General features: G+C 38.2%; 1 protein-coding gene across 3 annotated transcripts; it reads left to right on the plus strand.

Moving 5' to 3' along the window:
• Positions 1-33,109: 33,109 nt before the first annotated feature.
• On the plus strand, positions 33,110-200,864 carry Ikzf2 (IKAROS family zinc finger 2). 3 transcript variants are annotated; one of them, XM_045147584.1, is made up of 8 exons: positions 33,110-33,227; positions 36,938-36,986; positions 37,777-37,881; positions 148,550-148,816; positions 156,142-156,309; positions 183,608-183,745; positions 192,190-192,333; positions 198,395-200,864. In XM_045147584.1, the coding sequence occupies exons 2-8, from the start codon at positions 36,953-36,955 to the stop codon at positions 199,117-199,119; spliced, it is 1,581 nt and encodes a 526-aa protein (XP_045003519.1). In that variant the 5' UTR covers positions 33,110-33,227; positions 36,938-36,952; the 3' UTR covers positions 199,120-200,864. The 3 variants fall into 3 exon arrangements, with proteins under 3 accessions (XP_045003519.1, XP_045003518.1, XP_045003520.1); XM_045147583.1 differs by lacking the exon at positions 33,110-33,227 and adding an exon at positions 33,880-34,083; XM_045147585.1 differs by lacking the exon at positions 33,110-33,227 and adding an exon at positions 33,880-34,083 and having other exon boundaries at positions 148,550-148,738.
• Positions 200,865-288,358: the final 87,494 nt, after the last annotated feature.

Raw genomic sequence — 288,358 nt, forward strand, 5'->3', positions numbered from 1 at the left:
TCCCAGGGAGAGCAGCCCAGGGTCACAGAACCAGTGAGATTTCTCAAGCAAGTCAGGTACACTGAAAAACTGTCCCAAATTGGAGGTACCTAAAATACTAACTAAGAAAGATTTTGTAAGTTTGTGGGGTTCATTCATGGCTATATATGTCCTATTCTTCCCCTTTCTGAATGAAAAATTTTATTACAGTTGGACTGGGTAAACAACATACATCACCAGATCTAAGACTGCTACAGTCTTCCTGGAGGATTAAGAATCCTAAGAAGAATATATATGGAAAAAGAAGAAGCAAAAGGAAGGATTCTGATGAGGGTGGACTTTGGAGGTGGAAAAAGAAGGGTGGTGGGAGATGAATATGATCATGGCATACTATTAGCATTTATAGAAGTTGCCAATAAAAATACAAAAATATAATAATGTTATTTGATACTTTGTATTTCTTAGAACATACAGTCAAAGCATGCTTTGGTTCAGTGGAAACTGTGGGCCATGAAGGTGAGGCCTATGACAGTCTATCCATGCCATACTCTTATGATCTTAGTATCAGTTGAATCTGATAAACCCATAAATCATATGATTTGGAGATCCTGGACTTTGAGATAGATTTAAGAACTAAATAATCTCACTTTGGTTGAGGATGCTTGAACTCATTGCATGGGAAAAGACTGAAATAGGCTATTGGGTACATAAATAGACTATTAATTCACCAAAATCTTTCTTCTTTCTCATAGGACACAGAGAGTCTATCCTGTAGCAACTTTTATAGTCAGGAATTTCTAGTCAGTAGAATTTGGGCAAAAGTGATGCACCAGACTTCCGGTTAAGATGGCGGTGTAGGTACCACGCCAAAGCAGCCTAGGGGGGGAAAAGACCAAAAAAACTCAGCAAAATACACACTTTTACTAAAAAGTGAGGTGTATAGGAAATTGAGGCGGCAGCGGAGAAGTAGAAGAGTTATAGAGCATCCAGAGCCTGCACAGGTGGAAAAGCGGCTCCGGCAGCTCGGCCAACTGCCACGGCCGCGGCGCAGCAGAAAGCCGCCAGACTCTCAGCTCGAGCCGCAGGAAAAGCCAGGTGTGGGATTTTCCCCTCACACCGCGCTCTCCGCAACTCGGGAAATGTGAGGGGAGAGCAGCAGCGAGCAGTGGAGGAGAAGACCGCGAGGTAGAAGAACACGTGGAGCAGTGAGAGATCCAGAGCAGCCAAGGCTCCTTCCCCTCCCCCAACGCCTGAGCCCAGCTCCAGCGAACACAGCAGCGGCCCGAGACCCGGCCACGCCAACTTGGGCTGACAGCGGGACCCAAGCAGGAGCAGAGTTCGGCAGCAACTTCAGCGGCTCCAGCACCAGTACCAGCGGCCCCAGCAGCAGCGGACCCAGGAGCGGCAGCGGCGGCAGATCCCGCAGCAGCGGCTTCGGGGGGAGCAGTGGTGGTGGACACGGCAGCGGCAGCTTCAGCAGCGGTGGTGGCTCTGGTAGTGGCAGCTACGGCAACAGCAGAGGCAGCAGCAGCGGCTCGGTTTGACCCGTAGGAAAAGCAAGTGCCCAGCTCCAGAAATCAGAACAGCAGCCCGACGACCCAGGCAGCAACTTGACTGAGACCAAAATCACCCAAGGTAACTGGGATTGCACCAGGGAAGGGTCTCACTTGGTCACAAGCTGACTTGGATCCCTCAACAGACCAGAAATCTAAACCTCTTTGTTGATAGAGGATCTGGTCATTATAATAACTACTCTTGCATACATACTCGGGGCTGTTTTTGATTGAATGTGTACAGTGTTTAGTTAAATTTTAGAATCTACCTGTATTTTATTCCACTCAGCCTGCTTGAATACTCCTAAAGCAGGGAAACTCAACCCCTAAGAATATCTTTGTAAATACTCTGAGAGTCTTAAGAGCCACACCTAATACCTTAAGGTCCTACCCTGAAAATATATTACATCAAATCAATTGATACAGCTAAGAATACACAGCTATCTAGAAAATCCAAGCATTAACTTAATCCAAGATGCAAAAATATATACATTATAACACAAGAAACACTAAAAAGCAAGACGATATAAATCCACCTAAAAGTATTAATGCATCAGAAATGTCCTCCAGAGAGAAAGAGTTAGAGGAAATGCCTGAGAAAGAGTTCAAAAGAATAATTATAAATATGTTCAAAGAGGTCAAAGAACACATGAAAACAATCAAGGAAGAAATCAAAGAGGAAATCAAAGGAATCAAAGAAGAGGCAGGACACCAATTTAATGAAATAAAGAAGGCAATACAAGACATAAATAGGGAAATAGAAATAATAAAAAAAAAAACCAGTCAGAATTACTAGCAATGAAGAACACAGTTAATGAAATAAAAAACTCTGTAGAAAATCTCACCAGTAGGATGGATGAGGGAGAGGACAGAATATCTAAGCTAGAAGACTAGGTGGCAGACCTAATGCAGTCCAACAAAGAGAAAGTCAAACTTATAGAAAAGTATGAGTGGGAATTTCAAGATATTCGGGACACTATGAAAAGATCCAATATAAGAATTCAGGGGCATAGTAGAAGGAGAAGAACTCCACTCCAGAGGCATAGTAGGCATCTTCAACAAAATCATAGAGGAAAATTTCCCCCAAATTGGGAAAGAGGTGCCAATACAGATACAGGAAGCCTTTAGAACCCCAGCCAGACAAAACCCAGAAAGAACCTCTCCTCGCCATATTATAATCAAACTTCCAAACACACAAACCAAAGAAAAAATATTGAAAGCAGTTAGAGAGAAAAATCAAGTTACCTACAAAAGCAAGCCCATCAGGATTACAGCAGATTATTCAACACAAACTTTTAAAGCCAGAAGGGCTTGGAGTGATATATTCCAAGTTCTGAAAGATAACAACTGTCAACCAAGGTTACTTTATCCTGCAAAGTTATCCATTCAAATAGATGGAGAAATAAAGACATTCCATGACAAAAGCAGGTTAAAGGAGTATTTGAAGACAAAACCAGCTCTACAGAAAATACTTGATAGAATCCTCCATGCTGAACAAAAGGAAAAGCATACATATAAGGAACCTAGAAAAAACAAGCTATACTCAAATACCAGTTAACAGAAGAGAGCACAGGTAGAACCAGTAACACACACACACACACACACACACACACACACACACACACACAAATGGCAAACATAAATACACACCTTTCAATAATATCTCTTAATATGAACGGTCTCAATGCCCCAACGAAAAGACATAGATTTGCAGACTGGGTTAAAAAGCAGGATCCTACAATTTGTTGTCTCCAAGAAACTCACCTTTCTACATAGGATAGACATTATCTTAGGGTGAAAGGTTGGAAGACGGTGATTCAAGCAAATGGGCCTAGAAAACAAGCAGGGGTTGCTATCCTAATATCAGACAGGGTAGACTTTACTCCGACGTTAGTCAAGAAAGATAAGGAAGGTCACTTTATATTGATTAAGGGCACACTCCAACAGGAGGACATTACAATCCTAAACATATATGCACCTAACATGGGGGCTCCCAAATTCGTCAAACAAACACTATTAGAACTAAGGTCACAGATAACACCAAACACAGTGGTGGTGGGTGACTTTAACACCCCACTCTCATCAATTGACAGGTCATCCAGGGAAAGAATAAACAGAGAGGCATCTGGACTAAATGAGGTCATAGAAGGAATGGACCTAACAGATATATACAGGACATTTCATCCAAAGGCTGCAGAATATACATTCTTTTCAGCAGCACATGGAACATTCTCGAAAATAGACCATATATTAGGACACAAAGCAAATCTTAACAAATTCAGGAAAATTGAAATAATTCCTTGCATTCTATCTGACCACAATGGAATTAAACTACAAATCAGTAGCAAGAAAGGCTATAGAGCATACACAAAATCATGGAAACTAAACAATACACTACTAAATGATGAGTGGGTCAATGAAGAAATCAAAAAGGAAATCAAAAAATTTATAGAGTCAAATGATAATGAGAACACAACATACCAAAATCTCTGGGACACAATGAAGGCAGTTCTAAGAGGTAATTTTATAGCCTTAAGTGCCTATATTAAGAAATTAGAAAGGTCGCAAGTAAACGACCTAATGCTTCACCTTAAAGCCTTGGAAAAAGAAGAACAAGGCAAAGCAAAAATTAGTAGACGGGAAGAAATAATAAAGATTAGGGCAGAAATTAATGAGATAGAAACAAAAAGAACAATCCAAAGAATTAATGAAACAAAGAGTTGGTTCTTTGAAAGGATAAACAAGATTGATAAACCGTTAGCAAATCTGACCAAAAGAAAGAGAGAAGAGACACAAATTAATAAAATCAGAGATGAACAAGGTAACATCACAACAGATTCCAGAGAAATTCAAAAAATCATAGGGACATACTATAAAAGCATATACTCCACAAAGTATGAAAATCTGAAAGAAATGGATGATTTCCGTGATCTATATGACCTACCTAAATTAAATCAAAATGAGATTAATCACTTAAATAGACCTATAACAAACATGGAGATCCGAACAGTTATCAATAATCTCCCAACTAAAAAAAGCCCAGGCCCGGATGGATTCACTGCTGAATTTTACCAGACTTTTAAGGAAGAGCTAACACCATTGCTTCTTAAGCTTTTCCAGGAAATAGAAAAAGAAGGAATTCTACCAAACTCCTTCTATGAGGCCAGCATCACCCTGATACCAAAACCAGGCAAAGATAGAACAAAAAAAGAAAATTACAGACCAATCTCCCTCATGAACATAGATGCAAAAATTCTCAACAAAATATTGGCAAACAGAATACAAGATTATATCAAAAATATCATTCACCCTGACCAAGTAGGCTTTATCCCAGAGATGCAGGGATGGTTCAACATACGCAAATCTATAAATGTAATACATTACATAAACGGGTTGAAGGACAAAAATCACATGATCATCTCATTAGACACAGAGAAAGCATTTGACAAAATCCAACATCCCTTCATGATAAAAGTCCTACAGAGACTGGGAATAGAAGGAACATATCTCAATATAATAAAGGCTATTTATGACAAGCCTACAGCCAACATATTACTAAATGGGGAAAAACTGGAAGCTTTTCCACTAAAATCAGGAACAAGACAAGGGTGTCCACTGTCCCCACTTCTATTTAATATAGTTTTGGAAGTCTTGGCCATAGCAATAAGGCAAGAGACACACATAAAAGGGATACAAATTGGAAAGGAAGAAATCAAGTTATCATTATTTGCAGATGACATGATTCTATACAAAAAGGACCCTAAAGAGTCTACTAGCAAGCTGTTAGAGCTGATCAAAACCTACAGCAATGTAGCAGGATACAAAATAAATACACAGAAATCAGTAGCCTTCATATATGCTAACAACAAACACACAGAGGATGAAATCAGAGAATCACTCCCATTCACAATTTCATCAAAAAAAAAAAAAATACCTTGGAATAAACCTAACCAAGGAAGTAAAAAATCTATACAATGAGAACTTTAAAACACTCAAGCGAGAAATTGCAGAAGACACTAGAAAGTGGAGAAACATCCCTTGTTCCTGGATTGGAAGAATCAATATCGTGAAAATGGCAATCTTACCTAAAGCAATCTACACATTTAATGCAATCCCTATCAAAATTCCAAAGGCTTTCTTCATGGAAATAGAAAAAACACTCCAAAAATTCATTTGGAATCACAAAAAACCTCGAATATCTAAAACAATACTGAGCAACAAAAAAGAGGCTGGTGGTATCACCATACCTGATTTTACCCTATACTACAGAGCCATAGTAACAAAAACAGCATGGTACTGGCACAAAAACAGACATGTAGATCAGGGGAACAGAATAGAGGACCCAGATGTAAGCCCAAGTAGCTATAGCCACCTGATATTCGATAAAAATGCCAAAAATACTCATTGGAGAAGAGACAGCCTCTTCAGCAAATGGTGTTTTGAAAACTGGATAAGTATCTGCAGAAGGATGAAAATAGATTCTTCTCTCTCGCCATGCACAAGAATTAAGTCCAAATGGATTAAAGACCTTAACTTCAGACCGGAAACTTTGAAACTGCTAGAGGAAAAAGTAGGGGAAACCCTTCAACATATTGGTCTTGGCAAAGACTTTCTGAATACAACCCCAATTGCTCAGGCAATAAAACCACAGATTAACCACTGGGACCTAATGAAATTACAAAGATTTTGCACCGCAAAGGACACAGTGAAAAAAGCAAAGAGGCAACCTACAGAATGGGAAAAAATCTTCGCCAGCTATATATCTGATAGAGGATTAATATCTAGGATATACAAAGAACTCAAAAAGTTAAATAATAAGGAATCAAACAAGCCAATCAAAAAATGGGCTAAGGAGCTAAATAGAGAGTTCTCAAAGGAAGAAATACGAATGGCATATAAGCATCTTAAAAAATGTTCTACGTCACTAGTCATCAGGGAAATGCAGATTAAAACTACATTGAGATTCCATCTCACTCCTGTCAGATTGGCCACCATCATGAAAACAAATGATCATAAATGTTGGCGGGGATGTGGAAAAAAAGGAACCCTTCTGCACTGCTGGTGGGAATGCACTCTGGTCCAGCCATTGTGGAAAACAGTGTGGAGGTTCCTAAAGCAGCTAGAGATTGATCTACCATATGACCCAGCTATAGCGCTCCTAGGCATATATCCAAAGGACTCATCTCATTTCCTTAGAAGTACATGCTCAACTATGTTTATTGCTGCTCAATTTATAATAGCTGGGAAATGGAACCAGCCTAGATGTCCCTCAACAGATGAGTGGATAATGAAGATGTGGTACATTTATACAATGGAGTTCTACTCAGCGGTAAAGAAAAATGAAGTTATGAAATTTGCAGAAAAATGGATGGACCTGGAAAGTATTATACTAAGTCAGGTAACCCAGGCCCAGAAAGCCAAGCGCCACATGTTCTCTCTCATATGTGGATCCTAGCTACAGATGACTGGGCTTCTGCGTGAGAATGAAAATACTTAGTAGCAGAGGCCAGTAAGTTGAAAAGGAGACATAAAGGGTGGAGAAAGGAAGGGAGGAGGCTACTTAATAGGTTGATATTGTATATATGTAATTACAATGATTGTAATGGGGAGGTAATATGATGGAGAATGGAATTTCAAATGGGAAAGTGTGGGGGTGGGGAGGGAGGGAATTACCATGGGATATATTTTATAATCATGGAAAATGTTAATAAAAATTAAAAAAATAAAAAATAAATAAAATTAAAAAAAAAAAGTGATGCACCATAGGTCCCTACCTGACTCATTGAAACCTCTTCTATAATGTCTCTTCATTCTCTTGTCCAGTTGCCTCATCCCAGCAAGAAGATAACTACAGCTGAAAATTGGTACTAGAGGAGTAGAGTTTTTGCGGCTAGATACCTGACCATGTGGCCTTTGACCTTTTCAAACTGATTTGTGGGAGGAATGTGGAAGGATTTGAAAATTTGGCATAAGAGATTCCTTGCAGTGTGATAAGCAGAGTTTGGTGGACAGTCATATTTTGAGAGCATGAAATGCAGAAAGAACTGTGGGATGTATAGACTTGGCTTAGGAGGGGAAGAAAGAACTTAGTTCTGAGTGGGATAAAAGCAGTTCCTGTGACAGGCTCCTTGCCTTGTGTCATGAGAATTTGAGCAGGGCTGAGTTTAGAAGAAATGGTTCTGTGTGATCAGGTAGATATGGCACAGAAAGAAATGAAAGTTTGAGATAAAGACTACAGCTACCTCAACTGCAATTATTTGAGATTACAACCGTTGAGATTGGACCAGCTCTTCTGCATTGGGACAGCAAGAAGAATGCAGACTCTTCTGAAAGTAGGGGCTTGAATGAATCAGCATGGAGTGTCTTGCTCATCAGAGTTGGCTTTAGTCTCTCCGTGGATTAACGAGTTTAGTAGTAGCCACCTGATAATATGGGAGTGCAATCAATACAGGAAAGAAAGGATCATGGGATTTGAAATGCGTGTGTGTTTTAAAATGTCCACTGGTGATATGATGCAGGGTGGTTGGATTCCCTTCATGGAGATCTGTTGGAGCCATGGCATGAATGACCCATGGGTTGCAGTGGCGACACCTGGATTTTTTGTTTGTTTGTGTTTTGGATATGCTATGACTATGGAAAGGCTACAGGGAGAGCTGCTGGCTAAGGATGAACACTTGTCTAACAAGTTCAAGGCCCAGAGTTTGGTGCTTAGCACTAAAAATAACACACACACACACACACACACACACACACACACACCAAAGTCTCATATATTAGTGAACTATACAAGCCACACCACTACATGATTGGGAATTGAGATACAATAAAGTTTATTACCTGAGAATTTGTTTCCTCAAGCAAACATTTCATTTTCTTGTGTAACTAGAATTGATAATCTTTAGGGAATTAAGTGCAAAAGGTTAAAGTGTTAGTGCTTTGCAGGTATGGACCACATGCAGGGGGTCCAGGTCTCTGTGAACTTATTATATATGTTTTGAGACCAACACTTTGGTGCTGTAAAGATTTGTAACATTTTATTATATTTTTTAAAAGCTAAGCTGCTTGGCATAGAAATAATGATGATGGTGCTGGAGAGATTTTTTAGTGGTTAAGGTGTTTGCCTGTAAAGCCTAAGGACCCAGGTTCAATTCCCCAGAATACATGTAAGCCAGATGCCCAAGGAGGCATATGCATCTGGAGCTTGTTTGCAGTGGCTAGAGGCCCTGGCTTGTCCATTCTCCCTCCCTCTCCCCCCTCCCTTCTTTCTGCTTCTCTTTCTCTCAAATAAATAAAAAATTTTTAAAAAAAGAAACGATCATGATGATGTCATAGAGGATGATGACTTCTCGTAATCTATAAGCATCAAGAGCAGATGTGCTTGTAAGAAACAAAGATCTTGTTTCCACACAAATGTTCTCAAAATAAAACACAATGGAAGAAAAAAATACCCAGAGCACATAATGGAAAGAGGAAGAATTGCTTCTAAATAGAATGTTTTTACAAAGTTTTCCATAAAGCCTCAGCTGTTTCTCAACCAGCTTGAACATGGACAGCAGACGTAAAATCACCGGGTTCACAGAATTAGTATTCCGCTTGCAGAGCCTCTCCTTTCAAAGGCTGCATGGATACTTTATGCATGCACAATTAAAGAAGCAGGTAATGAGAACAATTCTGATTTCCCCTTTTGTTATTATTATACTTAGCTGGATGACTCTTAATACAAATTGCTACATTAAAAATAAACCTAAGCAACCATCTATTAATTCTATAGAAAATATCTGTTGACTCTTATTGAAAAATACATTGGGTACTAAAACATGCATGCTATCTATAGACATATGTACAATCTACTTTTACTAGAAAATCAGAGTTCAGTGCCGATTAATAATCTGCAAGCTACCATAATTTTTTACAATTTTATTATTTCACATCATAGCTAATTTCACTTCAATTATTAGAGATTTTAAACATGATACTCAACATTTATGACAATGACCTTCTGAAATACAATAGATATGGTAAAAATATATCAAATGAATGGATTGTGTCAAAATATATGGCAGTGTTTTCACTGTTTCACTTTGGATTTAATCATATATGCCTTAATGCTCATTGATATTCTCTTAAATTAATTCTTCTAATGTTCAAATCTCTTCCCAGTAACCTCAAATATTTCTTATATTAATCAAAGTTTATATAATAAAACAAGTTAATAATGTTCTTTTTTCCTATAATAAAAAAACTCTGCATTCAACTCAAAGCATGAATATGCCAATAAAAAATTTAAGTTCTTATATAACTACATAGGAGATATGAACAGTGAAAAGGAGATGAATTAACTGTTTTGACAATTGCTAAGATGTTCTCCTGAATAAAACTCCCATGGAATATCCTTTCAATAAAACATTGAAGTTTAAGGCTGAAGCATATTTGGTTAGAATTCTGCATTTCAATTAAGTATGTGTATGTTTTACTTTAATTTCATGTCTGAATTAATCCTTTTTATTGAGAAATACCAAATACTGGGATAATTATGTAAAAAAGAAAATAAGGAAAATAACAAAGAAGAACTAAGCTTGTTATATCTTCTAGTCTAAGTTAAAGCAAATTGAGAATAAACTAACAGGTGTTTCTGAAAGCTTAACTTTAATCCGAGTATTAGTTCTGTGACCATACTGAAGTCATATACTATTTTAAGACATAAGCTCACTTTTTAAAAGTACCTAAAATTAACACTGTATTTTAAGTGGACACTAACGTTTAAGTGTATGTTGAGAACGACAAGATACTTACAGACAGAATTTTCACAACACTGAGAAGATTTTGGCACAACCAAACAGATGGGTTTTTTTGTTGTTTGTTTTTTTTTTTAAGAAGGGCAGAAGGATGATTTAGGCAAAATGCAAAGGACAAAGGAAAAAATAAAGTAGGTTTTTGAATATAAAAGAAAAAAATAAATTGCACTAATAGTGAGTTGTGGGCTGGAGAGATGGCTTAGACATTAAGGTGCTTGCCTGCAAAGTCTAACACCCCAGGTTTGATTCCCCAGTACCCACGTAAGCCAGATGCACAAAGTGGTGCATGTATCTAGAGATCGTTTACAGTGGTTAGAGGCCCTGGTGTGCCCATTCTCTCTCTACTTGCTTTTTTCTCTCTTAAATAAATAAATAATTTAAAAAGTGATTTGTAATGACATACTAGACAACATTAGAACTTGTTAGTATATTTATAAATTATTCTGTCTATATGCAAGTTTTTATTAATAATGATAGTTCTAATTCCATGTAAAGCACTTTGTTAAAAGAATGTTATCAAAAGGATGGCCCAGTCTTCCTCTAAAATTGTCCTGACAGTAGAAAAGGCACACATTGTATGAAAAATATATTTTACTGATAGTTAACTGTAGAAATTATTGATTGGAGCGTAGGTGCTCAATAAGTTACTGAAATTATATACATGGTATTTTCATAGCTCAGGGAAGAAATAAAACCATGATGTGACTCCAGAGAATGCAGATTCATACAAGTGGGGTGTGACAGACTAGGGTGGCTTTTCACATTCAAGGTTTATGTGTAAAGTCTGTTTGTTTGTTTGTTTAGGTATATTTGTTTTGACATTCTTACAATATGCCAAAATTTTTAATTTAAAGATTCCCAACAAAAGCAAACAAACAAGTAACAACAGTGAGTATTAGTTCTGAGGGTGGTAAGTCTTATTAGGAAACTTTCTTCAGGTGTGTGCTGTCTGTAAGAACAGTTATAGCTGACAGATGTCATGAGAGGTTTTTCCAGACAGGGCTAACAGCTTGCTGAGGTCTGGATGGAAACATCTCAATGTGATATATTCTATGAAAAATCTTCATCCATGTGGAAGAAGAGTTTTTTTTTTTAATTTTTCAATTATGACATTAGGTATTTGTCTAAAGATTAAAACAAGTACTGGGAGGAAATCAATGGACAAATAAGGTAAAAACTGTACTCAGTTTTGTTTTTTGTTTTTTTTTGTCACTGGCATAGTTAACTGTAATACCTTCAAATCACACTAATTTAAGAATGCTGTTTGCAAAACTGCTGTTCAGAATATTTGCTCACTCTACTAAAAAAAAATAAGGAGCACTCTCAGCCTTGGTCAGTTACAAATATTAACTCATTGAATACTTCAAAAATGCAAGGGAGAGGCTGGAGAGATGGCTTAACAGTTAAGCGCTTGCCTGTGAAGTCTAAGGACCCTGGTTCGAGGCTTGAGTCCCCAGGACCCATGTTAGCCAGATGCACAAGGGGGCACACACATCTGGAGTTTGTTTGCAATGGCTGGAAGCCCTGGCGCACCCATTCTCTCTGTCTCTATCTGCCTCTTCCTCTCTCTGCCTGTCACTCTCAAATAAATAAATAAATACAAAAAAACCATTTTTTTAAAAATGCAAGGGAGCTGGGTGTGGTGGCACTCAGGAGACTTTGATAGGAGAATCACTATGAGTTCAAGGCCAGCCTGGGGCAACAGAGTGAGTTCCAGGTTAGCGAGTGCTAGTGTGTGTCCCTGACTTGAAAAATTAAAAAGTAAAAACAATAAAAATGTGAAGTAGGGCTAGAGAAATGGCTCAGCAGTTAATAGGCTTGCTTGCAAAACCTAAGGACCCTGGTTCAATTCTCCATTTCCCATGTAAAGTCAGATTCACAGTGGTGCATGTGTCTAGCATCCATTCTCTCTCTCTCTCAAGCAAATAAGTAAATAAAGCAAAACATGAAGTAAATTCTATTATGTTTATGCTATGATTTTAGAAGTAAGCTTGGTATTCACTTGTATTTTCATTTCATAACAGATTTTTTTGTCTTATTTCTTTTATTTCATATATATTCATATACATGAAAAATATTTTATTTCATTTTGGTCTTCTCTGAATAATTTACCATTACTCAAATTGTCTTATAAAGTATTGGTGGATAAATCAGCAAACTTTAAAGAACATCTTCAAACTTATTATTATCATTATTTTCATTTAAGATGAGCTGTGTGTGGTCTGGAGGTTCATGCTAGCAATGTGAAGCTGCCCGCTGTGGAGTTGGTACCAGAAGTGGAGTGTTGATGCCTGACGAATTTAACCATGTGGATTTTAGTCTTTTGGAACTTCTGTTTTTGAGGAATGGTAATGAACTTGGTACTTACAAATGAAGTTGCCTTCCAGAGCATTAAGCTTTATGGGATTTTCTGTTTTATGGGATATTCTGGTGAGAGTTTGGAAGTGATAAGTGCAGAGAGAATTGTATGTGAGGGCTTTGCTTATGAACTTTCTAAAGGGAAGGAAAGACTGCAGAGAATATTGTTGGAACTGAGCTACTGGCTAAGAGTTGACTGTTCTTCTACTCATGCCCAGAGAGTCTAGTCAAGGTTAAAATTTGTAACAGATTGATATGCTTGGCTGGAGATACAGAACTGAAAATTTTAAGACCTACCATTGGAAAAATTCAAATAAGTTTAAAATTACTAGTACTGAAGCTTCTACTGTCAAATACATTAGTATTTGGGAAAAAAAAGGCCCAAGTGTTTTATATTGAAACAATGTAAAGGATGCCTGAAAAAATACTGAATGGTATAAATACAAACTTTTTTAAAAACAAATTTTAAATTTATGTTATTTATTTGAGAGAGAAGCATATTGAGAGACAGAGAATAGGTGTGCCAGGGCCTTCAACAAATGAACTCCATATACATGTGCCACTTTGTGCATCTGGTTTACAAGGGTCCTGAGGAATTGAACCTGGACCCTTTGGCTTTGTAGGCAAGTGCCCTGACCACTGAGCAATCTCTCCAGACCTACAAACTCTTTTGAAAGAAGCTGACTGAAAGGAAGGAACCTACTCTTCAAGATCACAATTTATGCCACCCCTAAATTAAGAATATGGCTGAAGCTGGGCATGGTGGTGCACACCTTTAATCCAAGCACTCAGGAGGCAGAGGTAGGAGGATCACTGTGAGTTCAAGGCCACCTTAAGACTACATAGTGAATTCTAGATCAGCCTGAGCTACCCTACCTTGAAAAACCTAAACTAATAAATAAAACATAAATAAAAAAGGAATATGGCTGTTTACCACACACCTGGTATTTGTTTTGGAAGCATGAAAAATGCATGACATGGGTCATGAAGTGCACATGGTTTCAAAAGCAGCATGCTCCTGTGAAAGGGGGCCAGCTTCTTCTGCCATTATGGAACTTCCCCTAGGTCTGGGAGCTTCAATAAATTCATTCAATTCCTTCTGTAGACTGTGTATGGTCTGGAGGTTCATCCCAGCATCATGAAGCTATCTGCTACATCCTTCCACAGACAAAGTCATACAATACAGGTACACACTAAATTGGTTTTGAAGCTGCAGTTTAGCCTATGGATTTTACTCAAGACATAAGAATTTTTTTGATTCTAACAATGATGGCAATTTCTACTTTTTAAAAATTTTCACCCAATTTAAGTATTATAATCTTTTTGTCATCAGTTCTCAGCATATACTATTTGGTAAATCAAATGACTTAGATGGATAGATCAGTCTTCACTCGATTCAGGGACTTTAACTGCCATGTTTTATTACCCAAGTTTTGAATGAAGTATTGAACTAGAAGTGTTAGAGGAGGCCAAATCTTTCCAAAGTTTGGAACAACAAACATTCAATACATAAGTGTGAGAGAAACAAGTATAAGAAGGCTGCTATTCCAATTGGTGGCCACCATGAAGTGATGGTCTGTGGGGACATGGACTCTGGCAAATATTTATAGGTGTCTCTGATCTGTTCTTCCTTCTTATAGTACAAAAACTACTGTATTGGCTATACTATGAAGACATAAATAATACTGAGATATTTAACCTTAGAAGCCTTGGCTATCTATGGGACTGAAGACTGAAGGAGTAAGAAAACTGATATTGGCAGTGAAACATAATATGGGAACTGAGGTTAACTCATTCTTCTATACTCTCAGTTACCACACTGACTGGTACCTCTTCTCCCTTAGCTTAAAGTTCCAATACTCAACACCCTCCAAGCTTCTCATTTTGGCCTCTAAAAGTTCTTTACCAAGCAAAATAAACCAAAATTTAAAATCATCATATATCTTCTCATTCTTCAAAATGTTTTTTATTTTCTAAATTAAAGAATTCTTAAGCTAGGGTAACTTTACATAGAAAACATTCCCTTTTAAACTTTATTGATAATCATGTTCATACTATAGGTACGAATTGAGACTGTTCTTGGTGAGCCACATCTTAAAGTCACCCTCCATAGAGTCATCTCTAATGACAACTAGTCATTATCCTATGATTCTCCTTGCTCTGGCAAGAGTATGGAGTCAACTTCCCCTGTCAATCTAAAGATACTTTCAGAAGACTTATACTTCTATGAAAAAACCTAGTTGCTACGATGCTTATGATTTCCTAATACTGCTTCATAACCCTTCCTTCTAGCTTTTTCTCCAGCATTCCAGGGGCTCATTCTCTACCAGTGTCTGCTCCTGCTTTGACATGTCCATCTGTTCCTTGAACAATTCCATCTCCTGATCATTCTGTCACTTTGGGATAATATGAGTCTTCATGGGCCAACTTTTTCAGCCTCTCTTTTGCATCCTGATACCTAGCTCTCTATCAGCAGTATCAAATTTTGGTTCAATCTTACAAACTGCTGTTTTTCATTCATGATTCCCTCAGGTACACAAGTTCTATTTATTTTTGTCTTAAGACATGTATATGTTAAAATATATTGTTTAATCCCAGCGCTCCGGCTCCCATTTCCCCGGGGCCCTCTTTAGTGGGATTATAGTATTCACTGTGGGATCATGAGGACCCCAGCCAGTCCCTGTGTGGTAGCAGGGAGGGGGTCAATGACTCCAGATATTCTTAACCACTCTGTGGCACTTACAATCTTTCCATCTATTCTTCTGCAATGTTCCCTAAACCATGGCAGGGTTGTTGGCAGTCTGATTTAATGTTGAGGGTGTTTTGTTGTTTTTTTTTTTTGTAGCCTCTGGGTTTGTACTTTGATAGATTTTGATTGATCATTGTGTCTATCACCATCACCCTGGAGCTGGTTGTCAAGGCTGGCAGTAGTAGTATTCATGTTACTGCTTCCTCTGTAATTTTTCCTGGGCCCTGACAAATGTGGTAGAGGTGGCTCATCTCGCAGTGAGCAGTCAGCTATCTTGTCTTATCGATGGAGCTTGGCTCTCCTCCATTTTCTCTGTCATCTGTAAAATACAACAGATTCTCCAAGTAACAGTGAGAGCAGCTTGAGTTAAAGGGGGTATGCAAAGTTATTTGAGAGATTTTTGGTATGCAAACCCATTCTTCTTCTACAGAAAGCAATGGGAGCTTCTCTCTGAAGCCTTGGTTTTCTGACCATGGGATTCTAAATCAGTTTCCAGAACCAGATATGAGGCCTCATGTCCAATCAGAGAATAATTGGTTACCTGTAGAGGCTATATGCCACTATTGCACAAATGATACACAAGTTCTTAACCCCACTGGGACCTGTGGTCTCTATATCCTTCTACTTTTTCCTAGCTGTCAGTTCCAAATCTGTTGATTTCCTTTATATAGCTCACTCTTGTATACAACTCCAATACATTAATATTAATTTAACTGCATTTTCTTGATTTAATGTCTTCTAGCCCCACATTTTGAAAAATATCATATGACTTATGGTAGGATATACTATCTTATCTCCTTGCTCAGGCTGTCTCAGCTATCACAACAACACTGAACATATTCATAACTCACTTGTGGTCACCACCGTCAAATGGGTCTTTACACTACACCATTTTTTCTACAACTTTGAGTTCACCCCCACCACATACTTTTTTTAAAAAATTAATTTAATTTTATTTTTTCGCAATTTTTTTAAACATTTTCCATGATTATAGAAAATATCCCATGGTAATACCCTCCCTCCCCTGCTTTTCCCCTTTGAAATTCCATTGTCCATCATATCTCCTCCCCATCTCATTAAGCCTCTCTTTTATTTTGATGTCATGATCTTTCCCTTCTCTTATGATGGTCTTGTGTAGGTAGTGTCAGGCACTATGAAGTCATGGATATCATGGTCATTTTATGTCTGGAGGGAGCACATTGTAAGGAGTCCTACCCTTCTTTTGGCTCTTACATTCTTTCCGCCACCTCTTCTGCATTAGACCCTGAGCCTTGGAAGGTGTGATCAAGATGTTACTTGGTATTCTAGTCACTTCTTTCCAGCACCATGATACCTTCTGTGTCGTCCCAAGGTCACTACCATCTGAAAAGAAGATTCTCTACTCAAAGTGACAGTAGCATTAATATAAGGGTATGAATATTAAGAAAAGTGCTTACTGGGCAGTTTGATAAGCATAGTGTATACACTTATCCAGACATCATCAGATGTTACAACCCTAGGGCTCATGACTACCCCTGTTTTAAGTTTTCAGTATCAGGGATGTATTCCCTCCCTTGGAGTGGGCCTCCAGTCCAATTGGAGGGCAGTCGGTTTCCACCATGACAGATGTGCCACTATTGCACCCAGTGGCTCATTTGGCCTGGCTGGCCAATTATAATGCTTGCAGTGTCCATTGTTGAGTATCTTCACTGGGGGTGTATCTTTCTCCCATTGAACTGCATATAGAATGGCTTCTTCCATCTTTCTGTCAGCTTGTCTACATGGAGGAGGTTATCAACTCAGTTCTAGCAGTATTTCTCAGTGGCCTTGCAGCCCAAGTATGTGGAGTCTTCAGCAATAGGGACTTACCATCTATTCGTGGTGGGAAACCAAGGGTCTTGGCAATGACCTATAATGTTTTGGGGGCATCAGGTACCTCCCTTGCCAACAACTCACTGGAAGGTTTCCCATCTCTGGCACTGAAAATTTTCTAGCAATGATCTGTGGCTCCTGAGTGTTCCATTGTCCAAAACAGAAGGATTCCATATGATTTATTTACATCCTCTTAGATTTTTATTAGCCCTCCCTCCACCTTTCCTTTACTCAATCTCCTCCCCTGACCTCACTTTGGGCCTTTTCACCCCCTTTGATCTATTCTTCTACTTACATATGTACAATACCAACCTATTAAGTATCCTCCTCCCTTCCTTTCTCTTCCCTTTGTATCGATTTTTTTAGCTTTCTGGCCTCTGCTACTGAGTTTTTTTCCTTCTCACACAGAAGCCCAATCATCTGTAACAAGGATCCACATATGAGAGAGAACATGCAGTGCTTGGCTTTCTGGGCCTGGGTTGCCTCACTTAGTATAATCCCTTCCAGATCCATCCATTTTTCTGCAAATTTCATAACTTCATTTTTCTTTACTGCTGAGTAGAACTCCATTGTATAAATATGCCATATCTTCATTATCCACTCATCAGTTGAGAGACATCTAGGCTGTTCCACTTCCAAACTATTATAAATTGAGCAGCAATAAACATGGTTGAGCACATACTTCTAAGGAAATGAGATGATATATGCCTAGGAGTGCTATAGCAGGTCATATGGTAGATCAATCTTTAGCTGTTTTAGGAACCTCCACACTGATTTCCACAATGGATGGAACAGATTGCATTCCCACCAACAGTGTAGAAGGGTTCCTCTTTTTCCACATCCCTGCCAGCATTTATGATCATTTGTTTTCGTGATGGTAGCCAGTCCGACAGGAGTGAGATGGAATCTCAATGTAGTTTTAATCTGCATTTCCCTGATGACTAGGGATGTAGAACATTTTTCTAGATGCTTATACACCTTCCGTATTTCCTCCTTTGAGAACTCTCTATTTAGCTCCATAGACCATTTTTTAATTGGCTTGTTTCATTTGTTATGATTTAACTTTTTGAGTTCTTTGTATATCCTAGATATTAATCCCCTATCAGATATATAGCTGGTGAAGATGTTTTCCCATTCTGTAGATTGCCTCTTTGCTTTATTCACAGTGTCCTTTGCAGTATAAAATCTTTGTAATTTCATGAGGTCCCAGTGGTTAATTTGTGGTTTTCTTGCCTGAGCAATTGGGGTTGTATTCAGAAAGTCTTGGCCAAGACCAATATGTTGAAGGGTTTCTCTTACTTTTTCCTCTAGCAGTTTTAGAGTTTCTGGTCAGCTGTTAAGGTCTTTAATCAATTTTGACTTAATTCTTGTGCATGGAGGAAGAGAAGAATCTGTTTTCATCCTTCTATAGATACATATCCAGTTTTCCCAACACCATTTGCTGAAGAAGCTCTTTTCTCCAATGAGTATTTTTGGCATTTTTATAGAATATCAGGTGGCTATAGCTACCTGAACTTACATCTGGGTCCTCTATTCTGTTCCACTGATCTACATGTCGGTTTCTGTGCCAGTACCATGCTGTTTTTGTTACTATGGCTCTGTAGTACAAATCAGGTATGGTGATACCACCAGCTTTATTTTTGTTGCTCAGTATTATTTTAGATATTCGAGGTTTTTGTGATTCCAAATGAATTTTTGGATTGTTTTTTTCTATTTCCATGAAGAATGCCTTTGGAATTTTGATGGGGATTGCATTAAATGTGTATATTGCTTTTTGTAAGATTGCCATTTTCACTATATTGATTCTTCAAATCTAGGAACAAGGGATGTTTTTCCACTTCCTAGTGTCTTCTACAATTTCTTGCTTGAGTGTTTTAAAGTTTTCATTGTAGAGATCCTTTACTTCCTTGGTTAGGTTTATTCCAAGGTACTTTATTTTCTTTGATGCAATTGTGAATGAGTGATTCTCTGATTTCATCCTCTGAGTGTTTGTTGTTAGCATATATGAAGGCTACTGATTTCTGAGTATTTATTTTGTATCCTGCTGCATGGCTTTAGGTGTTCATCAGCTCTAACATTTTGCTGGTAGAGTCTTTAGTGTCCTTTACATATAGAATCATATCACCTGCAAATAATGATAACTTGATTTCTTCCTTTCCAATTTGTATCCCTTCTATGTGTGTCTCTTGCCTTATTGCTATGGCTAAGACTTCCAGTACTATATTAAATAAAAGTGGGGACAGTGGACACCCTTGTCTTGTTCCTGATTTTAGAGGAAAAGCTTCCAGTTTTTCCCCATTTAGTAATATGTTGGCTGTAGGCTTGTCATAAACAGCATTTATTATATTGAGATATGTTCCTTCTATTCCCAGTCTCTGTAGGACTTTTATCATGAAGGGATGTTGGATTTTGTCAATGCTTTCTCTGTGTCTAATGAGATGATCATTTGATTTTTGTCCTCAGTACATTTATATAATGTGTTATATTTATCGATTAGCATATATTGAACCATCCCTGCATCTCTGGGATAAAGCCTACTTGGTCAGAGTGAATGATCTTTCTGATATATTCTTGTAATCTGTTTGCCAATATTTTGTTGAGAATTTTTGCATCTATGTTCATGAGGGAGATTGGTCTGTAATTTTCTTTTTTTGTTCTATGTTTGCCTGGTTTTGGTATCAGGGTGATGCTGGCTTCATAGAAGGAATTTGGTAGGATTCCTTCTTTTTATATTTTAGGGAAAAGCTTAAGAAGCAATGGTGTTAGTTCTTCCCTGAATGTCTGGTAAAATTCAGCAGTGAATCCATCAGGGCCTGGGCTTTTATTAGTTGGGAGATTTTTGATAAGTGTTCAGATCTCCATGCTTGTTATAGGTCTATTTAAGTGATTAATCTTATCTTTATTTAATTGATGTAGTTCATATAAATCAAGGATATCATCCATTTCTTTCAGATTTTCATATTTTGTGGAATATATGCTTTTATAGCATGTCCCTATGATTTTTTGAATTTCTCTGGCATATGTTGTGATGTTACTTTTTTCATCCCTAATTTTATTAATTTGTGTCTCTTCTCTCTTTTGGTCAGACTTGCTAAGGGCTTATAAATCTTGTTTGTCCTTTCAAAGAACCAACTCTTTGTTTCATTGATTCTTTGGATTTTTTTTTAGTTTCTATTTCATTAATTTCTGCCCTAATCTTTATTATTTCTTCTCATCTGCTGATTTGGGGTTTGCCTTGTTCTTCTTTTCCCAAGGCTTTAAGGTGAAACATTAGGTTATTTACTTGCAACCTTTCTAATTTCTTTTTTTTTTTTTTTTTTGTTTTTTTTTGAGGTAGGGTCTCACTCTGGCTCAGGCTGACCTGGAATTCACTATGTAGTCTCAGGATGGCCTTGAACTCTTGGCGATCCTCCTACCTCTGCCTCCCGAGTGCTGGGATTAAAGGCGTGCGCCACCACGCCCGGCTCCTTTCTAATTTCTTAATATAGACACTTAAAGCTATAAATTTACCTCTTACAACTGCCTTAATTGTGTCCCACAGATTTTGGTATGTTGTATTCTCATTATAGTTTGACTCTATAAATTCCTTGATTCCCCTCTTGATTTCTTCATTGACCCATTTATCATTTAATAATGGGTTGTTTAATTTCCATGATTTAGTGTATGCTCTATAACCTTTCTTGCTATTGATTTGTAGTTTGATTCCATTGTGGCCAGATAGAATGCAAGAATTGTTTCAATTTTCCTGTATTTGTTAAGATTTCCTTTGTGTCCTAATATATGGTCTATTTTTGAGAATGTTCCATGTGCTACTGCAAAGAATGTATATTCTGTAGCATTTGGATGAAATGTCCTGTATATATCTGTTAGGTCCATTCCTTCTATGACCTCATTTAGTCCAGATGCCTCTTTGTTTATGTTTTCCTGGGATGACCTGTCAATTAATGAGAGTGGGGTGTTGAAGTAACCACTACTACTGTGTTTGGTGTTATCTGTGACCTTAGTTCTAATAGTGTTTGTTTGATGAATTTGGGGGCCCTATTTTAGGTGCATATATGTTTAGGATTGTAATGTCTTCCTGTTGGAGGGTACCTTTAATCAGTAGAAAGTGGCCTTCCTTATCTTTCTTAACTAATGTTAGACTGAAGTCTACCTTGTCAGACATTAGGATAGCAACCCCTACGTGTTTTCTGTGTACATTTGCTTGAAACACTGTTTTCCAACCTTTCATCCTAAGATAATGTCCATCCTTTGTAGAAAGGTGGGTTTCTTGGAGGCAACAAATTGAAGGATCCTGCTTTTAACCCAGTCTGAAGACCTATGTCTTTTGGTTGGAGTATTGAGGACATTGATATTAAGAGATATTATTGAAAGGTGTGTATTCATTTTTGCCATTTTTTTGTAGTTCTTCTGGTTTTACTTTTGCTCTCTTGTGCTACCTAGTATTTGGATATTGTTTGTTTTTTCCTGGTTCCTTATATGTGTGGTTTTCTTTTTCTTCAGCATGGAGGATTCTTTCAAGTATTTTCTGTAGAGCTGGTTTTGTCTTCAAATAGTCCTTTAGCCTGCTTTTGTCATGGAATGTCCTTATTTCCCCATCTATTTGAATGGATGGCTTTGCAGGATAAAGTAATCTTGGTTGACAGTTTTTATCTTTCGGAACTTGGAATTCATCACTCCAAGCACTTCTGGATTTTAAAGTTTGTGTTGAGTAATCTGCTGTAATCCTTATAGACTTGCCTTTGTAGGTAACTTGATTTTTCTCTCTGAATGCTTTCAATCTTTTTTCATTGGTTTGTATGTTTGGTAGTTTGATTATAATATGGCGAGGAGAGATTCTTTCCATGTTTTGTCTGGCTGGTGTTCTAAAAGATTCCTGTATCTGCATTGGTACCTCTTTCACAACTTTTGGAAGTTTTCTTCTATGATTTTGTTGAAGATGCCTACTATGCCTTTGGAGTGAAGTTCTTCTCCTCCTACTATGCCCTGAATTCTTATATTTGATCCTTTCATAGTGTCCCTATTATCTTGAAATTCCCACTCATACTTTTCTATAAGTTTGTCTTTCTCTTTGTTGGATTGTATTACATCTGCCACCTGGCCTTCTAGCTTAGATATTCTGTCCTCTCCTTCATCCATTCTACTAGTGAGATTTTCTACAGTTGTTTTATTTCATTAACTGTGTTCTTTATTGCTAGTAATTCTAACTGGTTTTTCTTTATCATTTCTATTTCCTTATTTATATCTAGTATTGACCTCTTTATTTAATTAAATTGGCATTCTGGGTCTTTTTTGTTTCCTTTGATTTCTTCTTTAAATTCTTTGAAGATATTTATAATCATTCTTTTGAAATCTTTCTCAGGCATTTCCTCTAACTCATTCTCACTGGAGGTATTTTCTGATGCATTAATACTTTTTGGTGGATTTATATTGTCTTAATTTTTGGTGTTTCTTGTGTTGTAATGCATATATTTTTGCATGTTGGATTATTTAATGATTGGATTTTCCAGTTAGCTGGGTGTTATGAGATGTATCAATCAATCTGATATTATACGTCTTCAGGGTAGGAGCTTAAGGCGCTAGGTGTGGCTCTGAAGACTCATAGAGTATCTACAAAAGTGACTCTAGGTATTGGGTGTGCCTGCTATGAGAGTATTCAAGCAGGCTAAGTGGAATAAAATACAGGCCTATTCTAAAATTTAACTAAATAATATACACTTACAATGAAAAACATCACAGATATATATTTTTTTGTTCATTATTTATTTATTTATTTGAGAGCGACAGACACAGAGAGAAAGACAGAGGGAGAGGGAGAGAATGGGCGTGCCAGGGCTTCCAGCCACTGCAAACGAACTCCAGACATGTGTACCCCCTTGTGCATCTGGCTAACGTGGGACCTGGGGAACCGAGCCTCAAACTGGGGTCCTTAGGCTTCACAGGCAAGCACTTAACCGCTAAGCCATCTCTCCAGCCCGAAAAACAGCACAGATATTTATCCAAGAGTAGGTATTAAGACAACCAGATGCTCTGTCTGTCCCTTAGGCTGTGTGGTCCCTCACCCACTCCCTTAATCCTGACAAGGCAGTTAAGATTTCTGGTCTGTAGAAGGTTCCAAGTCAGCTTGTGACTAGGTGATACTCTTCCCTAATGAATAACAGCAGAGTAAACAAGGCCACTATAATTCAAGAAGCAACAAATAACAAGCCCGAAATACAGCTTATTTAAGAATGGCAAATTTGACCATCCATCCAGTTTAATATATAATTTATCCTGATATGGAAGGTGCAACTTGCACTTCTGGTTCAGGCATATTTACCAGGTTTATTAGGTGGGTACTGACCTGATGTAATTCCAGTTAGCTTTTGGGGTGGTTTTGGTCTCAGCTGCACTTTTGATTGGGTCCCTCTTTGGCGCTCTGTCAGTTCAGTAGGTGTGGCCAGGTCCCTGGACCACTGCTCTGTTCCCGAGGGCTGGGCACTGGTGATGGGGAAGGGGAGGGAGCCCATGCTGCTCTAGTTTGCCCTCTGTTCCATGTGTTCTTCTACCTTGTGATCTGCTCCTCCGTCGTTCACTGCCGTTCTCCCTTCACGTTTCTTGAGTTTGCGAAGAGCTCCAGTGTAAGTGGAAAATCCCCTTGCCTGGCTTTTCCTGCAGCTCAAGCCGAGCCTGGCGGCTGGGTGGCAGGCATGCACCGCCACAATCTAGCGTGCAGACCCATCCCGATGGAGCAGCTTCTGCCAGCCCATGTGGGCTCTGGATGCTCTGGATCTCTCCGACTTCTCTGCTGCTGTTTCAATTTCCTATACACCTCACTTTTTAGTAAAAGTGGATATTTTGCTGTTTTTTTTTTTTTGGTGGGGGGGCTTTTTCCCCTCTAGGCTACTTTGGTGTGGTACCTACGCCACCATCTTGACCAGAAATCCTTCCACCACATTCTTTAGGATATCATCTTCAAATGTATTTTGGTGGCTTTTCCCTTTATCCTTAGTACAAAACATTGACACCTTCCAAACCCTTTCTCCATTTTCCATCATGAGAATTAGTAATTTGCATCTTAACCCATCTTTTCTTCTCAAATGTAAGAGGTATGTCCTGTCCTATCTGGGGCTCATCTTGCCAACTATACAATACACCCTTCTTCTCCGACCCAACAGGGACTTTCCTTCATCAATTTTCAACACTCTTTAATTTCATTGTTGCCTTCTCATCACTATTGGGAATGCTGAGGGCATATATTAAAAGACAAAATAAAGCTGGAAAAATGGTTTAGTGGTTAAGGCATTTCCCTTCAAAGCTAAAGAACCCTGGCTCAATTTCCCAGGACCCATGTAAGCCAGATGCACAAGGAGGTGCATGTGTCTCGAGGCTCTGGCACACCCATTCTCTCATAAATAAATAAATAAATAAATAAATAAATAAATAAATAAATAAATAAATAAAATGTTTTAAAAAAAAGACAAAATAAACCATAAAAGAACCAACCAGGCCAAAAACAACTAACCAACCAACCAAAACACCAGGCAGGCAGACAGCCAACCACCTTCCTTCACTTCTGCATGATTCTAGCCAAGTGCTTACTTTTCCTATTAAAGATAACTTTTTTCTTGCCTATATGCAGAGTTTCCACTCCCTCAGTTCTCATTCTCTCCTCAGTACCTCTACCCTGTCTCCTGCTATGATCTTCATCGGCTGCATTTAAGGCCATTCACTTCTTCCATTCCGAGTTGCCTGCCTTTCCTCTCACAACTCTGACAGGCTCCATTTCAGGGCTTGTTCCAGACATATGGTGGCTTTCCTATGAATCTCCTTAAGTAGCCTGACTTGAATGAGGCTGACTGAGCCACTGAAACTCTCAAGCAGGCAGAGGATGAGCCTGTTATGTCAAGGGTCACCATAGGATGGCACAGGCTTTGTGGGCTCTAGGATCACAGGCCTAGCCATGAGCTGTGAGGGTTACAGTAACTCAAGTTCTTAGGTACCCTAGTGTACTATTCTTTGAAAGCACAATTATAAATTTATTTTTTAATTAAATTTTATTTGAGAGAGAAAGAGGTAGAGATATAGAGAGGATAGGTGCATCAGGGCCTCTAGCTCCTATAGACAAACTCCAGATGCTTGCTCCACCTTGTGCATCGTGCTTACATGGTTCCTGGCAAGTTGAACCTGGGTTCTTTGGCCTTGCAGGCAAAGACATTAACTACTAATACAGCTCTTCAGCCCCCAACTATATATTTCTAAACATATAAGAAATAGATGTTAAAAAAAAGTAAAAGTATTATTCACTTATAAAGAAAAACATGACTGTCAAATGTATTCTCTCCTTACAAAAACATCACATGAAAAGTGAGAACCTCTGGTAGTTGGTACTGTGTGATTTTGGACTCAAGGGTTTTAGGTCATCTAATAGCAGCAGATTACACAGACTGCAGTGCCCAGCTCTATATCAAGAAAGACCTCTGTAAGGAGTATTCCAAAAACTTGCAAGGAAAATACCACCCTCTTCCATATGATGCTGTGATTCCTGCTTAAATGCCAGTTTGATATACAGCATTCATTTTCTACAATAAATATTGGGAAATTAAATTTTGTACCATAATCTTATGAGTGCTTCAGACACTATATTCATTTTTATTTGTTTGGTTACTTCAGATATTTTTGGGAGCTCTTCTGCATTAGGACATGTTCCCAAAAGCCACTCATAAACTTCTTTCATAAATAGTATCTTTGTTATCAAATAACTTATTTTTCATTTTTCTAAAAGTTTTTTTTATTGTTTATTTATTTATTTGAGAGCAACAGACAGAAAGAGGCAAACAGACAGAGAGAGAGAGAATGGGTGCGCCAGGGCCTCCAGCCACTGCAAACGAACTCCAGACACGTGCGCCCCCTTGTGCATCTGGCTAACATGGGTCCTGGGGAGTTGAGCTTCGAACCGGGATCCTTAGGTTCACAGGCAAGCACTTAACCGCTAAGCCATCTTTCCAGCCCCTTATTTTTCATTTTAAATTTAGAAACCCCTACTATAAGAAAGGCAATATGAAACTATTACCTATACAAAGCAGATTGAAAAGCTTAAAAATCCTTGTTTCTCTACTCCTGTGTCAGCTCTATATGTCAATTAAATGAGACAAAAGTCCTAATCTTACAGGCTTTACTTATAAGTTTTAGCTAAATATTCAAATTGACTTTTACTATAAGATGACTTAGTCAAATGTTCAAATTGACTTTAATGTATTGTTGTTCTCTGCTAGGAGTGAGAAAATTGTGTTTCCTAAAAAATACCAAATAACAGTAACATAAGAGCCACTCAAAGTTTCAGTGTTCTTTCTAGAAAGTCACCCATTCCTTCTTTGCAAATGTAAGCAGAGTCTATAAAAAGAAGTGTGATCCACATGTTTCTGGGAGCAATGAATCAGTTATGACCTTTAAAATAAAATGTTCAAATATGTTTGGTGATTGATCCAGAATTTAAAGTTATGATGTCTTTACTTTTGTATCATTATTTTAATTCCTTTTTTGAACAGATAGAAGAGTATTTCTTTTAATTTTTGTTTGAGAGACATACCAAGAGACAGAGAGTGAGTATGAGTGCACTAGGGCCTCTTTCCACCGCAGAGAAACTCCAGACAGATGTCCATTCTGTGCATATAGCTTTATGTAGGTATTAGGAACTTGAATCAGGGCTGTTAGGCTTTGCAAGCAAACACCTTTAATCTCTGAACCATCCCTTCAGTTCCAATTTAATTTTTTTTTTTTTTTTTGAGATATGGTCTCTAGGCTGACCTGGAATTCACTATGTGGTCTCAATCTGGCCTCATGCTCACTGTGTTTCTCCTATTTCTGCCTCTGAGTTCTGAGATTAAGTGTGTGGCACTACTCCTGGCTCAATCTGGTTCTTTATAAGGTGTTATCTTCTAATTAATCTCCACTGGTCCTCTCATGTCCTACCTGTGTTTATAAGGGGTTAAGTTAGGTATTACTGAGTACCTGGTAATCAAGTCTTAAATATCAAATAGGCCATATTTCATACATAATCTGTCATAGTTTACCAGAGTTCTACATTAATTCCATATTTGACTGATCTTCTAGGAGCACTATAGGCATTCTGTTTTCCTTAAGGGATTTAACATTGGACAGCTACCAAAGGGTAAGATTTAGACAGGAACAAGTTTGCCCAATCGATGAAGATATTTGCCTATGTAGGAGACAACATCATAACATGGCTATGAATATGGGATTTTTAGGACTTACATGTTTGGCACTATTCTGATCTTTCCATGTTTTAAGTTCTTTGTGAGAAAAATAAGGATAAAGTACCTTTATTATAAATGACAGTAGATCTTAAATGAGATAATACATAAAACATGCTTACTTTATCCTGGTACCTCGCATAAAGTCAGTGCCAATCACAATGACTTGTTGTTGTCTAAATATACACTGTTTTCTTGGTCACACTGATGCACTATTAATATCATTAATCTTAAAAGCTAGCCAGGTATGGTGGTGTACCCCTGTGATCCAAGCATTTGAAAGACAAAGGCAAGAGGATCTCTCAGAGTTCAAGGCCAGCCTGGTTTACATAGTGAGATCCTGTGTCAGGAAACCAAAATAATGTATATAAAATGCTATAGATTCTGCATATAGATTTCTCAATAGTATTTTGCTTCAAAACTGCAGTCTTCCATATGCAGCAGCTTCTTGAATATGGTCTTATAGGACTGTTAGTGATATTCTTGGTCTGCTGAGTGGGGACTTTCCCACATGCCTGGTGCCTTGCCATGACATCAAATTTTAAGTACCCTTTTGAAGGTTGAGCACAGCTGTGGGGGAAAGATACTGACCATGATATTTTTCCTTCCTATATCATGTCTTAAGACAGTTCAGAATGCCACACTTACTTCTATATTAAGCTAACCTTTCTCTAAACCACAAGTCTTGAGTATTGGTGATGGAGGAGTGACATTTGACTTTGCTACCTGTAAAGGACATTTCCTTGATTCAATCTCTTTTCACAGCATACACTGTCTTTCAGAGCTATCAAACAGCAAATGGCTCCCCAGCTCTTTCCCTGTAAGGCTCTTAACTACCTGGGTTGCTATCATTGGACTATAACAAGTGGAAAGGTGGAAGACCTGGATTGCTGTTGCTAATGTGTTCCTGTGTCTTTCTCCAGTCTGAGCAGGAAGTTTAAGCAAGTGACCAGACTGTGCTACTGAGAGAAGTTAGTTTCCAAAGAGAGAAGCTCCCCCCACACACTGGGCTTGGACATCTACACGCCTTTCATAGGAATAACAAGACAGATTCATATTCCTATTGATATTGGCATAATGACCAAATGCTTCCCTTGAGATGTGACCTGTCAGTCTATCTGCTCCCATGTGTGGATTTGTGTAGCTGAATCGGACCTTCAGCAATACAAATCTTCTGTCTAGTCCTTCCCCTTTCCCCCTCCTAGTTCTGAAGTACGGTGATCATTTTGGGTTTTCCTACTTATCCCTGGCAAAATTAAGTTCCTTACATCTTAATTTAGTAGCCAAAGCTACTCTGGGTTATTGAGGGTGTTTTTTAAAAATCATATATGTAACAAAATTAATGCTTGTGAGGTTATTGTTTCATTTTATTGTTATTCTCTATTTGTAAGCTATTTGCACAGAATTGGATGTTTCCCTTTTCTCGTACTAATGCTTTACTGGGGATTCCAATCACTTCACTGCACTTTTGTGTGCTAAAATTTTGGTTTTCTTAGCCCTTCCTTCCAAGGCCTGTTTGATTGGCTTTGAGCCCCATCACTGGCTGACATGAAGCTCTAGTGTGCATGAATGGAAGATATTTCTTCTTAGGCAGAACACATCTCCATTTAAAAATATTTTAAAGTTTTTTTAATTTAATTTGTTTATTTGAGAGAGGGACAAAGAGAGAGAGAAAGAGAATAGGCACACCAGGGCCTCTAGCCACTGAAAACGAGATCCAGACACATGCACCACCTTTTGGATCTGCCTTATGTGGGTACTGGGGAATCGAGCCTACGTTCTTTGGCTTCACAGGTAAGCACCTTCACCTCTAAGCCATCTCTCCAGCCCACATCTCCATTTTAAAAGCAAAATCTGACATTATTCTCTCAAAGTATGAATTTAAGTCATGTTACCTTTCCTAGAGATGTAAGCATCTGCACAAAGGACCTGATCTCTAATTGTAAAGTGACACTTTTTATAAATGTTATGAGAACAATTTGTTGTTCAAGGAAGACGGAATGAGAAAACTCTTTGATGTTGAACTCACATGCCAGCCAGCCAGACCCCAGACTACCAATGTACTCCGAGAAGCAAACTGGGGAGGTACTAAGTAGTACGTTTATTCATGAGATGGATTTGGAATCTTATAATTTTCTGTGAAATCACGGTTCTTTTCCTGACGTCCTTGCTTCCTCAGTACAATCCAGCTAAACAGAAGTGAGATCATTGTTCCATATCCTTTTAAAGAAAATAACTACAGAAAAGAACAATTCCAAACAAAGGTGGAAGAAATTTACAGTTTTACAACATGTGCCTACACATGCTTCTTCATCTCAACTTTTCTAGGATTCAAGTTATTTTTGAGTTCCTGCTTAGTGTTGTTGTTACATCAAGTACCACCAAGCCATCAAATTAATATATATGTATGCTTCAAACATTTCTTCTTTGATATTATAAAAGAATGCAATTCTTTAAATTGCCCTGCTATACTGAAAATAAAACCTAAACTTTAAAACATGGATTGAATTCCTTGATCAAACATGATAAAAATGAGACTTTTATCCAGGTTCCTTTAAAGGGAATTGCTTTTAAATCAAAAGCAGATAACACAAACCATCCAGAGAAGAAAACAAATGATTAATAATGTGCCTTTAAGCTTCACTGCCTTGTAAAATTTTACTTTTGCTAATTGTACTTAGTGGTTATAAAATCACATCTGCTAATTCCTTGATAGTCACCATTTCCTGAATTGTCAGGTAGTGAGGTGAAATAATTTTGTTATGAAGCAAAGGAATCATATAAGCGCATTTTAATCACAACTGTATTTTATATAAAATTTCATCTTAGATGCAATTTTTGTCACTTTAAGATTGATATCTCCATAATTTTTTTGATAATACCTTGGAAGAGGCTCACATCATTAATGTGGACCATAGTCCAGAGCTGACATGTTAAGGATATCTGTGGTATGACTTATAAGTCATGATTCGATCAAATTCATTATATAATCAGAATGTATCTCTGATATTTTTTTGTCCCTTGACAATAGTTTCATAACATACATTAGGCATGTGCTTTCCTCTGTATTCATTCTTTTTTTTTTTTTTTTTTTTTTGAGGTGGGGTTTCACTCTAGCCCAGGCTGACCTGGAATTCACTTTGTAGTCTCAAGGTGGTCTGGAACTCACAGCGGTCCTCCTACCTCTGCTTCCCTAGCGCTGGTATTAAAGGCGTGCACTCCCATGCCAGGTTCCATTAAATGTTTATTGAGTGCCAACTAGTGTCAAACACTGTGCTAGTTCTTAGAAAACAATGATTGACAGGACAAACGTAACTCTCCTCCTTAAAAGGGGCACATTCTAATAGGGGAACTTGGTTTTATTTAAAAAACTCAAGACATGAATAAAATGTTTACAGCTGGGTTATAAAGGAAATACACAAGGTGCTAAGATGGTGCCAGGATGGTATGATTTCCAAAAGGATGGGAGAGAAAGGATGAGAAACTAACACTGTGGGAAAAGGCAGAGGAGACATATGCTATTGCTCTACCTTCTCACTTCCACCCCAATGTGAACATTTAATTTCACAACTGGATACAGTGGCAAAATGTAATTCATTTGTTCTAGTGGTGTCTTGTTCTGCACAGTATACCTACAAATGTACTTATATGTACATATGTGCACAGCAACATATGTACACTGCAGTTATGGCCAGGCACACTAATATGTCCATATTTTTGTCAATATCGACATGCTATGAAGAGACATTTTGAACCAAGTACATTAACGTAGCTTAAACAAGGGGACTTTTCCATGGGCGAATTTCATTGTGAATCTCAGTGCCAAGATAACAGACTCCAGAGGCACGAAACAGAACTGCCAAATTTAGTATGTAAACACATTCATAACTTCTCTGGGTTGGATTTGGTCATGATTTGCAAATGAAATAGGATGTCGAAAAGAAGGAAACGTATGCCAAGATGGCCTAATTCTCACTCTACAGAACTTTGCCACTCTCCAATCTGTGCTTTCCCCACTCCATGCTCAATTATCTGAAGGTTGGCAAAGATGGGTGACTGATGGAAGACTGTCTGAAGCCTTAACCACTAGAGGGAGAAGGTGTGCCTCTGGTGACAGGAGCCAATGAAAGGAACGCATTAAAAAGGTAGGCTTCTAGGGAGGTAAATGAAGCTGTACTCAGCCAGGAGCACGGCTATTATCAACTGTACTAGCTTTGGAGAGTTTGAGGATGAATCCTGATGACTTCATATAGGATCTTCTACTAAAGGATTCCATTGTGTAAACTACCAAGAACTTCATCTTAACTTTGAATGCTTTAATTTCCTCTTAAAGCATATAAACTCACTTGTTAGGAGGGAAATACGACAACCATAGAGTGATTATGTTACCATTTATATACCTTAAATTTATGTATCATAAACGTAACAATTTTCTGAGGTAATTTAAGATTAAAAATTGACATTGTTTATTGGGATGGTGAGAATTTGTGGGTTCTCTGCTTCAATCTTTCCTAAATATGACCTCAGAAAATTTAATTTCTTTAGACAAATAGTGGGTAGGTTAAACTTTTTTGCTTTTATAGTACGTCACTCACAGCTATTTAACGTTTCTTAAAATCCTCAGTAGTTGTATGTCTGAGACCAAACAATTTCTCTTCAATCAAAATTTGGTTATCTTGTTTGCTTTATGCCACCATCTTTTGACATAATTAAAAGAAGAACTGAACCTACTGGTAAATAAATACATTGCATGGGATCAATTTAGACATACATAATTCATTATATATTTAAATATACCTCACAAGCTACATATTTATCATTGAGAATAAATTCTTTACACATACCAAAATCTAAAGACACAATCTCCCAGACATAGATTGGTGTTTAAGATATAGTTCATTTTATTTTCAGCGTCATTTCTCTTGCCTCAGCAGAAAGTGTGGCGGGGGGGATCCTCAGCAACTATTTCTGGGATTCTTAAAAGGAGGAGGAGGAGCACTGTGCCTGCTCCTACATTCAGCATCGATTTTCTACAAAATTTGCGATAGGGTTTCTCAGAAGTGCTGTTTGGTACTCCTGACAATTTCGTGTGTTTTCAAACTTCACCCAGCCAGTTCAGTATTTTCAGCTCCTTTCATTTTCCTTTTCCCTTTAATTATAGAAGTCTCTATTCCCTTTCTGTGGTTTAAGAGAGATACTAAATGCTGCTATTTGTAGAAAGCATACACATTTGTTTTATTTCATTTTTTCCCCCCCTCAGGGCGAGTCATAGACTTGTTTCTTTTTCTTTTTTTTCCTTTCTTTCTTCCCCCAAATGAAGCGGCTGCGATTGATGCTCGGGGCTGGGTACTCCTTGCAGGGGAGCAACTTTCTGGACCCTCGTGCGTTCCTTGGGATGGGCGAGCACACGGCCGGGGGCGAAGCGAGTAAACGCTCTAATTTTAAACTTGCACGGGGAAGCACTTTCCGCCGAGTCGCGGTGGACTTCTTCCCCTCGGCTTCCCTCCCCGCGCGCATTCCCACGGCCCGGCGGCCCGGCTCGGGGCGGCGGCTGGCCCGGTCCCGGTCCCGGGGCTCGCTGCGCGCGGCCTCCGCACCCGGCGGGGAAGAAAACTTCTCCGCGCTCGGGCGACATGAACGTCCTCCCGGCAGCGCCCTCGCAACCCTTCCTTCCCCGGCGGCGGCCAACGTGAGCGGGGCGGGGAGGACGGGGGAGGTGGCGGGGTGGGAGTGTGTGGGGGGGGGGCGCCTCGGGCCGGCGGGCGGCGCGCGGGTACCTGGCCCTCCCCGCCCAGGCCTGGGGTTGGGGGGAGAGGGGGGCGGAGCCGACCGCGCTCGGGGGCTTGACGGACGCTCGGCGGGGACGGAGGGCGGGGGGCGCGGGTGGGCGCGAAGGAGGGCGCGCGGCGCGAGGCGGCGCGGAGCCGGCGGGGCAGCACTTGTCCTGCAATCGATTGCCGAGCGGCCGAGCGCGCAGACACGCGCTCCCGCGCCGGGCCCCCTCCCCCGCGGCTCCCCACCACGCGCGCGCCCGCGCCCGCGCCCGCGCGCGCACCGCTCCGCTCCGCTCAGCCCGGCGGGGCGCTCGGGGCCCGCGCGCGCGCGCGCACACGCGCACACACACACACACGCACACGCACACGCGCGCGCGCGCACGCACCTCCTCCCGCCCGCGCCCGGGCCCCCGCCGCTTCGCCGCCCGCCCGCCGCCGCCGCCGCCGCCGCCGCCGCCGCCGCCAGCCCGCCCTCCGCCCCGCGGGCGTCTGCGCGAGCCCGGCCGGCGGGGGAGATGTGCTCGGGCTCTGCCGCCGGATCGGTTTCTCGGGGTTTGACCAGCTGTCCCGGGCTAACCCTGCTCCTCGCTGAAGATGGAGGAAGTAAAAACAGGATTACCCTTAGCTACAGATCCACTGCCTTAGTTTCCACCACCCACCGCAGTGCACAAACACACGTTAGGCACAGGAAAGAAAGACAGAGAGAGGACACACTAACAGTAAACACAAACAAAAGGGTGATGGGATTATTTTACTGCATGCACTGCTGAGGTAAATCTCCGCTTGGCTTTTTTTTTTTTTATTTTTTTTTTTGGCTTGGGGAAAGAACAGCTCTTGTTTTATTTGTCTTCTGGATCTATAGATGGTGTATGAATTTGTGTGTGATTTGCAAAGGGGGGAGTGTTCTCAAAGTTAAGTGTGATTAAATAGCATCTCGTTTTGCACTGTGATGTGATCAAATGACTTGTTGCTGTTAACCAGTAGTAGTAATAATAATAACAATGTAGGTGTTTTTCTTGGGGAGGGATGGGTTGTGGCTATGATTAGGGTAATGATTTCTGTAAAGGACGCTCTGGGAATCGGGTGGAAGACGATGTCTTCTGCCTTAATTTATCCTCCCCTCCTTGTAATCTGTTTCTGGGATGTTAATCGATTAATCAGTTCTCATTTCTGTAGCTGTCATGGATCTGGACTTGTTTTTTTTTTTTTTTTTTTTTTGCTTTGTTTTAACTTGAATTCCAAGAAGAAAGATTGGGTAGCCTGGCATAAATTGAAGCTGTATAGATAGAAGGTAATACCCAGCTCTTGTTGGGAATTGAAAAAAGCAAACAAAATTCGAAAGAAAATTGCTATGGCACATGTAAGAAAGGCGGCAGTTAAATCACTTTGACAGGTTCTAGTATGGGCTAAAAAGATGGAATTAAGATTTAAATTTTCTTCTTCTTCCTTTCTTTTTCTCTTTCACTTTTTTTTCTTTTTTTCTTTTTTTTTGCCAGAGGCCAGAAACAGCCCTGTGAAGTTGGCCTAGGTTCCTTGTTGGGTTCTGCCTGACTGTCCTTCCCCTCTTACCCCCCTCCCCTTTTTTCTTTCAGTTTTCTTGTCTTAGCTTTTGGTCGATTCTTAAGGAACCGGTGGATCAAGTTTTTTCTCTTCTTGTTAATCGCATTGCTGAAGCACTGACTGACCTCTCTCTCCCTCTCTCTCTCTTTTTTCCTCTTTCCTGAAAGTACGTGGTGCCATTCCTGAGTGACTTTTCCTACCAGACCATCCCAAAGGGACGAGGGGGAGGGGTGGAAGGAGGAGGAGGAGAAGGGGGTGTTCCTTCTCTCTCATTTCTTGGTTTTGTTTATCAGCCGATGTTTGCTGGATTCGGGCTTGGAATGACCCACCTGTAAAGCGCTTCCCCTGCCTCCTCGCCTTGAACTCTGCAGGGGGCTTGGCGTGGAGGGGTCTGGCAGGGAAAGAGAGAAGGGGGGAACACAAAAACTTCTTTCTCTCTCTCTCCGTTTATCTTCAGCCCGACATTGTCACCTCCTCTTTGAGGGGTTAGAAGAAGCTGAGATCTCCTGACAGAGCTGGAAATGGTGATGAATCTTTTTTAATCAAAGGACAATTTCTTTTGTATGTACATTTCGTTTCTCTTTCTCGGTTTCCTTTCTTTCTTCTCTGAGAGTTAATAACCATTTCATTGATGGGGCAGACCTCCTTAGCTCCTACCTGACGTTTCTTTCTTTTTAATATATGTATGTTAAATGTTAAAGAGATAAACTAATTTGTAAAATATCCGAAAACCTGCTCTCCCTTTAAAGTTTAAGGATCCCTTTCTTTAAAGCCTTATGCAATCATAATTGAAAGATTTTGATAACAGTGTAGCAGGTTGAAATTTAAGTGCTTTGTAGTTACTGAGTTGGGAATTTGATGATTATTCCATGAAGAAAGAAAGAAAAGTTTTTTGGGGGTGGGGGGGTTAGGGAGGGTAGTGGTGAAGAAAGGGAGGGGAGGGAGAAGGGAAGTGGTTTTGGAGATCAGAAGTGAGGCTGCCTGTTTTCCAGTAAGTAATGGAGAAATTCCAGGAGCCAAGGCTAAATATACTTGCCGATCAATACAGAAATGGCTCATTGTGAATAATTTAGCTGCTGGTGCTGTGAGAGTTTTGAAACTAAAGGCAAAAAGGACCAGGGCCAAAGGAAAAAAAAAATAAGTAAAAAAAAAATCTCTTCAGGACCTGTCAATTCTTAAACTTTTTCCTTCAAAGAATACAGCTAGATTATCGATCTTTTCATGACGTGAATCAAAGCTAGAGGGTGTCATCTCATAGGAATTATTTCTGTTTCTGAGAATTCAGCTCTGTTTTGTGTTCATAGTGCATGAAAATCATTCCCCATGCTTGAAGAAGTGGTTCCCTCCTGCACAGCTAAAAGTTTCTGAAATGTTCAAAATCCCAGTGTATTAAGTGGGCTTGGCATTTGTCTTCAACCATGGGCTGGCAGGAAATTAAGGATACATGGAACAGGTGCTCACACAGACTCGGGGTAGGCTAACGTGTCAATACAAATCAGAGAGGTGGCCAACTCCTGCAGAAGTCTTCTGAGATACAGTTGGGCACTAAGTTTTTTTGTTTTTTTTTTTTTGTTTTGTTTTCTTATGTTTGTTTGTTCTCCCCCTCCCTATTAGAACATGATGAACCGACTTGCAACAATTGTGAATAGAGCTATCTGTGTACTAGGGAAGTCTTCAAACTGCAGTGCGATCGTGGGAAGTAGTGAATAGTAAAAATACTTAAACACAGTGAGAGTTTGCAAATTTGAGATATACTCCCCTATTTTTTTTTTTTTTTTTTTTGCTAAGACAGTTAAATTTTGATTAAGATAGCCATTCCTTTCTTGCTACAGCCCATCTCACAGTACACTTATCTTCCCTATCCTATCTCCTGCAGGAATCAGATCATTTGCAGAAAGAGTTCAGTGACTTGCAAATGAGCACATGCAGTGCAGTGTAGCACGTTTCTTGGGGACAGGTTGCAGGAGCATGCATGGACCATTGCTTGGGGCTTGAAATAAGTTATGAATTGAATGGCAGATCCTGAAAGAAGTCCTTGTGCTAAAAGTATAATCTTGTTTTGCAGCACTGCACTTTGACTATGGAAACAGAGGCTATCGATGGCTATATAACATGTGAGTATTCATTTTCATTAATTTGCTGTGGGTAATCAAGTTAGGTTCCAATTTACTTGTACTTTAATTCTTGAATAAGGTTTTATTATGAGATCTGTACACTAATTTGCTATTTACAATTTTACTTTAAGTGACTTTTCACAGAAACAAAATAAGGGAATATAGAAAAAAAAAACTAAATGAAGTACACTATTTTATCATTGTAGATTACCAGAGCAAAAAATTTCCTCCTTGATTGATTTTTCCATTTACTTTAAATTTGGGATATGTCAGGTTACATGTGTACCTACTAGTATAGTGAGTACTAAATATTTTCAACTATGTAGCTTAATTTTTCTGGACACATAATGTGAAATAATAATTGATTTCTTAAGTTGACTTATCTTTTCCTTTTTTTTTTTTAAACAAGCTGTGTTCAAACATCTGTTTCCAAAAGCATTTTGGAAGATGTTCATTATAAGTACTTCACATTGAAGAATTCATTTAGCTGATTAAAAAAACTTATTTTTCTCATTAGAAATATTGTACAAGTCAACTCCTGTATGCTCTCTCAGTTGACTTGTACTAGTTTTATGATAATGAAGTTTTGTTAATTTTTTTTATTATGGGCTAATGGTGGCTTTTGTGACTTCATTCATCATGTATTTCTATTTCCTTATAGTTCCTCTTATAAGAAAAAATGTATTCCTTAAGAATTAAGCTATGCATGCTACTGTGTATAAAGCAGACTTAATAATTATATTTTATGTGACAATGAATAGAGACCAAAGACTTTCTTTTGTGAAAGCAGGTGACACTGAGCTTTCACCTGAAAGGGAGCACTCCAACATGGCAATTGACCTCACCTCAAGCACACCCAATGGACAGCATGCTTCCCCAAGTCACATGACAAGCAGTAAGTCTTCATTTTATGATTTCTTGCTTTTTCATTGCTCTAGTGACAGATCTGAATTTGTGAGGTCTGTGAGGTCTGCTCACATGGTGCCATAGCTACCGCTATAGCTTTTGCTAAAGAAAGAGCAATACAGATTTCTTCCTGCTCATTCTAGTATCATAAAACATGAGCCTGCTCAGTAGTCTGAACTATCCCAAGGTGGCATTTGGGAGCTGGTGCTTACCTGGGTCAGGTAAGAAATGTGAGGATTTGCTGATGATTATTTTGACCTGCTCGGTTTCCTCCTGGACTTGTTGTTGGATTACAAAAAAGTGGAAACATGTCAGTAAAAATTATTTAATAATGTTATGTTGCCTTGAGACAAAGCTAAAACCTCAGTGGTAGAATTGTAGTGTTATTTTCATTTCAAAAAGGAATTAAAAAAAATAAGCCTGAAAAAGTTTCTCCTCTAAAGCATTGGAAGTGAAGTGTCATTGAAAATTTGTGTAGCTCATTTACATCCATTTATTTAACAAAGTAGAAAACAGTTTACTTTAGAATGTTCATAGAAATACTGAGAAATTTGGAAGGATGTTTGGGGCTAGCAGGAAATGACAGTTTGGACTACTATTTTTGATAAAGAATGTAGTGTATGATGTTATTTGTAATAAAAAATCAGTTTACATGCTGTCAGTGCCAGAAAATAAAATTCTCTTATTCATTAAGACTACAGTTTGTCTTCTCTTAATCCAAATGTTTTATCAGGTTAGTTATCATGGGCAAGTGGTCTATGATTTCTACTCAGAAGTAGTTTCAAGTCTTGTCCTTTAGACTTTTTATGTATACTATATTCTTACACAAAAAGGACACCAAGTTTATTCATAAATTTAATTTTAAGTTACAGATTTTTCCTTGGGTAATATGTGAAGGAGAGACTTTTTTTCCTTTTTGTCTTTGAAGATCTAACAACTTAAAACTAAGTCAACTACTTAGTTACAAATATAATCTTCAGTTAATTCTGATTACCCAATTGAACTTTTCTTTTCCACCTCCCTCTTATACCCCAAATTAAGTTATTACAAAACTACAGGCTTTGTAATTAGTAAAGCCTAAGGAATTATAAGAAAAATATATAAAATATTCTTCAGTACATTTTATAATTCATTAACTTCAAATGAATATAGTTATAGACTTGAAATTCTGATTGAACTGTTTTGAATATAGTTTACTGAAAAGTTTTCTTTCTTTATATGAAGGGGAAAATTTCATTCCAGAGGCAGTCATTGAGGTTCACTTATCATATGGAAAGGAAAAACTAAAGAAGTTACTGAGTGAAATCATGCCAAGTTACAGTGCTGATTTCTTATAATGGATCATGTAGCATAAATCAGTTATTTCTTTGCTTGTTGATTTGATAAAACTTAAATTACGATAACAGTATAAATAGTAGAATTTTTACAGTTTAACATTGAATGTTACTAATGCTTAGGTAGAATGTGTTTTATTTTTCAGAAACTTTTTCATGTAATTAGTTTATGAGTCTCTCTGTATAGTTATTATGTGAATATTTAGATATTGGCTTTAAACACATTGAATATATGGAATATTAAATAGCTGTTAATCAGATCCTTAACTATCACCCCTCCTCTCATTCACCACCAGAAAAATCAGCAAGAATTACTTAATTACTTAGTTGGCTTCTTTACTTGTGATTTAGATTCTGCTTGTCCAATTGCTTCTTTCACCAGTTGCTTCCTTCAGTTGCTTCCTTCAAAAAGGCAGTTCACTCATCCTTTAATATAAACATTGCAACGTATGGGAATGATTAAATGTGCAAGAATTGTGTTCTTTTGATATTTGAGTTTTTCTCCCCTAACAATAGTCAACTTAGGTTTAGTAAAGAGGGGTGTGTGTGTGCGCACGCGCGCACTGTGCACGCACTTTCCTTTCCTTTTTTTTTTTTTTTTTTTAAATTTACTAGCCTGTGGCGATTCTATGTCACTGCATTTTTTGCCCAGCTCTGTGTGTTGTCAGGTTCTTTTCCAAAAAGTTGCAGGTTAAATATTTTGGCTCTCACTTCAGAGCTGTCTGTTGCATCCTTTATGTAGCCTCTATTTACAGTATCTAGGTTACCCACTTAGGTGTTAGATGGAGAAGATACCCATTTTTCCTCTCTCTTAGATCTAGGAGCATATCAGCATTTTCGATTGGCAAAGCGAACAGAGTTAAAGAGGGACTCTTGTCTACTCATTAGAACAGAGACCTAGATTCACTTGGCTTTTTTTTTTTTTTTTTTGTAACTTGGAATAATTTTTGTGTGCATGGGACCTGAAAAATCACTTGTGTCTGAGACCACTGGTTTACTTTATTCTTTTATATGTTGTTGGATTTGCTAAATGAAAATACTTTCTTGTTTCATTTAAAAAAAATAGCTTCAAATATATTTCCTGGTGGACTGCTGCTTTCAAACCTGGGGTTATATTTTCAATTGGAAGCATGAAAGCCAAAAGTAAATGTGAAATCCTTTAGGACAGAAAAAGATAGTCTTTCTAGTAGCAGGAAGGAGATGTCTGTGTTTGCAGGGGTGAGAAGAATTCTATTTAAGTCATTTAGGGAGACTAAAAGAACTAAAACCCAACCTTTGGCTTTCATAAACTACCATTCTAGCTGTAGAGTAATAACCCACTTATTTTGCTTTTAGGAACACAGCATCATCCTCCGGTACTAATCATTTGTTTAGGGTACTTGGTAGCCGGTCTACAATAAAGGGTATCTGTGCACCTTGCCTGCCAGCTACTATATAAAAAATAATGACAGCAGCTATCATTATTTGACAGTGATGGTGTAGAGCACTAGCGACTTGGGAGAAAACTAAAAATGTTATAATGCCTGACAGTTTGGGGTTTTAAAATTCAGTGAATAAGATAACCATCAAGGACGTAACAGATATTAGTGATCCTAACATTTTATAATGACTACTTCCTATATTTTAGAATGATTTCTCATAGAGAACTTTAGACTTTTTCTTCTGGAATAAGGATCTCTTTGATAAGAGGATGAGCATTGTTGCCTGGGATCATTAGTGTCCATGTTGAGTTTTCTGACAGTCTTGTAGTGTCAGCAATGACAGTATATGCCTTGATGGCGACTGGAAATATACAGTGTTAAGGGATTTTAGAAATAGAGTGTGGAAGTTACAAGTGTGAGATCGACAACTCAGGTAGAACAATATAAAAATAATCTGTATTCTAGTTTGGCCCATCAGATGAAGCTTACCTTGAGATTCTGTCTATTTCTGGGTTAGCTCACTTCCCATTCTTAGGTAGTTGCTTCGGTGTCAGTTTCAAACTATAATGCCAATAAGTGAATGTCCTTCGTATGTGATTACTTAAGTACTTCCTGACTTAAACTCTGTTTCTATCACTTTAAAACCCTTAGGTGGATCAGCTGTGCATTCACTACTACTTATCAGTCAGCTTGATGGCCAGGTAGCATGTATGGAATTGCAAGAAGTAGTCATTCTAGTTTTACAAGGCTCTGGCCAATAATCAGGTCAAGGAATCTAGTTTATTCTTTTCGTAGTCCTTAATGTTTGTTTTATTTTAGTTTTTCCTTAGCTAGTTTCCCTTTTTAGAACATAGAGAGGCCTAAGAATCTTATGATTTTTGTTTCTCATGTGTTGAAATTGATGCTAGAAGAAATCAATCTTAGGTCACCTCATCGAAAGTCAAAATTCTCAAAGGTGGGATGTTGTCTTGTGGGCTATTAGATAACTAGTGTGTCTGGAATGGGTGTCTGTGAGTCCAATACTGGTATATAGAACATGACCAAAGCAGTCTCATAAAAATAGTGGAGTCTTGGGCTGGAGAGATTGCTCAGTGGTTAAGGCCCTTGCCTATAAAGACTAATGACCTGAGTTTGATTCCCCAGTGCCCACATAAACACAGATGCACAAAGTGGCATATGCATGTAGAGTTCAATTGCACTGGCTGAAGGCTCTGGTGTGTCCATTCTCTCTGTCCTCTCTATTTCTGTCTGCTTGCAAATAAAAAAAAATTTAAGGAAAGGAAGAGAGGAGTCTAAGGATGGAATAATATCAGTTAAACTTGCCAAGCTGGTGTTCCACTGTGCTTTGTAGAAAAGAGCTTATATTATGGGACTCCCTGGCTTTCTGAGTCACCTTCTGTAGCTTAGGTGGGAGTTGCCTTTGGTTGGAGTTCCATAGGACACAACATAATATAACCCCAGATGAGCTTGATGTAAAACCTGGCTCTGTTTGGAATCATAATGAAGTTTTTAAATAATTAAAGTACTTGATGTTGAGTTTTTGTTTATTAGAAAATTTAAAACAATTAAAAAGGTCTGATTTCATTTCTTCATGCCTATCAGAGTTAAGTGCCATGACTGTGTATCAGGAGAAAAAAAGTTAAAAAGAAACATCATGTAAGCATATACTTGCTGGTAATTAATAGTAGAGGTACTACATTGTTTTTCTTTGCACCTCATTCCACCTCAATCACTTCATTTTTTTAAGGCAGCTTAGAGGTGAGAATTAAAATCTGACTTTGAAAAACAAAACAACTTTTTACAAAGGATACCAATCTATGTTAAAATCTGTCTTTAGTACTGGATGTATTCTTTCTTTTTTTTTTTTTTATTATTGTAACATGATTGATTAGGTTCCCCTGGGAGTCTTCCAGTAAGCCATAATGAATTAAGATCTCTGGGTTCAATGCTTTTGTCTCCTTACTTTTGATACATTGATATATTCTGAGTATTGATGGATTTCGACCTTATGATATTCAGAAAATTAGAGTTACAGTTTAAATGGGTAGAACATGTTACTTTACCTTTTCCTCCACATGTTTCTATCAAATTAGCAATATATATTTATTTATAATGTAAGTACTAAGGGAAGTCTGCTATATATATGTGTGTGTATATATGTATATATATGTGTGTATACACACACACACACACACACATATATGGTAGCACTTCCATGTATGTATGTATGTGTGTGTGTGCGTGCGTGTGTGTGTGTGTATGTGTGTGTGTGTGTGTGTGTATATATATATATATATATATATATATATATATAGTAGTACTTCCCTTTTGTGAATTGAAACTCAGAATATTTCCATTTTGAAATAGGCAAAGAATATTTAAGAACCCTTTTTCCTTACAAATGTCATCACTGCTGGATTGGGAGGAGATAGGCATAATTTTTTAGGTGAACACAATATGCTCAGAATTATGCTAAGTGCTTTCCATTTGTTTCCTTTTGTCTCCACAACAACTCCTTTACTTAGGTATATAACATCTCCATTGTATAATAGCCCGAGGATGAAAAGAACATAGGAGATACATTGACCTGTGTGAGAATTACTGTTTTAACTTGCTACATGAAGTTTGGCATTTTACTTCACATCTCTGACCTCCAGTTTCCTCTGTAATGTGGGAGTCACTAATACCTACCCCAGTGGGCTGTTGTGATGTCTCAATGAGGCTGTAGATAAAAAAGGCGAAGCATCATGAGTTCTAATGCGCAATCACCGCTCCTCTTACTCACAATTGTCCTTACTATTATTTTTAATATTTTTGTTTATATGATACTAAAAGAAAGAAAGAGGCAGATAGAGAGTGAGAGAGAATATGGTCATGCTGGGGCCTCTTGTCCCTGTAGTGGAACTGTACTTTTGCATCTGGCTTTTACTAGGATACTGGGTAAATCGAGCCCAGGTGTCATGCTTCGCAAACAAACACCTTTAGCTGCTGATCCATCTCTCCAGCCCTATCATTGTTTTTAATGTGTAACTGACACATAAGAAAAAAAACAAAAAACAGACCCAGATATCTTGGAAAACTGGGCCTTTTGCCCTGGCTGTATTTACTGCATTGGTCCATAAGATTTCTAATAGTTTAGTCTAAAGGTGGAAGAAAAGCAAAGTTTCCTATTATTTCCTGTATCTATGAAGATTTTGATTAGAAAGAAGTGCCCCTATATAATGGATTTCTAAAAATGAATTTCATTGTTCTGAATGAAGATTTTTTGGTTTTGGCTATATATAAAGGAAATCATTGCTTAGCATTTGTGCTCCAAAGATTCCAGTTATTGAGACTGGAAAAGGAATGACCTATTCATGCTCAGAATCAGTTCTTTCCTAGAAAATTCCCTTCTAATACTTAACCCTTCTAATACTTAATTTCATTTGGTGCTTCTAAGAGTGCCATATTCTATGTGATGATACCTTATGAAATTGTAGGCCATGTTGTTGGTACTAGTGAATCTTGGGGGTAATAGTTTAGGTGTTTTAAATTTGATTTATATATAAAATATGATTGTTAGTCAAGGGCATGTGGCATTTTACTATGTCATTCTACTTGATTAATTTACTAAGTATTTGTCAGGTGTCTCCTAAGTTCCAGAGACTTTAAAGTGAGTCCAGTCTACACCATCTAGTCCTCCAGGAGCTCACATTGTGGTGTACAGACAGAAATCTAAACATGCTATTGTATTGTAGTGAGCTCCATGTCTTAATTATAGGGAGGGAGAGGTCATACTAGTTCACGGGGATTTTTCTAGAGAGAAACTGTTTAAGCTGAGTTATATTCAATGTAAGGAATTTAGAGGGGAAGTGAAGACATTTTCAGTGAGTAGTGTGCCCACAGTAAGAGGTAAAAATATCATTCAGGGGCTGGAGAGATGGCTTAGCAGTGAAGGCGCTTGCCTGCAAAGCAAAAAAGGACCTCGGTTCCATTCCCCAGGACCCATGTAAGCCAGATGCACAAGTTGGTGCATGCATCTGGAGTTTGTTTGCAGTGACTGGAGACCCTGGCATGCTCATTCTCTCTTTCTCTCTCTTTCACTCTCTCTGTCTCTCTTGTTCTGGCTCTTTCCCTCTCTCCAACAAATTAATAAATAAATAAAATTCAGTACTCTGTGAGATAGAAGCAGGCTGGTCTTTTCTGGACTGTTAAGTTTGTCTGTAGGACTTTGAAGCCAAAGAGGATTCTGGAAAGTTGATCACGTCAAAACGCTGGAATATTTTGCATGACAAAAACCTTGGAACCCAAGGGTGCTGCCAAAGCAGGTGACTTTTGTGTTTTGATTGACATGTATCACACTGTTCTAAAGTGGGGAGAGAGTTGTGGATGGGGAAAAGATGCAGGGGCATCTTTAGTAGGCTGTTGTGATAAATGAGTGACAAGTCATGAGAGCTAGTGGTAGTTGGGATAAAAAGGAAGATAAGGACTTTGGCATCACTTTTAAGGGTGAAGGACATAGAGAGTAGAGGCAAGGGATATATATAAGCATAATGATTATGAATGACTGGATAGATGATGGAAGGTTCCATTCACCAAACTAGCAAATACTGGAGCAAATTTCCAGGAAAAGATTTGATTGAGCTTAGTTCTAAATGCAGAGTCTGGTAGACCTGTAGGTAGGATTGTTTTAGAGGATAACAATCCGTAGGAGGAGACGTGAGACTGATTTGTGAATTTCCACTAGTGAAAACTATGTAGCATATGGTCACATCATCTTACTCCTGTGTTAATTTAACAATATTTTAGAAATTCTTAAAAGTTCACCTTGGGGCTGGAGAGATGGCTTAGCAGTTAATGCACTTGCCTGCAAAGCCTGACGACCCAAGTTTGATTCCCTAGGACCCACATAAGCCTGTTGTACCTACTGGCACATGCATCTGGAGTTTGTTTGTAGTGGCTAGAGGCTCTGGCATGCCCATTCTCTCTTCTTCTCTCTTTCTTTCTCCCTCTATCTAAAATAAATAAATAAATATAAGCATTTAAAAATCTCATCCTGTAGTAATTCTCAGGGTTTAATCAGTGGGCTTATTTCTCCATTTAGCCCATCAAATTAAAATTCTATGAAGAAATAGGTAAGCACATTTTTAATAAACCTTTTGTTTAGTAGAATCTTTTTGTGCTAATTTCATCAGTTGGTTAATTTATGTGATTGACTCATTAGACTTTATATAAAATATTTCTAGCTCTTCTCTTTGAAATTTATGTTTATATTTTTAGTAAACCATAAGCCACATATGGGCATGCATTCTAATGCTTATGCTCTAAAGAATTTTCTTTATTATGTAACCTTTTTTAAAAGTTTATTTTTATTTATTTATTTGAGAGCAACAGACAGAGAGAAAAAGGCAGAGAGGAAGAGAGAATGGGTGCACCAGAGTCTCCAGCCAATGCAAACAAACTCTAGATGCATGTGTTACCTTGTGCATCTGGCTTACGTGGGTCCTGAGGAATTGAGCCTCGAACCAGAGCCCCTAGGCTTCACAAGAAAGCACTTAACCTTTAAGCCATCTCTCCAGCCCTGTTTTTTTTTCTTAATAAGTATGTGACCATGTATTTATACATGATTAGTTTATTGCCTAAATACTAGTCAGGACTATCAAATTAATAGTAAAGGAAATCAGTATTCCAGTCCAGAGTCTGTGTCAACATTTTGAAGTAAATATGGAGGTAATATACGTGTTATTTTAAAATGATTTGGAAAACACATTTATATATATATATATAATATATAATATATATAATATATATATATATATATACATACATACATACATACATGCATACACACACACACACACACACACACACACACATATACATATATATAAAAAATGTGCCTTGGGGTAAAATTACCTACAAGGGGATAGTGTGCTCTAGGTAACAGCTGATAATAATATACCAATTTTCTTAAAATATCTATTATAGTATTTGATGTTAAAAATGTGAGCTCTGGGGCTGGAGAGATGGCTTTGTGGTTAAGGCGCTTGCCTGCAAAGCCAAAAGAACCAGGTTCGATTCCTTAGGATGCACAAAGCCAGATGCATGCATCTGGAGTTTGTTTGCAGCAGCTGGAGTTCCTGGCATATCCATTCTCTCTCTCTCTCTCAAATTAATAAATACAAACAAAAATTAAAAGAAATGTAAGCTCTGGTTACTTAAGACACCATCAAATTCCTTATGAATGTTAATGATGAAAATTTACGAGGAGATAGAGAACCCTCTGGACAGATGTTTTTCATCTTCTAATTATCCAGCAAGGATTTACTGAACACTTGCTTTATGCGATCCATTTCTGGTGGTTGAATTAGAAAACTATGTGTGCTGCATTTTGAAGAAAACAGTGCTGTCTTGAAGGGTTTCAATGAATTGACATTTCATTCATAGGATAGGATTGAGGTCTTTCTCCTTGATGTGATAAGATTATTTTGCTTTTTGAACTAACCTACATGATTGATCTGTGAAGGTCATTTGGTGAGGGTCATGTGATGGAGGATTTAGTGGCACAGTATATCCATCATCAGAAGTAGTGTTGCATTGGTGGTTGAACTCCTGTGATTGCTTCCTTTCTTTGCATGGTCATGGATTAGACTCTCTGGCTCTAGGTTCCCATAAAATCTTATGAAATAACCCTCCTTTTTCTGCTCCTTCTTTTCTTCTCCTCTTGCTCCCTGTCTTCCTTTTCCGACTTCTTTCCCTTTCTCAGCTAAATCAAACAAATTCAGTCTCTAACTTACATTAATACATATAATCAGGAACAATCAATTCTTACTGGCTTGGGATCCATTCATTTTCTTTAATGTGATCTATATTTCTGTCTTAAATTTGTTAAATGTTGATTTTATAGCTTAACTCAATGAAGGCAATCTTAAAATGCCACATAAAGGAAAGTTCAGCTACTGTTGCCATAAATCCAAATTTCCATTCACAGAAATGTTGGCAGGTGATGGAGTCAGCAGTTTAAGAGGTCTTAATGTCTACTTTAGACCAAGATGGGAGACAGACGTGCCACCTAGAAAGGCATCCTGCATGAGCTGAAGATTGAAGGAACTTCCAGTTTATAGGGCAGAAGGGAAAAGAAATCACACTAATTTCCTGGGGTCATTGATGTAATCTGACTATAGCAAATAAGATTTTTTTAGCAAAGTTCTATTTCATCTTAGTTACTAGAAGAGATGTCTTAATAACAATATAAAGAATTTTTTAAAGCATATGACTTTATTATGGGGCCACACACTTATTATAAAGAAATGAATGTAAAATTTTTCTAGATGTCATTGAGGAACATGGCTGTATCATTTGTCCCTTTAGTCTGAGCATATAATATGCTTATGGAAGGCCAGAAAATATTTATTGAAAAAATAACTATTTGTAATAACTATATTGTATGTCTGATTCAATAATGTACTTCTAATCTATTTGAAGAAATTTGTAAATTTGATTTCTTAGATATTGAAATAACCCAGATTCCTAGTTACTTATAGTTTTTCTCTTTGTGGGTATATGTTTATTTTTATAATGCATCATTCCAAATATATTCTGTAATCCCAAAAGATGATCTGCAAGATCCTAAAAAGCTCTTAAGTTTTCTGATTTTATACAGCATATTCATTAGAATCCAAGTTTATGTTACTATAAGTGCTTTCATGAAGCCATCATCATCTTCATCACCAATATTACTTTATTACTATTATCACTGCTATCTTTACATACCGTATTCAGAGTTTACAGATTGATTTCCATATATAATTTCAAGGCAGTCTCTATCAGTTATTTAAAGCTGTTTTTAGTAGCATGTACAAGATGAAATGCTTCAATTAACTTTTCTCATGCACTCTAGATATTTTGGAGAGCATATAATTAATCAATGTAAAGTCATGTTCTAATAAATTAACTATCTTGGTGTCTACACCTTTGACATTTTTGTCATTGTTCTCTTATTATCATTGAAGCTGCAGTTCTCCTTACACCTGACTGTGTCAGCTCTACCTACTTCATACTAAGATGCAAATGTAGGATTTGGTAATGTTTTGAAGTGCCGAGTACTGCCTTGCAGTCTTTCAGGTGAATTAACATAGAATTTTCTAGTCGAGTTCTTAAAGAGGCATCATTTCTTCTACTATACAAAGCATTTTCTTTTATGGTCATTTTCATAGGGATTTTTGTTTTATTTTTGTTGTTTAAAATATACACATTTTAGTAATATATATGTAGAGATATTTCTTTTATAAAAATATCATATAAGATCTTATAATCAGACAGGCCAATATCTTTGTCTTTCAGATAGTCTGACTTTGAATAACTTATTTTCAAGTAAGTTGTCATAGTGAGGCTATTTTTAAATGTTTTCATGGATTTGAATGGTTTGAGGTGGTCTTATAGTTTGGCTCTGATGGCTGCTAGCAGTTTTGCAGCTGGGAAGAGCTTTCTTTTCCTCCCCACTTCTCTTCCCTTTCTTCCCCCTTCTTTCCTTCCCTCCTTCTCTTCTTCTTCTTAGCAAATTGCAGAACCTATAGTTAAATATACAACTGATTATATTTAACTTTTGATGAGATAATACCATTTATGTTTTTACAAGCAATAACGTGTATCACTGTATGCACGAGTGTATGCATTCAAAAAGTACAACGAAGAAATCATGAAGCTTTGGATATAGGAAAGTGCTTGCTTGGACATGAAGACCTGAATTCAGTCCCCAGAATCCATGTGAAATGTTGGGTGTGGTGGCACACATCTGTAATTCCAGCTCTGAGGAGGCAGACTCACCCTAGCCTAAGTACTGAGTTCCTGGCCAGTGAGAGACCGTGTCTGAAAGGAGGAAGGTGGTGTTCCTCAGGATGACACTGGGCTTGTCTTTTGGCCTTCACCTAGGTACACACACCACACACTCAAACACACCCCAAACAAAAAGAATCTTTTTCATTTCCATTTATTTGAGGCCCAAATGACTGTTGATACATTAAAAAAAAAAATCAAGCAAAACTTTTCACGTAGGACACTGTTACTGTGGGGCTTGAGCCTGCAAAAATAAGGAGGCATTTGGACAGAGAGGCACACGTGTAAAGTAAGGAAGAAATCAGATCTAGTTCAAGAAGAAAGACTCAAAAGAAGCAAACCTAGAAATGAGAGAAAAACACACCACTAGAATTAGTAAACCTAGTTGATAGAGTGAGGAACAGACAAAATGAAAAGGAGAATCTTCCTCCTTCCTTCCTTCCTTTTAAACACTGTAAAAGAAGAGTAATCAGAATCTATAAGTCAGGGAAAGAACATTCTTGCTTGAGCGATGTGGAATGTGATAATGAGAGTGGTTTTATGTAGAATGTGACTGAATGAGCATGGAGTTTCTGTGGAAAGAATCCATGCTTCTTGAGCTAGCCAAATCCAGGGAGCAGGGAGGTAGGTTAGTTGAGAAAACTGGGACCTTAAGTAAACCTAGAAACAATGATCCTTTAAACTGGGTCAGAGTCAGTAGTACCTAGTGTAGTAGATTATTGTTTTGATAACTAGTGCTGTTACCTGTGGTTACTTTGGATTATTCTCTTGGCTTTGTCTTTGTGCAAGACTTTAGCATATATTTCTGTGTATGGGAGATCCTAACCATTGTATTCCAAGATAATCAAGGATGCCTTAAGCAGTGGTGTTCTTCTAAGCTGCTATTTTTTCCTGTAGTAGAAACAGGGCTTGGTGAGACCCTAACCCCAATAGACACAGTAACAACTTTCTCTGGGGCCTGGAGAGCTTGCCTAATGGTTAAGGTGCTTGCCTGTGAAGCCTGAGGACCCAAGTTTGATTTCCTACTACTCACATATGCCAGATGCACAGGGTGGTTAATGGTCTGGAGTTCATTTGTATTAGATAGAGGCCCTGGTTTGCCCATTTTTTTCTCTGTCTCTCCAATAAATAAATAAATAAATAAATAAATAAATAAATAAAAAAAATTAAAAAATCTTTTTATTTATGAGAGTGAAGGGGGGGGGGAGGGAGGGGGAGAGATAGAGAATGGGCATGTACCTTGTGCACCTTGTACATCTGGGTCTTTTGGCTTTGCAGACAACAAGCACCTTAGCCCTTAAGCCATTTCTCCAGCCCCCAAATATTTATTTAAAGAGCTTTCTCTGTCCTCAGGCAAAGCCAAAACTTGATTCTGAATATGAGATGAGATGGTTTTTTTGCATTCGGTCTTTGTTTCTTATCTGCTGCTTTTCTGTTTTCCCTATGAAGTGTTCACCACACAGATCCTAAGTGAAGAGGCTTAAACTTACACTCCTGCAGGAGTTCAGAATCCTCATATTGGCTTTTACCCATTAAAACACTTTTCTGAAATTAACCTTGTAATAACTCTTCAATAAAAATTTATGTGACATAGATCAAGTTTATATGTGTATTACTGTTAAAGGAAAGGTTTATTAAAGCCATGAAAGTAAGATCAAGGTATATGTTTAATATGCTTAAGGGAGCAAACTGCTTTTCAGACTATTAGGTAACATTTTATTTATAAGATTTCCTATTCACAGTCTTTACGTCCTGCCTAAAACCTGAACCTAGTATTTAGTTATAAAACATGAACTATGCAGTTTCAGAAGAACTTTTGATTTCTACTGGTACTTAACTAGTACTTTATTTGTTACTGCAAATAGACAGTATTTTAGTTGTAAAAATTACATACATTATTGGGTTTTAGTCTTCTTCCTCTCATATAAAGTGAGCCTTGGTACTTAACTAAATGTGTGTCTCCTAGACAGACATTTCATCTCCTAGAATCTCAGCTTCATTTGTCACATCAGGGCATTAACATTCGCCTTGTTGGAAGAATGATGAGCATTAGAGACAGTGTCTATAAAATGTCCTGGATGGTGACTGGCACATAGTAAGTTAGATAGAATGGTAACTATTCTACTGCTAGATTTGTAAATTGAAAAAAGAAAGTTGAATTGAAAAACAAACAGATCCCACAAACCTATGTTAAATCAAATTTATATTAAATAGTCCTCCAAGGAAGGATGTGCTTTTTAGCTTTTTATCAACATCAACATTTTTTTAAGTAGTCTGAATGGTTATATAAGAACTTAATCTGATACCTGGGTCTTCTACTGGCTACTAGATAGTTTATTTTTCATCTGGATGGGTGCTGTCAGGTGGTTGGACTCATAATTATTATACCAAAAGAAATGTGTGTACAAATATAAGGCAACTATTAATGCTGTTGTATTCAAATCAATTACTGAAGAAATGAAAGTGAAATTACCTAATTAAAGAAAATCACAAATAAACCTGCTCTGTTCGTGAGGGGGATAATTGAAATGGTAATTATGCAGTAGGAATGCTTTTCATTTAAAGATGGAAATTTAGAAGACACGTTTGGAGGCAGGTCATGACTGCATGGTGCATATTCCTTTCTGCTTCTCTGATCTTGTCCAGTGATTTTTTTTTAGCATGATATTGTTTACTTATGTAAACTGTGTTGAAGAGTTAATTCTTGATATGGCCCTGAAATGTCACAGATTTCCTTTCCTGATTGGCCTGCATGTTCTGCATCAAAACTCATCTCTCTGTTGAGTAGGGAATTCTCAGAACTTTGTATCAGATGAGTAGTGTCAAGGTTTTTCTCTTATCCTCAGCAAAATCAAGGAGAAAACAGAATGCCTTTTCAAAAGCTTTTGTAGCAGGACATGTGTAAGTAGACATTTTCATGTGTGAACTTTTAACTGTCCTTGGTTAGAGATACCAGAGGCTGAAACACAGTAACTGTTACCAATCCCAGTAACTAAATGACTCTTTCTTTGGAGTAGTTTCTCTGAAAGATTGGACACTTTTATCACTTCCAATCTTGTTCTCTCATTTCTTGGTCACTCTGGATCATTGTATCTCTCCTGGATAATTAGAAACTGCTTGAGGGCAGGGAAAATGACTGTAATCTCTGCAGCCTGAGGGAGCAAGCAGGTCGGGTTTGACTCTTGTCTGTACATGGTGTTACTCTTCATTTACCCATTTATAAGGGAGAAAAGTTGGTACTTATCAATAAAATGGCCTTAATGAAGCCTTTCTCACAGTGCCCAATACATTTCAAGAAATTAAAAAAAAAACAACTAGTTTCTCATTTACATAGAAGATGGCAAATGCTCTATACATAGTTGTCTCTCAATTAAGGTAGTTTTTTTTTTAATAATTTTGAAATACATTTTGAGTTACTGTGTGTTGATTGTGTGACTGAATGCATGAGAAACCAGTCTTGGTTATAAGAGAGATTATTCCGTTGTTCACAGGCTGGGCCATTTTAGTTGTGCTATCAGTGTTGAGAACCCCAGAGACAAAATCACCAAGTTAGTCTTATTCATAAGGTTGTTTTACAATAGATGCTCTGAAGTGAGTTTTACTTTAGACTTTAACTTTCTTCTCAACACTCATTCAAGCATAATTCTCTTTTAGACAAAATGCTCAACATTCTTGGAAGCTTTGTTTAATTTCAAAAAGTATATCTGTTAGCCAATATCACTCTAGAATTTACAGATAATTTTACAAATGACTTTAAAGGATACATAGAATTGTATGTGCTATATAAAGATACACACTAATCAAAAGAAAGAAAATTTGCCCCTAGACATGTCTGTTATTTTTGGGTGAGAAATATGAGTTAAGAGGCAGAAGAGCTTAAATTTTACAATTTTAAGATATCAAACCAATCTTCCTAAAACTGTGCCACACAATTGAAGAACAGGGAAAGCTACCCAACTCCTTCTATGAAGCTAGTATCACCCTAATCGCAAAACCAGGCAGAGATGCCACAAGAAAAGAAAACTACTGGCCTATTTCCCTAATGAACATAGATGCAAAGATCCTCAACAAAATACTCACAAACCGAATCCAACAACACATCAAAAGTATTATCCACCTTGACCAAGTGGGATTTATCCCAGGAACACAAGGGTGGTTCAACATACGAAAATCTGTCAATGTAATACACCACATAAACAAGCTTAAACATAAAAACCACATGATCATTTCGATAGATGCAGAAAAGGCCTTTGACAAGATACAACATCACTTCATGATCAAAACATTGGAGAGAATCGGCATGGCTGGTTCACCTTAACATAATAAAGGCAATATACAAAGCTCCAAAGGCCCAAATAATACTTAATGGAGAGAGACTGGAGGAATTCCCATTGAGATCAGGAACAAGACAGGGATGTCCTCTCTCACCTCTGCTTTTCAATATAGTTCTGTTTTTTATTATTCCTTTACTAATATTTGTAATCTCATTGATGCAAAGTCTTTCAGAACAAATTGGCCTTTTAGGAGACACACAAAAAATTTATGTAATACTGTCATTTTTTTGTGAACCTTTATCCAGTATTTTTTTTTTTTTTTTTTGGTTTTTTGAGGTAGGGTCTCACTCTGGTCCAGGCTGACCTGGAATTAACTCTGTTATCTCAGGGTGGCCTTGAACTCATGGCAGTCCTCCTACCTCTGCCTCCCGAGTGCTGGGATTAAAGGTGTGCGCCACCACGCCCGGCTTATCCAGTATTTAACAATGAACGATCTTTTGGAAATCTATGAATCAAATGGCTGTTCCTTAAAATTATTACACAGTTCTGTTGATGCCTGACTGGGAGGCCAGACCTTAATTTCCACAGGGCAGTGGTGGTAATTATCACATTTGTCCATGATATAATTATTACAGTAGTACCTGGGGTCAGATACACAACCTTTATAAAAGTTTTATCACCCTTATTTTAATCCTTTCTTGAAATATTGTTTAAATGTGTCTAAACAATGTCCAAGTATTCTGTTAGATGAGCAGTCATTATCCAGTTCTGCAGACACTGGTTTATAATCAGTGCTGTAGCTGCAACATAAGGCAGCACATGTAATAGTTCGGAGAAATATCAATCGTCTCATTGTATTTTAACAGGCCATCTTCTTAACAAGTAATCTTTTCATCATTCTGCCACCCATGGTTTTGCTTTCTTTTCTTTTTTTTTTAACATTACAACAAAATTATATGTTGTTTGGAAGCTCATGAAATGTAATTTGCTTGGCACAGATTTGTGAATCGAGCCCATAATATTTTACTGGGACTATTACATAGGAAAACAGTATATTTAATTCTAACTGAGCTGAAGGTGCAAACTTAAGTCCATATGTCTTCAGTAACAATTGAATGCCAATGAGTCCTGTGCCTTTTTTTTGCTGAAAAGAAACCATCTTGATCATTAGTGCATAACATTTTTTTTTTTTTTTTTTTTTGGTTTTGAGAGGTAAGGTCTCACTCTAGCTCAGGCTGACCTAGATTTCACTATATTGTCTCAGGGTGGCCTCAAACTCATGGTGCTGGGATTAAAGGCATGTACCACCATACCCTGCAGTGCGTAACTTTTTATTTGATTTTCTTTTACTTTATTTTGTGAGTGCTTCCATCTCCATAATTCTGAAATTCTTTGGGTTTCTGACAAGGTTTGTTTTAAATTACAATTAAAGAAATTAGGTGGCCCAAGAGGTTAGCTAAAAACCACTCTCTCAGGCATTGCCTTTTCAAGAGTGAAATTGGTGGACATTTTGTATGGGAATGGGGTGTTACAGTCATGTATCTGAATGTTCACAGTTCTGGAGGCTGGTGCTGCTGATCGGCTTATGGCTTTATTACAGCATTTATTACTTTAAAATGTCCCTGTGCTTGGAATGTGTTTTTGTACTTTACTGTCCATGAGGCTCTGACCTTACTACTGAGGACTGAGTTCTGAGGCCCTACTCCTTTACTACTTGATTTTCTGGATAATTGACTATGGAGATAAAGGGAGTGATCCAGGTCATTGACATCAGAAGAGAAGAAGCTTTTGGTAGAAACATGGGGCCTATTACCCTTTTCTAAAGGAAAGAAATGGGGGCATTGCTTCATTAGAAATGCAGTTGGTGGGGTTAGGACCGTAGCTCAGTTGGTACAGTGCTTCCCTGGAAATGGAGTCAGTGGTTGCCAGTTCCTGGAAATGGAAAGCATCCAGTACTCGCCTTCATTGGTGGCAGCTCTGAAGTCACCATTTGCTGGTCCTCTTCTCTTTCAGTTGATTTCTTTAGAAACCTTAGAGTGTGGATTCAATGACTTTAAACTGTATCTCGTCCTGTCCTGTTCCTTTCCTCAAGTCCATATCTAGCCCAATATCAACCAGTGGTTCCACTTCTCTTAGAGCACCAGAACTTCAATACTTCTTACTATGCTCATTCCTGTAACTTTATTCTATGATCATTTAGACCTAAAATGTCCTAATAGTCTTTCAGTGGTTTTCTGCCTGCATTCTTCTTCCTTTATTGCTCATGGTCCATACAACTCACAGACCTGGACTTTCTTTCACAAAGCTGCAACAGATCATAGATCTGGTACGGGAATTTTGGTGTGTCTTTGAGAGCATTGAAACCTTTCTTCATTCATGTGAGGGCAGTAACTCAGGCACTAAGGTGCCAGAAAGTCATGGTCACACAGGACTTCTACTGAGCCAGTGGCCTTCTTTATTTGTGTTACGAATTCAAATAATGATATCCACAGACTATAGAGAGTTAAGTTTAGATTTTTACTATAGAGAATATACATAGAATGTAAGAGTAGGAAGGAAGGAATATAGAGCTCTTGCCTAAGAAGAGGCAAGTGGGGTGTGGTGGTTTGAATAGAATAGATGGCCCCCAATATATTCAGTTGTTTGTAGTTTGCATCTGCTGGCTACCTGGCTGGAGGCAATGTCACTGGGTGATGTTAAAGTGTGGTGGTGGGTTTCTGATTTCAATCTAAAGATATGCAAAGTGTGCCTAGCTGGAGTTCCTGAAGTGTGCTGTGGTTTTTGACCTTTAGGCTTGTACTTCTTTCTCTCCACTTGGACCTGTGAAGGCAGGCCAGCTTCTTTTGCTATTATGGAACTTCCCCTGGGTCTGTAAGCTTCAATAAATCCCTTCCTCCATAACTGTGCCTGGTCTGAAAGTTCATCTCAGTGAACCTGAATCTGTCTGCTACAGAACTTGGTACCAGGAGTGGGGTGAGATGTATCTGGCCATGTGGATGTTGATCTTTTAGAACCTTTGTTTTGGAGGAGTAGGCATGGACTTGGTGCTTGCAGCTGAACATGTCTTCTGGAGTGGTAAGCCAAGTTTTATGGACTATTCTGATGAGAGTCTGAGAATGCTAAGTGCAGACAGTATTGAACTTCAAGGCTTGGCTTATGAGCTTTCTAAGGGGAAGGAAACACTGAAGAGGACTTTGTTAGAACTGGGCTACTGACATAAGGGCTGGCTGCGTCCTGCTGCCCAGGCCCAGAGAGTTTGATCAAGGTTAAATTTGTAATGGACTGATGTGCTTGGCTAGAGACATTGGACTGAGAGACTTAAGTTTTTAAGCTGGAAAACTTTAAGCAAGTTAAATTTACTGGCACAGAGACTGGCTTTAGATTACTAAAGCTGCTATTGTCAAACACATTAGCAATCTTAAAGGACCATGGAAAGGATGCCTGAGGAAAGACTATCGTAGAAATGTAAACACTTCTGGAAAGAGTTGATTGGAGAAGGAACCTGCTTTTCAAGGCTATGATTTGTTTCATCCCTGAATTAAGAATATGGCTGTGTCCTACACATCTGGTATTAGTTTCAGAAGCATGGAAAATGCAAGGAGTGGTCGTGAATTGCACATGATTCCAGGAGCTGCCACTGAGATGTGGCATGAGGTAGGGCCTGATGCCCTGATAGGCTGAAAGAGCCTTTGGAAAATGTGAGGAGTGGTCATGAACTGCACACAGTTCCAGGAGCTGCTGCTGAGATGCAGCATGAGGCAGGGCATGATGCCCTGGTAGGCTGAAAGAGCCTTTGGAAGATGGACCGTGGTTTGCATGAAGACCTCAATATGTTTTGGATATACCAGGACTGTGCAAGGGCTACCATGGAGTGCACTGTTGGCCTGGGATGGAAATGTTCCCCAGCTACTCTGCCCAGCTGGAGGGGCGGAATTGGAAAATCTGGAGACTGTCAGTCTCTGGTTATGTTGAACTTGAATTGCAGAAGTTTGATGCTTATTTGATGGTGGTTGAGTTTTCACTGTTTTAGTCTCTCCTTGCTATGCCTTATATCAGTTGAAAATGTTTACTCTGTGCCTTTATATGTTAGAAGTGTTTAACTTGTTTGATTTTACAGGTCAATATTTTAAATTGGTCAAGACTGTGGGGACCTTTGAAAGTGAACTGAGTACAATTTACAATGTGTGATGGTTATAAATCTATTGGGGGCCAGGGACAGAATGTGGTGGTTTGAATAGAATAGATGGCCCCCAATATATTCAGTTGTTTGTAGTTTGTATCTGCTGGCTACGTGGCTGGAGGCAATGTCATTGGGTGGATCTTAAGTTGTGGTGGTGGGTTTCTGATTTCAATATAAAGATATGCAAAGTGTGCCTAGCTGGAGTTCCTGAAGTCTGTGGCTTTTGACCTTTAGGCTTGTACTTCTTTCTCTCCACTTGGACCTGTGAAGGCAGGCCAGCTTCTTCTGCCATTATGGGACTTCCCCTGGATCTGTAAGCTTCAATAAATCCCTTCCTCCATAACTGTGCCTGGTCTAAAAGTTCATCTCAGTGATCCTGAATCTGTCTGCTACATGGGGGGGTTCCAGAAAATGGAAAACACATGCTAGAGACCTAGATTGGGGTCTCCCATGGACTGAATGGAGGCTGAACTAACCAGCTCTGATGCCAGGTTGTAGGTGTGGGATGAGGTTTTCTGGGAAAGGGGCACTCTTTCCAGACATCGTAATCTTCCATCCAGGAATGGTATAACAATAACTTCTAGGAAAGGGGAACTCCATTAGGGAAAAAGATGTAAGGGAAAGGCCAGATCCTTTGGACATTTCTGGCCTCCAGCCAAGTAGAAGACTCCTTTAGGGGGAAGGAAATAGTATGGCCCAGATCCCTCGCCCCCCCCCCCCAAAGGTTCAAGGTCATTCCTCGATTTTACTCTTGAGGCCCTGTCACCCTGAACTGTCTCATCTCCACTGCTTCAAAGGTCAATCTTTTTGAAACAGAATAAAGTTAAACTTGCTTTCAAACTCTCTGAGATCCAAAATGATGCAGCCTCTATCTCAGGCTTTCTCCTCTTCTATTCCTCTCCCTTTTCACTGAACTTGAGTGCCCTTTCCTGCTTTCTTTTTTCTCCACATGTTAAATTCATTCCCATCTCTGAGTTTTTGTATCTCCTGCTGCTTCTGTTTGCCACAGCTTTCCTTCATAACCTTGCTAGAAAACGACCTTCTTTTCCCAACTCAGTTCATTTGTTCTCCTGAGCACTTTAGATAAGTAAGCCCCTCTCCAGACATTCTGCCGGAGTCACTGTTTTATTGGTCTGCATAATGTCTTAAATTTTTGAACTTATATGTCTCTTCATACATGAGGAATGTTACAAATCTACTGTGGTGTTTCATGCTCACTGATGTATCTCAATGCCTGAGATAGGAGCAGAGACATGGCAGACAATAAACGTGGGCTCATGGACTAACTGGCTTGCTATCTTTCCCTTTTGTACAAAGAATTCTCTGTGTCTATAAAGCAAACACAGCGTTTTTCCCTGTGGTATTTATTTCAAAGCCTGTGTTATAGAAATGTGTATACTGAGGAGCAAGATCACATGGATAGAGTACACAGTGATTAAAAATCTTGCCTTCTGGCTTTGGGCCTGTATTTTTTTCTTTCATGTACATTGTTAGTTTCTTTTTTCTTTTTCATTTATTGTGTATTCGTTCTGTTTGTAAAACTTACTGGGTAATTATGTCCTTCAAACTTTGGACCACAGCAATCCTTATACATGCAGCAGTTTTGAAATGAATCTTTGTAGTTGACAAGAATACTAATTTTCAGGTTACACAGAACTGGAGGCAAGTCTCTCCTTTTACGTAGGTCATAGCATAAGGGATTGGCTGGTACTCCATTGCATTTTTCTTTTAAAAAATATTTGCCAGGAGAGAGAATGAGAGAGAGAGAGAGAGAGACAGACAGACAGACAGACAGACAGACAGACAGACAGACAGACAGAATGGATGTTACAGGGCCTCCAGTTGATGCAAACAACCTCCAGAAGCATTATACATACGTATAATGTATATGTATACTACTTTATACATCTGGGTTTGTGTGGGTTTGCAAACAAGTGCCTTTACCGCTGAGCCATTTTTCCAGTCTCTCCATAGCATTTTTCAATGTAATGACTATATAATTTTGAGAAGGGTTCTTGAATTATTTTAAAACAGAAATTATTATTTTTTTTAATTTTACTTTTGAGAGAGAGAGAGAGAGAGAGAGAGAGAGAGAGAGAATGAGCCTTTCAGCCTCTGTGAACAAACTCCAGACACATGCACCCCCTTTTATTCAGCTCATGTGCAACATTGCACACTTGCATCACTGTGTCTGGCTTATATGGAACCTGAAGATTCGAATATACATTCTTAGGAATCCCAGGCAAGTGCCTTAATGGCTAAGTCATCTCTCCAGCCCTTTCTTGAATTTTTACAATTCAGTTCTATCACCTGTGGAATGGGTTTTAATACTAATACTTATTATAATGTTTTAAGAAGTAAATATACTGAGTTGCATAAAGCATCTACTTCATTTCTAGAAGATTTACAGACTATAAACATTTTTTTGTGTGTGTGGGGTATACAGGCATGTGTGTACATATGGCTGACCTTGTGTTTACTTTACCTGTGTAACCATCTCTCCTGCCCCAGACTATATTATTTACATATTTTTGACACATATTACATAGGGTTCCTAATGTTTAAAAAATTAAACAATACTAACTCATTCTTGAAATGGCAGTTATATTCTAGAGAATATAATTATTTCTCTAATTTGATTGCTGTAATATTTAGAATATATTTATCTATAACACCAACAAAATAGTCAATTTTAGCAACTTCAGCTTTCACTCTTACAAATCTACTGTGGCATTGCAGAAACACATTTTTATTAATTTTATAATTATAATGTTTTTTAGCTTTCCTATTTAAGTTTAGATTATGCTTTACAGTATTTTAATTATTATGGTGGATTATCATTATAAGTTAATGATCTCTTAGTAGTCAGGTAAGGGAATACTTTGTAAAAACAATCAAATCTTATTTCTTTAGATTCTAAGATATTTTGGAAATACACGTTTAAAAATAATTAATTAATTTGTGAGTGTGTGTGTGTGTGTGTGTGTGTGTGTGTGTGTATGTGTGTGTGTGTGAGAGAGAGAGAGAGAGAGAGAGAGAAAGAGAGAGAGAATGAGAGAGAGAAAAGGGGAGGATACTGTGTAAGTATGGTCATGTCAAGATCTCTTGCTGCTGCAAAAGAACTCCAGACAAATGTACCACTTTGTGTATCTGGCTTTATGTAGGTACTAGGCAATCACATCTGGGCCATCAGGCTTTGCAGGCAAGTGCTTTTAACCACTAATCCATCTCCCCAGCCCCCGAAATTCATAAAAAAGACATACTTCATACCTCTTTAGAAAAGATATATCTAACCTGAACTTTTGATCAGAGTCTGGGGAGATTGCTCAGTGGTTAAAGACATTTGTTTCCAAAGCCTGTCTAACTACGTTGAGTTTCCCAGCACCCACATAAAGCTATATGCACAAAGTCTTGCATGCATCTGGAGTTCCTTTGCAGTGACGAGAGGCCCTGACATACCCATTCATTCTCATTTTTCTCTTGCTTTCTCTCTCTCCTTGTTCCTCCTTTCTCTTCCTTTTCATCCCTCCCTGTCTGTGCTTGCAAATATAAATAAAAAAATCATAGATTAGAACTTTAAAAAGTCAAATGAAAATGGGCATCCCACAGATTCCAAATTATCTTTATTTGGGTCAGATTAATTGTCTTTTTTTAATGACTACTTGTCTGAAACATAGATCAAATAAGGTATTCAGAATGGGATTAACTGTCTGGAAAGAGGTGGTGTTATCTAAATTCCACAGCTGGAAAATACGAGCACTAAAACTTTAATTGATTAATACATTTTCACATCATTATCCAGTGACTAAAGACTGCTAGGTGGAACTGACATAATGTGATTTTTTTTTTTTTGGAAAATAGTATACTAATTGTAATGTGTTCTAGAGGATATGTAGTAAAAATCCTACTTTATATTTATAGTTTAAAAAGACCTACTCTATGTCTTGGTAATTATAAATTCTATGCATTTTGGGGGGAGGAGGTTTGAAATTTCATGTGAAGCATGACTTTAGCCAATGTCCTGGTGACCCTTTCTCCATAGCCTACCAGTAATGAAAGGCCTTTGATAAGTGTTACTGTCTTCTACTCATTTTATTTACAGTTTTCATAGCTAATGAATTATAAGAAAAAGTCCACAAGGACCTGATTGTTTACCTCTCTAATAGCAATTTACAGATGATGTGTGCTGTGGCTGTTACAAACCATGTCCTGTAATAGCATTTGATGTAAGTAGCTGTTCACTAGTCTGTGTTGTGGTTGGAGCTGAAGAAATAGAAAATTGGTCATTTCCCGGCAGATAGCAGTAAGTTTCAATTCAGTCAGAATGCTATATATACTGTGATAGGTTTATAATTATTACCCAAAGATTGATGGGTTTTTGGTGAGTGTAAATTTGTACAGCAGTAATCCATTAAGAAATCAATAATCATTCCATTCTGAGGTGTAGTTCCTATTCACTGTTATAAATGTGCACCAGAAGCTGAAACCAATGGTGTGTTTGTGTGTGTGTGTGTGTGTGTGTGTGTGTCTGTGTGTTTGAAATCATAGTTGACACTGAGAAATAATAAAATTGTTTTCTTTAATCAGAATCTTTTTTTCTTACCTGTACCCTCTTACTCCATATGAAGTATGGGTTAAAAGTTTGTGTATTTTTTCTAACCGTATAGAAAAATTATTTAGACCTGTTTTAAATGTTTCTGCCTTAACTTCTTTGTTGATTAATATTAAAAAGATATGTTTCTGTTAAATTAACTCAGCATCTCCCTAATCTGGTGATAATCTTTTGCCAAATCTGTGTGGTCAGGAAAGTGATTTATCTTTTGTATGTTAAATTTTTAACCTTCAATCTATGATCTCACAAAACCCAAGTACAACATTTACTTTGTCACCATTCCTTTCAAACTACTATGCTAGATGACCTTGGATGAAGCCAGGCTTAAGCAACACTGACCCTGTTCTCAAAAGAATTTACTTTTGAGTAAGAAAGGGGCATGCATCAACACAAATGAACTAGGGATGTGAAGAAAGGGGAAAGTGGGGAGGAGGAAATGTCAGCTCTGAAGCTGTCTACTAAGTAATTTCCCAAGTAGAATTTGGCTGCTATGGCATCATAGTGCTGGGGATAACGTAGTAGTCGTGAGCTTCGTACCTTAAGAATGCTGCAGAATACTGCATGGCCTGAAGTCAAAGAACGATTGATCTAAATATATATTCTGCATTGACATAAGAATATAGTTGTAGAACTAAAACAGGGGAGACATATGTAAGTCAAAAAGTCAAATCCTTTAGTTTCTTGTATTACCAATTTCTTTTGTATCCTTCCATAATAGTATATACAGACACATTTCAGTATCTACACATGTGTTTTTCTTTCATGATCATAATTATAACATGTGCAAACTGACCAGTGACTTGGTTTCTCATTTAGGAATTTCTTTTTATATCTAAACTATGTTATTGGCTACATGTCTTTGCATTATCCTTTAAGAGTATCCAGTGTTTACTTAACCAGTAGACTTATTGGTGACTGAACTAGTCTTTCCTTGGTGGAACATCTGGGTTGTTTCTAGCTTTTGCTATTACAGAAACAGTGTCACAAGACATATCTTGTCCACCCAGTTACTTTTGCCTGTGTCCATAGGACAATAGAGTATAGCTGTGTAGGAAGATTTGTATTTCCCAAAGTCGTTCAATAGCCATTTTGTTAGATAAAGCATGGTCAAATCACCTTCTCAAAATGTTACCAGTTTACAGTACAACCATGATGGGTGGGGTCCTGTTTTTTTTTTTTATACCTAGAAAACAATATGTTTTATTAGTTTTGGTGTTATCTGATAGGGAAAAATGGTGTCTGGGTATATTTAACACTTCTCAGTTATGGGTATTTAAATATCACTTCATGTTTGCTGACTGAAAAGTATTTTTTAAATTTTTGTCCCTGACAAACATTTTTTGCTTTATTACCTAGAACAAACTATAGTTTAACACTTTGCTCACAACCAAGAGAAAGGAAATAAAACAAATTCTTTTTGGGGGAGTCATGTTTTGAGTATATGTTTAAAAGGACAATGGAAACACATGACTTATTTCATATTAAGTAAAAACAGAAGATGTAGCTGGTCCTTCTGTATCTCTTGTTTATGTTTTCTTTATTTTGGCATATGTGTGTATGCTGTGTATGTGAATGTATTTATGTATTCATAAGTTTATGGCTGTGTGTGTGTGTATATGGAGAGGCCAGAAGTAGATGATTGTCTTTCTTGATCATTCTCTACTTTTATTCTTTAAGACAGGGTCTCTCAGTGAAACTAGGTGTACTGCTTTAGTTAGACTAGACTAGGAAGTGAGCCAACAGGGCTTACTTGTCACTGCATTCCCAGCACTGGGGTTAAAAGTATGCACCATGATGCCTGCCAACATGAGTTCTGGGGATCTGAACTCAGGTCTTTAGGCTTGCACAGCAAGTACTTTACTACTACTGAGCCATCTCTCTATCCTTGGCATATCTTTTTTTTTTCCCCCTAAAGGAAGAGTTTATTTATATCTTACAGCTCTGGGAATAGTCCATCAAGGCCAGGAGCTTGAAGCAGCTAGACTTTTATTTCATTGGTTCATCTTGGTAAATCATAAAAGAAACCCTTTGAGCATATTGAACATAGTACTTCAGTAAAGCTCAGAGGTAAATGAAACCTTCATTGTCATGCTAAGAAACATGGTCATCTGGTGCAACTGCTCTCACAGGAGAAAAGTGTGTATGTCTAAAAAGTAGACATAGTCAGCAAAGAATTCAAAAAGAAAGACCAGCTTTTGCTTAAAAAAATGTCATCAATTAACATGTAAGTTGCAAGGTAAGTTGTGATGCCGTGTGTGTGTGTGTGTGTGTGTGTGTGTGTGTGTGTGTGTAGGAGTGAATTAGGAGTTGATTTTATTTGCAACTATCTCAGCACCCCTGGAAATCTGCATGCATGATTTAAACTCATGGGCTGAGCCATTTACTGAGTATAGCTAAAGTCTGGTACTTTTCTTTCTTATACCCTTGTTTGGGACGCTACCAGGTATGGGTCATCTTGTTCTCTTCCCACACAAGAAACTGCAGTCTAGTTGAGAGCAAGCACAGTTCATCGCGTGACGTGTTTTCACATGAGCAATTACGCATCTGAGTGTGTTGTGGAGTTTTGTAGGTCTAAGTGTATCCCAAGAACTAGATTGTTGGCATACTGTTAAAGAATGTGCTAGAGGTCACCAGAGGCCCTGATTTGTTCTTTACCACAAAGAGAATCCTCTGGTAGGAAAAACCTGTATGTCCTTCCTTTTCCCCAGAGTGGCAGTTCAAGGAAATAGCCATCCTTTGCTATTTGTCTATATAATCACATCTTGAGATACAGGGTTCTAAGTTCTCTTGTGGAGTACAACTCTTTCTCTCTCTCTCCCCCTCTCCCCGCTTCTTTCTTTGTGTGTATATTTCATCCGACCACTGAAAATTACCCTTAAATGAAACATTTACTGAGAAATGCCCTCCAAGGCCATCTAGACATCCTAATCAAAGTGTGAGAGAGAGTCTTTGACAGCATATGTGAAGGTGGGCCCTGTGCTTTTGCTTGTTTGCTTCCAGTGGTGAGGAAGGATCACTGTAAACTGTGATCTTAGATGGTTCTTGCTCTTGTTGTCTCTCCTCTGCCTTCCTGGAGTATCGATGCTGTTTTCACTCTGCCTTTAGCACCCTCCCCAACAAGTACTTAAGGGGAGCCTGAGACACTGCTCCATGTGAGTGGTTGTGGATTAGGTTTTCATGAAGATTTGTTTAGAGGGTTTTGTCCTGGCCTGTGTGTTTAAGACTTTTCTCATTTCTTCCGAGGAGTAGTGGTGGGTATAATGCTTATGAATATGTTCTCTCCCTTGCCACCTTTGTCCAAGCAGCTGCAGAAACCATGTCACTATGCTATTGACAGCAAGATACAATCCAGAATATAGTTTCTACAATTTATGTCTTTTTAGTGTTACTATTAAGCATCAAAGCTAAAAATACTTTAAATCATTTAACACTTCAGTTTAGATGATAAAGTGATATTTTGCTTGAAACCGATTCATGTCTTGGTGACAGTGATATCCACTGGTTATATTTCCACTTATAACACAACACAAAACTTTGTCCATGGAAGTTTGAATGGTTAGTATGTTGCTGTAAAACCTAACATGTTGAGACTTAAAAGTGGAACTTGAAAATTCAGAGAGATGTGGACATATGTCAAACTCATGTAACGGAAATGGAGTCAACTCTGGAGGTTTCATCCAGCTTAGGATGTGGAAATTTACCAGTTTCCCAGCTGACATTTCTTTCTTTTCTTTTTAAAAATATTTTTGTTTATTTTTGTTTTTTATTTATTTGAGAGTGACAGGAGAGAGAGAGAGAGAGAGGGAAGGAGGGAGGGAGGGAGGGAGGGAGAGAGGGAGAGAGAGAGAGAATGGGCATGCCAGGGCCTCCAGCCAATGCAAATGAACTCCAGATGCATGCACCCCCTGTGCATCTGGCTAACGTGGGTCCTGGGGAATCGAGCCTTGAACCAGGGTCCTTAGGCTTCACAGGCAAGTGTTTAACCACTAAGCCATCTCTCCAGCCCTAAAAAAACTTATGTATTTATTTATTGTGTGGGGGGGGAGGGAGGGAATAAGGAAGGAAGAAAGAAAGATGGTATGCTAAGGCCTCTTGCCACTGCATACAAACACCAAATGCATGTGCTACTTTGTGTGTCTGGTTTTATTTGGGTATTGGGATCAAACTTGGGCTGTTGGGCTTTGCAAGCAAATGCCTTTAACCACTAAGCAATCCCTCCATCCCTCTAGCTGATATTTCTTATGAAGCGTTCCTAGGTAAGAGAGAATACAAAGTCTCTGAAGGTGGTTCTAGGCATCCACGCTTGTGCCTGTGAGGGCATTAGCACCGTCTGACTTTCGACCTCGTATTCCTTGGTCCGAGTGGCAGTTTTATGGTGCCTTTATTGGATTTACTGTTGTAATTTGATATGGAATTATGCTGGGAAGCATATATTTCAATATATGCACCTTTGCAATCTGAATTAGGTTGGTGACTCACTCGGATTTAACAGGGAAATTAGTTGGCTTTGTCTCTGTGGACATTTGGGGAGGAGTGACTCTGGCTGCAGAGATACCACCCGTGTTCCAAGTCTCTGGGGGCAGAGCCTTGTCATGAACAGTGCTGGAGGCTCTCTGATTAGCCAGGATAGATATTGCCAGGCACTCCATTTGTTTACTTAAGAGAGGTATCTTATTTGGAGATTCACTGGCTGAGAAATGATTGGATACAAGTTTAAGATCTCTATTAGTCCATTTAATTACATCACTTAAGGGTTCAGGAGCAAAGACATAGAGTATCCTGGAGGCTTACGATCATGAAGAAATTAAGAAATTCTTTGGAAAGGATAATTCTTATCACCATGTATTTTAAAATAGTTATGTTGTAGAGCCTATTGTGCCAAATTTAATGGTTTTTTAAATGAAACATTATCAGAACTCACTCCTGGTATCCTGAATTTTCCTCAAAGAAGAGCTTGTGAATCTAGTCTTGATCATCGTGAGTTTAAAAACTCAAACCAAAAAGAGAAAAAGGAAAATTCAGTAGTGTGCCTATTGGAAAGGAGAAGGTTCTACACTGGGAAGAAAGGCAGGGAGGGATTGCTCCCAGATCCAGGGATGCTGCATGCCGCCGTCAAACACTATTAGTCCCTTAGCTTTGCCGTGGACTGTTGAACTCTGATCTTTAGGGCATGGGGTAGAGCAGAGCTGCACTCTTTTGTAAGCAAAATCTAAAAGTGGTAAAAAGAATTATACATATACTTTTTAACTGTAGCATGCAAACAGTCTCTGCTTCTTTTCTCTGCTTCTTTTTCTGTACCTGCCTTGGCCTATTCTCCCCCTCCCCACTTTTTTTTGCAGTCCACTTTTTGTTTGGGATGAGTTTTTAAAAGGTCATGTGTAGTATCTTACTACCACATTTTAAGGTACTGAGTGAGTCCTTTTATCTTGGCTGCCTTTTTTGGTCTGGTGACGCACGGTGGGCCCATGTCTCTGTTGTGCCAGAGCATGCCCCTGTGTTCCTGTTTTAGGAATAATCAGTTTGGATTTCAACAGTTGGTGAGTTCTCTTCTCTAACCAGACTGTGGAACTGCTCTTAAGTATGAAAACAGGCATCATTCTGCTTAGTTTTCTGTTAAGAAAATATAATAATGACAATTTTAATCCTATTTTGTGGTTATAGGAGGCCTTTGCTAAGCTTATGTTTATATTTATTGGACCTTTCAGAAACTTTCCAATCAACTGGTGACCTATATTCCACAAGTCATATTCCATGATCAGTTGTAACCATGTCACTGCGGCCTTTCATTAGTAGCAACTTTATGAGTATTAGAAAGAATATTGGTGGAAATCATCCTACTCAGGGCCTCTAGGTTGCACATTGAGCTACTGCTGAATGTAAGAACTATAGCTAATGGTGTCAGTGTTGCACCTGTGCTCTTATTTGCCTAGGACAGGAAGCCATATCCCCATGGTCTGCAGCCAGAGGGAAAGAGGAGCTGCACATTTTAAGTGTATTTGTGCCATTACTTACCAGGCTCGCTTTATATCACTCCAGGAGTCTGGAGAGCTACACTAGAAATTGTATCAGGCAACTAAATCAACTTGATTGAATAGAAACAGATTTGTAGACATAGAAATCTAGAAAAAGATCCAATAGGATGATTATTATGCCTTTTAATTAGCAAGTACTTTGGAATGCTTTATGAAAACTATGCAGAATAGAGAGATATGAAAGAAATTTAGCAGAGTCAAATCATAGATTGAAAATGAAAAAAAAAAAAAAAAACCCTAGCATGCTGACGCATGCCTTGAATCCTAGCACTAGGAAGGCAGAGGTAGGAGGACTGCTGAGAGTTTGAAGCCACTCTGAGACTACATAGTGAATTCCAGCTCAGCCTGAGCTAGAGCAAGAGCCTACCTTGAACCAAAAATAAAATAAAATAAAAATAGAATAAATATCTTAATATTTAAGATGCGTGTTTAAGACATTCAGGCAAATATAACAGCTTGCCTGAACAGCATGTATGTGTGCAATCAAAACAAAGGAGAGCGCCGACTGTGGGGGAACTGCAGGGCACTCTGCCTTCTAGTTAGAGTCATAGAATTAATAATTTTCTTCCTATAATCTTTTCACCTTTTTGTAAAGTAAAACCTGTTTGCGTTCCTCCTTCTTGAAAACTTTAATGATCCCATTTCCTTATGACATGAAGTCTAATGAGCTCTTTCCTATTTTATACCGCACCCTTATCTTTTTATCTTTTTCTTCTCAAATTGCATTATTTTGTGCTTGAGCTACAGATGCTTGCCTTGTCTTGACATAATGCGTGTTTTTTTTTTTTAATATTGTCTTATTGTTGCACAAACCTTCCCCTTTCCGAGAGTTTCTGAACCCTTTCCTCATCCAGGTAAACTCCTGATCGTTGTTTGAATCATGCTGCATTGTCTCGCAGCCCTGTGAATTATGTCTTTGCCTCCCATGTTAGACTTAGACATCCTCCAGGTTCTGGACCACATTTTATTCATCTGTGTACTTGTCATCTTCTTGCCTCTATTCCTAGCGCAGCAGAGGCGCAGACCTCCCCAGCGTAGTAAGAACAAATGAGTAAGGTGAGCCAGTGCACAGGAGTCCTAGGAAATGCCCTTGAAGAAAGAGATGGAACGATTTCTCTAGCTAAGAAAACATCCACCACCACCACGACAAGGAGAGACCCAGGCTCACGTAACAAGTGGTCTATCTTCAGTAGAAAGTCCTTTCTTCAAACAGATGGCTTCCATCTCACCAAAGTCAAACAGGTGGGACTTCTTCCCTCTCTGTGTGTCTTCCTGTAAGCTCATGCCACTTAGAAATGCTAGTAAGAGTCTGAATCCCCTTGGCTGATGGGGAAAGGCTATAGCAAGGATCCATGTGAGATGATGACCCCCAAACTCAGATCTGTAGAGTAGTGCAACACTCAGGGCTCAGAGCAAACCAAGCCTGGCTTCATGCTTATTCTTCTAACTTGAACCTGACTAAGATGGATTAGTCTGCAGCTGCACCTCATAGTGGGTTAGAGAATTAATAAGTCACATTCCTCCAGACTTCCGTATATGTGTCATCTGTACCTGGGGAACAGTGGTACACCCTTTTTCTTTGTCCTTCTCATGTTTCTTCTCCCACACTTTCATTTGCCCTGTTTGTGCTGGCTCATGGCTTTAGACTTCTCATGAAACTTCCTCTGGCTAAATTTAGGGAAATTTGCTTCAGCTTAGTCATTTGCCCTTTGTCAAGCTGACCTATTTCATTAAGAAACAAACAAACAAAAAATCCTACCAAGGTTGTGGTGGGACAAGTACTTAGAAAGCAGGAGGGAGCATGCCACCGTTGCTCCAGCAAGTGCTATAGCAATAGGGCTGGCTTTGCAGAAGGAGTTGAGTTGTCACCGGGTGGGTCCCTTTTACCATCCTGTCTTCTTTCCAGCACTGTCCTTGACATACCCCTGTCCCCTGTGGTCCCCTTTGCTACTTTACTGTCCTGCTTAGTCCTGCCTTCCTCTCAGGATTGATATCAGGATTCTGATACGTGCCTCCACAACCCCTCCTACCACCTCCAGCCAATCTGTGGGCACCAGGAACCCTTTTCTTCTTTCCATCTTCTCTTGAAGCAATTCAAGGCAACACAGCCAAGCTGAGGTTTCTGGAGAGAGACATACTTTAATAGATTACTACTACCTTATGTAGTTCTTATGTTTCAGTGGAGGTATCTCTGCAACTTCTGACTCAAGTCAAGGAAATAAATCCCTACTAGTGGGAGTTTCAGGCGTGGCATTATGCCAGAGGCCTTGAAGGAGATGTTTGTGGCAATAATTATTACTCTTTTTTTTTTTTTTCTGTGAAATTACTAACATTAAAGTCCTTTCTTCCCAGTTCAAAAAGAGAGTACCATCTCAGCTGGTGGCAGAAGCCTTTAATCCCAGCATTTGGGAGGCTGAGGATGGTGTAGAGTTTGAGGCCAGGCTGGAGTAAGACCTTACATCATAAATAAGTTAATAACAAAACAACAACAAAAACACAGTACTAGACCTGAGTTCTAGCTGTTATTGAGTATCAGTGTGCTCATGTGTGAGTGACTAACTCTGGGTTAGAAAGATGTAAAGAATATTAGGATCTGAGGGTAACTTCCTTAGATACTTTTGACCCTCTTCAATTAACTGGTGGGAAAACAAAACAAAACAGGTCTACAACAAGAACTTTGAACTAATAATCAGTTTAGCAACAGCCTTTTACCAATTTATTGTAGCTAGTGTTTACTTTTTTTTACTTTGTTTTTAAAATAAGGACCTTCTGGTTATAGATTTATAAATACAGGGCATATTTAAAGAAAATAAGTGTATGTTTGAATGCTGTATAAATATGTGCTTACCTCTGTCAGGAGGCCACCTTCAGCCTGCCTCTCCTGGTGAGCAGGACTCAGTCCGATGTGATGTCAAGGAGGTGTACTCACTAAGTCATTGCCACAGTCTTTACTGTCCTGCCATGGGAAAGAATTTCAGCTATGTTGATAAAGCCCTCACAAAACCACAGCTTCTAAATATCCTAAAAGTTGAAATATCCAGAGGTAAAAAAAAAAAAATGGATTTTGTAAAAGCATATTAGTGTATTTGTCCTAGAATGGTGGGAAGTAAGTTGGTTGGAAAACAGAGTACAGTGTAGGCCTTAATGAAAAACAGTTTGTCTTTAAAATCTTTTTGTAAGCTACCTTTCTACTTTATTAGGAATGCATTTTTATTCTTTATCCTGATTATGATGGTGGACATACCAATCCATACATATTATAGAACTGTGCTAATGGTGTCTACTAAAAGCTCTTATGTTAGAAATTTAATCCCTAAATTCAGATCTTGATGGTATTTGAAGGTGGAGCCCCTCTAAAAGTGAGTAGGGTTAGGTGAGATCATGGTGGAGGGACCCCATGCCAGGATTAGTGATTATAGGAACACGGAGATCTGTGTTTCAACACCACTGTCCATTCCTAGCTATGCATTGTCTTCCAGCATGCTGTGATGCGGTAAGAGAACTTTCACCAGATGCTGCCACCTTTGGACTTCTTAGCCTCCAATGTGAGAAATAAATCTGTCTTCTTGCCAGATTCCTGATCTTCTGTGTTCTCTTCAGTAGCACAGAATGACAGAATGGACTGAGACAAGCTGTACACAATCAGAAAAAACATCAAAGGCTCCTTTTCTTCCTATACTCTAAAATAAATGATGACATGAAAGAATGCATTCTTTATTTGAAATAATGTAAACGTGGTGCTTCAGTTCTCCAAATGACCAATGAAATGAATCAATATTTATCTGATTGGTAGAATTAATAGAATGATGTGCACTAGTACCATTTATGCGGAAATGTGTTTAAAATCACAAGTCAGAACTTGAGAAGTTCATTTTTCTCTACTTATGCTCTGTGGGTGGAACAGCTATGAGAAGTAGAATTTTGGTTGTAAGGCAGCAGTAAATGAGAGCTCAGAATCAGAACTAGAAGAGAGGAGATGATGGGAGAGACAGTGAAAAATTAATAAAGTGATACGTAGTTGCAATTAGGAGAAGTTGTTCTGGGGTACTGTTACAATAGTAGGGAGACTGGGGAATACATTCACATACTGCATTTCACAAAGCTAGGAGAAAGAATTCTGAAAGCTTTCCTCCATAAAGAAATCATAAAATTTTGAGGGGATAGCTAAGTTAAACTTGCTTAATACATTACACAATGTATGTATGTATTGAAACATCACCATTATCCCATTAATCTATACGTGTTTATTTTTCCATTAAAATGTAAATTAAATCACAATATAACATAAAAAACAACATGATAAGTGGTTCCTAGTTGTTAAGAGGTCATGACTGTTGTCATATGCATTCATCAGTTTTCTGTTGCTATAATGAAATGTATGAAACTGGTTAATGTTTAAAAAGGGGCTTGGTCACAGTGTTAGAGGTTCAAGCACATAAACTTGGCATCAGCTCTATTCTAGCAATGGCCTCATACATTACATCTCATGGTGGATGGTATGGAGGGAGGGTGTGTGAGTAGGAAAAATCACTGTAAGGGAGTACAGGGCCAGATAGCAAGTCAGAGAGATTAGGAAGGGGGAGATTTTGTAATGACCCTTTCATGGAACCACACCAGGATTCCATGATAACTACCTTAATTCTCCCTAGGAATAGTCCCCCTCCTCCATGACCTGATTTCTTCTCCTTATACACTATCTCTTAAAAGTTCAGTCACTTTTGCTGTTGACACCCTGGGTCCAACATTTCTACACATGAAATAGTAAACCAATCCAATCCAGTTCATAGCAGTTATCATGAACACTTAATATGTCTTGCATTTTGTCCCTAGCAGGTGCTCAATGATTAGTGACTAGAAGTAGAGCCCTTCATTCTGCCTGTGCTCAGATCCTGGCTTCAGTGACCATGTTACCTTGAGCACGGTCTTTCACCTCTCTCCCTCATTTTTCTCAGCTCTTAAGAGTGTGAAAAGCACCTTTCTCATGAGGATTAATTGGAATTAAGCATTCCATCTGATGGCAGAGTTTGGTGTCACAAAGTAGGTGTTGCTGTAAAAGTTCGAGGTAGTTGTTGCTAACTGTAACTCCATGGCTCATGGGCTGGAGAAGTCGTTTGTGATAGTTGCTCATTTTTACCTATGCCTGTTGATTGCATTTGAGTCTTGGTAAAGTTAATTTTTTTTCATACTAAAGCACGGAATATCCATTTGTCTCAAATTCCAAATTTCAGTATGAATTCTTCCATATATACCTCTTTTGAGCGCTTTCCCATTTGATTTTTATTTATTTATTTATTTATTTATTTATTTATTTATTTATTTATTTATTGGTTTTTAAACGTAGGATCTCACTCTAGCCCAGGCTGACCTGGAATTCACTATGTAGTCTCAGGCTGGCCTTGAGCTCATGTGGCAATCCTCTGACCTCTGCCTCCTAAATTCTAGGATTAGAAGTGTGTACCACCATTCCCAGTTCCCACTTGATATTTAAAAATATCAACAGAGAGAGAGAGAGAGAGAGAGAGAGAGAATGAATGAGTGTGCCAGGGCCTTTAGCCACTGTAAATGAACTCCAGATACATGTGCCACCTTGTGCATCTGGTTTATGTGGGTATTGGGGAATGAAACCCTGGTCTTTAGGCTTTTCAGGCAAGTGCCTTAACCATTGAGCCATGTCTCCAGCCTCCCATTTGATACTTTAACTTAGATGTGATTAAGTAAAAATTATTAGAAATGTCAATTACCTGCAGGATTTATAATTTGAGTTAATTTTGCTAGATGGTGAAAATAGTGATTTTTTTTATAAATTATATTTTAATGATAGCAAATTTATTATAAGCATTTCAGTAGGATGGTGTTGGTTAATTGAGGGGACAAGAATATCTTCAAAAGGTCTAGGATGCTGCTGGAGAGAGGGCTTGGTGGTTATAGCGCTTGTTAAATAAGACTGATGATTCCTGGAGCCCATGTAAAGCCTGGTGTGTAGTGTTAGTGCCTGTAACCCTACCGTTCCCACAGTGAGGTGAGAGGCTCGGACAGGAAATCTCCAAGCTTGCTGGCAAGCTAGCTGATGAACCAATGGTGTGCAAGGGACTCTGCCTCAAACCAGCTCGAAGGGGAGGAATGACAAGTCCTCTGACTTCCACACATGCATTGTGGCATATGTGCACCCGTATTCACACACACAGACACAAGGGTGTCAGGTGTGGTGGCTTACATCTGTAGTCCCAGCACAAGAGAGGTTGGCACAGCTTGGGTGCAGAGAGAGATCTGAAAGATGATAGTAAAAATTCACCTATAGCAACATGTAATTTTTACACTGTCAGCATTAGTTTTTTTTTTTTTTTTTGAGACAGCATTTCAAGTATCCTAGATGACCTTGAACTTGATATGCAGCTGAGGATGACTTTGACTTTCTGATCCTCCTGCCTCCTCTTCCCCCAGTGTTGGGATTACAGGCATGCATGTCCAGTGTTATGTGGTGCTAGGTGTTACTTTGCCACTTTGTTCAGTGGTTACCGAACCACTCTAAGAATCTCTGTTCAGGTTGCTTTCTACTCTTTAAATGTAGGAACAGGTGCAAGTATGTGACAGAAATTGTTGATGATATCAGCGATTTTCCTTGATATTAGGCATCCAACATTACTTCATGTTACCAGGCACATCGTAGCATAGTGTTAACAGCTGCAGACTGCGTCATTCTGTGATAGTCATCTCACTCCTGCAGCTATTGTTTTGTTTTGAAAAATGTTTATTTATTTTGAGGGAGATGGAGAGAAAGAAAGGGGGGAGAAAGAGAGGAAGAAAGAGAATGGGTACACCAGGGTCTCCTGCCATTATAAACAAACTCCAGATGCATGCACCACTTTGTGTATCAGGCTTTATGTGGATCACTGGGTAATCGAACCTGGGTTGCCAGGATTTACAAGCAAGTGCCTTTAAGCACTGAGCAATCTCTCCAGCCTTGTACATCTTTTTTTTTTTTGTACTACTAAAATTAAGTTTATCAAAATTTAAGATGTTGATTCTCTATATTGTTTCTCTACATATTATATTAGTAACTAGGAAGTTAATAAGTATAATTTATTATTCCTTCATGTTCAGTAGGGTTGGAACAACTATTGTTATTTCTAAGAGTTTTACTTTGTTTGGTCACAATGTAAGAAAAGCTCTGATACATGATGACTATTTGTCATAAATTCTTACTATGTAATAGTTAAAAATCCATTTCACTAAAATGTTTAAAAGTAAGATAGGATCTACATATTTATTTTGCCAGTTAGATAATTTTACTTTCTTGATTACTGACATTTGATTTGTAACAATTATGTGGTCTTTTGGTTTTGATAGGAAAAAAATGGTCTTATCCCAATTATGACTGTTCCATGTTAGTAAATGGGGCAGACTTATTGAGATCCACAGGGTTTGAGTCATACAGTGCCCTCATCTATCCCTATAACTTATTTTTAAGGCAGGAGATCAGAGTGATGGATTGGTTTCAGGGTGTGAACACCAATCTCTGATTATGCTCCAGGAGATATGTGGATCTGCAGCTGATGGGCTGGCTGCCTGCTTAGCTAGGCTTCCATTATCTCAAGAGCTGGGGCTGATTAGTGTGCTATCATTTGGAGAGGCTTCAGTATGAAAACGGGTATTTTCCCAGGGTGACAAAGAAGAAAAGGAAAGAATCCCAGCTGAGGTTTGATTTTTTTCCATTGTTTCAAGCCTATGAAATTTTGTGCGAGAGTTTAACATATTTATTCAGCAGAGTACAAGGAGTTTTATTTTCCTCTCTAGTTGCTATTGTCCTTCCAATCTCAAAATAGGACAATTTTATACTCACAACATTAGTATATATATATATAATTTTAATTGCTTGGACCAATTCTTTGGTTAAAATTTCAGTAAGCATATTGAAGAGTCATTGACTGAAATTAGGTTAAGACCTTTATAGGAACATGAGATAGACTTGTCATGTATAATTGTCAACCTGTTGGACAGCTGCCAGACCCACCACCTGATCTAACTTAGCTGCCTTCAAAGAACATTTGTCACATTTAAATTAATTTATTTTTGACAATTTCCTGTATGTATGTCATGTATTTTGATTATATTTAGCACCTATTATCCTTTCTTCCATTCTTACTAAACCTCTTCACAGGTTATTTATTCCCTTCTTCTACTTCCACTTCCTTTCCCTTTCCTTCTTTCATCTTCTTTTCCCTTTCCTTCCCCTTCCCCTCTTCTTTTCTTCCCTTTTCTGACTCACTGAGTTAAATTAGGGTTACATGCAACCTTTAACGATTGCCATGCATTTGTTTTAATTTTAGAAATCCTTCTTCAGGTCAATTTCTACTTTTGTTTCTTTTGTTGTTGTTGTTGTACTTTTCAAGGTAGGGTCTTCCCTTGAGACCAGGATGACCTGGAACTCATTCTGTAGTCCCAGGCTGGCCTCAAACTCATAGTGTTACTACCTCTGCCCACCAAGTGCTGGGATTAAAGGTGAGTGCCACCCGACTCTTAAGATGTTTTTGCATGATCAAAGTTAGAGTAAGTCAGAGGCTATAGTGGGTCATATCTTTTCATTTTTCAGGCCACTTGAAGGAGAATCTCTTGTTTAATATGTTTTACATTCTCATCCACTTTATTTTGGGAAGGCAGTTGCTTCATCCAGTGTCTTACAGTGAAGGTTATCACTGTTAGAAGAAAAATCTTGTTTGTCTTAACATGTCATTTAATTCAGACTGTACTTTTAGGTTTTCTGTAACAACTTACACTTAGAATCTGTCAAAGTAAAACTGTCAGTGCACATCAAAGTTAACAAGCCAGCCCCCCCCCCAAAAAAAAAAGCCAACACTAGCAACATGCTCCTCTTTCAGTTTCTTTCTTTCTTTCTTTCTTTCTTTTTTTTTTTTTTTTTTTTGGTTTCTCGAGGTGTCTAGGCTGACCTGGAATTAACTATGTAGTCTCAGGGTGGCCTTGAACTCTGGACAATCCTCCTACCTCTGCCTCCCGAGGGCTGGGATTAAAGGTGTGAGCCACCACGCCCGGCTTCTCTTTCAGTTTCTTAATTCCTCAAAATCTATTTTATTTTTTAATTATAGAGGAAATTTAGATTTTGCTGAAGAAGAAAGTAGTTTTTATTTTCAAGAAACCATGCTCTTGTCATTGACAGATATGAACACTGAAAGCACACCGAAGCATTTCTATTAGCTATTGAGTCCCCAGTTTGGAGTTAGGTGTCAGTGTTGAGGAATGCGGGACAACACTTAGGACAGAGGGCGCAGCTCACCTCGATGTCTGAGGCGGGACTGATTGCTGCAGGGGGATAAGGTGGAGGTGGCATTCCAGTGGCAGTAGGAGATGGATATTTTGCCAGCTTTCTGGCACTTGGTGTCCTTGTGTAAGTACAGAAATATCCATTTACTTTTATTTCTGTCAAACTTGTGCATGTTTGCCCCTCCATGCTCAATACACGTCAACTGTAAGAATATAATCCCGGTCAGGTGTAGGGACATGCTAAAACAAAACAAAACTAAATAAACGCCTTCCTCCAACTCTGCCTCTACCACATTTAGGGATAGGATAGAAATGTGCCAAGTATCAATAGAGTTGGAGGAAAAAAGTTGTGAAGAACTCAACACTTCTAAAATACATTAACTATTGAACATGACCTCTTTTAAAAGGAATATATGTTTGCACTATTTTTAAAATCATATCTGAATTGAAGGTATTAAGTGCTCTTACAGAAGTTTGCCTGTATATTAATATCACCTAATATTATTTATTATTTTTTTTGTTTATTTTTTTATTTATTTGATAGTGACAGAGAGAGAAAGAGGGAGAGAGAGAGAGAGAGGGAGAGAGAATGGGCTTTCCAGGGCCTCCAGCCACTGCAAATGAACTCCAGACACGTGCACCCCCTTGTGCATCTGGCTAACGTGGGTCCTGGGGAATTGAGCCTTGAACTGGGATCCTTAAGCTTCACAGGCAAGCACTTAACCGCTAAGCCATCTCTCCAGCCCCAAATATCACCTAATATGTTTTAACATGTAAATGCCAGCAAGTTGATACAATAATGAAATTATGTCTAAAAAATACCTGTCTAATGTTACTAAATTTCACTTTTCCATAGGAATACTGGGAGTTAAGGAGGAAATAAGATTAGCCTTTCTCTTAGGTTGGATTTAAGATGTTTATGTCCTCATATGCCATAAAGATCAGGGTATTTTCCACCTACCATTTCAGCTGAGACCTAGAGAGAACCTCTGCCTGCAGTGGGGCCAGGGGCATACATGAGTGTGCATTAATCTTGCTGTATATAACCGAGGAGCTGATTTTTCTTTTGTTGTGAGAATGGCAATGGGGTACATGCACACTTTTATGGAACTTTCATCCTATGTTTGTCTCTTTTTCATTGTGAAGTCCCTAAGCATTGTAAATTTGGAGGAGGACAGCCCATTCTGCCTTCCAGGAGGATAGTTGACCAACTCGCTGAGTGTCACCAGCTTCAGCAGTATTAGTTTTGCTAAGGAACACTGAGCTCAGGGACTCCAGGAAAGGATATTGAGTTCCTTGGTCTGATGGTAACCATCACTTCTTTCACTACTCTGTGAGAAGCATTGTCAGCTAAGTGTATCTTGTCTATGAAAAGGGAAAAGGGAGACAGTGTTATTAATAATAAAAAAAAAATTAGTTACCTGCAAAGACTTTAGAAAGGAAGGCAGTCTAGGTATAGTTTTAAAACCAATTAGATACCTTAATCACATTCTCAATGTAATCAAAGTGTCTGTATTTGATAATTCCAAATTTATATTTTTGGCAATGTTAGTTTTCTTTTAGCAACTGTACCATCAAGAGAAATTTTTTAATTAATATTTTATTTTTATTTATTTGTTTATGAGAGAGAGAGAATGGGCATGCCAGGACCTCTAGCCACTGCAAATGTACTCAAAATGCATGTGACTCCTTATGCACATGGCTTACTTGGGCACTAGGGAATAGAACCTGGATTGTTAGGCTTCAAAGTACCTTAACCATTAAGCCATCATTCCAGCCCAATAATTTTTTTTTTTTTAATTTAGAGAGAGAGAGAGACACAAGGGCCTCAGTCACTGCAGTCAAATTCAGATGCTTGCACCACCTGGTGGGCATACGTGACTTTGCGCTTGCCTCACCTTTGTGTGTCTGGCTAATGTGGGATCTGGAGAATTGAACATGGGTCCTTAGGCTTTGCATGCAAGTGCCTTAACCACTAAGCAATCTTTCCAGTCCTATTTTTTTAAAATGTTATTTATGTATTTGTTTATTTGTAAGGAGATGACAAGGGAGGGAGACAGGAAGGAAGGGAGGAAGGGGAAAGATAGATGAGAGATAGATAGATAGATGGGTGGGTGATAGATAGGTAAGTAGAGAGATAGTAAGTTTTAGCAGTTCAGGGCCTCTTGCCACTGCAATTAAGGTATAGATACCACTTTGTTCATTTGGCTTTATGTGGGTACTGGAGAATTGAAACTGAGCCAACAGGAGTTATAAGCAAGCACCTTTGACTGCTAAGCCATCCCCCCAGCCCAAAGGGGAATGCATCAAACTAGTGAAATCCATTTTTCCAAACATGTATTCATCTATATTAATTCAGTCACCATAAAAATTTATGAGGTACATGCTAGTTTTGTTTTTGTCTGTCTCTTTCTCTTTCTTCCTTTTAAGATGAGCTTCATTACGTAGACCATGCTGGCCTAATGCTCAATCCTTGTGCTGGGATTATTCGTGTGTGTACTTCTCTCAGCTTTGCTTCATCTTACAAATGAAAAACTGAGGTATAGTTACAGAACATTAAGAGGAAAAGGAAGTTGGATATGATGGTTTGTACCTGCAATCACAGCCCTCAAGGCTGAGAGGCTGAAACAGGAGCATTAGGGGTTTCAGTCCAGCCTGAGATACATTGTGAAACCCAGCCTCAAAATGCCCCCATGCCACGTAAAGAGAACTAAACTGTGTCATTGAAATAGATCTTGTTTGGCTCCAGAAAATTGAATAAAGTACAATTAAATTGACAGTTTAAATCTCCTTAAAGTGACAATACATTATCAACAGGGTGAGGTTTATTTCAGAGGACAGTTTGTTCCTTTGAAGTTTGCTAATATTTATACTAGATGAAGGTGAATAATCATGATTATGCTTATAAGCAATGAAAAGACAAAGTACAAAATTAACAAAAACTTTCCATATTCTGTAAATTGGAATAAAGATGGTCTTCTTCAATATAATAAATGTGTTAATGCAATCCCAAACCTGCAATGACTTATGGGACAGCACATTAGCTTGCTCACTAACACCAGGAACAAGACTGATTTTGAATTCTTCCTTTCCTTTTGAATATTGTACTGGGATGAAATTGGTAAGCAGTGACCAGAATGGAAATAGGGCATATAGATTTGAAAGACAGAATTAAAAAATTGTTTGCAGCTAATAAACCAAACAAACATGTGAGAAATATTTTCTAAACAATAAAGTAATTAAGTAATAGAGGAAGTCAAACATTTCTTCTATATGTGTTACATTTATATTGAGGGGTAGGTGAAAGAATGAGAAGTCATGCTGTCTCTTTTCACAGGCAGATATGGCATTTGTCCATACCACGTGCTGAACCTCAGTTAGCTCTCAATCAGAAAAAAAATGTGCATGAAAACATGCAGCTTGTAGTTTGTGCCATGACTAAAGAATTAATTTTCCTAATATGTGATGGCTCATAATATCATTAATACTACCTGAGAATTTGTTCATATTCTCCTAATAGATTGTAGATCTAGCTGTTATACATGTAAAGAGTTAAAAACTACACTCAGGGGACTGGGGAAATGGCTTAGCGGTTATGGCATTTGCCTGCAAAGTCTAAGGACCAGGGTTTGATTCCCCAGCACCCATATAAGCCAGCTGCACAAGGGGGCACATGTGTCTGGAGTTTGTATGCGGTGGCTAAAGGCCCTGGCGTGCTCATTCTCTCTTCCTCTATATCTGTCTCTTTCTTTCTCATAAATAAATAAATAAAATATTTTAAAAAAAACTACACTCAAACTAAGAGAACTATTTATGCTAACATAGCTGTTTTTAATTCAATTTATAGAAAGACTCTACTCTGATGGTACATTGTTGATAAAACTGCAAGAAACAGACTTTCCTACATAGTTGATAGGAATGTAAATTGTTATAAATGGGAACAAGTGTATCCAAGCTTAATATATTTGTTAAATGTTCATTGCACAGACTTATTCCTTGAAGGGTCTTTAATATGAAAAGATTGGGAATGTTTTGTAAACATTGCTTAATGTTTATTACTCATTGCTGAAATATAAATTAATAATATAATTATGGGGCTGGAGAGATGGCTCAGTGTATAAAGGCCCTTGCTTACAAAGCTTATAGCCTCAGTTCAATTCTCCAGTACCCACATAAAGCCAGACACACTAAGTGGCACATGCGTTTGGAGTTTGTTTGCAGTGGCAGGTGGCCCTGATGCATCCATACTCACTTTCTCTCTCAAATAAAATAATAAATAAAATATATAATTATGGATTATTATGCAGGCATATTCAAATGAAGTATCTTAGAGTATGGAAAGTTTTCTAAAATATAATGTGCTACTGACTAAAACAGAATTCAGAAAACAGGTAGAATAAGTAAGTTACATTTGGACAAAAAGAATCAGGAAATATTTGCTGGTTTCGATATAAAATGTTTAGAAGTATATACAAGAAAGTAATAAACTATTCAAATATATACTTATTCCCCAATATCAAAAAAAGAAAAAAAAGAAAACCTATGAGTAACAAAATGATCCACACGTTGTTGAGAATGTGAAATTTGTATGGAGTGGGAATTAAAGTCATCCCTTCAGCTCTTGCCAGTGGAACTTTAAGAAACTGCTGTTATAATTTGCTCTCCACACCCTGTTTACATGTAGGTTCCTCTCACCCAAGCCATTTATTGATAATTTTATTTCCTTTAAACATTGAGTAATTCTAATTGTATTTTATGTCTTACACTTTCATATCATCCAGCAGTTCTCTGTATAAGTTGTATTTTTAAAATATGTAGGAGGTCTTGAGGTACAACTCAGTGGTATAGCAATTTCTCAGCATATTGGCAAGGTTTTGGTTTTAAATCCCAGCTTGATGGTTTGTACCTATAATTCTAGTCCTTGAAGGTTGAGGAAAGAAGACTGCTGCAAGTTTGTGGACAGCCTAGGCAAATAGCCATATAATAAAATAGAAGAAATAAGCCAGTGAGATGGCTCAGCAGTTAGGTTGCTTGCAAAGCCTGCTGACCCAAGTTCAATTCCTCAGTATCCATGTAAAGCCAGATGTACATAATGGCATATGTGTCTGGAGTTTGTCTCTGCAAGATGCCCTGGTGCATCCATTCTGTCTCTTCCTGTCTTGTAAGTATTTTTGCAAAAAGAATAATGAAACACACACGCACACAAATGACTACTACCATTTGTACCAAAATAAAAACCAGTACTTATTTTAGAAATTACTGTACATTTCTATACCCCATGCAGCTTTGGAATCTATAGTACTTAGAATCTATATGCATTTACTTTTCTTATAGTTATCTCCTTGAATATAGTACTATTGAATTGTCATGAGGTATTGTGTTGGAAGTCCAGGGTGCTGGAATTTACTTTCCTTACAGCCACAGTAAAGCTGATAATTGTAAGTAGTACTAAAATAAAGATGAGAACATTGCATATCTCTCATGATATGGCATTCAAGAACTACCTCTTATGTGTTGGTTGGATTATTGTACTAATTTGAGTTATTTAGCCTTTCCTAAAATACTCTTTTTAATGTGTAAAAGAAGGGATAATGATTTGAGCATAATAGAAACTACATACAAGCATTTTTTTGTTTCACTGGTTGTGTTCATGGTAGATAGCCCTGAGATTGCACAATGGGTATTAACAAGACAATATGTAGTTTGCTACAGCGTGCATTCCATTGTCATAAATATAATAGAGGTTTTGATTACAAAATATTCACTGCTATAACTTTCTCTTTACTTGCATTTATTTGCTTACTAACAGCTTGAAAAGCTCATATGTAAAAATCTCTTAAAATAATATACCCATAGCATTTGATATGAATGGTTAGCTGTTGTTACTTTGAGATATTTCAATAAGTATTTAGTTACCTAAAAATATGTATCCTTCAGACAGAATAAAATGCAACTATTAAATACCATATGCTATAAACAAAACTATAGCGTAGGAATTTTCCATATTATACAAATTTAAAAAGCTATAGAAGTTTATATAGTTGGATCTGAAATATGTAACTAAAAGTCTGCCATATATGAATGGATATGTATTTCATGGAGAAAATGTGGAAAGAGTGTGCACCACCATATAATAATAGTAGTCAGTTTTGGGCGTTGAGGTTCTTAATGATCTTGTGATTTTATCTGGAGTCTTCTTTAGATCCTACCTTTTTTTTTTCTCTTTTATTTTTCACCACAAACATATATTACTTTTCTATGGGGGGGGGGGAGCAGGGTATTTGCGTGTATTCTGAGACTGGATTTCAATTAAGAGTCTAAACACATACGCTTCCTTTAAAGAAACACAGTCCCATGCTATATTAACCCAGTGGAATCTTGTTCCAGAAGCGTAGAAGTTGGCTCGTGGATGCACTCTTGGAACACTTTGCTATTGAGGAGGGGTTTATTTTGGTAAAGTAACACTACCGGTGTGGCCCGATGGCCACCGCAGTGCAATCAGATCTCAGGTCACATCAGTTCAGTAGCTCAGCAAGTAGCTTAGCTCCGAAATTGTGGGCCACAAGCTGGGTTTTTCTAGAGCTGATCCCAACACCTTTTCATGTGCGTGAACCTGTGTATATTGCCCCCAGGACATTGAAGATGGTTAGAGAAGCACTTTAAGCTGATGTAAGGGAAGTTAACCTGTGCAGGTACAGAAGAGGTTTCTAAGACTCTAAACTCTTACCATACTTCTGCTTAATAAAATCATCTACTTTCAAGTGAAGTTCTAGGTCTTATATAGCTTTCTTTGTCCCATTTCTTACCAGTTGCTGGTACCTAGTTGAAATCAGAGAAATCACTCATTTTGAGCATTTACCAACTCAGTTAGTTTTCCACAATTCAGTTGTCTCTTGACTATTCAGTGTGGAGTCACTGTTGCTTTTTGCCTCATTTAGCAACATGATTAGCACTTGATTATTTACATTTCATTTAATGCTGGATTTTGATATGTATCATTCTCCTCTGCCCAAACACACACACTCTTAGAGATACAGAAACTAAGACTCAGGAAAAGTTAATGACTGGCCAGAGTTACACAGTGCATAGATACTCTGTAAGTCTTCCACTCCGATTACTTATGTGTTATCCTCATCCACATTCCAGTGTTCTTGTTACTTCTCTAAAATGTTATTAGTAAGCTTCTTAATTTTTGTGCTATCCTCTCAGGAGTTTAGAACTACCCATGTATGTTGTCTGCTTGTTTCAGGAACATCACGATTGTCACTAAAACCTCTTCGTACATGAAGGTTGGTATACACTTGCAGCAATGAATGAACTTGAGCCAGATTTACTTGTGTCCTTACCTGTTATGGTTCTCAGTACAGAGGAGCATAACTCGTCCTTCTTTAACTTTAGTTTTGTATTTTGAGACACGGATTTCACTCTAGCTCAGGTTCGACCTGAAATTCACTCTGTAGCCTAGGCTGGCCTTGATCTTATAGTGAATCTCCTACTTCAGCCTCCTGAGTGCTAGATTAAAGCTGTGAGCCACCACACCTGGCTTACATCTACTCTTTTTTGCAGTGAGAGCCACAGAAATAATTGCATAATTAGAATTCTAAAGTAGGAAAATGTGTGTAACACATGTACTTAAACTGAGCTATACAATTGTTGGGTTTCAGAGATGCCTTCCTTCAAAAAAAGAAAAAAAACTACAAAGTGTCGAGAGAATTACTCTTTCTAGACAGAAATGCAAGGAATCTTGCAGTTCTTTGCTTTTCCCACTAACTCTAATGTGCTCATGGGCAAGTGATGACAAAGTGTCTTCTACTGACTGTTAGGAGATTGATTCAGTGATTTGTGGTGGCCCCTGCCATTGTGCGTCTGAGGGGACGCAGAATGTTGTCTAGGAACCAGGCAGGCTAATCTGGCTGTTACAGACAACTATAAACGTTAAGGCACATTTTTGTCACCCCGGCCTCCAACTGTGATAGACTTAGTTTTTAAATCTGTGACTTTCCACTTTCTCTATTTTAAGTTGTTTGCCATATGATGGTTTTCTTGATGAGTGAAAGATGAGATAATTTAAGTGCCAATTACATTAGTTGTGTTTGCTTATTAGCTATAAGTTGGAAAGGTACTTTTCATTCTTGTGTCTACGCATTGTGTATTAAATGCATGTATGTCTTAATGTGTGCATTTTAGTACTAAATATGAGTGATGAGAGAGTGAAAGTTGAGATCATTTACTGCTAGCAAAGGGCTTTTACATATTTGGTATCAGCAATGGGAGTGGGCTGAGGGTATATGCAAAGGGGGCAATGACTGCACTGTGGGAGGCCCAGGAGTTCACCTTTGTACTTAAAAAAGGAAAATCAACTAAAAGAAGAAATATTTTTCCTTAAAAGTAATTAAACGATTTCTTTTTCTTTAAAGAAAAGCAAGAACTTTTGCATTAAAGAAAATAGTTTTGTTTCTTCCTACAATTATTGTTTTTCAAATTTCAAAAGAAATAAGAACTATATGAATACTTTTTAATATTTAAATGGTTAGCTTTAATCATGATAGCAGAATTCTTTTTTAAAGATGGATAGCCATTTAGCTGGTTAGGTAAATTTATATATTACAAGAAAAATGAAATCACTTAATTTTTATTACTTTATTTCTGTTTATTAAACTATATTGATTGGCAAAAACATTTCAGACACATTGTACACTTGTCTTTTGCCCCAGAGATCTTATTGTTGTATATACAAAAAGTTGAAACAGAGCTGGAGAGATTGCTCAGTGGCTAAATGCATTTGCTTACACGCTTGCTGCCTTGGTTTTGATTCCCCAGCACCAATGTAAACCCAGCTGATGAAAATGGTGTGTGTCTGGAGTTTGTTCCGGTGTACCTGTCTCTCTTTCTCTCTCTCTCTGTTCATGCAAATAAATAAATGAAAGCTAAAAGCTGGGCTGGAGAGATGGCTTAGTGGTTAATGCATTTGCCTGCAAAGCCTAACAACCGAGTTTTGATTCCCCAGTGCCCAAAAGCTAGATGCACAAGGTAGCACATGCATCTGAAGTTTGTTTACAGTGGCTGGAAGCCCTGGTGTGCCTATTCTGCCTGTCTCTCTTCTTTCTATCCGTCTCTGCTTGCAAATAAACAAATAAACATTTTAAAAGAACCAAAAAAAGTTAAAAGTTGTTTGGAACTGAGTAAGAGCTTTATGAAGAGCTTAGAGGCACACAGAATTGAATCCAGGCTTCTCCTGAGAAAGTTGAACAAGATGTCCGGCTACCAATAATGGTTGCTAAAGAATTTTTATTTCTCTCATATTTCAGAATTCTGATTTCCAGTAAGGAAAGTTAAACTTTGCTCAAAAGTCTAAAAGAATATTTGCACTTGCTTTTTGTTCTGTCCACCATTTTATAATATTTTATAGTATTGGTTAGAAAAAATGTACATGTATCTATATACACATATGCTCATATACATGCATATTTTTTTTACTAATTTAATAAATGCTCCAGATTAAAAAAGTCATGTCAAGATATCTGGGTATGTTTGAATGTGATAGAGGTGATAGATTGTGTTGTGTATAGACAGAAGTAAAAGACCAATTCATTCCTTCAGTGTGCATGCGTGCGTGTGTGCGTGCGTGTGTGCTTCCATTGCTCCAGTAGCATCTACATCCCTTGCCCTCAGAGAAAACCAAAACCCCTCTGGTACATTTTTTTCATGTCAGTGTCAAGTTAGGTTCTTGTGGGAGCAGTTGGAAAGGAGGATCTTGAGGGAATGACTGGGAGGGACAGCAGTCTGGGTAACTGGTTTCTATGGGTAGCTCATGGGAGATGGCTTTGCAGTAGAAGTCAAATCTTTTGGGAGGTTCGGGGGGAATAGAGGGTCAGGCACTGAACATTTCAGGAAGCCCCGGGATTGGCACAAGCAGGAACAGTGAAGAAAGTCTTTTGGATGCTCTGAGAGAAGTCCAGTGAGGGAAAAACAATGCTGCTCGCTGACAGTTCCAAGAGAGGAGCAGCTGCAGGTCGTCTGGGCTACTTTGTTGTTGGCTCCATTTAGGTCCTGGGGTGTAAAAGATGTGCACACGTTTCGTTATATGTGAGCCAGCTGTGTAGACCTGCTTGTGTGTGTGATTCTGGTTTCCTCTCTTTCCACAGTCTTATCTGAGTCTGGGAATGGCTGAAGGCTTTATTGCTATCTGAGTGTTGCACCTATGTGGATCTTCTAAGGTGTGACCTTATCAAAGCTGACATCTAAATGCAGAGGAAAATTCAGGGCAAGCTTGTTCTAGTTGGGGTTCCTGTCACCAGACCATAGCAGCATAGGACAATGGATGAATTGCCTGAATTCACTGGGTGCAAACAGAGTCCCTGTTTCTATGCACGCCCTATCACTGTTTAAAACTGTGCACCGTACTGGTACCCTCAGTACTGCCCACCCCAAACCCAGCCAGCCAAACAAACCAACCCCCAAACACCTCCTTCCCCTGCTGTCTTTCCTTTTCAACCTTTATGGATATTTTAGGGAAGGCTTTTGTTCGAACAGTTAGAAAATGTGGAAAAACAAGATTACAAGGTTGAGGTGAAAGTAGTAGATGATTGGAAGAATGAAACTTTTTCTTCAGTCAGTAAAACGATACTTTTGGCCCGAGGCCAGGGAAACAGGAGCGGTGAGGATGGTGCAGACAGAACTAGCAACAGGCTTGTTAAGGAACAGCCGAGAGTGCCTTGTTTTTGCTCTGTGGTTTGCTGATGGATTTGAGTTTTAACTCTTCTTTGCTGGGTGGAAGCAGCGGTGGAGAGATTGCAAAAAGCGCAAGAACCATAGCAAAACAAAAGTTTTACAACACTTGCTGGGTAGCCTAAGAAAAAATATTAAAAGGTTCTGTACTAATTGTAATGGTAATGTGTTTCTGAGGGTGTGTAGTACCTTTAGCTGTGGGATACTTAACTATTTCTTTCCATTTGCCATTTTAGCTATATTGTAAACAGAATGTGAGACATGTAAGCATTGAAATAAATGAGATAACACAGTTCTATCAGAAACATACCCTTGAATATCTCCTGCAGATGCTTATATAATTAGCATCACTCTTTATACATTTCAAACTATGCTATTGTTAGCAAATTCAACATGATTTTAACAATTCCTTAACATTCCTGTCAGTATATAATGAAGACAGTTTTACAATGAGATTATTTGAACTTTGTGGATTTTTTTCCAGTAACTCTAAGTTGTAACATCTTCAGCACATCTGTGTGCATCTTAAAATAGCTCATTCTTAATGTAAACTATTTTCAAATGTTGTACTACAATCATCTAATTACACAACGTTTACAAAATATTTACTGAAGTTCCAATGTACCATTTTATTTTAAGAAGATACTTTCTTTCAGAGAATGGAGGTGTAAGAAAGATAAGAAATTTACCATTGTTTTTAAAAGAACCTGTTGGGCTGACCATGTGGCTCAGTTGGTAGACTGCTTGCCTGGCATGTAAGAAGCTCTGCACCACATAAAACTGGGCCTGCAGTGCCTGTACTTGAGGAGTAGAGACAGGAGGATAAGAAGTTCAAAGCCATCCTCAGTTACACAGCAAGATTGACTCCAGCCTGGACTGCATGGGGCCCTATCTAAATAAGCCAACATATCAATAAGCCTATTAATTTATTGCTGGTCATATTATACTTATTCACTCTTACTTCATATACACTCACTAGGTGCCCCCTGAGTTTTCATCAATTCTCTTTCAGTCTGTTGATTTGATTAAACAAGTCATTTTATAAGCATTAATAAAATATTTTTAATTATCCTTTTATAAATTATTTAACTGTCAGTCTAGGTTTTGGAGATAGTTGGCTTTGGCCTCAAATCTAAGTATTGACATTTACTGTTGTATACAGGTGTATGTGTTTATCAGTCATTTTTCACAGTTCCCTTACTACTGTTTACACAAACGAATAATGAGCAACTGAGTGACCTTGTGTGAATAAAGTGATACCTGTGTGTCTTAGTTCATTTACATATGCAAGATAAGAATACTCAAATTTGTAAAGACAGTTAGAATTAAATTTTCTATTTAAGCTTCTCTGTATAATATTAGGAACATTCTAGAAGCTCACGTACTTAGGATCATTTATATTATCATTACCCTGACCAACCACCATATCGACTTGAGTTTCCAATTAGCTCCTTAACTCATGGTGCCTTACCTGTATTTTTTTTTTTCTATTAGTGCTTATCTCACAATATTGTATAGTTAAAAAGAACTGTTTTTTACAGCTCCACTTCTTTCACTTTCTTCTGGTGCCTTTGGTGCCTCTGAACATGCTGGTTTCGCTTGCAGCTATGAGCATCAGAGTGTGGCAGAGAGAGCTGTCTGATAGAACGGGGAATATGACAAGAGAAATACAATATTTGATTGTTACTCAAATCAGCAGTCTGTTCTATAGAGTTGCTAGAATTGAGACCCCTTTCTTTAAGTATTATATTCAGTTTTATAACTTATTTTTCCCAAATGTAGATTTTTATGCATTTTAAAATTTCTGATAAAAAGCTATTGGAAACTTGTAGGGTTAGTAACTTAGTTCTTTTAAAAAAATTGTATTTCTCTGTCTATTGGGAACAAACAAGGAAGCGCACAGACACAGCTTCTGAACTTAGCTCAGTTATTGGAGAACTGTTCTGTTTGGCCTGCTTATGATGGTCAAGGAATATGCCGAATGCATTTCAATCAAGTATGGAAAAGTCTATCTGTAGGCCTTTACATTTCCTACTTTCTCTTTATGGTTCAAGAGCCCAATACCTTTGCTCCAGCTGGATACAAGTTGGGCAAACAGATACCTTGACAACTGCCAACAGCACCACGCCTTGGCCTTCCTGGGTACAGAAAGTAGTCAATATTTCTGGGAATACATACCTGTCCCATATGAAAATTGCAAGTCACAAACTCCAGGTAAAATACAACATGATTTAAAAATGAAAATCATCACAGTTTTAAAATATATGTATTATATGTACATTCCTGCTTTTACAAAAAAAAGTGAAAAAATCTAAGTAACAAATGTAGGTCTGTAGTCTGTAAATTGCTTCCTGTTGGCGTAGATGGTGACACTGTTGTGTGTGCCAGTTTTGAATACTAGTAACTCGTCATGGATCAGTTATCTGAAATGGCAGGCTTATTTGTTAAGGGAGGAATGCCATTATTTCCTGTCCTTTAGACAGAACAGAAGTGAGAATACACTGGTAAGAAGGAGTGTTCCTTTGCACTTTAGGTGTGAATGCACGACCACTTGTACTGCTAATTTGATTGCCACAGCTACTATCATTAGCATCTTGGACCAAACACGGAACAAGATGTACTGTATTTCATGTATGATGGGCTGCAGAGTCTGATTAAAATCACTGTGTGAAAAGCAGAGGATTATTCATTTGATAAGCCTTACAACCTTGGGGGACTTAAAATTATATTTGTTAAGCATTTTTAATTGTTGCTCTTAAAAATAAAACAAATTTAATTTGGATCCTTACAAAGGATTTTCTCTACTTTAACCTATTTTGTTTTTATAATCTGAGAATCTTTTTTTTTTTTAACGTTTAAAAGGCATGCCTGTAATCTCAGCACTTGGGAGACAGAGGTAGGAGGATCACCATAAATTCAAGAACAGTTTGAGACTTTATAGTGAATTCCAGGTCAGCTTAGACTAGCGTGAGACCCTACCTCAAAATACCAAAGTAAATAAATAAATTAATTAAAATAAACAGAAAGAGCTGGCCTGAAATCCAGGCAGTTGCACTCTGAACCCTTACCCTGTGTGGACCTAGCAGTTAAGGTGCTTGCCTACAAAGCCAAAGGACCCAGGTTCCATTCCCTTAGGGCCCATGTAAGCCAGATGCACAAAGTGGCAAATGCATTGGCAGTTTGTAGCCGCTAGGGCCTCTGGCATGCCATTCTCTCTTTCTTCTCTGTCTCTCTCTCCTTCTTTGCATCTAAGTAAATAAATAATAAAAATCTTCAAAATTATTTTTTTAAATGAGTCATTTTTTTTTAAGATCTCACTTTTATTTACTTATTACATACAGTGAGAGACAGAGGGGGAGAGAGCTCATGCCAGGGCCTCCAGCCACTGTAAATGAACTCCAGACACATGTGCCTCTTTGTGCATCTGTCTTGTGCGGGTCCTGGAGAATTGAACCTGGATCCCTAGGCTTCACAGGCATGTGCCTTAACCACTAAGCCATCTCTGAGAATCATCTTAATAGTAGTAGCATTAGTTGCCAGTGAAAAACCACTATGGAGCAAGTGTATAGAACATCATTGTTTTTCCTGCTATATTCTTTGTACAGGTTATGATTAAAGGGTATACACTCCACTGTCTCAGGTAATGACTTTTTATTTGAAATTTGAAAAGTGATTGTCTTCCACACTGGAGAAATAGTAAGTACTGTTCTTTTAGAGAGTGCCTCTTCCCTTTCTGTCCAATCTCAGTCACTACAGTGTGTTTTAATTAACCAAAAAAAATATACTCATAGTTTCTGAGATGTTTTTAAGGGAAACTCGAAGGGAGGACATGACTTATTAATAAATCCAACTTAATTATAATAGAATACTCTCTATCTATTGTGTTTCTTTTGGTATAGATAATGTAGAGTTTGTTCTGCTGATAATCTCTGTGTGTGGATACATACAGATGCACGTGTGTATGTGTGTATTTATTTATAGGTCAGCTCTAAAGAACTCAGTTATATTGGTATTGATAACTTGCATTAATATTTAGAACTAATAAGTTTTTTTAAATGATGTATTTTATTTATTTATTAGAGACAGAGGGAGAGAGAGAGTGAGAGTGAGAATGGGCACATCAGGGCCTCTAGCCATTGTAAACGAACTCCAGATGCATGCACCATGTTCATCAGGCTTATGTGGGGCCTGGAGAATTGAACCTGGGTCCTTAGGCTTTGCAGGCATGGACCTTAACCACTAAGCAATTTCTTCAGCCCCAAGAACTAATAAGTTTTATTGAACCATTATTCACGATGAAATACCGAGGGTTGGAGACATGGTTAGTGGTTAATGAACCTGACTGCAAAGTCAAAAGGACCCAAGTTCAATTCTCCAGGACCCATGTAAGCCAAATGCACAAGGTGGCACATGTGTCTGGAGTTTGTTTGCAGTGGCTAGAGGACCTGGTGCACCCATATTCATTTTCTCTCTCTGTCTATCTCTCTCTGCCTCTCTCTCTCACTCAAGTAAATAATTTAAATTAAATATTTTTTAAAAATTTATTTTTCTTAATAAAATCTAAAATGTAAACATTAACATATTACTATTATTTCTATACTATTAGCATGTCTCTTTATATAGTATTACCTGATTTTCATGCTAGCTAAATTAGCAACAAATTCTGCTAACATTTTTATGTGTTTCTAGAGTTTATTGTATTTCAAATACTATAAGGTATAGCACTTAATAATGGGAATTTAAACCCCAATGTGACTTTTGTTATAAACCTGTGAGGTTACTTATTGGTTGCATCATATACTTTATTTGGTTTACTCTACAGTATGGAAGTTGTTTGCTACCCTTCTATATTAAGTTGTTTTACACTTGTTTTGTTAGAGACTACCTTTTAAGACAGTACATTAATTATATGTTTTCCATGAAGGGGCCAATAGACTTGTCTTGCTTTTTAAACTTTTTCCTAAAAGTTTTAATTGAGATTTGTATACATTAAACATGGTTAGTAAGGAGTTTCATTTTATTTTAAGACCATTGGTAACCATCATTCCTAACCAGTTCTTTCGAAGAGCTCTGTTTACCATGCACACTATAGTGCAGAGCGTTTCCTGCCTGCATTAAGCTGAGTAAATGTTTAGATCATCTGTAAAATTTGAATGAGTAATAAAAATTGAAAGCTTATAGTTTGTATTTGTCAAACATCTTTTTTATTGTTTTATACAAATGTAGTTGTGATGAATTAGAGAGTTGAAAGAACATTGAAATTAGTCCTTTCCCAAAGACCATTTGAAAAATGTGGCTCTACAAGGTTACCTGTTGTGTGACTGATAACTTAAATGCTGCATATTAACTTGTATTGCTAACCTACTTGTATAGATGCCAACATAATTGATAGAAAGAAAATTGAAATATTAATGGAAGCCAGCTCTATGAGCTTAAGAAGCACAGTTTATGGATTATTTCTTAAGTGCTTACAATATGTATATGTAACAGTGTTTTTTTTTTAAAATCTTGATTTACCCCATAAAAACACGATGAGGTGGGCCACATATTATCCGCACAGTAAAGATGTACAACTGAGGGTCACAGAAGTTACAATAATGTGCTGACGATATGACTTGCGAAGCTCATACGAGCAGATGCTTTGTTCTTGATATCATTAGGTCTCTCTACTTCACATTTTTGCTTTTCAAAAGGAAGTAATAGCAAATACTACATAAAACATGTTGTTTTGTGTTTGTAGGAAAACTTTTCATGTTTTAATGAAAAGAAAAATATATTTTTGTTTTTCTAATATCCTGTAATTCAACTGCCCTGAATAAAATTTAATATTATGTGTTCTCAATTACTTATTTTAAGTAGAAGACCTTTTAAAGCTATTTTACACAAGTGGAGTTACACTAGTACATTAAAATTTCAAACTTATCATGTAATCGTTTACAAATCCTAAGTTCCAAGTGGTCATTTAATTTTGTTAGGAAGTAAGTTATGGTTTGTAAATAGAGTGTTACAGACATTTTTACTTTCTCTCTCTCTCTCTCTCTCTCTCTCTCTCTCTGTATGTATGTATATATATATATATATATATATATATATATATATATATATACACACACACACACACACACACACACACATATGTATATATATATATACACACCTATAGATATATCTATATCTTATCTATATCTTTCTATGTCTATTATACACACACACACACACACACACACGTATATTTGCTGTCTATAAAGGAACTCCTACCAGTAAAAGACAATTAGGGAAAAATACAGAAAGAATTAAAAACATCCATGTTTCTATCTCAGATTTAAGCACCATATGGATTTTGATCAAGATGGAATGAAACCTACCTACAATTAACATGTCATATGTTCTGTTTCAAGTTCATAGCGTTTTAGTACATGTAGTTCTGTAGCCTTAATATAGCCAAACCACATGCTTTGTGTGGATTTAAATAATTTCTGCACCATCTTCTGCATGTTTTCATCAGTCTATGTTAATTACCATTGTCATTATCGTATTTTGTGATGAGACAAATTCTACATTCTTAACTACGTATGAGATGTATAACTTTCCAGTAATTGTTCTATATTTTCTTTAACATTTTTATTTTTTGATATTTAAGTGATTCCCAGGTATTTTCCACAATATTTTATTTTTAGATTTTAGTGTCCTAATCAAATTACTTACTTGTGATGAATTCAGCAAAGTAGAAATGCTTACTAAGAAATTTTAAAGATAAGGGTATTTTGAAATTGCTCTTCAAATTGTGCCAATTTAGTTTCTGAATATATGTGAGAATTCCTATTTCACACACTCCCAGTAATTGTATGTTTTTATTCTTTTTAATCGCAATAAAAGAGTATAGGAATTCTATGGGTTTTAAATTTAAAACATTCTGGGAGGGGCTTATAGTTTTATAAAAACCTGTCTGGGAATGAAGAGCGATAGGATAGATTGTTTGCTTTCTAGTTTCTACAATGAAACCAACTGAGTGCCTAGTATATTTCAGCACTATATAGGTGATCATAGGTGACTCCATTTCATGTTTTGACAGTTATCCTAGGATAGGTTATGTAGGGATTTTCCAGATGGGAAGGCTGATGACTTAAGAGACCTGTCACTTGTTCTAGTTAGATGGTCTAGCCAGGAATTACAAGACTCACAGAATTGCACAAACTACATGGGTTTGTATTTTTTATATTTCTTTGGTAGAGGAGGGTATGGCTCTTCAGTTTTTATGTTAGGATAGTGGGTGGTGAGGAAAGAATTATGTAATGTTTTAGTGTCTGTGTAGGTTTTTGTACTTTTTAGATTATTAAGCTGTAACCTTGGGAAGCAGAGGACCACCTAAGTATTTACCAGTCTTCAGTGTTCCATTGGTACAAGAGCAGAAGGAGGCTCCTTTACACATGCCAATCATGACCCCATAGTATCTAACATAAATTACTAGTAAGTGCAGTTTTTAATAAAACAGCTTATAAAGTGGAATCAGTTTTCCCCAAGGGCATATCAGATGCAGTTTTGGAATGGCACCTTTGCTCTTTCTGTGGCCATAGATGCTCAAGTGCCAGAAAGTGTGCATGTAATATTTGCATCTAGTAGTGATACTTGAATTACTTTTCTCCTCCATCTTTGTCAAAAGTCCTTACTAATAGTATAGAGGGAAAGAAGGATGGAGGAAGGGAGGGAGGAAGGAAGGAAAGAAGACTGACTTTATGGTCTAACCAATAAGTAATCCTTCAGATCTTCATTCGTCTGTGGGTGAGCATAGTTTAGAAGGTAATTTCCTTTCGTACTTTTCTACAGTTCAATTAATACTTCACTGGATTCATATTTTCTTTCATTTGGTCAGCTCAACTGCTGGTATTAACTTCCATCTGGCTGATAAACTTTGGGCTGTGTTTAAGGATTGCGGCTAGATTGCTAAGGGCAAAACTGGAAGAGGTAACTGATTCCCTGGTTCTCTGCTGCCCTTGAAGGGACTGGATAATAGAGAAACAAGTGCCTGCATGTGTCGGATTTTGTTAGTTGGATCCAGCTCCAGCAAAGAGACAACTGAGGTCACGTCAGCACCTTGGAAGGCTGGGAAGCTGGAAGTAGAGCAGCTGAGCCAATCCCCAGACAAACAGGTTTTAACCAGGATGAGAGTGAGAAGAACGCTTTGCTTTGGAAACTCTCTGCCCATCACCTAAGGCAGCAATTCTATATTTGTATTTGTTTTCCTGATGTTTGCTCCTTTTAATGAAGACTTATTTTCCTTATTTATGTTAAAAGACCTGTTTTTTTATGGTTTACTTTGAGCGGTTTTGTTTTCTGCAGAGTAAGAACCAAGGGAAATGCTGGTTTTTGAATTAAGGTAAACTGGTGGAAGGATCATCCATGGCAATAGTAAGAAGGTTCAGTGCAATTCGTTGCATTAGCCGCCTCACAAATTATTGACTATTCCCAGGTTATGGACTCACAGGCGCTCAAGCCTTTTGTATCACTTCAGTGAACGTTTCTTATGATTCTTAAAAAACAGTGCCCTGCGTTCTGGGCTGTTTCCTCCAGGCTTCTTGCCTATCGTCACTTCGCCTTGCTACAAGTTAAATCTTTACAATACATAATGATTCTCACCTGTGACTGTATCTTGACAATTAGCTGGGGATGCTTAAAAAATAGATACTTCCTTCTACCCTCATGCTAGTTTCATAAATGTATTGTGGAAAATTTTGGATATTTGTTGTGAATATATATATATATATATATTTTATATATAATATATATATTTTAGGTAACTCTGATAGTACACTTTAAATCTCTAGAATTACAGATGTCAAATGATATAGCTGGCCTAATTTCTGTGATTTTTTTTTTCTGAGGTTTATTAGTACTTCTTAACTATTTTAATGACCCTTACAAAAATAAGCTAAAACTCCCAGTTTTTGGTCTTTCAATATTTGGATAGCAAAAGGTCCTTTGAAATTGTCATGAGCATTTGGCAGTGAATACTGTAAATTTCTGATTATATCACATGGTATCAAAAATCAAGTACAAGTAAATATTTGATCTGTTAGTGGTCATATGCTGATAGAAGGGTTGAGAGTAAAGGACTGTCCAGCCAAGTCATATACTAGTTTCTAGTAAAGGATCCATACATCCTGTCAGATATGGAGGAGTCAGGAGTTAGGAGTTTGTTAACAGTATTTTACTAAGCCATAGAATCTTAAGGCTCATCTATATAACTTCTGCATGTAAATACCAAATGTGGGCTTGTTGGGATATTTTAAAACTGTCATTTCAGGAACGATCCTTGGGATTTGAAATTATGTCTGTCAGCAAAAAGTGAATACAGGGGGAAAATAATCCTGAGAAAGACATTTGCTCACATATTATAGAGGTTGCATAACAATAACTATCTGCTTAACTTTGTAGTTTATTTATTTTATTCACTGGATAACTGTGGCGGACATGAAATTTTACTTCAGTTGTTTTATACATTATTCACTGATAAAATGGTTTAAAATATTATATATATATATATAATATATATAAATATTATATACATATATAGTATATATATAGTATATATATAATATTATATATGTATATATGTGTATATATAATATATATAATATTTATATATACATATAATATATAATATTATATATACATATATACACATATTATATATATATATATAGATAGATAGATATATATATATGCTGTCATTATCCACAAAGGTGTGTTCCAAGATCCTTAGTCCATACCTAAAACAACAGATAGTGCTGAACCCTGTTTATATGTTTTTTCTTTATGCTTATTATCTGAGTTAAATTTTAATTTATAAATTAGGCACAGTGAAAGATTAATGATAGCTAATAATAAAACAGAACCTCTATAACAATATTCTGTAATAAAAATAATCCGAATGTGGTCATTCTTGAAATACCTTATTGCACTTCCACTTTTTTACGTAAAGGAAGCACACCTAGCTTCTCTTTGGGATATGTAGATTACCAGCATCACTACTCCTGTGCTTTCAGGAACATAGGCATTAGAACACATGGCAGTCAATCCAGCAAAGAAATGGCTATCAAGTGATGAATAGGCAGGTTGTATATGTAGTGTGGATCCCTGGGCAGAGAGTTCATGCCTTGGGTGGGATGGAACAGGATCATGTGTGATTTCCTCATGCTACTCTGAACTGTGAACAATTTAAAGCTTATGATTTTTCTACTTCTGGATTTTTCCAATTAAACTTTTATATTGTGATTGACTGATAAAAGGTCACTGAAAGCTTGCAAAGTAGAATCTGATTTGTAGAGGGACACTGTGGTATGCGCATTTTCACTATAGATGACATTACTCCCAGCTACCACATGTGTTTGAGAATCAGTTAACTTTAATACCTAGAATGTTGTCCCAATTATATTAATTCCACAATAAGCTAATTGCAACACATGTGTTTGTGTGTTTTGAATGTAAAATGACCCTCAGAGCCTCATGTGTTTGAATGCTTAATCCCCAGCTGGTGGTGCTGTTTAGGAAGGTTATGGAGCCTTTGGCAGGCAGAGCTTTGTTGGAGGAAGTATGCACACTGGTGGTGGGTCTTCAGGTGTTATAGCACAGCTCTGCTTCCCACACTCAGTTCACTCTATCATAACTTTTTCCCTGCTCTTGTGAAAATGTGATGTCTGTCTATCTGCTCCTACCAGATAGGCAGCTATCAGAAAGAGCTAAGATGCCAGCTTGGGGAAGGACACCTTACTGATGGTAAAAACCTCAGATCTTGAGAGATGATCAGCCCAGGAGCCAGAAAAGAGGAAAACGCCTACCCAAAGCCTCATGAGCACCCAGGCTTTTTATTTTGGTTCTGGGCCTGAATCAGGAAGAAATCAACACATTTGGGTTCAGCGTCTGGTAGGGGCTGGTCTTGAACACACACACCTCAGTAATTCTAGCTCTTCAGCAGCTGCCACAGATAGTAGGGTGAATGTGTGAAATAATTTTCCTCTCAGGCTATTGTATTTCCATATATGCAGTTTTATATAATGGCACATATTACTTTGATAATCGGGAAAAAAATAACCAAAGCTTAAACATATGTAGCATCTTTCTTGGCGCTTGGCTTGATTTCTAGTAGACATTCCTAGGTTGTTAAGTTTCTGTCATGAGAAATTTGTATCCAGTTAAAATATCCTCAGTGAAGAAGTGCAACTTGTTTTCCTTTAAGATTTTCATAAACCTTGAGCAGTACCTCTTCTAGTCTGTTATGGTATGCTTCCTCTAAGAATGTAGTATTTATAGGAGACTATAACCAGAATATGCCTCAGTTATGAATACCAACTTCTTTCTAAAAGGCACTTTTCTTAAATGGGATGTTTTTTAATCCAAGCCATATTATTAAAATTATGTTTCAGTCATCTGTAATTATCTCTTTGGTAAGTAGAAATAGTATCTGAAGATGAGCTGGATATTTTAACTTACTTTTTTTCCCCTGCATTTTCCTTCCATTGAACAACACTCAATAGCTTATTTTTAATTAGATCTAACAGCATAATGTAGTATGCTTTTTACATAAACTGAAATGTTAGTTTCCTTATCAACCTTTCATTAGCAAATATTTCTGCAAAAGAAACATCAGTAAAATTAGAAAAAATAAAATATGTCAAGGATGTTAATTTTGGGGAGATATTAAAGCTAAATTTTAAAATGTTTTCCCACGTGAGTCTAGTGTGCACCCTGGATTGAAGTCACTTTTTTTTGCATGTGAATGTATGTGGTGTGTATGCATGTCTGTATGTGGGTGCATGTGTGTACAGGTGGAGTTCAGAGGTCAATAGTGGGTGTCTTCCTTCATTTTTATTCACATTTTTTTGAGACAGTTTTTAGCTGAACCCAGATCTTGCCAGTTAGGCTAGTCCAGTCAGTTAGCTGTGCAAACACTGGACCAGTGATCCTCCTGTCTCATGATTGCATAACAAGTGCTCTACCAACAGGCCATTGCTGCAGCCTCATGGTTACCTTTTAACATGAATCTTAGGGGCTGGAGAGATGAGAGATGGCTCAGTATTCAAAGGAGCTTTCTTGCAAAGCCTGAAGGCCTGGGTTCAATTTCTCAGTACCCACATAAAGCCAAATGCACAAAGTGGCACATGAACCTGTAATTTGTTTGCAGTAGTAGAATGTTCTGGAATGCTCTGGAATGCTCATTCTCATTCATGCACTCTCTCTGTCTCTCTCTCCCCCTCTCTACCTCTCTCTCCATCTCTCAAATAAATAATTAAAAATGAATTGTGTTTTTTGAATGATTGTTCAATGAAATACTATGCAACATCCTAATTTTCAACTTGATGACATGTTTGCTCAATTTTAACTAATTTTACCCAAAATAAACCAATATACCTGTCCATCCAACATTTATTTCTATAGTCTCTGATTGAAAGAGTTTACCTGTAACTATCACATCTGTACTGGTATTGGCTTAGTTTTTCCTAACATCTGCAACATGAAGATTATACTGAACTTGAGATTTGTATTTATGGCTGCATTTAAGGTGCTTACAAATAACTATATGTATCCAGCATTTGAAACTGAACCTAGTATGTGACAGAGATAAAATATGTCCATGATACTGGTAGAGTGGTCAAAGGAGCCAAATAATACACACTTCTTTAAGGATCATGGGAGTAACAATGAAAAAATAATGAAAGACATTTACACAGTGAGGGGACAGAACACCATTTATTTCAGCAGTGTTGGGAGGAAAGAGCAGGCTTTAAAATCTAGGCTAATTTTCTTTTCTATTTTTTTTTTAACATTACTGCAGTAACTTTCTCAGCAAGGCAGGAGTGTGCAACTTGTATTTCCTTTTTTATTATTTTATTTTTTATTAACAACTTCCATGATTGTAAACAATATCCCATGATAATGCCCTCCCCCCCCCCACTTTCCCCTTTTAAATTCCACTTTCCATCAAATCCTGTCCCCATTCCAATCAGTCTCTCTTTTTATTTTGATTTCATGCTCTTTTTCCTTCTATTATGATGGTCTTATGTAAGTAGTATCAGGCACTGTGAGGTCATGGATATCTAAGTCATTTTGTGTCTGGAGGAGTACGTTGTAAGGAGACCTGCCCTTCCTTTGGCTCTTACATTCTTTCCGTCACCTCTTCCACAGTGGACCCTGAGCCTTGGAAGGTGTGATAGAGATATTTCAGTACTGAGCACTCTTGTCACTTCTTCCTAGCACCATGATGCCTTCTGAGTCATCCCAAGGTCACTACCATCTGAAAAGAGAAGCTTCTTTACCAAAAGTGAGAGTAGCATTAATATATGGGTATGAACATTAAGAGGAATGCTTATTGGGCAGTTTGATGTGCATCGAATATACATTTAGGCAGATAGCAGTAGATGTTACACCCCTAGGGCTCATGGCTACTCCTGTTGTAGGTTTTCAGTATCAGGGATGTATTCCCTTCCATGGAGTGGACCTCCAGTCCAGTTAAAGGGCAGTTGGTTTCCACCATGACAGATGTGCCATTATTGCACACATTGGCTCATTTGGCTTGGCTGGCCAAATATAAGGCTTGCAGTGTTCACTGTTGAGTATCTTCACTGGTGATTTCTCTCTCTCCCATTGAACTGCATGCAGAATGCTTTTTTTTTCTTTTTTCTTTTTTTAACTTTTGGTCAGCTGGTCTACATGGAAGAGGCTATCAGCTTAGTTCCAGCAGGATTTCTCAGTAACCTTGCAGCCCAAGTATGTGGAGTTTTCAGCAATAGGGTCTTACCATCTATTACTGGTGGAAAACCAAGAGCCTCAGTAATGGCCTGTAATGTTTTGGGGCATCAGGGACCTCCTTGGCCAACAACTCACTGGAAGGTATCCCATCCCTGGCACTGAAAATTTTCTAGTAACAATCTATGGCTCCTGACTGTTCCATTGTCCAAAAAAAGTAGGTTTCCATATGATTTATTTGTATCCTCTTAGATTTTGATTAGCCTCCCCTCCACCTTTCCTTTACTCAGTCTCTTCCCCTGACCTCACTTAGGCCTTTTCACCCCCATCAATCTGTTCTTCTACTTACAGATATACAATACCATCCTTTTAAGTCCCCCCCCATCCCTTCCTTTCTATTCCCTTTATATCTCTTTTCAAGCTTAGTGGCCTCTGCTACTGAGTTTTCTTCCTACTCACACAGAAGTCCAATCATCTATTGCTAGGATCCACATATGAGAGAGAACATATGATGTTTGGCTTTGTGGGTCTGAGTTACCTCACTTAGTATAATCCTTTCCAGATCCATCCATTTTCCTACAAGTTTCATAACTTCATTTTTCATTACCACTGAGTAGAACTCCATTGTATAAATGTGCCATATCTTCGTTATCCACTCATCAGTTGAGGTTCCATTTCCCAGATATTGGGAATAGAGCGGCAATAGACATGACTGAGCAAGTATCTCTAAGGAAATGAGATGAGTCCTTAGGGTGTATGCCTGGGAATGCTATAGCTAGTTCATATGGTAGATCCATTTTTAGCTGTCTTTGGAACCTCCATACTGATTTATACTGATTTCCACAATGGCTGGAACAGATTGCATTCCCACCAACAGGGTAGAAGGGTTCCTCTTTTTCTGCATCTTCACCAGCATTTATGGTCATTTGTTTTCATGATGGTAGCCAATCTGACAGGAATGAGATGGAATCTCAACATAGTTTTAATCTGCATTTCCCTGATAACTAGGGAAGTAGAACATCTTTTAGATGTTTGTATGCCATCTGTATTTCCTCTTTTGAGAACTCTCTATTTGTTATTATTGCAGCATGTATTTCTTATAAGAAACACTTCCTTACTTCATTAGTAAAATCAACAATTACTAGGGAATGTAGTTATAATCTACAGTATGAGCCTGGTCCTAGCTTGCCTGAGACACTCATGGCCTCTTATGAGAGGAAGGATGCATAGCTGTATTAGGACCGAGCTGTGTGGCATTAATTTCATCCCAGTCTTAGGTAATACCTGTAAGAGATTCCTGAAAGAAAAGGATAGAAGAAAGGAAGACAAGCTGGAAACTAGTTTTTTTTTTTTTTTTTTTTTTTTTTTTTAAGAGCGACAGACACAGAGAGAAAGACAGATAGAGGGAGAGAGAGGGAATGGGCTCACCAGGGCTTCCAGCCTCTGCAAATGAACTCCAGACGCGTGCGCCCCCTTGTGCATCTGGCTACCGTGGGACCTGGGGAACCGAGCCTCGAACTGAGGTCCTTAGGCTTCACAGGCAAGCGCTTAACCGCTAAGCCATCTCTCCAGCACTGGAAACTAGTTTTAAGAGAAGAGACTTTGAGCTTGTGGTACTGGTGTTTGAAATTTGTGTAAATGTTGTCACCAGTGCACACTGTCCCCCAGGGAAGTGTTGCTGATCATGGTCATATAAACACAGAGCTAGAGGACCCTTGTCTGAGCAGAACACCATGGGAAACTGTGTCATCAAACCACTGTGGCTTGAACAAGGAGCCAGGATGGTATCATCCCAAAGAGCACTAGCATTGTGTGTGATAAAAGGAATATAGCCTTGGGACACTCACCAGTTTATGTCCCCTCCCTGTGGTATTGTATGTAGACTGTACTTTTGGGGTGAGATCACTAACCAGCTGTATTTAAAGTAAAAAATGAATTATGACCATAATTACCATTGGAATGTTAGAGGAGATCATTATGGTTACAGTTTATAAAAGATAGCTTATGCTGGTTTCTAGAGGATGGGTTGGAAAATTGAAGAAAAGCACACACTAGCAGACGTGAGGATGCCATCAATAGTTAAGTAAAATATATTAGTGGTAGAGTAATAGTGATGGAGCAGAGAGATATTCCTTCTTCTAAAAGACCTCTGATTTTATTATTAGTAATTTTTTCATTAAACTGCTTTTACACTACATTTTCCATAAGCCCAACTTGGATATTTAATATCTACATTTCCCATTCTTTTTCTCCTATTTAAACATTTCCACTTCCTGCTGTGATTTGTCAGATAGGTGATTTCTGAAATCCAGACTAGACCAGGTATCCTCATTGGCTGTGTACCCCTCACAGGTTTAGTAAACATACTTTGTGTATGTGTGTCTGTGTATATTTGTGTGTATATAATACATATATACACACGTATTATATACATTACATTATATATTATATACATATTATATATTATATATATATAATCTTAAATCTTATTGGCATGCAACTGGAGACCTTTTCAAGTTAACAACTTTTGATATATCAACACTATATAGGTGGTTTTGTTCACCCTGCTATGAATAAACCTCTCATTTTCCTATTCTGTTTATTTCTCTGTTTTGATCTCAATAGTTTATGTAAGTGTATACTCAAGTTCTGGATGAACAAAGTCCACATAATTACACTACCAGTCTCATAATTACACAACAATAAAAATACCATTAATGGGGCTGGAGGCATGGCTTTAGCGGTTAAGGAGCTTGCCTGCAAAACCAAGGGACCTATGTTTGATTCCCCAATATGCACCAGTATGCATGTAAGCCAGATACACAAAGTGGCACATGCGTCTGGAGTTTGTTTGCAGTGGCTGGATGCTATGGCATGTCTATTCTCTCTTTCTCTCTCCCTTTCTCATTTTCACATTCTCACACATACATACATACATAAAATATATTAAAAATACCAATAGTGGAACTTATATTTTGTAGTTACTTTTATTTTTAAAGTTGTGACATATATGCTTGCCAACCAGTTTTAGTACATACACTTCAATACACTGATATCTACAGAGTGCACATCCTCAGCTTTGAAAACTTGTAAAATTCTCTTATCTTTGGTGTTTTGACACTTCTCTTCTGTGAAGCATTTTTTCAAAAGGTTCTTACTGCTGTTTCCTGATCACCTCAGCATCTTCTTTGAAGTTCGTGTATTAATTTCCTGGGGCTGTTGTAACAAAGTCCTCCAAATGGGGTGATTAAGACAGCAAAAATGTATTGTTTCACATATCTGGAGGTTAGTAGTCAAGATTAAAGGATCAAGCCCTTTTGCTTCCTTCTGAGGAGTGTGTGGGAGAACCTGCCCCAGTCTCTGAAGACCCTAGCTTCTAACGGTATGCTGGAAATCTTTGTAATCTTCACCTTCATGTTCATACGACATTCTCTGTGTCCTTCTCTGTGTCCAATCTAATTTTTTTAAAAAGAATATCAAAGCCAGAGGTGATGCTGCACACCTTTAATCCAGTATTTGGGAGGCAGAGGTAAGAGGATCACTATGAGTTCGATGCAAGCCTGGAACTAAAGAGTAAGTTCCAAATCTGCCTGGGATAGAGTGAGACCCTACCTGAAAAAAATAAAATAATAAATAAATATCTGTCCTTGTAAATTTTGGACCCATACTACTTCTACATGTCCTCATCCTACCTTAATTGTTATGTCTGCAGTTTAGAAAAATGCTTTTTCTTTTTAAGTTTGTGTATTATCTTGGTGAAAATAGATGGTTTTATAAAACATTTTATTATATAATTCTGTGTATGGCTAGAGCATCAAATAAAAATATGGAAGCCAAATTGGATATAAAAGAGCTTAGTAGCTAGTACACACCCTCACACACATACATGCAACATGTTGGTTTAGTTTACATGAGGGACCTTAGAAGAAATAAAGGACCTAATACTTACATGCCAAACCTACATGTTACAGACCTTACCAGACATTGATTTTCATGTAAAACACATGAACTTCAATGAGCAGAGGCTGCCAGCTGCTGTTCCCCATTGTTCTGCTTTGGGGACATAAGGGCATTCACCTGCCTCACACTATTCCTATTTGCCTTTGGGAACCCATTATCACCTCATAAATTTCAAGGAATGATTCTCTCAACTATCACAAGTTCACATGGTCTCCATTTCTTTTATGGCTCCTCCACAGCCTCGTCTCTTGACCAAACCATGATTTTCCCTACCCATTGGGACAAAGCTAATGCTCCTGTCTAGGATGCCTTGTGTGACTTCTGGGTTCCCCAGTAGCAGCCTTTGTCCTAGTTTCTCTCAAACCTTGTCATGTAGGCTAATATCCAAAATATTAGGACCTGCCTGTTGATCAGTAGCAGAGCAAAATGTGTACTCTTAAAACTTCATTTCTTATGAAACATAGTACTATGAGTTTGTTGGTCCTCATTCTTCTGCAATATGCATTTAAATTGAAGTATAAGTCCAATGAAGGACAGGTGCTAGGCTGTATTTTCTTTTCTATGCTTGTCTGTCTAGCCCTCGGTTCAGTATCTTGCTTGTTCTTGACTTACAATATAAGTACAGTTATGCACATGACTATTTACAGACAGAATTGGCACTCGAAAACGGAGATTAATTTTGAGGAACTAGATCTGTCATTCAAAATGTTTTCTCATACTTAGCATTAGATTTACTAAGTAAAATTATGCCTGGTACAAGTACAACTTTGCATGTTTTGGGCCTATTAGAGGAATAGTAGATCCTGTGTAATTTTATCTGTGTGAATGAGGGAAGAGTAGTACAGTAGAGGATAGGTCACAAGTGAATATTCTGGAAAGTGAACAAAGGAAAAAGTAAGACAAGCAATGTGATGTGTAAGGAGGCCTGAAGGAATGTGATCAGCATGATCCAGCTAGAGCAGAGCATAGGGGGTGGGGAGTAGATAGCCTAGAGGCCAGCTTCTTAAACTGTGGATCACATCCCTACGTGAGGTCACAAACCTGAATGTGAGAATCTTCAATTTGGCAACACTAAAAAGATGTTTACATGCGCGATGAACCATATTAATTCAAAATCATATGCATAATGAATGTGAGGAGTTTTGGCATCAGTTATCTGTGTTGCATCACGTGAGCGGCTTCACTACAGCCTTGGTTCTGAATAGATAAAATGCGCTCTTTGCTCTGTACATGCCATCGTGATGTGCATTGCCTGAAACACGTTGGCTCAGGTTCAAAGTGTTAGGAATCGTAGTTTTTTTTTTTTTTTTTTTTTTTTTTTTAAATAAACTGTGGTGGTTTGATTCAGATGTCCCCTATAAATTTAGGTGTTCTGAATGCTGAGTTCCCAGCTGAGGGAGATTTGGGAATTAATGCCTCCTAGAGGGAGTGTATTGTTGGGGCAGGCTTATGGGTGTAATAGCCAGTTTCCCCATGCCAGTGTTTTGCATATTCTCCTGGTCCTGTTGTCTACCTGATGTGGGCAGGGGGGTGATGTCTACACCCTGCTCATGTTCTTTTCCCCTGCCATTGTGGAGCTTCCCCTTGAGTCTATAAGCCAAAATAAACCTCTTTTTCCCATAAGCTGTTCTTGGTTGAGTGATTTCTACCAGCAATGTGAACCTGGACGCAACAGTAAAGTGGTACCGGGAGTGGGGTTGCTGCTAGACACCTGTGTGGCTTTGGCCTTTTGGAGCTGATTTTTCAAGTGGAATGTGGAAGGATTTGAAATCTTGGCCTAAGAGACATTTTGCAAATACAGTTTGTGGACTATTCTGGTCAGAGTTGAAAGACCTGAATGCAGTAAGAACTATGGACTGTGAGGTTTGGTTTATGAAGGTGAGAAAGAGCTTTGCTTGGACTGGGCTAGAGGCAGTTTATGTAAAAAGATTGCAGTTATGCTCATGTCCTGCGAAGCTGTGCAGGGTTGCTTTGCATAGAAATGAACTGGTATGAGCAGAGGGATATGGCAGAGAAATAATGAAATCTTTGGGCCTAAACTGCTGCCCATTCACCTGCAAATTGTTTGAGATTACAACCATTGAGATTGGGCCAGCTGACCTATACTGGGGCAATAGGAAGAATGTAGACTTTTTAGAAGGGGTCTGTGTGCTCAAGGAGTATCCTGTTCTTCAAAGTCTGCTGTATTCCCTCCTGTATTGACAAATTAGCACCCTACCCAGTATTTTTGAGCATAAGAAATGGAGGAATGAAAGAGTCATTGAGTTTGCAATATGGTCTTATGTTTTGGAAATGGCCAAGGGCCTTGTGAGCAGGATTGCCTGCATAGAGGCCTGATGGAGCCATGAGGATGAAACATGGATTGCAGTGGAGACCCAGTAGAGATGCTGGGACCACTAGATGGCTGCCAAGGAAAGCTGCCGGCCCCAATGAAGTTTCCCAGGACCATGAGTAGCCTAGCTGGAGCAGCGGAATTGGAATATCAGAGACTTGTTGCTGGTTAGGATTATCAGATTTGGAGATTTGTCACTGGCTAGAGTTGCTGGACTTGGAGTTACAGAGTTTTGTGTTTGCCTGTTTTAAATCTTGTATTGGCTGAATATTTATTTCTTTTCTATGCCCAATGCCATCTTTCACAGTGTGAATGTTTATTCTGTGCCATCAGTTTTTTTTTTTTTTTGTTTTGTTTTGGTATTATGGCTCAGTTAAAAGATCTTGGACTATGGGGATGTGTGAACATCATTGGAATTGATAAAAACTATGGGGCCTTTGAAAGTTGGACTGAATGCATTGTATTTTATATCATGTATGGATATCAGTTTATGGGGCCCAGGGATGGAATGTGGTGGCTTGATTCAGGTATCCCCCATAAACTTAGGTGTTCTGACTGCTAGTTTCCCAGCTGATGGAGCTTTGGGAATTAACACCTCCTGGAGGGAGTGTAATTTTGGAGGTGGCTTTATGGGTGTTATTGCCAGTTTCCCCATGCCAGTGTTTGGCACACTCTCCTCTTCCTGTTGTAGGGGGTGATATTCACCCTCTGTTTATAACATCCATCATTTGCCCTTGCCATTGTGGAGCTTCCCCTTGAGCTTGTAAGCCAAAATAAACCTCTTTTTCCCATAAGCTGCTCTTCATTGGGTGATTTCTACCAGCAGTGTGAACCTGACCGCAACATAAGTCATGAATACAAAGTTGTCCACTCTTAGAGACACATAATGATTTACTTATAGAAAACAAAGATTACTAATATGTTACCATCATTTCTTAGCACTTATCAAATTAATATGTTGTTGGATTGTATTGAGTTAGAATGCTTAATTTCAGAATTTGCTTTTTGAGTTGCTGAATTGAGTTTTATGAAAACAAGAAAACCATTAAATGAATTTTGGCTTGGGATTAGGACAGAATTTCCAACAATTTCCCCAGTGACCCTAAACATACTTTTGCTGTTTTATCGTATGTATTTATGTAAAGTGGCATCTTCAGTACTAGTGACTATAAAATCAAAATATTGATGAACTCTGAAAAACGTTGAAGATGTTCTATGTTCATTAATTCTTCATGCAAAAATAAGCAAATCTAACTCATTCATGTGCAAATTGACTTTCCTCTTTAATAAATGGTAACATATATATATGAATTTTTAAAATATATATTTATGACTTATTTTAAGTAAATGATTGATTTGTATGCTTGTCTTATATACCTATAAATTTGAGGTCATGCGAACATTTCTCCTGAAAACAAAAGCTCTGAGTTGCAACAAGTTTATGAAGTCCTGGTCTTCAGCCTGCTAGACTCCGTACTGGATGAGAAGTGGCCTGTGGGCATAGTGATATGAGGAGTGTTCCTGTAGGTTGACCAGAAGAGCTCTATTTTGAGCAAGTGAACTTTGGGATTCATTTCTAGAAGACACACAGGTGAATGAGTCTTAGCCCATGTGTCTGCATCCGGGGCTTAGACAGCCAGAATACTTTTGCTGGGTAGTTCAGTTGTGAAACCCCTTAGCAATACAGTAGAGGTCCACAGTTGCCAGGAGTTTTATGGCTTGGCATCCTCATCTATCCATATATTATTATCAATGGATTGTTTTGAAGATTATAGTAGATAATGTTTGTGAATCCCTGCCCAGTGTCTGGCTTGCAATTAGCATCTAATAAATACTTTCAGTGGTTGGCAAACAGAATATTATCTTTAAAGAAGGGTTTGTTTTGAAATGTAGTTAGGGTTTAAACAGATAGATGATACTGGACAGTCAAGCTGAAATTTGAATTTTATAAGCATATAGCAGGACTTTCTTATGTATAAATATGATTAGTGATGTTAGTGTTAACTTCCACTTACATAAGATTTGTCATGTTCCTTGCAAATCAAAATTCATGCAGAAATAACCATTATTTGGATTGCCATTTGTTTTTTCTCTATTTTCTTCTTAGGTTAATTTTTATCATATATTGAATTCCATGACTTTGGATTTGCTCAGGTTTTCCTGTGATTAGATTTTATTCTGTCTTATATTCTAAATACCCTAAGATTGCTTCTTTTGATATGGGTACTTAGGGTACCTTTGAGAGCAACAGAATTTTTCTTAGCTCTTGGTTGGGGTGTAACTCAGGAGTTAGAATGGTGGACATTCATAGTCACACAAAACTTTCACTGAATTAGTAAATTCCAGGTTCTTGTCTTACCAATTTTAACAATTGAAATCCGTGGACCATAGAAGGTGAAGTTTAGAAAGATTTCATTACAGAGCTTAAGAGAAGGAAAGATGGCCATGTTCCTGTATAGCAGGAGGAGGACCTCAGAAATGGGAAAGCCTGCCTGGTGGTCCTGACTGGGGTCTTTTATGGGAATTTATTGGATGGGGTTCAGTGGGTCAGTCTAATTCTCAGGTCTCATACCAGGTGCCCAGGTACTAGCAGGCTTCCAGGAAAGGGAGCCATCCAGATTTACATTCCTCAGAAAGGGCATTGTCTAAAGAGGGGGTTATCTTCCAGGAATCTTCTGACATTTCTGGCCTCCAGTAAGGTGGGGGCTGTGAGGAAAAAATAGATAAGGAGGAACTAGATTCCCCCTTACAGTCCAAGAACATTTCTCCCTATTACTTTTTGGGGCCCTGTTTCCCCTAAACTGTTTCACTTTCAGTAGACTGATACAGAAGGTTTTCTTTGTTTTTGAAGAATAGTTAAGTATATACTGCAGAATATCACAATTACACTCTGCCTATTGCATTAACGGAGAGATCTTTAAGGAGCAAAGGCCAGATCACTTAAGAAAACCACTCTCTTCTTTGGCAATAGTGTTGAACCTGGAGACAAGCCAGACAGAGCCAGTATAAAGTTAGATTCCATTCCATCAGCATAATAGTTAATAATAGTTGACTGACGGGGATGTGTAGGGTGCCTTATTTTCCTCTCCACTCCACTCCTTTTCCATACTTACCTCTTTAGGGAATATGTCATTCCTTTCCCATTCCTAAAATTCTTTTCTTGAATACAAGCAGGAGCCGCTGGACTGATGCCTGAGGATAGAGGGGTCCTCCTGAAAGAGTTGCCAATCTGTGCTTCTGGAAAAAAAAAAAAAAAAGTTTTTTTCTTTTGTTTTTGTTTTTAAAAAACTTCAAAGATGTGAGAGAAATGGGAGCTTCTCCAGCTAGTGTTCACACATGAACTAAACTCTTGTCACTCACCTAAGCTAATTGAACAGCAGGTAATCAGGGTCACCTCTGGTCTCTTTTTGCCACAAGGGAAATTTAGTTATTTTCGTGTGTCATATATTATTTTACAGATTGAAAATATTTTGGCAGGGAGCTTAGTACTGTTAAATTGGTAACATTTGTAGCTTGCAGCCTTTATTTATTTAGGAATACAGGTATTTCCAGGATTTGAACTATTCAAACAGTTCCAGCATTCCAGAGGTTCTTTCCCTGAGTTCTGCATGCTTAGGTTTGAAGTCATATTTAAGTGCTAAGAAGTATTCCTGAGTATTGCTGAATGTAAGGTTCACTAGTGTAGTGTTTGGGTAAAAATTCAAAAATATTTTTCTGTATCCAAGTGCTTCATATTCTTAATGGGGTAAGGATTTCAATACTAAGCAGACATGCATAATTTGGTGAAATTAGCATTTGGTTTGGGTTAGCAATTATTCTTTAGCCCATGTCTCTCCAGTACAGAGCCACTTGCTAACTTTTAATCACTACCTTCTCAAGTTTAAGGACTTGGCCAGAGTGATCCCGGAAAGTCTCAACATTTTCCAGTGAGTAAAGTCCATCTCTTTTGGACATCTTGACACCTATCATTAACAAAACTGTGGGCTCCTTAAGGACAATGGAGGAAGGAGGAAACTTACCCTCCTATATGTATAGCAAAACATAAGGAGGTTGTATGTCAGGTTAAGATAATTCTTAAATAGAGGGCATTGTATCTTCTGGCTGGCTGACCCAACATCATATTGCCTCCTTCTTTCTACAGATTATGTTGTGGTTTCAGGTGTTTTTCTCAGGTCAGTTTCTCTATCATTAAAGCTGCAACACCTTTGCGTAGTAGATATCTATGCTTGCATTCTTTTATTACACCACTGTGTAACCGGCACTGGTGACTGTCAGGGGCTGATGAATAAACTCTACTTTTAATGTTTTTGTAAATAAAACTAAGAATATAATAATACATAAAGCCCTAAATAATATGTTTAAAGAAAGTTTCACTTAATTAGAATCACATCGAAACACATTCATATTTAATGTAGATATTTTTAAAGATCTAATATGGAAATTGAGTGTAATGGAGCCTTTCTCAGCTCTTGGTAGGGCAATAATTCAGGAGCTAGTGTGCCAGACCCTTACAGTCACATAGATCTTCCACTGAATTAGTGGCCTCTGGGTTCCTTCCTTTTGCCAAATGAAACCCATAGACCAGAGGATAAAGTTTAGAAAGATTTTCTTACATGGCTTATAGAGATAGAGCTTGTAGAGCTTAAATAAAGGAAACAATGAAGAGCTCCAACCCAAAGAGGAGGCCAGAGTAGGGCTCCTGGAAATGGGAAAGTCTACCTCGAGATCCACATCTGAGACTTTCATGAAGTTTACAATCCAGTCCCAACACCAGGTTTTCTGGGAAAGGGACTGATAATCTTCCCAGGAATCTTAATTCTTCAGGAAGGGTGTAACATTATATCTTCTAGGAAAGGGAAACTCCTTTAAGGAAGAAGAGATAAGAAAAGGCCAAATCTCTTGGACACTTATGACCTCTAGCAAAATGAAAGCTGTAAGAACTCCTTTAGGGGGAAGGAGATAAGGAGATAAAAAAGCAGATTCTCTATTCCAGGCTCAAGGGCATTTTTCACCTTCCGATACTTTTAGTTTATTTTCAGGGGCTCTGTTAACCTTGTCTCACATACACTATTCCTACTCCAACATGCCACTCACCATATTGGTCAAAGAGCACGTGTCCTTTCTATTTAATAATACCGTCTAACAAACACTTAGTTGCTCTCTGTACTCTGTAGCATCATAGGAGGTGCTTACCAAAGAAGGCTAAATGCTTAATCACAATTCCCTTTACCATTATGTTTCTAAGTGTATTTGTGACAGATAAGAAAGATGACTTAGGAAAGCATTCAGCCTGATTCTGCTGACATTCTCTGAATCTTACCCGGTGCCAGTCTCACTCTGTGCAGACAGTAGAATCATCTCACGCCTCTTACAGTTGGGGGGCGGTGATGGTGGGAGAGGAGTCACTGTTCTGTTAGAAGCCGTTTGTTCTTTGCCAGAATTGTCTAGAAAAGCATGTTATCCTAGGAAATGACATTGGAACTGAATCTTGAAGAATGGAAGCTGGGAAATAAGGACAAATAAGGATACTGAAAGAAAAAGAGTTACAGGAACAGTTACTACAGCATATTGTGAGGAAACAGCATTGCTGAAAAGGTGGCAAAATATGACTTCAACATAGCTTAAGTTACCCTGTCACATAATATGATTACATGGATAAAGACCTTCAAATAAGGCTCATTACTTCCACATCTTGGGGCTTTGAAGTTTAAGTTGCTACAAGCAAGTTAGAAATTCTTATGAAAGACACAGAGGAGAGAATGTGTTATTTGTGAATGGGATAAGCAGCAGACATGTTCAAGTGAGGATTTCCTGATATTAAAGTCCCTTACCCTTTGGTGGAAAGTATACTATTATATCACTTGTATATTCATCTATCTGTATGATAATTAGTTGGTCATCTTGACTTAATGCTCCTAATTAGGAGGATATTAGGTATTTGAGATAGATTTGATATGTCAGTATACAACTTTTAGTGGCAGAAACATATTTTTTTCTCAATCTTATTGCCATTTTAGAGTGGCTCAGATTATTTTTAACACACACATATATATTATCATTGCTTTCTATAAGATTGTATGTATATTCATTTCCTCATTTCAACCTGTAGTAAAATAATTACTAAGCAATTTTCTAGCACTGCCTATAGAAACTAACACACTGTAGTATCAGAGAATCCTTTGGAGAGAAAGAATGAATAAAGTAGCTATTGTGATTACTCCTGTGGATAATGTGCTGTGTATGAGTCAGAGTTCTCCAGAGGAACAGAATGACAGCATATGGCAAAGGGGATTGATTTGACTGACTTACAACATGTAAAGTGGGTAGCCCCACACTGGCTGTCAGAATGTTGGAGAGAACCCAGTGGTTGCTTAGTCCTTCACACTGAACCCTTCAGCAGTCCTGGTCTGATGCTGAAGAGCCTCTTGTCTTCAGTCTACACTTGAAGGCCAAGGAAGCCCGACTTTGGTGTTAGCAAAGATGGCGGCAGCAGGCACAACAGTGGAGAAGACACACTCACCACCAAGAACTAAGGCAAACAAGCAAGCAACATGGTTTGTCTTTGACCTCTTTATATGTGAGCTGTCACTGGAAAGCAGGCCCACTCTGTGGAGGAACTTTCCCATGCAGATAATCCTTTCTCTAGATGCCCTCACAAATCTGCCTTTGTCTCTTAATTCCAGATCCCATCAAGTAGACAATTAAGATTGACCATCACATCCCGTATGAAGAGATTTCATGTTTGTTATACCATTTCCTTCTTAAAATACCCCTGGAAAGAAGTAGTTTTCATCTCATGTTTTTAAAAATCAGGGAAATAATTCCTAAGAGGGAAACTGAGGCTGAATAACATGCCTGACTATACACAGCTAGTATGTGGATGCTTTGTAATTTGAAACCATGGTGTTCAGATTCCACCATGGGTACTCACATCACTGTAGGTTATATGGGTGTACTTCAATAATTGGTGGGTACTAAGCATCAGTTTGAGTATCTAAAAGAAAAGCCTGACTTAATTCCAACCTATGTGTTCCTCATACAGGTTTAAATTCCAACACTGAAAAAGTATATTTATACTACTTAGTGTTTAGTTTTAGGGTGTCTGACTGTGTTATTTTTTTAAATAGATTTATTTACTTATTTATTTTTTATTTGTCTCATTTTAACTGAAGCTTTTTTTTTTTTAATTGAGAACATACTTTCTATGAATACATCATGTGTTGGTGCCATCTTTTCCATTCTCCTTGTCCCCATTCCTGGGGGGCCCAACTCAGTGGCGTTGCTGATATTCCCCATGGGGTTGTGGGTTATGCGTTGTGAGAGCTTCAGTCAGTTTTTGGGGAAGGCAGTGCCTTTGGGCATGACGTCACAACCTGTGGCTCCTGCTATCTTTCTGCTCCCTCTTCTGCAAAATTCCCTGAGTCTTGTTTGGTGTGTTTTAAGTCTACTTCAGTAATGAGCTCTCAGGAGCCTCTGGGTCTCTGCTTTGGTAGGTGGTGAGTATCCTCAGTCTCTGTCTCCTTCACCCTGGTGCTGCCCGTCAGGTTCACCATGGAAGCAGCTCTCTCGCTCATCTCCCCACTTCCTCTGTGGGTTTTCCTGGGCCTTGACTGAGATGTGAGAGGTGGTTTATCTCCTCTGGTCTCATTACATTTTGAAAAAGAAAAACATGTACTCCAATGGAGAGTGAAGTCACCATAGGTTAAATTGAATAAGCATTATTAATTTAAGGAGAGTTTGATGGATGTAACCCCTATTTTAGCTAAAGACTAGTGGGTGTTGGATATTTGACAGCATAATCTTTGTGTCCACAGCATTCACACCTGGTTCCCAGTTCCATCTACGGGCTCCTTTCCACTGAGTGGATCTCTTAGCCAATCAAAAAGCTATTGGTTACCCACCAAAGCTGTGTGTCACTATTGCACTAATACATACTTCTTGTCAGGTTAGTTGCTTCTGAGTAACTTAGGCCCCTGCTTGCTCAGACCATTATTGGTCACTGTCTCCCAGTAGTTCATGTAGCACTTTACAGCACTAGATGGATTGTCAGGGGCCTGGCTCTCTTCAAAACTCTGCTAGGTCTCTCCGTGTTCTGTTGGCAGCAGATGGTATCTTCAGCAATGGGGTCTTACCTTCTACCTTAGGCAGGTAATCAAGTGCTTTGACAGAAGCCTGTCTTGGTTTGGGAACCTCTTAGGTCTCTGATCAATAGCTCATTGTGAGTAGCACCTTTTATTTATTCAAGAGTGAGAGAGTCATAGAGAAAATGGGCACAACAGGGCCTTAAGCCACTGTAAATGAACTCCAAACTCATGTGCTACCATGTGCATCTGCCTTTCCATGGGTACTGGCAAATCTAACCTGGGTCCTTTGGCTTTGCAAGCATGTACCTTAACTGCTAAGCTATCTCTGCAGCCCTAAGTAAAGGTTTTGTGAAATCATTTTCTTACATCTGAGGTAGAAAATTACCATCACAGAAATAGACACAAGGAAAAAAAATTAAATAAAATCCTTTTTTTTTTTGCAACTAAATATGCTGTTATATGCTGCAAAGGAAAGCAAAATCTTTCATTAGAAATTACATTTCACAAGCCTATTTTGGAATGAAAAAGGACATGTTCCTTGATTTGTTTTGATGTAACAGGTTAATTAGCTATAAACTCTGTGTGAAACAATTGTCACCAACTTTGTGAGCAAGTCCTTTTAGTGGTTGTAGAATTGAGAGCACTTACATGTTCATAGACTCAGCAGTCTGTGAAGGAAGTATTTTTAACTTGTTTCATGAAACGTGATCTAATTTAGTTCCTTCATGTCTCATGGACGGAGGGCTTTGGGTGATTGGAATGACACAAGGTGTACCCCGCACATGTGTTAAGGTCCACACCCAATGGGAGAGAGCCACAGTGTCCTCTTGGTCAAAGGGCTTGTTTACTATCACCAGTAGCCCAGATTCTACAGTGGAATTTTCTCCTTTGTCTTTGTTCTCTTCTTATTATAAATGTCATATTTTCTGTCATGATACAACACCACATACTAACCCAGTGAAAACCATATTGATAAATATATGAGAGTACTTATCTGACATTTGCCATACTTTGTGTATATATGTTCATATTTTTAGGTAGTTTTATTTCTTCATTTTGGCTGTAAACTCTGAGGGCAAAGCTCATTCTTTATCATTCTTTTCATTCTGCAGGGACATCATGATAATTTTATATAGCAAACTTTCAATATACTTTATTGCTCCTGGATTTTATGTTCAATCATTTCATCATACAGTAAATAACACTGAATAGAACAAAAGGAAGGGGAAAGTCCTAGAATTCCAATTTGAGTAACTGAGGTTACTTCTCTTTATAATGTTTTCCACTTGCTTTTCATGGACCTTTGCTGGACTTACAACATTTTTATTACAATACAGTTTATTTACTTCTTAGTAAAATTATATCTACTAGTCTTCCAGTCTAGCGTGACCTCTATATATTCAGATCCAAGATAATCAGCCAGGATGTATATTTGGAGCTGTGAGATATTACATGTGATGTTAATCTAGTTTGACCTTGGTACCTCATATTCTCCTAGCCCAAGTTTATGGTTTATATCACAACTTTTTGAGTTTCTTGCCTTGAAGTTCTGCTTGCCCTATGACTAGTTCTGATGGTCCACTGTTGCATTCCATTTTTCATATTTTTTTGCATCTGCACATCTTATTTCTACTCCTTACACACACTCCTGCCTACTTTTGAGTCAGATGTGCTACCATTGTTCCATGAGGTCACTCTTAAATGTCTCTTTGGGTTTCAGGATGGTTTTATTTTTCTTCTTTCTTTAGAAGTCTTCATCCACCTGCCCAAACTTCTGCAGTCATTCTCACCTGTGTCCCATCCACAAATCAATGGATGTACTCATCATGCAGCATTCTCATCACTTGTTGACTCTCTGTCTTGTTGCCATCAGGTTCGCATTGCTGGCAGAAAACACCCAACCAAGAGCAGCTTGTGGGAAAAGGGGGTTTGTTTTGGCTTACAGACTCACGGAGACTCTCCATGATGGCAGGGGAAAACAGTGGCATGAGCAGAGGGTGGATATGACCTCCTAGCCAATATCAGGTGGACACCAGCAATAGAAGAGTGTGCCAAACACTGGCAAGAGGAAGCTGGCTATAATACCCATAAGCCCACCCCCAACATATACTGCCTCCAGGATGCTTTAATTCCCAAATTGTCATCAGCTGGGGACTGAGCATTCAGAACACCTAAGATTATGGGGACACATGAATCAAGCCACCACATGTCTCTACCGGATTTTGTGCTCTACGTAGTTCAATAAATGTCAGAATATGAATGAGTTGTGCTATTTCATTTTGGGTCATTGCCATTCACCTGCCCTGCATCTACTTTGAAGATATTGTGGATACTACAATTTAATTAAAACTACTAATGACATATTTATATAACCTTCCCTCTCTCCCCTCATTTTCCCTCCCTCCCTTCCTTGCTTCCCTCATTCTTGTTCCTTCTTTACTCTTTCTCTCCCTTCCTTCCTTCCCTTCCTTCCCTCCCTCCATTCCTCTCTCCCTTCTTTCCTTTACTTCTTTCCTTCCTCCCTTTCTCCCCTCCTTCTCTCCCTTCTTTCTGTTTCTTTTCCTTACTTCTTTCCTTTTTCTCCTTTTTTTCCTCCTTCCCTCCACCCCTCTCTCCTTTCATCCCTCCTCTGGATGATATTCTGATTTCAGGGTTCCTTAGATCATGCTCCTATTTGTGGATTGCTTGGATAACTACTGGCCAGCTATGTATTTGACAAGTTTTTCTGAACAATAGCATGGACTTTTTCCAGGTCTTTCTCATTCTTATAGTCAGTTATAACTTTCCTTGACTCAATAAATGTAGGACTGATGAATAGGAGTCTTTAATTTTTAACAGTCAGTTTTACTCAAAAGGAGGGTTGGAGAGATTGCTCAGTCTCAGTGTTTAATGTGTTTGCCTACAAAAGCTAATGAGCTAAGTTCACTTCCCCAGTACCCATATAAAGCCAGATGGACAAAAGGGGCACATGCATCTGGAGCACATATGCAGCAGCTGGAAGTCCTAACATACCCATTCTCTTTGTCTTTCTTTCTCTCTCTCTGTTTGCAAATAAATAAATAAAAGAAGTTTAAAAAAAAAAAAAAGAATACCAGAGCTAAGGATGTAGCTTGATTGGCACAATTCTGTCATAGCATAGATTGACTGACCCAGCATTGCATAAACTGAGTGTACTGGCATCAGCCTATAATCCCAGGACTTTGGAGGTAGAGGCAGGAGGATCTGGAGTTCAAGGTCATCCTCACCTAAATAGGGAGTTTAAGGCCAACTAGGGATACATGAGACATTGTCTCAATAAAATCTAAAATTAAATAAATATAAAAAGAAGAAAATTAATTAGTATTGTTCCTCTAAAATATTTATAAGTAAGTGAAATATTATTAGATATAAGAAATAAATAGCTTGAAAATAAAGTACTTAGCTTTTTAATTTATTTTTGCCACTTAAATTTTACCTGGATTGTTTCTTATCATTCATTATTTTATTTTCTTCTTATTGGCCATCTTTTCCACCCATTTCTAAATTTCTTTCTGAATTGTAACTACTGTATTTCCTTAACTGATTTGCTCATAGCTGGTTTGCTGTTCGTTTTTCTCTTCACCCTTAGTGTGGAAAATTTGAACATGTAGAAAAGATATTTAATGAACTTCCATGTATAGGTAATTTAGCATCAGTAGTTATCCTTTACAAACCCTTTCCTTGCATTTTTGGGCTATATTTGAAACCACTTATTTATTTTTTATTTTTGGTTTTTCTGAGGTAGCATCTCACTCTAGTCTAGGCTGACCTTGCACACACCGTGTAGTCCCAGGCTGGCCTCAAACACACAGCAAGCTTCCTATTTCTGCTTCCCAGGTGCTGGGATTAAAGGCATGTACCACCACACCTGGTTTACCCCTTTTATTCTAAAGCAAATCCCCAACTTATTTGAAAGTCCAGTAATACAGTGTTTGTAAAATATTGGCTCAGCAAGAAATTCTCTTCCTTCTATTATCACACTATAACCAAACATCATTACAAGATATCTATCTATCTATCATCTATCTATCTATCTATCTATCTATCTATCTATCTACCTACCTACCTACCTACCTACCTACCTATCAATCATCATCTGTCTATCATGTATCATATATGTATCAATAGATCTATCTACCTACCTACCTACCTACCTATCTATCTTTGTATCTAATTTTATAACTACTGATATCCATCTAGAAGCTCATACTGTATTCTTACATCTTTTGCTCATCAAAGTATTTTTAATTTTTTGTTCTGTTTCATTTTCTTTATGCTTTATGGAAAGTTGCCTTGGGATACTCATAATTTTAAGTAATAATCAAATTCTTTGGTAAAATTGCTTATCAGTTTATCAGATTAGGTAATTGGCTTCTTGAAAAGATGTTGGCAGACTTCCAAGTAGTAGGAGACATGATAGATGAATTTTGATTGAGGCAGCTGATATGAAAGCCTATACAAAGTATTACTCATTTAGGATACATCTTAGAAAGGATGGGATGGATGTCAAAATAGAGAGCTAGAAAATATAGATGCCAATTAAATGTCTTAAGGGGGCTGATACTTCAAAAAAATGAAGGCAGGGATGAGAGAGACAGACAGACAGACAGATTCAGGTTGATAATATACTTTGCTTATTTTTACTTGGATTGGAAAATATTCTTGTCAGTTACAGTGGGACTAGCTACCACTGGTATTATCCCATCACAACTGGAATCTCATAGTGGTATGTAAGGTGTTTATAGTGGTCATTTATGGATAAAATCTGATCCTTCTCTCTCTTCTTAAAAGAAAGAAAATAATTACAGAAAACAAAAAGCAAAGCTTACTATACTTGTTTCTTGTCTATGCTTTCATTGACTGTTATCAACAGAAAGAAGTACAAAGATATTAAGTGAAAAATTGCAAATATAAGCAATTCGTAAATTTAAAATTGCGTACCATTTTTCATAATTTGATGAAATCTCTCAGAATCCACTGAATCCCATTCTGAGGTCCAAAGCATTCTTCTGTCCAGCATATTCTTACTGTATAGCCCCCAGCCCATTAGTCACTTAGTGGTGTCTAGGATTGCCAGGGGAACTGTCTCAGAATCACAGGGTGTATGTTCGCAAAACCCTTATTACTGTATAATAGCTCCAAAGCACAAGAATGGTGATGTAGACAAGGCCCTGGGACATAATCACAGCTGGGAAGATTAGCTGTGGTCCTATGAAGTAGTAATGCAGGGCATTTTAAACAAAGCAGCATGCATAGAGCTTGGTGTTATTGAGGTTCAGGCATGTGCTGGAGGTCTTGGACCACACACTCTGTAGGGCACTACTGTGTTTGAGTTTGAAATTTTGTTGATGGCATGATGATGTCTTAGTGTTATCACATCATCCTGATGTATCAGACACTAAGATCCATCAGACAGCTCTTATCCTCCAGAGATCTGGAAATGGAAAACTCAGACGGTAGCACCAGATTGTGAACAAAGTTGGTTAAAACTGAGAATAAGAAAGGCCAGAGTGTGGCAGTAAACATAACCAAGAGAATTCCATTCAGTGTGGTGTGTGGTCCTGTATCTGGGACTGAAAATCAGGGGCTGAGTGGTCAAACTTTATTTTACCAGAATCTTTTTGTTTTGTTTTGTTTTGTTTTGTTTTGTTTTGTTTTGTTTTTGAGGTAGGGTTTTTGTTCCAGGCTGAGCTGGAACTCACCCTATAGTCTAGTTTCACTTGGGTGCTGGGGAATAAAACCCAGACAACAGGCTCTGGAAGCCAGGGCCCTTCATTGCTGAACTATTTTCCCAGCCCAGTAAGATAGCATCAGTTATCTGTTTAAAGGTTTTAGGAAACAAGAATATGCAGATTTATCAGTGGGATTCCTAGTGAGCTCATAAGCTCTAAAGCTAAAAATAAGTATAAGAAATTAGATTTCAAATGGAAATGTCATTTAACTCAGGTAAATGGGAATCTTTATGAGTCACGAAAGCCAGTTTAAAAAACAGAAACAGGTAAGTTATATTTGCTAGAATGTTTCCTTTTTGACTGCTATATTCATTTGTTGTTTCTTTCTTACTCCCCTCCTACTCTTCTTCCATTTCTCCTTTCCTTCTTCCCTCTTTATTTTTCTTTCTTTCTTCTTTCCTTCTTTTGTTCTGTCTTTTTCTTTCTTTCTTTCTTTCTTTTTTTTTTGTTTTTTTTTCGAGGTAGGGTCTCACTCTGGCCCAGGCTGACCTGGAATTAACTATGTAGTCTCAGGGTGGCCTCGAACTCACAGCGATCCTCCTACCTCTGCCTCCCAAGTGCTGGGATTAAAGATGTGCGCCACCACGCCCGGCTCTCTCTTTTTCTTTCATTCTTTATTCATTATGAATACTCACTGGCCTCAAACTCCTGAATGTTGTGCCTCAGCCTCCCCAGTGCTGGGAATAGTGACATGTGCCTCTATGCTATGAGGTTCATTAATTTTATTGTTGTTATTATTATTTGTATTCACTGTAGATAAGATGTAATAGATGACAGTGGTTTAATATAAATTCTTAGGGATAATTTAAATTTAATATGCTGAAGAAATAATTATTTCAGTTGCAAGAGAAATACTGGTAGCAATTCAGCCAAAGCGTACTATACATTTTAATGCATGGAAACTTACCCTTTTCAGGGATATAACTGAAGAAGTACTTATAATCAAATGAAAAGTTAGCACCATTGCTTTTTCTAATCTATATTATTTACATCTGATTTTTGTCACATTAGGAATTTTATTGCTTTAGAAAATGAGATTGTATAGTAAAATAACTCAATATTACCAATATTCCATTGAAACACTGTCAGTGTTTTGAAATAAATGAAATACCTATAAATAGATTTTTTTTCCACAGAGGTGAAAAACTGTAAGACATGACAGCTTCAAACCTGGGAAAATGATAATTGCTGTAATGGAATTTTATGAGATTCAATTCAGTTTTTTTCCTGATTGTTTAAAAAAATCTGTCATAGGGTGAGTGGGGCAATGGCTCACCAGGTAAAAACACTTGCTGCCCAAACATAAGGACCTGAGTTCAATCCCCCGCCTCCATGTAAAAGGTCAGGCATGGTCACACATGACTGTAACCCTAGTCTTGAGGTGAGGATGGGTGGCAGGGACAAGAATCATCACTAGGGCTCCCTCCTCTAAGACTGTTAACTGCAAAACTGGGAATTTCAGGTTCTGTCTCAGGAAAGTAAGGCAGAGCAACTGGCGTTATCTTCAGGCTTCTCCAAACACGCACATACTCTCTTGTACATTTAATTCACGTTTTATGTTTTAGAAACACACAGCATATATTGACATTCTGCTGCTTTTCTCAGGGTGTAAAAAGAAAATCCTTCAGTGATAAAATGTGCAATCAATTACCTGTTACGCATTTTGAAAAATTCTCTGAGTGCAATATTTTCATGATGATGAGGAAATGGCTGATGTTAATAGTGAGGAGCCATCGTTTGCCTCATGCGTCCCTGGATGTAGTCTCTGTTTACACTTTGCATGTTCTTCTGGGGTAATTATAGAGTTAGTTTATTTCTATTTCCTGGATGGGAAATTGAGATACTAATGTATGCCCTCATTTTTATTCACCAAATCACATCCACCAGCAGCAAATAGACTTAGGAATGTCACCTGTAGTCCTCTGTCAGGTCACTGTCTCTAGTGCACATCGAGTGTCGATTTCCTTGATTAGCTCTTATTGATGAGGCTTCTCAAGCAGTGGGAGAAGAGTCCTCATCTCCACTCCCCCAGTCAGGCAGAGTATCAACTTATGACTATGACATATTAAGTAGAAGATGTGAGGCTAACTGTTTACATCTGTTTCTTTATATCTCTTACCATCTTGTGCCCCAAATAGCACTGTCCTTGTGTTAGATGATAAGTATTCTATCTTAATACATACTACTTAAATGCCACTAAATAAATTTAAAATGAAAAGTTAATGATTAAGCATATTTTTTGAGAATATAGTATGAAGTTAAACAGGAAAATTTATAGAACAGGATGTGGATGTTTCTAATAAATGTTTCAGCAGCTTAAATTTCTTGTTCATGTGCAATTTAAATTGATTTTTCAAATCATATTCTAGTCTATACTTGATTTCTATTGTGTAAGTATTTGTTTGTTTGTTTCTTCAAGATAGGGCCTCTCTGTAGTCCAGGCTGACCTGGAATTCATGATAGTCTCAGGGTGGCCTTGAACTTATGGCTCTCTTCCTACTTCTGCTTCCCAAGTGTTGGGATTAAAGGTGTACACCACCAATTTAACAGTTTTCTATAATAGCATACAACAAGAATACTAGTAAATATTTAGTCTGGGCATAGGCTTGAAAAAGTGTCCTGTCACTGAGGAAATAAAGGTAAATAAATGTTTCCTTCCCATATTGGGCTTACTTTCAGGAGTGCTGAAGTTCCCTAAGACTTCTAGAAGTTCATAATTAAAGATGAGGTATATAGATAGGTCTTTTGCCTTCTCTAATTAAGAATAAAGTGCTTGGTGACATATTCAACTACAAGACAGGCTTACACCCCATGAATGATAATGATAATAAAATCTGAGTTGTAGATTGTCTGTACCACATTATTCTCTACTATTTTATAGTACTACATATTTTTGCTAGTTTTACTCAATATACTTTCTAGTGACATTGGGAGTTTAAAAGAAAAGAAGTAGCTGACTGGTCACATTCAGGAAGATTACCAGTGGAAATAAGAATGAGTAAGAAAATGAAGCTTTTCTTGACCAATTAGTGACAGAACTTTCTGAGTTACTTATTATTTTTCATCATTAGCTAATTTGATTTGGAAAAGGAAAGGTTTTAATTTTACCCTTGTCATATGGTACAAGAATTCACTGTTTCAAAGTGGAACTGACAAGTGAATTTCATTAAGACAGTTAATAGGCAGCACAGTGAAAGCTTTCCACTGTCATCAGCATGAAGAAATTTTAGCCAAGGTATTACTTTTTGACCAATGTTCTATTACTTGTCATGACAATCTTGTATTTAATGATGGTGAATAGAATGTGTTGAGGAGGTTTCATTTTAAATATTCATTCTAACTTTGTGCATTTCTTTTCAAGGTTTGTTTTACATTTTAGTGCTATATTCCTGATGAAAAATATTAATAATTGTGTTTACATTTGTAATGGAGACATTCTAGGAGTTATTAGTGAGATCTGACATCCTATACTGACATGTCCATTTCAACAGGAAGTATTGTGTTTGAATTGCTTATGTTATAAAAACAAAAATTCACATCAGTAAAGCAGTAATGAAATGATTATTTTCTTCTGATATATGGTCGGATTCCAAGCCCAAAGTTCCATGAGTTTATGCTCATGGCTTTGAGCCCTTCTTGTTCTCTATTCTGTGTCTTTATTCTAATCTAATCTCTGTTTATGCAGACAGAATCATGTAGAGTTGTGATCCGTCCTCATCTTCATGTGATGGAAGTAGAATAGGATGGAAAAACTACTTCATAGCTGCCATGGACTTTTCAATATGTCTCGTATAAAAATTGTAGACTACAAATATGTGTGGATTGGACAAATATTCACAACTTGCCAGCTTGAAGCCAGGGACACGGGCCAGATTTTAGATCCACTCACTGCACTTACTCCTCTTTCTCTGCAGATTGCTCACTCGTTTGTTACGTAGTGTCTCACCCATTTGCATCCTCGTGATGCGATGTGTCTTCTTTAGTGTTGCACATCTTAATGTATTCTCAAGTCCATTCTCAGTGACTAGTAAATATTCATAGAGTTCCTAGTAAAACATGAGTGGCACCATCAATGGAGGAACTAATGTTGGATTCCCATATTGTAGTTTTATTTTCCCCCTGTCATTTGGTTTTCCTTGTAGCAACAATATGTATTATGAAGGCATTTGGCTGGTTCATAGACACTATTTTCAACTCAGCCATGTTGTTCTGATCCTCAGCTGAATTATAATATTTGCCAGAAAGATTGCTTGGGAGTTTAAAAGGGTGAATAGTGAAGGTTAGTAAACCAATTGACCTTTACCGGATATTAGTAGGGTTTTTCTTATTCTGTTCACTTGCCCCTTCCCTTGCTAGTTATGTCCCACATCTGGCCCATTTTGTGAATGAAATCCTATCCCCCCAGTGACATGGTATCTGGCCTTAAAGACCTCTAAATCTTTCATTTCTAGGAGTACTATGTTGAAACTTTACTGGATCTTTTTTCCTCTTCTTAGAGTTTGCATGTTTTATTTAGAGACCTTTGCCCCCCTGGCACCCTATGCTGAGAACTACTTACTTTGTTGGGATTGTCTCTGTCCCCAACTCGACTATGAGCTGAGTCTGTCTCATTCACCCCTGTATTTCTCACACCTAGTGGTGTCTTGAGTATGGATTGCACCTGATGGATTCATTAATTTTTAATCTTTTATAGGAAAGGGTTGACAGGAAGGTAACATCATGGAAGCTAGTGAATTACCTCTTCCCAGGCTCTACCTTTTCCATGCACACACTCTATGCATAGTTTTTTTTTTTTTTTTTTTCCTTTTGGAGACAGGGTCTCATGAATCACAGGTTGATCTCAAACTTGACGCAGGGTTGAGGATGAACTTGAGCTTCTGAACCTTCTGCCTCCACCCCCTGAATGCCGGGATTATGGGCATGTGCTGTATCACCCAGTGTATAATAGTAGGAATCCATGAAGCAAGACAGTTTCAGTCTATGAAGGCCATTCTTCAGGACCACACCACCCTACAGCTTAGATAACACCCATGTAAAGATTACCTGATCTGTTCTGATTGACACACCTCTATTATCCAGTCTGAACTAGTTAAAAATGTAAGGCTAAGAATTTCCATTTGAAAATCTGCTTCAGAATTTTCTTATATAATCATTAACATGGTCAATTTATAATTTAGATGTTCCTTGGAACTGTGACACTTGATGTAGTTAAAGTTCAAGTTTGGGGGAGTTGATTTTTTTCTTTTTTTCTGATTATAAAACTTTATTTGGACATTTAGAATGAATCTAATGCTGCAGTGCATGAGAGTAGTCATTTACTGGGTATGTGTATAAAATGCTATTGCTCTGTTAATGGGAGGCTGTTTCACTATTAGGTAAATCAGTCATGTGACTGGTTTATACTACTTAGAAATAAGAGGATGTGGAAGAAAATTAGATTAATTCAAATGATAGTGTCAGATCAAGGAAAGGAAAAAGAAAAAGAAACAATAATAGGTTGTTCATGTCGTGCACATAGTGTTCCCTTTGTTCTGTGGCAGCTTTAATGGGTTGCTAGGGTTCAGCTTGTCCCAGAAGGTATTTCTATACTGTGAAGGTGTTAGACAGTAGTGAAGGAGAAAGATAAAATGGAAAGCTCCTAAAATGTCTTATCATTTGGGCATGGCTGGGGAAACCTGGCTAGCATTTCTAAGTGGTCAGCTTGACATTTTGAAGCAATGAGAAGCTGTGTCATTATTTCAAGACTACTGTAGTAGTCTGAGGAAAAAGATTTAAAGTTCATTGCAGTAATTGCTGACAGCTTCCACCGAATGAGAGGTGCTTTCAGGAAGCATATGGCGCCTTTAGAAAAGGCAGCCCACTAAGAGTGTGAGCGAGGACGGAGGACTTCCTAAGACAAGAGTGGCAAAAATGTAGATTTAGTAGGTACTTTTGTGCTCCTGGAATAATTGCATTCATTTTGAAGTTGGAAAAGAAGTAAAATGATTTTTTTTTTCTTTTTGGTAATGGCTGTTCATGTGTTTATCATCTTTAAGCAAAGAAAGACTTTAGGGTTCTGAAACACCTTCTATATTTTCTGTAACTAAAAATATAAAACTCGGTGGTCAGGTTGTCACAGAGGTGAGGCAGGTAGTGTTGTTGGGCTTGAGACAGTCCTGTGGAGTGCTGAGGCAGTGATCCCTACTGTAACAGCATTCCCCTCCCTGGAAACCTGCAATTTGCCTCTAGGTCCCAGATGGGGAGGCAGCTCACAAACAGCCTTGGGCCATACATAATGGCAAGGTTCACATCCCAACAGGACAAAGGAAAAGAAAAGAAAAATTCACAAAAACTTGTCCTAACATTCTTGAGTCCAGGATTGTGTGCTGTCAATGAGGATTGCAGCACTTCTTTCTTTTATTGACTTGAGTAGGTACTGTTTGTTTTGCTTTATTCCCCCTCCCTCTTCTGGATGCTAGCCAGCATTCAACTGAAGGAAACACATGGGGATGATGCCTTAATCACATTGCAGCATCTTCTGATTAAGTAGCAAACATTTACTGCTTAATAAGAACTTCCCACACACATACCAGCTAGGTTTCCAGTATACATACACTTAAATGTATATTCACGTTTAAACTTCAGACACACATTAAGACACAGAATTAGGAATGCTGTTCTTAAGACTTAGGTTTTAATATGTGATCTAAGATTTAAATCTTTATCCCAACTCCTAACCTAGGAACATATTTGATGTGAATACATTTATTTATGGTTATAGTAATTATTAATGTCACAATTGTTATTATATGAAATTTCACACACAGTCTGGTGTGACTCAGAATTGTGAATACCACAGAGTAGTGAGACCCCAAGTGCCTTAGCCTCTGATAGGCTGGCTTTTAATTATTTTACCTGTACAAGTATGTAGCGTTACCCCCATGTCACAGAGAAGGATAGATAGTAACCTGTGCAACCATAGGTGACGAAGATCAAACCCTCAGTGATAAATCACAAGTTAATGGAAGAAATTATTAATTTCAGCGGGTATAAGTTTTATTCTTTGTATTATCCAACCAAAAAGCACCAAGCATTGAAAAAGCAGCAATTTTTAAGTCCTTACATCTGCTAAGCTAATATCTCACCCACAAGATAATGCACACTGTACACCCTTTAACTCTGTGTGTTCCACCTTAAGACGCAGAATTATCCTTGGCTTTAATGCTTGTATTAAGCAGCCATGGGAAGAATGCTAAGGGGCAACACTGGATTTGAGATATCTCAGTCACAAATAAAAGGATGGCATGCGTGAAGTAAATACAGCCCAGAGGTTTTGTGTTTATGGAAATTGTTCTTGAATACTTATACATTATATTTTGTATTGCTGTCTTATAATAGTTGAATCTCATGGGGCTGTTTTGAGCCTTGGCTCTCACAGTATTCTGAAGTAGACAGAGGCTCTCACAAGAATAGAATGAGCTCCTGCATTTACATACATCTCACCAGGCCCAGAGCAGGCAACATATGTATCTGTTTCACTTCTGTATCACTGGACCTGCTGGGAGCTCAGGCTCAGAGTGTATTTTTGAACAAATGCTTATTAGAGATGTCTGGCATTTTTACTTTGGTTGTTGATAGATACATCTTCAAAAAAGTTAACAGTTACTGCCATTCAAACATGAAATTCTCTTATGCTTTACTTTAAACTTTGAGCTTTAGCACAGATTTTGTTTATATGTTCCCCATTGTTTGCATGCATTCAGAAAATAATTGTCACTCAAACCCAGCACCTTTTCCTCTCTTTGTGCTTGTTTCCTGCTCTGAGAACCACCTGTCTTCTCCTTTTACTTAATTCTCCCATCAGTGGGTGCTATCTTTAAAATATTTTATGTGAAAACATAAAAAAATTTTTACACATTTATAGAGGTACCATGATGTTTCAACACACACATTATGTAATGTTTAAATTGGGTTAAAAATGCCTTTGGGGGCTGGAGATATGGCCTACTGGTTAAGGCACTTCTCCAAGAAGCATAAGCGCCCAGGTTTGAGTCCCCAGAACTCCCATAAGCCAGATGCACAAGGTTGTACATGTGTCTGGAGTTCATTTGCAATGGCTGGAGTCCTTGGTATGCCCCTTCTCTGTCTGTCTCTGTCTAATAAATAAATAAAAATAAAACACTATTTAAAAATATCTTACTCTTTCATGATGCAAATGTGCAGAATCCATTTCTTCTGAAATACATAGTACATTTCATACCCGTAGTCCCCTTCTTTCACAGTAACATTGCAGAGCTCGTTTCTGTGTAACCACAGGTTTGTTATTGATCAATAACTCCATATCTCTTCCTCCATGCTATCGTGAATCCACTTTTGTGAGGTCATGCAGCACTTGTCTTTTTATGTCTGGTTTTCTTTACTTAATATTCTCCAGTTACATACATCCATGTTGCACTAAATGTCAGGATTGCGTTCTTTTCATTGCTGGAGATATTTCATGGTATATATCCACCATATCTTCTTATCCATTCACCAGTTGATCACCACATCAATTGATTCCTTGTCATGGCTATCATGAATTATACTGTGGTGAGTATGGGCATTTCTGAATGTGTGCATACAGTGGGGGTTCTCTTCAACCACCTGATTCTATTTCCTTTGGATATATACTGAGCAGAATGTGAGCTGGATCATAGGGTAGTTATACTTTTAATTTATTTGACGTTTCTCCATGCTGTTTTCCATAAGTGATATGCTAATTTGCATTCCTTAGGACACGGCGTTAGGGTCTCTTTTTCATATTCTCTTTAGCACTGTTTTCTTTTCCCTTTTGACAATAGCCTTTCTTTCTAAAGTGAGGTAATATTTCACTGTTCTTTACTTGCATTCGCTGCGTTTTTCTTTTTTTCTTTTCATATACCCTTTGGCCATTGGTGTGCTTACTTTTGAGAAAAATCTATTTAGGTCTACTGATGGTTTTAATTGTTTTTATTTCTTTTCAATTAAGTTCTTTGTGTTCCTTGTATGTTTTGGGAATTAAGTCCTTGTCAAATGTATAGTTTGCAAATATTGTCTCCCCTTCAGGGCTGTCTCTGTTGATACTTTTGCTTTGCTGTGCATAAATTTGACCTAATCCCTTTTGCCTACTCTTAGTTTTCTGCACTTTTTTGGCACTGACCCCAAAGTCCTTGTCCATGCTAATAATGCCTTGTATCATTTTCCTTAACTTTTCTACTACTACTTTCATCTCTTAAACTTAAGTCCTTAATGAATTTCGCAATTTTGGTGGAGTCATTATTTTATTTGTGGGTATCAAATTTTCTTAGCACCATTTATTGTAAAGGCTGTCCTTTCTTCCCACATGTTTAGTCACTAGCAATCAGGTAGCTGTAGGTCTACGGATTAACTTCTGGACCCTATTCTGCTCCACTGTCTTTGCATCTGTTTTATGCCATTACTATGCAGTTTTGATAACTAAGACTTTGTAGTACACTTTGAAGTCAGGCAGCATCATGTGTCCTGCTTCATTCTGTTTGGCTCAAGGTTACTTTGGCTATTCAGAGTCCTATTTCTACTCTTTTTGTTTTCTTTGATGCCTTTTTAGTTTCTTTTAAAACATTTTGTTGATTTCACTCTAGAGAGTTTGTTAAATTTATTCCTAGGTATTTTCTTACCTTTTTACAGTTTATTTTTATTATTTATTTGTTTGAGAGATAGAGAGAGAAAGAGACAGATAAAGAGAGAATGGGTCCACTAAGGCCTCCAGCTACTGCAAACAAACTTGAAACGCATTTACTACCTTGTACATCTGGCATTATGTGGTTACTGGGGAATCAAAATCTGGACCTTAGGCTTTGCAGGCAAGCACTTTAAGCCACTGAGCCATCTCTCCAGCACCCTTTTTTTTTTTTTTTTTTTTTTTTTTACTTTCTGTAGCTAATGCAAATGGAAGCGTTTCTTGATTTCCATCTCAGATAACTATTGGCATATAGGAACATTGCTGATTTTTGTATTTAATACATATGTTGTATATTCCCACATAAAGTATTCCCTCATAAATTGTAGGAAACAAGGTATGTTCATGGTTGAAAAAATTATAGTACTGCTCCTTGTGGAAAAGAAATATCTGGCATAGATTTCTTAATATTTGCTTGGCAGTTGTCCATATTAATGTTGTTTATCACCACAGGATTTTTTTTTCTTTCTTGGTATTTAATATGTTTTATTGGCTGTGTATTTACATTTCTAATTTATCAGTCCTCTATCTTAGGGCCACCTGTGGATGCTTTATGACTCAAATAATGAGTATCTATGGAAGAAGATCAGGGAAAGAACCTCTAACCTTTGTATATAACAAAGATTATGCATTTGTAATTTTAGGATTATTTTCTCTAGTTCTATAAAGAATGTCATTGCTATTTTGGTTGGTGTGGTAGTGTGATTCAGATGTCCCCCATAAACTTAGGTATTCTGAGTGCTAGGTTCCCAGCTGATGGCAATTAGAAGTTAAATCCTCCTCTAGGTCGTTTATTGTTAGGGATAAGATTATGAATATTATAGCCAGTTTCCCTATGCCAGTGTTTGGTACATTCTCCTATTGCTATGGTCCACCTTCCACCCTGTGCTCATGCCATTGTTCTCCCCTGCCATCGTGGACCTTCCCCTCAAGTGTGTAAGCCAAAATACACCCTTTTTTCTAAAAGCTGCTCTTGGTTGGGTGATTTCTACCAGCAGTGTGAACCTGACTGCAACAGTGAAGTGGTACCAGGAGTGGGGTTGCACCTACACAACTGGCTGTGTGGCTTTGGCCTTTTGGAACTGGTTTTGAAGAGGAATGTGGGAGGATTTTAAACCTTGGCCTGAGAGATACCTTACGGTGCTGTAAGTACCGCTTGAAGGACTGTTCTGGTCAGAGTTGAAAGACCTGAATGCAGTAAGAACTATGGCCTATGAGGTTTGGCTTATGGTGGTGAGAAGGAGCTTTACTTGGACTGGGCTAGCAGTTTGTGGGAGGCTTGCTCTTATGCCCATATCCTGAGAAGTTGTGCAGGGTTACTTTGCATAGAATTGAACTGGTATGAACAGAGGAATATGGCACAGGAAAAAAAAAAAATCTTTGGGTGAACTGCTGCCTATTCAGCTGCAATTGAGAGACTACATACAACCTTTGAGATTGGGCCAGCTGACTTGCACTGGAGAAACAGGAAGAATGTAGACTCTTTTGAAGGGGTCTGAGTGCTCAATGTCCGTTTTTCTTTTCTTTTCTTTTTCTTTTTCTTTTTTTTTTTTTTAAATTTGAGAGTGACACAGAGAGAAAGAGGCAGAGAGGGAGAGAGAGAGAGAATGGGCATGCCAGGGCTTCTAGCCACTGCAAACGAACTTCAGGTGTGTGCGCTCCCCTTGTGCATCTGGCTAACGTGGGTCCTGGGGAATCGAGCCTCAAACCGGGGTCTTTAGGCTTCACCGGTGAGCGTTTAACCGGTAAGCCATCTCTCCAGCCCAATGTCCTTTTTTTCAAAGCCTGCTTTATTCCCCCCTGGATTAACAAATTCACACCCTTCCTGGTATTATGGAATATAAGAAATGCAGGAAAGAGAAGGTCATTGAGTTTGTAGTGTGGTCTTGTGTTTTGGAAATGGTCATGGGCATTGTGAAGCAAGTTTGCTGGATGCCTGCATGGAAACCCCATGGGGCCATGAGGATGAACTGTAGATTGCAGTGGAGACCCAGTGGAGCTGCTGGGACCACAAGATGTCTGCTAAGGAAAGCTTCCAGCCCTGATAAAGTTTTCCAGGACTGTGAGTAGATAGCCTAGCTGGAGGGGCAGAAATGTAACTCCAAAGATTTGTTGCTGGTTAGAATTATCAGACTTGGAAATTTTGTTTTTGACTAGAGTTGTTGGACTTGATGCTACAGAGTTTGATGTTTTCCCTGGTTGTTTTAAATCTTGTACTAGCTGAGTGTTTCTTTGCTCTGCCCAATGCAATCTTTTGCAGTATGAATGTTTATTCTGTGCCATTATGGGTTTTGTGGGGATTTTTTGGTATTATGGCTCAGTTAAAAGATCTTGGACTATGGGGATATATGAACATCATTGGAATTGATAAAAACCTATGGAGGCTCTTAAAGTAATACTGAATGCTTTGTATGTTATATCATATATGGATATCCATTTATGGGGGCCAGAGTCAGAATGTAGTGGTTTGATTCAGGTGTCCTCCTTAAACTGGTATTCTTAATGTTAGATTCCTAGCTGGTGGCAAGTAGAAATTAAAGCCTCTTAGAGATAGTGTATTGTTGAGCTTGGGCTTATGGGTATTATAGCCAGTTTCCCATGCCAGTGCTTGACATACTCTTCTGTTGCTCTGGTCCACCTTATGTTGGTCATGGCATCATGGCCACCCTCTGATCATGCCATCATTTTCCCCTGACATTGGGGAGCTTCCCCTGTGAGTCTATAAGCCAAAATACCCACCCCACCACCACCCTTTTTTCCAAAAGCTGCTCTTGGTTGGGTGATTTCTACCAGCAATGTGAACCTGACTACAGCAGTAGAGTTTGTTGAACCTACAGTTTACTTAGGGTACTTTGGGCATTTTAATAGTCAGCTCTTCGAAGGGCCGCGAACAAGACTTCTTTCCACTTAGGGGTGTATGTGTTTGTGTGAGGGGGTCTCTGTACTTTCTTTAATTAGTATTTTAAAGTTTTCTTCTTTCTTTTTTTAAAAAAAATATTTATTTATTAGAGAGAAAGTGATAGTGAAGTTCAAATAGTTCAAATGAGTTCTAGTCACATGCACCACTTTGTGCATGTGGCTTTATGTGTGTACTAGAGAATCAAACCAGGCCTGGCAGATTTTACAAACGAGACTTCAACCACTGAGTCATCTCCCCAGCCCCTATAGTTTTCATTAATAAAGTTTTTAATTTTTTAGTAAAAGTTCAGCATCTCTGTAGCAATTATGTATGGGATTACTTTCTTGATTTATATGTCAGATACTTGGCTATTGCCATATTTAAGGGCTACTGAGTTTTGTATGTTAGTTTGTGTAGCCCATGCCTCAGCTATATTTATATACTAGTAGTTTCTTAATGAAGCCCTTGGAGCTTTGTATATGAGGTTATGTGATGTACAAATCCTGACACTTTGGCTTTTTCTTTTTCAATGTGGATGTGCTTTCTCTGGCCTGGTAGCTCTGGTTACCACTTTCCAATATTATGTTAAGCAAAAATGGTGAGAGTGGGCATCTTTATCTTGTTTTAGGACTTTCAAGAATAAACTTTAATAAGCTTTCAGTTTTCCTCTATTCAGTATCCTAAGCTCAGGTGATTAGTAAGTGTACCATATCCTAGCTGTAAGCTGGATCTAGAGACTGCACTCAAACACAGGATTGTCCTGCTTGTTCTAATTGACCCCATTGTGCGCTGGGTTGGGATTTTTGTGCAGAGCATAATGTTCCTATTTGTATATAGTAAGAAATGGGGAGATTTGCTGAGTGACTTAACATACAGGTGAGGAGTTTAAAGAAAGATCGTCTAATCAACCATTTCTCTTATTTCCTACTATTTCTTCTTTGGCTTTGTAATTATTTTTCTCTTTTTAGGGAAGGGGTGGTTCAAGGTATGGTCTTGCTCCAGCCCAGACTGACCTGGAATTCACTATGTAGCCTCTGGCTGGCCTCAAACTCCCAGCAATCTTCTTACTTCTGCCTCCTGACTGCTGGGATTAAATGCATGTGTCACCACACACAGCTATTCTTATCTTTTAATACGTGTGTTCTATATGCCTACTCAAAATGTAGACTCATTAGGCTTGGAAACTAGGCATAAACATTGTAAAAAAAAAATGTTTTAACTTGCTTTTGCAACATTATTGAAAACAAAAGTCTGGCTCAGAAGTCTTAAACTTTGTTTGGCAGTTGTCCAGATTAATTTCCCTTAATAACCTGTTTTCTTTTGGATACTTCTTGGTTTTATTGGCTACACTTTTATAGTTGACTGATTCTAAATCTCTTAGGCCAAATGTGGATTCTATTTCATGTAGACAAATAATGAAGTGTTTGTAGAGCACCATGGAAAGATCATCCTGTAGCCATGATCTCTATGTGTGACCCAGAGAGATTTATGTCAGGATCTGTCCAGCTGTTGGAACCCCTGTCACTTCAGAGAGTCTGCCCCACTGCTGAAGCCCAGCCTCTGCATTGCATCCTCCCTCTGTTGCAGTTGCCCTGTAACAGAAACCTGCCTGTTCCTTATCGGTTTCTCTTCAAGCACACAGCGCTGCCTTCTGACCTGGTTAAATGTCCTTAGTGACCTCTGGCAATCCTGTGTTGTGGCTCACTTTGGGAACATGCCCACTCCACTGGATTTTATAATAATGATTTTGCTTCTTACAGAAGTTAGGTTAAGAATTTAGTGCTCCCCTTATTAAGGGAGATAGTTTCACAATGCAATTTGCTTCACAGGCCTCCCACAGTTATGTTAAACAGATGGTTGTCAAACACCAGTTCAAAGTCGATTGCTCTTCTATGAGATAAAATCCATGCTAAGAAAATTTGGCAGTGTGAGCTGGTCTTTTTCCAGAACAGACTCTTAGATGATTTTCTCTTTACCCAAAACTAATTATACCTGCATTAAACATGCAAGAAAATATATAAAATAGGTGACATGCATTGGTGTTAAGTGATTTTTCTTTAATGTATTGACATTCCTTTATTTACTTTGCTAGTAACTAGTCAGTACCTTACTTTTAATGACATAGGACATAGCAAGATTTGATCATTAGACACTGGCTGGCTTCCAGTCTCAGCTGATTCTAAATAGCTGTGTGACTTGGACATATTACTTCACCCATCCTGGGCCTAGTTTTCTTATCTATAAAATGGAGTAGGATGAAATTACACTTGAGAGTAAGTGGCTATCATGATTAAATCAGTTCATCCGTATAAACTGCATGAAATGTTTCCTGTCCTATACTGAGCCTGTAATTCACATTAGCCAATATTGATGTTTTATGGTTAAATTCTATCTCTGTATTGTTACCTGTAGTTAATTATGCAAAATCCCATTAATTTGAAAAGTGAACTAAACTATATAAGCCGCTAGCCATAGTTCATCCAATGTATCCTGGGAGCCTGGGGTGCATATAAAAGTATGCAAGGATGGTTTTACCACAGAATACACACTGTATTTCCTTTCAAGACTTTAATATATAGGCATTGTGGATTTCAGGCAAGTATATTTAATGCAAGCACTACAATGTAAGGTCGAATCAGTTTCACAGGAATATAAATTTGTGGCCAGAAAATGTTCCTGGAGCATGGTAACGAATATATGTACCTTGAATGGTGTGCTTATTTTGATGTAAGTACAGGAAGTGTCTCAGAAAATAATGATAGTTACCAGGGTAAAACACTCTACAGAGATATACAGGACATGTGCTGGGAAGCCCAAGGCAAACAGTTTGACTAGAACTGGTATGAATAAAGCACTCTAGTACTAGTCACACCCATGGCTGAGGGGTAGGTGGGCTAGCCTTAAATTGCATAGCAGGACCTTTGTGTTTGGTTTGTAGGCATTGGACCGTCATTGAGGATACTGAGAATGCCAATATGAGCTCTGTGTTAAGAACATTGAAAGTGGGGTGTGGCCAAAGACAAGAAAACAGACTAGTAAGAGAGCCTTGGAGTTGTTCCAGGTGAGAGGTCATATGGACTTTGAAGTAGTGTTCTGCCAAAGAAAATGCAAACATAGAGTTGGATGTGAAAAACATGGCTGACATTGAGTCTGTAGGACTTGGCGAATGAAATCTTCATTTAAAATTACATAAAGGGATAGGCCATTTTTGCCTGTCTAAACTAAGCTTATTTTATCCACATTGTACAGCTCTCATGAACTAGTGGTCCACCAGAAAAATGGAAGCTTTATTTTTAGGGTACGGTGGTAACACTATACCAAGTCATTAAGATGTGTGTTTTGGTAATGGGCATATTTTATATAAGGTTTCAGGCATTGTGGGAGTTCACTAAGGAAATCAGATATTTTACCCTTTTTGTTTTATATTCTTGAAGAAAGAGGAAGACAGTTTATATTTGGTTTTGTAGTGAAAATGTACTCACATAATAAACACTCTTGAAGCTGCTTGCAAGTTATTATTTATTTCTGTACAAGTAATTATCACAGATTCAAAATTTCTCTATAAGAGAAGTCCCAAAATACCACCCTCCATAAACTGTTGGTCTGATATTAGTTGACTTATTCCTAATATTTTTCTTTTGGTCTACCACTGATAAGTCATAGCATGTTAAGAAATTTAGAAATTACTGGGAAAAGTGAAGGGGCAAAGAAGAAATGTGAATCGAGTCTTCACTACCCCGTCGTATCACTTGTGCTACACCTGCCTTAAGACAAAGGCATGCTTTAAAGTTAGGATTTTTTGAGTGAGATAGTCATTCCATTTTGATCTATAGCAATAATTCAATAGTTGAGTATAAACTTATGACTCATAAACCCATAAGGGATATTAACATATCTTTATTTTTTCTGACCATCCTGTACTTAAATTTCGGGTGTCTTTTTTAACTGAAAGCCACTGAAAATAATAAAAACTGATTTTCTTTTAAATGGAAGACTCATGTCAGTTATTTGTGTTTAACTAGAGAGCAGGTATCATGTTGTGAGAAAGATGGATAGGCTAAGAGGCAGAAGATCTTGAGTTGATATCAACCTGACATTTGCCAACTTTGGATGCTTTGGAAAGTCACTGAACAATCAAACTTCCGTGTGTTTACCAATAGTTTCTTCCCTAAATTTTCATCATTCTAATTACTTAATGAGGCAGAATATGTCTTATGAAACATTCAAATAATGCCATTTTTTCTGTTGTTATCATTACTGTTGTTGAGAGGAACTTCATCTATAGTAGATCATCCTGCTTCCTCTTGTATTTCAGGGCATCAATGTCTTGTCCCCTAGGTAAGTGGTGGAATCAGTCTAGGATTAGCAGCCTTACAACTAGTCAAGTAGCAGATGGAGAAAGAAAACCCTTGTTTCTGCCAGGTTCCGGATAACTTGATTACTGTCCAACAGTGGTGTTTTCCAATCCGCTGTGCCATTGTGTATAAGATATGCATAGTCTAGCTGTCTCATGGAGAGAAGAAGACTGGAGAAAGGCTCAGTGATTTGATGTGATGTGAACTGCAGACTCAGAATGCTACCTTCAAGTGGCTCAGCTGCCTTTTGTTCAGTGACACCAATGACTGACTGACTCAACTCTTTATAAAAGAGAGGGAGCTGTTTTACAATGTTTACCCAGAGGTAACAGGAATAAAATTTTTATATTATGTGAAATTTTTATGAGGAATCAAAAACAAGATTGTATATACTTTAAAATAATTTTGGGGGCTGGAGAGATGGCTTAGCGGTTAAGCGCTTGCCTGTGAAGCCTAAGGGCCCCGGTTCGAGGCTCGGTTCCCCAGGTCCCACGTTAGCCAGATGCACAAGGGGGCACACGCGTCTGGAGTTCGTTTGCAGAGGCTAGAAGCCCTGGCACGCCCATTCTCTCTCTCTCCCTCTATCTGTCTTTCTCTCTGTGTCTGTTGCTCTCAAATAAATAAATAAATAAAATTATTAAAAAAAATAATAATTTTGGTTGCAATGATTTTGTTTTAGGTGTTGGTAGTTTTTTAAAAATAAGTTATTGTAATTTACATCAGCATATTGAAGATAGTTTATTTTTCTAACACTTTATTTAAACAGCTGCTGGACTGTTAACACAGATTTAATCATGTTTGGTGTTTCTATTTAAGTTTAAAAGAAAGCAATAGCAGTGTAGAAACAACTTCAACAGGTGATTAGATAGACGCAATGAGTCAGTTAGTGTGCATACCAGCACTTCAGGACTACGGCATAGTAGGAGAAACTAATGGTTGTAACTTATAACCCTCTTAAATTGTCTACTTGAAACCAAGCACCTAAAAGTACACTTACACAGGCTAGAAAGATTGCTCAGCGGGTAAGGTGCTTTCCTAGAAAACCTAATGACCTGGGTTTGATTCCCCAGTATCCATATAAGCCTGAAGTACAAAGTGGAGCATGCTTCTGGAGTTCGTTTACAGTGTCTAGAGGCTGTAGCATACCCCTTCTCTCTCTCTCGCTCTCTCTCTGTCTTTATCTTTCTCTCTGTCTCTCTCTGTATATCTCTGTGCTTGCAAATAAATAAAATATTTTTTAAAGTAGACTTCTACATCAGACCCAAAAAGATTTTTTTTTGTAATTTAGTATAATAAGGATATTTTAACCTTTTATTCAAGATTATGAAATAAATATTTTCTTTTTAAAAATATTTTATTTTTATTTATTTATTTGACAGAGAGAGAGAGAGGGAGAGGAAGAGAGATAGAGAGAGAGTGGGCACAGCAGGGCCTCCAGCCACTGCAAATGAACTCCAGACATGTTTCTCCTTGTGCATCTGGCTAATGTGGGTACTGGGGAACCTAACCTTGGTCCTTTGGCTTTGCAGGCAAATGCCTTAACTGTGAAGCCATCCCTTCAGCCTGAAATGAATGTTTTCTAAAGTAACATTTACTTCCATGAAAAATTGAAAACTTAGTGGGTGGGAAGTTGGCCTGAGACTGCCTGATTTTGATTCCCCAGGACTTACATAAACAATTGGGCATAGCCACGCACATCTATAAACCCATGTGTCTGGGGAGCAGAAATGGCACTGTTGGGGCGCATGAAAACTGCAGTTCCACATTCATAAACAAACTGTCTCAGGGAAATGTGTATTGAGCAGAGGAGGAAGGACAGGCACTGCACTTCTTAGGCCCCCACGTGCCTGCAAGCCCATCGGCATATGAAACTGCATGTACCTGGCGCACTCATGCACACTGCCACAGCCGTCACACATCACAGACGTGGAAAAAAACTGAAAGCTCAGAAATACACCATAGAAACTATTAAAGTATATCACCAATTTGGAGACTCAAACCGGCAACCCATGACTTCACAGTCACAGTCAAAGGCTCTAACCTCTAAGCCATCTTACGGTTCCCAATTTGGAAGAAAGTAATATAGCAAGCTTTTTTAATGTTCTATCTTTTCAATAAAATTCCCTTGTAAATAAAGAAAATAAATTCCAATTCCTTTGTGTTAATGTCTTGGCTCTTAACTTTCATTAATCTGTTTGTAGGTTAGTAAAATCAGGTCATATTAATAGGAAACATGTTTGAGATAAAATTTATCCCTTCAGTTTCTGACAATTAAAAATTAACTGACTATATTTCACCAGGCATATAAAATGATTTCTCAAAAATTTTAAATTTATATTTCTCATGCTTTGAAAGAATCAATTGTAAGACATTGCAAAATGCAAACTTATGTAAAAGCTGGGTCAAAATAATAAAATGTCCAGAAAAAAATTAAATTAAACATTTCATATTCATTGAAGAAATCATTTTTCTACCATTGCAAACTTATATTGCTATCTTGCATGATTAGTACCTAGGTGAAATTTGACTTAAAAAGTCCAATTTGTAAGGGAAATCCTCTTAACATTTATGTACTATTCAATAACTTTATTGTACAACAAAATAATCTTAGTAAAATATTTACTGTATTCTTAGTCATGAATTCTTCATGACCTTTCCGTGTACCTATTACCTTGTTAATATATTTCTTATTTATTAAGTTAATATGCTTTTACTTTTTGACTTAGCAACCAACAGGAATTTAGTAAGTTCTTTTTTTGGTGGATAGGGAAAGCCAGGGTTAAACCTACGGTTTTCTATATTCTTGGAAAATGCTGTATTTAAATTACACTTTTGGCCATGCTTCTATGATTTTTAAGGGAAAAAAATCAGTGTGGACTTTTGTTTTTCCTATTCATGTAGGAAGGTGAATTTTTGACATTCATGAGTGTAACTTTGTACATTTTAATTTATATCTCATCCTTATATGGTATTCATTTTTATTTTAGAATAATAGTGCTAGCAAAGAAACTTACTATTTTATAAATAATTAATTTATTAACATCATATAATATAAATTTGCCCTATTTTGTTTTAGATTCTACATTTATATTCTATATTGTATATCTGCTCGTCTTTGTAAATACTTCCATTCAGTTTTCACCTTAATGCCACATTAGTGAATGAAAGGCAGATATAGTGTTAAAACAATAGTAATTAAGCTTTTGGATATGGTTAACTCAGGATGGCTTCTGAAGAGGCTTTTAATATTGGAAGACATTTTGGCTTAGAAGTCATTCTAAAAGGAGTGTTTTTATGAGTCTCTACTTCTTGCATTGGTGTGGTTATTTCTAAATAGACATGATTGTGCATTTTTGACTATGTAAGTTTAAATTAAATGCCCATGAATAGTGTTTTGTGATCATAACGAAGAGAGGGAGAGCTTGTATTTATAACCATGTTTGCATCATGATGCTATTTTTACAAAAAGCCATGTGGAATTTTTTTATTTTGAAATTCATTCAGTCATAACAGTCTTTTTGGCCTCATTACCTTTCACGTGTGTCCACAAGCATCTCTCTACTAAGAAAGGGCTACAATACTTGTAAGTTGTCAGTATAACAGTTTGCAGTGAAAGGTAAGAAATATTTCTAACCTTAAGTACTGATTGCTTATGCAAAAATAATTAATTATGAATGCATTAGAATTTGACTTGTTTCAAAACATAGCACATACCTTTAAATAAAGAAAACAACATATATGTATATTCCTGTTTTGAAAGTTTTTGGTTAGTTAGATAGTACATTATTGGTGGGTGCAATATTGAATAACAAAAAAGATAAATTAACTAAAATAGAGTTTCATGGCTCTTTTTATTGCTAATAGTTTGTTCTGAGACTATACTGTTTTTGTTAAGACTTCCTGTCAGTCCACATAAGTGTATGTAAAGCCCTATGGCTACACTTGAGTGTTACATTCCATATTTCATATTAGACACAGAAGCTTGAAAAATATTCTTAATCTTGAGATTTGTAAAGGCAATATTTCAGTTCACTCACTAGTTAGCTCACCTAATCTTCCTCTGCCAAGTTGTAAGAATAATTCCATATAATGAGTATTACAAACCCAATTTCAAAATTTAAAATGAAAGTACTGTTATGTCTAATAGTTATAACAGATTCTTCTATTATGCTACAAATAGAAATAATATAACTCTTATTAACTTTACTTTTTTTCAAGCACTTGAATGTATTCATTGAGAGTTAAATTTAACATGGGCTGTAGAGAGAGCTTAGCAGTTAAAAGCACTTGTTTGTAAAGCCTCTGGCCTGGTATACATTCCCCAGTACCAACGTAACAGTAGATTCATAATGTCTGGAGTTTGTTTCAGCAGCAGGAGGCCTATACATGCCCGTACTCAGTCCTCAGTCACTCTCTCTCTCTCCCTCTTTCTCTTTCTCTTTCTCCCCCTTGCAAATAAATAAATTAAAATACTTTTTAGAAGGTGTTAAAGCATTAGGTGCTCAACTTTAATTAAGAACAACATAAATAGTAAAATCAGAGATAGGAAGAATATTTAAATATATTATTTATTTATTTGAGGGTGGGGCAGATAGAGAGAATGGGAGCACGGGGACGCCAAGGCATCTAGCCACTGCAGATGACCTCCAGACACATATACCACCTTGTGCATCTGGCTTACATGGGTACTGGGGAATTGAACCTGGGTCGTTAGGCTTTGCAGGCAAATGCCTTAACTGCTAAACCATCTCTCCAGCCCCAAAATTTTTGATTAGAAAAATCTATTCTATTTAGTATTTGGGGCTTAAAGGCCAGTTTATTTAAGTCATTGTTTTTAGCCAATAGAATGCCAACCTAACTTTAGTGAGATTATTCGGAATTACTATGAGCCAGATGCACAAGGTGGCGCATGTGTCTGGAGTTTACAGGGGCTAGAAGCCCTGGTATGCTCATTCTTATTCTCTTTCTTTTTCTCTCTGTCTCCTTCTCTTAAATAAATAAATAATAAATAACATATAAATTAAAAGAAAAAATTACTATGAAATATTGTTTGTACATGTGCTACCATTTTTGGAATATTTAATCTATAACATGCATATTAAAATACATTACACTATTGATTTACTTTATATAGATATACATTAACACATGACAGACATATCATCAACATACATTAACACATGATAAATATATAATTTCTGGGCTGGAGAGATGGTTTAGCAGTTAAGCGCTTGCCTGTGAAGCCTAAGGACACTGGTTCAAGGCTCAATTCCCCAGGACCCACGTTAGCCAGATGCACAAGGGGGCACACGTGTCTGGAGTTCATTTGCAGTGGCTGGAGGCCCTGGTGCACCCATTCTTTTTCTCTCTCTCTTCCTCTCTTTCTCTCTCTGTGTCGCTTTCAAATAAATAAATAAAAATGAACAACAAGTATTTTTTAAAAAATATAAAATTTCTTTGAGTATAGTATATGTAGAGAAATGTTACTTTAGCTTTGTTGTTTCTTTACTGTTTTACTTATAACCCAAACATTTTTTTCCTTTGTTTGCCTCCAGTACACTCTTCTAGGAATAGAAGATGTAATGACCATAATTTAATGTGTTATTTAAAAATATTAGTTTGTTTAAAAGATTAATGACTATATTTTAATATGATTTTTTAAAATGGTAATTTATTTGCAATCAGAGGGAGGGAGGGAAGGAAGGAGAGAGAAAGAGAGAAGCAGAGAGAAAGAGAATGGGCAAGTCAGGGCGTCTACTGCAAATAAATTCCAAATGAATGTACTACTTTGTGCATTTGGCTTTATGTGGGTACTGGTGAATTTAACCTGGGTTCTTGGGCATTGCAGGAAAGCACCTTAACCCCTAAGCCATCTCTCTAGCCCTAATGTGATTTTTTTTTTTTTTTAGCAGTGTCATTTTGTCAATAATCATGATCACTAACAATTTTATCAACATCATGTCTAATACTGTTTTTATATCTATATTGTAATATTCTTGCTACAGAAAAGATGATAACTCAATATTGTGAGGTAAAACCAAATCCTTCAAAATTTTGTGCTATTTTTCAATTTAGAAGGCCTGTTGGTTTTCATTTCAAAAACTACACTGGTAGGTCTTGGGGCTGGAGAAATGACTCAGTGGTAAAGGGTGCTTGCTTGCAAAGCCTGATGGCTTGGATTTGATTCCTCAGTACCCATGCACCAAGTCGTGGGCATGTCTGGAGTTCGTATAAAGTGACAGGTCACCCCCTCCCTCCCTTCCTTACTAGTTCAAACAAACAAATAGTTAAATAACCACACTGGTAGATCTATATGCTTTGAATTCTGAAGTGCAGTTAAGCAGGCTTCATGTTAGTTAAACATAGCTTATCAAACAATGGCTCATTAAGGAGAAAAAAAAATATTTCCGAAACTACATCATCAACATGTGGCTGAGTTCCTTTATCATAGGTTGAGTATGTGTTATTGGTAATGTTTGGGACAAGATAGTATCTTAATATAAATTTGTTCTCAGTTTTAGAATATGTGTATAATTGTAAATACATAGGGAGTAAAACTGAAGTCTGAACAAAGCTAATTTTGTTCCATATTTTCAATGTGCTTATCTTTTGGCTATAGCCTGTCACATGTGGTCAGTTGTCACACATTCTACTGATGGTATTACATCAGTCCTCAAAAACATTTTTGGATTTTGGAACATTTTGGAGTTTGCTTTTTCAGAAGACAGAACACTTAAACTTCAGTGAGAAAAGTCTGATAACCTAACGAAATTAATGGGCAAACAATTTTGATAACTCATTTCCAGAAAAAAATGAAAAAGATTTAAGTACAGAGAGCCAATTGCAGTTATACATTACTTATACATTTTAAATGCATCTTAAAAAGTATAATAAAATACTAGCTTTCACATTGACTGTTCTATGTGTTGCATCTATAGTTATAATAGCAAGAAAGTAGAGATGGTCTTAAGTACCTTCTGATAGTATAATTTATAATAATTTTTTTACAATTCTGTATAGAGTCCGACAGACCTCTGATTATGAAAGTTATCATTGTGGACATAGGGAGGTAGTGCAGTCTGTAAAATGCTTGTCATACAAGTGTCGACTCTGAGTTTAGATCCCAAGCGCCCACATAAAATCTGGGTGCAGGAGACAGGAAGAATCCCTGGGCTTCCTGGGCCAAGGAGTGTAGCCATGTTTAGTAAGAGACCTGTCTCAAAAACATAAGGTAGAGAGTGATTTGGGAAAACATCTCATGTCATCCTCTGGCCTCCTCAGCACCTGCACACCTGTGTGCACACACCCCCTGCACACACGAGTGTGAACATGGCTTCTTTTGAGACAGGAACTAAGAGATTGTGAGCTTTTGCAAAAAATGACATACTTTTCTCATTTTATTTCACCCTTTATATTGTTCCATTTTTTTTACTACAACATGGAATATCTAAACATGTAAAACAACTTTAAAGGAGACAAATTCATAACAAATATAGTAAAACGAGTCAAGGAGTAGTGCTTGAATATCTTCCATATCCTACAAAGTCTGTGAGCATACTGTGGATGTAATTTTGGATCAAACATTGGCCCTACTGTTTTCAAAGACCGTATTAGTTTTTAAATAAAATAAAATTCAATGTAGTAAATTGTCTATTAGGGTTGAATCAGCTATTCCTTTGTAGATTATAGTAATGTACTGTAGATTAATTGACATAAAAATTGTATGAAATAATTGTACCATTACATTTCCAGAAAAGAAAGATGGGCATGTTTACTATACTCATTTAATACTCATCTAAACCCTAAGAAATGTGTACCATTAATACCCTCTTCTTACATGAAGACATGGAGAGCTTCAAGTTCTTTAAGAAACTGAACTATTTTTTAAGAATGTAAGCACATCACTCTTACTAATCTGTTCTGCTCAAACTTCACTTTGCAGTTTGAATTCATCCCTGCCCTACTCTGTAGTGGAAGACATAAGACATAGGTAAAATCATGAGCTCAAGTTTATCCTGTTACCACTGTGCAGCACACTGCTTCTGGTTACGAGAGAGGCTCTGGAGAGAGGAACAGGGCAAGGGAAGGAGCTGTTTTTATTCTGCGCCCACACCCCCAAGCTTCTTGATAAGAAAAATTGACAGAACTTACTTCCTTTTTATGAAAGTCTTTCCCATATCCAGGTAGTAAGCACGAAGTTTGCTTTGCTCAGTAGCTTTGATATGACCTCCTAAGAAATTTTCTATATCACTGGATAAAATACTGATTATTAATTTAGAACTTGCTTCTGCTTTGTGACAAAACTATCAGCACTCCAGCTTGAGTGTTGTGCTAGCAAAACTCAACTTTTCTGTGGGATGTTCCAAAAACAGCAAATAGAAGGCATTAGATTTCTTAACAATGGCAAGAGTATACATGCATGCTTTGCCATTCCTGCCATTCAGTGTGTTTTGCTATGTCTAGATTATAGTTAGAATACTTTGATTTGCAGACTAACATTCCTTGATTTTTTTTTTTTTTTCATATAGGGAAAAAGGGAGAGTAGGTTAGGACATGTGAGGTCTGTGTACTTTGCCCCATTTATAAAGCTCTCAAGTGAATATTTGTGTTTAGTCTGTTTTTAGCACATTTGCCTTGATGAGGTGTCTTTCCTATGTGACAGGCATTTGTGGGATTAATATCTTGAGTTGTTTCTCTTGCTCTCTTCATAAGCAGGTTGACACAAGTACTCTGATGTGAAGCAAGTATCATTGTTAAATTACAACGAGGCATGGCTCAGTGGGTTAAGAAATAGTTAACCTGGTGTCTTCAGTACATTATCTTAATCTTAGTAGCCTTAAGGACAAACTCAAATGCCAGTCCTAGAAATATTTAATGACTTGCTTAAAAGCAGTCACTGTGTAAAAGAAATGATTGTGCGAAGCAGAGTCAGTCCATCTGTTTACCTAAAGCTTGGCTGAGCCATCTTCCCTCTCACCAGACCTCCCATAAAACAGTATAGCCCTCCGTGTGAACCCACAAGATTTTTGGGGATGGATATTGATCTAATTGGTGTGTCATTTGCATCTGTGTTAGAGAGAGAAAATTGGTAGGGAAGAGACACAGGCTAAGACCACACAGGTATCTGCAATGTCTTCTTTTTAACTTACAGCAAATTCTGTAAAGCTAGAAATGCAGAGTGATGAAGAATGTGACAGGAAACCCCTGAGCCGTGAAGATGATATCAGGGGCCATGATGAGGGGAGCAGCCTAGAAGAACCCCTAATGGAGAGCAACGAGGTGGCTGACAACAGGAAAGTCCAGGAGCTTCAAGGCGAGGGAGGAATCCGGCTTCCGAATGGTAAACTGAAATGTGACGTCTGTGGCATGGTTTGCATTGGGCCCAATGTGCTTATGGTACATAAAAGGAGTCACACTGGTAAGCAGCTGAAAGAATGACCTGATGACTGCCTGTGACATCTGATGTTGATATTACCTGACATCTATTGTCTTTCCTTTTTATTCAGGGGTGGCAATGGTGACGCTACCTTTTCAGAATTCTGCTAGTATTGGATTGCTGAAAAGCAGAGAGTAGCCTGGGTCTTGACTTCCAGCCTTCAAATCTGAATAGCATGTCAGAAAAGAAGTTTGGGATTCAGTTTCCACAGTTCTTAATATAGCAATAATATGATAAGGGTTCAAGAGGTATAGGAGAATTTCATTGGGTAATTTAATCTTTTTGTATTTCTATACATATTTTACCATACCCATGGGCAAGTAATATAGTTTGCTGCCTACAGTTTTATACTACAAAATGGCACTCATACATTCATATCAGGGTGAACCATTTTTACTTTATCTAGTTAACATCTCGAAATGCAATTTCTAGTCAGTCTTGGCATAACCTTGGATCTCTGTAACTGCAGATACTTTCTGTCTTTCAGGAAAGCTACCACCCATCCATCTCCTCCTAATTTTTAGTTCTAAGTATGGAAAAAAGATGGGGAGGGTCAGATATGACAAAGGGTGGCAGGTATGCAGGTAGAAATGTATAATCGTTGAATTGTGTGAAGAAAAAGCCCTTAGATAATTTATGTTTTTATGGATACTGAGGAAAAAGCTCTGTGTAATTTATATGTTTTTATAGGTATTTTATAGATATACATGAAAACCATTCAACTCAGCCAAAAGAATTATGCAAATTTATTCAAATCTTTTGTGTCCCTTCCCTACCACATGGATTGTGGTATAACAGGAAGATAATTAACTCTCTAAGAACATTTCAAGTTTAGCTGGGCATGGTGGTGCATGCCTGTAATCCCAGTACTTGGGAAATAAGTACAGGCAGGAATAGTAGAAGTTCAAGGTCATCCTCAGTTGTGTAGAGAGTTTGAAGCTAGCTTGGACTATGTGAGACCCTGCCTCAAAAGCTTTTCTACCCTTGAATTTCAAGTTTATATGAAACATTGCCTTTTCATTACTACAGCTTTTTTCAAGGCAGTAGCAAGTGTTCTGTAGCACAATATCAACAACTAATGTTCTCAAAGTTGTAAACTATGATGTTCTTTTAGAATAGTGAAATATCACAACAAAGAAATTGATGTAAAAATTCCACATGGAGCTAACCAGTTTCATCATATTATCCTTAAAACATGAGCTACATAAATATATCCAACTGCTTTTAGTTCAGACTTCTTGTTTTATACATAAAGTCAAATGACTTGCCCATTATACTTTTTCTGGGTAAAGACCAACAGGAAAGCTAGAACCACGGTGTCCTGATTCCCAGACTAGTTTTTGTGATATATCAGTATACCAACAATTGAGTATGAGGTGTAACTATGAACTCAGGGTGACATTTAAAAATTTCAGTGAGATGTTCCCATTGCCGTCAGTGTCACAATCAAAATCTTCACTTTCCAATGTATACAGTTCTAGACACAGCCAGTTTATTTTCATCTGGGGTTTTGTTCTGATGTTTTTTGTTGTTGTTAACGCTATGTCTGAAAAAACTCATGTTGCTAATGTGAATTTCCTTTTGTTTATTTTTAAGTATCTAGGGAAAATGAAAAAACAAGTTTTAGTATTTATTTCATAGGAAAGATAAAGAATATAAAAATTACAGTTCCCCTTTTTGCTATGCTCATGATATTATTCTAATTCATGGCATGAGTTTCCAAAGTTCCATGTGTTACTATGTTCAAGTGAATGTAGCAGAGAACATGGCACCCATTTCAATTGTGTAACATCCCCAAGAAATACGGAATCATCCAGTTACTTTTTAGGTGAATTACACATACTATTATTTTTAAGGCAGTGGCCTATACTAGAAAATTATTTTGGTAGAGTAATAAGATAATACATAATAAAATTTAAAAATGAAACTAATGTTCTTATTTAAACACAAAGAATAGACTTTCCTGAAAAATTGGATTAACCAGTATTTCACTGTGTCTTATTGTTAGTTTGTAAATACAGCAATTACATGCCTACTCTACTGTCTATTTGATATTTACTACAATAGCAGAATAGTAGTACATAAGTTCCAAAAATGATGTTCATAAATAGTTACGTAGATTTACGCAAGTCCTAGAATATGAGACTCGTTCCACTAGTACAGACAAGGAGAATGAAGTAGACAGCCATTAAAATACACTCATGACCCTGCACACTTTTTGAATTTTGGAGTATTTTGCAAATTGCTATACCATCTTTAGGCTTGGGATATTTTTGTTAATTTAAACATCCTAGTCATTCAACGAGATCCTCTTGGCACCTTACTATGTTTTGTTGACCTTGAAACTTTGCCTGTGGAGTCTTTAATTAGCCACTTAAATATGTTTTTATTCTGGCTTAATTTATGTGAACAATATTTTAGTACTATTTGAAAACAGGTCTATCAGTGTTTCCTTGAGCTAGATTCAGAAAGGTATAATCAGAATCTAATCATTAATCAAATGTTTTCTGTATTGTATTATGAACTATTATCTTCATTTTAGAATTTCCCACTCTTACAATGTATGTGTAGCTAATATGAAAGAACTGTTCTTTGTCTTTTATAAAGCCATTGGAGACATTTTTTGAGTATTTTTAGCTCATAGAATCTAATGTAAAATTGATAATAAAACAGGTTCATGAGCACCCAGTTTATTTCAGTTCCATGGAGTATCAGCTCTAGTGCACTTTTCTTCTTTCTATTTCACATTTTGCTAAGGTGTTAGTCTCAGTGTATATTAATGGCTTGCTCTTACTTCTTTAGTGTTGCTGTTTTAGTGAGTAATCAGGTAATATTGTCATCGGATACTCCAGGCATTCTTCACTGGTAATGTAGGGAAAGGAAAACAAGTGAGGGCAGCCAGTCAGTTCATGTATGAACAAGAAGGGAGGAGAACACTGCAAATGTAGAAAACCCTTAATTTTGTTCCTCTATAAGGCACAGTGCTCCCGTCTATGTGACTAAGCTTTCTGCATCCTGTTTTGTGCATTGCAATGACACCCTCTCACATATGCAGAGGGTTCTTCCACAGAACACAGGAACACTTTCCTGTTTTTGATTAAACAAAAGCAAATTGATCCATGTACATTTGAATTTTGATTGAATATGTAAACAGATTTAAGAATGTGTTTATGAAAGTATAAACACGATTGAAATTTATTGCATAATAAAAATGACATATAAACTTACCCAGTGACTGAGTGAACATAGATAGATCAGTAGGCTAATTTAAAAAGAAACACAAGACTGCACATGGTGACACAGCCTTATAATCTTAGTGCATAGAAGACAAAAGGAAAAGGATCTGGAGTTCAAGGCCATCCTCTGCTACAGAGCAAGTTTGGGGCAGCCCAAGTTATATAAGACCCTGCTTCAAAATGCCACAAAACCCACTCATCCACATCCCAAAATAAACATTGTTTGCTTAAGAATGGACATGAAAAGTAGCTAGCACATATAACTAGATTATTGTATAATATTGGTGATATAACTAGTAAATTTTTTTTAAATTACATATGAAGCACATAACTAATTTCTGTACAAAGTGTAAACTGACTCAAATTGGGTTGATTCATTCCACTTAAAGAAAAAATTATATTAACTGCAATGTACTGTCCAAAGCTAATAGACAGTATACTGTATTCACCTGTATACCATTTACAAAGACAAAGGGTAGTTAACTTTTCATTAAATTGTTAAATAATTTTTTATAATAGCTACCTAGGCCAAGGGATAGTCCACTATGTTGCATAATACGATTCCTAATATTTTCAGAAGTTTTTTTTTCATAAATTTAGATAATTTACATTTTATCCTTTTTTTTTTTTTTTTTTTTGGTTTTTCAAGGTAGGGTCTCACTGTAGCCCAGGCTGACCTGGAATTCACTATGGAGTCTCAGGGTGGCCTCGAACTCACGGCAATCCTCCCACCTTTGCCTCCCGAGTGCTGGGATTAAAGGCGTGTGCCACCACGCCCAGCCCATTTTATCCTTTTTTTTTTTTTTTTGGTTTTACGAGGTAGGGTCTCACTCTAGCCCAGGCTGACCTGGAATTCATTATGGAGTCTCAGGGTGGCCTTGAACTCATGGCAATCCTCCTACCTCTGCCTCCCGAGTGCTGGGATTAAAGGCGTGCGCCACCATGCCCGGCCCATTTTATCCATTTTTAAGCAGATATGAGCATGTGCATTGTGTTTGGAGTTCTCTTAAAATATGAGTTATCTGTCGGGAGAAATGGCTTAAGGCATTTGCCTGCAAAGCCAAAGGATTCTGGTTCAATTCTCCAGGACCCATGTAAGCCAGATACTTTTGAAATAATAATTATCATTTCATATCATAAAGATTTGAGGATAACTAAGGAGATTTCAATCAGAAATGAGGAAAACCATGTAATTAATTGATAGCCAAAAATAAAAAGCATCAATCAAGACTCATTATATATATCTCACAGCTTTATCTGGTTGAAATAAAAATATATCTGCAGTCACAAACGCGGCCTGAGTGGTTACTATTGGTGTAACCCATCTGTAATATAATGGCTGTGGGAAGCACAAAGGCTTTCAAACTAGACTTCCACTCCTGGCAGTATAGCAGTGAGTACTCCAGTGTATTTAGACCGCCTTTTGATTCACACTCTCACTGAGATTTTCTTAGTAAAGAGAATCAAAGTTATCCGGTGTATTCTCTAAATGTTAAATCTAAATCACTCCATTATCAGTCTCAAAATTTAATTAGATTAGCTTAAAAATTATTTTTTAAGAAAGGTTCCCTTAGGCTGAGGAGATGGCTGACCAGTTAAAGGCATTTGCTTGCAAACCTTCCCAGCCTGAGTTCAATTTCGCAGCACTCACAGAGAGGTGGAAACAAAGTGAAACATGAACCTGCAATCCCAGTGCACCTAGGGAAATACAGATGCCAGGAGACAGAGCTGGAGGGAGAGGCGCTCGCAAGCCAGCTGGATTGACACATACACAAGAAAAGACCCCGGCTTAAGTAAAGTAGAAGAAGACAAACACCCCAAGGTTGTCCTCAGACTTCCACCTGTGTGTTGTGGCCCGTGCATTCCAATATACACACTTACTTCATATACCTATATACACACATCTTATTAAATTGTCCCTTTATTATTTTCCTTTGTACACCAGCCTTATTTTTAGTAATGAATTAACTGCTCTAAATTAGGGATTAAGATATCACAACTCAAAATTATACATGATTTAAAGAAATGTCTAAGCAAGCATGCTACAATAACATTTTGAAAGGGCAAATATGATTTCTATATTTTTGTTCAGTATACCTCCTAAATTGAAAAGTTGCTATATGCAAATTTGTTACCCTCCTAGAATAAACCAAACCATTGAATTGAAAGCTGTAATTTATAGTTGTTTTCTTCTTTTTGGAAGAAGTTCATTTGTTGAAGGAGTAACCTCAGTCTGTCCTTTAATCACAAATTCCATGTCAGGGGTGGGGAGTAGGTAATTAAATTAAGGTTGCATTCTTGTTAATTTACTAGAGAAAAAAAATAAAACAATTGAGCTAACTTATACCTATATATAAAATATTAATGATTTTAAAATTTAGGTTTAAGTGTCAGGAAGGTTATCATGCACCTGTAATCCCAGTGTTTGAGTGGACTAAGTCAATGGGATTGTGAGTTCAAAGCTAGTTAATAAGGTTACCCAGTGAGACCTTAACTTAAAAAAAAAAAAAGATCAAAATTATGTTTTAAAACTTTGTTATGTTATACAGCTTCATAGGACAGGTTTCAGATGTTGAAATTGAATGAAAATAGTTAAATATAGTTTAGAGCAACTTTAGCATGGTAAATGTTCACAACCTATAAGGGCTTTTATAAACTTAGCTCAATCAGCTCCAGATTTCTTAAAGAAAAATCTCCACCCTCACCATACACAAATTATGTTTTTAAGTATATATGTTGTTAACTTACAATAAGAGTACATACTACAGAATTTGAGATTTTCAAGATCTCATTTCTTTAAAAATTTCTTTAGGCTTTATAACGAAACTTTCTGATATAATTTCCAGTGGCTCCTATCAAATAAAGATCTCAGTTTTTCTTTTTTATACATTGTAGCCTTCTTTAATTAGAGAAAGACTAAGTTTATTTTACATAATGGGCCAAAATATATTAAGATTTGATCATTTACAATTAATATGAATATTCCAATTAAATATACAGAAAATATGCTAATTACATATAAATATGATGAAAAGTAATTGAAATGTCATTCCAATTATAATCCAGTTCATCTAAAAGGAATTGTTTAATTTTTCTTTTTATTCCAAATTTTGAGCATTAGGATGAGATATTTTCACTACTAATTTATATGTTAGTGTAGAGCTTATGTCTAGCCTTAGAGATAGGCAAATGTAATGTATTTTCTTTATGGATTTTGAGAATGAATTTGCCCTATTTGTCTATTTTATTGACTCATTACCTCCATGTTCCTATGTTTGATGACATTAGTAACAGTCATTTGATGGCAATAGATTAACTGATAGTTCAGACTTAAAATATTTTATATCATTATGAACAGTAGGAGGAACATGAGAAAAGATTCCTGTCAAACAAGTTTCACACAAAATAGAGAGTGTACAGAAAACATACAGGTGGATACTTTGCCTTTTTCTTGGTGTATCAGCAGATTTTGTCCAGGAGAATCAAGACATTTTGGCTATATTTGGATAAATTGGTGATGAACATTGAAAACTTGCTCATTATTTATGCCTATTTTGGGCTCTCTTGTCATCTGAATAAGAGAATTGGACTCTATAAATTTTGAATGCATGACTTGGTAAAATAAAGAGGATAAGATTTTGCATTCAGATTGACCAGGTTCACTTCTCAGCGTATTACCAGTCACTTTGACATAATGAACTTCGGTTTCTTCTTTCGTAAATTGAATTACTACCTAATAATTAATGTCATTGTGAAGATTAAAGCCCTGTATGACAAGCAGTCATCATTGAAGTGGTGGCCTCTTGCTATTTAGCCACAGGTAAATTCTGTTGTTTTACTTTTCATTCAGAGACAGGAATCTTGGTCATGTATATAGTCAATGAGAAATGACTACTTGACTTAGAGCTTGAAAATCTGGTATTAGTGAAGAGCATGTTAGGAGAAGTAAAGGTTTAATGACTTCTGTGGGAGTTGAACATTGTGAGCATAGAGGGTTGGCTGGGGTTAAGGGTAGGTGGCAAGCCAGTGATGTGTAATCACCTACTTCATCTTTCCCACCTCTGTCCACAGGTGAGCGCCCCTTCCACTGTAACCAGTGTGGCGCTTCTTTCACTCAGAAGGGCAACCTTCTGAGACACATCAAGTTACACTCCGGAGAGAAGCCGTTCAAATGTCCTTTCTGTAGCTATGCTTGTAGAAGAAGGGACGCTCTCACAGGACACCTCAGGACCCACTCTGGTAAGTGTCACCTGGTCTTCTCAGAAGAAAACTAAAATATAAGAATTCCCTAAATTACACTAAGTAACATACGACTTCGATGTTCCTGTTTGTGAACATTATTAATGGATAAGTCCTGCAGTATGTAGATGGCTCTTTTTAGGTTGATAGGTCTGGCAGAAACAGACATTATCAACTGAAGAGTGTCTTATCAAAATTTTACTTAGGAAAGTAGCTATTATATAAGATTTTATATAATTTTTAAATTTTATAATTATCAATGCAGCAATTACAACTAATCCAAGAAAACTGAAAATCTAGTGAAAGTTACTGGAAAATCTAGAGCTGTATATTTTTTAATTAGTATAATACTCATGCTGAGAGTTCAGTGAGAAATCAAATATTATTTTTAAATACAAATATATACTCATTAGAAAATTGGCTGTTGGAATTAAGTTATATTTCATTTTAACTCTCCTTGTTCTTTTTTTTAGCTCTCAAACTATAGTCATTGGGCACTATCTGAATATTTTCCCTGCTTCATGAATGATTGACTAATCTACAATGTTTGATGTTTTAAGAAAATACCAGAACATAAATACATAAAAGAGAAAGAATGATCAGAAATCTGAATGAATCTCATTTAACTTTCAGCATAAATTACCATTACTGAGGAGTTGAAAGTAGAAAATTAAAATAGAATCTTCTCAAGCCAGTTTTGTATGCTTTGTCTATAATCCCATATTAAGTTTTAATTTTAATATGAAGATATGATGGAAGCAATGTTTTCCTCTCCATTGACTAACAGTACTGCAGAGTGCCAAGGCTCATGAGATAATGCTTGTGTTATCTTCCTTACATTTTTCTTACTATCCTTAAGGCTGAACTTAATTTAACATAGATGTGAATTATGGAAAACCATTTTAAACATAACTATTGGAGCATTTAAGCTTAAACTGCTAAAGTTGGGGCAGATATAAAATAAAATTAATGCACACATTAAAACAAATATTCTAAGTATATATTTTACTTTCCACATACAAAAATAATTCACTTTATTCCTATTTTGTGTTTTATTTTAAAATTATGTTATAAAAATTATCACTTAAAGTGGTATCATTTATTTATGTAAAGTATCCTATGTTGAAAGAAATTTTTAAGAGATGGCAGGTATTTCCTTCAGTTAGCTATATGCTGGTTTATTAAAATATTACTGAACTGGGCTGGAGAGATGGCTTAGCAGTTAAGGTGCTTGCCTGTGAAGCCTAAAGATTCATGTTCAACTTTCCAGGTCCCACTTAAGCCAGATGCACAGTACCATAAGTATGCAAGATCTCACAGGCACACAAGGTGGTGCATGCCTCTGGAGTTCAATTGCAGTGGCTGGAGGCCCTGGTGTGCCAGTTCTTTCTCTCTGTGTGTCTCTCACTTTCACTCTTGCTCGCTCACATTAAAAAAAAAAAAACCCAAGTCTGTTGGGTTTGCCACAAATGAATATATATATTTTTTAATACATACAGATAGATAGATAGATAGATAGATAGATAGATAGATAGATAGATAGATAGATAGGTCTGAACTGACCACAGCACATAGGCTTTCATGAATATATGCTTCAACATTTTTAAAAGATTTTATTTTTTTCTGTTTTAAAAAATATTTTGTTTATTTGTGTTTTTTTTGCATAATATATATCTCACATAATCAAAACGTGTTTATTTAAAGTTTACTTTCTTTTTTATTAGTTATGTACATAATGTTTATATAGCCATATTGGTGCCATCATTAGCCTCCTTCCTGTCCTACCCCTCTGAAGGGCCCCTCCTCATTGGGGAATCTGGGTCGTACATTGTGGGGGTAACCATCAGTTGTGGGGAAGAGGCAGTGTCTCTGTTCATAATGTTCCAACTTGTGGCTCTAACAATCTTTCCACCCTCTAGTCTGCAAATTTCCCTGAGCCATGTTGGGTTTGTTTTAGGTCTACTTCAGTGATTAGGTCTTGGGAACCTCTGTGTCTCTGGATCTCTGGTTTGGTAGGAGTTGAGTGTTCTTTGTTTATCTCCTTCACCCTTATTCTGGTACCAGGTTCACCAAAAAAGCAGCGCTCTTGCTCATTTCCCCAAATACTCTGTGGTTTCAGCTGGGGCCCTTGTGAGGTGTGATGGGCTGATTCTCTCCTCAGGTTCTACGTTCATCTGAAAAAGAGAAGCAAATTCTCCAACAGAGAGTGAAGTCAGCACCAGATAATGGGATAGCCATTGTTATTTTAGAGAGAATTTAATAGATGTAGGTCCTCTTGTAGCCAAAGATTGGTGGGAGCTTGATATTGGAGAGCAGGCTCATTTTTTGGATATGATTCTCACTTGTTTTCCAGTTCCAGTTATGGGTTCTATTCCACTGAGCAGATCCGTTAGCCAAATCAAAAGCAGTTGGTTACCCACCATGGCTGTGTGCCACTATTACACTTGGGACCGTCACATCAGGTTGCTTCCTACTGAGTAGCTTAGACCATGCGTTGCTTGGACAGATATTGGTCATTTTTCCCTAATTGGTCATGTAGCACCTTTTGGCACTAGACAAACTAACTGTAAAGATTTATTTATTAGAGAGAGCAAGAGAGGGAGAGAAAGAGAGAGAGTGAGAATGGGCCCACCAGGGCCTCTAGCCATTGCCAACGAACGCCAGATACATGTTCCACCATGTGTTTCTTGTTTACAAGGGACCTGGAGAATCAAACCAGGGCCCTTATGCTTTGTAGGTCTGTGCCTTACCTGCTAAGCCATCCCTCCAGCCTCTCCCCTTCCCATTTTTTTTCTTTAGGTGGGGTTTCATTGTATCCCAGACTGACCTGATGTAGTCTCAGGCTGGTCTCAAACTCACAGTGATCCTCCTACCTCTGCCTCCCAAGTGCTGGGATTAAAGGCATACACCACCATGCCCGGCTGTAAATATCTGCTTCATTCTTTAGAAAATGTGTTTTTTAATACCATGTTTATACTGCACTTATTTTTTTTATACTGCACTTATTATCTTACTGATCTTCACAAATAAAGACATGGTCTGTTTCGTGGCTATGTTCTGGCTGTGTGATTTTGCTACCAAGTTGTACTTTCTGCAGATAAACAGCACATTTTAACTGGTATGATTAAGAGGTTAGTGGGGATGACTATCAGACAGAGCCACTCCCACCCAATTCCTACATCATCAAGAAGTAATATGAATTCAGTCCTATTTACATCTGGAATGGAAAATGTCAGCCATTCACAGTGTTCATTTTGAACAGAACATAGATATAGCTGCTAACACCCATGCTTCTCTCATTGATCAGAATGCTTAGAAGTGACTATGTTGTTTTCCTCCTTCCACTCATATCTTCTCCCTTCTCCTGTTCTCCTTACCACTTGGGATAGACAAGTTATTAATTATTTAATTGCCAACTCAAGTCGTAATTCCTTAATTTGTGAGTCTTTGGTTGCCCTGTGTTTCTTGGTTTACTATAGCTTTTCAATAACCAGAATTATCAACTAAGTTCCTTTGAAGACATGCCCCAGTGAGTCATGTGAATTTCCAAGCATAGTTCTCCTTACTCCCACTGTACAGAAACAAACCAAAACCAGTTCAGCAATCTGAAAATATTGCCAGCCACTCCCTTACTCCTTTCCCTACTGCTAAGCATCTTGAGATGCTTACAATAACATGCCAGTGGAACTTCCAGTAACATAGTACCAGCATTTTGATCCCTGATGAAAGCATGCTTCCCTTGGGAACTGAGATCTCCGGGTTCTGAACCTAAGATTTCAGGACAGAGAATAAAATATCCTTTAAAGAATTAATTGATGTCTTGGACTGAACACATCTACTTCCTTCTTATCAGTTTCAAGCATTCTAGCTATGGAATATGAAATCTCCATAGAACACCCTCATACCACCCCTAGCTGGCAAGCATTAATACAGCACTCCAGTGACAGACCATTTCACCAGTCCCTTGGACACCTGATTCTGAATGATGGAGCTTGAGAGATGAGAGATGGTTTCTATAGGTTTGAGTCCATTGTATTTTCTTTGTCATTAAAAGAAGGCCCCTGGTTATAGACAATGCTGCAAGGAACACCATGATAATTGGTTAGGTATTCTATTAAATCCATGCATAGTATTGAAGGAAAGGCAAATACATAGCCAAACCATTTGTCAATTCTTACGAGGATGTTTATCCCTTCTCCATGTTGGAAGAAATCTAGCGTAACCAACTTCCCAGTGATCTCTTGGGGAATGGTATCATATCTGGGTCTCAGCACTGGAAAATTGTGAGCTCATTAGTGGTGGTAGCTAAATTAGTTACAAAGAGTAGAGAGTCCAGGTGGCCAACCTACATGGACTTTGTCCTTGTTCCTCTCATCTTTGTACATGGGCCGAATAAGCAGATGCTAACATAGTAAAGTCAGCATTTTGATTGACCTCCATAAGATACTTTATTTAGTTTACTAAGGAACTTTACAAAGTGCTTTTATGAAGTAATTCCTATAAGATGCTATATTATATTCTGTACCAATTCTAAAAGATACAGCTATATAATTCTTCACTAAGCCTTATATCACCAAGCTTCTAATTTTGTCTTTGAAGTCCTTGGCCAAACTACCATGCTATATGCCATTCCTTTAGACTATCTCTTCTTATGCATCTGATGTACAATCCAATGTGCTGAGTGAAATTCAGGCTACCGGGTGATCTCTTCACTACTGTGCTGGGGCTCACTCCTTACATGGGCCTGAAAGGACAGTAGTGATGGCTTGCACTAAGTGCCATGCAGTTCATTTACAGACCAAACCTACCTTGTTTTCCTTCTCAATTAGCTGGTCATTGAGAACATCCCATAGGGTATTAGAGTAGGTTGAAGGGACAAGCTGTACAGTAGCAGGAGCAGTTGCCATGGATGTTGGAATCTTTCTTGCAGCCTATTTGAGTATCCCAAATTGCTTGGTTCCAATTTCCTTTAACAGTGAATTGTTTTTTTTTACTTGTGATTTCCTAGCATGTTTAATCAGATGGTATCTAATTCACAAGGTGTAGTTTGGCCCACTTATTCTTTGGAGTCCTGTATTCTAGAACTCAATCTCAATGAGAACCTACTGACAAATTAAGAGCTGCTACTGGGCTAGAGGGTTGGCTTAGTGGTTAAGGCATTTGCCTGCAAAGCCAAAGGACCCAGGTTCAATTCCTCAAGACCCACGTTAGTCAGATGCACAAGGGGGTGCACACATCTGGAATTCTTTTGCAGTGGCTGGAGGCCCTGGTGCACCCATTCTCTCACTCTCTCTCTCCCTCTTTCTCTGTCAAATAAATAAATAAATAAAAATTTTAAAAAATTTTAAAAAGAGCTGCTATGTTAAAAGAGAATAATTAGTGCTTGAGAGCTAAGTTCTTTACTACAAAACCATTAGGATTTGACTCTCTGAGGCTTCCCCTTCCTGACAGGGATGCATATAGCACCACTGTGTGATGAACACATTTCCAAAAATAATTGCACATTCTGGCTCTTAAGGCCTGGTATATAGGGTGGAATTCATCATGGCCAGGGTATATTGCAGGTCAGTTTTGCCTCAGACTCCTCTCAAATCTAGCAGCATTGTTGTTTACTTGGGGCATGTACCAAAGTTGCATACTCAAATGTGGTTTCTGCGGCTTTGTCCTAGAGGCTCCTAGGCCTCTGGAATTGTTTTTCATGATGGAAGTTGTATGGTGCAGATGTAGGAAAGATCTCTTTCAGCACGTCCAGACAACTGGGCTCAGAAGACTTCAACAATGCAGAGTCTGTGAACTCTCAGGGAACTCGTCCACTGTCTTCTAGCATTTATTTTATAAAAGCGTCTGGGATGATGGTTACTGCTTCCTGTTCATTAGGCTCAGTCAGTGGAATGCTGTGAATGTATTAGTGCAGTGTGAGGTTTCATGCTATGTTAAGATAGTGGCGATTTCAGAAGACTATTATTGTGAAGAGAACAGTTGATAAGGTAAGACAGTGAAGGCAAGCCATCCCTATAGTGTGAAGACAAGCAGCTTCTCAGTATTTTTGTTGACAGGAACTGCTTTAAAGAAATCAACTTCAGAGCTCTGGCCCCAAAGGAGGTGGCTATGTGAAGAGTTACTTCCATGAAGACTTCAGTTTGAACAACATTTGAATCTGTTCTTATAGTGTGATTAAGTCTGTACTCCTCCACAGATGCATCTATGTAGTGCATTAGTCAAATAGGCAGTTTAAATGGGATATGTTATGAATTTCCATCCCTGCTGTTTGACAGTCTCACTACCCAGAGGTGCATTATTTCTTCACCCCCTTGTCTGATTGAGAGCTAGCATTTTGCTATTGCTCATTTTACCTGCAGTGCAATTCCAGATCCCTTACATCAGATTTTGGAGTTAGTGTGCAGCCTTATTTGCCCCTAGGCTTAGGTAAGCAAAGGATTTTTAAAGAGACAGATAAACGTTCTCACATTTCACTTCTGTTCTGACTGGAGTGTTCGAGACCTTCCTTTTATCCTTTCACTTCTGAATGTCCCTTCGGGCCATTGGAACTAGCTGTGTCCTTCTATGCGCTGTTCTGCTGCTTTAGCCTGCAGATGCTACAGCTTCCAGGACTTTCTGCAGCGTCATGCTTCACTCCATGCCACCAGCAGTGATGCCTGCACTTACCTGGTGTGGAAGCTAACGGCCCTCTTCACCTATGAGAAACCCAGTCCAAGGATTCGGTTTTCACTATGTGGTGGGGCTCAGACCTTTCCTGCAACCTGTATCTCTTCTTAGCCAGGGCACTGACCATAAAACAGTGAACTATGTAAAAGAGTAGGGGATTTGAAAGCACCCCTAAAAGGAGAGATATTTGCAAGAGAATGATTACGCATAAGAAAGTGAACAAAAGTGAAGTACTTCACAACTGACTATGGCAGGAAAGTGTTATTGGACTGATCTGAAAGAATGGGGAACCGGTGGTCACTGGCATTAAGGAGATAGGTCCTGAGCACCGGCTACCAGCAGAGGAACACAGCCCTTGCCAGCTCGAGACTTTGGGTGTAAACACTGACCTCACTCTTTCCATGCTGTGTCTCTCATGGCTCCTTACCTTGACTAAACTTAAACCAGATGGCAAAGGAGCCTATTGAAGAAGTGATAGAAATTAGCTTTCTATGAGGACAGAGCAGAGCCAAGGGGAGAAACTGACCTCAGAAGCCACACAGGATCATCACGGTTAACTAATATCTAAGAATCAACACATAAAACTAGTAATGCAGAGTTCTGAGAGTAATGACATGATATTTGACTGAATTTCTGTTTTTATGAATATAGCTAGTAGAAAAATATTTTCCCTTTCTTGAGGGTAATGACTGTCAACATATGGTTTGATTAGCTATGATGTTGGATATTACTGTCACATTTCTGCTTGTATATTGTAGATTTGAAAGTTTTCTATATTGATTTCTGTTTAGAAGTTGATAACAATAGAACCACTGTTGATGAGTATGTAGCCATTTCAGTCACACATATCACAATTTAAGAAATAGAAAAATATCTGGGACATAATGTATATCCAGTAGGTGGTGGTGGTGGTGGTAATGGGGTGTGTGTGTTGGGTGTGTGTAAAACTCTTGTACCATTCTTTTTGGGGAACTCTACTTTCATTTTATAAGAAATAGCAGGTGGTAGTGATTTTATTTGCACAGACCCAGAAGTTTTTTTACCTAGCATTCATAAGTGTTCACTAAACAGTAGATACTATATTAAGCTCTTTCCATCATTATTGAATTAAAACTTCCTTTTATTCTGATATAAGTAAAAGTAGCTAGGAAAATATTTTTTAACAAAAACATTCTTTGCATTAAAATATATATTGTGTACTTTTAGTTGTCTACTGTTTGGTATAAAGCCATGTATAAACAGCATATCTTTTTCTATAACATTTTTCTTTTTAAATGAGGAATTTAGTTTTAATATCACACATTTTTTCTTATTTAGACCAAACCTATAATGTATAATCTTTAATTATATATTCAGTTTCTTTAAGAATTTAAGGACCTTTGTGAAGCAATCAAATCTGTATTGAATATTTATTTTTCAGTAATTTTATGATTATTTTTCCCTGCCATCTGCTTTGTTAGCAATGTCTTTGTCAACTCACCTTATTGGATCTTTCAAAAGTGGTAAAGTTGTTAAAATATATATTTTATAATTATCTCATTAGAAATTGAATATATGAATAATTTATATAATTATAATTACAGGTGTAGCTGACATCAGTGGGTTTGGCTACAGTCATGCACAAATCTTGGTGACTCAACAGTTCACCTCCTGAGAGTGAACTTGGGCATACTGAAATGGGGTCTCTGGGTTTCAGTCCTTGGGAGAGTTAGGTTACTACATTGGTATGTCTACAGAGGGAGCCATGAGACAGAGCAGCTGGGCTAAGAGAGCTTCTTGCTGTTATTATTCCTATTGTGCCAAAGAGGAAACTAAGGCACTGAAAGGGTTCAAACTAAGGCATTCAAACTCTAAAGCCTGTGCCTTTCATCTTGGTACTTCCTTGCTATGTGACACCTGAATGAGCCCCAGTAAAACCAACTCTTCAAGTATGTCCTGGAGGTAAAGGCAGAAGAAGGTGGGGTGGGGAATGAGTGGTGCATGGGAGGCAAGAGACCCAGACATCGAGGCTTAAGAATGAGCTTGCTGCAAATTGGGTATGGGACTTTGTTGATTTAATTGATTTGTTCTTTCTGTCTCCCTTCAGTGATAATAGTCCTTTCTACCTGCCTGTCACTTTTGCTCTCTTGCTGCAACAGAACTGGGTAGAATAGTCTCCATGCCTCCACTGTTCCTTTTAAAAGTTTCCCCAGATTATTCTAACTTTTAAAATAAATACATATAAAACAGATTTAAAATCTTTTTTCACTGGATCTTTACAGTACCAAAGACCCATGTCTAAGAAAAATGCTTTCCCATAGAAAAGTAAATAACATAGAGTGAGAAGGAGAAGAGAAAGGTGGAAGAAATGAAATTAATTATCCACCATGTATAAACTAGAGATCACCGTCAATTTTCTACCCAGTGAGAAAATGTACTACACATTTAAAAATATGTTTGAGACTATATATATATATATATATATATATGTATATGGTCTCAAACATATATATATATAATATATACATTTAAACTCTTATTGTTCAGCAATCTAGGTGTATGCTGCCATTCATTTAATTTACTTCACATAAATTTATAGTATAGTGTTTATGTCACTTAGTGATCAATCAGTAAATCAAAATTGCCACAAAAGTGATTTTTATTATCTTTTTCCTTTGAATTTTCAGTTTGACAAGCAATTGTAATCCTTTCACTTGTAGATATTGACCGGTGTGTGTAAATTATATTTCACTCCTTTTAATTGTCTTTATTACAGCCAATACTCCAAGGGAATACTATTTCAGCTAAGCCCTGGATCACAGTTAACTTCAGTATTATGTAGCATACTTGTTAGTTTTCAAACTATCACAAAACTAGAATTGCACATTTTTTTCTAGCTAATATTTCAGGTGCACTTCTCACATGCTGTAATATTTTTTGTGTACAAATTAAAGATATAGAATGAAATGATTGTGTTTTTGTTACATAGAAAATATATACAAGTTATAAAATGCTAAGGAAAAAGAGGAATTAGAGCTCATCTCACAGAGTCACAAATAATTATTTGCCATATCAAAAATTAAACTTTGGCCAAGGGCTTTTTCTAGATACTAATTACTCTGAAAAATTATTGCTTAAAAATATAGTCACTTAAAAACATTCAAAGAAGCCAGGTGTGGTGGCACAAGTCTTTAATCCCAGCACTCAGGAGGCAGAGGTAGGAGGATCACCATGAGTTCAAGGACACCCTGAGACTATATAGTGAAATCCAGAGCAGCCTGAGCTAGAGTGAGACCTTATCTCAAAACAAATAAAAAATAAAAAAAAATCACTCAAGACATTGGGATATGGTTCAGTGGGTAAAGTGCTCGCCACAGTGTAAGCATAAGGACTTGAGTTTGCATCCCCAGAGCCCACATGAAATGCCAGGCACGGTGATGTATTTCTGTAACCAGCTCTGGGGAGGCTGACACAGGAGAATCCCTGGGGTTTTGCTGGCTAGCTTGTCTAGACCAGTCAGTGTGCTCTGAGCTCAGTTCAGTGTAGGGCTCTGTCTCCGAAAGGTGGAGAACAGTTGAGGAAGATACCCAACACATCCAACACTGGCTTCTGGCCTGAACACACACATGCATACAGATACACATATACCTGCACACTTGTCCACACACAATGAACATACATACACATAGTACACACATACATATGTGAAACAAACCATTTTAAAGAAAATGTTAATGCTAAAAGGAAGTTTGCTTAATGTGAATTCCAGTGTATTCTTAAAAACCCAAATACTCCTTGAAAGTACTATATGTTCACAGTGCTGTTATGTCCAGCATGGAGTTGTCAAAGATATACATGAATAAAATAATAAGTAAGATCAGTGCAAGGATGTGTCTAAATGTTTTTTCAATCCCATTTTAAGAATGAAATTATTTTCCTATCTTCAGTAATACTTTCTATTAAATTAAAGCAAAATCTTGGTGTTCAGTTAAATAATTATTTAGTATATAATTTAGCATATAATTCTCTATTTAGTATATAACTGTATTTATATCACTTAAAAGTAAGTGCCTTGTAAAATTAATTTTTGTTACATATGTTATTCAAGTAACTTTGGATTAAATATTGGAGAAGGGCTGGAGATATGGCTTAGTGGTTAAGCACTTGTCTGTGAAGCCTAAGGACCCTGATTCAAGGCTTGATTCCCCAGGACCCACGTTAGCCAGATGCCCAAGTGGCTGCACACATCCGGAGTTCGTTTGCAGTGGCTGGAGGCCCTGGTGTGCCCGTTCTTTCTCTCCCCCTATCTGCCTCTTTCTCTGTCTATTGCTCTCAAATAAATAAATAAAAATGAACAAAAAAATATTAAGAGAAAGAAATATTGGAGAAATCTTCCATTGTTAAGGTTACTTTTTACTTGGTTTCAATTCCTCTTCAAAAATATCTAGTTTATTTGTAATCATCCCCCAAATGTTGATTTTTTTAAAAATAACAATACATTGTAACCTATTCATTGTTTAAAAGTTTTTAGCTCAAAAATGTGTTATTTAAGACTAATTGTCAGTTTAAAGCTTTATAGACGTATAAAAAGAAACTTGACCAGATGTGTCACATAAAGACCCATCTGTTAAAACATCTTCCTCCCAATTGTAGATTTTTCTTTTTATTAACAGCTGTCTTGATTACTCATAATTCCAAGGACTATATGTTATTGCCCAAAATAGCTCAGAATTATTGAATTCTTAACTGAGTTCTCAAATTGAGTTTTTAAAGAACATATCAGTTAAGTACTACAATGATTGCTAAAAACTCATTTGTTTGCTTTTTTAAAAAATCTATCTTATACTTTTTGTTCATTTATATTGTTACGTACCATGAGAAAAAAATCCCTATAAAATTAAATATTGTGTCCTACTCTTTTGAATATATTCTCATATTTGCCTACAGTAGAATAGTAAAGTAGCCCACAGTCATTTTAAGGTATAAGATTATATCCTCCAAGAATTTGATAAAGTAAGATAATTATTTTCACTTTTTAAAATTTCTTAAAAATTCAAAAGAACTATTTGGTTGCGATTGAGATGGTTCTCACTGTTGTCTATATTATCTACATACAATGTCCACTCTGCTAATTTTTAATATCTTATGATACACTCTGCTAATGGCAATTTGTTTCTAAGAAGTTCATTGCTGTCAGTCTACCAGCTCTTCATATTATTCATAATTTTTATAAATGAAAAGATTCTGTTGTGCATGAAGCATTCATAGTCACTTACTTTGTTTTCTTCTTTATTTCTGAAACAGTTTATTTATTTATTTAAAAAGAAACAGGGAGAAAGGGGCAGACACAGAGGGAAAGTGAATATCAGTACACCAGGGCCTCTTGCCACTGAAAATGAACTCCAGATACATGCACCACTTTGTGCGTGTGGGTTTATGTGGATACCATGGATTAGAACCAGACCATCAGGCTTTGAAAGCATCTGCTGAGGATCTTTCCAGACTCTTGACTTTGTTGGCTAATATGCCCAGTACACATATTTTTTTAATTAAATTAATTGTCCTTATTCTCTCTTTTCATAGTTTATTTTTACTCTTTTTTTCTCATAAATCCCACCTCTTAATCTTTTAACCTTTGTTTCACCAGCACAAATAAAAATTCATGTTAACCCTGCCCTCCACATGGCAGGAGTTCTCTGCACTTTCTCCTGTTTTCTCTTTTTAAATCTCTTTTTAAGTTTCTTCTAGGCCCACATGGGCTCTCAGACCACATGTGTGTATTCATTTTCCTTCCCTTGCTTTTATACTTTCCTAAATAAATACAGTAATTTAGTAATTATCCTTCTCAAAAAAATTATGGTAAATTTTTGGTCACAGAAAGGTACATAAATGATATCTTTTAACTTATATAGCATGAAAAAAATGTTTTGTCTTTCATGAGATTGCTTCAAATTATGGACCTTTGTATATTATATTTTGTAAAATGAATGAGAATTTTCAAAAAGTCTAAAACTTTGATACTTGGCCAAAATATTATGTATCAATTATTGTCATGTTTCTATTGTTTTTAAATAGAGCACCATGATTTTTTTAAGGAAATCTTGTTTTTTTTTTTTAAGTATAAATACATGACTCAAAAATCAAATCAGGTACAACTCATCCATAATGTGTGTGGTGTGTTGTGAGTATGGGGTAATTTTTCCAGCAAGGTTCCTATAAGAAGGAACTGTTTAAACTGATTTTAGACCTGGCAAATGGCCCATTTTCTGGGTGAGCTCCCAAGTGTGAACTTTTTCTCACCCTCAACTCTCCTTTCCTTCCTGAAGGTGGTTGATAGAAGTTCCTTATACTGATAGTCACACAAGGGTCAGTTGCATGCATGATTTGCATAACTGTGCTGTGTGCTGATTTCACTCATCCATCCTCTCTGCATGCTTTGTCCTAAAGAGAGAAGATGGACAAAGTATGTTATTTCTAACTCTTACACACACTTTTACTCACTGACATTTGACTACAGGTAAAAGCCACTTCATTCGGGCAAGCTGATGAGATTTAAGCCATGCTATTTCTACCCTGTAGAATACTTCTTTTACCACCTAGAGAAAAAAAAAGATTATCCACTCTACCTTATATGTTCTTAACAAAACAAACTAAAAGTTTAATAGCTTATGCAACCTCATCTTTTAAAAATAGGGCTGGAGAGATGGCTTAGCTGTTAAGCGCTTGCCTGTGAAGCCTAAGGACCCTGGTTTGAGGCTCGGTTCCCCAGGTCCCACGTTAGCCAGATGCACAAGGGGTCGCATGCGTCTGGAGTTGTTTGGAGTGGCTGGAAGCCCTGACACGCCCGTTCTCTCTCTCTCCCTCTATCTGTCTTTCTCCCTATGTCTGTCGCTCTCAAATAAACAAATAAAAAATGAACAACAAAAAATTTAAAAATAGCAGCAGTCATGCTTCTTTAAAGTTCATGCACATTTCTAGAAAGAGTTCTTGATAAGCAGTCTTTTCTGTAATGCATATGCATTGGATTTTACATTGATTTAATTACGTTTAGGGCTGGAAAATGGCTTAGTGGCTAATGTGCTTGCTTACAAAGCCAAAGGACCCAGGTTTGATTATACAGGACCCATGTAAGCCAGATGCACAAGGTAGTGCATGCATCTGGAGTTCATTTGCAGCAACTGGAGAGCCTGGTGCACCCATTACATTTCTCTGTCTCTTTCTCTCTCTGCCTCTTTTCTCTGTCAAATAAATAAAATAAAACATATTTTGAAAAGATATTTATTAGATTGACTTTAATCCTTTTTGTCCTGCCTCTCTGCATTCTAAAGAAATGGACATTATCATGGGCCATGTTTTCCCCATTCTAAATATTCTTCACTTTCTTTTCTTTGAAACTTTAAGTAGCAGTTTTCATACATGTACGTAGTGCATTTGGGTTATAGTACTCTTCCATTTCCATCTCCTGTCCCCTGTGCCCTTTCTGCCAAACCCCTTATGTCCAACTAGTCCCCCTTCCTCGGGCGTTTTTATTCCCCCTCTTCCACCATCCACAACAGCATGGTGATGAGCCCAATCCTGTGCAGGTCTTGAGTAGGTAACACCAATCTCCATGAGTTCATCAGTGCAGTGGCCACTTCGTGTCTGAAAGGACTCCTCCCATCCTCTTGCTCTTGCATTCCTTCCACTCCCACGTTCTCAATGTTGCCTGAGCATTTGGGACATGATAGAGCTGTCTCATTTAGTGCTGAACACCCAACAGTCACATATTCTCCAGCCTAGGGAGGGATTGAAGTAAAACCATAGCAAAATACACTTTCTTCTGAAGTGAAGGAGTATAGGTTATTCTTAGACACAGTGGGGAAGTAGTGAGACCAACATCCACCAGAAAGGAGGAAAACAGCCAGAATCCTGCTGAGGCACTTACGGCCCACTGATCCATGTGATCCACGCACCCGCCCGGCACCGCCCCGCCAGGTGCACCGAGCAGCGGCAGCAGCAAGACCAAACAAGGGGATTTTCCATCCTCATCAGCCTCCTTACAAAGTCAAGAAAACTGAAGGAAAGACAGCTGAGATCAACTAAGGAGCTACTGAAAGGGATACAGGCGGTATTATGTGAACTCCAAGCTCTCTGCACTCTCCCATCCCCAAACCATCAGAACGACAAACCACTGGCATTCAGTCCCCAGTGGAAGCACATTCAGCAAAGCTGACCAGAACTCCAGCTCCAAAAGGTAATGAGGCCAGCTGCCAAAAAGAAAAGAAAGAAAAAAGAAAAGAAAAAGAAAAAGCAGGTGCATAGGCCTGCATTGGAAGAGCTAATCTCTCTTTCCATGTCAGGACATGTTATAGGTTTGCATATTCTTGGTTGGCTTTACCATTTTCAATTAACCTGTATTTGGGGCTTGTATATTGTTGCCTTTGATGCTTTTAGATTTATAGGGGCTTTGTCTTTTGCTTCTGCCATTATTGGGAGCAGGGTCTGATCCAGATCTAGGCTGACCTTGAACCCAATTCAGAACAGAAATCTCTACCTCCCAGCTGACAAGATTAAGGGTGTAGATCAACACACACTCTTAGGGATTTTGGCTTTATAAGACTTTTTTGTTTTAATCCCCACAATTGCATACTCTGTGCTGGTTTTTATTGAATGTGTATATTGCTCAGTTGAAGTTTATAATTTGACAACAAATTCCACCTAGTCCACTAGAATACTTGCTTAGCAAGCGAACTCAACACCTAGGATAACTTCTGTGGTTGGATTGGGGTACAAGAGCTACACCTGGCACTTTAAACTCATATACTGAAAATATATAAAGGTGAATTGCCACATCTAAGAACACTGTAGATAAGCTCAAAAACCAAGCATCAAATCAATTCAGGTTGCAAAAATTGCTACATGATAATAGAAGAAACACAAAGAATCAAGACAATACAATGCCACCAAAAATTATATATCCATCAGAAATGATCACCAATAACTGTTTTAGATGAAATGCCTGAAAAAATTTCAAAATGATGATTGTATATATACTCAAAGAAATCAGAGAAGAAATGAAAGGAATCAAAGAAGAAAACAAACTCCTGTAGAGAACACAGGAGACAAGCTCAATGAAATAAAGAGGTCACTACAAGACATGAGTAAGGAAATAGAAATACTGATAAAAACCAGGCTGAAATTCTAGCTCTGAAGAACAGTCATTCAAATAAAAAAACTGTGGTAAGTCTCACCAGTAGAACGGATGAAGGAGAGAACAGAATATTTAAACTAGAAGACCAGGTGGCAGACCAAATACAGTCAAACAAAGAGAAAGACAAGCTAATAGGAAGGTATGAATGGGAATTTCAAGGTATCTGGGACACTATGAAAAGATCAAACATAAGAATTCAGTGTATAGTAGAAGGAGAAGAGTTTCAATCCAGAGACTTAGTAGGCATTTTCAACAAAATAATAGAACAAAATTTTCCCCAAATTGGGAAAGACATGCCATTGCAGATACAGGAAGCTTTTAGAACACCAAACAGACAAAGCCTGGAAAGAACTTCTCCTCGCCATGGTTATAAACTATTAAACACACAAACCAAAGAAAATATATTGAAAATAGTTAGAAAAGGCAAGTCACCTACATTCCACATGCCAGACATTGTCTCAAGTCCAGAGTTTAAAAAAATTTTTTTTGTTTATTTTAATTTATTTATTTGAGAGCGACAGAGAGAAGGGCACGGGAGAGAGAGAGAGAGAATGGGCACGCCAGGGCTTCCAGCCATTGCAAATGAACTCCAGATGCGTGCGCCACCTTGTGCATCTGGCTAACATGGGTCCTGGGGAGTTAAGCCTCGAACCAGTGTCCTTAGGCTTCACAGGCAAGTGCTTAAGCACTAAGTCATCTCTCCAGCCCTCAAGTCCAGAGTTTGATAGCAGTTATGTTCACTCTGTTGTCCTTGGTGTGGACCACCTTCCTTGTTGCCATGTCACATTTTCCTTACAACAGTGAGCCACAGGCCTGGGACACTGAGGATGCCATGGCAGGAGTGAAGAGGCTGCACACCAACCTCAGCACCCATTCTCCACTTAGGATTCATGAGGGTACAGAGCTCTGGGGTGGGCATGAGGGAGGAGGGGCTGTTTAGGATTTATTTATTTTTGTGAACCAAACTATATATATATATTTTTTTATTTGATGCATGAAAGTGAAAGAAACCTGTTCATCTCAAGCCTGTCTTATCTTGCCAGTCCCTGTATGAAAATTATGCAAATCAAAGTACTACATATCAATCATTATCAGCATCCCAATTTTTTAGAATATGATTAAAATTTTATTTAAGATATTAAATCATCTATTAGTATCCCTTTAAACTGTACAGCATGTATATAAGATTGAAATGGCATCTACAAAGGAGAGATTTTATTAGATTGTGTTTTGTATTTCCATCCCTCAGCTATTGTATTGATTGATGAACTTCAAAAATGTTTAAGAGAAATATTCATTAGAAATGGATCTAAGAGTGACATACAGTGATATAGACAGAGACTGAACAGGATAATGGGAAAGATAGCATTAAGACATAATTGATAAGTAGGTGAATGTAATGAATAATTTGAAAGGATATCATACAAATGACTCATAAATTTTTTTCATGTTCACTTTCACTGATGCAAATTTTAAAAAATATAGTTTATATTGTATTGTCTACACAGACCTTCCCAGGCTTTCCTGATTCATTGTGTCTCCTTATTGGAGTAACTTTTCCACAGTTTTCTACTTCTTAATTTTTAATTTTTGAAATGTTGCAAGGTAAAAGAAATCCCTGTGGTTTCATTTATTATCTAATTGGTCTCTAGAAAACTTAGCTAGTATTTACATTCTAATAAATCACTGCTGTTACTTAGAAGTGAGACCACATGTCTTCATGGTTACTACTCACCTTTCTATAAAAGTATGCATTTCATTGGACAATACCCCTCCCATTTCTTATTCTCCATTGGTTTTTACACAGCACTCAATGTGTTTTAAAGCAATAGCTAAAGCCCAGCTATGCAACAGTGCCTCATCAATGGATAAATGTGGTATGCCATCATGGTGAAACTCAGTATAGCGATCAGCTTTAGTTGCTGGGATGAACTTCCAAACTAGCTACAGTTATGGAGAAAGGAAATTTAATTGAAGCTTACAGATCCATGGGGAAGTTGCATAATGGCAGGAGAAGCTGACCTGCTTTCACAAATCCAAGGACAGAGAGAAAAGCCACAAGCCACACCAACACCACAACCAAGCACACTTAGGAACTCCAGGCACATCTCAAGCTCTTTGCATATCTTTACATTGGAATTCCAAGTCCACCACCACACCTTAGAGCTGGAACCTAGGATCTGCCCACAGGTAGCTGTAAATCCAAGAAGCTTTAGTAAAACTGAATATATTGGGGACATCCATTCAATAAAACATTTCACCCTTATAGATAGATTCATAACCATCTGACATTGTAAATTATATTCAGTTCAAATTCAAAGATCCCAATAGTCTTTACCAACTTAAACTAGTTCTAAAGTCCCAAGTCTCCTCTGAGACTTTAGATTGTCTCTTAAGTTTGAGTACTATAAAATCAAAACACGTTATGTACTTTCAACACATAAAGGCACAGAGTAAACATTTCCAACTGCTATAAGGTATAACAGGGAGAGACTGGAACAATGCAAACTCAACAACCATCTAGCAAATATCAAACATCTGTAGTTCAAGTCTGATCTCATAACCAGTGACTGACAGTCTTTGGATTTTCTAAATCTGTTCCTCCAGCTAGACTGAATAGCCAGGGGAAATTTCCATCCCAGGCCAGGAACACTCAATGGTAGGTCTTTCACAGTCCTGGTATTTTCAAAACATCTTTGAATCTTCACTGCAGATCACTGTTCATCTTCCATGGCTTTTCCAGCCTCTTAATGAGGGTCATCATGCCCTGCCTATATGCTATGTCCCAGCTGCAGCTCCTAGAACCATGTGCACTTCATGACAATTCCATGCATTTTTCATGCTTCCAAAATCAATACCCGGTATGCAGGACACAGCCTTATTCTTAATGAAGGGACCAAATAAATCATAACCTTGAAGAACAGTGTGTTAGTTTGAATATAATTTGGATCTGCATCCACCTGGCTGGAGTAGATGTCACTGAGCAGATCTTAGGGTCTGTCCCTAAGGTGTGGTGGTGGAATTTCATTTCCAGTATAAAGAAATGCAAAGTTCCTGAAGTGTGTTTGTTTCTAGTGTGGTTTTGGGGGTTTTGCCTTGTGTATTTTATCTTTCTGCCGGATCCTGTGAAAGTGGGCCAGATTCTTATGCCATTATAGAACTTCCTCTGGATCTGTGAGCTTCAATAAGTCCCTTCCTTCCATAACTGTGTCTGGTCTGGAAGTTCATCTCAGCACCCTGAAGCTGTCTACTATAAACTAGTTCCTTTTCCAAACTCTTTCCAAAAGAATTTGCATTTTTATCATAGTCTTTCCACAGGCATCCTCTCCATTGTTTTAATGTAAAGCAATTGGGCCATCTTCATTAAGATTGAAAATTTACTTGACAATAGCCACTTCAGTAACCTAAAATCAGTTTCTGTGCCAGTAATATTAAACTTGCTTGAATCTTTCCAACTTAAAATCTGAAAACTCTCAGTCCCGTATCTTTAGCCAATCACATGAGCCTATTAAACTTTAACTCTATGGGCCTGAGCAGCAGAATGCAGCCAGCACTTATGTCAGTAGCCCATATCAAACAAGGTTTTCTACAGTCTTTCCTTCCCCAAAGAAAGTTCAAAAGCCAAGCCTCTAAATACAATTCTCTCTGCAGTTAGCATTTGCAAACTCTCATCAGAATAGTCTATTATACTTGGCTTACCACTCCAGAGGGCATCTTCTGTTGCAAACTCCAAGTTTCCCATTCCTTCAGCACACAAGTTACAAAAGACCAAAATCCATATGGCCAGATTCATTTTATCACACCCCATTACTGGTACCAATTTTGTACCAGTCAGCTGCAGTTGCTGGGATGAACTTCAAACCAGGCACACTTATGGAGGAAGGAAATTTATTTGAAGTTTACAGATCCAGGGCAAGCTCCATAATGGCAGAAGAAGGTGGTCTGCTTTCACAGGTCCAAACAGAGAGAGAAAAGCCACAAGCTATACCAGCACAAGCAAGCACGCTTAGGAATGCCAGGCACAGCTCAAGAACTTTGCATGTCTTTACACTGGAATTCCAAATCCACCCATACACCTTAGAGCTGGACCCTAAGATCTGCCCACAGGCAGCTGGAAATCCAAGAAGCTTTAGTAAAATGGAATATATATGGAATACATTCATTCAAGCTACCACACTCAGCAGTTGGTAAAGCATTGTCTCTGAGGGTTTTCTTTTAAATGTCCTCAGACATAGGAAGCTTTTTATGGTCTCCCTAGAGAGTATTTTAGCACTCCAGTTTGCCTGATTATAGCTTAAGGACATAGATTTGGCACCTTAGTAGATAACTTATTTTAATAACAAATCATATTGTTAGTGACAATATTAGAAAAATTGTCTGTCTCATAGACTATGAATTAATAAAAATCTTCTTTTAATCCTGAGTATAATAGTGTTAAAGTTGTTCATATATGGAGTCCATACAATAAAACTGACCCAAATTCATCTGTAATATAACTTATGGATAAAGAAAGAAAAAAAATTATTTCTGTCATATGTTAGTATTTATTTTTCTTCAGGTAAATTAATTGCCAGGTAATGCCAAATATTAAAATCTCCTAATATTTCTAGCTTTAGGAGTATTTATAAGCAGATATGTTCAATTTTACTAAAGGAAAATAAATATCATATATATGTATTGCTCATGTCTTTTATGAATTGTCTTTTATGAAAAATGGTAAATATATTTTCTGTATATAGATGTATTTGATTGTGTGTTTCTATAAGTGCAAACATGCGTACATCTATATAAAGAATATGACATTTACCAATGTATTAGTACTATTGTAATTTGTTTTATAGGTTCACTAGGAAAACTCTTGAAGTGAACTATTTCAAGAAAATATAAGTGAACAAGACTTGCTTGTGCTATATATCTTCATAATGAACTCATGGTAAACATTCCTGTTTCAAAATTCTTCATTACTATTGACACGGTCTTGTATTTAGATAGGTGTAAGGAGGTCCTAGGAGTTTAGGGATAGTCATTTCTTATTTCTAATTCCTTATTTAGACATATAGAAATATAATTAAGTGTTTTTTTTCTAGTCAAATTGTTTGGGTTATCAAGCATTTGGTCTAATTTCTTTTGTTTCTAAAACTTTATTTATTTATGAGACACATACACAGAATGAATATGGGTACATCAGAGCCTTGTGCTACTGCAAATAAAATCCAGATGCATGTGCCACTTTGGGTGTCTGGCTTTACATAGATACTGGGCAATCAGATTTGGGCTAGCCATCAGGCTTTGCAAGCCTCTTTAACCACTGGGCTATCACCCTGCCCATGCTTTCTAAATTTTCAATTTGTAATTTTCCCTCATAGCAAGAATTTATATCTGACACATTCTGATAAGAATTCTTTCATTGTTGTTAGTGTATGATTTTTTTTGAAAGATATGTTAAGGAAAAGACAGTATACTAATTTTTGGAGTTGTTAGACACATTGGACTTACTGTCTTCTCTGTTTCTGGCATCATAACTGGCTTCTGGGAATTGTGTTCATAAGAAGACTTACTTCACTTATTTGAATTACATTGGTACTAAAACTTACAAAGTTCACATGACTTCTTGGTATTTGCTTGCAACCACAATGAGTATGGGAACCAGAGTTACTTTCCTGTCTTAACCAAGTTGAATATTCAATGAGGTCTGTTAACTGAATTTAATCACAATAAGTAGTATAGAACTTTGACACTTGAGAAAGAAAAACAAAGATTGCAGGTTCCAGGATCCTCCTAGTATACTTTCTGGAGTTAGTTTTCAGAACCAAGGAGGCAGAAATCAGAGCCCAGGGAGACTATGAGCATAGAGGAAGCCAACTGTCAGATGGAAGGAAGCTGCATGGAAGTGGCATAAGATTTTCAGGTGATCCGTTTGAGCTTTTGGATAAGAGTGATCTGCTTACCTGAAGCCTATGGAAAAACTGAAACCAGAAGGCCAGATACTTCCTAAACCTAATGCAAAGCCACAGATAGTTAATTTTCACTAGTCAAAATGGAAAGGCCTTGTGATGTCAAGCATTCAGTCAAGTTCACAGCAGCTAAAGTAGCCTTTATAAAAGTATGTTCAGGACCTATGTTCAACCATAAAATCAAACTTCAAAAGGACCAACCTGACTTCGGCAATGTAACTGCTAACTGGAAATTTGCCAATCACATTTAAAGAAATCTAGCACAATCTAAAACTCACTAATGCAAAACTTATTAATACTCAGCATCCCATTAAAAGTTACCAGCCATGCAAGAGTAAAATATATACATAATTTGGATAATAATTGTGCCTTAGAAAAGTTGGCAAGTTGATGAAATGGCTGTTATAAGCATACATTGTATGTCAAAGAATGTGCAAGGAAAGATTGGCATGATGGGAATGGAGTTAGGAGGCTTAATGTGTAGCATTAAGTGGCTAAATGAGAAACAAGATTCTTAAATTAATCTCAGCTCCCTTCTTAAAAAAATATAAAACGCAGAGTAAGCTAAAACCAAAACTATCTAAAGAAATGAAATATGGTAAAAACATTTAGCTGTTGTCAAACTAATAGTAAAATGGGGAAAATTTACCCTATGGTTAGGAATGTGGCAAGAGTGTCTCAACCTCTATTCAAGATCATCTTGAGAGTCTAATTATTGTAATAACACAAGAGAATGAAATAAAAAGACATTGAAATAGGAAAGAGATGAGCAAAGTGATCTTAAATTTCAGTGATATGACCTATGTAGAAATACCAGTGAATCTACCAAATAATTTAAACTATAAGTGATTTCATTAATGCATCAAGGTTCAAGGTCAATATAAATAAATCAAGCACATTTTTCTCTTAAAAACATTTCAATTGAAAATATGGCCTCTACATATAATGTGATGTTTTGATATGTGTGCACATTATAGGATAGCTAACAAGCTAATTAAACCTTCATTACTGACATAGCTATCTTTTTATGGTTAGAACACTTAAGATCTACTCTCCTAGAAATTTGCAAAATTATAACATATTATTAGCTAGTCACTGTGGACTACAGTAGGTCTTGTTAGCTGACTCCTATCTAACTGAAAGGTTGCTCCCCTTCACAAGCATTCCTACACACATACAGTATGCGAGCCCATGAAGCAGTGAACACTTAAATATACTTTGAAGAATCAATTATATTTGTATGTGGTAGGAATAAACAATTTGAAATTGGAATTTTTTAAAAAAATGTCATTTAGTATGGCATCCAAAAATTAATAAGAAAAACAAGTAAATACTTATCAGAACTGTGCAATCAAGATTCACAGACGTTGCTGAAATTAAAGAAGTCTTAAATAAAACCTGATCATGGCTACTTTCAAATTTGTTTAGAAATGTTGCTCATTAAAACTTCATTTATTCTTTCCATGAGGAAGGCATCATGTTAAATTCTTTTTCAAAGGTATAGAAAATGAAGTTCTAATTTCTTAAGAAATTTGTGATCTTACATAAAAGTAAAATGAATTTATAAGTACTCTCAATCAAAGCTAGAAATAAGGCAAGATAAGGTCTTAGCAGTATTCTAAGCCTGAGGGCCGATAGGTAATAGCATTGTGAGTAAGATCACTTTTTGGAAAAGAGTTAAAGAAGTTGGAAATAGAAAAATGTTGAAAATCTTAAGAGGCAGAAATGGAATGGAGCCATTCCAGAAAATGAAAAAAAAATGTTAAATCTTATAAGTATATATGCTAGGTAATTTTGGTTGAAATATGGGATAAAAGGATGGAAAGAATTTTAAAAAATATAAGGTGGAAAGTATGCTTTACAAAGGTTGCTGACAGCCAGATGTACATAGCAAGCTCCTCTTCTGTTTAATAACTACTGTAAGCATTATACATTGGAAATTGTGTCAACTCTGTCTTTAAGAACCTCCTTGTTTGTGCCAAGGAAGTAAATTGATGTCACGAAGATAATTATGCAGAATGTGAATGAGTGCTTGTGGTGGTTTGATTCAGGTGTCCCCCATAAACTTAGGTGTTCTGAATGCTAGATTCCCAGCTGATGAAGATTTGGGAATTAACGCCTCCTGGAGGGAGTGTATCATTGGGGGTGGGTTTATGGGTTTTATAGCCAGTTTCCCCATGCCAGTGTTGGGCACACCCTCCTGTTGCTGTGGTCCACCTTATGTTGGCCAGGGGGTAATGTCCACCCTCTGTTCATGCTATCGTTTTCCCCTGCCATCGTGGAGTTTCTCCTCGAGCCTGTAAGCCAAAATAAACCTCTTTTTCCCAGAAGCTTCTCTTGGTTGGGTGCTTTCTACCAGCAATGTGAACCTGGCTGCAACAGTGCTATAAAGGCACAGGGAGAGATGTTGTTTTGACTATGGGGAAGGGATCCCCCAGTCATTGAACAAAGGTTTTGATGCAAGCTTTAAACATGGAACACCAGTCCAGGCATGATGGGAATTTCTCATAGAAATGAACACTTGCCTAGAGAATGAAGAGGAAGACTACTGTTCTGAGAACAGAGTGTAGAGGAAATGACACATTTGCAAAGTATCAACAAGCTGCAATGTCAGGGAGGGCAAACACAGAATCCGACCCCCAAAACTGCAATAGGAGACCCAAGACTTGAGTAGGTTTCCTAGTGAAATAGAAACAGCATGTTCATAAACTGATTTTTAAGGAGCTTGTAGGAAGTTGTCTATGGCAATGGTAGAGGCATTGGATTTGGCAAGGATTGTAGGTGATACTTGGAAACAGTTTTCAAAGGAGTAGTCATGGCAGAAAAGTGGATTTGGAAGGAGCTAAAACATGAGAGAAAATTAATGTGTGTATTTTATAAAACTGTGTTATACTGCCTTCAGTCCTATTCTAATTTTCTGACTGGAAACTACCTTCATTTATTGCTCCATTTCTACCTCAGCCCCTTGTTCCTGTCCCGTCACCTCACCGTTCTCTCGTGTTTGCTAGTGCACCACACGTTGCTCTGTAGAACTGCCAGTCTCTAGAGTCTCGCCTGTCCTCCTTGGTCTGTTGCATAAGCATAGACACCATGAAATGCCTTTTCCACCTTTCATGTTAGTCCCATCACTGTGTTGGTACCTAGTATTATTTTTGATAAATGTATATATTGAATGATTGAGAGAGGTAGAGAGAAATGGTAGAGCATTTCCAAAGTACATTTCTTGGAGATGGATTCGTTCTAAGACATGTTGCAATCCATCGTGTCTCCAGTGTGTGGGTTGACGAAGAAGGGAAACTGTGATTTCAATTTTAAATCCAGCACTCAAATCCTCATAGGCTCCTCTGAGAACAGAATGGGTGCTGGGGGAGGAGTAATATATTAGAACAAACCAGTTACAAAAATGGGAGAAGAATTAAAGCAAACAAAGAAAGGATTTACAAATGAGAACAGTTAAAAAAAAAATGAGTTTGGAGCAGTAAAAATTTTCTGTCCAGTTCACCTTACTGGATGTGTTGAGAACTTATAGCAGGGCTGGGAGTCAAGGGCAGTAGAGAGAAAAGAACCATGTTTCCGCCAGGGTGAGATGGCACCAAGTGTTCACAGAAGAAGGGGAAGAGAGTGTGGCAGGTGTGCACAGACACCTTAGGGTCCCATGCATCAGGCCTAACACCAGGGATGACTGGAGATGACTGAACTATTTCACAGTGGACTGTTATGCATTTCAAAACGTAGTAAGTATTAATGTGTTACTAGTCTTATTCAGTGTAAATTCATTCACCACTGTTTCTAGAAAATGATGAATAATGCTTATAGCAGACAGGAACATTTTGTTATGTAGTTCCATGTCTTAGAGTTACATGTAAATATAGGTCATTTACACTGTTGTTGACTGACTGAGCTTTAAGTTTGGTACAATACTCACTGCTACTCCCCAGGAATTCTTGGTTTTGAAAAATAAGTTATTTCCTTAGTATTTTTTTTAATTTTTTTTGTTCATTTTTATTTATTTGAGAGTGGTAGACAGAGAGAGAAAGAGGCAGAGAGAGAGAGAGAGAGAGAGAAAGAGAGAGAGAGAGAGAGAGAATGGGTGTGCCAGGGCCTCCAGCCACTGCAAACAAACTCCAGACACATGTGCCCCCTTGTGCATCTGGCTAACGTGGGTTCTGGGAAGTTGAGCCTTGAACCGGGGTCCTGAGGCTTCACAGACAAGCACTTAACCACTAAGCCATCTCTCTAGCCCTTCCTTAGTATTTTAAACAATGAATCTATGATTTATATAATTTTAATTTGTGTATATTTCAAATGCAGTACAAGGTGTTTTTGTTGTTGTTATTTGGTTGGTTGGTTTTAACCAGTCCAGTGAAACTATTCAGCCCCCCTGCACCCCCGTCTGTCTTGTTAGAGTGTTTAAGTTCCTCTTGTGACCAGAGTCATCACCTGCTCTGTAAGGTGGCAGGAGGTAAGGATGCTATCTACAGTCATGAAAAAAGAGGTGTTTGTTCCCTGGGCAAGACGAAATGCTTCCTTTGGGAGTCAGATGAGAGACGCCGTCCTGGTTCGCACTGTCCGGCGGGGCTTTGACAGGACGCCTGCCAGCGCTTGTTGCTCGGTATCCATTTCACACCAAGAACTGAAGTGCTCTAGAAATTCTTATGAATCACGGCATAGTAAGGCATGTCTCAGTCCATAATGGCTGTTTTCTTTTTATATCAGGTTTTAAGAGTTGTCCATGAGCATCTCAGTACATAGGGCAGCACATGGTTGAGACAGTGGCTCCCTGACTATGAGGGAAATTTCGTTTCCTGAGTATGAGATGTTTTGGAAAGCACCGCTGTCATTGTAACTGAATATATTAGGGCTCTGGCAGTTCTTGCTAATGCTCCTGACTCAAAGTGCCTAGTCGGTTAATTCTTGGTATCACCGAAGCAGTACAGATGGGGGAGAGCACACAGCTGCTCCACAGTGTTGCTGTATGCAAGAGAACAGGCACCTTCTTTCTCCTTTCACCTGTCACTTTTCATTGTTTGAATTCTTAATTTTCTTGATACTCATGAATAATCTCTTTCTATTTAAACAGTGACATTTGAAGTTGTGTTTTTAGTTTTCCTTAAGAAAAAGTTTTTATCTCTTAGCAACACACACACACCTCATTGTATATCTAAGATAGACCTAATTTGTCTGGTAAATAAGTGAAACCCGATGTAATTGTATAAAGTTGATGCTGAAGAGTCATAGAACTTGAAAATTGATTCTCACCTCTCCACGGTCAGGAATACAGTCAGAGCATGAGTTGCTTCAGCACGTCCCCGACTGCCGGAGTTATCATCTGCCTAGCTTCTAGCTGTCTTTTAGATTTAGCAGAACTTTGTTACCTTTTGGGCCTCAGTTGAAATGTGGAGGAGGAAAAGACATCAGTCTGAAGAAGAAAAAAATGTAAAAGTTTCCTCCAAACCGTTACTTGGCTTTGGATGAGGGTGGCAGAGCTAACCCTGCGCTCTCTTCGCAGTGGGAAAACCTCACAAGTGCAACTACTGTGGACGGAGCTACAAGCAGCGCAGCTCCCTGGAGGAGCACAAGGAACGCTGCCACAACTATCTCCAGAATGTCAGCATGGAGGCTGCCGGCCAGGCCATGAGTCACCACGGTGGGTAGAAGCTGCCTTCATCCCTTGTGTTGCCCCTCTCCTGCTCGTGAGCTCAGCGTGGGTAAACCGCTCCCTCCACCTGTCTACTCTCCGCAGTTCTAAATGCACACACTACTTCTGGAGGAGATTGTCTGCCTCGGTATTTGAAATCGGCTGAGTTTTGAGATCCACTGCAGACAAGTGTGTTGCATTTTCTGTGGTGCACCCAGCGTATCTGTAATAGCCCGCGTTTGAGTTAACACTATGGTGGTGTCCCACTTTAAAGTATATGCCAAAGGAGAATACTGTTGAGTCTGCGCTTGCGGTTTTTTTTTTGTTGTTTGTTTTGTTTTGTTTTGTTTTGTTTTGTTTTGTTTTGTTTTGTTTTGTTTTGTTTTCTAACCTGATGGCAGAGATGGTGCTGTGTAAGCTGTAGGTTTTCCTTCTGTGCTAGGTGCATGGTCAGTAATACAGTGTGAAATTCCTCTAATCTCCCATATAACTTACTTGGGAAATTAGTAATTTTACTTTGTTCATTAGCAAGAAAATGTAGAAAAGTCAAATGCTACCCCTTTCTCCTTAAGAAACATTCTCTAATCAAAACATCTTTATTTTCAGAGTACACTTTGTCAGGTAGAGGGGTAGTCCTAATGTTCACCAATTGAAAGTTTGCAACTCCTACAAGTTAATTTCAGTAAATTGTCCATAAAATGGGAAAACTCTTCTGGTTTATAATGTCTTTCTTGTCTTATCCATTGTATTTTGTTCTGATTGTTTTCATCTATTCACATAGAAACAAAAGTCCTGACTTATTATTTTGTTATTTGACCAGTATTGTAATTTGTTTTAGTCACTTTCAAAATAGGTGTCCACTGATTTAGACATGGACAGCTCAAGGATCCTTTTAAGGCATGCTGGGTTATTTTGTATAGTATATACTATGGGACTGTGCTTATTGGGCAATTAGTGATTATTTGTAGGTTTTTTGTTGTTTTTGTATTTTGAGGTAGGGTCTCACACTAGCCCAGGCTGACCTGGAATTCACTATTGAGTCTCAGGGTGGCCTCAAACTCACAGCAATCCTCCTGCCTCTGCCTCCCAAGTGCTGGGATTAAAGGCAGGCGCCACCACACCTGGCTGATTATTTGTTTTTTATTTATAAATTTTAAAAAATCATCTTAAATAATTTGAGCATTTTCTTGTGTAGGTAATAGGTCCTATAACTCTAAAGAATCTGGTTCAGTTTGATAAAGCATTGTGAGTGTCCACTTTTTAAAATTTATTATCATGACTAATATTTTCATAAACCCGTGTTTCAACCCTATATAAATTTGATATTGTGAGCTTGCATTTCTTGGGTGAGTCCTCACTCACTCAAGATAGGGTAGGGCCCAGAGCATGATGGTTGTAAAGTTGGGGCTTGGAGTTTAGTAAACCTGTTCTGGCTAAATGTTGTCTGGTTGTGTCCTTCATGGGCTTAATCTGAGAATTCAATGTGATTGTTATATAATAAATATCTTCTAAATAGTTATTTTTATTATTACATTTCAGCACAGTAATACAAACAATAAGGGGTTATTTCCTATAATGTCATTACTTACCAGTGTTCATGTAAGCATTGGTGATGTCATCTGTCTGCTCAGAGCATTGCTTGGCTTAAATTGTTGGTTTTCAAGGATAATCAGATACATAAAACTAATGGTTTGGGAGATGCCAAAGTTTCTCAGAGATATCTTGTGGAGTCATTACTAGTCTGTGTTCATGTGTTTCTGTCTACGTGTGTGTGTATCTGTGTTCATACTTTTTACATTCTGAGGTTGTAAAAATAAAAGGGTACACTTTATTTTATACACAAGTGCTAGGAGGAAATACATTCATCTTAAAAAAAACAGCAAAATGAAGTGAAGCAAAGCTGTAATAAAGATGTATATACAGTTTTCTGTGAGCACAGGTATCAGGCTAACCTAATGGAGACATCAAGGCAAGCTGCCTATCTGCCATAGTACTGGACTTGAGCCTGAGGGATAAGTTCAAATTCCAGATATGGGGCAGCCCCAGCCTGTATATCATGAAGACATGTGTTGGCATCAAAGAATACTAACAGATAATCCTGGCTGAGGAAGTGACAGGAAGTGAGGCTCAACTAGTTGATCAGGATGCAAGGAAAGATCCTTCTATGCTAATCCAGTGTTTCATTCTCATGGTGTCTTTGATGGGGGACCACTGAGTAGTGATATCAGTGCCTTCTAGAGAAAAATACAGCCAATGTAGAATATAGGGTTGAGGTCTGCCTGGGACAGAGCTGTGTGAGAGCACACTGGACTTGACAATGCTAAGGGAATGGCAGGACATGAGGAAACAGTAAAGGCACACTTAGGAAGGAAAATAAACTGTTCTTGGAAATTGCAATTGAGGTTGAGGACAATGAAAGAATTTTATTTATTTTAGTTATGAAATGAATTGTTTTTTAATGGCAGATTATTTGTCTCATTTAACAGTATCTTTATGCTCATTTTTCAAGTCTGCTCATCTTGGCAAACAAGTTTCAAAGCCACACAATGTAATTATTTTGTTCTTCTTTGCCTGAAGATAGATTTAAAAGTGTGAAGCAGACAGTATGCCAGCCTTAGGTATTCTTAAGCCTGTGTATGCAACTGTTTGAAAAGGATTTTTCCTGTAAGCATGGAGGTCTACTTGGGACCTGTAGCCTTTCAAGTTTGCTTTTTCCACCTATTTTCACTAGGCAGCATCATTTCCATCATTAATTCATAAAGTGAGCATCGTTAAGTATACTGTTTGTCTCATGGCATGACAGATAGTAGGGCGACAAAGCCAGATAAAATGCAGTCTCAAAGATGACCACATATTGGAAAACATAGCCTAGAAAAATAACAGGCATAGCACCATGAGACAATGGCAGCACAGAGGACAGATAGCTAAATTAGATGTCTAAGAGCTGTTTCCAAGGAAAGTTATATTTGAACTGAGATTTGAAAGATTAAAAGCAGCAACCTATTAAATGGAGCAGAGCAGTCCATTCAGCTTGTGTGCAGAAATAGAAGTGTAAAAGATCTTGGTCCATAAAGGACCTACAAGTAACTTAGTACACTTGGACCTTAGTTTGGAAGGACGGGATGAATTGATAAGGCTAGGAAAAAAAAAAATCTCTGAATAGAATGTCAAGAGGCTGTTGTACTAGACAAAGAAATGTGTACTTTACCCCCCACAAAAAAAATAGAAAATGGAATAAAATTTACTTTTTATTAGTAGAAATGTGAGTCATATTAGCAGAATCATAAATAAGTGGACCAGTTAGTAAGGAGGTGGGTTCAGTAGCCTATAGTATAGAGAAGACTAGGTCATTGAGAAGAGCTATAGATGTCAAATCTAAAACGCTTGGTATCTTCATGTGTGCATAAAAACATGTGTTTAGGAGTAGCCGAGATGGCGATTGGATGGCACAGAAAGAAAATCCAGGGTTTTCCACAGGCATCCAGCATGGATGACAGGACAGAAGACAGTGCCATTCATTGGAATGTGTAGTAGGAAAATAGAAATGTTGGAAAATAAAAAGGAGAATTCAGTTTTCATACATGTCTTTGAATTGCCTGTAAGATGGCCAAGATAAAACTCTCTTGGAGAAAACTGATGAGAATTGTAATTACCTGAAGAACTTCCAGGGATGAAGTGAAGGTTTCGCCATAATAGCCAGAAGTAGGTTTTAACAAACTGTCTTAGTATATTTTGAGTTGTTACAACAAAATACTAGAAGGCTGGATAGTTTCTAAGAGGGAAAAAAAAAATGTTTGTTCTGGCTAATGGTTTCAGAAGCACATGACTACAGGGCTGGCACTGGCTGCTAGTGAGGGCCCCGTGGCAGACAGTCCCACCATGGAGTCACGCAGGAGAAGCCACCTGGTATGATAGGGAGGACAGGAGCAAGGCAGAGCCAGGCTTGCTGTTTTACATCAGCCTGCTATTGTGGGAACCAGCACGCTCCTGGGAGACCTAACCAGCTCTGTAAGGGCAGCAGCAAGCCCTTCACAAAGGCCACGTCCCACATCCCCACCTCTTAAATATCTCTCTGCCATCCCACACCAGTGGAATGGGTACCAAACATTATGACATGAACATCTGTGAAAACAAATAATGTGTAAGCCATAGCATAAGGTGATGGGGGAGATATATAGTGAGAGATTCTAGAAGGTCAAGAGCACAACAAAACGAGAGAAAGAGCCCTGAAGACTAGTGAGAGCAAAGCGGAAAGAAACATGGGAGGTGATTCATGGACAGCAAAGCCAGCATCCACATTTTCAAAAATCAAAAATTCTCAATAAAATCATCAGTGTGCTGAAAAAAAACGTGAAAATACAAAAGATAGATATTTTTGCTTACTCCCTGACCTTGTCAACAAGATCTCTCTTTTCTGTTAGAGAGCTTTCTTGCCTGCATTCCATTGCATACAATTCTCAGTCTAGGTCCTTTGCCCTGTTTCCTGGAACTTGAATTTTCAAGGGATTGATGAAAGAAGCTATGTTGAATATACTCACATGGACCTGCATTTCTAGCCGATCATTATGATGAAATTGAAATGATGTTACAGTGGAAGCATAAATACAACTTATCTTGACTATAACTTCAGTATAATCAAAGAAGATGCATAGTTTTGGAGTTTTCTCAAACAAGTAAAGTTACCACATTGGTATACATTTAGCCTGGATAAAATCTCACAATGTCATGATGTGTTTAATGCAAATGAGCTATCTAGATAAATTGTTTTGTGGATTAAGCAATAATATCCATAAATATTATGAATTATATCCAGATTCATGAAAGCAAACAATCAGATTATGTAATTAAGGGAAAATGCATCAGGACTTTTCTCCATGATAGAACTCACAAATACGTCAAACTAGCCTATAACATATCAACATTCAAGATGCATTTACGAAAAACAGAATAGCATAGCCCAGGCTCTGAAGCTAGACATTCTAGTAGTAACATTGAGTATTTAGTAGATGTTCACAGAGAAAAGGACTTAAAATTTCTGGGTCTTTGATCCCCCATGTGTAAAATGAAGATGGAAAAGGTGCCCCTTGCATGGGATACTTGGAAGGATTAAAAGGACTGTTAAATTCAAAGCCTTAAAATGGTACTTACTATGTAGTAATTGAGAGTTTATTATTACTGCCAATATGGTCGCACAAAGACTGATTTTGACATGGGGCTTCTATGAAGTACAAGCTAGACCAAAACTGTGTTAAAGTCATTTTTTTTCAGCTCACATGGGCTTCACTGCACTTGGGACCATTCCTCCCTTTGTGAGGTGGCTGTGGTGAGGGACAGTTCCCACACCCAGGTTTCATTTTGACTGTTAGATATGTACAAATGTGAAAATTCAGGGTGAGACTCAGAGCAGAGCTGCTAAATTTTAGATGACTCATTTCAAAACCAATTAGCATATTCAATTTTATGGGCAAACCCCATCAGCTAGTTTTGCTGTGTTTTTAGCAAATTTTACATTTTTTTTTTTTCCTGTCAGGTTTTGTTTTTTTTTTTTGGTTTTTATATTTTGGATCTAGGTCTTTAAAAAATTTCTTCTTCAATTCACACATGGACTACTGTGAAGTTTTATAGCTTCTTCATTTGTTTATTTTGCTTTTGAGATTTATTTATTTTGAGAAAGTTTTGTCCTGTGTAGCATAGGCTAGCCTCAAACTTAAAGCAATGCTTTTGGCTCAGGCCTTCCAATGTTGGGATTACAGATGTGAGCTACCATGCCCAGCTTTCAGTCAGTTTTTAAAGACTTTTTATTGATAATTTTCATATATGTATTTGGTATATTTTAATCATAGTCCCTGCTGTTTGCTTCTCTTGTTCCCTGCCCCCACTGTCCTTTCCCTTTCACTGAATCCCTCCTCTCTCCAGCTAGTCCCACTTCCACTTTGGTGTCTTTTTTTGTTTGTTTATTTGTTAGTATTTTTGTTTTGAGGCAGGGTCTTAATCAAGCTCAGGCTGACCTGGAACTCTGTAGCCCTGGTTGTCCTTGAACTCAGAAAAGTCTCTTACCTCAGCCTCCAGAATGCTGGAAATAGAAGTGCCCCCCACACACTGATTTTGTCATATTTTTATTTTTTTGTTCATTTTTATTTATTTGAGAGCATCAGACACAGAGAGAAAGAGAGAGAGAGAGAGAGAGGATGGTCGCACCAGGGCCTCCAGCCACTGCAAACGAACTCCAGATGCATGCGCCCCATTGTGCATCTGGCTAATGTGGGTCCTGGGGAATCAAGCCTCGAACCAGGGTCCTTAGGCTTCACAGGCAAGCGCCTAACCACCAAGCCATCTCTCCAGCCCATGACTATTATATTTTTAATAAGATAGTTAGTGCTTATAAATCAACTGCCAAAATCAAAAGATAAGTGTTAATAATCTTTATCTCATTACCTGGTCTCCACCAATATCACCACCACTACTTCTCAGTTCTTCTTGCCCTTATCTGAATTCTGTGGTCATTCTTGATTTTTTAAAAATTCTTTGCCTTGCTAAAACCATTAACTTGTCTTTTAAGTATCTTTAGTGAAAGATTATATAATGAATATCTTAGAGCATAATTTTTCTCTTGATAATATCATAAAAGATATCAGGATAGGCCAGGCATGGTGAAACACACCTTTCATCCCAGCACTTAGGAGGCAGAGGTAGGAGGATTGTAGTGAGTTCAAGGCCACCCTGAGACTCCATAGTGAATTCCAGGTCAGCCTGCGCTAGAGTGAGACCCTACCTCAAAAAACAAACAACAACAACAAAAAATATATACAAAAAATATATATATATAAATATATATATTTATATACAATATATAAATATATATACAAAAAATATATCAGGATAGAAAATGACCTTACTGCTAACTTATTATGGAATCTCATCTTGGATTTTTTTTTTCCTGAACTCATCTCCAATAGTTGCAGAATTCCTAGCTATTCAGTACCAGCAGGATGTCTTATTAAAGATAAGTTAACCTTTTTTTGATCAAGCCACTAGGTTACCCAAAACAGAGATTGAATATTGATTTCTTTAAACTTTCTGAATTATGAAAATGTTTTTGATACCACTTTCATCAACATCAGCAATATGTATTGGTCATTAAACAGGTCACCTGATTTCCACACTCAGTTTTCTTTACTTTCATCTTTGCTTTAACATTTCTCCCTTCCACCAGCGGCATCCCCTATAAATGAGGATGCATCATCTTTCACCAAGTAGGCCTGTGCTGTGCAGTGGGACCCATGTTACTCACTTTACCATATGTACTGCTCAGGTGGAGAATCCTTAAGCAGTGCAAGCTTAGCTCTTTCGTGTGAGCACTGATTTTAATCAGCTGGTTTGATTTGAGGTGTTACACTATCCTTAAACATCCCAGAGCAGCATTTCTAGTTGAAAATAACTTTTACAAGTTCCCGTCTACACTATGATTTTAATAGCTAATACCAATATTAAAGGGCTAGCATGTGAGACGTATTTGCCTGTAGCAACTGTGACAAATGTGATGGCTGGAGCGTAGCCCCGGGGCTGAGGTGGAGGGTGGCGCTAGGGCAGTCACGTATGGAGCCCACGTGCCAGCTTGGGGATGAACATCCAAAATAAATTAAACTGTCAGCTACGACAGTTCGCTATGTGTAGACAGGCCAGATCCAGATCACCTTCAGGAGAACTGTAATGTCTAGGTAGGTTCCCTACTGCCGATGAGACTGGAAGCTCATCAGATAGAAAAGTCAACCTGTTGCAGGAACAAATGTGGGCTCAGTGGGGAAGGCCATCAAAGGCTGTGTGTTACTCTGAGTACCCGTTTAAACTTTTCTCCAAAACAAGCTCACACATATAAATTGTCTCAGAAAAAATATAGTCCAAAAGCCTTGAAAACTGCAGTCTTAAGGTGTTATTGATTTAGTCTATGTTAAAAAATATGGTTCAAGGGAATAAGAAGAAAATCAGGTAATCATTCTGGCCACCAATATAGAGAAACTCAGATAAAAAATAAACCCTGGGCTGGAGAGATGATAGCTTAGCAGTTAAGGCACTTGCCTATGGCCTAGGGACCCAGGTTCAACTTCCTGGAACCCATGTAAGCCAGGTACACAAGGTGACGCACACATATGGAGTTCAAGTGCAATGGCTGGAGGCCCTGATATGCCAATCTTAATTTTCTCTGCCCTTCCCCCTAAAAACCTCCTGTGCGTGCGTGCGTGCGTGTGTGTGTGTGTGTGTGTGTGTGTGTGTGTGTGCATGTATGTTGTATGTATAATGCTAAATGATATTCTTTCTTAGGAGTGGTTCTTTTTACTTTCTTTTACTCAGGCAGACTGTTTTCTTATAACACATATTGAGGTGGCATATCTATCCTTGTGTCTTTCAAATATTGAAGAAATTAGCTGACTGCCTTTTTACATGATTTTATACAGTACCTCCTATGGAAGATTGTAAGGAACAAGAGCCTATTATGGACAACAATATTTCTCTGGTGCCTTTTGAGAGACCTGCTGTCATAGAGAAGCTCACGGCAAACATGGGAAAACGTAAAAGCTCCACTCCACAAAAGTTTGTGGGTAAGCAGTACAAAGGCTTTTGCTTTGTAACAAGGTATCTGAATTGGAAAAGGCAAGTTCTCATGTTTTAGAAATATGAATGATATGTTTCATGTGGTGCTGAAGTACCCATGCCTTTCTCATTGTTTCTTTGCACCCTTACCTTCTGTGTGCATCACATGTAAACATACCCACCATGAGGAATGGGGAAAGAGAATACAAGAAGGACTAGTAATAGATCTCACCATTTCAAATGTAATGATGCATAAAATGAATGATCATGTGAATATCAAAATAATATTTAAAAATAATCATGCAAAGTAAAGGAAGGTGATGTACCCTATTGGCCGCATTTTAAAATGTTTGTAAATGTCCCACTAGGACCATGTCTTTTGTTGTTTTATTAACTTGCCATTACTTCTTTCAGTATTTGGGCTAGAATTAAGATATATTTTATTTACAAAATTCTGCATAAGAAAGTATATAACAGCCTACATTCAAAACTGTCCATTTGTGGGCCTGTATTTTATATTTTGATCTTTGTGTTTCATCCTGTGTGTGATTTTTGACTGAAAAGATTAAATATCATATATTTAAACATCCCATTTTCAGTTCCAGTCCCTTAGATTCTCTTTTGATATGCTCAGTGTTGACATCGTTCTGATAACATGCTGTAATTCTTATGGGGTGCTTCTGAGGATACGGTCATGTGTTCTTTAAAGATGTGTGAATGATAGGGATATAGCAGAAGGAATTGTGAAAGTGCTGTTCATTGTATATGCCATCCTCTATGTCATATCGAGGTCGTATAGTACACATTGTGGTCATATAGTACAAATAGAAAAGGCAAATATATTAGAACACACTCTCACATCCTAATACCAGAGGGAGTATTGTAGGGTATTTTATTGAGTAGTGGTTTAGAGAAAGCTTTTCCTTTGGTTATTTCAGGGATGAAAGAGGAATATGTCTATTACCCCAATAGTCACGTTGAGAAGACTTCCTTGAATTTAGAAGTGAAGATTTAGCAAATCAGCCACATACTACATTAAGACCTACTGGAAGGATTTTAGTGAGAAGTCAATGAAGGGCAGTCCAAGGGCAAAAGTTTCTATCAGTTCAACTCTCTGAGATCATAGTAGGTGGCACTACACTGGCAACTTTTCTTTCTGTTCCTTTTTCTTCTTTTTATTGGTCTTTAAGAGTAAAAGAGAAGAAAAACAGTTCATTTATTTGCTCCTTGGTTTTTCACTACTTCTCATTGTTTCTTGTTTTATTTATTTGAATGTTTATTTATTATTTGGAGGGACAGATAGAGAGAGAATGGGCACACCAGGTCCTCTAACCAGTGCAAACAAATTCCAAAGACATGTGCCACCTTGTGCACATGGGTCACATGGGTCCTGGGAAATTGAACCTGTGTCCTTTGGCAGGCAAGTGCATTAGCCACTAAACCATCTCTACAGCCCTGGTTTTTTTTAAATTATTATTATTAGTTTTTGCTGTTTAGTTATTTGATTTGTTTTTGAGGTAAGGTGTCATTCCAGTCCTATGTGGTTCTATAGCCCAGGTTGTGCTCCATCATAAGAGTCTCCTGCCTCAGTCTTCAGTGTGCTAAGATTATAGGCATAGACTGTTTATTTTTAAAATTGATTTGTTTGCAGGGAATAATTAAATGTATCCAATTGGATGCTAGTGTGGTTCAAAAATAGAAAGTTTATTATTTCTGTCTTCTGAATTTGTGGAGTGTGTTATTTGCACAATTTCCTATTTCCTGTGACTTAGAGATGCTGCTCTCAATATGGTTTGATTACATGCCTTAAAGAGAGACAGATTTTTAGAAAATTATAATATGATTTGAAAAATCTTTAGAATTTTTTTATTGAAAATCTGATATCTGTTAGCTGCCTTAACTGTTTCTGTGATTGCTCATGAAAATGGACATTTTTGTCATTCTGAACCTTTCTCAGTATCCCTCAGTTAAATACTGCTATTTGACCTGTTGGTCTGCCTAGCCCAGCAACCCTCAACTTCCGGCATATCTCCTTGTGTCTTCCTCCTTTCCATGTGCCACATTGCTCACCTGCTTATCCTTTTTACCACTCTCCTGCCAGGATTCTTGACTTTCTCCCCTTGCTGTCCTGTCACTGTCTCCTGGGGAAACATGGTCTGTCCATCAGACTCTGCATCGTCTCCATATTGACATCTTAGCCCCTAGTACTTTCAGAGAAAAATCACAGCCTTAAGAGTTTCTGTCACTACAGAGGAATGGCACATATCAGTAGCATCCCATTAATTTTTCCCTGAACAGTCTTCTCTTCTATGCTCCATTATGGCCATTTCCTACATGTCTCTATTCTCAATACATTTGTTGTCTCACTCCTTGGTGATTTCTTATATCTACTACAATCACAGGGAATGAACTGAGTTAAGATGATTTAGGTATAATAACACCAATACTACAGGATTGTGTATATATACAAGTGATTTTTTCTTTTCTTTTCTTTTTTTCACCTTGTTTCAATGAAAGAAGCATCCCTCTATTTTCATTTTGTGTCCTTGAATTAATTCTCCTGTTCCAGCCCTCAAATGCCTCATTTAAAAAAAAAATATTCATTTATTTGCAAGCAGAGGGAGACAGACAAGAGGAAAGAAAGGGAGGGAGGGGAGATGAGAAAGAAGGGAAGGAAGAGGAAGGGAAGAAAAGAGAGGGAGGGGGAGGGAAGACAGGTATGCCAGGGCCTCTATCCCTTGCAAACTGACTCCAGATGCATATGCCTCTTTATGAATCTGACTTTACATGGGTACTGGGAAATCAAACCAAATCTTTAGGCTTTCCAGGCAAGGGCCTTAACTGGTAAGCCATCTCTCCAGCCCTCCCCCCACCTTGCCAGTAGTTCATATGATTATGTTTCTTCTTTCTCACTTGCCTGTTAGCATCTAATATGACAAATTCTCTCACAACTCCAACAAAAATCTTCCCTGATCCTAAGGCTCCATCTATCTGTGCCATCTATCTATGCCATCTGCTTTCTCCTTTTCATTAAGGATAAAATAAAAAAAATCTCTTTCTTTCTATTCATTTCTCAGTCCATGAAACTCCACATTCTTCTTCAGGTCCACTGCAACCATTCTTAAGGAGGTTGTATCTCACTTCTGTGGTGCTGGAACCAATGGGATCTCTAGACTGTCTCTCCCATAAAGCTTAGAGAGCATTTGCCACTGTTGGATAGTCACTTACTTCTGAACCACTCTTTCCTTGGTTTCTATGACATTTATCTCATCTTTCCCCCCAGCTTCTCTGACTGTTCCTTCTCATTCAGCTATGCAGATGGCATAGAGTACTAATAATCCATATGCTTAAATATCTTAGCATTACACAGTCAGACTGAAAAATATGTTTTTCCCTCCTAATTTGGAAAACTAAGTTCAAAAAATACAGACTTCTCACTAATGGTGCTCCTTACTAGACCTTGAGAGCCACAACAAAATTATGCTGGACAACTTATTTCTGGTCCTATCCATTACAAAAATGTACCTCACACATAGCTGCACAGACATCTCCACATGCACATCCAAGTTCTTTTTCCATTGTACCCCACACATAGCTTGTAAGAGTCATGCCTTTGCCATGTTACCTGGGCTAGCACAATTGCTAAGGAGAGAAGGTACAGAGCCTGAGAGTACTTGAGAACTATTTGCTGGAGGAATTCTTGATCTATATATTGAAAATATAGGATGAACAATGAGTGAGAGACATTCTGTTGGCCCTACAATGTCTTTGTTCCATGAGGAGTGTAGCTGAAGGTATTCTAGTCATGATACCATGTACAAGAAACCAACTGGCTTTGTCAGTGTGTTGGTGTGACAGTATTTTCCAGGTCTTGATCTTGACCTAATTTTCACAGCTCACCTATTCTAAGTGGTATCATTCAAGTCTATGCTCCTGAGGTTGCCCTCTGTCAACTGATGACTTGTGTATTTTTAATCAAGCTCAGGGCTCTAAGTTTGACATTATGTCTAAGTACTTGCTTGGAATTGGTACTCTTATTGGTCCCCAAACTGGTTCTGTTATCTTTTCTACCTCACCATCGTTCAAGTTTTCCAAGTCAGGAAACAGCCCCACCCTTCTTTCTTTCTCATTACCTACATCCAGATAAAAACCAAATCATGAAACAGTATTTTTTAAATTTCTCTCCATTCTATTGGCATTTCTCCCTTTGCACTTGGACTGCATAAGTTCAGGTCCTGTGTCATGACAGCAACTTTTCTTTCCTCTTGTTAAATGAATATCTGGCCTGCTTACTTTCCCTGTTTAACCATTGCAAACTGTAGTGCCCTCAGGTGAAGTTTATCCCTTTGCTATTGAGTGAGCCCTATATCATCTACCTGTCTCCCTCATCTTTTTTTCCATTCTTAACCTCGTTGAGATGTACATAACTGCTAATCTATGTCATGCCCTCTTGCTTCTGAGCCTTCCTGCCAGCAGCTCCACCTCCACGTTTCTACAGGTGGCTGATGCTTACCAGCATGTTGTTCTTCCTAATGACTCTTCCTTCAAGAAGTCGTCTTTACTCCCGATATGTCACCTGTTCCTCAGACTCGACCCTGTAGCCTGTGCCATGTGGCATCATATGTGATCATTGAGCTGTTGACATCCTCTCCAAACTGTAAACACTGAGGGCTAATAGGGCAGGTTACTCTGACTGAACTTGGAAACTTCTAAAGCTGTGCCATCCTAACTTGGATGCCAGGAGGTGATTTCTTATAACTTTTTTCTTCAGTTTTTATTACTCCAGTCATAGCTTTGATTGATCCTAGAGCCGTTTCTCCCAATCTCAATTAATATTCACTAATTCGATGTGCTTTTGCAGGATACAGAAGTGTGCATCAACACCCTCTACCAGAAATAGAGTGGGTCTCATCCACCAAAGCATGACACACCTCTGTCATGGTCTGATCATGCTTTTGAGTAGTTTTTATCCATGGGCTCTGACTGACAAAGTGATTAAGTAAATACCATATTGTTATAGTAGCAGAATTTTTGTTTTTTGTTTTTTGTTTTTTTGTTTTTCAAGGTAGGGTCTCACTCTGGCTCAGGCTGACCTAGAATTCACTATGTAGTCTCAGGGTGGCCTCGAATTCATGGCAATCCTCCTACCTCTGCCTCCCAAGTGCTGGGATTAAAGGCATGCACCCCCACACCCGGCAGTAGCAGAATTTTTAAAAAATGAGCTATTCTGTCATTTGGGAATATTTCAAGAAAAATTTAAATTGCTGTCTTTTGTTTTCAACTCAGTTTCATAGTTAATGTTTTAGACACTGTGTTGAGGTTAAACACTGGAATAAAATAGCATTTATTGTGTAAATGCTAAAGGATAAATTATATACTTTAAGGACAATGCATGGAAACTAACAAGTGGACAGAGGAATTTCATCACACATGTCTCACTACAAAAATGATGGTGTCTTAGTGAGAAATGTCAATTTCAAGGAAAAAATGGTGAATTATAAGATTTGTCAGGTTCATGAGCAAGTATTTTTGTAACTAATGATGAGTTTGTAATTAACTAGCCATCTTTTTCATTGATTTCATAGGTAGGACATTTTTTAGATTATCTTGATGCTAACTTTTTAAAAATTCTACTAACTGATATGTAGCTTTTTTTCTTAAACTGATTGTTAAATCAACCAAGTTAATCCTGTTCAAGGCTGAAGTGACACAGGCTGTAACCAGATCGCTTCTGCTGTCCTAGTCTATGAGGTGAAGCTCCATCACTGTGTCTGAAATACAGGGAAACCAACACAGTCTTTTGTTTTCACACCTTTCAAGTTGGATCCATTCTTCTGATAGCATTAAAACAAGTCAAGTGACTTGTTACTGATTTTTTTTTTTTTATATTGAGTGTGTCTGTTAGTCTGTTAGCAGAATTAAAGGAGCCCAAACTCTTTACATAAAAAAGAAAACATATCATTTTGTGTAAAATGGAGATGATTTATTAACTTTGTACCTTTTTATGTTTTTAAACCAATGGCCAATTTTGTTCATTTTCCCTCGTTTTATTTGCCATTCTTCTTTCAGGGGAAAAGCTCATGCGATTCAGCTACCCAGATATTCACTTTGATATGAACTTATCGTACGAGAAGGAGGCTGAGCTGATGCAGTCTCACATGATGGACCAAGCCATCAACAATGCAATCACCTACCTTGGAGCTGAGGCCCTTCATCCTCTGATGCAGCACACGCCAAGCACAATCGCTGAGGTGGCCCCAGTGATAAGCTCAGCTTATTCTCAGGTCTATCATCCAAATAGGATAGAAAGACCCATTAGCAGGGAAACCTCTGATAGTCATGAGAACAACATGGATGGCCCTATCTCTCTCATCAGACCAAAGAGTCGACCCCAGGAAAGAGAGGCCTCTCCCAGCAATAGCTGCCTGGATTCTACTGACTCAGAAAGCAGCCATGATGACCACCAGTCCTACCAAGGAAACCCTGCCTTAAATCCCAAGAGGAAGCAAAGCCCAGCTTACATGAAGGAGGATGTCAAAGCTCTGGATGCCACCAAGGCTCCTAAGGGCTCTCTGAAGGACATCTATAAGGTTTTCAATGGAGAAGGAGAACAGATAAGGGCCTTCAAATGTGAGCACTGCCGTGTCCTTTTTCTAGACCACGTCATGTACACCATTCACATGGGTTGCCATGGCTACCGGGACCCACTGGAATGCAACATCTGTGGCTATAGAAGCCAGGACCGTTACGAGTTTTCATCACACATTGTTCGAGGGGAGCACACATTCCACTAGGCCTTTTCATTCCGCAGGGGACTCCTATGAAGTAAAGAACTGCACATGAAGAAATACTGCACTTACAGCCCCCTTCCCTCAGATGTTGACATGCATTTTCTAATACTATTCCCGTCAATAATTCTTACTTTGTGGATGCAGTGTCATTTGCTCTGCTTAATTACAATAAGGAAGAAATGGAAGAGAGAAGGAACAGGGATGTTGTCTCCTGATAACTTGGCTTATTTTGTGGGAATTTAAAGCAGTTCATTTCTGCCATGCATAGATATTAAGGCATATCATGCTGTGGAAAAAAAATCACTTGATTTATAGATTCACCTAAGATATTCTAATTTGCCACCTGGTGTTCAGGATTGATTAAAGGCAGGAAAGTAGAGTACTCTGGGTAGGACTTTGGCAATTTGAAATGGTACAAGTAATTTTACTCTTCACAGAAGAACATGTTTCAAAATTAACCCAACTTTTGTTCTTAGAGATTATGGAATACAAACATGATGTTATTTTCAGTGATAACTCGATGAGTTGTGGGTTCTATGTTTACCTCTCTAAGGAATTTATAATTGAATATGTTTTACACTGTACCATATAATAGCAAAACTTTTAAACTACAGGTAGTTAAGGGCCATGACAATACATCTGAGGTCCTTTGATCTTATTTTTCTAAACTTAAGCACTGTTTTCCATAGTTTTGATGACTGGCATTTTATAGACACCTTGACAGCCTTACTTTTAACACCTGTAACAGATAGTATTTTTATGTCATTTTCAGAATAACAGATGGTCTAAGAGTGGGCAAGAGGCAGTCAGTAATTTCCAGGAGGGAATTCCACTTTTAATAAATTTATTTGAGATTTTTGTTTCTCAAGTTGTAATATGATGGCAGCATAGTATGCACAACCTCTCTAAAAGTATGCTTACAGTTGTCACTTTATCGGCATTTAATCAGTGTTAAACAGTCAGCAGAAAAATATGATTAGGCTAACAATAGAGGGAAATCCCACCCTGAGAATCCTTTTCTGGCATTTCTCTTTTCTCTCATTTTCCAAGCTGTGACCACTCAGTGTTCTATCTATAATCCATTCCTCTTTTCCTCTTGGAGTAGAAGGTCTTAAAAGTCTTGCTCTAGGCTGCTTCTTTCAAAATCACCTCAGAGCAACTGCTAATTGGACCTGAATGTGGTAACTTGAACCCTATAAGGTTATTGAACTAGGGCTATTTATTCTAGTATTTCTTCAGTAATAATATTTACTACTTTTGCTACAGAGAAAAGGGAATTTCTTTGTAACCTGTTCATAGGACTACAGGTCAAGCAAAGAAACAACAGAATTTTCTCTTAACCATCTTGGAGTCTCGAATGTGGCAGAATCTTTAGGTGAAGGTTCTGCCCAGTCAACTCCTTCAATCCTCTTCAGAAATGAATCTTAGTACAGAGTTTTCCTTCTTTTAGTCCCATACTTGATGTGTTTGCATGTGCAGGTTTTAATTTCATGTCTGTGAGTGCCTGCCTTTTCTTCACAGTCTTAACAGCATGGTGGGGGGGGGGGATTGAGTGTGTGGTTCTTAAGTCATTTGGGGTACATAACTTGGGGCTGTGTTTGAGAAAAACAGGTCCGACCATGACTGGATTATTTGATAACCATTTGTCAATGCTAAAATTGTGCTAAGTAGCAAAAACCTATTCAAAAACATCATTAAATAGGGTGCTGAAATTTCTTAACTACAGTGTGATTTGAGGAGTATCAAGATATAAGAACGATGGACAGATAAGTCTGGCCTCATGACTCCTCTTAACTCATTTTCAAGATTTTTTTTTTTTTTTGTCTATGTATTTGAGTGACTTCTAAGCCTTAATACAGCTAAGTAATAGAGCTAAGTGAAAATGGTTCTAATGTGGCTTTCTTTTATTATTCTCTATTATTTACTTTATCAGAAATTCTTCATACCTCAATACATTGTGAATATACAATTTATTCAAGAATAAAGCATCTTTCCAAGACTATCTTATCCCCACTTACCTTAAACACTCTCAAATCATAATGGAAATGACATTTCTTTATTTTTAGATGGGGTAGATAACATTAAGGTTCATGATTTTGGGATTGGGGATTTAGCTCAGTGGATGAGCACTTGCCTAGCAAGTACAAGGCCCTGGGTTCAGTCATACCAAAAAAAAAAAAAAAAAAAATCCACAAAAGAAAGACTTCCTTTTAATGCAATTTAAGGAGGCCTATCATGAACATGAGAATTTCTGCATTGACCCCTAAGGCTTTTCTCCCTGCTCTCCTCTTGCCTCCCAGTGTATCAATGCCTATATTCCTTACTGTTGATGAAACCAAATTTAGGATCTAAAAAGTTGTGTAGCTCCCCTAAGCAGGTGGCAATGCAATCTCCTTTTCTGACTCCATCTTATTAGGAAACCTAGTTTATTCAGGGATATGAATTGTGAAAATGCACTTGATATTAGTGCACGACAGTATGTTCCTAGCTGAGGGACAGGCACAGAGAGGCTGAGGTGGCTCGGGTGTGGCAGGGGCTAATGAGGACAAGGTCAATTCAGATTTGTAGGTTAGAAAGAATGTCTGTGGACATTGTTCTGTCAGAGAAACTCTAGATATCTAAATTTGCCTTTTTTTCACCAAAGGAAATAGACAACATGGTATCACCTAAAAATAAAGATGAGGGTCAGATACCAAATAAATCAAATTTGCATAATTTTTGCAAGCCCAATTTATTTCAATGAGATTTTTCAGTGGAGAAAGTATTTAAAGGGTGTGAAAATGGGTTATCCTCTGTGTTTTTGTTTGGCAAAAATTCAGAAAATCATCAGAATGCTTTGCCCTAATTTTGCCCAGATTATTTTTATCTGCACTCTTTTTGAAGAATCAGGCTGCTTCTCAGGAATGGTGACAAGTCACTGCTTCAGAGGCTGTTTCAAACACTGAAAGTGACCAGTAGCTAGATTAGAATGAGATGTAAAGCACTGCCTTTGAAACATTCCATTAAGAATTTTCTGGAGGGTAAAATGAGAGCCTGGAGTTCAGATTTAGGACAAAGTACAAAGTCTGTCCCACATATATACAGGCAGTTGTATGAGTGAATCATGTGTGCATCACACATCCTTTTAGGGGGGAAAAAACATGAAAAGTAGTAATTAGAGTTGTCAGGTGTGTTAGAAAAGCATAAAGGGTTAAAATTGCAGTTCATACTTGAGCAATTAGCTTTACTCTACCAGATTGTATTAAGAAATAAATACTAAAGAAGTTCTTAGTGTGTTTGTAGGACTAGTGTCTACTTAAACCTCAAGTCCTCATAACCAACTTCCAGATCAAATTGAAACAATGAAAAAAAAGTTAAACTAATAGATTAAAAATTTTTAAATAAATATAAATTCTTTTTTGAGAGGAAGAAAATACAGGAAAAAGCATCTATTACTTCTTGACAAATAGTGAGAGACGTGACTATTTTTGTGAGCTTTTTATCTGTAATTTTTGTGTCATGGTTGAAAATCTCACAAAATCTTCATATGTATACATTGTAAATGTTGGCCTAAATTTATATTTTCCAAATTTTAATTCTTTTTATCTCCAAAATGAGAAGTTAGGGTAGACAATGAAAAGATAAGGCTGCAAAGTACAAGAAAAGCTATACCCCTGGTTTCAAGACAGAACTTAAAATATATGCAGTACTGGCTACACTTTTTTAAAACTTTAGATTCTTCATTTTATAATAAAATAGTAGAATTATGGGTCATATCAGTAATATGTTCTATATCATTTTAACAAATGCTATCTGTATAATTCTTCTACAGCAAAATAATTCCCAAATCAAAAAATAAAAATGACCACAAGGGATAAATTTAAAATTTGTACATATAAAAGTTATTTTATTAGTACTTTTCATCTTCCAGTTTCTGCAAATAATTAAAATATACAGTAACTGGTCTCTTTAAATCCTGAATTTAATGTGTTAAGTACTTATAAAAGTTTTATACTGGTGCCTTTTTAAAATGCATTGAGTGTTGCTTAGCTGTTTTAACTCTACAACACTTTTATTGTGTATTTTTAAAAATCACATAAAATTTGTGTTGTTCTTAGACAAAATTACTAAGGAGATTTTCAATATAGTCACTTTCAGCTCAGCTGGTAAAAGGAAATGTAAACTTTAAACTCAGATTTTAATCTTTTTTACCTTGCTGGTACTTCTGAATAATATTATAAGGTTATGTAGGCAAAATATAACATAAAGTGAGATTTTAGCAGTGAATTTAATTATGGGTATGCATTTTGTTTTGTTATTAAGGAGGTATAAGTTTTGCATCACACAAAGGTTTATTTCTAGAAATTTTGGTCAATGAGATACAGTATTGTTTTGGGTTTCTGTCACCAGGCTATTATTGTTTTAGTCCTGCCTTCTAAGCTGTGATGTTTTATGAAGTAAGGTTAAAAAAAAAAGCAGGTAATTGATTCTCCTTGAACAAACAAAACTGAACAGTCATATACCATTGCTATTCTCCAAAGTATGACCACCAATAGTTTTATACCATGATTGTGTGTTACCTTATGTTAGAGTATGGCAGCTCTAAATGTGATCTGCTGTTTAGTAAAGCAAATGTCACATGACCAAGAAGCTGTGATAGGCTAGTATTTCTTTTTATCATACTGTACTGTCAAGCAAAAATAATGATACCTTGAATATTTGTACATTTATTACCGATATCTGAAATTTTGGAACATCCCTGAGATTTCTTTTTAATGTGACATTCTGTTTCTAGCTTTTTAGTGTTGTCTTGCTATGCTATGTGTGGATATATGTCACATGCATCCTTAGAAATAAGTTCACAGTTCTGTTTATGACATTTTCCCATATCATTGTATTTCTATATGCTCTGTACAATTTTTTTAATGAATCAAGTTTTATCCCATACAGAGAGTGTTACCCGAATGGCTAGTCCTTGTTATTATGAATTAAATTTAGAGGCCCTATGCTGAATCACATGAAACACAGCATAACCATATAGGTACAAGTCAACAAGTTTGCAATGTATGGGGCCTACAGATTACCTCAAGTGGCACATGGTGAGACAAGCATCTCAAATGAATGAGGTCACTGACTCCTCTATTATGCACTTACTAGGATCTTACTTCATATACTTTACTAGAAATAGATTTTTAAAGGAATACACTGTAATAAGAGAAGGCATCTATGTTCTTTGTTGTTATTGTTTTTTTTGTTGCTCAGATTCTCAAACTGTGATCTTAAAAAAAAAAATGGATGACTGTCAAGTACTCTTGGATTTTGTATACTAGTCATTTCCCCTTTCTGGTTAATTTAAGTTCTCCTTTTGCCTCTTATATTCTGTCAACTCCCTCCACCTCTATTCATCACCCTTCTACCTTTGTCTCTGGATGTCTTTCCCTCTCTCTTCTTCCTAGTTAGAAGGTGATATCAACTATGAACTTCCAGTCCATTGAACTCTTAAGTCTTAATTTTCATTTGTGAGTTTTGTTGGCTTTATAATCTGCTGGCATATTTTTATACTCAAGTGTAGATTTATATTTAAAAAAGGAAAAGTGGTTGGATTACCATAGTAAGGTATGTAATCCTTGTTTTACCTTCAGTTTCAAATATTGGGTACTTGAAATATGGTTTCAGAAATTATGTAGGCTCAATTTTTGCCTAGTTTTTGTTAGGTTTTACATTCATTCTTAGTTGGTTTTCCTGTGAAAATATAAATCATGCAAGACCAGACAGTGCTTTGGAAAACATTTAGAAAGATGATAAATCCACAAAGCAAAGAGTCTTAACTTTCTCTCAATTAGGAGAAAAATGCTTTAATTTTTCTATAATAATATTCCAGGTTTGCAAGGGGTTTCTTGGCCCCATACTTGCTCTTAATAGTTGAACCTTTTAGACCATGTGTTATTTGCAATTTCAGAATGATTGCTTCTGCTCTTTGGTTGGAAAGATACACTTCCTTTCTGTACAAGTGCAATACTCCCCTTGTAGTCTTAAGAACTATGGTGTTTTCTTCCCCCTTTTCTTATTTTTTTTTTTCCTTTGGCTAATGACAGGAATAAACCTTTGGAAATCAGAGTATGTCAAAGGACACAAGCAAAGAGAAAACCGCTCCATAATCAAAAGATTGGAAAATGTAGAAATCACTGTACTGATTTCATGGTGTCTTTATTTAGGTTAAATTTTCATTGGAATGACTCATCTTTTACCTGGGAAGTGTGTCCTTTTAATGAATTTCTTATAATGAAATTCTTACAGGCTGAAATTTCTTTCTACACCCTTGCCTACTACCCTTAAGGAACTAATATTTAATATTTCTTGATTTCAGAAACAAACTTAAATAACAAAGCACTTAGGTCAATTTTAAATACATATCACCTATTGGAGAATTTTTTTAATATTTGGAGCAGCCTAGTTTTTATCAAACTTAATGAGTGTTTTTTTGTATCATGCATATTTATACATAGTGTGCTGATTTTCATTTTTAAATACCTGTGTTCCTGTAGTAAAACTGCTGTAATGTAAATACATATTTTTTTTTAAAAAAGTAACATTTCTTTGGCATTTCTTTTGAAGGCAGTTACTGCATTTGTACAGTATGTGTCTTAGCTACTTACTTTTTTTTTTCTTTAACAATACCAAAGGTAATTAGACTACTTTAAGGACTAATTGCTTGGCAGTTTCTAGGAGATTTTGATTTTATAAAAGGAAAAAGGAAAAAAAAATGGTCAAACCAGTAAACCTCATTTTTTTCAAACTAATAATTTGGGGAAATAAAAAACTATTGTTTAAAAAGAAATATATATAAATATATGTAAAGTTAAAATTCCAGACCGTGTATGTCGGGTTTGCTCAGTGTAATATAGTTTTGTTTTGTTTTGTTTTGTTTTAAGGCTCAAATACTATACCTCAGAAAATGGGGTTTACTATGGAAATACTGAAACAGTCTTTGCAGCTGTGTGACAAGTCACCCTGCTATGTACTGATTTGGAAACCTCCACTAAACAGTTTTATCACTGCAGACTAAAATATGGGACTTGTATTTTCTTTGTTTTTACTGCACACACATACATGCTGGGTGCTGTATGTGGGTACTGTGTATATGTGTGTGAGTGTTGTATATGCATGTGTGAGTGTGCGTATGTGTGTACAACAAAAGAAGCTGCAGAAACTTTGTAATACTTTGTGAAAAGGATTCTATTCTAAAGGTTTGTACTGTCTGAGTGCACAGCTACTGGAAAAAAAAAAAAAAAACTTAGGGAATCTCAGGAACAAACGTATAATTTGTCCAAGATTTATTTCTTCTCAGAAGTGTAAGTGCAGTTTTTAATTCTGTATATTATTTAATATTTTACCAATAAAATAAACTTCTGACAGATATGTTTGCTATAAAAAACTTTCTGGTGAAAATTCTGTGTACAAACACATCTTCCAAACTGAAAAGACTAAGTTCAAGTAGTGCCAGGCGGGCTTGTCAGTGCTGTTTTGAGTGTGTTGCAGCCCCTGACCCAGAGATTTGATGCTACTCGTCCTAATCTCAGTCACGAGCTGACACTGATCCCAGGAAACACAAGAGCACACGGTTGGTTAAGATGACTTCTCTATCCTTCCATCTGTTTTCATGTACATCTTGTTTTAACTTTTAAATCAAATCTGAGAAGTCTCTATGTCAGATCCTACCTAACCCATTGTTTTCCCCCACAAGGTAGGATCTCACTCTAGTCCAGGATGACCTGGAATTCACTATGTAGTCTCAGGGTGGCCTCAAACTCACAGCGATCCTCTTACCTCTGCCTCCCCATCACCATCACACCCGGCTCTAAGACAACAGATTTGCTCCAAAGTTCACGTTGAATTTCACAAATGGTCCAAGCAGTGACCTATAATCATATGAGAAATCAGAGCAGGACAAAATGAAGGATGAAGTCAGAGACTGTTAGGCATACTGACATAAATCCACTTGTCGGCTCTACTCCATGCTACCAGCTCACCTCAAGGGCAAACTGCCTATCTTTAGATCTCACATGAATTTCATCTTGTCTTGTTTTGTTTTATTTTTAGGTTTTTGAGGTAGGTTCTCACTCTAGCCCAGGCTGGCCTAGAACACACACTGTAGCCCAGGCTGACCTTGAATTTATGGCAAACCTACATTAGCCTCCCACGTGCTGGGATTAAAGGCGTGCACCACCACAGCTGGCTTCAGGACTTCATCTTTTGTCATGAAAAGTTTGTTCTTTTACAAAAATATTCAAATGAAAAATGTCAAAGGGGGCACATAAGCTTGTAAGTTTCTTTTACTTAGATTATTAGCTATTCACTTAGCTCATGCCAATTTATAAAATCTATCACACATTGGAGAAAGATGTTATTTTACTGATGCTCATTATACACTGCGTGGATATTTATAACCTTCTCAAATCACTTCACTTGCACATGGCACACAGAATGAGAAAGTCATCAAATTCAAAATTTACATCATTGAATGACACTGGGCTTCAAGATGTAAACCTAATAGGGTGGGTGTGCAAACAGAAGAAACAGCAAACACCATGAACTTGACAAATTACTCTCTATTAGTGCATTCAAGAAGGTCCTCCTTGGTCATCAAGAAATGCCAAACTCTGCTATCAACTAGAGCCATGTGGAAAAACGAAAAAACAAGTGCAGATTTCTCTTGACTTTCATTTCACTTAAGTCAGAAATGAAATGACCTGACTGTCAAGACTTTTAATCTTGAGAGTAGATTCACAGCATTTTAGCACCTCTACTTCCAAATGCTGGAGTGCTAAATTCCAACAAAACTCCCACATTTTCTTAATAGCCCTATGGGAAGTTCCCTATGTGATTTTATTTCTTTTTTTTTTTTTTTCTTTTTTAATTTTCTTGGGATGGACTCGAACAAGAACAACTGCTGAATTTGAATTTTGCCACTTTTCTCCTGTTTGGCACAATGCTCAAGGTAGATGCTTTCATACATTACATAATTAGGCAAATGAAAGAAACTGGCAAAAAAAAAAAAAGATAGGAAGTAATTCCCACATAAAACTGGACAAAAGTAGGGGGTGAGTCTGAAAAATTGCTCAGTCTGAGAAATGAAACATGTGAGCCTCTTTTCTTTCCTGCAGCTTTGCAGTCTTGGCCACTCCGTCAGACTAGCTGCATCTAGCCTAAACTTTGTCAGGCAATCGAATAGTCCCTCAAAATAAGAATAGTCGTGAGCCATCCTGTTGAGCTGTTCATTCTAGAATCCTTTAGAAGAGCGGTGTGATCCTACCTCTCAGACCAGCTGGATGTTTGTGAAGAAACAGAACTGCTGCAGGAAAACCTGAAGGTAAAAGGAAGTAAGTGAAGGGTGCCTGGGCGGAGTACCCTTAAGTAAGCCATGACTAAAAGGGAGGAGTTGTCACTGGATTTGAACATGGAGCATTGGGATCAGAATCAAACTCTACCAGGAATGTTTAGTGAAATCCTTAACTTGGAAGTATGAGAATTTACAAGGGATTAACTAACAACAGAATCCATATAATATCAACAACCTGAGACCAGAACTAGGTACTCTAAAGCCATAAGCTTAAAGTACTCTAACTGAGGTAGATTTTAATACTCTCTGAATATTTTCAAAGTAATAAAAGTGAACACATATCTTGCAACTAGAGTACCCAACTCTAGGGATAGAGTGTTTTTCTTTCTTGTTTTCCCTTCTTTCCCTAGTCTTTCTCATATTGTGCAATTTTCTATATTTTACCTTTCTCTTCCATCTTTCTTTCTCTGTATCAAACCCCCTTTTGCCATCTTTTCTCTATAAGACCTTTTTTCTATTTACTATGTGTTCTCCTTGACCTCATAATTTTGATTACATACTCAAAAATCCTATTTAAGTGTTGGTAATTTAATGTAACTGCAATATATATGAGTCGTCACCACGTACTTTCTTACAAGTACTTTATAAACTAGCACAATTGTTACTAACTTTATCCGATTCCCTTTATAGAATATCTGGAACATTATCTGAATTTTATAGGCAAGGAAACAAATTTGGGTTGGTCATGATTTACTATGTAAATATCCAAATTGGTGAAAAAGCTAAAATTATATTCATAATTACACTTACACTGAACCCATTATTTTATTTCTTCAGCCATTTTGTTCTGCATTGAATTAATATGTCCATTAATACAAGAAAGGAACAAATATTACAGAGTAACGGATAACAAGAAATAATTCAGCCGATAGACTTTAGTGTTTTGTTCTTATAATTCGTATTTATGTATTTATTTATTTGAGAGAAAAAGAGATTTAAAAAAAATGAATGGGCATGCCAGGGCCTCTAGCAACTGCAAATGAACTCCAGACTCATGTGTCACCATGTGCATCTGGCTTATGTAGATTCTAGGAACTCAAACCTGGGACCTTAAAGCTTTGCAGGCAAGTGTCTTAAACCACTAAGCTACCTCTCCACCCCTGCTTTTCTAATTATTAAGGAGAATGATCCTATAAAACTTCACTGGCATAGGCAAGGAGGAGGGAGAGGGGCTGCAGAGTGCAGTATTAAGTTATAGGGTAAAAATGATTGGAAATTAATATTTTATTTTTAAAAGTTGTTAAAGACTTTTTAATTTTTTTTTTCATTATTGATTTTGAGAGAGAGGAAAAGAATGGGCATGCCAGGACCTTCACCTGCTGTGAACAAGCTTCAGATGCATGCGCCCCCTTGTGCACACGTGCGCCATTGTGCGCTTGTGGCACTGTGCATCTGGCTACGTGGGACCTGGAGATTCAAACATGAGTTCTTAGGTTTCACAGGCAGCAACTTAACCACTAAGCCATTTCTCCAGCCCTATATTTTATTTTAATGAGTGTGGGTTTTTTGACTTTTTTTTTTTTTTTAGCATTCTTTCACAGTTGATAAAAGATTCTTTACCCTTTTCTAAATCACTTTATTCCTATCCCCTTGCTCATTTTATTTGCTTCTGTTATGGCAGAACATAGTGTTCAGTGTTTGTGTTTGTTTTTCTTACTCTTTTCCACTTAACACTTGGAACTGGCTCATCAAGAATTTATGAATGTATCATTACTAGAAGCTGTGGCCATGATAACCTGATATTTTCAGTGGCACAGTTGTCATTTTCTTATATCTTCCCAAGTTAACAATTAGCCTGGACATTGTACTTCATCCTCACAAGTGATAAAATTCATAAGTTTTATCTGTTCTGTTAATTTTAAAACATAAAGCAATACCAAGATTCATATCAGCACTAAATGTTAGCACTGTGAAATGAGTGATACATTAACCATAAATTCCACACTACCCAATCTCATGTTGTCTGTCCTTAGGAATGAGGCATGTACTACCACTTCAACACTTGGCTGTGATCCGCAAAGTTCCCAGGTCTTCAAGGATAGTTGCTGTACTTACGCCTACCATCATGTTGTCCTTGTCTTAGGTTTACAATCTTAAGTAAGTAACCTCATTTTTTGGCCTTCAAACAGTCTATTCTTTGTTTCTTCACCCTGCCCCACCTCCCTTCACTGTTTATTTATTTATTTATGCCAGATTATGATCTGCATACATATTACTATCATTTGATAATGCTCAAAGGGAAGGGAAAAAAACTGGGACTGATCATGACTCATGTTTTTCCAAAATCTCAGCCAAATTACTTTTTACTCATCCCAACAAATGGAGCTTTGGTTCTACACCATAACACTGGTATATTTTCCAAACTACAAGTAAGATCCCAGAGTCTCCTGCTATGGTTAGTGTTTTAACAAGTCTGTTGACAGCTAAGAAGCTGGTTGCTTGATCACAAAGCAAGCATGAAAGCAAAAATTCTGCTGCAGGCATACACAGTAAAGAGCACTTTTTTTTTCTGCCTAGAATAATTAAGGTACCTTCCTGGATCTGTAAGATAGAAAGTAGTTCATTACCTAATTCTTAAGAAGGAAGGATAAGCTATGCAGAAATATATCCATTTTGTTATTTAAATTTAGCTGAAATTCTAAAAATATATACAATATCACTTTAAAATATTTAAACAGAGCACACTCTTTCAGCCTTAATTATAATAACTTTGTCTTTGAAAAAATATTAAGTATGTTCTTGAACAATCACTGCCATATGACATATCTTTAATAAATGATCATTTTGGGCTGGAGAGATGGCTTAGCGGTTAAGCGCTTGCCTGTGAAGCCTAAGGACCCCGGTTCGAGGCTCGGTTCCCCAGGTCCCACGTTAGCCAGATGCACAAGGGGGCGCACGCGTCTGGAGTTCGTTTGCAGAGGCTGGAAGCCCTGGCGTGCCCATTCTCTCCTCTCCCTCTATCTGTCTTTCTCTGTGTCTGTCGCTCTCAAATAAATAAATAAAAATTTAAAAAAAAATAAAATAAAATAAATGATCATTTTGCTAACATGTCTTGAATTTTTCTTAACTTTTCCCATCACAGTTTTGAATTTATAGAAAAACACTAGAGACACTGATAAAATGTAGTAACTTTGGGACTATGCTAAAATTTACTGACATGTTTTTCCATTATCTGCATTATCTCAATGATGTGCCTTACTTTTTTTGTTTAAATGAGCAATCTGTCCGCAGTAAGTTGGGATATTCTATGGGGGTGGGTTATGTTACAGCCCTATGTCTGACTCAGAGGAAACGTGGCAGTTAGCCCATTCAAAGAAGATGGGTCTGGGGCTCATTGGTTAAAGGCACTTGTTCACAAGTCTATGAGTCCAAGTTTGACTCCCCAGCACCACATAAAACTAGATACAGAGTGGCGAATGTGTCCATTCTTTCAAAGCTCCTATGATAAGGGGAGACAGAACTGAGAGAATCCCCAAGCTTGAGGGACAGTTAGACCAGCACATGTTCAGACCTCCACACATGCCCTGAGGCACACACCTTCACACACAAACACACATCACACATCCAAATGTACATGCAGGTCCTCAAGCATGCAGTAATTAGAGTGATAATACAAGTACTTACGAACCTCTTGAAGTAAACAAAATAATGAATAATGCGTATTTTCCTTTTATATTATCGGTTCATAATGTCAATATACCTTTCCAACCACATTTCTAATGTGTATAGAACCCAAGGGCAGTAACTGGTCATCACATAGAAGTTTCTAGGTAGCTTTAGGCACTAGTGTCTCATAATAATATGGCACATTCAAGCATCACATACCAGCTATGGCAGACTGTCAAGCCTGTTTGTGGACAGTGTTACCCACAATAATACACCTGCGCATGATTAAGATAAATCTGCTATTAATTATGTGCATTTTACTTGATTTTAAAGCTATAAACTCTCTGGTTTCCACTTAACTTTAGTTTGTTCTTTATTCTCCTGTGGCCTGAATTATGAATTATTTGTGCATTCCTCAGAAGCAAATATGTTTTTCTGTTTTTCTTATTTTTAAATAAGACTTGTTTTTACTATTGTGGGATTGTGTAAATCACAAATGCAGTTGTCTAGGAGAATTAACCTCGTACCTTTTTCCCTCTTCTAAAATTGCTTTGGTCTGAATTCATTCCATTTATCCAGACTATTATGGCAGAAGTCTGTAATGAAAGTCACTTATAGAAACAAGGACAGGTCCATCACAGCTGTCTAAGTGACAACGAGAATGAAGGACTTTGCCTTCCTCATTTATCAGGAGGAACAAAGCAAGCCTGGTTTATATGCAGCAGCACCTAGTTCATGATGCTGCAAGAGCTCTTTGACAGGCCTAAATGTGAAAAATGTCCTTTTCATTAGAGAGTATCAAGAAATTACAAAAGTATATTCTAGTTGAAAGTTATAAAAATGCGCTTAAAACCCAAATTAAAGCTTAAATCCAAACCAATTTTAATTTTTACCTAAATTTAAACTTTATTCAAGGTATAGGGAATGATATGCTATCCTTTGAAAATAGCAAAATTTTGTATTTTGAGAACAGTGAACAAGTTATATGGTGGGTAAAGAACCAATAAGGAACCATGTACTTACATATCCATTCTAGGTTTCTGACCTTGTAGATGTCATTTGTTCTAGAATTTGGGTAAAAGGTCACTTTATGTTCTTGGAAAAACTTAAGTAAATGGATACAGAATTTGCCTATAGGCTAAGACTTTTAAATGATTTAATTACCCAAAATTAAATTTTAGTTCACTTAGAAAGTGGAGGTTTGGAAACTCTTTGTCTTTTCCTTCTGTACTATCTCTTCCAACCAGTGAGACCAGCTTCTGTTCTGTCCACCAGAAATCTGTCTACATGTACGTGATTGGGCTGCCCACTGAAAGCAAGCCCCTTGGCTAAGCACTGTGGGGAATTCTATCCTTCACTCAGTTCCTCAATATGTCAGTCTAGGTACTAAAGACATTCTATTGAATACGACACAATTCCAACACTCAAGGAAATTGAAGTCTTATGGTGAGGAAACAAACAAATAGTTTGACATAATAGAAAGATACTTATTTCTATATGTGAAAAAGTCATATGCAATAAAAACAAATGGAATGGTAATCTGAAGAAACATGTCTTGATAGAAGAGACATCTAATCTGAGTTCACAACATAAATGATGCTCTGTGTGGTGGTGCATACCTTTAATCCTACCACTTGGGAGACAAAGGTTGAGGTATCACTCACAGAGTGAGTTCTAGGTCAGCCTGGGCTACATTAAGACCTTACCTCAAAAATACTAAATAAATAAATACAAGTTGGACGAAGAGAGAAAGGTGAGAGAAAGAAATGGATAGTGGTGAAAATGCCTCCACCAAATTCTAGAGTTTGGCAGAGAAGTGGCAAGCAGATTCAGAGATAGAGATAGAGAGATAGAGAGAGAGAGAGAGAGAGAGAAAGGTAACATGTGAACAGAAAAATGAGGGATTGTATTTAGGGAACTGAATGTTTAATATAGCCTAAGAACAGGGAGCAAGGACAAAGCAAGAGATGAAACTGGAGAGATGAGTTGAGCTAGATAGTGGGGCTTTAAGAAATTGAATGTGTATCGGTAAAAACAAGGACCCAAGCAGGTTGTTTGAGAGTGACTGATTAGATTGGCAAACTGGCCTGAGGTTCCCTGTGAGATCAGATGGAAGGGAATACCACACTGGAAGTCAGAGCTACTGTAGTAAGTGCTGGATAAGGTAATGGTTTGTGCTATGGGAGTGTATAGAAATGCAGAGGCAGGTTAGATTTAGAAGATATTTAGGAGGCAGAATGGGCTGGACTGGTTTGTGCAAGATTGCATGTGGGTAGTGAGGGAATGGGGTTAATTGGGGATAACACCCTAGTTTCTCACTGGGAAGATTAGGTGCATGGTGGTGCTATTTACTGAAATCAGAAACAAGAAAGAAAGGCAGATTAAAAGTGAACAAAGATGGGCTGGAGAGGTGGCTTAGTGGTTTAGTGCTTACCTGTGAAACCTAAGGACCCCGGTTTGAGGCTTGATTCCCTAAGACCCACGTTAGCCAGAGGTGCAAGTTTTTTTTTTTTTTTTTTTTTTGTTTGCAGTGGCTGGAAGCTCTGGCGTGCCCATTCTCTCACCCTCCCTCCTTCTCCCTACCTCCCCCTCCCTCCCTCCCTCCCTCCCTCTCTTTCTCTCTCTCTCTCTCCCTCTTTCTCTCTGTGTCACTCTCAAATAAATAAAAATAAAAACAAAAATAAATTTTAAAAAAGTGAACAACGATAATGAACTCATCAAACATGTTGAGGATAAAATGTGAAATTGGAGATACTAAAGACTTCTGGGCTTAAGTGGTTTGTGTTTGTGTATGTGTGTGTGTGTGTGTGTACACCTGATATAATAAGCTGCAGATTTCATGAGGTTAGAGAGAGTCTACAACAAAACAATACCAAGAAGGTTAAAGTCATATTCATTCACTTAAAGAATAAAAGAGTTGTACTAAAGAGTACATGATACAATAGAAATAATATTTGTATCTTAAAACATGATTTTCAAGGCTATCCATCACCAAGGTTCCAATCAGGGGTGCAGATTATCTGAAGGCTCACAGGGGGTGAGAGTTTGTATGCCTTTATGAAAATGTTGCTCTTCAAGAAAGTTTTTGAGCCAGATGTGGTGGTGCATGCATTTAATCCCAGCACCTGGGAGGCAGAGGTATGAGGATTGCTAAATTCAAGGCCATCCTGAGACTACATAGTGAATTCTAGATCATCCTGGGCTAGACTGAGAACTTCCCTAAAAAAAAAAAAAAAAAAAAAAAACAAGAAAACAAACACAAAACAAAACAAAGAGAGTTTTTTAAATCCTATTAGCAAGTTTTCAAAAAAATAGAAGTTATATAGAAATCATGTCAGGGATGAATTTTAGGTGAAATGTACATGCACATTTTCTCATTTTGAAAATGAGTGTGTCTCAAACAGAATGAAGAGTAGAGGAAGAGAGCCCAAGCTTCCACAAATGTAGAGCACTGCCTGGTGCCAAATGGACTAGGTGTCTCAGTACAGGCCTGCATCTCGTTGCATGTGTCTCTGCCATCATGAATAAGCAGTTTCTTCTTTGTCTTTGTGATGTGGGATGGATGAGCAGTTAACACAGTTCTCCTTCTAAGAGTGACATATGTGGATGTAAAGTGAAGGATGTATTTACTTTTATTTGAACACATGATACAACATCATCTTCCTTGAAGCTAGAGATTATCAGAGACCATCATGATTTACAGAAATGGAAACTGTGGTCTTCATCCTGAGCTATTGATGGATTTATTTATGCAGATTGCTTTTTCTTCACAGATGGTTAATCACATGACTGGAGACTGGAGTTTCATCGTAGCCAGATGATGTCCAAGGTCACACTAAGAAATAGAATATGAATATTTCCACATGTTAAAGATATTACAAACAAGTGAAATCAATGTTAACACATTTTAATTATTCCAATACATCCAAATTGTTTAAACGTGTAAATATCAGATATCTGAATACAGAATATAGTTTCCATGTATAGCACGACTCCATTTGGACTGGTCACATTTGAAGGGTTCAATAGCAGAGCTATGGCCAACCCCCAAAATTACGCTGAATTATACAAACATTCTTATGTTAGAGTAATGATAATAGCTGTGTACTGAATGCTTGTATATGTGATGATCACTTTAGTGATTCCATGTTTTCCTTAGTTCATCTGCAAAGCAATCCAAGATGCCACCATCAGTCCCATTTTCTACATGAAATAACCAGAGACTTCAAGAGATTTCTCACAGAAGCTGTGGTGTCCAGAACAGTATTGAATCTGCCAGTGCTTTACCATCCTGTGGGGAAAGGATACATGAGACCCCAGACCTCTTGAGTATCTGATGACAACTAATGTTTGCTTGGAGAGAAAGTCAGGTTCCCACGGTTGAGCCACTGGTAAGCTTCCCACCCCACAGTATATAACCTTCAAGCCATGATCATTCGAGCAGCATTCATTTACCTCTGTGACTTAGCAGTGGGGCATGAAAGTACGATAGGATGAGTGGGAAAGAAGAGTGTTAATGAGATGGAGAAGATGGAGATGGGATTAGAGAAGAAAATTGAGGGAATACAATCAAACATAGTATGCACCTGTATGAAAATTTCAAAAATGAAAAAGAATAAGAAAAAATACAAAGATTTGTAGGAGGCTTACTTAAAGCTATAAAATTAACAAGAAATTCAAACATGAAGTTACATATGTATTCAAATGGCATTTTTAATCACATTGTGGTTTTATATGATCTTTGAATTTATGATTTTCAGTAAAGATAGCGTCATGGGAGAGTAAGTTTGTGATACTGACTGAAGTGATTTGAAAGTGGCAAAACTGAGGCCATTGTCTTATCTACCTTGTAAGAAAATAAGGTAGTTGAAATGGTAAAATGAGAGGAAAGGGAAGGAGGGTAGGAAGGAGAGGAAGGGGAGGCGAGGAGGGAGGAAGATAGGAAGGGCAGAAAGAAAAGGGGGGAAATAATGAGGGCAGGTGGAAGGACAGCGTTACAGAAATGATGGTGTGGAAGGATATCGCCGTGGGCCTTACATAGCTACCAGCTAAATCTGAGAAATGAATTGACCTAAAAATGATCATTTATTTTGTGTGGATGTATTTTAATGAGATTGCAGAATATATAATTAATTTGTGGAAAAATGCAAAAAGGTTTTGAATTTGTGTTATCGAATACACTGAACAGAGGTCATTAACAGAAAAGTTTAGGAAATGGAAGAATTGATTCTGTTCTGAATTTTCTAAAATTTGAAGTCATGCTAACTTGAGCACTAAGAGACTTAGCACAAGATGTTATCTGCAGAACTAAGGTGAGTATCAGGTAAGATGGATTTGGGTGAAGTCAGTGATGAGTGTGGGTTTCAGTGGAATGGAGTTAGAAGTTCAGGAAAAAATCACCACTAAAAGACATCCCATCCTTCTAGTGGTTCTGAGGAGCATAGTTTCTGCTCACTCTAACACTGCAGGACTTCTTTCTACCCTCCATGAAACACAGATTTTGGTCATTTTTTTTCTTATTCATAAAGGCATTTTGTTGAGTATTTTAACTCATGAGCATACTGAAATTAGGTCATATTCCTGTCTCTCCCCCACCACTACTCAACTGAACACCCTCCTCCTTCCAAGTGGTCCTTCTTCTGTTTGAGTTCTCATTATTCCTGTCCTCCTCCATCTTCTAGGTCAACATGCTGATGAGCTCAGAATTGTGCAGGTCTTGTGTGAGTAATGAATACCACTGTATGATCATGAATACACCCACCAGTTCTCGCCCACAGGAAAGTGCCCCAAAGTACTCCATCCTAATCTCTCTACCCTTCCCCCCTCACCAAGCCTCATTCTAGCTTCCCGACCTCTACTGATAATTCTTTTTTCCCAGACACACTCATCTTCCTTCAAATTTAATAATTTCAGTTTTCTATATAGCTGAATAAAACTTCATTGTGTATAAGTACCACATCATTATCCATTCATCAGTTGTTGGGTATCTAGGCTGATTCCATTTCTGAGTCACTCATTTTTCTTAATTTTGCTGTCTTTCTACTAGCAGTTTAGATCTCTTTTTCCAAACAATAAACTGCATTCTCTCTACTACTCGAGATACTACTTGGAATATGTCCCTTCCAGGAAGTCTTCCCAAGCCACAAGCGGGAATTATAGTATCCTCTATGGATGGGAGAAATGGCATGGGTAATTTATACAAATGTGCTCATTCCATGGGTTAAGTAATGCCATAGACTTAATCTATACCTATAGTCTGATTCATTTTCTAACCTCTTTCCCACCTCAACCTCTCTGTGACTGTTTCAAGCCACTCAATCTTCCTTATTGCTGAGGTTTGTGTATCCTCTTCCCTAAGCATTTTTCCTTGTCTTCCTCGGCCTTTTTGCTTGCTGTCTACCCATGAACCTGAAAAGGTAAACAATCTAAGCAAAAAAAATATTAAAAGCCACAACAGGAAAAAAAATTTTTTAAATAAAACTGAAAGAAAAAGTGGGCAGGAGGGATGGCTTAGTGATTAAGGCATTTTCCTGCAAAGCCAAAGGACCCAGGTTCAATTCCCCAGGACCCACGTTAGCCAGATGCACAAGGGGCCACATGCATCTGGAGTTCGTTTTCAGTGGCTGGAGGCCCTGGTGCGCCCATTCTTTCTCTCTCTCTCCTCCTCCCTCTTTCTCTGTCAGATAAATAAATATATAAAAATTTTAAAAAACTGAAAAAAATCCACAACAGCTGGTGGCAGACAGAATTCATTGGAGCCAACAAGTGCTTCATTCACTTCTTTTCCTAGCAGAGGTCTTGTCTTCCCAGCTGAGGGAACAAAACATCACAGTTGAAAGAGAACATGGGCTTTAAACTTTTTTTATTGTGTTTTAGTATGTTTACTTATATTTATTTACAAACAGAGAGAGATAATGGATGTGCTCTGACCTGTTGCCACTGCAAATGAACTTCAGCCACATGTGCCACTTTGTGCATCTGAAGCACAGACTTTTAAAGACACATACCAAGGAGATTTTGTGGGCTATTTGCTTTGTTAATATCACTTATGATAACCCAGGGCATGGCGAATCAAATCTATAATCAATCCCAACACTAAGGTAGCTGAGGCAAGAGGATAGCTCTGAGTTTGAGGCCAGCCTGGGCTACTGAGAGTGATTCTCAGGTTAGCCAGGGTAGAGTAAAACAAAACAAACCAACAAAAAAAACTCAAGCTGAGAGATAGCTCAGCAATTAAGCCCATAGCTTAAGTATGAGGGCCTCTCAGGTTGGGGATCACCATGTTTAAGTACCCAGAACCCACACAATCCCAGCACTTAGGAGGCAGAGGTAGGAGTTTTACAGCATCCTGAGACTACATAGTGAATTCCAGGTCAGTCTGGCATAGAATGAAACATTACCTGAAAACACAAAACAAAAACAGCTGAGCTTAGCCATGGACGTCTATAACTCCAGGCTGTGAGTGGTGTGGAGCAGAGAAGGGGCACTGGGGAATCACTGGGGCTCACTTATAGACAGCAGCTGTGGGCTGGAGCAACCGAGTCTCAACCAAATACATGTACGAGTCTTCTCTGGTCTCCGCATGCATGTACACATTCATATGTCACACTCAATACACTCCACACCCCACACACTCTACACTCATGCAAAACATATATTACTTATGGTATGTAATCTTTAGGGCCCTGTTTCCTCATCTAAAGTAGTGACAAGAATACTTATGGAGCAAAGATAGTGTATGTATTAATTAATTTATCAGTTAACTTTGTGAAAAGGAAATAATGTGTAATTTATGTTTTAAATGCAAAATTTCAAGATATAAAAGTAATTCCCTTCAATTCATTACATTATCTTTAAGAGACATATAATGAATTCAGAGGGAAAAAAAATCAAGGATTGTTTTATTTTTATTTTATTTATTTATTTATTTTTTTAGGTAGGATCTTGCTCTAGCCTAGGCTGACTTGCAATTCCCTATGTAGTCTCAGGTTGGCCTTTAAGTCATAGCAACCCTACCCCACCTCGCAAGTGCTGAGAATAAAGGCATGAGCCGCCATACCTGGCCAAGTGTTGCCATTTTAAATAGGTGTGTGGCGGATAGAGCTGGGAAAGTAAAAAGGGAGTTACTCATTTTACTTTGCAGGATGGTAAAATTACCTAGAAATGCCAGATTATACTAAGCCTTTGGCACCTGAGCTAAAAGGGAAGGAATACATAGTATAAGTGATAGATATCCTAGCTATTCATCCTTCATTCCTAAGGGATGCATATTTTTCCATCTTTATAGTGCCTACAGTCCTTGTGGAAAAGAGTTGACCACATTAATAGAAGTGCTCAAACAGAACTCTACTTAGCTGACTTGGCAAACTAGTCAATACTATTAATTTCCTTTGCAAAACAAACCAATGGATATTCAAAGCTCAGAGAAAACTCATAGCCAGTGGACTGTACTCCAGAAAGCCTACTTGCTACTCACTGGTTCAGCTGCATGCCTGCCAAGAATTAGTTGTGTTTATTCCTAAACTATTTATGTTAGTTGACTTATTATTGTAACCATGTAATATAATTAAACACTGCTTACATAATTTTAAAAAAATAGAGTATAAAATGAACAAGTTGTTTCTTTGAAGATTAAGTTGACTATTTTGGAAAGACTCAAGAGAAGACGATCACTAAATAGTGCTGTTACCCCCCACCCACCATCAAAACTTTTTCTACATTCTGATCGCTTCAAAAATATCCAAGTTTTCACTCCCCCTTAGAGAAAGGGAAACTAGCATGTACATGTGATGCCCTGTAAGGAAGAAAGAATACATAGGTCATTGATAGGTCTGTATCCAAATTAAAGGTCACTGACCCACATTTTAAAAATTGGTGAATTACTATGTATTTAGATGTGTTAGGTTAAAATAAATGTTTAAGAAATGTGGATGTTTTATGATTCTTTGATTTGCAGCTCTACTAATGACTGACAGTCATTTAGAGTGATAGAGTTTCTGGTACTGTGATAGATGATGTGTAAGCAGAAACCTCCAGTGTAAAGACATGGTCACTCCTGAAGATTAGAAACAGAAGTAGAAAAGAGCCAAAGTGTGCTGGGAGAAGAGAGCATTGACTGCAGGCAAAAATGGGACAGAAAGACAGATGCAAAGAACTGAAAAAATTCAGTGTCACTGGACCATATGAACGAGGAGTGCGCATGAAGGGTCTCTGGAGCTGATAGTATGGGGTCAAGCTCAGGCACTGAGCCACCTGATGAATCACGATACATCACTGAGTTGTATCTGGAAGAGAGTTACATTAGGGGGTCATAGTGTTAGATTAGAAGTAAGAAGATGGGCTGACAAGGAACAAAAGAAGGCAAGAGGTAATTTACCTAGAAACAAAGATGTTGGCAGCCTACATTAAGGTAATAGCAACAAAATTGGAGAGTGTTAGAAACAAGTATAAGCCAACAATATGCACCTAGATTTGACATAAACATAGTGGGAAAAGTCAGTTATGTTTCCCAGTTTCTAGCTGAAGAAACAAGATATGTGGTTCCACTTGTCCGAGTGTTCATTCAACTTTATTGAAAAAGAAGAAAAAGTCAAAAAAGAACAAGAGAAAGTCAAATGGGAGGCATGGGGAGGATTATGAACTCTTTACTGTAAATGCTGTTTATGTTCCAAGACCAATAGTAGAAAGTCCTGTGAAAAATTTTTCATAAAGAGTTTATGAATGAGGAAAGTCAAGGAAGGGAGGACTTTTTGGCATCTGAAGATAATATATATATATATATGTATATATATATGTGTATGTATGTATGTGTGTGTGTGTGTATATATATATATATACACATATATATACATATATATGTATATATGTATATATATATGTGTGTGTGTATATATATATATATATATGTAAAATCAGTTGAAACCATGAAGAATAGAGCAACTCTGTCAAGGAGAATTAATAGAATATAGAATAACTACTTAAGAAGGAGCCCTGAAGGCAGTATTGAAGAGTGGGTGGGAAGAAACCAAAGTCAAAAATGCAACTAACAAAGGAACAACCAAAGAATTAGAGGGGTGTGGCAGTTTGGATATGGAACAGCCCCGTGTGTTTAAATGTTACCCTGTGTGGAAAGCGTGTGGAACTTTTGGGAGGTGGACCCTTGCTGGTTGAAAGCATGTCACTGGCGGCAGGCCTTGAGGTGTTACAGCTCAGCTGCTGCTAATATGTAGGTGTGATGCCTGCTGCTTCTGCCATGCCTTCCCCGCCATGTTAGACACCCCCTCAAAACCATAAGCTGAGATAAGTGCTTTTCTTCCATAATTGGCTTCAGGTCAGGCATTTTTTTTCCCCCAGCAGTGAGAATGTGACCAGTTGAAAAGGGATGTCCAAAGTGTATCTTGATGTGGATGTTGTGTACTTGTCCATGGTTGATGTCAAGGTCAGTGGAATGTCTACTAGAGGTGAATGAAAGTAACAGTGGGATGAGGAGGGAGGGGAAGGTAAGAACACGGAGGTGGGAAATATTATTTTGTTTGTTTGAAGAATCTTCTTCATGGTAGGTAGAGTCCAGAAAGACAAAAATCTAGAAAGAGTGAAGTGGATGAGTCTTGAAAGTGTGGAAAGTGAAATTGGTATGTTTGTCAAACAACCAGTTTGCTGTCAAAAACATGAGACGCCAATTTGCCCAAGATGTAAAACAGTGGAGGAGATTCTAGTTTGCCTCTTGAATAGTGCCACTCCTACCTTTTGAAAGTATATTTTCAAACAGAATGGGAAACTAGAAGGTGGAGTTGTAGCCTAAAGTTCTAGAATTGATCCTAATGCCAAATATGACTGAGGAACTGAGTTATGCATGTGCACATTGTCCATCGTATCGATGGACATCTGAGGACCAGCGAGTTAGATGGTATGGCCATCACTGAAGCAGGGTGAGGCTGTATCAACAGGGATGCTGAGTGAAGAGTGGATTGTTAGAGAGAAGTTCAGGTTTAGAAAGAGCTTGCTTCAGAAACACATTGGCTCTGAAAAGTCAGATGTTATCCACAAAGTGTTAGTACTCTATTCAATGCTTTTGGTATGTCAAACTCTCCAAGGAGAACAAACAGCATTGTGGATATTTTTAAATTCATCTTATAGATAATAATACTAGAGTTTCAACAGTGTTAAGCCAATTTTCTAAATGAATCCAAATTTTAAGTTATATACCAGTTTTTTTTTTTTAATAAGTCATCCCTCATTACCTACATCTTCAGTGACTTTCATATGTGGTACTTGCTGGTCTCAAGCTCACACCAAATGCAGCTAATCAACAAAAGAGAGAGCCTGGTTGTACAAAAGAAAGATTGAGTTCACTTTTAAATATATTCTGTTTCCAACAGAAGCCTGTGGAATACCCCTGAATGCTTAGTAGATAATTACATATATATAAGTCCAGAATTTAGGAGAGATGTTTGGGAGAAAATGAAGATTTATGAAGCATTACAATTTTAATTATGCCTAAAGTCATGGGAATGGATGAAATTTCCTAGATAGATTTCAACATGAGAAAAGAACCTAGTTGTAAGCTAAGAAGTGTCAAACACAGAAAGCAGTCAGAGAAACACATCATGAGGGGCAAAAGGAGCTACATGTCAGAGGGAAGTAGAAAGAAGACAAGGGAGGAATGGATCTCATCAGCTACTATGGAATACTCTAGGAAGATAAAGACCTGAGACAAAGTCCAGTCGATAAGAATAGCCGAGGAAGTATAAATTTTAGCATCTAGTATTGTGGAAGGTCTTTGGTTACACACTGTGGTAAAGAAAAGATCAGCATTAAGACAAAAGATGCATTTACAGGGCCAAATTTTAATTTCCCAGTTTTATTCCATGGAAGCAGTAAGGAATTTGAACTTTTGTGCTGGCATTGTTGTGACAGCAATCATACTCAGGAGCACAGACTCTAAACCCAGGTGGCTTGAATCTCAGATTTATTACTTCCAAGCTCTGTGGATAAGAACAATTTGCTTAAAATTTCTGTGCCTCATTTTTTTTTTCATCTGGATACCAGGGACAGCAGAAGGATCACTAGTATCATTAGTTTTTATAGGCTTATTGAGTTTTACTAGATTTAATAGAAGAAATAAAGTGTTCCTGTTGGTTTTTAGATCATCCTAAGAAGTGTTTGTTAAATACAGACACATACAATCAAAGTAGTCAATTGTAAGATTGAGTAAAAGAACTGTGTATTCACAAGATTACACATAACTAAGAGATTTTATAGTTATCTACTTAGCAATATGGAAAGGCATTTATGGATTAAATTAGAAAGCTATAACCTATGTGAATAGCATGGTTTCACGGATGACTAAGTAACATGTGTATAGGTATTGGGTGAGTAAGACAACATGATTTACTTATGGAAGCTACTGGAGAACTCCCCATGTCCTCATGTATTGCTCTTCTGCCTTATTTCCTTGAGATGGTCTCTCACAGAACCCGGAGCTTGGGCTATCTTTTGGATAGACTGACTGTCCAGTGCACCCCAGTAATCTCTGCTTGGCAGTGGGATTACAGTCTTGTGTGGCCATGCCCAGCTTTTTATGTGGGTAGTGGGAATTGAACCCAGGTCGTTGTGTTTGTAAAACAAGTGCTTTTACCCCGTGAGCCATCACCCCAACCCTGATGTATGACATTTTTTAGAAAGATAAACACCAATCTAGTTATATTGGGTTGTCTATTAATTTTTATAAGTTCCTAAACTACATATATTGAAAACATTATTTTTATGATTAAAAAACGTCTGACCTCCTGGAGGTCATGGTATGGAATAGCAAGTTATGATTTCTTTTTGGCAAAACTTGTCATGACAGAAGTGGAGTCAGGGCTAGATTACATTTCAACTACTAGAGCACATGCAAAAGCGCATGTGCTTCCTGGAGGCTTCTAGTCAGTGAGGGCTGCCAATATCATTAAAATCTATTCAAGCCTCTTAAACCTTCAACACCAGGACAACTCTGCCGGGTAGCCAAGAGCAGGAGGTAAGAGAAGAAAAATGAAAATGAAGATGCATTTTAAAAAGAGAGCTCTCCTAGCAGAGGCTTCTAGCTATTGCTCCAAGGAGTGAGGGCTGCATCCAGAACTAGTTGCCTATAGGGATTGCCTCAGGATCACAACCAAGATAGACTCAGGTGCCAGACAATATAAAGTAGTCAAGATAAGGTAGAACATTTTGCTTTAAGAGGTTTCTCTCCCTCCCCCCCACCCCCCGCCGCCTGTCATTTCTGCAGACTTGTCTTTGTATCTGAAATCTGAAGCACTCTTATTTTCTCTCTCCTGTAGTTTATTTTCTCTCTCCTGTAGTATAACCGCCAGCCCTGTATGGAGTCCATCCACCCTGCAATGCTTTTCTCTGTGCCGATCATCTTTAATATCCAACAATCTGCTTCAGCAACTAAGAGCATAAGCAACATACATGCAGCACAGAGAAATAATCATTTTAACTATCCACAAATAATTTTAAGGGCTCATTTAAAAGAATGAAAAACTTTCCCTTTTAAAGCTACAATTTCATGTTTCTAGTATGGACTGAAATTTTAAAAGTAATTATAATTAAAATCCCTGAGAAATAAGCTACCTTTATAACCATGGTCCTTATTAGAAAAAAAAATGGTAATGTTAGAACTTTGCCAATTTAAAAAATTATATGAAAAATAATCATTTGAAAATAAGTTATAACACCAAATCAGTTTGAAAGCAGAAATTCCTACAACCCATTTTTTTTAAAATAACGCGTTAAAAAAATGTAACCTTAAGGACAAAGGGAATAAATATATTGGGCATATGCCTCACAATAAAGATAAACAACGTTTTTAGAGGACCTTAACTTCAGATGGCATTTCCTTCCAGTTCAGAGTCAATCCCAGGCAGTTTGTCTAAAATTTTAGACTGGCATAACAAGCCCATTTAGGGCACCCAAACTTTCCAGATATGTAAGTCTCCTCATGTGATTGAAACACAGCCACTCGGTCTAAATAGGCAGGTCTACAAATTTTCAAAGTTCAAGTAGACATGGAACACAAAAGAGGGAATTAGAGCTCCATTAGTGGTTTGCCACAGTCTATAACTGAGCCCCCCCACTTCCCTGCCCTCTTTCTTCAGCCCTGTCTCCTCTCCTCCCCATCCTGGTCTATAAACATGCTCTCCAGTCTAATTCTTATCAAGATGGAAACAAGGCCAGACCTGCTCTTCTAGATAAAATGCTCTGGCTTCTAACTGCCTGGCTGCTTATCTTTCATCTTGCAGTGTTAACCATAACCTCTTTCCTGACCTGCTCTACTTCTTGTTTTCAGATGAGCAGTAAGGACTGGGGGAAAAACATGCTTAAATGGACAAGTTCACTTTCTCACACCCGTCTCTCCATTCCTTTTGAAACCTGTTCAAACTTCTTCATGTTTAAAATGTCATTCTAAAATTATCAGCAGCCACATTGCTTGCACTACATGTAATTAGATCCACTTTTCATTTTTCTATTTGCCAATGGCTACTCTTCCTACTATATAAATCTATATATGTCCTTTCTTAAATATTAAATGCTTTATATTGATTCCACCCTAGAAACAGTTTCCTGAGAAATAATAGATTCCATAGGACTAGTCTTTCTCTCCCCAAGCAGCCCCATTTTCTGCTTAGATCTTAATAGGCTGAATCATTGTCTCATCTAAGCTGTTGGGCTTGGTTTGCCTGAATTCTCATGTTTTCATACAGAGAAGCATTGCACTTCCTGCCCTTTCCTCAGTAGTGAAAGCAAATGCCACATAGATGTGAGCAGTTGGGCAGTGTACCTGCTAAGTGGGGACTGCTTGTTCTACCAGGCTAGTCTTCTTCAGACATAAAGTGGGAAATAAACAGTGAGTTAGTCTCCTTTTGTTCTCAAGAACCTTGGGAAACTAATCCTCCAGTGTTTTGAAACAATGATTAAAGTGGGCTGTGTAGGAATGTCCAGAATCCTGGTGTTGTCAATGCGTTCTAGATTATGACACCTTTTCCCCACACGGTCATGTACCTGAACCTGCACATCCTTGAACATATGGGAGTCCTTCCAAAAGCATGTGAACTCCTCAGAAGAGAATTGTTCTATTAGTGCATGGAGTTTGTTTTAATATTTTTTTTTTACCTGTTTGCATTTAAAACTTAGCATATGATACAACAACAAATCATCACATAGACTCTGTGTTCTGACTCATCTTCCATTTTCTTGGATTTTTTTTAGAACTATACAGTTTTTCTTTTTATATTTTTTTTATTCAAATTAGGAATCAGATTAACCCTTTGAAGCCAAGTTTTTAGTTGTGACAGAATTGTCTCACTAAGCTCAATTTACAACTATTTGTTATTTGCTTGCCATGCATAAAGTATTTTCTTTGGCACTAATGTAGATAATAGAGAAATACATACCTTTAAAGAATATCCTATTCTGGAACAAAAAAAGTGTGAGATTTGCCCTATGTACCATCCTCATAGTACTAATTATGCCTAGAATGCCTAGAATCATGTATTCCTGAAAATTAGAAGGCAATATATTTCATAAGTCATGCCTCCTTGTGCCCATAAGCAAGGTTCTCTGAAGGTTGGTATGTTGTAATCCAGTTCACAGATCTTCAATTGCTGGGTTTCCTGTTGTGTTTTCTCTTAGACAAAGTAGGCTCCTTATATGATAATAGATGAAGGAAAGATTTAAGGAAATTTATTTACTGTCTAGTAATTCAGTTTTCAGATTCACTGACACTCTGAAAATGTTGGCCCTAGAGTTTGACTTGTATATAACTTTGCTTTAGGAAGATAAATCCAGGCCGTGGTTAGTCAAGGAGGAGCCTTGAAGTAGAATGGCCAGGCAGGCTTCTAGTCAGTATTTAGGCATGAGAAATGGTCATGTGAGCTTTGTAACAGTGGGAATGGGACACTAGAAAATGCACAGAATAGATATGTTGAATGAAAAGGAAAATGTTTATTATTATTTATTGGAACCAAAGAAGGACAGAGCGAAATCCAAAAAGCTGCTTCAAGTCTGGGCAGCAGAGAAGAGAATTGTAGAGGGACAGCTATCCTGCATGTTACAAAGGACCTGTAAAGCAGGTCAGCACTTGAAGAAAGAGATGGGCATATACTGATTCCTACATAGCAGCAGAACTACACGCCTGGGACTCAAGGATAGGATGGTGATTCTGCTGTTTTAGAGCAATTAGCATGAAAAAGCTTACAGATGATGAGAACATTTCCAGAATGTTGAGAGGTTGGTCGTGTTAAGAGAAAAAATACAAGTTGACAGCAGTGTGTACAGGAACAAGCAGTTAGAGGGGTGTTAAAGAAAAAGGTAGAACAGTAAACTAGCAGTGCTACAGTCATGAAGACAATGTGACGTTAGTGTAATGACCAACAAGCCAGTGGAAAAAAGCAGAAGCAAATCACACACACACACACACACACACACACACACACACACACACACACACACTTTTCTATAACTACAGGCCCAATAGGTAGAAAAATTATACAGCAAATCCTATGAAAACATACCACTAAGTGAATGTTGATTCATACCTCATACCATATATAAAAATTACTACTAAGGGCTGGAGGGATGGCTTAGCCATTAAGGCATTTGCCTGCAAAGCCAAAGGGCCCTGGTTCGATTCCTCAGGACCCTCTTCAGGCAGATGCACAAGGGGTGCATGCATCTGGAATTTGTATGCAGTGGCTAAAGGCCCTGGTGCACCTATTCTTTCTCTCTGTCCCTCTTTCTCTGTCAAATAAATAAATAAAATGTTTTGAAAACTACTACTAAAACAAAGATTTCAAAAAGGAAACTTCAAAAATGTTTTATTTATTTATGTATAAGCAAAGAAAGAGAATGATACAAAGGGAATGGATGTGCCAGGGCCTATTGCCATTGAAAACAAATGCTAGAAGCATTTGCTACTTTGTGTATCTAGTTTTACATGGGAACTGTGGAATCGAACAAACTGAGGCTGTCAGGCTTGAAAGCAACTGAAACTACTGAGCCATCTTTACAGCCTGGAAACAATTTTTAAATCTTGAATTACACTAACATTTCTTAGCTAAAGAAATATCCATGGGGGGGAATCAATAATTTAGACTTCATCAAAGTTAAGGACAAAAAAAAAAAAAAAAAAAACTTTGTGGAAGATACTATCAATAAGAAAGTCACAAGACAGGGAGAAAATACTTTAAAATCATGCTTTAAACAATGGATTTATATCCAGAATAAATAAATCACAAAATATAATAATTCATCTTTAGTTCTAGCACTTGGGAGGCAAAGATAGGAGGATTGCTATGAGTTTGAGGCCAGCCTGAGACTACATAGTGAATTCCAGGTCATTAAAAAATAATAATAATAATAATCCTCGCACTTCTCCCCAAAAATTGCAAAAGATTTGAAGATACTTCTCAGTGGTCAGTTCAGTACAGCACGTGGTGTTCACCATTATTAGTCAGTAAAGAAATGCAAAATAAAGCCACAGGAAATGGCACTCTGCACCTTGTTGACTAACATCAACATACAGTGACCATTGCGAGCATTAAAAAAAAAGGTTTGGAAGAACTACTCATAAATTTGTTGGTGGGAATATAAAATATATACCTGTTTGGAAATCAATTTGGCAGTATGCTAACATGAGATTTATATATTCTAATCAACAGAAATGAAAGAATATCTTCTTAGGAAAACTTAAATACAAACATTCACCAAGACCTATACATGTAATAACCTAACCCTGCAAGTAACACACATGTACAAAAGTAGATAAACTATAAAGCCTGGGTGAATGGTAATGTATTTTGTCCGATGAATTCATATGCAACATGAAAAGGAATGAACCGTATAGTGTGATGAATCTCAGAATCATTATGCTGAATGAAAAAAAAACCACCAAAAATAATAACCATTATTCCATTTATAAAGTCTGAGGAAATGAAAGCTAATCAATAGTGACAGAAACAAATCAGTGATTGCTTGGGGACAAACACTAGAGGTCATGAAGAGGTAAGAGAATAGCATCACAAAGGGTTTTGGGGAAATTTTGGAGGGTGATTGATATGTTCATGATTGTAGCATCAGTATATAGATACATCAGAAACTTAAATATTGCATTTTAGACATGTTCATTTTTATTGTGTGCCAATTAGACCTTAAGGAAGCTGTTGAAAAAAATAAATGAGATCGTCACTGCCGCCTTAGAAGTCCTAAAGTGAAAAATTCAAAACAGGAAAAAAGGAAGAGAATCTACTTGAAGGTAGACCAAAAATAAATAAATAAATAAATAAAAGAACTAAGAAAGAAGCCATGGTTACAAAGAAGGTACAATTAAAGAAAAAGAAAAGAAAAGAAAAACCAAGACTGAGGAACGAAAGAGGTCTGGTGTCCTCAGAGACGAGAGCGCCAGGGAACACCCAGGACAGGGTAGTGAGGCTGGAGCTGAAGCGGCGCTCCAGAGGCTGAAGTAAAGCTGAAGGAGACCCACGTTGATGCAGTGGCTTTAAACCACTGTGAAATGAAAACCAGGCCGATGAAGTACTTAGCTAGCTGTGACAGTGAAGTGAGCTAAAGGGTTTTTGGTGAAATTTGAAGGCAGAAAAAAATTAAAGGAATGAAAAACAAAAGGATTCTAAAGATGAAGGTAAAACGTGTGGCAACAAGATTCTTAAGGAATTTGGAAGGGCTGGGATCTCAGGCACAGGGGCCCATGCCTCAGAATGGAGAAATCCTGAATTATTAACTTCTGCCCTCCTTCAGAAAGGGATTAGAGGCAGTTATATATATTAAACTCTGAAAAAAAAAAAAAAGCAAAACAATAACTCTTATGCCTTCGACTTGGAAAACACGGATCATCAGACATTCTAATATTTCACTCTCCCTTCAACATCATGGTGTGTCCCTTTTTCACCACATCTTCTCGAAAGGCTTTCAGGAGCAATTGATGCCAAGAAGCAGAAGCAAATTTGTCTGTTCCCAAAGGGTTGACAAAAAGTGGGATGCAATCTAGTAAGACTACAAAAGGAAGCACAGGAGAAGAAACAGACTGTGTCAATAAGGAATTCCCACCTATTTTCTCTGTATGAGGTTCACTATCTTCTTATCATATTAAGTTCGAAGTACCACAGCTGTTTAGATAGATAGACATGTTTTATTGGGAATCCAATTTTTCCTTTGGTTTCTATGCTCTACTTTAGTAGATTGGTTTAGTAATAATTATATGAAACTTTACTTGGGGGGAAAAAAAAAACCTGATCGCTGATAAAAGAAGATATACTAGCCATTATCTCTCACCCCTGAGATGTAACTCTTCCATGCTGTGATCTGACCACAACCCACAGATCTTTGTCACAAACTCCAAAACACAAAATTTCCTCAGTTTTGTTGATCTCCTTTACTTGCTGCTTCAGGAAGACTACCTAGGTCTGATGTTTCAGAAAGTAGAGGACAGGGGAAGATTGATATGGACTAGGATATGAAAGGAACCTCTGAGTAAAAACACGGGGTGCTGTTGGAAGGTACTGGCTGGCTAACAGAATAGTCAAAAGAATGTGAGCTTTTGAATGAAATGAGACTTTGTCTCTAGTAATCCAGTCTCCTCAACCTATGTGTATGCTGTGACCCATTCATCCTGTTGGGATTTCCACATAGTCATTACACTCATTACCTTATTAAGGTAAACACTATTAGTGTTTGTTCAAAGAATTGAGTACTGTGATATACTTAAGTATGTGTAGTCAAGAGACAAATAATACAGAAAACATATGTATATGGAATTAATATTATATAGTGGGTATTTTTAATAAAATATGTCCAATGTATATTGCTTACCATAGATGTTCAGTTATTGCCTACTAATGTTTCTGTGGTTAGTTAATAGTCCCCTTTATCAAACAGAGACAAACTGACTAAAGATTAGGTAATGTATCATCATGCAAACATGAGGTTAAAGATAGACAGCCCTTCTTTATGTTGAAAATTTCCCTTCTATTTTGAGGTGATGGGACTCAGGCCATCATCCTCCCTACTTATTACAATGAAGACCATGAGGAATCAGGAACAGACAGCTCTCCTTTGACCACAGAGGAATAAATACCAAATGAGGAATCCTCAATGGAGCCCCTGCACTGATAGATATCTTGTAAGGCCATCAACCTGGGTCTGTATTCTATCATATCCTTATGTTTTAAATTCGGGATATTGACCCTTATCTGGAAGCAAGACAAAACAACTATCTTCAAGGATCAAAAGGAAGCATTGCATTAAAGTAGATAATGGTGTAAAATGCATAACACATAAGGCCCATTGATGAGTTATGGTATTTTGATACAATTATACTGAGCTTTAAAAACAATTTCTATATTTCAGTCATTCTCTGGCAGCTAAATGAACCCAGAATTTGTGTGTTACATCTATTGCCCATTCATCAAGGCAAAAGGAAATGCTTATGATAAATTATCAAATTGAATACATACACCCAATTATAAAATAACTTATCATGTCTGGGAACTCATAAATGTAGCATTCTGATCATCTTAATCATTGGCAATGTGATAGAAGGTCAGCTTGTCTCAAGTTTTACACTGCCACCAAGAATTACTTCAAGTGCAAAATGGAATGTGTTCATAGTGATCAGGATACATGTGCTAAAGATAGCACACCTCTCACCCAGCTGATCCTCCTGGTGACAGTTCACCACATACTGAGTCTTATGACTTAAGAGCTATAAAGGGTCTGGTATAAGCTTTCCCCTGCTTTCTGTCATGGCTAGAATTAGTTGATAACTAAATCTTGGGCTTTCCTTTGACTCTAAGCACTGTTAAATTAGTCATATATTACTTTGGGTAAATCTGCCAGCACATTTTTTGTTTTTCCATCTTCTGGTCTTTGGAAAGTATAGGGTTGAGCAGAAAATCACTGAAGCCATTACTTTTTTCAAGTGAAAAGGACATGAGCATGCCTAATGACTCAAACCCTACAAGAACTATCCTGACTTGAAATGAGCTAACAGTGCACAGTTGACACTGCTAAGCTTGTATTGTAAAGTTAATTTGGCACACATTTGGTGAAACACATTATCGTATTGCATGGCAATTAGGCATAAATGGCAAGCAATTAATATATATGGCTGAAATTAGAAGCTTGACACAGACAAACCAATTTGAATTGATCTTTTTCTTCTTGCTTCATTAATTTTCCTTTTTTTAAAAAAAAAATAAACTGCATCAACATTGGCAGCTTCAGAGACAACGAAGAACCTTAGTGGGAAAGTGTAGTACTCCTTTAAAGTGATCCAATGTTTGAGGAATGTGCTTGCCCTGATCTCAACACTCTACATTCTATACCTATATTGAAGCATCACATGGTGCCACAGTTTTTATGTGTCCACTAACAATAACTTTAAAATGTATTCAGAATGGCTCCCTCACTCTGGGTTTGGACAGTTTAATCAACCCATGCTGATGACATCAATACTTACTACAAAGTTTTAAAATGTTGTTGAATGCAGTCATTAGGGTAACTGAATCTCAGCTGCTTTATTCCCCACCCTACCTGGCAGCCTGGAGACCCCAGAGGAACGTTCATTTGCTTGCTGACTTGCAGAGAAGACAGCAAAGCATGAGGCGAGTGGGAATTCCTCAGGCCCTAACCCCCTGAGCATTCAAAGGTTCGGGCTCTGTTCCGGTACCTTTCTGCTCCCGGTTCTAGTACTGCTCCTCTCCATTTCCTCTTCAAGAACTAAGGGTTGTGCAGAGCTCTGCTCTTTCACTGGTGCATTGAGCTGGGCCCAAATCTCCTTCTCCACACCTCCTAACAGGGGTTACTAAACTCTTCTCAAACTTCTGAGTTTGAATATGTAGTTTCCAGCTTGGACCCTGACTAACTCAAAAGGTATGACTTCCCCTGTAAGTGTGGTTGACACAAAGCCATGTTATCACAACACCCCAGTTTTTCTTGTTTTTCTTGTGTTACATTTTATCAGTCTTGATATGTGGAATGCAGTAGGCTCTGAGTATCTACTTGTTGAATTAATGAAGGAATCTGTGACTATAATATTTCCTGAGTTATAGCTCTTAATAGCAGTAGTAATACAAGGCGATAGTAGATGCTCAGATCATGAATTGTCTACAGGTGGTGAACTGCCATGCTTCACTGCTGATGAAATAGCAGACAAGGAACATACACTTGTGTGTTCCCATTTTTGCTCACTACTGTGAACTCAGAAACCTCCTAAGTATAGTTCACCAAAACATCATTTTCTTACCCACTTATTCTTGAGTTTCCAGCACTTTGTACGTTATCCCACAACCTGATATGATTGTTTAAATCATTAAAGTGATTGCTTTTCTTTGCACAACATATATGTTGAGTCAATTCAGTCAATCTGAATTTGATTGCCCATGAAGAGAATGGATCAGACGAGAGAGACTGGAAGTAAAGAGATTAGTTAGAAACCCATTGCAGTAGTTCAAGCCAAACTAGGTATTTGAGATTTGCTGAGGTATCACACTAGCTGTGTTTGTACTGCTTGGTTTTGGGGTGGGCTTAGGATTAATGCTGGCATTTGTACTGTTCTAGAAAATTCATCTGAATTACAGTGTGTTCTTTCTTTTCCTGAATTACCATTTTTGCCTCTATCCTTGATCACATAGTGGAAGGTAGGAAGGAAAAATGAAGGAAGAAAAAGAGGGAAGGAGGGAGGGAGGAAGGGAGGAAAAAAAAACTTCCCAAGAACTTTAAATTGCTGGCAATCTAGGTGCGAAGCAGAATGATACATACAGGAAATGTACTAATAACACTGTAGCTGAGTTAAGGTATGGCATGGGATTATAACAAAATGAATGGGACAAACAATAAGTTCTAGAAGTATGTGAGACTAAAAGGTTCTGTAACCTGGGAACACTTAAAAAAACTTCCAAGACAAACTTGGCTAGAAAGAGCTAGCAAGTAGAATGAAGACATTTGTAATAAGAGAGAATCTGAAAGAGACCGAGCTGTAAGAAAGCTTTGTATTCTTCATCCTTTCCTTAAAATCCCCAGTGCTCTTCCCTTCAAGGGGCACAACTATCTGGATTAAGAAAGAATAACAGGGGGAATCTCTGAGTGAAGGAGGCTGTTCCACTGCTTTTGTCCCATTCCTTAAGGTTTAGTGAGACCTGAAATGCCTGTCTAACAAGTTGAGGAGCTACATGTTTTCAAGTCTGACCTTAAACTCACTCAGGACCCACTAAGCGGATAGACAAAAATGAAAATTGAGTGTGTGTGTGTGTGTGTGTGTGTGTGTGTGTGTGTGTGTGTATATATATATATATATATATATATATATATATATATATATAAAATGTATGTATGTATATGTATATATGGAGAAGGGTTTGAAGTTAGGGTCTTGCTGTAGCCCAGGATGACCTGGAATTTACTATGTAGTCTCAGGGTGGCCTTGAATTCTCAGCAATCTTCCTACCTCTGCCTCCAGGGTGATAGGATTAAAGGCATGTACTACCATGTCTGGCCAAAATTGAGTATATTTTAATTCTAAAATTTGTATCGATGCTATTTCTTCCCAGAAGAGTATATAAATCAAAAATATATCCTCTTTAGCCTGGTGTGGTTAGTACCAGCACTCAGGAGGCAGAAGTAGAAGGATTGCTGTGACTTTGAGGCCAGCCTAAGACTACATGGTGAATTCCAGGTCAGCCTAGGCTAGAGTGAGATCCTACCTTCGAAAAACTATAGTGTATATGTGTGCATGTGTAAAATTTTATGTATATATAAAATAAAATTGTATTTATATATCTCCTAAATTTTTCTGAAAGTCATAAAGAAACATTTAATGTCCAGAGTAGATAATTTTGAAAGAAGTTTATTGCTGACTGAGTGTATAGGAGCTGTAAATGCTGATTTGAGTGATATATATATGTGCTTAGGTCTGTTTTCCTATTCCTTGCACATCAGGGTGTCCTACAGAATCCTCACTATTTCACAGATGAGGAAAGGAAATACTTAATGCTTCACAGCTGGCAAATGCTGGACCAGTGATCAAACCAAAGTAATTGATTTGGACAGTGGACACAGCACTCAGTGGACACAGGAACCATGGATTACTAGAAAATTTTCAGTGCCAGTGATTGGATACCTTCCAGTGAGTTGTTGGCCAGGAAGGTCCCTGATGCCCCCAAAACATTATAGGCCATTGCCAAGGCCCTTGGTTTTCCCACTAGGAATAGGTGGTAAGACTCAATTGCTGAAAACTCCACATACTTGGGCTGCAAGCCTACTGAGAAATCCTGCTAGAGTTGAGCTGCAAACCTCCTCCACGTAGACCAGCTGACAGAAAGCTGGAAAAGGCCACACTGAATGCACTTCAATGGGAGAGAGAGAAATTCCCAGTGAAGATACCCAACAGTGGACACTGCAAGCCTTGTATTTGACCAGCCAGGCCAAATGCACCAGTGGGTACAATAGTGGCACATCTGTTATGGGGGAAACCAACTGCCCTCTAATTTGACTGGATGCCCATTTTATGGGAGGGAATGCATCCCTAATACTGAAAACCTACAACAGGGGTAGTCATGAGCCCTAGGGGTGTAACATCTGCTGCTGTCTGGCTAAATGTATATACTATGCTTACCAAACTGCCCAGTAAGAACTTCTCTTATTGTTCATACCCATATGTTAATGCTACTATCTCTTTTGGTTAGAGAACCTTCTCTTTTCAGATGGCAGTGACCTTGGAATCACTCAGAAGGCAGCATGGTGCTGAAAAGAAGTGACAAAGGAGCGCTCAGCACTGAAATATCTCAATCACACCTTCCATGGCTCAGGGTACATTGTGGAAGAGGTGGCAAAAAAAATGTAAGAGCCAAAGGAAGGGTGGGACTCCTTACCACGTGCTCCCCCCAGATACAAAATGGCCTGGATATCCATGACCTCACAGTGCCTGACACTACCTACGCAAGCCCACCATAATAGGAGGAAAAGATCATGACATCAAAATAAAAAGACTGATCGAGAGGGGGAGGGGATATGATGGAGAGTGGAGTTCCAAAGGGGAAAGTGGGGGAGGGAGGGAATTACCATGTGATATTGTTTACAATCATGGAAGTTGTCAATACAAATAAAAAAAACATGTTATGTCCACTCCAGGCCTTTGGAAGGCTGAGTAGGTAATCACATAGGTTTCCATGCAGCTCTCATAGCCCCATGTCATGTGCCTACCTCTTTCACATATGTACCATGACACATCCATGTGTTAAAGATTAAGTGGTATGTTCATATCCACACTCCCTGCTCCACTTACATGGCTCTGGTTTGAAGCTCTATCCTCACTCCCACAAGAATGTTCACTTCACAGAAACCGACACCAAGAATTCTGGGCTTTGAATAACTTAAGGAGGATAAGATTCCCAGTCAGTGATGGGCAACCTCTGTCTCAAATTTGCAATGCTCTTAAATGTTCCATGTGAAAAGGGGCCTGGTCTCAGGGTGCAGTCAGAAAAGTATCTTGTATTATGATAAACCTTGATATGATAGTGACAAAAAAATGTGACTCCATTTTTTTTTTATCTGACATTAAGCTGAGCATCTAGTTTTAAAAATATATATATCTACTCACAAAAGGATGAAAGAAGCTTTTGCATGTTGAATTTTGTTCAAGTGGCCTATGAACCATTTTACTTTTCTAAATTACTTTATGTGAAAAAAGAAAATTGCTCTCTCTTTCTCTAACTCATGACCCTGTGGGCCATTAGCATTGTAGGGCACATTCATATTTAAGGTCTTTTCTGGCAGCTGTGGCACCTGAGGGACAAAGCACACCAGGACAGATTATAAGACAGGTAAGACTTGATTTACAGACACAGTAAAACCCACTTGAACTTTGTCTCTTCAAAATTTTCACTGAGAATTTTAAACAAGTTCCAGGGCCCATTGTGATTCTCACTTTCTGGACAGGGTTTGTATCAGCCCCATGGGAAGCATCCTGAACTACCCCACACACAGAAAGGAGCTAGGAGCCAGGATGGATGCCATGGTTACCCACCACTGCCACTTCTTCCATATTTTTATTTAAATTTTTATTTTATTTACCTGAGAGAAAGAAAGAGAGAGAATGGGCAAATTTTGTGCACTTAGGTATTTTCTTTACTAAGCCAAAAAGATTCAGTGCATTGTTCTCTATCATGAATGTAGGAATGGAGAGCCAGCAAAAGGAACCAATCAAATCTATAAAATGGTAAAGATTATTACTTACTTCATCGTCCAAGTTACACACAATAAATGAGAAACATTTAAATTTAGACTGTCATCTCCACTGTGCAGTCTCTTTTTATCTAATGAATTATTGGGATTCATAAAATCTTTAGGCTAGAAAGGAAGATTGGGAGGTAGACATCAGGAAATGAGAGTGGTCTCCTTTCAGAATTTAACCCCTAATTCTGTTTAAGAAATAGCACTGTGAGCACAAAAAATGAGCATCCTGGGCACTGAGGGATAGACTTCTGAGAGGTACAAAAAGGAAAGGTACCACGAAACACAGCTTGTCTTCTCAAGTGTGACCTGATGAAATGCTGATAGAGCTCTCTACGGAAAAGCTTCAGAATGTCTAGATATTTCCCATCCTTTTAGTTTTGTTTTTGCCTCTAGCAACCTACAACAATTCTAAGTGATTTCTAACACATTTATACTTTTGTTTCTCATTTCTATGTGCCTGCAGCAGTATAGGGGTGGCACACATGTACCCCATTACATGTGTGGAAGTCAGTGGACAATTTTAGGATGCCAGTTCTCACCTTCCTCCTTGTTTGAGACAGGATTTCTCTTACAGTTTGCCTCTTCAAACACCAGAATAGCTGGCCCACAAGCTTTGGGATTCTCCGGACTCCACATCCATTTCACAGGCACTTTGGGATTATAGAGGTGTGTGCTACTTTTTTTTTTTTTCTTTACCACTTGCAGGGAGCCTCCAAAAGGAGAACATATTATTCTTCCATTTTGTTTTATATTTAATTTAAATTTAATTATATATATATTATATTATAATATATATATATGTTTGTATATATATATATGTATGTATGTATGTATGTATGTATGTATGTGTATGCATATGTATATACACATACAGAGCAAGAGAGAGAGCTTATATACTGTTATCCCCTCACCCAGCTCTCTGTACCCTGGAGGCACTCCTCGGCTGGTTCATGGTAATCACTGTGGGTTCTTGAAAGCCTCAGTAAGTCCCTATGGGGTAGTGAGGATTCTACTTCATGGCATTCTTACATGCTCTGTAGCATTCTGCCCCCTCTTCCACAATATTCCCTGAGCCATGGCAGGCCTGTTGAAAGTCTGATTTAGTGTTGAGTTATTTGTAGTCTCTGGATTTCTGCTTTCAAAGGTTTTTGATTATTCTAACCTGGTGCTGGTTGTCAGGCTAGCAATAAGAGCAGTATTCATGATATCACTTCTGCTGTACCAGGAATATGGTCCTAAAAGTAGAGTGAGAGGAAAGAGGAGAGGTTTGTGGATGAATTGGGGGAGAGACAGGTGGTGGGGGTGAGAGGAGATTGAAAGGGTAGGGTATAAGGAGGATGGATAGGGAATTGCACAAAAGTTAAGGGAATGTTAGGAATTGTGTTCATGGAAATCATCACTTTGACTAGCATTCTACAAGTTATAACCACCAATTAAGAGGGAGTAGGAACAGTCTGGACAGAAGGTGGGAAAAGCTTAACCTTATAACCATAGACTGTGGCTTGTAAATCCAAGGCTAGAACTGGGTTACTTTCACAGTAAAGTATTGGCCAGGAAAATGCATGAGGTCCCCAAAACAATGTAGGCTATTGCCAAAACACTTGATTATCTTCCAGAGCTAAAAGGTAAGACCATCTTGCTGAGGATATCATAGGCTGCCATCACAGGACATGGGAATATCATGCCTGACTATAAATAGAAACTAGCTCCCTCGCAGCTAGCCCTCATAGTGCTGGAGAGCCCTACTGGAGCTGCCCAAGGACAAGGGTCATCAGCAGCATGAATAAGCAGGGGACCCTACAGTCTATAAAACCAACCTGCCAGACAAGATGTACACACTTGTGCAATAGCAGCATGTTGCTTCTACAGGCAATCACCTGTTCTTTGATTGGACACAAGGCCCACTCAGTGAGAGGGAACTCATATCTGGTACTGAACACCAAGTCAGAATCCCATGGTCAGGAAAGAGTGGGCTGGCACACCAAAAATCTGCTAAGCAGCTTGGCATACCCCCTTTAGCCCAGATTGCTCTCACTTTTGGTTGGAGAATATGTTTTGTTTTAAAGATAGTAGAGAAAACACAGAGGAGCTGAGATGCATCGGTAAGACAAAAAGATAGCTGACTTCCCACCATGAGAGTTTCCAGAAGAAATTGTGTGCTAATTTGGTTCAACTTTTATATGGGGTCCGAGGATCCAAACTCAGGTACTCACACATGTGTGGCAAGTGCTTTTTCTACGGATGCATCTCCCCAGAACATTTTTTACCTCTCTCTTATGTATTATTTAGCTTTTAGTTTTTAAATTCACATAAAGAAAATTTGTCTCATATATTGTGTTAGCTTTGGGAAACATATCTCAGCACATATCATACTTGGCCCTCCACACCACTTTGGTTAAAAGTCAATCTAGATTCGCATTTGCTCCCATAGATGATGCCTGTGGGTCTGCTTAGAGCTGTGTTTGGGAAAATGACAGACTGTATCAGTCATAGTTTGAAAAACTGATAGTTATTAGGGAGTGTCTCTGGGAGACTTCTTATAGTAGATGAACATATGTCTTATATTTTATATGCTTTTTGGCTTCACTGAAGGCAAGAAGCAAAGTATAAATATGTTAGCAAAATGTACGTTAGTGCTGAATACAAGAAGAATCTATGGGATAGTGGTTGGATATGTTTTAAAACTAAACTCAACAAACTAAAGGAAAGAAAAGAGTTGGAAAATATTTAAATTGAGCCATTTAAAGATTCACTAAGGCCTGAGTTTACAACATGAATTATTAGTAATAATTATTTTATTTACATAAATATATCTATGATTTTAACTACTTTGAATTGCATTCAACCACTGAAGATGTTTCTGTTTTGTTTTGTTTCTATTTTTTCATTTACTTATTTTGAGCTAGGGTCTTCCTATGTAGCCTTGCTTCCATCTCCTGAGTCTTATGAGTCTCCTTCAAACACATTACAGTTGTGAAGACTTCTAAAGAGTTAAGTCCATTTACAATATCTATATAGTAATTGAAAAATATATTTTAAAATAATTAAATCACAAACAAGTATCTATTTACATTCATGACATTTATTTGGTATCTTCCCATTAGAACCACTCCATTGAAGTATTTTCTCTACCTTCTGAGAATTAAATTCAGATAATAGATAACATGTTTAATCTATTTAGCTTTATTTGTTGTTGTTTTTGTATTTTTAGATAGGGCACACTTCCAGTTCTTATTTCTTAAACTTTTTAGGTTCATTCCAGGTACAATTCTTCATTTTAAACTCCCCAAACAAATAATTGAACAAAAAACTTTCTACTTGATGGTAACTTCACTGGAATAAATAATTCACCAGACAGTCCACCTCCCAACCTTGTCTCCTCCACCGAGACTCGGGTCACAATATATATATATATATATATATATATATATATATATATATATATATTTTTTTTTTTTTTTTTTTTACTAAGATGATTTAGGACCTCAACATACCACTTTTTGAGCAAGAAGAGACATACTCCAACTAGTGATACAAACTCCAGAGAAATCTAGTTCTGTTTGCTTAAATATCATGTTTCAGGAGCAGAGTTGAAGGGTATTTCTAAGGCTCTTCTGTAGAAAGGACACCTCTAATCTAATCTTGAAGTTACTTTCTCTTCAACCGATGTGGTGTGGTAGTGATGTGAATCAAAAGAAAATGAGTGAGTTGGGTGGGGCTCAGAAGTAAACAGAAAACACACAACATGTCCGGGCCTGTTTGGCTGCTTTTGGTTCCTATGCATTTGAAGGGAGATGGGTGTCATGGTACGAGTGGGCAAGCAGAAGAGGCCATCTAAAGGTAAACTGCCTGGAACTCGGGTTCTTCCTGATGCTGTTTCCAGAGGAAAGCAAGGGGAGCTGTTTGACTCCTGCTGGATTTGAAGTTCTCTTTATTACTGTTATTATTTTATAATTATATTATTTTTTGAGAGTGACAGAAAAAAAGAGGCAGAAAGAGAGAGAGAGAGAGAGAGAATAGGTGTGCTGGGGCCTTTCGGCTGCTGTGAACAAACTTCACACGTGTGCCTCCCTTGTGCACTTGCACCGTGGCTTCTGGCTACGTGGGACCTGGAGATTCGAACACTAAGGACTCCGGAATGGCTGACGGGATCTGTCCACCCGTTTCTCCATCCGAAGCATGGAGCATGGGCTTTGCATGTCACAGAGTTCTCTTCTGGGCATTCTTCTCCCCGTGATATTTTGACTGAGTTATGTGAATTCTGACTAATTGTACCTCTAGGCCCTCAGTTTCCCCAACAGTACTGCAAATGTTTCCTTGCCAAAAAAAAAGTCCATATATGAAAATTTGTAATGCTAGACCTACCTATCTTACATTAAGTTAATGACAGTTTGTAAACATAACATTTTAGAATTATAAATATTCTTCATATTATATTAAGACGTTCTTTAAACATTTTCACCTGCCCTCTGAAAGTCTGTTCATGCCCTGCCCCCTTTCTTTTCTCATCTTTGTTGTTGCTGGATTTGTAGTAATTATCCACAGTCACATTCACTCTCTTGTTTATAGTACTGTGGTGTTTCCCCTGATCTGTTTGCTGATTCCAGATTTATTACCTTAATTATGAGTTAATGAGCACAGAGCTTTGCAAGGAAATTTACATTATTACTTAAGTAGGACAAATTATAAGCTTAAACAAGATGAAACGTTCCTCATTTTTGAGAACCTTTATCTCACCCCCAAGAGATACTTTTTATCCAACCAAGTTCAATTGGCGTTTAGAGGAGAAGCAAACCGTGCTGTCACTTTAAGGTGTTGGCTTGGCGTGGTCCGAGCATCTTCGCAAGCCCTTGCACTCGGGTTCTCATTGAGCCGCTCATCACACTCATCCACTATTTTTAAATCAGAAGAATGTGAAGGAAACTATTGACAAGCCAGCTCACAACCAAAACAGGAACTTAGGAATAATCTAATGTAATGAAAGCATAGCAAGAGTACAGGCTTTTAAGATTTCAAGTAAGGAAGCTTTCTTGCCTTAAAGTGCAAATAGCCCTGCTACCACCTCTGGCAGACAGGAAGGAGGGGAAAAAAAAAAAAAAAAGATATTGGTATACATTTTGCTTTCATTTTCCTTCCTTCATTTTTTATCACTGAGAGAAACAACTTTGAGTTTTGTTTTGGATTTAGAAGGCTATTCTTTTATTAAATAAGTTAATGATCTCGTTTTTAACACATCTAAGCTTATCCTTTATGAAGTATCGTTTTGGAGATTCTCAGAAGTGATGGATAGTATAAGAATACCACGAAGGGCTCTCTAAGTGATTAAGAAAAGGTGGGTAAGCAAATTAGTCAGCTAAATGAACTAGTTGCTTTAGGAGACATGACTCTGTACTGCCATCATGCTATGCCTCATTAGCTCCATTAGTTGCTTGACATTCTCGTTACACTACCCACTTCTTTCTGTGCGGTTTCACTATGTCAGCTTTGATTTCCAGCTGTACTTAGTTTTTTCCAGCTTAGTGCTATTATATCACCTTCCAAGAGCATTGATTTTAAGTCAAGTGTCACAAATTTCCCACTCATCATTTCCTTGCAAGCGTGAAAGTGACTATTGCATTCTTTCATTATTTCAGAATTAATCACTTCTTCCTATTGGACAGCCCCAGCAGCCTCCTTCCCTGCTCAACTCAGTGTTTAATTGTTAACTGTTTTAATTGACAGACATTAAAATAACTTGCATGTGTTTTGGCAAAAACAACTCATTAAAAGGCAAAAGAGAGGTCAACTTCACAAAGAATTTTTGTTAAAATGATCAAGCATTTGTAGAATATCTATTCTTTGTCTGAAATTGTAGTAGATAATGTTGGAGGGATGACAGAAATGCACATATCACCCATCCTGATTCTTGAAGTACTTAGAATCTTCTTATATGAAGCTATTTCAGTAGAAAGGTTTGAACCCATGATATAAAATTTAGGTTAATTTTACTTTGCCTTATGTTAACTTGACATTAGATGGAGAATTCAAAGTCAATAACTAGTGAAGAAATATATTTTTAAAAATAATTTTAAATTTCTGGAACTTTAAATACGGTATTGACAGTTTTTTAAAACAGAAATGAGTGTTTGCAGTTGAGATTTTAGTTTAACTATCCTTAAAGGAGCATAGGTACTGAATAATAATAATAATAATAATAATAATAATAATAAATGAAACACATCTCTTTTAAAGTTATCAAGATACAGCACTGCCTCATCTTCCTAAAGAAATTTTCAGATGCTGGGGAGATAACCTAGAAGTTGAGGCGCTTGCTTACACAGCCTGGTGGTCCAGATTCAATTCCCCAGCACCCACATCAAGCCAGATGCACAAATTGGAGCATTAATCTGGAGTTCATTTCCAGTGACAAGAGGCCCTGTCACACCCATACACTCACACTCTCTCTTTTCCAAGTAATTTTTGTTAAAGGCATTTTCATATGCAAGCTCTTTTTTCTTTACAGGAATAAAACTTTGAAGGACCTTTGGCAAAAATTCCTACAGATTTTTAACAATGTAGTGTCTATTGTTACTAACTTAAAGATCAACAATTTTAAACAGAGAATGGTACAAGTTCACCTTGTATGGCCACATTGAAATAAATGTCTTATTGTTAATATATCATATTATTATGGTGACATAGGAGATATTTCAAGTATAATTATTTCATTGGTCAGATGTTATTCAGCACCAAGTGGGAAGTGATTAATAAAGAAAGAAAGAAACACAGAGAGAGATGTGGTTTCAGAGAAAGAGTGAGGATAGGGGTCAAGTGGGATTTGTGTCTTAATTGAGGCAATGTAAATACTGTTGAAGCTTATTTTAAGATATATGGCATAGAATGATTTAGAAAAATAAGGACTTAATAATAACTCTAAGTGAAAAATGCTGTATGTCCAAATTCTTAGCTCACAATTAAGTTACAAATGTGAACCAAAGTCACATGACTATATGTCACCCTCATTTGCCAAGCCCCCTGCTCCTTGTTTTCTCATCCATCCCTCTTTAACTTCTCCTCAGAGTTATTTTCAACTTTTTGCTGTTGCTGAGGTCTATCCTGCTTCTACTTTGGAAATACAGCAAATTTCTATTCTTGTGAATATTATTGAACTAAACAAGGGAGCTATGGGTTTGAGTGAACAGTACGGCCAACATTTCATCCCAAGTGCCAAGTGATATTTTATTCACCCAAAATTGGTGAACTTCTCTACATTTTTTCAAATCAAGAATGAAATGCTTGCACATTGCATATTGCTCAATTAACTTGAAGGCATGATGGGAAAGAGTATTGAAAAGTTAATGGGACATAGCATAGTCAAGACAAGCTTAAAAGATTTTTCATCTAGCTGTCAAGCTTTTTATTTTTCATTACTGAAGTGTATTGCATGTAAATATGCCCATAAGTTGTACTATTTTAAACATGTCTCCTCATCCTCAACAAAATACATCATTTTATATAATAGCTTCAAAAATCATTACAGTTCCATTTGGTTCTATTTCATGTTTGGTCTTAGTAACAAATTTCTATCCTTCTTTGTTTCCCTTAAAGGAATTTCTTGCTTATACACATATTACTACATTAGTTATTCTGATATGGGGAATGGGAAGCCTATAAAACCAGATTCTCAAATAGTACAACACATATTTTCATTCATCTAGAATTATTTTTTTTAATTGTACTTAACATTGTTAGAAATTCCCATCAATTTGCCCCATTGCTTATGTCAATGTTAAATATTATATTGGACTAGCATTGGTATATTTGATTCAATGTTTGGTAGCCCAGTAACTATGGTTCTGTTATCTAGTTTGAACGACAGAGAATATGTCTCCCTGAGTCTGACGTGAAATTACTACCTTATGTATTCCATGTACAGACTCACCAAATGGGCTAGCAACACAGAGTATTCAATACTTTGATAAGTCTCGTCTGGAGCAACTGTCTTCAAGCCTAATTATGAAGCACTGAGGAAATGCATCCTCTGGCTTTCAATCTTATCTTCCTTTAAGAATATGCACATTGTCCCCTCAAGTGGTTAATAGTACTAGTATACTCAAAGTAAAATTCATCATAGCTAGTGAATCTTTCAAAATGTTTTCAAAGTAGAGGCCTAGTTTTACCAGTGATGTTCAGAAATATGAGTCTTGCTTAAGATTATCTTGCATCTATGCTAATGTTACTCAAGATTCTTCATCTTTTACAAAATTTGCTCATGATTGCCTGGAAACAGGAGTAGATTAAACTCATTGCCACATCTCAGAGCTACATCAATTACTCAAAATATTCACATTTCTGCCCTAATATTTCTCCTAAAATATAGTTGTACATATCACTAGAACTTTCTAGTTCCTTTATAGTTTGATAGGTATCTTTTCTTTGACATAAATAGATCACTATTTGTTATCTACCTATGTACATTAAAGTTATACTTATTTCCAAGCCCTAAATCTTTTATTTCTTCTTTTGAATAGTTAAGCTAATGAAACACTTTATATACATTACGTAGCAAAATTTATTTTTTAACCATCAAGAATACATGGAATATATGCATAGGCACACAAATATGAAGACAAATGTAATCCTTTGGCACAGTACCCTGCCTAGAAGATGGTCAGTGAATAGTAGATATTTATTTTCTATGCTCTAGCCTATTCATCCCCATAAGTGCTTTAAATTAAAAAAAAAAAAAACTTAAGGAATAAGAAATTGAAATTCTTTTTTATAAGAACAAAAAGATGGTATCATGTTCCATTCCCTTTCATTGTGGTGACTCTATGTATATAAAATCATTTTAAATCCATTTTCAGATATTGGAGTAAGAGGGAACTGAAAAGAACACATCCTGCAGTTTACTGTAGATGAGAGGTGCATTTCACTTCCTTCTTATCAGGCTCTTCTACCCAGAAAATTAAAGATAAGCTCCAGCATCCTATTCCCCAGCAATATCAGGATTTATTGTGAGAAGCACATTTTGTTCTTCTAGTTTGCTAATAGTCCAAATGTGGGTTCTTGTTGACTTTGGCATTAGCTACTAGAGAGTGCTTCAACATGCATATTCAAGATCCATTTCTCTACAGGTAAGTTTATCTAAATATGATTTCTAATGGTGAGATCATGCAATTCTTTGCTGAAAAGTCCATACATACCTACATTGGGTTTTGAGACACCTATTATCTTCCCATGTTGCACTAAATCTTTTTCTGTTTCTTTCTCCCTGCTTCACCATGACTGAGCTATCAGGCACACTCTCATCTACATTCATTTCTGAACTTTCCTTAGGATTCAGCTCTAAAGACATGTTCATAGTGCCTTCCGCATCCTAGTAAGGGCAAATGGAGCTCTTTGGCCATTTCCAGAGATTTGTGTCACGTTTTTGGTTTTAATATTGCCATTGTATCCTCTTCCTTACTAGCTGTGGGTTTAGATGTTGTATATAATCATGTAAATACGATTGAATGTTTTAAATTGGCTATTGTCATCATATTACCTTAGATGTAGAGCCTAACCAATACAACCCATTTCTAAATTTCTCCTTCCAGCTCAACCAAATGCATACAAGCAACACTTCTGCATATATTGGATGACTCACAATAAAACATCTTGATCTGTGACAAGTTGGGTAGATCTGTAGCTGAAATGTCAGTATTAACTTTCCCCTATTGTCTACAGCTCTCTAATCAGCACAATGCTCCCTAGTGCTGATATTTTTTTTTTCTAGAAGACTGAAAAAGATTATTTGGTATGTAGGAATGTCACAGTTTACACTGGCAAATAGTACAGTCAAAAGTTGGTCTTTGGGAACACTCTTACATTTCTTTGGTATTTATTGCTATTCTTGATGGGGCTATTGTAGCTTATAGTGTTTGGTTTATATTTTTCTTTGTCCTCCTAATCTTCAGCAACAAGATCATATATGTTTGCTAGCATCTTACTAGAGTAGCCAAAGGCATCCTGGTGTCTAGTCATAGCTTGGAATAAACACAATCTCTAGTCTTATTAAAAATTCTCAAATTGAATCCATATGTGGCCCCAGGTGTTTGTATAACTCTAGAATGATCTAGACACTGTGTGTTTTGAATGACTTTTCTTTCAGTGTACAGGTGTCCATTTTGGCAGGATGCATGGTCTTTTAGATCACATGAAGTTGGATTTGCAAACATTTCTATAGCCAAACTTGTATATGTGGTTGCCTCCTTAATAAACAGCCTGACCATAATGTTTATTATTAAATTTATGTTCATCAAAAAAAATTCTCATTGGAGGCCAGGCATAGTGGCTAATGCCATTAATCCTAGCCCTCAGGAGCCTTAAGTAAGAGGATTGCTGTGAGTTTGGGGCCAGCCTGGTTGAGTTCCAGGTCAGTGTGGGCTAGAGTGAGACCTTGTCTCAAAACAAAAGAAGCTATCTACTAGTAGATACTCTCATGCTACATGCTAGCCATGCACTGCTGGTAGAGAAGCCAACATCATATCCCTAGTTTGTCTTTAATCACAAGGAAATTTCTGCATCATTCACACAACACATGATGCTTACATCTATATTTAAATATTTTATGAAGAAAATAATTTCAAATGAAGTGAACTCAAGTGTTCAAATAAACGAATAACCAAGATATTTGTGGGATTTGGAAACAGAAAACCAAAATGGAGTAATTTAAAATAACCCAAAGCCCCTGGATAAGATCAAAGGCAGTTCTCTTTTCTGTTTATGCCACTTCTGGAGTGGGAACTGACACCTCGCTGTGGTCAATCTTTATTGTCTGTGCAAGCCTAGGACACTTCTTATCTGTGTTCCCACAGTATGAAAGCCTTTAAAACAAACTTATATTACTCAAGAGAATGTTAGAGCAGGGCAGATAGCTGAAGATGGTGGGAGCAGGGCCCCCTGATGGCTCAACTTAGGTCTATTTCAGGGTTGTGTAGGGGATATTAATCTAGAAGAGGAACGTTGAATTGGGCTCAGATCTCTGAACTGGAAAATTACCTCTAACATTCTCTTTCAAATTATATATCCAGGAAAAGTCTTTTTTATTTAAATCTTGGGATTTGATTACTCAGAGATTAAAGTCTCATCATTGAGTAGAATTCAGGATTTTGTTTACACAAGTTTTTATTGCTTCATATAGTTGGATACTATTATTATTAGTAGTCTTCGTCGTATTAATATGTGTATGGGCAAACATGTGCCCCAGCATGTTTGGAGGTCAGAGAACAATCTTAGGGAGTTGGTCCTCTCCTTCTACCTCATTTGAGATGGGATCTCAAATGTTACTGTTTGCCACTGGAAAGGTCAGATCAGCAGGCCCGAGAGTTTCAGAATTATCATGGTTCAGTTTTCTCAGTTGCCACAGGCTTGTTGAGATTATAGATGTGCATGCCACTTTGTGTCAGGGCTTTCTTTGTTGGTGCTGTAATCCAGATTCCAATAGGCAGGTTTATGGCGCAAATGCTTTTGGCCACTGAGCCATCTCCCAGGCCCCAGGTGTAATTCTTAAAATCCTACTTCCCTTACCTTGCACATTGTATACAGAGCATCCTAGCGGGGATAACATCTTCCTTGTCTCTAATGAAGGCTTGTTTTGTGCTTTAAGTTTTTTTGTCCGTGTAGTGCGTCTATAATGTTTTTAATGACATGATTCCTGAAAATTCGACTAAGAAAACATAGAGAAAGAAAAATACTTATTAACTTAATGAAGTTAGAAACAGCAGCCAAAAATAGGAGGCATAATACTTGATATCTATGGAGAGAGGTGATAAGGGCTTCCTATAAAAAGACTCGTGCAATAGTCCCTAAAATGCACAGATGTGGGTAATGTCTATCTCACGGGTTTGCATTTCAAATTAACCCAATGTCTTGGATTTTAGAGCTGGAAGGGTTTTTTTTAGTATTAAATAGATGAATCTCTCCATTTTACAAATGAGAAATTTAGGATCAAAAATTGTAAAGAAACTATCCCCAGGCTACATAGCCAGTGAAATATGCCAAAATCACCACCCTGCAATGTATTGATACATGTGAACTAATTGTAAATAAAAAGGGAAAAGGCTAAAAATAGAAAAGATCATAAAGATGTGGGGATTTATTTAATAATCAAACCAAATTCTTGCTATCTCAACCATAAGACTTTTTAAAAGAATTTATAGACTGTTTTAAAATAAGTAAAACATCTTTTGTTCTAGTTCATCACAATTATATGTAATCAGTTAAAAATCTCTAAAACATTAGATATGCGAAATGACTAAGCCAGTGTTTGAGTGTACTCTTTTTCTCATCTATATCTCCAAAATTACTTTTTCAGCCTAATAAATGTGTTTTACTTTAGCCCATTTAAAATGCAAGGCTTCCTTACTCTTTTTGAAATGATAAATCCAGTGTTATCTGTCCTGGGAATCAAGACAGGATACTTGGGAAACTAATGTGTCCCACAGAAAGCATTTTGCATGGCATCTGATAAGAAAAATACCAGTTGCAATCTTCAGATGTGAAATCGCCTGGGAATCTCCTAACATCATTTAACAAGTGACAACCAGGGCAAGGAACACGATTGCATTCCTCATTAACCAATCAAGGCCATTTGGTAACTGGGATAGCACCTGGGAGGAAAAGATATCCAAGATGCCTCAAATATAGAGTACTCTTGGGTTTTCTTGCCTGGACAAATCCCCAAGAGAATAAAAAGTATAGTGCAACGACTTGTATGCCATGGAAGGAGTCATTATCCAGCTGGGCAGAGTGAGTGACATTTGGTTGAGGCGGGTGTGGGCACAGTTCTCCAGGCAATCTGGCTTGCAGCTCCCCTAATATTTGGCAAACTCAGACATCGTTCCTTTCTACTCCCCCTCATATCTGAAGCAGTCATCTCGGGGTGAGATGATTTATTATATATCTCATATAATGTTACTTAAAGAGCTTTCTAAGCGAAATAGACCTCCTGGAAAAGATGCCCAGCTAAATAGCAATTTGGCATGACAACTCCATCCCCAACCTGTCCTCATTGACCTCAACCATTTCTGGTTGCCTTGTGTTCCTGAGATCTTCCTTTGCATGTCTAGGTGAGACCAAATCAAATTGCAACCTCTTTAGAGAGGGGGGAGCGAGAACACGAACTCTGAGCTCCATTTTCCTCAGTGAGCAGAGGAATCTTGAAGACTAGATAGAAGAAAAGCCTTCAGTCATCATCTTTGTCTGCTGTTTCTATTTAAGGGAAGGTCAGGCTTTCCTCATCCTGACAATGGGTGATGAGGCCGTGCCTGTTCCCAGATGAGTCTTGGGTTTTTAGCTTTCTTTGATTCTCCCAGGCCTGACCTGTTTTCTTCAGTCTACAGTCCGTGAATCAGCTGTAAGGTGTTGTCCAGTGCATCAGAGACCAAGGAGGAGAGCTGTGTGTTCACACTGGCACACAGATCATTGGGGGCTCTTTTATGGAAATGGAATGGTTACATATGTTCATTTCCTATGTTCTTTACGTTCAAGAGATCAGTATCATGAAAACAGGTTTGTGCTGTGCCATTTCCTGTTCTTGCTACAACTTTTTATCACCAGGCTTTAACTCTCGTGTTAAACAGTTTTCAATAACTGGCGTGTGGGGTGACTTGTCTTCCCACAGTGGTGTGTTGTCTGCTCAAAAAGTAAAAGCAGGGCTGTCCAGGAATTTGAATGATGCTGTGTTATGTGGCTCAAGGCTTGATAATAGCAGGGTAGGGACGAACAGCTGCTTCCTTCAGCATCCCAACCTAACCACCAGAACTTTCACAAGAGGCGCTCTCTCAGGCTACTGCAGCCTCCACATAACTTTGCATGCACACTTTTCAGTACAGCCTAAATGACACTCCAAGTGACAGACTGTTATCAGAGAAGGGGCAAGGCAGTACAGTTTCCAATTATCATCAAAGAATTTCCCCCTCCATTCCTATGCTGAGACTCCAGGCTGTTGATACAGATGAGATCAAAAATAGAACATGGTATAATAAGAACCTTTGCTTCCTGGCATGGACTAGAATCAGAATAGCTGATAGTACAACCCTTTCAAGCTCCCCTTCTTTATAGATGGGTTTAGTTCTTGTGAAAGCTGCTGAGTTGACAGCTCAGGGTCCTATGGAAAGAAAAGAGCTAAGCTTTCGCTCCAGCTTCTCCCAACATACCTTTGGCCTGCCCTGGAGCGAATGTTCAGGAGGAAAGATGTTAATTCTTTCTCCAAGTGCTATCAGTCTTTGAATTCAGGAATAGGCATATTATCTAAGCTGATTATGAGGAACTGTTTCCCCTCAGATCAAAGCTGCAACTGACAGATCATTTCATAGAGGTAACTATCTGCAAAAGCAGTCAGCTAGAGCCAGTTTTGAAGCCATGTGGGCCGTCTCTTAAGTGAACTAACTCCACTGCTTTGTGAGTGAGTCTTGGTCTGCATTGTGTGGGGTTGAAGTGTTAAGAACTCTGTCTTTAGCAGAAGGAGTAGTAAAACTTTTACCTCATAAGTGCCAGCCATCACTAATGCTGACTAACCAACATCTCATGACAGCGGCAGAACTCAGAGACTAGTAAGAACTAAAGACTTCAGTCATGAGTTGGGGGCAGCAAGGCAGCCCGTGTCTTTTAATACAGGCTTTACCTGAACTAAGTGGTGGGTGTGTATATTGGAGCATTGAAGGGGGGCGGGGGTCTGAAGTTTTGTGGAAATTTGGTTATGAGCCTACGAAGTTGTTTTCTTGTGGTATGCCTTTTAGCTTGTCTCTATTTTTAATTTTTTTAAATTTATTCACAAGCAGAGGGACACAGGGAGAAGAGAGGTGGAGAGATGGAAGCTCCAGCAACTGCAAATGAACTTCAGGTACAGGAGCTGCTTTGTGCATCTGCCTTTTTTATGTGGGTACTGGGGAGTCACACCTGGCTTGTTACAATTTGGAGGCAAGTGCCTCAACTGCTGAGCCATCTCTCCGTCCCTTTTATGTAATTTTTAAGGTCTGCAGCTGCTCACCTCTCTCTGCTCTAGGTCATCAAGTCCCTGTCTCACCCTTCAGTTCGGGGACCATATCTACTCGCCAGCTGCACTCAGAAGATGAAGGAAATGGCTAGTATAGGCTGAAACTTTTAAGATTTTCAACTCCCTTCATATTGGGGATATTTTTTAAAATTTGTAAGTGTGTTTTAATATTTGAGTTTGGGGGCTTTTTTTCTTGTTTTGAGGTGACATGTATAGAGTATACTTGATAGACTCAAAGCTTATAAAGAAAGCTATTAGAATACAAACACAACCAAGGACGGCTCACGGACCAGCAGTGCCACCTACCACAGGGCTAGAAAGGGGGCCTGCAGGAAATGCAGTTCCTCTTTTCCCGAGCCTTCTCTTTCCTTGGGAACGAGGGAGAGAGATAGCTCCCCTAGTTCATAAGGAAAGACAAATGAGGGGCATAACAGCCAACTTTCAAAGGATAGAAATTTATCAAATACAGCCACTCCCTGTCAGAGGTCATCGTGAATGCCAGTATGAGCACATTGCTTGCTCTTATTTTAAAAAAAAGAAAATGAGAAAAGAAGCTAGAGCAAGGTTGTTCCTCTTCCACTGAATATTGTTCGGCGGAGTTCATAAGGTCAGGAACTTGACACTGGTTTCGAGTGGAAGCCAGTCAAGCAGGATTTGTTTGCCCTGTGGACAAATGGTTAGCCTACTTCAGGAATTTTGAATAATTATTGCTGTTCTCTGCAGCCAGGAGAAATTTACCTTTCACAAAGAAAAGCGCTTGTGGCATTAACTTAATCCCATTGCCTGAGTGCACAAAATTAGTTCTGCTCTGCAGCCATTGTTCCTAATTTATGAGTATGAGAATGTTTTATCTCATTCCTTGGGCTTTCATGGAAAGGCTTTCATGGAAATAAAGTACCCTGGGCATTGCTTGCAGCATGGCACCATGCAGCCTCTGTACTTCCCAGAAGGAAGTCCCTTCAGAGATTCAAGATGGTAAGAGTTCTACTGTGATGCTTGTCTAAAGGGGCACTGGCTGCAGTTCTGTACGCAGATTCATGGCACACAAGTGCCTGTTAAAGACTGCCCCCCAATAAAACTACTCTTACTTTCTACCCAGTTAACCTTCCAATAGCTGAATTCTTGGTAGCAAAGTCAGACATCTGCACTGAGAACATTATTGTGTTGTTATGAAACAAATAGTTGAATACACTGAATTCTTCCATAGTTGGGTTTTTGAACAAAATTAGAATCTAAGTTGATTTGGTATTGGCAATCGCTGGCCATAATTGCCAGCAGCTGTATTTTCATCAGGAAAGCAAAGTTCCCTTATTTTTAACTCCCTGTTACTATTCCTTGGTGATTTCTATTGTTTTGGAATCAGTCTCTACCATACATAACAAGTACTATTAACCATGTGGGATTACCGCTCCAAATTCCCAGGGAACACAGTAGCTGTGAATATTTTTGAATGCCTCAATATGACTGCCTTAATGATGCTTCAGGTTACTAGAATAATGTTCACCAAGAATCCCCCAAGCAATTCACATCTCAGGAATCATTCCACTTATTATGGGAAGCCCATTTATTCTAAGAAAGATTTTGTTATGATTTCACAAGTACTATAAATGTGTGTACCATTGCCCTAGTACAGATAAGTCTCGTCTGTGTTCTTTTGAGAAGCTATTAGGATATTTTATTTTTATTTATTTATTTGAGAGAGAGAGAGGTGAGAATGAACATTCCAGGGCCGTCAGCCCCTTCTCAATTAGTCTCTCTTTACTTTTGATGTCATCGAAGGCATGTAGTTGGGTGCTTTAACTCATGGGAAAGATAAACGTGAATTTCTAAACATTTATGTAACCTCTGTAAATGACCTTGTAAAATGACCTTAAGCTAAGCAGGCGTCAAGCCTAGTGCCTTTGTTGTTGTTGTTGTTGCTTTTTGTTTTTCAAGGTAGGGTCTCACTGTAGCTCAGGCTGACCTGGAATTCACTATGTAGTCTCAAGCTGGCCTTGAACTCATGGTAATCCACCTAACTCTGCCTCCTGAGTGCTGGGATTAAAGGCGTGCGCCACCACGCCTAGCCTAAACCTCGTGTCTTATCGGCCTACTGTTTTATAGAGTATATATTCAGTGGTTTGATTCTTCTTTGTCGGTTGCTTTAATATAATTTTGATATTGAAAGGATTTCCAGAATTTTTAAAAAATTAATTTTATAATCTTGTATAATTTGCCTTGGTGTCTATCACTCAGACTTCTCAGTTGCATTTTTATTTATGTCACCATCTGAGGGACACAGTCATTAAAAAGAAAAAAAAAAAAAAAACCAGATTTGGTGACACTAGTTCCTGAAGTCTTTTGTAATTGAGGATACTGCACTAAGTAAAATAAGCCTTAACCACTTACCTATCTCTCCAGCCCCCAATCTTTCTTCTTTTTTTTTTTTTTAATTAATTAATTTATTTGAGAGCGACAGACACAGAGAGAAAGACAGATAGAGGGAGAAAGAGGGAATGGGCGTGCCAGGGCTTCCAGCCTCTGCAAAGGAACTCCAGACGCGTGCGCCCCCTTGTGCATCTGGCTAACGTGGGACCTGGGGAACCAAGCCTCGAACGGGGTCCTTAGGCTTCACAGGCAAGCGCTTAACCGCTACGCCATCTCTCCAGCCCCCAATCTTTCTTCTTCAGAGCACAATTTCCTGTATATGTAGACCCCCCATTCTTTATCCTTTCAGCAACTGTCTACACCTTCGTTACCACTGGTAATTCTGTGATGAGCAAGATAGACCATCTTTTTAAAATACTGGTTTTATTTCTTTTGTTTATTTTTTGCTTTTTATATTTGGTTTTGTACTCAGTGAATACAGTCAAGTTGGTAGCATTGTTAGGCTCCTCCATGTTCTACCCCCACCTTCTGCCCCCCCCCTTGTTGAGGTATATCAGTCATACATTGTGGAGTTAGCCCACCGTTATGGATAGGAGAAATGTCCTTGCATATCATGACACAGTGTGTGGCTCTGACATTCTTTCCTCCCCCTCTTCCGCAAAATTTCCCTGAGTCATGTTGGGTTCATTTTGGGTCTGCTTCAGTGATGAGGTGTTGGGGGCCTCTGGGTCTCTGGATATCTGATTTAGTAGGAGTTTATTGTTCTCTGTGTTGATCTCCTTCACCCTTGTGCTGGTACCCGGTTCACCAAGGAAACAGCACCCTTGCTTGTTTTGCCAATTATTCTTAGTTTCAGCTGGGGCACTTTTGAGGTATGATGGGGTGGTTCTATCCTTTGGATCTGCGTGTATCTGAAAAAGAGAAGCAGATTCTCCAATGGAGAGTAAAGTTAGTGCCAGATAAATGGGATAACCCTTATTTTTTTATATAGAATTTAATAGGTATAAGCCCTCTTATAGCTCATGATTTGTGGGAGCTTGACAATGGAGAGTGGGCTCATGTTTGGATAAGGTTCTGACATGTTTCTCAGCTCCAGCTATGGGTCCTCTTCTACCGAGTGGATCAGTTAGCCAAATCAAGAGCAGCTGTTCTCCCACCATGGCTGTGTGCCACTATTGCACTTGTGTGGGCATCACAACAGGTTATTTGCTGTTAAGCAGATTAGACTATGAGTTGCTTGGACAGATATTGGTCATTTCCCCCCAGTCACCCATGTAGCACCTTCGGCACTAGATACACTGACTGTCTGGGGACTGACTCCCTTCCAGCTTCCAGCCATGTCACTCCATGTTACGTGTCAACCGCATATGGTGTTTTCAGCAGTAGGGTCTTACCACTAGCCTTTGGTGGGTCATCAAGTACTCTGACAGAAATTTGTCATTCTTTTAGGAAACCTTGTAAGTCTCTCTGATCAAAAGCTCATTGTGGATGACAGCCGTCTGCTGGTATTGGGTGTTATAGGTCAGTGCCCACTAAGAGAAGGAAGAAAAAGATAACTAATATAAAAGAGTTAGAGAGAAGAGAGAGAGAGAGAAGCTATAGAAGATTAAGGTCAGTCTTCATTGTACCAACTTCAGTACCTTGTGACTCAGGTGTTCCCACTAAGGGCCTGGTTCAACCATTTGGTCTATCTTTTAGGATGTAGAATTTTATGATACCATTGCCATTTGGGTCTAGATTTTTGTCTCCCATCCCCTCCCTCCCCACCCACCCTATTGTCTAGTCCTTGAGATGCTTGATGGGTATGTTGGCATCTTGGGTAGATTCAGGTTAGGTGCTGTAGATGAGTGAAACTATGCGGCGATCATCTTTCTGTGGTTGGGTAAGTTCACTGAGGATGATCCGTTCCAGGTTCAACCATTTTTCTTCAAATTTCATTGTGTCATTTTTTCTTAGTGCTGTGTAGAATTCCACTGTATAGATATACTACATCCTAGTTATCCATTCTAGTGATGGGCATCTGGGTTGATTCCAGCTCTTAGCTATTATTTTTTTGAATTTTTTTTTTTTAATTGAGCTGCTATAAACACGGTTGAGCAAATCTCTCTGGAGAGAGGCTTGAAGGTTTAAGGTACATGCCCAATAAGGGAATAACTGGGTCTGTTAGTAACTTTATAGTCAGCTTTTTTAGGAGTTTCCATATTGCTTTCCAAAGTGGCTGTACCATCTTACATTCCCACCAACAGTGGATGAGGGTTCCTATTTCTCCACATCCTCTTCAGCATTTATTTCCATTTGATTTTTTAATGCTAGCTATCCTTACTGGGGTAAGGTAGAATCTCATAGTTGTTTTAATTTGCATTTCCCTGATGATTGGGGATGATGGACATTTTCTTGAGTGTGTGTTTGCCTTTTGTATTTCTTCCTCTGTGCACTGTCTGTCCAGCTCTTTGCCCCATTTTGTGAGTGGGTTGTTTGACTTTTTATTGTTTAGGCTTTTGAGTTCTTGTAGATTCTAGAGATTATGCCTCTGTCAGTTGGATATTCAGCAAATATTTTCTCCCATTCTGTGGGTAATCTATTGGCTTTGCTTAATGTATGCTTGTCTGTGAAGAAACTCTTCAGCTTCATGTGATCCCATTGGTTGAGTGACTGTTTAAGATCCTATGCTACTGGGGTTTTGTTCAGGAAGTCTTTTTCCATTCCTATATCATGAGAAGTTCCTCATATATTTTCTTCCAGTAGTAGCCGAGTTTCTGGTCTTATATTGAGGTCTTTGATCCATTTGGACTTGAGTGTTGTGCATGGTGAGATGTGTAGATCAAGTTTCAATTTCCTGCATATGGTTATCCAGTTTGTCCAGCACCATTTGTTGAAGATGCTGTCTTTTTTCCAGCCTGTATTGTTGGGGCCTTTGTCAAATATCAAGTAGCTGTAGTTGCTTGACCCAAAGCCCGGGTCCTCAATTCTATTCTACTGGTCTATACTCCTGATTTTATGTCAGTACCATGTTGCTTTTACTACTATGGCTTTGTAATATAGCTTTAGATCAGGTTTGGGGATGCCTCCAGAGGTATTTCTTTTGCTGAGGATATGCTTGGATATCCGAGGCCTTCTGCCCTTCCATATGAACTTTGAGATCTTTTTTTTTTCTGTCTCTGTGAAGAACTATGCTGGGATTTTAATTGGAATTGCATTAAAGCTGTATATTGCCTTTGGTAGGATTGCCATCTTCACAATGGTAATTCTGTCTATCCAGGTGCATGGGAGGTCTTTCCATTTTCTCAAGTCCTCCTCAATTTCATTTTTGAGTGTTTTTATGTTTTTCTTCTATAGATCTTTTACTTCCTTGGTTAATGTTATTATAAGGTATTTTACATTTTTTTGTTGCTACTTAAAATGAGACAATGTCCCTTATTTCTTTCTCTGTATCTTTGTCATTTGCATATAAAAAGGCTACTGATCTTTGTGTGTTGATTTTGTACCCAGCTACTTTGCTATAGGAGTTAATCACCTTCAGGAGTTTTCGAATGGAGTCTCTTTGGTCTCTTACATATACAATGATGTCATCAGCGAATAAAGCTAACTTAGCTTTTTCCTTTCCAAACTGTATCCCTTATATTTCTTTCTCCTGTCTTATTGCTTGAGCTAGGACTTCCAGTACTATGTTGAAGAGCAGAGGTGAGAGTGGACAACCCTGTCTTGTTCCTGATCTCAATGGGAATTCCTCCAGTCTCTCTCCATTAAGTATTATTTGGGCCTTCGGAGCTTTGTATATTGCCTTTATTATGTTAATATATGAACCAACCATGCCAATTCTCTCCAATGTTTTGATCATGAAGTGATGTTGTATCTTGTCAAAGGCCTTTTCTGCATCTATTTCTTTCTTTATTTTTATTTTTTTAATTTATTTTTTTAATTAGTTTTCTATTCAGCAAATACAGGCAGTTTGGTACCATTATTAGGCTCATCCATGACCTACCCCCTCCCCATTAGCCCTTCCTTGTTGAGGTATATGGGTCATGCCTTGTTGAGTTAGCCCACAGTTATTGGTACGATAAATGACTCTGCATATCCTGACCCAACATGTGGCTCTGACATTCTTTCTGCCCCCTCTTCTGCAAAATTTCCCTGAGCCATGTTGGGTTCATTTTGGGTCTGCTTCAGTGATGAGGTGTTGTGGGCCTCTGAGGCTCTGGCTCTCTGATTTGGTAGGAGTTGATTTTTCTCTGTGTTGGTCTCCTTCCCCCTTGTGCTGGTATCTGGTTCATCAGGAAAAGAGCACCCTTGCTTGTTTCACTAATTTTCCTTAGTTTCAGCTGGGGCCCTTTTGAGGTATGATGGGTTGGCTCTCTCCTTAGGATCTGCATCTATCTGTAATAGAGAAGCAGATTTTCCAACAGAGAGTAAGTTAGTTCCAGGACAAATGAAGTAACCCTTACTTTTTTTAATAGAGAGTTTAATAGGTATAGACCCTCTTATAGCCCATGATTGATGGTAGCTTGATATTGAAGAAAGGATTTATGTTTGGATATGATTCTGACTTGTTTCCCAGCTCCAGCTATGGGTCCCATACCACTGAGGGGATCAGTTAGCCAAATCAAGAGCATTTGGTTCCCCACAATGGCGGTGTGCCACTATTGCACTTGTGTGGGCATCACAACAGGTTATTTGTTGCTAAGTAGGTTAGACCATGAGTTGTTTGGAGAGATATTGGTTATTTCCCTCAGTTGCCCATGCAGCACCTTCTGACACTAGATACACTGACTGTCTGGGGACTGACTCCTTGCTTCCTGCCATGCCGTTCCATTTTACGTGTCAGCTGCATATGGTGTCTTCAGCAATAGGGTCTTACCACTAACCTTTGGTGGGTCATCAAGTACTGTGACAGAAATCTGTCATTCTTTTAGGAAACCACAGATCATCTTCTGCATCTATTGAAATGATCATGTGGTTTCTGTGTTTAACCTTGTTTATGTGTTGCATTACATTGACAGATTTCCATATGTTGAACCACCCCTGTGTTCTTGGGATGAATCCCACTTGATCTAGGTGCATAATGCTTTTGATGTGTTGTTGGATTTGGTTTGTGAGGATTTTGTTCAGGTCTTTGCATCTAAGTTCATCATGGAAATAGGCCGGTAGTTTTTTTTATTTTTCTTGTGGCATCTCTGCCTGGTTTTTGAATTAGGGTGATACTAGCTTCATAGAAAGAGTCGGGTAGCTTTCCCTGTTCTCCAACTGTGTGGCACAGTTTGAGGAAGATTGGTTTGATAGAATTCAGCTGAGAAGCCATCTGGTCCTGGACTCTTCTTTTTAGGGAGGTTTTTTTTTTTATTACTTTTTCAAATCTCAATGAATGTGATACATTTGTTTAGGAGATTAATCTGCTCTGAGTTTAGCTTTGATATATGGTATGTGTCCAGGAATTTATCCATCTCCTTCACAATATCCAGTTTTGTAGAGTAGAGGTTTTTGAAATAAGTCCTGATGATTCTCCCAATTTCACTTATGTCTGTTGTGATCTCTCCTTTTTCATTTTGAATTTTGTTAATTTGAAGTGTCTCTTTTTTTGCTTGATCAAATTGGCCAGGGGTTTGTCAATCTTGTTTATTTTTTTTCAAAGAACCAGCTCTTTGTTTTGTCAATTTTCTTAATTGTTTTCTAGTTTCTAATTCATTAATTTCTGTTCTGATCTTAATTATTTCTTTCCGTCTGGAGCTTTTTGGGTTGGATTCTTCTTGCTATTCCAGTGCCTTTAGGTGGATGGTTAGGTTATTGATTTGGGATCACTCTGTCTTTGTTATGAAAACATTTAGTGCTATGAATTTTCCCTTGAGGACCGCCTTCATTGTGTCCCATAGTTTTGGTACAATGTGTTCTCATCGTCACTCACTTCTAGAAATTTTGCAATTTCATTTTTTTTTGTCCACTATCCATTTATTGTTTAAAAGTGTGCTGTTCAGTTGCTATGTATACTTACCACCACTCTGCCAAGTTCCCTTCTCACATTATTTTCTGATTTTCTTATGCTTCTTGGAATTCATCCTTATATTTCTTTATGTCTTCATTTAGCATCACCAGCTGATTTTTAAGGTTCTCTTTTTTTTTTCACTCTCCTTCATATCTCTTAACTCTCTTTGAACTCCTTCATTTTCTTATCTATTAGGTCTAGTCTAGTGATGGCAGTGTCCACATGATTAATGGTCCTTTGTTGCTTTTCTGCAAGTTCTACCAGTAGCTTGGTCAGGGTTGCATTGCTCATAGCTTCATTTTGGTGTTCTGATCCTAATGTCTCTTCTATGTTTTGATTAGAGACGCTGATTTTAGGACTTGTTGATCTTACTGAATTTACTTGCATTTGATTTTTCATGTTATTTCTTTTACTCTGTGGTATACCCATCACAGTGTATGGGCAGGGAGAGTAGGACTGTGGTCTTGATGGGTGGGGGAAGTGGTGCCTCTTGGGGGAGCTGGCCTGAGCTAGTAGGCAGGCAATCAGATGTGCAGAGTGGTCCTGAGCTAACAAGTAGGTTAGTGGAATAGCCTGAGCTCATGCGCAGTGGGAAGCTGAAGCAGCCTGAGGCCAGAAGCTGAAGTAGCCTGAGCTCTCACTATGCAGAGCTCCAAAGCAGTCTGAGCTCACACATGGAGGGACACAGAAATACCAAGCACAGAAGTAGCCTAAACTCATGTATGGCAAGACACTGGGACACCAAAACAGCCTGAGCTCATGCGCAGCTGGACACTGGTGGGCAGCCGGCATGGCAGATGGGGGATTGGGCCTGAGCTAGCGCGGGTGGACAGTCAGAGTGAGCTAGTGAGGGCAGGTGGAATGGGGCTGAGTTGGTGCATGGATAGGCCGGTGGCTGGAGCAGTAAGCAGGCAAATGGGCAGAGCAGGCTAAGCTTGCACGAGCAGATGCATGGCACGTGTGTGGCGGGCAGATGGACCGATGCAGCCTGAGCTTGAGTGGGCCAGCAGCAGGAGCCTGACCAAGGTCACACATGGGCAGGGGCAGCAGGTCAATAGCCCCTGTGCAGTGAGGCAAGTGGAACTATGCTGGCCTGGGTCCCCTTTCCTACAATAAGAGTGGGAGTATCCTGAAGCTGGGACTATAGATACTGGGCTGCTTGGGGAGTTTGAGGGACTGGTGGGCTACCTCTGAGGGAGGCAATCAGCGATTCCCCTTTTTTTCCCTCTGTGCCCTCTCACTGGTGATCTATTACAGATTGCCCTCCCCTAAAAGACCCAGTTAACCCTTAATGCCTTGCTTTTCTTTCCCTGGGAGGTGCCCATGCAGCTAGGTGGTCGCCATCTTGACCGGAAGTTCTTGTTTAAATATTTGTATTGATTTGAGTGACAGAGAGAATAGGTACACCTGGTCTTCTTGCTACTCCATAGAAACTCCAAATGCATGTGATAGCACTTCTGGCTGGATTTCCCTGGATACTGGAAATTTGAACACAGACTGGCAGGCTTTGCAAACAATTACCTTTAGCTACTGAGCCAAATATCTAGCCCTGATTTTATTTCTTATGGACAAATACCCAGAGTTGGATTTCTGATCCATGTGTTTTATCTCTTTAAGTTTTTTTGTGGTATCCTTATTGTTTTGTATAGTGCCTGTACCATTTTATGTAGGTGTCAACTGTATACAGGGGTTCTAATTTCTTGTAAGTCCTGCCATATGTATGTATGTATGTATGTATGTATGTATGTATGTATGTATACCATAGCTATCCTAACAGGTGTGAGGTGATATCTCATTGTGGTTTTAGTTTATAGGTGAGTATTATTTCATGTGGCTTTTGGCTGTTTGTGTGTCATTTTAGAGAACTATCTATTCAAGTCCATGGACAATATTTTAACCAGATTCACTTTTTCTCTCTCCCTTTTAAATTGTAGATGTTGAGTGCCTAGTATGGTAATCAATGAGATTTTTTTTTCAAGATAATGTTTTTTACATTTAAAATATTTTTGTTGCCAACAAGGAAGTAGCATTAAAAATTATTTTTTCTCCTTTGGTCAACACAAAAAATGTTTGCCTTAAAGACACCAGTAGGACAAAATTAGAGATTTGTACTAAGTAATTGTTCCATAATTGTGTTACCTGTTATATCACAATTCTCATAGGGCCAGTCCTTCTGGGTAAGCAGAGCCATGTGGCACTGAGGTTTCCTTTAGACAAAGGCCTTGCTGCTTAGCTTCAGCGAGGCTGTAGCACCATTGAGTCCACCACAGCATTTGAGTGAAAACTCACATTTCCCCAGAGAACTCCTCATCAGCAAGGCATTGCACCCAGCAAGGTTTCTGATGAAGCTTTCTGCCTCATGAAAGACCTTGCCTTCAGGGCATTTCTGCAACAGCTTCTCTGGTTTGGCTGCTGAGACCTCCTCAGGACTGCCTGTTAGCCACAATCTCTTCTTATAATCCTCTTCAACCACTCCAGGTGTCAGGCATGTGTAATGATCTAAAGGCTTTTCCTGCCTGTTCCTACCTCTTCCCTCCATTATCTTTCAAAGCACCATTCTAGTAAATTTTTGTGCTTCTGCCTCTGCTTCGTGGTCTGCTTCCCAGATGAAGAAACCAACCATCCCTGAGTTCCAGCTCCCTTTCTTTTTCTGTTCTGTGGTTGCATGGTCTACTGACAGCTCTCTTACTAACTCTCGTCCATCCATCCTGTAGTGTTATCAGGGCTGTGTTGAAAACGCTCCCAAGCAATGTCACCAGTGGCTCAGTAGCACGTTAATTCAGTGGATACTTTTCTGGGAAATGTTGCTTCCCACATTTTGCTTGTTTTTAAAGGGGATGGAATAATTAACAAAAGACCCTCACTCACAAGCCAGAGTGACAGGACCAGGTCCTAGTTAGGAAAACAGTATCTAGATTAAGAGAGTTTTGATTTTAATCCTTTATCTTCCACTTACAACCTGTATGAAGTTGGGGACACTTTGCAGCCTTACCATGTTTCAGTTTTCCTGTCTATGGAATGGACATAATAAGAAACACCTGCCTGTTAAAAATGAATGGATTGAGTTAGGGCGGTCAGAACTGGAAGTCTGCAGCCTTGCCGTCTAGGTGTCCCATCTTACCATTTTTACTCCTTCTTTCTTACAAGTGAGACCTCTAAAAGCTTTTTTTTCTCACCTCAGTGACTTTAAACCACCCTTATAGATTGCTAATGCCATCCGCAACCTGAGCCCCTACCTTTCCTTTTGTTTCCCTCTGCAGTGGACTTGATCATCCAGTCACCAAACGTAGGTTCTTAATAGATAGTGAGATGATGTTCATTCTCCTCCTTAAAAATCCCTTGGCGTATGATTGCTATTAGAACAAACTCTAAACTCTCCTCTTTGGATCTGGTCTCTCCCTACTTCACCCACTACTCCTAGGTTACTCTTTCATCCGCTATCCTTGCTACTAATCTTCCAGTAAGTAGGCTGTGAATCCCTGAGCTCTTCTCTGTCCCTGGGTTCTTGGGTCTGCTCCCCATCTAACTGTAGCGTCTTTCTCATCTGGTTCTTCTGCTATAACTTCTTGTCTCTGTCCAGTTGGTGCTCCCTCTGGGAGGCTGCCTGTGACTATTGAGGGAACATATCCTATGTTGTCCATGCTTCTTCAGTCTTTCTTACCACTCATGACAACCTGAAACTGCCTTGCTTGTTTGCTTATTGTCCTTATTCCATACTAGAATTTAACCTCCTGTGAAAGGAGACATTATGTCTCTTAATCACTTTGACATGCGTCTGTGATCTTCAGCAGTACCTGGTGCTCAGTAGGCACTCTGAGTGTTGGCTGAGTGACAAGTGAGTGACTAAATCTTAGCAGACAATGAGCATACAACAAAAAGGAGACATGATAATGATGAACAGTGTAAAGGAACCCCTTTCAATGGTAGAACATGAGTACTCACAGATATTTTTTTCTGCACTGAAACTCATAGATGTCAGAAAGATGAACAAAATGATCATGTTTAAGATGTTAATAGAAATTATTTTACTGCATTTATTCTTAATTTATTAACTTAATATTAATATTATATCCTCACATATTTATAAAATAATACATGCTAAGTCTAAGTGAGTGTACATAAGATAACTTAAGAACCCACAAGGGTATTTTCCATGGAACACAATGAATTTTACATTTTAATACACCATAAATCAGGAACAAAAATTATGCTAGATTTCACTAAGTGAAGTCTTCCTTGAATATTTGTGGTGATTCAACAAAGCAAAGGAAAGCTTTTGCAGATGAAATAACAGCTTCTGCCTAAGTTGGGTGATTAGCTAAATGGGGTTTCAGTGAAGTAGCCAGGTATCCATTTTACAAATTTAAATCTCAGAACAGTGGTGTAATTTGCACAAATTTACTCAGCTAGCATTCTTATCCATGAGTATTTGAACCCAGGGCACCGATTTCAAGTTCCTGCCACTTCAGAGCTACTCAGTCTTTTTATTGACAGGACCAGGTAAGTCATTCACTGAGAAAAAGATAACATCCTCACTACTCCAGCCACAACAAATAACTCTGGTCCAAATAATATTTTGTTAGAAATTAAGTCACGAAAGTGTCTGATACACTCCGTCACCTGATAGACAAGGGTCTCTTCTCTGCAAAGCTGGGGTTTGCTGCTCCACAGGAACCCTTCCATGGGTTAGACAAGCACTGCTGGTGCCTCACTTTCCTGGGAATGGAAAATGCACATGAAAATTGAAGGGAAGACTTGCAAGACCCTTTGAGCTGACGCAGAGCTAAGGCGCTCCTGGCATATGCTGCTTCACTGGGCTTGATCATTCCCAGGTTTGGGCCACAGACAACAATGCTGCATTCCAAGCAAGCTGCTCTTCAAGCTCCTACTGGGATGAGAGGCTTTGTCATTCAGCAACCTCTTTTGCCGCCTGTAGGGTGACATTGATGAGCTGAACCACTGAGGAACCGTATCCAGATCTCTGGAATAAAATACAATTGAAGAGTCAGAAGGAGGAGAAAAGCTTCTTATGCTGACTTTAGCAAAACAAACAAACAAAAAAAAATCCTCCCTTTTAAACCATGTTAAAAATGTTCACACATCAGGCTGGAGAGATTGCTCAGTGGTTAAGGTATTTGCCTGCAAAGCCTAACTACCTGGCCTGGTTTTGGTTCCCCGGGAGCCACATAAAGCCAGGTGCACTGTAATGCATGCATCTGGAGTTCATTTGCAGTGGCTGGAGGCCCTGGCGTGCCATTTTTTCCTCTCTCACTTTCTCTATCACTGTCTGCTTGCATACAAATAAATAAATAAAAATATTTGTAATGGGAAATGCAGACACTCAAATAAGGACCTCAATAGTGTAAGGGTATCCTTAGTTAAATATCAGTTATTATCTTCATATATTTACTGATTCCTCTACCAATGTCAGGCACTATCCTAGACACCAAGTTTACAACATGAATAAAAATGTGTCTTCCTTTTCAAGATGAGAGGCTGGTTAGATCATGCAGCAGGTGGTAATAGGGTGAGAAAGAAGAGTGAAGTGACAGAAAGTAGAGTGTACTATGAGAAGGAAGGTGGATGGCATTTTCACAGGTTCACCAGAGAAGGAAGTCCTACTTGAGAAGCTAGCTCAAAGAAACACAAGGCACAGCCATGAGATATCTGTGTGAAGGACACCATGAGCCAACAGAAACCCAGGGAGCTGGAGTAGACCACGGATGGGAAGGACAGCAAGAGGCCACGGTGTCATGTCTGTTGCCACTTTGAATCTAGGGTTTCGGCTGTTACTCAGAGAGAAGGAAAATGACTTGATGGTCCTAAGCAAAGGATTAACATGGTGATGTTCACATTTGCAGGGAGCAATCCAGATTCAAGAATCTAGGAGGTAAATTAGAAGATAAGAAATCAATAGAAAAATTTCCGGTTGTTTAGGAAGAGTAAGGGGTTTGGATACCCAGTACTCACTAAACAGCCAGGCATAGTTTGTAATCCCAGCACTGAGGAAGCAGACACAGGGATCCCTGTGGCTTTACTGTCTGCCTAGTTTAGCTGAACCAGTGAGCTTCAGGTTTAGTGAGACACCCTGACACAAAACATAAAGTGGAGAGCAATTGAGGCAGATACCCCATGTCAGCCACTGGTCTTCACACAGACATGCGCACGCATGCATGAAGGCACTCACACAGATGCATGCACACACATACTCCTGCACATATTCTCACATAAACACCTACACACAAACATGTACATACACACAAAATAGAATTCAGTTGGAGACTTCTTAATTTTTAAAATTTTTTTATTATTTATTTGAGAGCAACAGAGAGAGAAAGAGAGAGAGAGAATGGGTGTGCCAGGGCCTCCAGCTACTGCAAATGAATTGCAGATGTGTGCGCCCACTTGTGCATCTGGCTAACGTGGCTCCTAGGGAATCGAGCCTCGAACCGGGGTCCTTAGGCTTCACCTGCAAGCACTTAACTGCTAAGCTATCTCCAGTTGGAGACTTCTTAATGTTGAGCAACCTTTGGATAACAATCAGAAGACGCATCTCAAGGTTGAAGGAAAAACCCAAACCAAAGATGTTACATTAGGATTTGTCCCAAATGGGGGATAACATTAAAGACATGGGCTTAAGGAGGTCACTGGAGATGCAAGACACAATGGTATCAGTTCTAACAGTTCTGAATGTTTGGTGTGTGCCAGGCATTATTTTAAGTGCTTTGCTTACATTAAATTTAATCATCGTATCCACACTGTGAGGTAGATACTATTAGCCATCATATGGGGGAAATGAAAAGGCATAGAGAAGTGAAAGTGATCTCTTTGTGATCTAAGTCACAAAAATACGTGGGAAAGGTAAGAGTGAAACACAGGCAGACAGGTGCTACGGTCCATCGTAGAGCAGACACAGCACTGCTCCACTCTCCCAGACCTTTCTGCTCCAGTGCTGTATACTCCCCCATAACGGTTGAATAAATAAGTAAATAAACAAAATAGAGAGCTTTTTGACATTTAAATTCTAGGCTCATACCATCATTAACAATGGGAAAAAAAACCCATCTATGACCAAGTCGTTAAAAACAAAAGAAAAAAAAAAAAAAAAAACAAGATCAAACAAACCTTTTCTTAAAAGAAAGGCAGGCATCCCAAGGAAAGAAAGGAGTCTTGTTCTATTTTTCTGATTTCATCTATAGAGTGCAAGATGCCTTTCAATTTGTGAGATATAAAAGGAATAGGAAAATATGTGTCTCAGAATTGATAAAATCTAACATTTTAAAATTTATTCATATCCTAGCTTGTTTTGTTGACTGGATTCTAAATATTATTTCACTAAGAATTGCATTGTTCTTAATAGATTCTCCATTATATTAGACCACAACATAACAGGAATGAATTTCTTTTCTAGGAAAAATATTCATTACTAGTACCAGTAAAGCCTTCATTTTTAACCCTTTTGTATCCTTACTGTACATTGCAGCAGCTCCTAGAGATGCTTATAATGATGGCAGATGAGGGGTGTAGGCAACACCAAGAATACAGCCACATCTTTGTCAGTGCATAAGGTGATCTTTTACAACCTACTTGTGCCTGGTGGCAGAAGTACCGTATGTCCTCAGTCCTCTTCCAAAGCTGTCCATGAACCACTTTGAACCCAACGAGTACATCCAAAATGACCTTTTAGAGAAAAACATGAACATTATTTGCAACTAGCTTCTTGCCCTCTGGAAAAGACTCTGTGTGGATTCCTGGATCAAGCCAACTAGAACAATGATTAGAACAAAGTGCTTGCAGCCATGTCCTAACTGCATGGCTGTATAGGATGCCACCCTCCAGATAGTCATGCCAGGAATTGCAAGTAGTAGGCTGTGCAAGGTGGTGGACATGCTTCTGTCATCCATCCTGACCATCTAATCAAGGCCCAGCTTGGGAATTACAAAGGCCTATACATGGGCATAAATTGTGAAGTGTGTAGTTTCTTGGCACAGGTGGTGGCGTATGTTTTTCCTCCCTCTGGTCATAACATGATGCCATCTTGCAATAAATAATGCTTGTCCCAGTAGCTTTGGAGAGGAATACTATGTTACCAGGTCTCTGGTAATGGTAATGGAGGGGAAAGTCATAAGACCCTTAACTGCAGTCTCAGCAATTATTCCCTCCTGGTCTCTCACCAGCTGCAAGTGATATTGAAAAATTCCAGATTATATAAGATTAAAAAAATTAAATATATATATATATATATATATATATATATGTATATTCCATTAATTAATCTTCCATGAGGTTTCTCAAATTGTCTATATTGGATTTTGGTGTAATTACACGTTGCTGTATCATCTAAGCCTGATCTGTGATGAATCAACACATGCTTGCATCTCCCCAGGGGAAGTTTCAAGTGATAGCTGTGTGTTGCAGTCAGAATCGCATTACTGGCAAAAATCACCTGACCAAGAACAGCTTGTGGGAAAAGAAGGTTTATTTTGGCCTACGGACTCGAGTGGAAACTCCACAATGGCAGGGGAAAATGACAGCATGAACAGAGGGTGGACGTTACTTCCTGGCCAACATCAGGTGGACAAAAACAACATGAGAGTATGCCAAATACTGGCATAGTAAAACTGGCTGTAATACCCCGTAATCCTGCCCCCAATAATACACTGCCTCAAGGAGGTGTTAGTCCCAAAGTTCCACCAGCTTGGAACCTAGTATTCAGAACATCTAAGTTTATGGGGGAACCCCTGAATCAAACTACCACATTGTACATACCAAGTATGGTGCTGAGTTTTGAAGATCTGGATCTAGAATCACTCACCAGACCATTCTGGAAATTTCTGTACACTCTATGCATATATCCCCAGGTGAGCAGTGAATAGCTGACTGGCTCCTTCTTTGGTGGACCTCACCCAAAGGTATCATCAGAAAAATGGCAGGTGTCCCCACAGTGCAAGATGATGGCTCAAGTCTACTGTGGAATACCCTGGGCCTGGTGTAGACATCTCTCCTGTTCCATCATGGCAACAATCTGCAATCCAGGCACAAAAACCCAGGCCTCCACTTCAGTGTTCCCACACAATCCACTGGATGCACAAATAACCAAGCAAGAGACAGGCTGACACTGCCAGCCTAGCTAATGAGTTCAGAGATCACTCACTAATTTAACCTCAGGGAGGTCAGGCTGCACATCAATGGGCTCTTCCCTGCCACCTTCCTCACCCTGTGGCAGTAACCAGTGCTATGGAGAAGAATAATGGATGCCCTCTGGACAGTCACGTGAGTTGAATTTTGACTGATGAGGACATGTGGCTCTCAGATGCTGTGGCCACAAAGGCCCCACCTCACGGGCCGAAGTGCAAGCCCCAGTCCACTTATAGCAGGCTCTGAACAGATGGGGACTGCCATGGAGCAGGATGGCTGTGGTGGCTTGAATCAGATAGCTCCCATCAGCTCATGTGTTCTGAATGCTAGGTCCCCAGCTGGTGGCAGTTTGGGAGATGGAGCCTTGCTGGAAAGGTATGTTAGTGTGGGCTGACCTTGAGGTCTATTAACCACCACTTGGCCAGTGCTAGTCCATTCACTGTCCTGCTGATCTAGCAAGGAGTAACAGCCAGTCTCTGCTTGTGCCATGCTTTCCCCTGCCACCATAAAGCTTCCCCTCAAGACGGTCAAAAGTTTCCTCCTGTCAGCTGCTTGTGGTCCGGTGCTTTGTTCCAGTCACGGGAAGGTAACAACAATAATGGCTGCGCATAGCTCCTGAGTGAGGCAGGCAGCGGTAACCTCATCCTAAACAAAGCCCTTGGCCTTTGTACTGGCCAGTGGACTGAGAACCCGGAGAACATCAGTGTTACAGCTTGCAACAGGAACTTCATGGACTGCAATGATATGAATTCCACATCTGGGCCTTCGTGATGTTCTCAGAGATTGTTCCACCCTTGGGATCAGCCGAGAAATCTGCTTCCTGACAGGCAAGAATAGAAGGAGGTTTAAGCTGACAAAAGCAAATGAGTTTCCGCATGTGGAGACTGACCAAGGGAAGAGCACCTAGTAACACCTGTTGGAGAACAACAGTTGGCCAGCAGGTAGAGGTGAGCTCTCTCAGCCAGCTTCTGGAGCACCTGGGCCTTTCAGCAAGAGGAGCCTCAGTAACCTAGAAGTCCTGCAGATGCTCCCGGGCAAAGGGAATATATTGCTGACTGCTCCTCAGCAGCAGGCTCCTGGGTCAGGTTTGCTAGGTACCTGCGCGATTCCAACAACCTGCTCCTGGTGAATATCCACATCAAAAATGGCAATTCCAACTCTGTGCACCATGGCATCGCCCAGGTATGTGGCCTTGTCCCCGACACTGCTCACTGGTACAAGAAGCATGTCATCGGGTGGGAGGTGACTGGAGATGAGATCAGTGATGAGGGCTCCGACTCAAGTAAGCAGCCCTGGAGTTAGGGGCTTAGTACCCACGCTGTGGCCATCGCAAGCTTCACCAGGGTTCGTGAAACCAGCTTCAAGCAGAACCTGCTGCCCCTCACCTTTTTGGACCCCGGTGACTAACAAGATCTGTGCTGTGGACAGACTGAGGCTGGCCATTCAGGGTCTGAAGGACATCACCTCCCTGTAAGTCCTGGAAATCTATGATGTATGAAGCAACACAACATGGCCATCTTCCCGAGCCACAGCTCCAGTGAGATCGAGGCTGGGTGGCTCTACACAGGCCGCAGTCTGAGTAGGAGGACGGAGCTGGAGCAGTGTGGAAGGGCCGCTCTGTGCCCTGCCCCCACCCTGCTCCCCACACTGCTGTCACTCACAGGTGCAGTTACACGCTACTGGGGCTGGCCCTGGTCCACGCAGCTACGGCTTCTGCTCCAATACGGTATGAGCAGACACACTTCCTGATGTCCCTCATCTCCACTCATCAAGTGGCCCACGGTTAGGGAGACTTAAAATAATATTTCATCCCTTGCCTTCCAACTGTTAGCTTGGTTCAGACCTTCAACGGCTCCATGCAACTGCATTTGTTTTTATGACAACACTTCCCCCCACAGAAATCTCACCCATCATTTCTCTGGCAGCTGAAGAATTTTAGAAAACATTTGTTATTGCAAGAAAAATTAAGCTTCCCAATCAGAGCAAGAAGAAACAGCTGATTTTCACCTCTTTATTGACAATACAATTTTTCTCTCATTCTCTTGATTTTTTTTAAAATATAATGTTGGCTTGGTACATTTCTACTTAATCAAGACATTTAAAGTAATCATTGCCAACATCAAAATGTTACTGTGTACATGTACAGTTTGCCTGCACAGTACTCACTTTTTGTCACCTTGAGTTTTGCTGTTGTGCTTAAGTGCTACTATTTGTGTATATTTATGAAAACAGATAATGTCATCCTTGTTTTATTTCTATACATATTTTTCAAGTTTCTCCATCTCAAATATCTGTAGATAAGGCCCAACCAAATGTGCCTCCTTAGGCAAGTTGCCATTACCCCAACAAAACAAGAGACACAAGGAGGTGAACACTTGACCCTGCGCAAGGCCTACACCTTGCAAACATTTTACCAAGTGAAATAAGTCTGACACCTAAGGACAAATATGGCATGCTTGCATGTAGAGAATGGGCAGACTCATAGAGACAGAGGGCAGACTGGTGGTTGGCAGGGCCTAGGAAGAAATGGACAGTCATTTCATGCTGAGGGATTGGTTGGAAAAAGCTCTGGGGATGGGTGGCAGTGAGGCTTGTACAGCCATGTGAATATAGCAGATGCTTGTATTTGATATGTATTTTAGCACAGTCAACAAAAATAAACACAAACCTCTAGGCAGCCACAAAGCTTCGTTCCTCCATCATAGCTTAAGCCGCTTCCTAAAGCGAGTCACAAAGGCAGAGATATCTGTATCCGCTTACACGCAGAAGCGTGTGCACACACGTCTGCCTGCAGGTCACACCTGTTCTTCACACAAACAATTCTTCCACTTCTTTCAAACCTGTCATCAATCAAAAACTCAGGTCTGCGTCCTTCAAGCATCCAATTTACTGGCTGATTTTAGGGTATCTTTGAACCCAAAACTTACACATCCCTGAAATGAAGTCCTGAAATTGCACTTGATTGACAAGGAGAAAGCTTCCTTGCACACGCATTGGGCTATATCACTCAGGGAAAACCTTTCATCTGCTGCTGGGAGACTAGACAAGCTGTGAGCAAATTCGGATACAGTAAAACCCAGGTACTTCACAGCATACTTGGCATAAAGGAAGAAGACCTTCATTTTTCTATGGGTTTTTATGTGCTTATACAGAAAGCATGCATCTAGTTTCTTAAAGGGAACTGACTTCACAGAAGACAATTTGTCAAAATGTTCTGGGGCTAGTCAGCCACAGAGCTTTGCTACACTCTAGCTCCAATGTGGATAGGAGCAGAGATTCATCACTTCATTAAAGGCCCCATATTATCCCTGCATAACAGAGAAAAGTGTGTAAGAAGAAAAGGTGTGTACCTCACACTTGAGCTAGTATGGATAGGAACAGAGATGCATGCTTCCTTAAAAAGGCTTGCCTTGTACCTTCATGACAGAAAAATGTTGTGCAAGGAGACAAGCTTCCTTTTGATACCGGCGACATGTGGATGGAGATGTTACCTTTATTCACTGCATTCATTTTGCTTTGTACAAGTGTGTCAGGGCTTGTTTGAGTGCCACAATTTTCTCATTGTGAAAACAGGTAAACCTATGACACAAATGTGTATCTGTAATTAGAATAGTATTCTTGTTTTACTTCTCAGTGTTTTTTTTTTTCCCTCTTTGAAAGAAAAAAAATAAATTTTCTTGATGCTGGGGAAACAAACTCAGGTATATTGGAGGCTTTTGTTTTTTCCTAGCATATTCCAGTAATTCACTCACAACTTGCTAGTTAGCTCTCTGATCAGAGAATAACTATGTGAAGGTAAATGCGTGTAATATTGTAGGGTCTTTGTAAACAGCTTAAGAGAAGAAGTCAATGTCCCATAAACTAGTTAGTGACTGGCTAATGAGAGCTGGCCATTTTTCAGAGGAATTAGTCCAATGCTCTCAGATTACATAGGTAACAGCTCCCCTTCCTGCATACCCGTTTTGCCAACCCAAGCAACCATCCCAGCAAAAGTGCACCCACTGGCAACAGCATGCTTGTGTAAATGTTGGTCTAGGGAAGTGGGTAAATAGGATTTTGGAACTCAGGTGATGGAAAAACTGAAGTTGAGGGAAGGAAAAATAGCTGTCTCTTAGGTACCTCCTTTTTGTTCTGGTAAATTCTGGTGCTCAACTCTCTTGACTATCCCAAAGGGCTTTTATAAATAGTCTAAAACAGATCTGGATTTTTTTTTTTAATAAGACATGTTTAATTACATTGCTTTTGCACAGAAATGAGATTGGATATTATATTTATACAGCTTAGTTCAAGAATAAGTGGAGGTTTTCTCTATCTCATTCCCTTTCAACAAACTGTTTCTTCATAAGTACGTGTTTGTGATTAAACAATCACAGGACTGCATCCAAACTTGGAATTCACATTGCACTGTGAATTTCTAATGTCTTTTCTTATGATTAAGAAGAGACACTATGTATAGCACTAATGGAATTATAATGGGTACCATTCATCACATTACCTGAGTGAAAGGTTAAGGATATTAATACCTAGCAATTAGCAAAATTTCTGTTACAGTTCATGCTGTCGTTCTTAAGTGATGTTGCCTTTGTCTTCTACTGCCTGTACTTAGACCACTTGCCACTGAGCAGGACTGGGAAGTGACCAGCAAGGAACCTGAGTTCTGCCTGATGGACACAGAGGAGCTTGTTAGTATAGATGATGTCTAACAGACTGTGGAATATGTACAGTGCTAGAATGCATTCAAAAACATAGGTTGGAAGTTCATTATTTTATTGATCAAATTAAACAAAAAATCTGAAATATTCTCATGTTACTTTATTTTTGCAAACAACCAGTTTATGATCAAACAAATAGTACCTAGTAATGTAAAGTGTAAAAATAAAAAGGAGTAAAATGAGAAGAAAAGATTTGGTTATTGAAGGTGGCTTGAGTGAGTTCTAAGTACAGTGACTGAAAGTGAGGGACTCTTCTCTGCCTTCCCTGTGTTGTCTAGAATTAGGACTGGCTCAGTATCCTCAGTGTGAAGGCCTCCTCAGAGGGGAGTGACAGTGTGCTAACTTTTACGACACTGCAGCTGGAAACCTGCTGAGGAACTTTGCCAGGGCAGTGTCTTGGCAGTGATATGTAGTCACCCTTAATGGAACTTTATTAGTTTATTCTAAATTCTGGCCCATGAATTCAACATGTGCTTGGTCATTGGCTATGGCCTCCTAAGTGTAAGACATAAAACCCCATCCATTTCATATCCACTGTCAACATTTTTTTTAATTTATTTATTTGAGAGTGACAGACACAGAGAGAAAGACAGATAGAGGGAGAGAGAAAGAATGGGCGCGCCAGGGCTTCCAGCCTCTGCAAATGAACTCCAGACGCGTGCGCCCCCTTGTGCATCTGGCTAACGTGGGATCTGGGGAACCGAGCCTCGAACCGGGGTCCTTAGGCTTCACAGGCAAGCGCTTAACCGCTAAGCCATCACTCCAGCCCACTGTCAACATTTTTTAACACCACCATGCCCCTTCCCCTTTCTCGATGCTTCCTATTTCAAATGCTACAAAATGCAGAAATACTAAAATATGTGTGATACAACATACTCTGCTCATGGTGCTCTGCTTTGAAAAAATATTCTTGCAATTTTGAGATTGAAAATGAAGATTCCATTCACATTTCTGTATATTCTATCCCTTTAGAAATTAACATTTGGGATGAACTTTTATTCAATGGGCTTTGGTAATTAACAGCAGGTTAAATTATATTGTTATAATACCTGAAATTTATTATATTCCTCTTCATTTAAAAAAAAAAACATTGATGGTCAAGGCTTTCATGTGCAAGCACTAGCTTATTTTCAACTTGTTTTCTTTTCGTTTTAGAAATACCTAGATGCCCTCCTAAAATTAAAAGGATTGTCTTGTCTTTTAAAAAGAAAATTATCTACTGAGAAATGGCTCAGTGGTTAAATGGACTTGCTTGCAAAGCCTGCCAGTCTAGGTTCAAATCCCAAGTGCCCACATTAAGCCAGGAACACAAAGTAGTGCATGTGTTTGGAGTTTGCAGTGGATTTAGGATGTGCCATGTTCTCTTTCTCTCTCAAATAAATAAAAATATTTTTTAAATAATAAAAAATAGGGGCTAGGGAGATGGCTCACTGGTTAATGATACTTGTTAGCAAAGCCTGATGGCTCAGGTTCAATTCCCTAGTGCCCTGAAAGCCAATTGCAAAAAGTGGCTCATGTGTCTGGAGTTTATTTTCTGTGGCAAAAGAAAAGTTCTTATATGCCCATTCACTCTCCCCCCTGTCATAAAAGTAAAAAATGTTTTTATAAAGAAAAAAAGCAAAAGAAGAAAATTATATTAATTGATGGCACTGGGTTCACACCTTGCTGCATTCCTTTGGACTCAGCACAGTGTTTACATTTCAGGCTCCAGTGAATTTTGTTATGGTATTACATCATCACAGTAGATGGCCAGAGGAACAGTGTGTTCTAACCCAAGGCTATGGAAAATCAATGGTACATAAGCAACAGTTGAAGAAATCGCAACAATAATAAACTAATGTTTTGCTTCCTTTTAGCTTTCTCTGAGGTGATCCTTATTTTCTAAAAGTGATTCCTAGCCATTCTATCTGTGTCCACTAGCACTGATAGTTGTGAAGCTATTTTATTACCAACAGTTTCAAGACAATGACATAAAAATGAATTTTACATGTACAGAAGAGTGGCACCTTGATTATCCCAGAAATGTCCATTTTCACTGATTCATTGATCAATGGCAAAGGCCAATAGGTGATGCTCCTTCTGAAACAGGCAGAAATTTTTCAAGAAGTGCTTTCTTTATGTTGGTGTATTAAACAACAATGATCTTTGTAAAGTCGTGTGTGTGTGTGTGTGTGTGTGTGTGTGTGTGTAATAAAGTCAATGTGACCTTGCATCTTTTTACTACAGGTTTTAAGCTTTTAATTCCTTAGAAAAATTTCACAAGACTATTAGCACCTAGTAATACTTTTCAGCTTGAAATTTGTTCACAATCTATGGCTAGAAATAAACAGATGTCTTCCTTTCTTCAAATCACTGAATATGTGTACCAGTAGTTGAGTAACATTTCTAAATAATTAGCAACATTACATAACTTTCCATTAAAATTAGAGGAAGATTTTAGATAGATAATGCCATTTTTTAAGATTAGTACTAGTAAAATCCCTTTGCTCTTGTCTAGTGTTTGTTTTCTGTAGGCATGACTACAGAGTGACTAGGGTGTACTTTTTAAAAAATTATTTATTTGAAGAGAAAGAGGCAGAGGGAGAGAAAAAACAGAAAGAGAGAGAGAGAGAAAGAGAGAGAGAATGGGCATGCCAGGGTCTCCAGCCACTGCAAATGAACTCCAGACACATGTGCCACCTTGTGCATCTGGCTTATGTGGTTCCTGGGAAATTGGAATGGGGTCCTTTGGCTTTTCAGGCAGTTGCCTTAACCACTAAGCCATCTCTCTAGCCCTAGTGTGTACTTTTAAAAAGGAAGGGTAGGACTCCTTACAACATGCTCCTCCAGACACAAAATGGCCTGCATATCCATGACCTCACTGTGCCTGACACTACCTACACAAGACTATCATAAGAAGAGGAAAAGATCATGACATCAAAATAAAAGAGAGACTGATTGAGATAGGGAGGGGATATGATGGAGAATGGAATTTCAAAGGGGAAAGTGGGGGTTATTACCATGGGATATTTTTTATAATCATGGAAAATGTTAATAAAAATTGAGAAAAAAAGAAAGAAAGACCTAGAGCCCCCTTCAAAAAAAAAAAAAAAAAAAAAAAAAAAAAAAAAAAGGGCTCTTACTTGAGGGAAAGTTACAAAGAACCATGGGAAAAAGGAATCACAAAAGTTAGTTCTCAATCATATTAAGACCAGATTTCAATTTGTGACCTATAGTTTCTTGTTATTTTTAATCTACCAGTGATTTTTCCATTACAGTATCTCATGTACCCATTTCACTATTTTCAGTTCCCTAAACCAGTGCTTGGCGACTCTTATAACCTATAAGTTTTCCACCAACCATAGTACACCTCTGAGATTCTTGGTGTCCTCATCTATAAAATGCAAAAATGAGAACAATAAGGCACATCCAATATGCCTTTGTCCCCTCAGTTTCATCTTATAGTTCCAGTTCAGCCTCTTCTCATAGCAGATCCCTCCCTTTGCTGATCTGCCAGCTTCCTCTGACTTTCTATCATTTAAGGTTTGTGTGACAACTTACAATCAATTTTTAACTTATATATAAATATTTTTACATAGGTTATACTCTTTTATTATAGACTTATATCCCCAATCACTTTTGACATTGGGTAATCCGTGACATTCTTCTGCCCATCAAAATTCAAGCTCTCACTTGACTTTTTTTCAGATATTCCTACCAGTTTCTAAACTTTAGTGACACCTCCAAAATGTTAAAATTATTTTTATAGTCCTGGCAGAATTGTGTGCAGTCAACTTGGCTTGTTGGCCATAGGTCTCTTAGTCACAGCCACGAGTAATCTATTTCCTTCTTGGCTGTTAGGGAAGGGCCTAATTAGCCAATCCAACAAATTGCACTCCCCACCCCTTGCTTCCATGGGATAGTTCTCTACTTCTGCAGGCGCCCCGCCAGGTGGCTCTGAAAGCGATTAAATTACCTTTACAACGCAGCAGGCGACAGTACAATGCTGCTTATCTGCCCTCCACCCAACCATTGTCCTTTTCTTCACTTTGCTCTCCTTGTTTCCTTCTCAAGAAAAACCACCACTTCTCCCATTTTCTCAAGATCAATCCATGATTTGTTATCATTTTTAATACAATAAAAACCTTTATCTCCTTTCAGCAAGACATCTCTGAATCACATCTGATGTGGTGAGTGAACATTTAGGAGTAAAACATGAACAAGAAACAGTTCCCCAAAGAAAAGACATTTTGCCTCCTAAGAGAAAAAGTCATGTACATCTGCTGCACATACTTAGAGAAAGGCAAACCAGGATGATCTAGAAGAGTTAGGCATCTATGATTTTAATAAGTGGTAAGTTATAATTTCAGAAGTAAAACAAAGAACAAGACACAGTTCCCCAAAGAAAAGATGTTTTGTCTCCAAAAAAATTATGTACATACTTAGAGAAAGACAAACCAAAATGATCTAGAAAAGTTAATCATCTATGGTTTTAATAAATATGAAAACTTAGTTATTTTAGTCCTAGCCCTCTATTTAAAATTCATGTCTTCTTACAATGGTATTGCTAAGATTAATTTACAAAAAAAGATAGAATGAAGCAAGTAAATTTAATATGGCAAGGTACATCTGGCAAAAAGAAAAAGGAAAAGAAAAAGAATGACTCATCTTCATGAATTCTGGGTGTATTCATGACCATTCAGTGAGCAGCCAGGTGATCTGGAGAAATGGGTGATTTACCTGGGAGGACCTGGAAAGCTTTCCACCCAGTGTCAACAGGATTGCTGTTAAGCAGCGAGCTGGCAAACATGAGAACGATGTCATCAAACAATGTTAGGACTCAGAACTGTTGACATTTATTTACTTTACAACTCTTCAGCAGCTCATGCAGAGATCCAAGCTATCTTTGACAAAAAAAAAAAGAAAGAAAGAAAGAAAGAAAGAAAGAAAGCATATGCATTGTTACACTCCACTCTTCTTAAAGCTCTTGGCAGCCTCAAGCAAGGTGAGACAATCCTTAAAAAAAAAAAAAAAAAAAAAAAAAAAACCAGCTTAAAAAATGTAGTTTTCCTTAAAGGGTCTTTGGGAGGTGGGTTCCTGCACTGCAAATACATATGTTGTATTGAGTGTGGAATCGTCTGCATGCATACAGTGTCCCATTTGGAAGAAAAGGGTGTGCACATCTTTCGTTAAATTGTCTGTGGAGATGCCTGTGGAACAATAGTAGGATTTACAAACTACATAGTACTTCTGGGTCTAAACAGATAAATTTTCGTAAGGTACACCTATAATCCCACCTACTCAAGAAGCAGAGGCCAACCTGGGTAATATAGAGATCCTGGCTCAAAAAAACAAACAAAAAAAACAAACAAACAAAAAAACTAAGGTTGACTGGCAGAGAAGGGAAGGGAGGATCCTGGTCCTACGTACAGGTAATATGGAAGGAAGAGAGGGGAAGGCTCATGATGGCCACAGAGGCAAGCCTAGCAGGCAGGGAGGAGCTGAGTGGAGATCAGGTTAGTCTACTGTCCTAAGGATGCGAGCACCCCTTCATCCTGCTTCTGCGGGTAGACATTTCTAGTTCTTAGTATCTTTGAAAATTTAGCAGCTTTTTGGTGAGCGCCCACCATCCTTTCTCCATCTCATTGATACAGGGGAAGACTCAGCTCTTCCAGTAGGAGACGTACATTCACAGCATCCCACTTCATTCTCTGTTTGCTAAATAAAGGAAAATCAGTGATGAAATGTGTGATGTTCCAGCTCCAAATCCAGATACTTTCACCAAATGTCATCTGGGTAGCAGATAGAAACTACCATCTCATAGCTGCAATTCTGTTGCGCCACATGTGTATGCGCAGCACATGAGCATTTGAGGTGTTTTTTCTCCCAAACGGGCTGCAGCCTTTAAGTGATCCTTCCACAGTGAGCTCAGTGTGTGCACACCCATCTTCCACCAGAAGTCCCCATTCAGCTCTAGCTTCCCTAGCAGAGAGGCGCCCTCTTTATACCCATGGTATTTTGGGTCCAAGGAAAGTTGGCTAAAACTGAGTTTAGTTTTGGGTTACAGTTGATTTGTTGATTGTTTTTCACTTACCCACTACTTCTAAAGAAGTTGCCTTGCTGGTGCCATAACTGTGTAACTCATTGTGGTTTGTAGGCCATTGACTGTTGGTCAAGCCCTCTTCCCCGCATTCCTCAGCTCCTTGGTACTCTCTTTTTGTTTGTTTTTATTCCATGTGTGTCGGGGTAGGGGAGAGTTCAGATTTCCCTTACAATTTTAGGAAACATTTCCTATAGCTATTCCGCTAAGTGTACATGATTATACAAACTCCATTTCCACAGATTTTAAGATTGTATTCATCAACAAATCAAAGAATCAGAATTCACTGGCAGACTATCTGGTTGGGCAGTGCTGAATCTATGCCCTTTTTAAACTACTTTAAATGTTGACAGCTACTGATGGTATCATATGTTTTTAAAGTCTAAAAAAAAAATCACCCTTTAATATTAAACAAAACACCATTGTTGAACTGCAAATACTTGTGGCATAAAATCATTTGAATATAATAGTGTGTGGCGAAATGTCATAATAGGGTCTCCAGTATGGTCAATGTTTGATACAGTTCCTCATCCCATTACTACTTTTGCATTATAAATGCACTTGTGTGCTGCTGTTGTTATAATATGTTAGTGATGTAAAACACCATGGATGTATTCCCTAACAGGTCAGAAGTCTGAAACGAGTTTGAGCAAATTCCTAAATCTTTTTGCTTCTCTAATTCTGATGTCCCCAGTTCCTCTTGTAAGGATCCTTGTGAGTCTGCTGCGCACACCTGGGTAATGTAGTCTACTCCTTCATGTCAACAGCCTTCTCTAGTCACATGTAAGCCACACACACACACTTAGCAATGGGATACATCCTATTTGTAAGTTCTGGAGATTAGGACATTGATCTTGGGGAGGGGGCATTCTTCTTAAGTTTACCACAGTAAATAAATGAGTTTCTATGTTATAATACTCCCTCTACAAAGATAGTTCTTTGATTAGAAACCAGTGCATTTGCTTTACATTAGGCAAATTAGCCCCAGCCTGGTCATAACTTTCCAAGTACATTGCAAAGAGAAACGTTCCAGTGCAACTCCACAACTAGAGCAAGTCTTGACTAGAACATTGAAAAAAATACAGCTCTTTGGAAGTTGTCAAGCTAATTTCTTTCTAGTCTGCGGATTTCTCCACAGATGCTACAAATAAATCAGAACTAGGATGGAGTAACAGCACACGTGTTTAGGATTCTCCAAACTGTGCTGAAAGCTGATGGTCCCTAAAAGACGTCTTCTAGCCTTACTCTCAGCCAAGGAGTTATACGGCTAATTTGCCCTAAATTTCTCACATTTTGTAACTCTTCCATCTATGAAGAAAATACCCACTATGCCCAGGTCACCAGATAACTGCTGAGTGTCCCTTTGCAGTTCCCTCTCAGTGCCTTCCTTTCCCCTGATGATGAGCGATGAGTGTGGACAGTGAGGCAGGTGTGCAGTGACTGCCTTCAGCATGTTTAAGCACGACTTGAAGGAGGAAATTTGAATTTTTTTCTGTTTCTTATTGGAGAGGGGAACCAAAGGGATGACAGATTCCCATAGGAAATGCACACACACCTGTTTTTCTTTTTTCTTTAATTTTGGTGCCCTAGGCAGTTTCAGAAAACAATCCCCAGAGCAAAACCATCAGCAGGAGAAGGATTTTGTTCCATTCAAAATTATTCACAAAAGCTAAGTAGACTTTCTGACCAGGTGCAGAAGTTTTTCAGAGTATTTCCTAAACACATAACTGATTTTTATTACCTTCCTGAATTATGAAAATAATCTGGGAGATAACAATAAAAATTTTTAATATTGAAACTTTGGTTCATAAACTTTGGAGACATATTTTTGGAAAGATTCATATATGAAAATAAGACAGACATCTTACAATCACATCTCTGAAACTCACTCTCTGACCTCACAGGGACTGGAGTCTTCTTTCTTGGGTCTGGTAACACTCTCTATGCCCTATCCTGTTTGCTCTGAGAGTCTGCATCTTGTTTTGGCGGCTTTGAGAAAAATCACAAGAAGAGGGGATGTGGAGATGATTCAGTAGAGAAAGTATGTGCCTGTAAAGCCTGAATGTCCAAGTTCAAATCCGCAGACCTCATATAAAAGCCAGAAGACATAGCAAGCTTCTGTAATTATATAGCATACTGACAGTGAGTTGGGAGGCAGAAATAAGAGTCTGAGACAGGAGAATTTCCCAGAAGCTTGGATGGTCACAGACCAGCTAGCCTGGCAAAGATAGCAGCAAACAACATAAGAAAGAGAGACAGAGACTCTGTCTCATGAGACTCAACACAGGACAATTGTCCTCTCTGACCTGTACATATGAGCATATGCACATCATGCGCGTGCATGCGTACGCATGCGTGCAGACACATACACACATGGTTGATCCTTATCAACCATGTAAATGCTGGGTGGGCGTGGTTTCCTACCTACAATCCTGACGTGGAGAAAGGATCTCTGAGGCGAGTGAGTCACCCTGCCTTAGTGGAGAGTGACCAAGAAAGACATTCATTGTCAACCTATGACCTTCTCTGGCTATGCATGTACCTACACATGCACACACACACACACACACACACACACACAAATCTTCATGAGGCATTCTGAAATCTTATTTTTTTGTACCAGGTCTTGCTCTGTGTAAAGAAGTTTGAAAGTACAAACTGTCCATCTCCGAGGAAAAATCTCAAGACTGCAGCTTTTAACTCTCTGACCTGATGTTTTCTATATTTTCGCTACTCTCCAGTGTAAAAAGTTCTGAAATAAATTACAAGTGCTGCTGTTAGGTGTTCACTAGCCTCAGTGCCACCTTGGGGGAAAGTTGAAAGCCCTGTCCTTGGCTCCTGACTCAATATGACTCTTCCTACTGGCTGGCTGGGGCCCTTTTATTCAGTCTGCACATTTCCCATCTAAGACCACTGTCTGGGTTTCAGAGCTGTAGAATTTCCCACCTGGAATCTTGTTGAACTTTCACTAGCCTGTTTGCCCTATCCGTTCTCCAGAGGGTGGGCCATGTTATGTCTCAAGCTGGGAAATAGGTTCATATTTTGTGGAAGTGATTCTTCTTGGTGATGGGAGGGGCATGGCAGGACATATAAAGCTTGATTAAAAGGCCATGTTACCATGGATGCTCACGTAATGTGCAAGCTGGTTCCATGGGACAATAAGGGCCAAGGAGCACGAGGATTAATGAATTAGTTACTTTCTCATTGCTGGACAAGAGGAAAGGGTTGGTTATTTGGCTTATGTGTTTGAGGGAAGTCCGTCATGGCAGGGAAAAGCAGGGGAGGAGCCAAAGAGCGCCACAGCTTTGTCACATCAACAGTGAAGAAGTGGAGAGAGTGCTGGATGCTCCTCCTCAGCGAGATGTACCTTCATGTACAGCCCAGGACCCTCAGCTCATGGAATTATGCCACCCAGTTAGGGTGGTTTCCCACCTCAATTAATGTAATCTAGAAAATCCCTAACAGATGTGCCAAAAGATTTGTTTCCATGGTGATTCTAAATCCTGTCAAGTTGATCAACCATCACAACTAAGGAACTCAACATAAGCAGAAGGCCTGAGGCTGAGGAATGATTCTCCCCCACTGCTGTCTGGTAGCGTGGACCTCTGAAGGCTGCAGCACCACAGATTTGATCTTTGCTTTCTAGTCAAGAACGCATGATGGAACCCACTTCATTTAGAAGCTTGCTAGCTTAGCTTAAATGTGTAAATAACACAATGGTTTCCTTTTTTAAAAAAATTCCATTGTTCCATACCCTGCAAATAACAATTCAAGTCCCCAAGCTACAAGTTATAAGAATTCATGTGCCAGCCATGGTGGTGCATGCCATTAATCCCAGCACTTGGGGGACAGAGAAAGGAAGAATGCCTTGAGTTTGAGGCCACCATGAGACTACATAGTGAATTCCAGGTCAGCCTGGGCTAGAGTGAGACCCTACCTCAAAAAGTAAAAATAAAAAAATAAAATAAAATAAAGTAAAAATAAATTCTTGTTTTCTTCTTCAAGTATAGGGACTCTAAAGAGGAAGTTTTGAAAAGGGAAACATTTCAGAATATGAGAGAAGGGAATATGATGACCAGAAACTAGAAGGGTAATGACCTAACGCCATTGTTACAGAAAACATAGTTGGTCTGGCTGTAGGAGTTATTATGAGGACAGCCATTAATATCCAGACCACCAGACTAGCATCAGAGCTAGTCAATGGCAGCCGTCTGCTCTCATGGAACTGATATTGAGTGGACTGAACAGTGTGTGGCTCCTTCTCAGTCAGCTTGGATTTATGTAGTTATGGAGTTCTGTGAAGTTTGCAGTAAAGACAGGTGAGGGGTTACTTCTAGGAGTGTGGATAAGGGGTCACTTACAGAAGCATGGATGACTCAAAGGCAACTGCATCACTAGAAAGCACATCCCAGCATGGGTGACTGAACACCAAGGGGAGCCACATCTCCAGTGCTCACCTTACAGGCAGCTTAGTGGAAGATTCTCTTCTCCCAAGCAGTTCTTATTTATCACATAACTTTGTAGAAAGGCCTTGTGAATCTTGTAAGGCTCAGGAACTTTCTGAGACTTCTGAGATGTTTCGATCTTCTTACTTCCTGAACCCAAATGACCTTCTTGAGTCTTAAATTTGCTATACAACAGAGGTGTTTATAGCATCTTACATGCAGCATCTGTAATTGCATGCACGTTCAATTATTCTACTCTGGTATATATTTTTTCTTTTTGTGTTTTTCTTTCTTTCTTTTTCTTCTTTCCTTTCCCTTGGATCTGGCTTGTAACTCCCAGTCCCTGGATAAAGTTAACACCCACAATGAGGTGTTGATCAGAGAGACCTACAAAGTTTCCCTAAACAAGACAGACTTCTGTCAGAGCATTTGATTACCCATAAGATGTTAATGGTAAGGCCCTACTGCTAAGGACACCATATGCTGTCCACACAGAATATGAAGAGACCTGGCTGGAATCTGGAAGAGAGCCAGTGCCCATACAGTCAGTCCATCTAGTGGTAGAAGATGCTACGTGTGCTACTGGGGGAAAGTGGCCAACACCTGTCTGAGCAACTCAAGGTCTAAGCTACTCAGAAGCAAACAACCTGATGTGATACTCACACAAGTGCAATAGTGGTACACAGCCATGGTGGGTAACCAACTGCCCTTTCCTTGGCTAACAGATCTGCTCAGTGAAAAGGAACACATCTGGAATTGGGAAACAAGTCAGAATCATATCCAGATAATGACTTTGCTTTCCAATATCAAGCTCCTACTAATCTTGGGATACAAGAAGGCCTATAAAGTTCTCTATAAACTAATAATGGTTATCCCATTTACCTGTGCTGGCTTCACTTTCTGGTGGAGAATATGCTACTCTTTTTCAAATAGAAGTGGGACCTGAGGATATTAACGACCCATCACACTTCACCATATCTCCAAATGAAACCACCGAGGAATTGGGGAAACGAGCAAGAGTTCTGCTTTCTCAGTGAACCTGATATCAGCACAAGGGTGAACTGAGATAGACACTGAGGACACTCAACACTTACCAAACCAGAGATCCAGAGGCTCCTAAGAGCCCATCACTGATGAACACTTAAAATGAACCCAACATGGCTCAGGGAATTTGTGGAAGAGGGGGCAGAAAGATTGTTAGAGCCACAAGTTGGGATATTGTGCACAGAGACATTGCCTCTTCCCCATAACTGATGGCTGCTCCTATAATGCACGATCCACAAACCCCATGATGGTGACCTGCATCCCCAATGAGGAGGATCTCTTTGGAGGAGGGGCGGGGATGAGGGAGATGATGGTACCAACATGTACTATTTACATATTGAGTATGTCCATAACTAATAATGAAGTAAAATAAAACTGGCATACCTAATAGTCACCTGGAGACCTGGACAATAGGGAGGGTAGGGCTTGAGGGGAGGGTAAGGGTGGAGCACACAAAACTGAACCCAAATGGAATCGGTAGCACAGAATCCTGTATCCTGGAAGACAGACTAAAAGCTTGAACCCTCATCAGGAACTCAAGGGAGCACCTGAACTGAAGGGCCCTGGAGAGGGTGAGATGAAGCCTAACCTTAAATTTCTCCTGTTTCTTTCTTTCTTTTTTCAACTCTGGTATCTTATATCTAAAGATATATTACCAGGTATACTGATGCACATTCTTGTACTCTTTTATAGATACATATGTTGGTTTCTTATATAGAACAAAATAAGCATGCTTTGAGGTAAGAAATTTTGTCTTTGATTTTCTGAGTCATCACACTGCTGAACCCAGTGTATAAGGTATGTAGTAGAAGTTAAGTACTTGAGTTTAAGTTAACTAACCCTAATATCTTTGGGTGACAGTGTTCTTTTTATCTTAGCATGTGCACCAAAACTTTTGAGCAACTTGCTTTGAGGATTAAGATACTAAATCCGAAACCACTTGAGAATAAGCCATATGCAAATTCAAGATAATTTGTTATGATGGAATTTTCAAAAATTAGCATTTAAGAATAGCTTATATATTTATTTTCTCAATATTTGGCTCCTCATTTACTTTTAACTTGTAAGAAAACAACAGGATTCAGAATCGTATGCTGAATCCTGACATATTGAAATCAATAGTTAGCAAATGTGTGCCTTGAATGTTTTCACTCAAGTTAAGTGAAAATAGTGTTTCTGTGGTGGACAAATGGAAA

Source organism: Jaculus jaculus, chromosome 4 (assembly GCF_020740685.1).
Source record: "Jaculus jaculus isolate mJacJac1 chromosome 4, mJacJac1.mat.Y.cur, whole genome shotgun sequence".
NCBI lineage: Eukaryota > Metazoa > Chordata > Mammalia > Rodentia > Dipodidae > Jaculus > Jaculus jaculus.

Coding starts and splice junctions, on each gene's coding strand:
- Ikzf2 (XM_045147584.1), top strand. CDS start 36,953: ATGGAAACAGAGGCTATCGATGGCTATATAACAT. Junction 37,882..148,549: donor CCCAAGTCACATGACAAGCA/GTAAGTCTTCAT, acceptor TTTAACTTACAG/CAAATTCTGTAAAGCTAGAA. Junction 156,310..183,607: donor ACACCTCAGGACCCACTCTG/GTAAGTGTCACC, acceptor CTCTCTTCGCAG/TGGGAAAACCTCACAAGTGC.